General features: G+C 46.2%; 6 protein-coding genes and 1 long non-coding RNA gene across 32 annotated transcripts; 2 read left to right on the top strand and 5 right to left on the bottom strand.

Moving 5' to 3' along the window:
• Positions 1–34,603: 34,603 nt before the first annotated feature.
• KCNQ2 (potassium voltage-gated channel subfamily Q member 2) lies at positions 34,604–108,101 on the bottom strand. 24 transcript variants are annotated; one of them, XM_065032333.1, is made up of 17 exons: positions 107,666–108,096; positions 85,579–85,669; positions 84,986–85,112; positions 83,738–83,913; positions 82,207–82,332; positions 79,889–79,999; positions 78,890–78,985; positions 78,086–78,180; positions 74,834–74,863; positions 70,494–70,562; positions 68,588–68,617; positions 55,928–56,151; positions 54,848–54,956; positions 54,178–54,309; positions 51,193–51,300; positions 45,539–45,662; positions 34,604–44,827 (listed from the first exon to the last, which is right to left on the bottom strand). In XM_065032333.1, the coding sequence occupies exons 1-17, from the start codon at positions 107,959–107,961 to the stop codon at positions 44,108–44,110; spliced, it is 2,664 nt and encodes an 887-aa protein (XP_064888405.1). In that variant the 5' UTR covers positions 107,962–108,096; the 3' UTR covers positions 34,604–44,107. The 24 variants fall into 24 exon arrangements, 21 of the variants coding, with proteins under 21 accessions (XP_064888405.1, XP_064888385.1, XP_064888388.1 ...); XM_065032313.1 differs by lacking the exon at positions 51,193–51,300 and adding an exon at positions 62,979–63,032 and having other exon boundaries at positions 107,666–108,095; XM_065032316.1 differs by lacking the exon at positions 51,193–51,300 and adding an exon at positions 62,979–63,032 and having other exon boundaries at positions 55,928–56,115; positions 107,666–108,095.
• An 11,987-nt stretch (positions 108,102–120,088) lies between these two features.
• EEF1A2 (eukaryotic translation elongation factor 1 alpha 2) lies at positions 120,089–134,273 on the bottom strand. Its single transcript, XM_005499575.3, has 8 exons — positions 133,854–134,273; positions 132,324–132,536; positions 128,491–128,670; positions 127,128–127,424; positions 123,153–123,303; positions 121,539–121,795; positions 121,219–121,453; positions 120,089–120,506 (listed from the first exon to the last, which is right to left on the bottom strand). Exons 2-8 carry the CDS (start codon positions 132,465–132,467, stop codon positions 120,379–120,381), a joined length of 1,392 nt encoding a protein of 463 aa, XP_005499632.1. The 5' UTR covers positions 132,468–132,536; positions 133,854–134,273; the 3' UTR covers positions 120,089–120,378.
• Positions 134,274–134,372: 99 nt separating this feature from the next.
• On the top strand, positions 134,373–138,757 carry LOC110356192 (uncharacterized). Its single transcript, XR_010466578.1, has 3 exons — positions 134,373–135,293; positions 136,736–136,860; positions 138,263–138,757. It is a non-coding gene; the product is annotated as an uncharacterized LOC110356192 (long non-coding RNA).
• Positions 138,758–140,554: 1,797 nt separating this feature from the next.
• Positions 140,555–143,616, top strand: PPDPF (pancreatic progenitor cell differentiation and proliferation factor). The gene is made up of 5 exons (XM_065032312.1): positions 140,555–140,693; positions 141,830–141,919; positions 142,759–142,836; positions 142,978–143,074; positions 143,291–143,616. Exons 2-5 carry the CDS (start codon positions 141,865–141,867, stop codon positions 143,400–143,402), a joined length of 342 nt encoding a protein of 113 aa, XP_064888384.1. The 5' UTR covers positions 140,555–140,693; positions 141,830–141,864; the 3' UTR covers positions 143,403–143,616.
• A 2,365-nt stretch (positions 143,617–145,981) lies between these two features.
• On the bottom strand, positions 145,982–155,113 carry LOC102097504 (tyrosine-protein kinase Srms). Of its 2 annotated transcripts, none has more exons than XM_065032309.1 (8): positions 152,962–155,113; positions 151,100–151,221; positions 150,060–150,226; positions 148,718–148,856; positions 148,115–148,273; positions 147,399–147,655; positions 147,068–147,224; positions 145,982–146,585 (listed from the first exon to the last, which is right to left on the bottom strand). In XM_065032309.1, the coding sequence occupies exons 1-8, from the start codon at positions 153,315–153,317 to the stop codon at positions 146,392–146,394; spliced, it is 1,551 nt and encodes a 516-aa protein (XP_064888381.1). In that variant the 5' UTR covers positions 153,318–155,113; the 3' UTR covers positions 145,982–146,391. The 2 variants fall into 2 exon arrangements, with proteins under 2 accessions (XP_064888381.1, XP_005499764.1); XM_005499707.3 differs by having other exon boundaries at positions 147,399–147,580.
• Positions 155,114–155,264: 151 nt separating this feature from the next.
• On the bottom strand, positions 155,265–201,258 carry LOC102088601 (peroxidasin). 2 transcript variants are annotated; one of them, XM_065032308.1, is made up of 24 exons: positions 198,330–198,434; positions 191,214–191,300; positions 189,680–189,751; positions 182,151–182,222; positions 181,835–181,906; positions 179,521–179,592; positions 177,992–178,063; positions 176,270–176,439; positions 174,089–174,206; positions 172,367–172,536; positions 171,631–171,903; positions 171,356–171,472; positions 169,662–169,820; positions 168,237–168,349; positions 166,726–166,882; positions 165,092–165,200; positions 164,153–164,310; positions 161,435–162,938; positions 160,814–160,948; positions 159,992–160,200; positions 159,086–159,200; positions 158,641–158,734; positions 158,184–158,301; positions 155,265–156,772 (listed from the first exon to the last, which is right to left on the bottom strand). In XM_065032308.1, the coding sequence occupies exons 8-23, from the start codon at positions 176,397–176,399 to the stop codon at positions 158,206–158,208; spliced, it is 3,657 nt and encodes a 1,218-aa protein (XP_064888380.1). In that variant the 5' UTR covers positions 176,400–176,439; positions 177,992–178,063; positions 179,521–179,592; positions 181,835–181,906; positions 182,151–182,222; positions 189,680–189,751; positions 191,214–191,300; positions 198,330–198,434; the 3' UTR covers positions 155,265–156,772; positions 158,184–158,205. The 2 variants fall into 2 exon arrangements, with proteins under 2 accessions (XP_064888380.1, XP_005499630.2); XM_005499573.3 differs by lacking the exon at positions 191,214–191,300 and having other exon boundaries at positions 198,330–201,258.
• A 566-nt stretch (positions 201,259–201,824) lies between these two features.
• On the bottom strand, positions 201,825–214,920 carry PCMTD2 (protein-L-isoaspartate (D-aspartate) O-methyltransferase domain containing 2). Its single transcript, XM_065032311.1, has 6 exons — positions 214,765–214,920; positions 211,408–211,742; positions 209,978–210,080; positions 208,067–208,238; positions 206,369–206,492; positions 201,825–205,188 (listed from the first exon to the last, which is right to left on the bottom strand). Exons 2-6 carry the CDS (start codon positions 211,712–211,714, stop codon positions 204,806–204,808), a joined length of 1,089 nt encoding a protein of 362 aa, XP_064888383.1. The 5' UTR covers positions 211,715–211,742; positions 214,765–214,920; the 3' UTR covers positions 201,825–204,805.
• Positions 214,921–219,538: the final 4,618 nt, after the last annotated feature.

The following is a 219,538-nucleotide window of genomic DNA, read 5'->3' as shown; positions in this document are numbered from 1 at the left end:
AATTGTCACTCCAGCCCTTTTTCTCACAAGGAGTAGAGCCCTCTCTGTTTCATTTTAAAACTAGCTTTGATATTAACACAATTACTTCCACACGAATAGCAAATGGATTTCATTTTCAGGCAGGGACAATTTTGCCAGCTGCAAAATTAATCAAAGTCTGTTCTAATAATACTAGCTACATATTTTACGTATAATAATTTCCCTACTCACAAAGCATCTCAAGTGTCTTCCAATATAATAGATTGCTGGCTGGGAATGGGGAGGACTAAAGCCACAAGAGAAATTAGGTCTGTAGTGAGATTATAAATAACATCAGTTTAGTACGAAACTCGTCTTTTCTTGTTTCATCCCTTCCCCAACAGTTCTAAACCTTTCAAATGACAAATCTCACCATATTTTCCACTGGGTGTATGGACTTCTGTACAATTCACCTGCCTTGCTTTCCGGTGTCCTGACCCTCATTGCAGCACCTGAGCACCTGTGACATGCCATAAAAACCTCTAAGTGCTCCTTCCAGGGAACCAGGGGATTTCTAAAGGCCATTTTTCAAGGAGGCTGGTACTCTGCACAGGTCACACGTTGGGCAACCAAACCCAAGGGATCCAAGATCAACTATTCCCTTCTGAAAACCTTGGCCATCAATAATACAGGTATCCTTGACTACAGCCACAGAGCTGATTCAAATCCCATGGAAGAACCCCATCCATCTTCACCTTGCCTTGGTTTCTGTGCTGGCGAGCAAATACTGCCTTTGGATTAACCCTATAAATAATTTTGATTAAAAAAGGATTTCCTTCTTTTGGAAATTATTCATAAATCATCATTTCCTATAAGTGAAAGGTTTATCCCTTACCTCCCTGGCCCTGGTTTTATATGATGTGGGGAATGAGCATATTTTACAGAGGTTTCTGTGCCTTGAAGTGACCTTGTTAAATATCACTGCCAGTTTCTTTCTGCATCATTGGGCCATAACGAAATTTCCATCAGCTCCTGTGTGTATTTGGAAGGCAAAGTCTTCCACTGGTACATGTGCGAGGGACTCGGTTTGACTGGCGCAAAAGATGCCATTTAAACGTTTTAATGATTTTTTTTTTTAAATTGTGGGAGAAAGCTGCAATTCCAGCCTGATTCTCGGGCACCCGGCTCTGAGCCTGCTCATTATTATTATCTTCCTTTGTCTGGAAAAGATGTGGATAATTTGGGTAATCCAGATGTTCACAAAAACTGAATGCAAACATCCCAGCTATTGAATATTGTAGACTGAACTAAACAGAACTGAAGCAGTGCTTTCCCTGAGGTTTTCAATGAAGTCTCAGACTTGGCCTTGGAATAAGGACAATCCAGTAACAAGCTCAGGCTCAAGTATTTAGGTTCATTTAGTAGAATTCCGTGATTTTGGAAAGGTCTGGTAACTCTTGCATCCACTCTCCTACATTCTGCACTCCTGCAAATCTCTTGCCCATTTTAGCCCTTCCTCAAATATTTTCTAGCCTATTAAGGGCAATAATAGAAGGGGTCTGGAGATCCTGCATACAAACTGTGCCTGAGCCCCCTCTCCTGCCATCACTAGTTCAATATGGAAAAAATCCATCTGCTCAAGGAGGCAAAGGGATGCTGCACTAACAGGGAATCCTAGGACTGCATGTTTTCTTTGAATTTGCCCTCTCTTTCCATGATCTTGTTTTGGATGTCACTGCCAGGTCCCCAGGGCAAGCCCTTGGTCTCTGTTTATTTTGTGAAATGTCATCTGCATGTTAGAATCTACAGAAGTGGGACAGAATAATGATAATATCTCCTTACTTGTTCCCTGTTTGGGCTTGACACAGGGGACAAAGCCAGTTAATGGAATGGGTGAGAAACACCATCTTTGCATTCAAAGGTAGTCTGATATTTTTTCCTTTTATAAAGAAGATCTCTCTCTCCTGTTTCTAACTGCTTTGTCATCAACGGAGACTTCAGGTGGAGCAAAAGCAGAAGGAAGAAAACCAACACGGAAGAGGGGGAGATCTCCTTTCAGTGAAATGTGCACTGGAATGAGCAGAGGAACGTGCAAGGCTGTTTCTCAGAAGAGCTGGCTCAGTCTGCCCCTGGGGAAATCTGTCAGGTACTGCTGGCCTCACAAGAGTAACTCTGATGTATTCATATTTATTTCAGACTCTCTGTGAAGTGCCAGAGGACTTGGAAAGACATTTTTAACTAAATCAAACGCTTTTACCGTGTGAGAGAATTTTGGCCATTCAGGGAAGCTGAGACACCTGCATAGGAGTAAAAACAACAGAGAAAAAGCAAGTGTAGTAAAGATCATTTCCAAAGCAGTAGATATGGCTATGAAGCCCAGGCTTCTGTCCTTCTTGGAAGCTGGAAGATGGATTTCCAACCATACAATATTCCTGTAGCCTCTTATTATTTCCTGGAGCATCCTCATGGCAATAATCAGACTCCGAGGACAAAGGCAATGTCAAGCCTTTACAACAATTGCAGCATCCACAGTGAGAAACCACCTTTCCATCACCAATGAACAACACATCTGATGTGAGACGCTCCAAAGCTGCATCACCCGTGTGATTACTTTCTATTCTAGTTCCCATCACAAAGTGAGCAGATAAACTGGCAGCCAATCCCTGGGTACTCGGGGCCACTAAAAACTCATGTCCCCCAGCCAGGGCACCACAGTCCCCACCCCACGGTTCCAGCCATGCAGAGATGCTCAGGGGGGCATGGACCAGATAGCACAGACACTTCCCAGCAGGGCAGGGTTGCTAATGCAACGTCTCTCGCTCCTCTTTGTGAGCTGATTAAGATCTGAATCCAAGCGCAAGAGCCCTAATGCATTAACCTATTGTGTTGCCCTGAAATCCTCATGCATTACTGAGCTGGGAGTCCAGGCAGCTCAGCACCTTGCAGGATTAGCTCTGTAATGAAGGTCTGAGCAGCATCCAGATGTGTTTACCTCTGGACAGGCTGTGGTGGTGCAGAGCACAGGGAGCTCTCCCACCACCTTTGTCTCCTGTCTGGTTCCCACCCATCTCTGCTCCACAGCCGTGTAACATGGTGATGATCTTTTCCTCCAACCATTGACTCATAGTGACAACAAAATGCACTGATCCAGACATTGCTGCTTCTCTTCATTTCTCCTCTTCCTGTTTCTCACTCAAGATATATCTAGGGAATTTCAGAATAAGGCTCATTATTAATAAAACAACAAGTGGATTTTTGATTCTGGCAAAGCAACAAACGAAGTGAGCCAAACATTAAAAACAGAAAGGAAACAGGGCAGCAGGTCACAGCCTCATTAAGACTTTCAGCTCTATGACCATTAAAGACCTCACGTTACAAACCAGATGAACTTCTACATCTTATTTGTAAATGCCAGACTTCATTGTAAAGAGCCCATAAAGAGCAAGGAGGCAGCTTTAGTTTGGCTTGAGATCCAAGAAGATGGATTTTTAAATTAGAGAACAGAAGCATGTGTCTTCAGACAAGTTTGTTCTCCAAGGATAGCTTTGGTTTCACTGCTCAGCTTTGTAGATCTATATTAGGCTCTTGTCCTTCCTCATCAGAGGGCAAATGCTGCCCAATTGATTTGCTAAAGAAATCTGGAGTTGACTGATTGATGAATGCGTTCCCAGGCCTTCTGATGTCAACTTAAAGTGCTTTCACCGAGGCTGCTGTGAAGGCAAATATGAGATTTTCTAGAGATAGACCCCACTCCAAGCTCCGTCTTGATGGCTTCAGGCTTCGGTTTCATGCCCACACCAGTGTGAATATGATCTGTGTCCTCTGTGCAAAAATCAGCATTAAAAAAATGCAGTCGGTGCTAAAAACTTGGTCATAAATATTGTGCTTGGCACCAAACTTTGGCCATAAATATTTCCTTGGTTAACCAATAGGAAATGATAGCTCTTAAATCTCAATTACAGTTGAGTAGTAACTGGCTCACACTCGTTGGCACTGGGGTCCTGCCTTGCTTGTGCGGGAAATAAGGGCAGATTTCCCACAGCTCCTGGAGCAACAGTGAAATGCTGATTTCTGGTGATTTCCAGAATTCAACAGCATTTTGTCTTTGAGTTGGGAAGATCTAGGATGAAAAAAAAATAATAATAAATAGATATATATATATATACACACACACACTTAAGTTTTGTCCAAAATCTTCCTGCAGTAGATGTTGTAGTGACAGTTCTGTTCCAGCTTCCTATTTTTCCAACAGTCTCCTTATTCCTGGCTGGATTCATTCGGATATAGCTGACAGTCTTAGGATGTGAATCTGAAGAAGTACTATCCAAACAGAGGAGTAAAGACTCTTTTTTTTAGGAAATCTATGGAATTGGGAATTGTTGAGATACTACCACCTTGTCTGGTAGGTTTACTGTCATCAAGCCAGTTGAGATGGCGTTTGGTATGTACTATAAAGTCTGCATTCAAAATTTTAAAATGATGCCATAATACTCTGAATTCAGCCCAAAGATCCTTTCTCCCTTCACATTGCTTTTTTTTAGCAACACACAAGATAGTCTTTCAATAACCAGGGAGGTAGAACCTGGTTTGTTTGCATCCATCTCCCAGTAACCGGTACCTTCAGTCTCACATCTTGCTTCTCATTAAGACAAACACTTCTATTATTTTCCTGCTGACTGGCCTACATGAAAAGAAACATCAGCCATCTGTTCCTCCCACAGTTTTCTGGATCACAAGGGTTTTGTTGATTAAGGAGGAAGTTTTTCAAAAAGGCACCCATTTCCCACTGATAGTATCTTCCTCTACAATTACAGCTTCTTTGTCTGCTGTCAAAGCAGGAGTCCTGCATATTAATAACACACTGGCCTTTACTTGGGTCCCAATTAACGTACAGTGTGTGTATTTGCACAGCAGTTACGTACAGCACTATGTTCTGCTCCAAGTAGAGAAACACAAATATTTGATTTCAAGTGCCTGAATATCTCAGGAGATCTGCATTATACCCATCAAAGTATTATCAGAAAACCACAGCAGTCTCATGCTGTCTAAGAACTCAGTTATTTTTTCGTGCTTTTCTGCAAAAACATTTTCTCATGATGTCTTTAGTCCTCATCCTGCCACTTGAAATGTCCAAAAGTGCAAGGATATTTACACCTGTGCTGCTGCTTATTTTGCCGGTGAAGATGACTGGGCTGGCATGATGATGAGTCCCCTCCCATCACGATGACTGTAGAGCTTGGAATTAGCATGAAGATACTTTTGACGTATGTTATTCCTGATTCAATTCTTCTTCATTTGGCAAAGACTAATGTCCCATATGGCCTATTGTTGGACCCTACACCAGCTGAAGGGAAAGCATCTCTGATTGACACTTGAAAATACCAAGTTGTGCCTTTGGGCTGGCTCAGGCTGAAAATGCTCTTGGCAAATGGAAACAGTCATGTCATTTTTATTTCACTGTTCAACAGGAAGAAGACATTTTCTGCACTGAGCAATATCCACAAAAGTTTATTCTCTAAGGGGATAAAATATTCTTCTTTTGATCTCCTGTAGCATATTTCCAACTGGAAGCTTGTTTCGGATCAGATATTCATCTCTGAATGGAATAGTTGGTGGAATAGAAACCCATTCCCAGCTCTGGCCTTCAGGTTTAAAAATTGAATGACTCCTCCCTTTACAGAACAAAACTCTTGGTCTGAATAATCCCCTGCTCCATAGGTTTGAAACCCATGTGTGGGACACCCACGGTACACAACATCTACTGCCTCCTCTCGTCTGTGATGATGGAAATTCAGACAAACTCTTCAAACTCTTTCGTTTTCTATACCACCTCCAAAAACCACAACAGCATGTCTCCACTTAATTTCCTTGAATTCCTCCAGACTATCCAGACCATCAGGAGTAAAAGTTCATCCATTCTTTCAAATTTTGGACTAGAAGAGAAAAGAAAAAGGACTCCCCAGCCTATTTCACACAAAAATAGGTATAAATAAATGAGCAGCAAATAAAACCCCTCTTTGTTATTAGGAAGGCTTGTGCTAACATTATTTTTTCTGTAACGCTGATGAAAGCATTCTAGTGCAGTCAGAGATGAGCTGAATAATTGTGGGCTGCAGTGAGAAGTAAAAATCGTGTAAAGAAAGAAAAGAAGGGTATGGGTAAATTATCCCTGCTGCCTGTCCAGAAAGTGCTCAAAATAGAATATTTGCAATCCTCAAGTATTCTCAGTCGTGATCTTGTTACTGGCAGGGGAACAAAATCAGGCTCTTGGAAGAGGAGAACATTGAAATCACAGATTATGTCCATTTTGTGGAATGAAAATGTTGGTGAATACAGAGCTGATCCCATGCAGGAGCAGCTGAGTTTGATCCTATGGCTTAGGTACGTAGAACACAGAGCACACGTATACATTCCTTGAGAAATTGAGTGTTTAAATGAAAATCAGACAGACAGCTCCACGCAGCACAGAGTGCAAAAAAATCAATCAGCTATAACAGAAAATATAAAAGTCAGTGCTGCCAGGACCTCAGAGCTGGTTTGCTCCCTGTGTTCAAACATCTCCAGCAGAAAAGGTTCCTGTGGTGCCTCCTTTCTGCTGGAGAGAGATTTCTCATTCGTCCTTAATGAAGACTCAGATCATTGAGCTGAGCTTTGCTTCGTGCAAGAAAAAAAGCACTGACCACTTAACATGGGAACAAGAGCCTACAAATCTGAGTCATAGCCCAAACAGCAGGAGTTTTTCTTAAAAATTATAACATTAAAACAGGTATATGAGGTTCTTTTCACTCTTTATTTGCCCCATCCTACAGAGAGCATACACTTGACTTCCTGGATAAGGTTTTTTACAGCTATGAGAGGAACACCAGGGGTTCTTAGATGATGATTTAAGTTTGGTGGCTGAGGATGGGACATCTCAAGCCCTGTACAACAACCCTGAGACCTGGCGGTCCCAGCCCACCACCCCTTGCCCAGCATCATATGCAGCCTCTGATGCATCAGTTCAGGTGAGAAGCAAGCTCAGAAAAGCCCAGTCTCTGGCCACATTTCAGCATGGCTCGTTCTACTCCAAAAATGTTGTTTGCTGGAACTGTGGAAAACTTTCTAGATTTGAACACCCAGGTCACAATAACAATAGTTGTTGTTGCTGGAATTTGTTATGTTTTTTTTCTTCTCTCACAGGTAAAGGAGCTTTGAAATTCATGAAAATGTTTCAATGAGGGATATTTGCTTCAAAGGGCCGCCTCTATGAGCAAACCCAGCCATTGTTTGCTCCTTTAGTCACAGAAGACAAACACGAATGGATAAATTATGCAGGCAAAAAAATCAATGAGGCTTCTGAGGGGGGATTCACTGAAACTGGTTTTGAAGGCTGAGAGCAGCTCAGCTCTGCCACAGCCAGTGACTCATAAATACCAACCACACCAGCCCTGCAGTTTATTAAAAAATCAAGTCAGGTCCCATGCAGAAGTGATGTTATTCTAATATCACAATCATTTCGGCAAGGTGTAAATTGCTAGGCTACAAGGAATGACGTTGCCTGAGGCAAGCTATCAGTTTTGTGGAGATCATTTGTGGAACGGACGATACATGAGCTGGCGAGAGGCTGACAGTCTGAATATTTCCATCAGGATCCCAACTGTAGCGACCGAAGCTTCAGTCAATGACAATCATTGCTAGGATACAAGAAAATCTGTCCAGAGCCATAGCAACAATTTATTACAAGCAATTCTCCAAATTGGGATGTTTCACCCTATATCAGCACCTCAACTTCTTGGTGTTTATCCAAGATATAAATATCTTCACCCAAATAATCTATCTGGCAGCTGTGAAAACATCCTAATTTTGTATTAATTTTAATGTAAATTTGTAAATCTGATAGTTGTAGCTATAGACAAAAAGAAGAAATCTCAAGCAAATCAAACATGAAAACAAATCTCAGCATCATCCTTAAAGCCTTATGATTTTAAGTTTTTCTCAGGATTTTGGAGGAACTGACACATGGGTTTGGAGAAAAGGCACAATGCATAACTCATTCATCACTCTCCCACCCACCCAGCATCACACGTTACCCCCAGTAAAGGCAGCACCTGCCCCATCTGTACTGGAAACCAGTACCCACCTTCCCACATGAGAAAGACTGAACCACCAACGCAGGCAGGGAGGAGCAGGAGGGAAGGAGAAGTTTAACATCTCCAGAAATCCAGGCAAGAATTAAAGTTGCTGCAGGGCATGTGCAATGCAGGGGACTGGGATGGGATTTCAGTAGCTTTTGTACTTAATTTTAAGCACAGTGGATGTAATTTGTATGTAGAGATCATTTACCAAAGTTGGTTTTCCTGCTCCTGATCCAAATACCACCAGAGGTGACATGAGTTTCTGCTTTGCCTCTGCAACTTCAGCACTGAAAGCATTTGACACATCTGTGGTTAAAATTATGGGACTTGTGTCTCTGAAAACATACAGGTACCTTGAATATTCAGGCTCCATGTCAAAAAAACTTAACCATTGACCCCTACGCAGCACCCATCCTTCCAGAGAGATGAGGAGAAAAGTTTACGCGCACTCGTGGTTACACAACCTGCGGATCAAACCTCCTTTCAACATGCATCTCTGTTAGACACACAAGATAAATATAGAGAAGGCAGAATCTCAGCTAATTAAGCTCTCACAAAGGTGAACTGCTGCAAGTTTAATTAGCTGAAGCGCAGCTCATCAATGTTCCTACTGCAAGGGTGTTTAAATCAAAGTCAGCTTCATCTGGAGCTAATTTGTAATGTACAGGAGCCCAGAGGGATGACCAGTCTTTCGCCTTTTGTTGGAAACAGCACATCATCGCAGGCCCAGGGAAAACAAGGTAATGACATCACCAGGGCTCCTCCAGGCAATGTGTTATGTTTTTCTGTTAAAATTATTCATCTGTCATTTAGCTTAACATTGCACCTGTTTTTACTGAAGAGGCTCAGCTCAAATATCCTATTGGTCAACTCACTTTGAGTTTCAGTCCTGGTTTAGTAGAAAAATGCTTATGGAGGGGCAGCAGAGGGTTGTGGGGCATTGGGTGACACTTTGCTAGTGAATACCCTCATAGTAGTCAACTGAATGTTACCTGAGCTTCTGGTTTGCCTCCCCACACCCTGAGCTTCTCTTAGTGGCATGTTAAACAAAGATAGATTGGAGTTTTCGAAGACAGGTAGAAATCTGAGGCAGAGGAGAAGGGCTGTACTGTAGAGCACCACTTGCTCTACATCAGCAGCCTGGTGCAGGTACTGCCGTGTGCAACAGGGAAGCTTCGTAGATCAATGAGTGTTACTTTTAATCAAATCTTGAAACCATCATATTTTCTAAGCCAAAATAAAAGTACTAGACATCAGTTGAAGACCCTCCAAAGCTTGAGAGTGGAAGTGATCAAACACACATGGAAAAGAAATAAGCACATGGTGACTATTAAAATTTTCAAATTAGCTTCTTTACTTGCTGTGTCAAAGCTATCTTTTCTCAAAAGTGTAAATCTTCCTTTGAGAGTGAAGTACAAACTGTGACCAAACTTTATGGAAGGTCCCAAACTTTTTTTCCTTCCTTTAAAGAGAGAAAGTTCACTGCTGGCCACCACCAACTCTGCTTTCCCCTCTGTAGTTATCGCAGTCAGGTACCCTGCAAAAGCATCCTGTCAATCTGAGACTCCTCCACTGCCCACATATTTATAAGGAAGTAAGAGCATGGGGAGTTTCAAGCAGGTTTCTAAACATTTCTCTAAATGTGGCCTCTTTGTGCCTCTCCACTAGAACCCATGGTGACGGTTCCCTTCCAGCACCACGGTGCCTCTTTCTCTGTCACTGCTCATCCCACAAGGCTCCAAGCTGGATGATGGAAAGCTCAGCAGGAACATCCAAGGAGATGGGAAGGTCAGAGACCATTATCATGCCTCTTGAGCCCAAAACTGCTGAACAGGAGGTCCCCTGGTTCAGCATTAGCAATTGTGTTCCATTGGTAGAAAAACAGTATTTTGCTAGTTATTCTTCTATGAACAAACAGACTCCTTAGCAGGGTGGAGTGGCTATATAAATGAATCAATTTGAATATACAGCAGTAAAAAAATCTCTTCCCTCTCTCCTTCCTTAGATTTGAAAATCAAAAGGGTTTCTTAATTCTGTCTATCTCTGTCTGAACACGCCAGCTCTTCTGGTCTACCCATATGCAAGCTCTTACCCCACAGTAAGTGAGAGCTAATTGGAAATGGTTTGCCAGGAATGATTTAAAAATATTTTTTCCAAAAGTAAATCTTGTGAGTCTGAGGCTGTCCTAGACTCAAATAATTATAATAATGGTTCTCCCCTCTAATTTAATCTTATCCTTTGATTCCACAGTGGCATCTCTCCACGAGTATCAACAAACAATTAGTAGTTTTGCTGAAACTTGTTTACGCTTGCTTTACTTTAAAATGAACAGAAGGTATGGCTTCCTGAGAAAATTTTTTTAAAAAAGAGACAAAATACACTAGTAGGAAAGAATCACATAGTGCCTGGAAGAGAACAATTAATATCTCCTGTGCAGCTGAGTAAGAGCCACAAAATTCATTTGTATCCTAACAGGATTTTCCTTTGTAAAGGAAAACATGAAATATACATCAGCGATTGACATTTCTCTTTGGGGAATGAGAAAGAGTGACACATGACAGATGGCAGAGAAGTGACAGTACACTTTGCAGAGATGCTCAAATCATTTGTTGACAAGGGGAGTTTAAAAGCTTGAACAAAATGAGATATTTCTGCTCATGCATTTAGTCAGCTACTGCTTAACTGGTTTTGTTATGAAGGCGGAAAAATGCTATTTAAAGTTTATAAAGATCTGAAAAAAATAACTCATGGATGATCATTTTCTTCAAAGTCCAAGTTGTGAAAAAGTGATAAAGCACTGGCATAACATTCTCTCTAGGATAAGACTTGAAAGCCAGCACAGGAAATAGGTTAAATAAACATAACTTTACTGTCATAAGAAATTATGGGTTTGAATTTTCCCAAAGATTTTTTTATTTTTAAGCAGGCAGTAGAAACTCTCTAAAGCCTGACTTTAAAAAAACCCATTTATCTATGTGTTGGATTTGTGTGCATATAGATTTATATAAATATAAAAACCCCATATATTTGCTTATATTTGAATGCATATTTTATTATTTTCACTCACTAAAACAGACACTAGAGCCTGAGCAATGAGGAGCAGCAAAACTTCAAAAAGCAGCAAATGGGATAGGGCACAAATAAAGTGGAACCAAACATCACGGTCCAGTCCGCCTCTTCCCAAGAGCTGTCTCAGGAGTTCAAGAAGACACTAAAACTCCTGCACTAGTTTGTGCAAATCAGCTTTGTGGATACTTGCAAATCCAGGAACAGGTTTGGATCATCTCAGACTGGTTTTCTGTTCAAAGCCAAAGACATGAGGACTTCAAGAGCTGTGTAAAATTTGTTTCCTGCTCACCAGATGAATGATTCCTATTTAGCACTGTGTACACAATCCTACAACAGCCACGGTAAAGCTGAGCTGACCCGCACTCCTCCTCTTTAACTGTGCCAGCAAAAGATGTTCCTTGATGCCTAAAACCTAGCTCCTTCAATTTTTTTTAATTTATTTTTTTCCTCTCTCCTTTCAGGAGTTTGTTGCGTTATTTACTGGAGGCCATGGGGAACTCTGGGGTTTGTCATTTCCCTTCTGCTCCATTCCCTGGGAGGCTGAAGATGCATTTTACTTAACTGACCTGTTCTGAAAATACAGGTATTTGTGTTTGGTTTTATTTTTAATTATTATATATTTATTAACATTCTCTCCACAAAGATCCTTGCAGGGTCCAATATTGCATGAAAAGAAAAATGAAGCAAGTTGGTTCTGACCAGGGCTCTGGGTATTTTCATGTGTCTGTTCAGGAGCTTTGACTCCTACCCGCTTTGCATGAGCAGGAGTATAAACAGATGGTTTCAGCAGAGCTGATCTCGCCTTAGGATAGGTGAACGAAAACGAATCTTTCAAGGTCTGGAAGCTCATGTCTTCCTTTCTGTTCCAGGATCACAGTCCACGTGCTTTCCAGGGGTTTCTTTCCAAATGTAGACAACACAAGCCCTCCTCTCTGAGCATCTCCCCACCCAGATGCCTTCACAACTTCATCTCCCTAGCAGGGAAGGCTCTTCCATCCCTTTCAGCCACTTTACATCCCATGGGATACAATGCAGCAACATTTCAGCCTGATCACAGAGAAAGGGGCTTCTAACAAAACCTGTCAGCTGAATAAACCCATATCCACACTTAATCTGGAGTGGATTTAAAGCCTTGAGAAATCTGGGACCTTCCTTACAAGAGGATCATCTCTGCACAGGATTTGCTGCTAAGCAGAGTTTGAGGTTAATGCTCCACTCCTTAAGGAGGAAACCAAGACTGGAAACACTTTAGCAGGAAGGAATTCTTTGAACATATGCAAAACATGAGGTCTCTGTTAGCAGGGTTAACAAAACCTCACGTGCTTACAGAGACATGCATGAAGAAAATTAGTTTTTTAGGGTTATTAACCCTAATACCTGGTTGGTTTGGATTATCGTGCAGCAGACAACAGTGATTTCTGCATGTTTCATTTGTCTGGAAAGCCTGGAGCATTCCAGAGAGAGACACATGCTCAGATTTGAGCTGCTCATTCGGGCTGAGCTGAAGAGGATTCCTAATTCTTCCTTCTGTTGTGCCCCAGTTAAGTGGTGCCTTGGCTCGTTCTTTCGCAGACGAATTTGCTGAGGCCGGAGGGTCAGCGCAGCAGGGAGATAACCTTGCCCTGCAGGAACAGGCCACTTAGACATCATCAGCCATTCCCTCACATGCAACACCAGCATAGCAATGAGCTGCTTCCACCCTTTCCTCTCCTTTAAAATACTGTGGTTTTATTCCAGGGACTGCCTCACTTCCACCCTCATAAGCTTCAGTGCAGTCTGTGAGATGCAGCATCTTCCCAGAAAGTTTTGGGAACTATCACCCCAGAAGTGGACAATATATCCTTTAAATCAACTGTTAGACCGGAGCACCTGCTACTTGCCATCCACATCACAACACTGTTAGCTGAAATCTTTTAGGGTGATTCTATACAAAGATGGATTTCTAAGTAAGAAATGAAGTCTGGACAGGTCTTCTCATGTGTGGGTTTGACAGGATGCTTGAAATTGAAACTGAGATTTCAGGTTGAAATTTTTGCTTGAAATTTTGAAAATTTGAAATTTTGAATTTTTTGGGGGAAACCTAATCTGAAATTTTGGTTTGCTTGATACAAGCTTTCTGTACATACACATACATGGCCCATTGCTCTGATTACAACTTATCACAGACATGGAGAAGTCAGGAGTAGCTGTGCTGAGGTCCTGAGGATGCTCCTCCAGCCTTGCCCCAGGAGCTGCAGTGGGTTTTACAATCACTGTGTTCACCAGTGCTGAGCACAGGGCACAAAAGAAGATCAGGTGCAGCCAAATTGCAGTAACACAAAGCCAACAAGCTAGGAGAGAGCCTCACCTACAGCAAGGAGAGGTTTCCCCAACACCTATACAGTTTCAGAGAACATCCATGAAATATCCAGACTGCCAAATAGCAGGGCAAGAAAGAAACAATCAGATTACTCTGTTCTTTTCATTAATAGTGAGGAAAAAATTACAATTGAAGTGTTGTTCACTCACCAAGTAGGAAGAGCCTCTCCAGGACCAGGTGAACCTACATAATGCAAAAGGGAAGAGCCATGCTTGGCCCTGAGTCCTTATGGGAAGGCAGCTAACGAGAATTAACGAGGTAACTGTAGGAGTGGTTGCTGTTAGGGAAAAGCTGCCTGGGGTGAATGCTGGTTGAAAGATCAAATGTCTTTTCTTAGCACAGATTCATTTTCTTTTAGTCAGTACATTAGGAGTCAGGCAAAAGATGAAGCTGAGTTTCCTATTAGACCTAGCTGTATTCTCTTAAACTTTTCAGTTAAGAAAAAAAGAAGGGTAAGACTGAAGAATGGAATTTTCACAGGGAACAACAGCTTTGAGGACATGAAATGAAGACAAGAAAAAAGTTGCAAAGATGAGGTGTAACACTGTGTGTCTTCTGCTTTCTAAGTCCCCAGTTAATAGTACCTAGTAGGAGGGTTCTGCCTTTTTTTTTCTACAAACTTTTCTCCTAAAACCCATTTTCCTGAATATTTTCTGTTTGTTACAAATGAAACAAGGAGGAAGTTGATTCATAGAGCTGCAGATGCTGCTTTTCTGATGGGGTCAGTTGAACCTGAAGCCATAGAGGGTGAACAAGCACTAAGGATAAAGCACTGTATGTTCTGGGAATAGGTTGCACTTAAGAAAATAGTCATACTTCAAATAAATGGGTGAATTTACTGCCGGAAAAAACGGACTCTGAACCCCTGTGCTTGTGGCTCAGTGTGAAGTCGCAACTGGGGGATTGCTAATGCAAAATGAAAATCATCATTGCTTTGGCCGCATCTCACCAAGGTGACAAGCAGCAGCCTGTTTTTCAGCAGCAACATCAAAGGAATAAAGTTGGGAGCATCTCCTGCCCCGACAGCCTGCTGCACACTGTGTGTGTTTACTGCCGGGATAATGACTCCTTGTCAGGACTAATTCTGTAACGGGAGTGACAACCATTTAGGAGCTGAGTGGTGCCATTAGATGTGGCTTGCGTGCTCTCCACGCTACTTTTGCTTGCAATTTATGCCATGTTGTCTTTCAAGATGTGCGGGAGCAGATGAGGGGAGGAGGGAGTGCAGTGGGTTATCTGTTTCCAAACCTTTCCAACAGTGTTTGAGCCATGGTGAGCTACTGCAGGTTCAAGGATTCACTTGGGGGAGCACAGAGGAGAGAAGCATGTGCATGAAAAGTGAGGAACCGACCCCAAATCTGCTCTTCATTTGGATGTGCAGGTCCCTGATCTTCTCCATGTCCCTCTGAGCATCTGCACATGTGAATGAACAGGCATCTGCTCTCGGTGCAGATGAGCACAGCAACACTTATGATTTCTCACACACCCTATCACTCTTGTGTTACTTTTTTAGAGCTAACAGTACAAATTTGTCCAGGGTTTTCCCCCTGGAATAGCAGAGGAGGGCACTGTTAAACCCTCTGCAAATATACATTTTGACTGATGGCTTAAAAAAATTAATGTTCTGAAGCAAATTGTCCCTGGTCAAATATTCATCACTTATCATTATTCACCTTGGAAAATAAAGGCTGTGGTAGCTCTCAGATACTCACGTCTTAGCGGTTGGCAAGATTTTTTTCTTAACAAGAGCTTGACTTTGATCAAGGACAAACAAAACAGAGATACAGAGCAAGCTGCTGTTCTAGCTGGAAATGCAGTTGTGGTTTTCATTTTTGGGGGTATGATCTCTGGCTCTCATCTTGAAACAGCAAACCAGCATGGGGCTTGCTGGAGCAACAGCCTTTCCGTGTCATCTGGACTGGCACAAGCCTTGCATTTGTTGTCAGTAGCATAACAACATTTGCTCTTCCTTTGGACAGAAAGAAACCAGCTTAATGGAGAAATGTAAATGGTAAAACCCAACCAAACCCTGAGCAGGACCCACTTGGCTTTGTTTCAAGCTACGCTCACCTCAGGTTGGCATCTTCTTCTCTGACGATGCTGCATGACCAGCAAAAGTCCACTTGATCACAGCAGTGGGAGAGTTGGCCATGTCCTGACAGCAGGTGTCAGACGGCACCAATGCCTAGTGGAGTCTTTGCCATCCATTGGGCAGCTAATTTGTTCTGACAACAAATGAAGATGTATCCTTCTCTTCCCCCATGGTCAGACATTCCTTAAAATAACTCCTTTTTTCAACAGTCACACTGAAAAAAGGCTAAAATGAGTTGAAATGACTGAATTGATTTGGGGAAGGTGGTTAATCACATTTAATTGTATGACACATTTGAGCCTTGGTGCAGTGATACGGTCTTATGAATCATGTTCCCACGAGCTATAAAGGAATTGCACCAGCTTTATATAACAACATGCATCTGGACAATAAATCTCCCATGTACTTTACCTGGCTGGCTTTACAGATTCCTGCAAACACTGTACCTGCTGATTTTTGTATATTTTGGGGGGATATTTGGACTCATTTGCACATACAATTAACATGGCTGATGTCAATAGGAGCTACTCTTAGCAGAGGACAGGCAGGCTGGAATATTAAATAAATACATGTGTGTTAGACAGAATTCACGTCAATCAAATATTTCAACTCTTGTCTTGGCAAAAAAACCAAACGGCATTATTAATTTTTTTTAGTTGCCAGATGAAAATTAGAGCTGTACGGCACTGAAGATAAAGGGTGGAAGAGGGAGCTGCTGGGCGATCTCAGCAGACCCAGGTTTTCACTCTGCAGTAATAATTCATGGCGCTGACATGCCTGGACAGAAACCTGAGGGCAAGTCAGCCCGTCACAGGCAAGGACACAGTGGAGGGGTGTGGATTGTGAGGTCCACACTACTGTGAGTGCTGATGTGTGATGGATGGGCAAGAAGTTCAAGTAAGTGTAATGATGGATTATGAAAGCTGTCTTGAAGACGGAAGTATTGCCCAGGTGCTGAAAGAAGAGACATCCAGGGTGCCACAGGGAATTAAACCCTTTATTTGTGTCGCTGGAGTGAGGCCAGAAGACTGTGTTTAGGATCTGCACGTCAGAGAGACTTGGCGTTGTCCAATTTCTTTTCTGTCTCCTGGACAATGATTGATTTACTGACCTTGAGTCTAACACCTTGCCTTGTAAGCAGTGCACAGCCTTCCCTGTTCCCCCACACTTTGTCTAGGCTCTTACCTTTAAAACAGATTTTCCTACATAATCTGGGAATCTCATTTTAATTCAGTACAGTTTGGTAACAGTTTCATGCTGCCGCATCATGCACCAGGGGCTGAGGCAGGTAGTCAGTCTATTGCAGGCTACTTGGGAACATGCAGGTGAGGGAGAAACCCCCCTATTTATTTATGTCTCAAGAGCTGAAAGACAGGGCTTTGCTCTCCCAATGCAGAGCCTTGAAACTGCAGATGATTAAAAAATAGCTAGAACTCTGGTTCTGCTGATGAACCAGGCTGAGCCTCCAAGGGGGGTTGGACCCACTCGGTGGTACCTGGGCTCTCTCTGCCCAAATGCTGGGTCCTGTCACCCCCACAATAACAGCCTTTTGCCTATTTACTCTTAATCACTTTGCAATTTCATTTTATGTCGCCTGGCTGCCCTCCCCCATCTTCCCTTCCCTTTCTTTTTCCATCTTTCCCGACATTTACCCACCCCTCTCATCTGCCATTCCCTCTCCCCATTTCAGATTGTCCTTTCTTTCATTTCCTGTCACTCTAAATCCTTTCTGATGTCTGAGCTTTTGTTCTGCTCCCTCCTCATCCCTGCTGGGACCGACGCTGCTTTTTCTGTTTACACGCATATCTATACAAATGCTGCGTCTGGCAAAGCATGGAAAAATGCCCCTCCGAGACTCTTTTCCTTTTGCAGAACAGACTGTCCTTTATGCCAAAATAATGACTCAGCACTGCCGGGGGAGAGGGACTGTATTTACTCCTCAAGTGAAAGAGGGATGCAGATGAGCCGCCCAGGCTTTGGACTGAGTCTGTGCCTAGAAGACAATCTGATGCTAGCAAAGAAAACCAGCAGCCAGACAGGGAGGTGGGAAGAAGAAGAAATGATACAACAACATAAAATCAACTTTTAGCTTCATTTTCCTTGCCTGGATGGACCAGAGGCTGGACAAGAAGCAGCTCCTCCCTTGCCCTTGCCCACCACATGCATGCAAAGAAGTTCCCAGGAGTTGGCCCATTCCCTTGGTGTAACTTTAAGTATAATCCCATTCTAAAAAGAAACTGGGTCATTTTGAGCTTTCAGCAAAGTGTTCCTGAATGGTCACTTGTCATCTTGACTCCAGCATCCTTTATCAGTCACTTTCTGCCACGGCATTTTACCTTGAAGACAACCAGGTACATCTTTCGACGTTACCCACTTGAACTGGCTGCCAGTTTCTCTCTGACTCACAGCATTTTATTTTAAGCAAAAGGAGTCATGAAATACATATATATATATATATATATATTATTTTTTTTGGGGGGAGGAACAGAGCAAGAACTAGAAATTTAAGGCGAAATGTGACATTTTTGCATTTCTCTTCCACCCCCAAGTCTGTGAGCTGCACCGTTTTACACCCATCGGGATGAGAGAGCTGCTCAGGAGTCACCAGCAGTGAGAGGTGCAGCCTCACTTTACAGATATTGGGATTTCTTTGGGGGACAAGGATGTGGAAGTCTCCTCTGATGATGCTCCTGGTGACACTAAAGCCATCTCACCTACTTGTCCCCAGAAAGTCACCCTGCTCAGTTTTCTGTCCTCACTTGCCTTGCTGGCCCTGTTGAGGTTCCTCAGCATCAGTTCTGGAGACAGGTAGTTGCACACTTTCTCCATTCATTTCTTCTCTTATGCTAAAAGAAATAGCAGAACCCCTTGTTGTCATGAATTTGAATATAATGAAACTATCTACTCATTTTCTTGTGCAACTCCTGTGCTGTTGGTATCCTTTAAAGATGGATTGCCCTAATCTATCACCAGTGGGAAAAGGGGAAAAGCCCTGCTAGAGGTAGCTCTGTATGGGTATATACCAGGAACAAGCTGATTTTACCCACACAAGATAATAATAAGCCTGTGGGAGGAGACGATTAGTGGAACAGATTCAAAAGTCACCCTGCAGAGCCTAATCTGTCTGTTGTCATTCTGCTGCTTCTGTTAGGTCTAAACAGCCAGGCAGTGAGGTAGCCACACATTTCCATGGACTTTATGTCAATCTTCTGACTTTTCATTTTAGTAGTCTGGATTTTTATTTATTTAATGTATAGCGTTGGGCCGGGTTTGGGTTGTGGATAATCTCCTCTTAGAGCTTTTTGATCCATTTTCCAAAAAGATTATTTTAATCTCTTCCTCCCTTCCCCCAGCCCATCTTGCCACACCAAAGGATAATTATTTATCCTCTTGGCTCACCTCACGTCCACGAAGCCACCGTTTAATACTGGCCAGATGCTCGGAGCAGAGGAGATGGGGTCAGTTTTCGTGCGAGGGATGCAATACGGCACAGTAGCAACTATATGAGACAGCAGGACAGAAGAAATAAATCCCTACTTAAGTAAACTGTTGTAAAACGTGGTTTTCTTGCTTGCCTGTACCCTGGGCGAGGCAGATACCAGGCTGACCCTGACACAGTTTTGAGCAGTCCCTGGGATGCTCTGGTTTGTTCTTTCAAGTTGTTCTGCCAAGAGAACGGAGAGCAAGTGAGCAGTCAAACCCTTCAGCCAGGACCAGACAGCTCCAAGTACCCACCATCATCTCCTCTCCCTCAATTTTGTCTTCAAATAAAGGCAGCAGCTAAAACCTTCTGACTCTTCAGCTGCTCAATTTTAACAGCACTGATTTTATTCTGGAAGAAATTACCATATTCATACACAAAAGCCCTAAACTGTCCCAAAACAACAGTCAGTGTTATTTCCTTTAAGTACTGCTCTGAAGCCATGCGCTGGAATTGGCTGGGTTTGGTGCTCCAGCTGATGATGAGGGTGACTGTCACCAATCTTGGGCCACGCAGAGCTGGAAAGTATTTACAGACTGATAAAGAGAATCTGAAATCCCATCAAAAATATTATTCAGAATATTTTCTTTGCCCTTTTTCTTCCTCCTGCTCTTGTCTTTAGCAATCCTCCTCTTCCTACTCATCAGTCCCAGAGGGTAATTTGTCTCTTCAAGGCTTGTGGAGGCTACTTGAAAATCTTCAATTAGTGAAGAAAGGTTCCGGCCCTGTATTTGCAGCTCTCCAATTTCTTGGTTGTGCTGAACCTCTGTCTTCATAGAGATTACACACTAATCTTAATTAGGAAGTGGGAGAGGAAAAGATGGGCTTTTTAGCCTGCATTATTCAACTTTGATCTGACTCATTCCCTTTCATTCTGGAAGAAAAACATTTCAAAAACTTGCAGGAGCCTTAGTCTAATGGCATTGACCAGAGGCACTGTGAGTCTTGCTGGAAAAGAGAAAAATGTACCAATATTGGCAGTTTTTCATAGAATGTAGTAACATCATTCCTGGCGAAATTGGCCCAACAACATCCTTCAGGGACAGGATGGTATCAATTCCCAATCTAGAGATGCTCCAAGGCTGAGAAAGAGGCCAGGACCAGCCATCGGAAAGGTTAGCTGAAGATCCTATTTATAGGACTGTTCTGGTAGCAAATGAAATGTGAATCCTGCCCAGAAGGGTCTGTGCAAAAGCCTGAGCCCCCAAGGACATTGTCAGAGAGACCTAAACTGAGAGGTATCACCTCCCGCGCCTTCAGTACCGTGTCCATGCTGCCATATATGAATAAAATATCACATGAATTCATTCATCCTACCTGTAGAGCTTGATCTGATTTGTCTGACATCCTGAGAAATCAGCCAGCTATGTGTAATAAAGAGCTATTGGTGATTCAAAGGAACTGGGTTACATGAATCAATTCTCCTTCAGAAATAGCCTGAGATTTGACTTCCTTTCTTTTTTGATTTTAGCAGGACCCAACAAGAGGCAAGATAGGGAGAATACTCAGATTGTGCTGAATTGTAGATTAGGTCCTGTAATACAGGAAAATTAAATACATTTCTAACCATAGCAGGAGAGATTTTATATTTAGGAAAGGGCAGCAACGAGTGATTCTACATGTAGCCCGGCTGAAGATGGACAATTTGGCAATAAACAGATTTCCAAGTTGTAATGAGGAGGAACTAATTAGTAAGGGGAAGTGTTTATCCTTGCAGAGTTGCCTCCAGAAAGGAGAACCTGTGCGTTGGCACACACAGTGCTGTCAGGCTGAGCATATCAATGGAGCAGCAGCACCCGGGAAAAACCCCCAGTGCATTCAGGAACACTAACTGCCCCAAATTTACAGTGAGGTGGAGGAGAAGAGACAAACCCTTGATGAAAAAAAAAAGGAGGAATATTTTATCCATTTCACTTCTCAGCCTAAATGTAGCTCAAGGCAGGTTGTTCTCATTTCTGGAAGGAGTCTAGAGCTCACTCCTAGAATTAACTTCAAGGCAATATTGGGGAGAAGAAGTCCTGCTCACTGCAATAGGGTGAGCCCGGAGCAAATTTGTATGTTTTGTTTTAATGGGATATTTTTGCCCATACTGAATAGGGCACATCCAAACCAGTTTTATATCTGTCTTTCAGCTCTGTAATTCAGCTCCTTCTATCGTATTTGTTCAGGACAAGGCACTCTCCCTCTCCTCTGCCTCCCGAAAAGCCTCATTAGCTTCTCATTGTATTTTGCTGTCTTAGTTGGCTTCCAATTTTCTTGAAGTATCATTTTGATCACCTTAACTGCTCCATCCCTCTCTGTGTCACGTCTGGCATAGGTAGGGCCAGACCACCAAAAGTAGACAAATCCGCATCATTCCAGTACAAATGATGAAATTCGGCTGCTTTTTGACAACCTGTGGATGTGGCTGGGGTATCTTTCTGGAGCCAAATGAGGTTTCAATACACCTTAGATTGTGCGTGTCAGGGTGACTCAGAGCCTGTGGAGGTGGGAATAGAGGTTGAGCACAAATAAAATTTTACTTTTACTTTGCTTAAGATGAAATCCTTTTCAGTATTTTTGCCCTCACATTGTAACTTCCCTTCCCATAATTATTTTTCCTCCAAGGTGCCATTAGGGACATCCTTCAGTACAAAATACCAATCAAGAATATTCCAGTTAATTCTTTCATGCAAACCCTTACAAACTAAATGAACCAATCCACTGAATGCTTTTTTTCTTCCCTTTTGCATTTTCTTATTATGGGCTGGTCAGTACTTAGGGATGCTGTTGATGATAAGCTAATAGCCGATTATGACTCTAATCACGTGCCATCTAGAATGAAAAGAAAATGTCAGGGAGAACTGAAATGCAGATTTAATATTTCTGAAGGAGAAAGCTGCTGCAGTGCTTGCAGGGTGTATGGAGGTGGCTGAGTGTGAGATGGCAGGGACTGCCAGGCAAGGCTGTCCCAGGGATGAGGATGGGGACGGGGATGGGAACAAGGATGGGGACAAAGATGGGGACAGTTCCTTTGATGCTTTCGGTCAAGGCAGATCTCACTTCCTGATGTGCTCTTTTGCTGCATGAAACTGTTGCCACTTCTCTTTGAAGTGTTCAGTGAATATAATCTTGTTTTTCCAGCCTCTTATCTACCTTATATAAACTAAGGATTGGCAAACATTTCAACCCTGCTTGGAAAGGTGTGAGAAGTAGATTAATATATCTGTCTTTCAGCCCCAAGACGGGTCCTGCCTCCCTTTCCCGAGACAGGGTTAGGGTCTTTGTGCTACAAAATACTTCTTGATTCAGTGAGCAATTGTAATTCACGAGCATCTGAAAGTCTGACCTCCACCAGCTCATCACAGGTTTCCTTGGGCCAATTCAAAGGGTCTAGACCCAAGTACCATGCTTAGAATGCAATAACCACACTTCATTCTCTTTCCCATTGCTGGTGGTGGCTGTGGTGGAAGCAGGAATCTCAGATGCACAGCCTGAATCCACAAAGTAACTCCTGTTAATCTGCTGTCAGTGACTTGGGGTTCAACAGAAAACATTTACTATTGCAGCACAGAACCTCAGGTTAGGATGACAACATGCCAAAAAAACCAAACCAAAACAAAATGAAAAACCATTGTCTGGACAAAGTCCTGTGAGCTTCTTTCTCAGAGAACAGAGCAAACCTTAGGTCAGCAACTTAGTCCCCTTGGTAGAAAAGCTACAGCCTCTCCCAGGGGATGTGCCCAGCTAAAACAGAGGCACCAGGTGGTCCCTACTTCTGAGACAAACCTGCTCTGGGTCAGGACAGAGTTCAACAAGGCTGCTACCTTGCCCTTGGACCTGTTTACAAGGTGCAGATCATCATTTTCGTGGGAGGGGTGGGAGGGATGGAGAAGCACTGACTGCAGCTGGAGCCCAGGGATAGCGGACCCCCATTTGGGGAACTGCTGCTGATGGGACCCATCAGTGACCAGGGCCTCGGTCAGCGATCAGCATCATTCTGCCAAATCGAGGGAGGAACAGGCACAAAGATCTGGGAGCAGTCATGAGCTGCCTGCCTGCAGCAGATAACTGTGCTGCCAGATCACGCTGCGTGACCAGACGAGGCTTAAAGGATAAACGTAGGGGCTTTGTATTCAGGTAACTTAATGCACATTCAGAAAGCAGTGATCTCAGCCAGTGATTTTCTCCAAGTTCTCAATGCAGGCAGGTTTTTTTTTCCATAACCTGCCTGCATTTTGATGGGTGAAGGAGGGAACCTGTGCTTTTTTAGGGGGTAGGAAGGTGTAATATTTGTGTTTTCCACTCAAATAAATATTTGGCACTTGGACAGCTTACCCAAGCAGCTCTGCACATACTGCCTCTGCCCTGTCCCACCCAGACCTCAGCATCTCACAGCCCGAAAGGTGGAGAAAAACCTCACATTTTCATTTTAAACGGAACTGAGGGACAGAGAAGCAAAGTGATTGATCAAGAATAATCTGTGGCAAAGCACAGTCCCCAACTGTGAATCCTACCTTGTGGGTTATTCTTGCCCTGTGTGCCTTTAATAAGAACAGATTTGGACCTAAAAATCAGACTACGCTCATAGTCAATGCAGCATGAAATGCTCAGTGCTATGTCTCTGGAGATTTGGGTTGCTTGTATGCAAGATCTGGCTTTCAGTTCTGGCTCCTGATTTTAATTTCCTATCATATACAGGTGCTTGGCTAGGGAGCCTGCATTGCTGCTGGTCCTGAATGTTAATTCTAATCAAGCCAAACGAAAAAGCTATTGGAAATGTGATAAGGAAGCACTGGGAGCTAGTGTCAGAGTCTCAGCTGATTGTAAACTGATACTCTTCCCTTGTTTAAGTGGAAAATTAGCTGGAAAATTCATTAAAATATGGTAGACATTTTCTTCAGGCTCTTCTGAGGGCTGCTGTTTCTTGATGCATTCAAATAAGGTCTGTATTCCCTATGCCCTTGTAATACAGAGCAACTATTTGTCAAAAAGTATGTGACTATCTACTACTGTACTATCTTCTACTGTAATTAAGGCACCAGGAACGTTTATGGGATTTGGGCCCTTGCATTTAATGAGCGTTGGACTTGTGCCTCCATTTTAATCAACTGTGGGATCTGTTATTATTAACGTTAGACTTCAGATGCGCATGGCTTCTTACAGAGTTAATGAAGATGGATTTCTTTCCCAGAATAGATTACAAGCCCAGGTCCTTGAACCACTGATTCTGAGGTGCTTTTGGTGAGTAAATCATTGCAGAAAATCATGAACTACTGTGAGATGACAGAACTCTGAAGAACAGTAAGAACCGGCCCTGCTGAGGATGCTCTTGTGGTGAGAAATGAGTAGACGAGGGATTTTCTTGCTTTGAATTAAAGTTAGGCTGCAGTCTAGAAGACAAAAGACAACAAAAGAGGAGTCTTGGGCAGCACCAATCATTTTGAACTCCGATGAGCCAATTTGTTCTAGGTGTCAGGATACTGACGTCTTGACACTTCACTGTGCATGCTCCCCATCCATCACACCCACCAGCATCTGTATCTGTGTCATGAGACACAAGCTCAGTCCTTCATTTGTCACAGTCTTCCTTCTTCTTGTGTCCCTTCTGCCCTTCAGCTGCCCTAAGGCACATAATGCATGGATCTGTACCTCCATGTCTCCTACTGCAAAATAAACATAGTGCTGGTTCTTGCTTGCTTGGGCAGTTTTCAGGCAAATCACATCTATTATGTATCTGTGCATCTTTTTACACAGCAGTGTCAGTCAGTCAGGGGCTCTTGGAAGTGGAATAATGTAAATACTAACCAGGTGAGAAAAATACAGGAAAACAGAACAGTATGAAGGGCTGGGATAAACCCCACAAGCAGCCATGGCTGCTCTGATCAAGAGTTGGCAGAATTCCTGCTTCAAACTGGAGGTTGGATTAGAAACTTCCCAAAGCCCTTTCCAGACAACTCTGCTATAATTTGGTGATTAATAATAAAGTTAGCACGCTGAATTTTGCCAGTTTTAAAACAGAGCAGTGAGGTGAATAAATGTATGTCTCCTGAGATTCATGTCTGAATTGCATTGGAAGAAACATCCTTGGTGTTTAATCTGTTGTAAGGCAGCTCTGCAGCCTGACAGCTGAAAATATTGTTTAAATGGTTTGAAAAGACTGGATGGAGAGATAGATGGACGGATGGATGCCCCAGAAATCTCTCAAGGGGCAGGCTCATAGATGGAGTAAGATATAATAGGCTCCTCTTTTGATTTAAAATTAAGTCTAGGTTTCTGAGTTAACAGAAGGGATCACAACATTGCATTTTAGGCTCAAAAATCAGGCACCTGAGATCCTTTTGGACTCCTCTGGTCAGCTCTGTAATGCTGCGGATGCTGTGTCCATCCCAACAGCCAGTACACATGGAGTGGAAATTTCAGTGCACAGGTGACATTTGGACATTTTAGAGCTAGATGCTATCAAGATACACTTCTTGTTTATCAAAAGCTTTTTTACTCTGCTACCCACAGGGGATGAATTTTGACTTTTGACTGAGTTCCTTGGGATCCCTTCTGAGACCAGACCTGTCAGCAGCAAGGCTGCAAACGAACTTGAATGCAATCTCTCTTGGTGTGACAGAATAACGATACGCTCATTATCATAGCCTGAAATCACATCATATTGTGGTTGTCAGGATAGTAAAGTGTCTCCTTCCCCCAGCTGTTTAGCTGAATTAGTTTGTGTCCAGATGCAATTATACTGGATTGGATTGTGCTGTTGCAAAAAGCACTAAATGAAACCTCTCAAACCACTGCTTTCTGCCCACAGACCATCTCCTACTGAAATATCCAGTGCTTATAACCCCATAAAAGGGAATAACATATTTTCTCATGAATCCTGACACTTGACAAAACCCCATGTATTTTTGTATTATTTGCCTTGTCTTATGTTGTGTAAGGAGGAAAAGGGAAGGAGTGAAGCGAGAGCACTGATTTGTTTCCATAATCCTAACCTCCACATCAGCATGGACTGGTCCAGGGTCTCAGCTAATATAATCACGTTAGATTGACTTAATGAGACAAGCTTAAGCAAATACATTTCACCGTCCTACAGAATAAAAGCTCGTATAAGGTTTTCTAGTCTGCTCACCAGGTGAGTTCAGACTTGCCATGCTATAACTTGATTTCATTTGATTATGTGCTTATGCGATTTGGAGAAAAAAAAAATGGAAAAGGAGAGTATGGCACTTGCATATGGGTCTTTGCAGTTTAGATAACAGAGTGCTGCCTCAATTTTGATAAGAATGGCCACCACCGGGTCATCAGCAGAGAGTCACCTTCATGTCTGCCCTTCTGCAGAGCCCTCAGGCTGCCCGGGGACATTGTGAAGTCTCCATCCCTGGACATGTTCCCGAATTGATTGCAAAAAGGCCTGAGCAACCTAGTCTGACTTCAAAGCCAGGCCTAATGTTGTCCTCATTGCTTGGGGAGGGAGGATGAATAAGGAGGAACTCAGAGATTTCCTCCAGCTTCGGTGACTGTGGTGGTGTCATGCAAGGGAAATGAGCTGTGTTTTCCTAGGGAAAAACACTTGTGTCAGCACTTCAGCGGTTACACCGACAAGGCCCATATAAATTACAATGTCAGGAAGAGTTAGCAAAGCATGAAATTCCTTCTTCACCCTGAGTATATAGGAATTGACTCATTTTCATGAGAAATGTGCTCACGCTTGGCACTGCATCCTTTCACTTCTCTTTCAATTCACACTGAACACCCACATGCAAAAGTTGTTTTCTCTTCCAACGTTCTCTCTGACATGAGTTTCTGTGCAGGTTTGTAGTAACAGAGGGACCTGGTAGCTACCAGGAGTTGTTGCAGTAAACATCGTTACAGAAGAGAATGATGAAATACCCTTTAACTTTCCATCCTGCAGATCTGTCATCATGCTATGAGCAAACATGTTAGGCTATGTGCAATCAAACTCTTATTTTCACATATAAACTGAGTTCTGCTTTCAAGCAGATGCTGGTATATATAAATCTGGAGATAGTCTGTCCCTTTGGAAACTTCACACTCCAGGATATTCCCACATTGAATTGTACAACTCTGTATTTGTTTGGCTAGACTTAACCTAAACTTGCAAAACCGATGAGAGTTTTCAGCATAAATACATTTATACTAGCTGGCAGTAGCACCCATCCTCCCTAACACACTGCTAATTTGAACAGAATTTCAATTAAAAAAAAATGTTGGAAAAACGTGATCTGAAGAAGACTCAACAGATCACCTTTTTTCTGCTTTATTCTCATGGTGTTTCATTTTCAGGCAAAAGAAACTGCATCTCTCCAATCATCTACACTCTATCTTATTCTTACTGTAGGATATAATGCTTGTTGGAAGCTAATTTGTGCTGAATGACCAGCTGTTCTTACAAGTCTTTGAGAAAACAAAATGGTTTGATTACAGCTCCCAACCCACAAAACCAGGAAGAAAAAAAAAGAGAGATTAGGAATACAGAGCATGCCAGAAATGGTCTTTTTCCCCAGCCACTGGTTTATGAGGACAGGGATTTTCTTATTGGGATGAAACTTGGCAGCCCCATCATCCTTTTACTGGGGTGTTTCATGAACTGCACATCTTGGGGACAGGGACAAACCTGGTGTCTTGAGTGCTCCTGTAAAAGTACAGAGTCTATATAGCTGCAGAGGGGGTGGCAAGAGAGTGAAGGAAATGCAAACTCATTTCAAATGCAAGTACCAAGGCAACAGTTTGCATTAAAAATTAGCAGCTCTGAATGTCAGGGAAAGTGTTTTAGAGGCTTCATCTGCCTCACTGTAGACAAAGTATCCAAACGTGGGCAGGCTGCTAGTTCCAGAAAACTGAGCTGGAAAGGGGAAAAACTTGTCTGGAAAGGGTCTCTGTGGGTGGGTGTCCTGGGGTAGCTCTGTCCTCCCAGGAGACACCTTTGTGGGGACCCTGGGAGGACAGGGGCTTCCAAACTGGGACTGCAAGAGCAGAAGTGGACAGAGGATGGTCCAAGTTGATGGAGACAGCAAGAGAATGATTTGAAAACTGGCTACAGTCTTGCTGAAAAGCAGCAGCAGGTTAGAAGGTGTCTGGCAATGCTGGAAGGCTGTGGTTTGAAGAACAGCAGGACAAGCACCAAGGATGGGCCAGGATCCACTTTGCTTTGGAAGAGGAAGATTCAAGGGTCTTGTCTCAGCTTGTGTGTGACCTGGTAATTCTCCCTCACGTGCTGCAAAATCTCTTCTGCTCTAAGTTCTTTTGCAACAGGATTTCAAGTTAAAAAGAAAAATAAACACAGCTTTCAAATGAAACAGAAGCTGATGTTATCTCAACAGTTTCAGCTGCCACTTGCCAAGTTCTGCTCTGGCACAAACAGGTCTCTTCCATCTGGTGTGTATTTCCAGCTCTCTAAATTGAAGTTCTGGCCATGTGATCCATTTTCTGTAACAGAAAACTTCATGGGCCATTTCTAGCAGCTCCTCTGTCTCTCTATCGCTCTGTTTCTTGGCTGTGCAGGAGACAACGGGTGTTTTTCTGCCAACATGGGCCATCAGCATCGGCTGCTGCATTGCAGCTGCACTGAGCACGTGGGCTGGGACCCATCAAAGGTCCCTGGGTGCCACTTCGAAAAATACAACCCCGAGTGGAACAGCATCTCCAGCACACAAAGTAACTATGAGATGCAAGATGCTTGGTTCTTCCAAGACACCGTGCTTAGATCTGAAGGACAGGATTTAAACCTTTCAAAAATGGTACCCAATTTCTGGTTTAGTTTTGTACTTCGGCCACTGTTACAATTAATAATAGCTGTAACCATTGTTATTGTACACATTTTTACCCACACACTTTTCTCTACAGAAAGGCAAACTTTCACAGAACTCTTCTTTAAAAAGAAGTTTTCTATTGAAGAAAGACCGGAGGCACTGGATAACATTTTCTTTAAGTTGTCCAATTAAAAACAAAGTGTCCAAGAGCTAATAACCAAAGCGGATGTTAGCTCAAAATCTGAACCAATTATTTTTAAAATGTGTTCTTGATTGACCTATGCTAATGCACTATTTTATTATGATGAGAAATTGTAGCTTGTGCTGTATTTTAACAGTCTAATTACTGAGATAACACTTGTTTTATGTGTCCACGATAAGCACAGACTTTTAACTCACCCAGCAAAGAGCACCACGACAGAGATCAAGCAGGTCTCAGTGTCTGCAGCTCTACAGAGGACACAGAACTAGAGCTCTCAACATCTGAAGAAACGATCAGAGTTCTTCTCTGCGTTGCCTACGTGGGGAATTAGAGTGTCGCCAGTAAAGAACTTCTTTCAGCGCTTGTCCTTCTATAGATCCCAAGGAAAGTTTGCTCGACCATGCATACAGCCTGTGGCTGGGGGTAATAGAAATGACAGATATTTAGGATATTTATTTATTTATTCTTTCTATGCCCCTCTTCACTGTTCCAGAAAGGGAAATACACTGGAGATAGAATCATAGAATCATTTTGGTGGAAAAAACCTTTAAGATCATCAAGTCCAACCAGTAACTGGGTATCCTTCAGAGGTGAAGGACACCCTGCTGCATGGCCATGATGCTGTTATATTGGCTTTTGGTTTCTGAACATAAATGCTTTTAAAAAAATCCTTGCAAAGAAAACAGTTTTGTGCAACAAACCCCAGCCAAGAGGAAAATCTCCATGCCCAGGAGGGAGAGCTCACGAGTCAGTTTGGAGCTTTCTTTGCAAGCCCTCTGGCTGCCTGCCCACCTGTCCGTTAAACCTAAATCTTCTTTTTCTTTTATTTTGCCAACATGACTAAAGGTACTTCAGCCAAAGGCAGGATAACAGAACTTCTTTTATCCCCTGTAGAAATCACTCTTTTTTGTTTGTTTGTTTTTTCTTAGCACAAATAATGACTTGCACAAAAATGAAAACCAGAATGCAAGGACTCAAAAGAACAAGTTTCCAGAAACCTGATACTAATTTAATCAGAAACTACATCTATGAGACACCTGGAAATTTCTCTGAGTGCACATTAACACTCCACATAACACTCTTGACGAAGGACATACTTGGTTTACTTAGCACAACGCGAGTGGTGCTTGTGAGCATCTTCACTGCTGTCCCACAAGTCACATTCAGCACTGGAGAGGGTGTTGACCAACAGACAACTGAGAACAATGTTCAGATAAAACCAGTGATCTCAACTTTTTGTCCAAAGAGCCGAAGGGACAAAGAAATCACTTTATACCCTCTGGAATAAGTCTGTTATCAGATTCCAGAGGTAAGTTCTGCCTTTCTGCTTCAGAGCAGATGCAGAAAATTACCAGGCTATAATCAAGATATTTTTCAGCTGACACTGATCGTTAAATACATGTGAAGGTCATAGACTTGTTTTCTGCCCTCCTTTTTCTAAAATCCATTTTTATACAAATCGATAACTATGGAGACTGAAATAAAAAACAGACTTTGGGAAGAAAACCTTATCTGTTTGGAAGCAGGGCAAGAACAGGGCGCTCCCCAGCAGTGTTTTATTAAGGACCAGGATTTATCATCACAGGCCAAGGTTGGCTTCTCTTTCATTCTTCAGCCACCTCCTTCCTTTCAGTGTCTCGCTTCTTCCCAGTGCAGCAAGAGGGTGAGTGGTGAATAAACCTGAGTGCCCGACACGTCCATTCCCCTACATTTCAAAGGAATGTTCTCCTTGGGCAGCACATCACTGAGCTTTCATCCCGCCAGCTGCAACAGGTGGTTTCTGCTCACTGGAAATCTTGGAAATGAAAGGAAGGGCAAAAGTTCTTGCTTTCTTTTTTTCACTCCCCCTGCCCCCCATCCCCATTTACCCAGTGTGATTGAGGTGCAGGTTTGAGATTCAGCCAGTTTGATTAAATTTCCCATTTTGCAGGCAATGTGGTGGAGAGCCTATTTAAGATTTAATCTAAAAAAAAACCCCAACCAAAACAAACAAACAAACAAACAAAAACAAACAAAAAAAACCCCAACATAATATGGCAGATAAAATTCCTCAATGCTGCTGAACTTCATGTTATTAATAACAATGCAGTGTTTGGCTCTTTTTCCTCCCCTCCCCAAGAAAAGTCTTGGCTGCTGGGGAGCAGAAGGAACCTTCCCCGTGTCCCCAGCTGTCCCTGAGCCTCAATGTGAGTGCACAGGATGCTCTGCCATCAGAGGAGACGGTCTGAGATGCTCTGGGGCAACAGGATTGCTGGAGAGCTCACATTTCTGCAGAACCAGTGGTATTTACTCCTCATCTTTGCAAAACTCCAACCCATTAAAACAGTTTATTTTGCATTTAGGTTAAAACCACCTTGCTCACTTTGTACCCTAGAAACCTGCAGAAATTTGATTTGCAAAAAACTACCTCTACTCCTCTCTCAGCCATCACATTTCTATATCAAACGCCTTATCAATATCCATCATGTAGCATCTCCATCAAAGACCAGCTTCAGCGTCCCAACCCTCTCTCCATTAGGAAGACACGAAGTAAATCAGCTCTTCTCTGGCTGGTCCCGACGGCTTCCAGGCTGTAGTGGAAGATGAATTGCCCCATTGCCTTTTATGACTAATGCAGAGTAATCATACAAAGACTTTACAAAGAGCCATACATCTTCAAAGAGCTGCATGTCTGTTAGCTAAATAACACGGACGTGCTCAATGCAGGAAAGCATGCAAAAGATGGGGAAAAATAATACACATTTTCCTCCCTCTGAAATATAACTGAGTCTATGTGGGAGCTTCACTCCCTTTTGAAAGGACAGTGTCACAGGTCTTCTGATCCAGACGAGATGAGCATAGCCCCCATAATCTGCAGGACTACAGTGAGAGACGGCAGGACCAGATTACCACCACTACACTAATAAATATTCCAAATTAACCAAGTGATGCACTGTACCCCAAATTAACCAAGTGGTGTACTATCGAGTCTGGAAATAAAGCTCCTGCACCCTCTGCTGGGGAGAGGATCGTGGCTGCACAGCCTGGCACATCAATGTTGTCCTGGGCAGACACTGCCCTTTCACAGCAGATTAATCCAAAATTGCTTATTTTACCAGGCAAATACCTGCAGGGATGTGTCTGAGCTGCCCTTGCAGGGTCTGTGTTAGGGAACAGACGGCCTTAGCTTATTAAATTATTGAGTATATTACTTACAGAGCTTGTTTAGAAGCTGCTTATATAGAATTTGCTTGGAATAAGTAAGTTTGCTTAGCATAACTTCTGCAAGCTGCAAGCCTTTGAACTTTCTTCCTCCTTGAGTGGAAAAGGCCTGAGAGTCTTCAAGCTAGAAGATAAGGGGAGCTGCATCCCTGGAGATAAGTAGAGGAATGGAATGGTGTCTACCACAAGAGTGTTTTGGCTACTGCCAAGAACTTATTTTCTCCAGTTTCAGGTGTGAAATGGCAACTTTGATTGATAGCCCTCCTGACAAGAATGGGGAGATCCCAAACTCTAATTTTGCAGTTGGTCTGGAGTGACTCATGGGGGTAGGGGTTGGATTTGGGGGGTATAATTGTCCAAGGTTTTTTCAGCAGAGAGTCCCTGTTCAGGAGGCACCAGCTCGAGCTGCTCTACACTGTATATTGCAAATGAATTATGAATTTTAGAAGAATTTCTGGAAGCTATGCCTGAGTGCTGTGGGAAACCTGGGCCCCTCAGTTCCAGAAGAACAGGGAACTGCTGGAGAGGGTCCAGCGTAGGGCAACAAAGATGATTAAGGGAGTGGAGCATCTCCCTTATGAAGAAAGGTTGAGGGAGCTGGGTCTCTTTAGTTTGGAGGAGACTGAGGGGTGACCTTATTAATGTTTATAAACATATAAAGGGTGAGTGCCATGAGGATGGAGCCAGGCTCTTCTCAGTGGCAAACAATGATAGGACAAGGGGTAATGGGATCAAGCTGGAACATGAGGTTCCACTTAAATTTGAGAAAAAACTTCTTCTCAGTGAAGGTGACAGACACTGGACCAGGCTGCCCAGGGAGGTTGTGGAGTCTCCTTCTCTGGAGACATTCAAAACCCATCTGGACATGTTCCTGTGCAACCTCACCTAGGTGTTCCTGCTCCAGCAGGGGGGTTGGACTAGATGATCTTTTGAGGTCCCTTCCAATCCCAAACATACTGTGATACTGTGATACTGTGAAAAAGAACTTCCCCCCCAGACCTGAGTCCTTGCTCCGGTACCCCCTCTCAGGACTGGTGTGCCCCTATTTCACTGATGGATGCACAGCTGTACCTGCAGCCGCTGCTGCACAATCGGGGACATCGAGCCACCCACAGCAAAGCTGGGTGTGAGACTCAGCTGGGGGAGTCGAGACAGGATCTGCCCCCACCCAGCCTTTCCAGCCATGCTGAATGAGAAAGCCTGCAGGCCCTGGATGAGATGGAAGCTTTGAATAATATATCCAATGTTATGAATAAATCATGGAGTAAAACCAAAACGTTTTTCTTCTCTCAGCTTGAAGGGGGAAAGGCCAGGAGATATTAATACTTGAGCCTTTCTTAGCTGCCCACCTGGCAGCTTTGTACACTTCACAGAATACCCAAATTCTTAGAAGAATATGTTTTGCCTCACTTAGGAAAACAGACTCACTAAATACCTTTATTTTTGCCAACAGTCCTAAGGGAGACCTTCTAAAACCCAGGAAGACCCTAAAGTTTGTTTGCGTTCTTCCCTTATTTAGAGAACTGAAATCCAGACGGGATTTCATGGGGTTGCGGGCACAGCCCAGGCGTGTGCCTGATTCTTGGCGTGATCTCCAGCTTCTCCCCAGAAAAAAGCAGCTCTGATTCAACAGGTTATAGGGGATGATTCCCTGGATCTGCCCAGAAAGTCCACTCTGTTTGTCTAGTTGGTGTTTAACTAAAATGACCGTGGCTTTCTGGAGTCTGAAAGACCCAGAAGTTCATCTGGAAGAGGGAGCGGGTCAGTCTGCTCCCATGGGTGATGCACTGCAGCCACAGGCGGGTTTCCAGCATGATGCTCCGTGCTCAGCAGCGGGTTTGTTCTGCCATCTAGGGCCCGGGCTTCATGCAGTCTTCAGCAAGGCTGCCTTCCTCACCAAGACAAGCTCTGACTTCCCTGCCACAGCTTGGGGGCATTTGTTTGTTTGATTTAGCACCTGAATTAAATGGTTTAAAGCATAATCTTACTGGCTTTTCAGTTGTATCTGAGGATCTCATCTCTCTGTCTCTGACTTGCCTCCTGCTAACAGTCCTTCAAGGGCAGGGAGATAAAAAATTCACTCATGAGTTTTGCGTGAAAAATTTCATGTTCCATTATTCACCAAATTCCTTATCCACACCAAATTATGTGTGTCCCATCCTCATCCTTTCACCTCCATTTATTTCTGAGCTTGATTTTATATATCAGAAAGAAAAATGTTGTTTAACATTAGAAATAAGAAAGGGAGGTGTGAAGGTTTAGTGCTGGGAAGGGTAAGACCCTCAGTCACCATCTCGCTCCACTTCATCAGCCATTAAATATGTCCCCAAAGCACCAAGAAACCACCAGAAATAACCAAGCAAAGTGAACAGAAGTGCAAAGAAAAATAAAGGTGTATTTCATCTCATGAAGGTTAAATCTCTGTTATTTTTACTGAATGCAAATTTTCCATTCTGATGCTTTGAGGCTTAAATTAATGATTGTGATTATTCAGTTTTCCTCCATTTCCCTTCCATTTGCAACCATCACTGTTGTTTTTCATATCACACATATACTGTTTTGCAGCTGTCACAGTCATTCATGTGAAGGTACACGCTGTATCATGCTCAACACTTCGGTGTAAAAGTCTGGGCTACGTTGCTTTTCCGCAGTGTTAATGTAAAACCATCTGTGACTGTGTTGTTCGGCTTCTAGCTATTCCCTTAGAAAAATACCGGTCATTCCCTTGGCATCTGTCCCTATAAAATGTACATTGCACAAAGTCATGATTGAAATGTACAGAGGAAATTACACATTCACCAAAAAGAAAGAAAGAAAAAGTCCGAGTGCTATTTTACAGAGAAAGTGTGAACCATTCAATACATACAAAATGTTTTAAAATTGTACAGAAGTACCAAAGGCATTATGAGAGATTCTTTGGAGATGAAACGAAAGTGCAAAGAAGCCAAGGCAACGGAGCAAATGAAAGGAAGCAAAGCAGCAGCTGCCTTTGCTTTTGTAAGGACAACCAAACTTCCGTGCTCAGCCGAGCCCCAGATTTGTCCCCGCGGAGGCACCTGCACCCATGCTGAGCAAGAACGGCCCGTCCCATTGTGAAACTCACCTCTCAGGTCCTTGTCAGGACAAATACATGAACCGTTTTTACCATAATTAAGGCCAAATGAGCCAGATGTGGTTCTAAACCATGACAGATTCAATATACTCCAGCAATGCATGTGCCCTTTGCTTAGGAACGTATTTGGGACTGAAGCGGCTCTTACAGCTGATAATTTTAACTTTAGACCTTGAGATGAATTTCAGGCCAATGCAAAATCTGATTGCTTTTTTTTGAATAGCATCCAGCAGTATTTAACTGGAAAAGTTAGTTCTTCATGCCTTTGTTTATTTAAACACTGAAGGATAAGTTCTATCCAATATAGATCTTATATATGTGAAAATCCAGGCAAAATTAAATTGTAGATTATTTATTTGAGGAGGAGAGTGAAATCCCTGTATGGGGGCGATTGAAGTCTGATGGCTGACCTCTTTGGAAAATAAGATCTATTGATTATAACTTTTGTCATTTCTTTCATAACTTTAAAATAAAAAATGGGCTTTTGATAACTTTATTTTAAAACGTCTCTAACTAGAGGGTTTTTTAAAATATGTAGGCAAAGGTAAGAGCAGGACCCTCTGCCCAGGCAGTAGCCCATTCGGGAGCAATGCCGTGTTTGTGGGTGACCTTGGCACTTGCCCATCAGCCACCACAGCTGCCACCAGGGTCACCTGTCACAGCACCCTTCGCTCTCCAGTGGCACAGGAAAACAGTGGCCATACATCCTACGAATGGGCTTTTCAGTTTGGACTGGGAATTGGCACTGGCCACTCTACTCTTTTACTTGTTTGAAAGGAAGCCAAAGAAACTATCGTTTAAAGCAATTGCATCACTCTTCCACCACCAAAAAAAAAGATACTTTTTTCCCCCATGCATCTCAGATGCAGCTTTATCTGTTTTAAAGCATGTGTGCACATATGTTCGCATACACATGCACATACAGTGATATGTATACGCATGTAGGCAAACAACATGTACACGCTTTTGCAGCCAAAGTTGTGTTGTCCTTTTATCTTGCAGGTTATGACAAAGATAAACTGTGAACTTCATTCAATCTGTACAGAATTTACAGTTCAGATGAACAGCAATGAAGAATATATAGAAGTACAGTAGTTGTTAAGTATTTTTGGGTTGTGTGTGTTTTGTTTAGGTATTTTTTAAGTAACATTGCAGAAGCAATCTCACTTTTTTTAGCTTCCTGGTAAAATCTGTTTAAAGCAGCAATTAAATGCAGTGTATTTCTTAACAAAACAGGATTTTCATTTTCCTCTTTTCCCAGTTATGTTGAGTCACATCACAAACAAGGCAGGTAACACTTTGGTGTCTGTTCAACACACATACCCTTATTCCATGTGGTGATACCTATCAGCATTTGGCATGTAATGTGCAATCTGTGCGCAGTATATGTGGACAGTGTGCCAAAGTGACACTAAGCAAGATAAATTTCATAAGTACAATGTCTATATTGGAGAAACAGGAATATAGTTTTAGTGTGTGGCACATTGCTGTATAAGAACAGTGGCACCCACCTATACGAATTACTGATGAAAGAATAAAACATTCATAAGAATAATTTATTGAATCTCCTAAAGCATTTGATATACCACGCAGCAACAGCAACTATGTTTAAAATCTGCTCTTGATTTAAAATCATAAAACCTTTGTAATTTATCAGCTATATTTTCTTTTGCTTCAACATTCCTGAAAGTCTCAGGTTCTCTACCCTGTTAATGAATTTTTTTAGAAAAGTTGAAGAAACTTGAAATTTTAGGGTTTGGTTTTGGGTGATGGAAAAGAGTTACCAACACAGAAGGGTCTCCATCCTGCCTGCTGGTGGGAGCGTGGGATAGTTTCAGCTCCAGGGGAGATGATGGACCAACGTGAATAACCAGGCAGGACAGAAAAGACCTGTCACCAGCTTTAATGACTTCTTCTCATGTCATCAGCAAGGCTGGACACAGTGTCTATGGAGATGCTTAGGGACTGAGCCCTCTACAGCCACATCTTTCATGAGCATCACTGCATATGTGAAATATCGGGTCATGGATACTGTGTTGGTCAGATTTAAGGAATTACCTTGAAATGCTGCTTCTGCTCTTAACCGGAGGTGCCCATGGCATGCTAAAATAAGGAGGCATTTTCTCGTCTTGGTTTGCAAGGCTTGTACCAACCTTTTCTTGCAGTGGGAAGGAGAGAGTATCTCCCCAGGTCCACAGTCATCAGTGTCAAATGAAGCTGGAATTCCAGGGGAAGCTTCACTGGCGGGGCAACATTCACCCTTGTGTTTTGGGCCAGAGCCACCCAAACTGGAGAGTCTGGCATGGCCTCTACCTGAAACCATTAACCCTGCCCCAAAATCACAGGCGGAGCTACAGGTGAAATCGAGCCTGAGCTTGGCACTGAGTTTGGGAAAGCTTTGCAGCTGGCAGCTGCCTTTAGCTCTGGTTTCTCAAGACTAATCAAACAGATGCTGCTTGAGCAATGCATCTGCAGCTGTATTTACAGGAATTAGGAGAGGCCAAGATGCTTCCAGGCTCACTGGCAGCTTTAGAAACAGCACAGCTTGGACCAGCTGCTTTCTGTTTCTCCCCAATATTGAGCTGAAGCCTGGCAGTAAAGCCAGATGTGTGGACCGCTAGTGGGGACTGAGGTCTCAAAAGCAGCTTTTGCTTCAGGGAACAAAAGCATCAACAGCGTTTGAGTCTGTAAGCACTTCTATGAGACATTCAGCTTGACAGAAAAAACAGAATGGAGCCCTCATCCCTGTTTCACTGCAAGCAGCTAAAGCCAAGGGGACAAACCTTCCCAGGGTGCTGTACTGAGGGGCAAAATCCATCCCTGCACTGAAAAACTCCAGCAGAACAAACCAGGGATGTGTTGAGGCCACAATGGCTCAATGAGAAAGCAAATAAATTGCCAATAAAAAGCAAAACTGTCATGCTAACAAAACATGAAGGCTTCCTGGTGTGTCTTAGTGATGCCAGGCCAAAACCAAATCTTGGAGCTGAGCTCTGGCATTACATCTTCACCTGTACATAGTCCGGATAAGGAAGGTGAGGATATGGGGCCAGTGTCATATGATGACAAATTATAGATTATGGCAGCAGTGCTAAGAGATACAAGGGACTGCAAACACCAGCAAGGTGGGCAAACCCTGAAGGCCTCATGAATCTGATATTACAGCAGGAAAACCTTCATGGAGGTGTGAAGGTAGCTCAGTGCCTCACTGTAAGGAGAGTGAGAGATGCTCCCAAAAGAGAAGGAGATGGCACAGCTGCAGGGCCCCTGAGACCCCCAAGGGCTGTAGACAAAGGCAGATGAATTTTCCAAAGAGGGTTTTCCAAAGTTTGGGAGTCACATTCCCCCCTCGCCCCTTGGGCTGGGCTGCAGGCAGATGAACATGCAGAACAAAGCTGGATGCAGGCGAGAGAACCCTATGGGAATTCATACAGAAATACAGCAAGTCCCACATGTGTGGGTTCAAATAGCATCTCCTAAATAAAGATCAGGCCTCCATCCTTGGCACTGCCTGCTCCTCCAAACCCTCAAAAGGGGTATCTGGGGTGCTCTTCTTCAGAGGCATCTGGATGGTAAGGAGAATGTTATACACAGCCAACACAATTTGTAATTTTTCTCCCCGTATACACATTTCAATGAATCACAGGTACAAACGTCTCTTTTTCTCCCTTAGTTGCAAGCTGTAGAAGGGGAGTTTGTGCATGCTGTATCGGAGGGATGGGGCAATGACCAGTCGCAGCAGGACAGACACTTGGTATAGCAGTGTTACTTACAGAAGCACGGCAGCACCCTATGTGATGGGTCACTGAGAGGAAGGTCTCTCCCAAAAACGATGCTTTTGGCAATGTTACTTTGTCAGGTACTACAGCAATCTGGGAGTGCAGATACAGCTGGAGCATATGGCTGTCTACTCATCTCAGGCTGCATGCAGTAGCAGGCAAAATTGAGAGTACAGTCAGTGAGATAGTCTGGAAAGCACATTCATATGTTAAAAAGGACTCGGCTGCTCCTCCTGCAGCAGCCGCTCCTTGCTGCTACCTAAATTATAAGCGTGATTAATACTGTATCAAAAGATGTGTAATCCCCCTCCCTCTAGATGCTAATATAAGGCAAGCAGTATTGTGTCACTGGGGCATCGAACACTAAGATATACTAAAGAAGATTCCTATGCATTACGATTATCCTTATTATTAAAAAACCTCCCTATTGTTATTGTTAAAAAAAAAAAGAGCGAACCCACGCCCTTACTCTAAGCAGATTTTGCTCTGTGACGCAGAAAAGTCGAGGTGTTTTTGTGCTAAAAGCAAGAGTTTGCTTTTACACTGCTGAGTAGTGATGACCACGCAGGGCTTGGAGGGGGCAGCCACATCCCCCCTGTGCCACCACCCTCCACCTCGCGGCCTCTGTGTTACAGGTGAAGGAGCTTTTGTATCTGATTTCCTTGTTTCTGCCTCACAAAAAGGATACTGATGAAAACAGAAGATGCTGACCCACGATGGAGAGAGAGGATGTGGGTGGGAGGACCACAGGGGTGCAGGGAGAAAGGGATGGAGGCTCAGGGCTTGCTCAGTGAGGATGGAGTAACAGAAATCCTCAGCCTGCTCCTGGCCTTTTGAACATACCCAATGAAACACTCACTGCTAAGGATCTTTATACGAGATAACTCTGGGGTGAATTCCTTAGAAAGCTCAGTTTCTCTTTTAATACTTACATTTTATTTTTAGCAATAATGTTGCTGTGACCACAGCGGTCTGAGGATAGAAGGGAAATGAGGTTTGCAGTAGCTCCCTCTTGAGAAAAATATGAGTAAATGTGTATTTCTTTGCTCTTTGATAACTGTTAGGAAGGGGCGCACTTGTACCTGAGGTGACGCTCTGGCTTCTCAAGTAGTTTATACAAACTTGTTCTAAAAATTCACATAATTTAAAATCTTAAAAATCAATTAAAAATGCAAAAATACACCTATTCATCTGTAAATAGCAATGGCCCTACAGAATTCATTTGGATCTATTAAGTGGCATTTGAAACAAAACACATTTTTAGAAAACCTGATCTATCACATAGTCTGTCTAAAGAAATAGCATGGCTTTCTGAGCTGGACAAGAGGTTTGTTTTCAGTGAGTTCCTTGACATTTTTGTTTTAAAAATTACCAATAAGACGATGAGTCAACAAGGAAATTCACATACAAAATCTGCACTTGAGTAACATCAAAGTCTCTTCCCAAATATTGGGAAATTCGACTTATGGCTAGCACTCTGTTCCTGTATCACAGGGTCACCTGCTTAGAGATGGCAACATCTCAAGCTGCATCTCCTGTTGGAGACACCAATTCCTCAGACAGCTTGAACTCACACTTGGGCTTCAAATGCCCCAAAACTGATTGTGGCTTCAGGTCCCACGCTCAGAGGTTGCTCCATCTCACAAGTGGGGCCATTTGTGATATTTCTCTCCAGACCTAGACCCAGATCCTGAAAACAAATGTCCAAAAGTTTCTTGGAGAGCAGGTCCCAGGCTCTCATTCAAGGCCACAGCTCCATGTTCAGCACAGGCGCACCTCAAAACCAGGCTCTGGGCACCCCTGCAGCAGTTCAGGGTGACCTGCTGGAAATTTGACTTTTGCACCTCTTTCAGCCTCCCCTGGTCTCCTCTGTCCACGCTCAGCATCACCTAAAAGCTGTTTCTGTCCTCTGAAAAATACAGAATCAGACTTGGGAGGAGCAGGGGAACAAAGACCAGCCTGAAAAAGGCTCAGCAAAGGGACAAAGTTTACCTGTCCGTCCTTTTAAAAGTTTTTATTATTGGGACTGCCTTATTAGCAAAACAAAGCCAATTATTTTCTTTTAATCTAGTGGTTAAGACTTCTTTTGGGAGATAACCACCAGGTGTGTCATACAGGCATAGGAGAAGTGAAGGACTGAAAGTGGAGACTTTGCAGGGAGTATTTGACTGTGATTTAGGACATGAATTAAAAGATTTATGTTAATAAGCAATGAAACCTTCAGTTAGAGCTGGCTTTGTTCTCATTCACACAGATACAAATAATATCATTAAAACAAGGACCATTATTTGGAGTTAACTCTGGTATAAGTTAACCCAAAAAGCCAGGTCAAGCCTTTTTGCCTGAATGAACAAGATGGGATGATTTATGGCACAGTTGTGGATGCCAGAATTTCTTTGAAATGATGCCACAAATATAGCTGGAATCTTTCTTAGACCTTCCAAAAAAAAAAAAATAAAAAGCCAATAGGGTGTGAAAATTAGGACATGACGAAAATTACCTCCCACAAAAATTGTGCCTTGAAGTCCTGTTGACTTTGCCTCCTATGTTAAAGACCAGTTGCACCTGTGCTGCAGTAGGACTGCATGACACCATCCTCATCCTCATTTGGAGCTCCTGCCTCTATATCATATCCTTGTGTGCCAGATTTCCAGCAGGCCTCAAAAAGTAATTGCAAACAAATAAGATAATAAATCTTTGTTATCTCTGACTTGCACCAAATTGGCAGTGAGCAGCTGGCTGGAGTGATGCTGACTGTTGCCTCACCCAATGCCATTTCCATTCTTGTGGCCACTAGAAAACACAGGCCATCAAGTGTCATTTAGGACCTGCTGACATGTCTTACCAGAGGCATTTTGCAACACACCAGGGGGAAATCTGCACAATTCACAGCACGATTTGCAGCCATTTTGCATTCAAAGGTTTCTCTGTATGGAAGACAAGGGTATCACTGGGTTCACTTTGCACAAAGAAAGCTGGAGCCAAAAGGAGTTTGTGAGCACAGAGAGGGAAAAATTGCAGGAGACAATGGATCAAATGGGAAAGAAAGGAACTAGAAGAGCTGGAAGCCTTGGTTCCCACTAAGAAAAATGTTTTCCCTCCTGAATGGTGAAAAATGGCAGGAAAAATTGTGCAGAGCCTTTCCCCCCAGGCAAAATAGTCCTGGATCTCCACTGGTTGCTGCCTCTGGTCAAGCAAACAGGAGAGGGAAAAAAAAACCCTGATATTCCCTTCACCCCAAGCAAGTCAATGCCCAGCTTCTCAAAGGCCACACAGAAATGAAGTTGCCACCTAAATATCCTTAAGAGGCTCTTGATTCAACACAGGGAAAATGTGGAGAGAGGGGGTTTGAAATCACAGACACAGCCCCAGCAGAAAACACAGGTGGGATCTGGGCTGTAGAAGTGTGGGAGGATTCAGCAGCACAATGCTGGCCATGCTGTCCCACCCCTGGAGATGGATCACCAACACACTTTTCCTGATCCATCCCCTTGCAAAAAACCACCCCAACCAACCTATCCATGTGAAGGGTCACTTTGCAACTTCATTTTGGTCCCAAATGAAACTTTGAGCATCACTTTTCCCCTTGCTTTCCCCCAGCTGAACGCACTGCTGAGGTTCCCAGTAACACAAAGATCTTTCCAAGAGAAAGTACCTTAGCAATAACAAAACGGGGCAGACCTGGATTGGCACAACCTGCGGGCAAGCACAGGTAAGAGGCTTCTAAAAGACCATGAAAAAACAAAGAAGCACCTCTTAACTCAGCTTGAGGGATTCAAACAAAACTGAAGGATGTCCCAAGAACATGGTGTGAGATTCTTGGCAGGGCAGAAGAAGAAAGGGAAGATTTTCATGGGGCATAGTGTGTGCAAAAGTGTTCAGGCACAATGCAAACGGTAAGAAAAATGCCCACTCCGACCAACAAGGCTTCAAGAGGATGGAGCTCAGCGCTTAACTCGCAGCAACGTGGGGACCATGGCATCTTGCGCATCCACCCTCAACCTTTGCATGGTGGCTAAGACCCAACAACAGCACTGTTGGCCACCAGAATAGCTTCACAGAGTGGCAAGCCTCTCCAGAGGGGTTGCCTTTGGTTTGCCTTTGCTTCCAAAGCACCTCTAGGTCCATTGTCAATGGGAGGAGAGATAATTAAATATAATACATGGTTTAAAACATAAAATCCCAGCCCTGTAGACTCTTGTCCTCCTTCTCTGTCTAATTTCTCTGCCCCGTGGGCTGTTTCTCTTTTTGCACTCAAGCTCATATTCCGGAGTTTTTCAGTTTCCTAAGATGGGACAATTTCCAAACCATTCTGGTTCAGAGCAGTATCCTAACCTGTCCCACTTTGAGGCCACATCTTCTGCTCATGCAAATATTCAAGCCACCATCCCACTCCTCCAGTGGCCCACACAATATATCCATGTATTATATTGGAATTATGCCACCTTCCTGACGGTTAATGAGAAACCACAGAGTAACAACCCCCCTATAATTAGACGTGACCTGAAATCTAAGTCAGAAACAGATGTGTTCATTCTGTGACTCCAAGATACCTAAAAGTGTAATTACCAGTGCTGTTGGCAATTCCCACCTAACACTTGTCAGTCACCAGTTACTGTGACTTCCAAAAGCCCTGGCCAAGTGATTTATTCCTGTCCTGGACTTCTGAAGATTCCCAAGAAATGCAAATCGCCTACCCTGCACCATGAAATAATCTCACTTAATGATCTTAGAAAGAGAGTAAGAAAGAAATCTGGACTCCACGGCTCCAGTTCGCTCACCACCATGACCTCTTCCACAAACGCAGGCTCGGACCTGCTCTTTCCCCCCCACATACAGAGTGAGCTGCAAGAAAGTTATCTGCCAGCTAAGGATGTCCTATTGGAGGAAAACCTTAGCTGTCGATCTCCTTGAGAAGTTCAATGCATGGACAGCTGGCACAGGCAGGTGCCAGCGCTCGGACGTGGCTCGGCGGCTGCGAGAAGGTTTCACTGCCTGGGGGCTGACCAGCCCATGTCACTGAAGGGTCCCTCACCCGTGGCCGACCTGGGAGGAGGACCGCAGGGTGTGCAGAGGTCAGAATCGGTGTCTGATTCCCCTTCTGCAATGTAGGGTCTGATTTTGGCCACAGCTGCATAGCAACCGTTGTTAAGGATGTCCAAATTCTCTTTGGACTGGGAGATGCTAAAGCCGCTGAAAGAGCGCTCCAGTTCCTCGTGGTCTACCGAGGGGATGGAGATGGACGTGTCGCTGTCTCTCAGGGCACTCTCGTGGTGTTTGGTTGTAATGTCTTCATTCCTCAGGTACTCTGCGCTCGCCCTGTGCCCCCCGCTGTACGCCGACAAGGAGCGCTCGTGCGAAGGAGGAGGTGGGATGCGGACCAGCGAGCCGGGGTCTCCGATGGGCGAGGAGCCGTGGCTTTGCCGCTGGTAGACCTGCTGCTGGCACGATGTCGAGGGCGGGCATGTGTTGGTTGGGGCTGGTGGGGCAGAGAAGTTCTTCTGACCCATGGAGCTGGTAGACCTGATGATCTTGATGATGCAGCCATTCTTGTCAATGTGCTCCCGGCTGTCTTCGGGGCTGTGGTAGGGAGGTGCTGGATCTGGTTCTTTGGACCCAAAATAAGCCTCCGTCTCCGTTGGTGGGATGCCCATCCGCTGCATGTAAATGTTCACCAGGAAATCCAGCTTCTTCTCCATTGACTGAACCTGCAAAACATCACAGTTCCAGTGCATGTTGGTTGAAGCAAATTAACATCCTGAGTAGAAGCAAATTCCAACCCACCCAGGCACAAGTGTGGGGCTGGGCTTCATGCGTGATCTCTGCCTACACCAGACTGAAACTTTCAGTAAATATTTAATCGTCATATTCTAACAAAACCCCTTAATTTTCCATCTTTTTATGGGTTTTACCTAAGTTCCTATAACCTTTTTGCCATGCACTAAGTTCCAGGAAAGCTGGAGCACACTTGCATCCTTCCAGTGGCTTTTGGCTCCTTACTGCATTTGGCATTTGCCATGGGGATTTCTGAATCTTATCCTCTAGGAAGACTTCCATCTTCAGGAAGGCCAGCACCTACAGCAACCAGGCTCACGGACACATTTGAAACATGTCCAAGGTCATGGCAAAGAAACCAATATGCCATTTTGAAAAATAATGCAGTCTCTTGGTAAATTCACTAAAAAAGAAAGTCTATATGTCACAGACTCCAAAGTACCTGTTTTGAGAGTAGTGCTTAGACTTCTAAGACATTTAGTACCCTTTTATAACATCCACTTTGTTTCTTTTTCAAAATATTCTTAGCTCTTTTTTTTTTTTTTTTCCTAAATGGTAACGTCCCACTGGGGAAAAATAAAGTGAAGAAACCCCACAACGTAAGCAACATCCTCTGACAAGAACCCCCTCCTGACCCAATATACCTGTTTTTCAACTTTTCCAAGCCTGCCCATCATGCTGGGGTCTTCAGGCAGCTCCCCCTCCACTGGCCCTTTGGTCCGATCCTTGTCGGTCATGGAGGATCCTCTCCCAACGATCTGGTCAACTCTACCGGGATCAGAAAATCCCCCCCAGCCCCGGAAAAGGACCTGGAGTCAGTTGGAGGCAGCAGGCAAGGAAAGTTCCGCTCCTCACGCCTCCATGGGACAAAGCAACAGCCTCGCTCCCAACTAACGCCCCAAATTACTCACAGATACGCGGTGGCGCTGAAGTGTTAATTCAGATGCAAAAATTCAGAGCAGGATTAGCAGAGTTTGAAATTATCCATTTCTGTTTATACAGATAAAACCTGGCACATTATGCACAGTAAGTTTACCCGCTGCAAAGAATTTATTTAACTGGCTTTCTTCCAAACCAATTAACTTCTTATTTGTACTGAGAAATTACTATTTTTGGGGTAGATCAAGTCTAGCATTTGTCAAGGGGATTTTTTGCAGTCTCTGCAGCAGTTTCCTCCCCTCGATGCAAATGTAAGCGTGTAATTCTTATGTCCACAAAAATGAGCTGCTTGCCCTAAATCAAACAGGTGTAGTGCTAACTGTGTCAGCAGAATTACATCAAGGCTGAATTTGGTCATAACTCACCAAACATTACCAAATTGTCTCAACGCTACTGCAGTTCACCCCTGGATCCTGAGATGTTTCCCATTAGCAGGACTCCAAGCCGGTAACAGCAGAGGACACTCCTGCCAAATCAGCAGCTAAAGCCACTGGGCACATTGTTTGGCACTGAAATCTTTACACACGTTACATTTGCAACTCCTTGTTCCCAATCTAGAAACACCTAGGCTGATATATAGCTCCACACACAGAGGAAGGAGGAGGGCAGAGCCAGTTTGGAATCTGGAAGTCAATTTTCTTTGAGACATCTTATAAATTTTCATCAGTTAAATTTTCTAGAGAGCCAACACTGGAGCTTCTCGATCCCTCAAAAATCTGGGGAGCAACTTAGTTTTGGAATAACTTCTTAATGTCAGCCCAGTTCAGAACCCAATCATACGCCAAGCAAACTTTACTCTTGCATAATGCACCAAACATAAGGGTGGCAGGGAAAAAGAAGGGTTAATTAATCTGACTGAAATCAAGTTGAGGTATCTTGAGCGGAAAACTCAAAATGCTTCTTACGCAGTTCTGCCGTGTGGGTCCATGCACCAGAAGGAGGAAAAGGAAGGAGCTGAACACAGACAGACAGGGGAAAATGAACAAACAAAAACCAAGGAAAGGAATGAGATGTGAGGCTATTTGCAACACAAGAGCCATCTGTTTTCTTTACATTTGACAGGGACTCAATACATACGTTGGCTGTTGACATAAGGGACAGATATCAGTGGGTATGGACCAGCGTGGCTCCCTTGGCTTATATTAGAGCACCAGCAGTTTACAGCACCAGAAAATCTGGCTCAAAGAGATGAAGTGGATGAGCACACCACACCAAAGACAGAAAATATAAGCCAACAATTATTTTAGACTTTATCTTTGATCCAAGAAGGTACTTCATTTGGGCAGGGATGTGACAGAATACTGTTCTGTTTAAAAAAAGTCCAGTTTGATCCTTTGCTTAGCAATATAAGCACAGGAGTACAAGGAGCACCAAGTGCTATAATTACAAGTTTGAGGAATATGCATGCCTTATTTCTCTCTTGTAACGGGAGAAGCAGATTATTGACATGTACAGGAACTCCCCACAAGGGATGCAATTACTGACATAACATACAACACAAGGAATCCTACGACAATGTTGTTACCATGTAAGCGAAGAGGTATTAAATTGGATACCTCAGGCTACCTTGGTTTGGAATCACAAGTCAAAGCGTAGTACAGCCACTGTACGAACTCCTCTCCTGTATGCACAAGCAAGTAGACTAGTAAAACAATGAACATGCATTTAAAGAGGCCCAAAGTCTAAATGCTACTCAATATTGCAGAAGGCCAAGAACAATCAGGGTGCCCTGTTTTCATGTCCTGTCTAGAACAGCACTAACACTGAAATACATCCACTAATGGAAACTAGATACCCTTCAACAGTTGCTTTGTAGAGTGGGGAGGGAAGACAGACTAACACAGAGAGGAAAACTGAACATTGCCATGCTAAGGTGTATTGTAAGAGCAGAGAGAATGTTGTGCAACCGTATTTCTAATCTTGCAGAAATTGAAGAAGGACTTTGCTCTCTTCCTTGTCCTTACAAGAAGAGCTATCCAGTAAGTGAAGCTCACACAACCCACATGAAGCACAGGAGGCCACATGGCACATCACAGATGGAGTGGTACCTAGCATCATACAGAAGAGCACTGACTTCTTCTGTCACCTTCAGGCTGGACATAACTTGCCTGTAGACCTGTTGTGATTTGAAAGCAGGACTGAAGCGCGTCACAGAGCTCACCCCTGAAGCATTCCGAAGCCCTTGCCTATATTCCATCAATACCAGAGCCCAGGAGAATTCTTGCTTGATCCATTCCCTTCATGTCTATATTTTAACATAGTCCTGACTCCTGAGGTGGTCATCTTGCCCAGCACTGAGAAACCAGAGATCCCAATCTCACCAGGTAGGCACGGTCAGCGTGGAGCACGACACAGTGAGCAGCTCTGGGCCACCGACTGCAGTGCAGAGAGGGGAGAAGAAGGTGAACCAAGCCCTTCTCTCTTGATGGAAGACACCAGGTTCAAGGTCTCCCACCCCTTTGTTTCCCATGGCAGAAGTCAGACCAGGGGAGAGCGCTCCTACCCTGAGCAAAGTGCAGAGATTTCATTTGTGCCTTATTTGATACAAGAGAAGTGAGGAATTTCCTTAGGAGCTCCCAGCCCACCTGTGCCATTGAGCACCGCAAAGAGCAGAAGGTCCTCTACACCGTTGTAATACTTTGAGGTTTTGTCCAAATTGAGCAACAAAGCTCAGAAGATGAAGGAGAGAGAGAACATATTCCACCTTTGCAAGCAGAGTGGCATAGCGTATGCTTTTACTGCACGACAAAGGACCATGAATCTTCTCAGTTGCCAAACTCCACTTCTGCTATACATCCCTTGGGGACCTTGCACCTTCCCAATGCTTGTCCTGGCTGTGTCAACTACATGGGCGGAGGAAAGAATCCAGCTGAGATTTTGGAAGAGTCAGCCCTGTATTTTTCCCTGTGTGGCAGAAGAGGATTCAGAGATTTCTAACAATACATGACAAACTGTGCCATCTGCTGTCCTTGACAGGCTCTGCTGGATTTCAGTTTGGGAGCAAGAGAGAAAGGAGATTGCTCTTTAAAGTGAATTTGGATATCTTTCCTTCTTTCTAATGATACAAAAAAATGTAAAGTCTTGCATCAGCCACAGTGCAGGTTTTCTCATGCTTCATTATGCTTCATGCTAACAGTGCATGCAAAGAGGTGTAATATGTCACCCTCAGGCCAGAAGCAGACATCAAAAGGTCAAACGGCTCAAATGAGATAAAAATGAAGTGTTTGGGAATATATATTCCATTTTTTCTTCTTTATCTTTTATAATTTTTGTACATAATCCAGGCATTGAAGCCAAACCCCCTTCATCCATGTCACAGGACTGGCTACTTACCTCCTCATTTGGCAATAAAGTTTGCCCTTGCCTAAAAATCACAGCTGAGGTTGCACCTATTGCATGTTTAATCAGCTGATTAGGGGAATTTCAGCCAAATTGCCTGTGTGCACAGCACGGAGCAAACAACTTTGGTAAAACCACAGTGTGGACATCCACTGATATCCAGTTGCCTTTGCTGAGAGCTCCGTGCAGAAAACTTGAGGCTGAGCTGAGCATCACAACACAACCCACGGGGTTCGGATATCTCATGGGACATCACTCGGCTTTGTTTCTCTTCCTTCACTGGGTGTTTTCATATGATCTGGGCAGCATTGGCTAAAACAGGGGTGTGCAGGCTAAAAAGGTGTCCGTGGGAGTATGCAGATGCCAAAAATTAGACAGAACATAAGTCTTTTAATGGGTGGGAGCAGAGATTTCAGCAACTTTCTGTGCTCTGCTGCTCTCTGGAGCCTCTTAGGCACAGCTCAATAATGAACAAATGAGATAATTAATTTTAAAAGGTAGTAATTATAAAAAAAAAAAAAAAAAAAAAAAAAAGGCTTAATGTCCAAAGAGCCCAGGGGGCATGTGTGATCAGCTTTTTATCTGGCCATCAGTATTAGAAATTGTAAAAATAGGGGACGGGGCTGGAAGTCATTACCATTAACCTGATATAGCAACCGATCTGGAGTGAATAAAATAAATCTCCCAGTTTGAGGCCTCCTCCCCATCTATCAGCTTTTCTGTGTACAAGGCACAAGCTTTCATGTGAAAATATTGCCTCTAATGAAGGCTTGTTGTACACCTAATATTATAGGTTTAATACAACAAAATCCATTTGAACATGTATTTTTAGTACAAAATCAAAATGTTGCTGAAGAGAAGAAAGTTATTGCATTTTTAAAAACTAGTTTTGGGCCTCATAATTTGGCAAGGAGGAGAAATGGGAAAAATGTTTTTCTGAGGGCCTCTTTCTGGGGATTCTGGAGAAAAGTAAGCTTTCAATATTCCTTTTACTCACATTCCTCTAGTGAAGATTACTCAGAGCAGCTTAAATAAAAATCAAGAGATTTGTCATGTATTAACTCTTAGGGAGGACAAATATATTGGGAAAAAAAATATTTGAGGGTAAGCTTGTTGTATAGCAAAATCATCTACTATTTGTGCATGGAAAAGGTCTTTCTGGCAAATATTTACACCTGTCTTGTGCTCCAGTGGTCTCAATTCAAGGTGAAAATAGAGCTCAGCTCACAGCCCTGCTGATCAGACCTCAGGATGCCCTAAACCGGGCACTTCACTGAAAATATGTTCCTCATGGCATCAGCTTGAGGTTTTACCTACGGAGAGAACTTCATAGGGACAATGAGAAAAATCTCACTGTGTGACTGAGGGCTTGGTTTGACTCCTGCTCTTCTTTTTGCTTGAAAAATCAGGATTCTTATTTTTTTTTTAAATCTAAGTCCCATGTTTGTAAAATTTTAACACATTTTTTCCCCCATGGTTGATAGAGTTGCGTCAGCAAGAAAAAGAGCCCACTGTGTTCATGGGTTGGAAACACTTCATTCTTACTTTGTCCACTGAAGTAAACTCATCTCACAGTGCAACAAGCTGCAGTGTTTAATCTTTCAGAAAGGAGATCGTTCGGTTTACATTGGCTTTGTGGGTAAATATTTCACCTTTTACATTTGAAGACAGCCTGATAAAATATGAGATTTTTAAAAAGATAAGATTTTGCTTTCTAACGCCTAGAAGAAGACTGAAAATAGAAAATACACTAGCTGAAGAAACTGATGGTTATTGATGACTCTATGAATGTCCCTTCTTTGTTTTGTTTTGGGTTTTTTTTCCTTTAGTTTTCCTGGTGTGAAATCTCATTACTGAAAATAAATCAGAGCATCCCCAGAGTAGCAAACCCTTCTGAGTTGTGATTTAGCAAGCTGCACCACTAAACAAAATATGCCGTCATATAACTGGCATGAAAGGGGTTTGACATTAAGCAAATGAAAAAAAATCCAGAGAAAACGGCATTTTGATGAATCCTAACCTAGGCGAGTATTGGGGAGATTCTTTGGAAGAATACATGGGTCCTTTGGTTGGATACTTCTTATGCCGGGGAGTTGAAGGGGGCGGGGGACCCACAATCATATCTATCCTGGCAAAGTAAATAAGAAAATAAGACACGAGCAAAATGCATAATGAAGTAACACGTAGAGAAAAGTTGGTCAGAGAAGTTACAGAAAGAAACAACTGAAAAACAGAACAACAGAGAGACAGAAAGAGAGAGAAGTTGAAAATATATTCTGCTGGAAACAGAAGGCTCTGTCCTACCACCTGGTTTTTGGTGAAAGCCAGAGTCTCACCCACCCTGGGGACAAATTTGGAAATTTAGGCACCACTGAAAAATCATTAGGAGATCTCCCCACCCCAGATAGAATAGGCAACATGCTTTACCCTCTGGAATGTATCTGCATACGTGTAGCAATATCCCATTGAGGTGATTGGATATTAAACAATATAAATTAATTCTCCTTTCATTTCCACTGCCTGACAACACACATATCCTCAGCTAGGTCAGAAAAGCACGAGCCATTGGGGTTGGAGAGATACGCTGTGGGATTGTACGACTCAATGAATGGAGACATCCATGGTTGGCAAGGTTTCAGGATGAGACACGAGACAGTGTGAACACAACACTGAAAAAAACACATTACAGACACACCACAGTGACAGAGGCATTAATGATTAAAGAGGAAAGTGCATGTAAACACCCCAGAAATTTGCTGGAATGCAGCTTTCATCCACCAAAGCCCTGGCTACAGGAGACCACAGCCAGCCCTGAACTGAGCTGGCAGGGAGAACATAGTGCTTTGACTGTTGAAGGGAAATAAAAATATCTGTTCTTTGATTCACTCTGTGACAGCCCCCCTGGGTTCCGCCACATGAGTGCACTGTACTTCTGGTACCAGTTGGTCATGTCCCAACATCGGCCATGGCCACCCCAGGCACAAGTCTACAGGGTGGCCCTTCCAGTTGCACTGGGCAGGTGACCAGCCATGGGACCCCTTGGTGCACACCTGGTTGTGATGATAAGTCCTTTGAAGGATGACCCCAAGGGAGTCTGCAACCATCACTATCACTGTTTTTCTGCTCACTGGGGACAGTGAAACCAGTGAAGATGCCTGGTAGGCCTGGATCCCAGCTAATTCACACTTTTAAAGCAGCTCCTGATCCTCCTGATATCTCTGCACTGGGGTGGATAGTCCAGCCTCAGGAACCTCAGCCTCACAGTCCCACGGGTACAGCAAAGAGTAGAATTCAGTTTGGTCCTTGAGAGGTGCCATTCCTTACCCCAGGCCCCCAAAATCAGCCAACCAAACCACTTTATGTTTGCAGCACTTCACCTTGAAGGATTGACCATGGGGGATTTGGGTGGATGGTGAGACAATCTGCCACACCAGCTCAGGGGCTGAGACTCAGGTATTCCACCTGGAGCCAGTGGAGATGACAACCTCAATGGCTCACTACCCACTGCAGAGGCAGCCTGGAAGCTTCATGTTTCAGGTTTTTAAAGTTAGAAAATATAAATCTCCTTCTCTTCTTCCCTCTCCAGATTTAGCTACATGTCTTGGATCTATAATCATTGAATTCGTACTGAACGGGTGTGAGAGGCTCAAAGAGAGGAAATTCTCCAGAATATTTTAGTCTCCATCGCAACGGAGAATTTATCTTCCGGCTACATATCTGCAAATGGGAAATGCACAGCGTGCAGCAACACTGCAGAAGTATCCTCTTCTACTTGAACATCAGAAAAAGCAGAGTTAAAATGATCTCTAAGAGATTAACAGAAGAGAGATTCCTCTTTTACCTAAGACAATTTCTTGTTCCATTCTTTGAGTTCATATTAGCTCTTCACATGCTCAAGCACATTTTTTTTTTTGCACATTTGGTGACTCTACCAGGCACCTAGATGGATTTGAAATTAAAGGAAAACTTCCCCAATGGCTTCCAGAGGAAGTTGAGCTGCCACAGCCATCAAGAGAAATACTTTTGTTCTCTAAAGGTAAAAGTAAATAGTAAATTATTTTGACGGGAGACAGCCTATGGCCAAGCTCTGCCTCTGTTCTGGGTGTCCTTTGAGCTCAGCAGAACCAGGGCTACTTATGCTGAGCTGACACAGCCAGGGGGTGTTGGGGTTTTGGGGTTCAGTTTTCAATGTGAGACATCAGGGCTGGGGGAGGAGTGGCCAGACAAAAAGGTTTGACTCAGATCCTCTGTTCAAGAGACCAAATTCATCTGGGGTGATCATAGCAGAAAATGAAATTTTAAATGCTCTTCTCTGATCCATTTTTCCCTTTTTCACATTTCTTTCCCTACTAAAACTAGCTCACCTCCCCTTAAAATTTGAGTACGGAGGCTGAAACGTCACTTGGCTAAACTCCCCTGCATGTATTTTTGGCAGACTGTGCCATTTGAGGAGGGATTTCTCCTCCAACAGCATCCCACAGCGGGACAGAGCTGCTGCTTCCCCACCGCCCTGCAGCAGCAGGGTCACAAACAGCACACCAGGTTTTATTCTGTATCACTCCCAGAAAGGTACCAAATTAGCCATATTAGCCTTAAAACAGAGGCTCCATACCTTTGCTACCCTGCCAGGAGGACCAGAGAGATATGCCTATTATATACTATAATAACTATATATATAACTATATATATACATATATATAAAACCTATTATATACTATAATGACAGAAACTCCCAAAATAAAGTGGAAGGATGAGCTGTGATTTTTGTGGGTATGTCCTGGGGCATTAAGGGAGTTTTAGTGGTAAAACATCCCTAATTTGCAGTCCCTATCCTGCTCATTGCTGTGGGTTCCAGCCACAAGCATCAATGTTTTCCTTGAGGTTTTCCCTTCAGAAGAAAAAGAATAAGTTGTAGCTGCAAAGGAAAGTGTCTCTCTCCTGGCAATACCCCCACGATGAACAAAAAACAGTGGAAAAAAATGAAGCAAAGAGAGGGGTCTCTTGCCTGGCCTGAAGGTTTTTAATCCGGGACAGCATGTCCAGGTGACCGGCGGAATATTGCTCGATGACATCCATCACGTCATAGGGCCGAAGGCTCTCCTTAAACTTGCGCTTGGAGACAAGAAATCTCATAATGCTGTGGGAGATGGAGAGGAAAGGGAAAATATAGTCTCTGGGTAGCATCCTGACCTGCTTCGCGGCAGATGGAAAACAACTCAGGGAGCTGCTTTGAAGGGAAAAATTGAACAAATCCCAACCCTGCAGGTTTGGGAAAGGATGCAGCAATAGGGGAGAGGAAGGGGATTGCAGGGGCTGGTGACTGAAGCCCTGTCTGTGATGTGGGGTCCCTGATGTCCCTTGGACCATCAGTTATGCAAGCGTCCTCTCTGCACTGCCTTTATAAATGTCAGCATTAAATCCCAGAGCTGGTGAGAATGATCATTTGGCTGCATCCCTGCAGGGGATTTTCCTGTCTCTCTGTTTATTCCTTCCCTCAGCAAAAACTGCCTTTTCTGGCAGAATTTTCTGTAAAGGAGGGCAGGCCACCCAGGAGAAAATCAGCCTACAGCACAGACATTTCAGCATTTGCCACCTCTGCTTGGACTTTTTTTCCTTTTTTTTTTTTCCCCTAATATTTATTTTTCTGGACCTCTTTCCCCCTCTCCCTCTCTTACCACACAGCCCTGATGCTGACTTTCAGTCCCGGTGTCAAATCTTCCGTCACAAACTCGCAGTTGCAGCTTTTGTTCTCATCAGGAATGTCTTCTCCAGGGAGACTTGCTTCTAAGTTTGGGAGAGGGAGAAATAAAGACAGCACGTTACTATTTCCCATTTAAGAGAGAGAGAGCTGGGTCACAAACAGCAATCCCAGGGGGAAGCAGCAAAGATATCACTGCAGAGCATCCTGATGGGAGCATTTCTCAAGATGGGCTGAGGTGACATCCAGCAATGCCAACTGCAGCTCTCACCCATCTCTCGATGCCACATCCCTGGAGACATCCCAGGCCAGGCTGGACAGGGCTCTGAGCAACCTGAGCTGGTGAAGATGTCCCTGCTCATCGCGGGGGTGGTGCTGGAGGAGCTGGGAAGTTCCCTTCCAACCCAAACCATTCTATGACTTCCTCTTTTCCCCATCCCTACATACATAAAGTCTCCTTTATTTTACTAATTTCTTTAATTCCTACTTGAATGTGGATAAATGTAGTAGTTTCACCTATGCTGAAGTTCATATTAATAAAAAAGTTGCTTCTAAATTGTAGAATCACAGAATGTCCTGAGTTGGAAGGGATCCACAAGAATCATCGAGTCCAACTTGGGACTTTGTTCTCTGAACCATGAAGTTAAAAGCAATTTAAATATTCTGTCTACTAGGGGCTCTAAAATGTCATACTAGTAGATGTGCTAGTGTTGAATTCAAATTTATGTGGAATGTTATGAAAAGCTTTCCAGACAAAAGCCACCATTTTCTGTTGAGATCAGGCATCGTCCTTCTAGCAGCTATATATCAAGATTGTTAACGGTTGGACTCACAATCTTAAAGGTCTTTTCCAATCAAAACAATTCTATGATTCTATATACGTTATCGTGGGTGTCAGCGGGTGTTTTCTTATCTCTTATTATAGCCCAAGCTAAAGGACTACAAGGGAAAGGAAATCTACGGAAGGACATTGGCTGGCACCTTCTTAAGTGGGGAGGAAGAGGATGTCAGGGCCAGACAGGGATTTGGGATCTGGCACATCACTCCAAGCCCTCACCTTCCGAGTTTTGCCGTGATGCCGCTCCCTTGATGCGGAAAGCTTGGCGGGCTCGGCTGCGGTCTCCAAAGCTCCAGCTCTTGGGCACTTTGCTGGGGCTGTCCTCGATGCTCTGGTCAGCGCTGGGGGACCTCCGGATGCCCTGAGCCTGTGGAGAGCCTTTCCCTTTGGTGCCAGCACCGCGGGGACTGGAGAAGACACGATCTTTCAAACTGACCTTCTGACTGTTCAGAGAAACACGTTGAAACAAAGACAAAAAGGAGACAGCAGGAGGAGTCATTCTGGAAACCACGCAGTCCTTCCCCACCAGCCATTAGAAACCAAGAGCACTTCCAAGCAGCAGTAAGATGGAGTTTTGCTGTTGGCTTTTTAAAAATATATATATATTTATTTTCTTTATTTTATTTTTTTTTAAGAAATCTTGTAGAAATGTTTTCGCCATAATGAGTGAAATGAGAATGATTATTAAGAGAAAGAAGATAATGAGGACTTAAACAGGAGCCCCTCGTGGGATGCCAGGGCTGGCGGGACAGAATGACGTTAAACAATGAGGTTATGATTCCTTAAATCACTGATCGGTTCCGATCATGAGCGAGGAAGCTTTTCTTTCACAACTGCCTTCCTAAGCCCTAGATCTAATATGAAAATACCAATAAAAAGGCCTTTATCTTAAACTTCTTACTTTCTTGGCAACACTTCACTTGTGCTGCTCAGACCTGTCCTCTCCCTTTCTCCAGCTCCTGTATTTCCTGCCTCTTAAAACATGATCAACCCTTTTTATATATTTCAAAGAGTTCCTCTTTTTCCAGTCTTATATTCAAAGACTTAAATACCAACACTCAGTATGCAACTCCTTTGTACCCTATAAAGTTTCAGTCTAAAAGCTAACTGCCATCTATCTGCAGCTCTGCTATGAGCGTAATAAACGTGCAAAGCAAAATTTTACAGAATGTAGCATTTTATTGTGTTCTTTTTTCTATTAGAATCCCATTTCTTTAAAATCTCATAATTATGGTTTGAAAAGAAGATCTCTCCAGAAATAGAGATGATCACACTGAGAAATAGTCTGCTGAGCCAGCTCTGACTATCTTCCAAATTCTGAAATTTTTTATTAAAAACTTTCACCCAAATGAAGTTGACGAATTTTCACGCTAAAATTGCAAAACAAAAAGATTCTGTGAATCTTTATGAAAGTGCAAACTTTATAGAGGCAGCATTGGGGAAACCAAACGGCAAATAGTTTCAGATAATTTGATATTTTCTGAATAGCAACTGATTATTAAAACACACTAACAGACATTATACAACCAGTACAAGGCACTTGCACAAGTAGCTAATATTTTATGTATAGGCAAATCAGAAGAGAGTAAAACCTCGGGTGTAATTCCCAGTACCCTGTACCACTGCAGTAGCCGCTCATCATTTTGCTGCAAATGCTCTGACTCAATTTGTGAGAAGAACATGGCAGGAATTTCAATTTCCACTTAAGATTTCCAGATTACCAACCAAAGACCTGTTTTTTTTTTTTTTCTGTCTCTCAGCAGCATCACCTTAAAATTCAGGATCAAACAATTCTCCTGAGCATTCAAAACTGGCACGAGCTTCTTCAATCAGAATTTAGCTGCTGATATTTGAAGCAAAACAAAATGCAGCTCCCTTTTCCCCAGCTGGACTGTGCTGACAGGAACAGACATTCATTTTTGTCAGTAAAGGAAGAAAATATGACTTGAAGACACACAGGAAACAGATCTGTTGAGTAAGTAGGTGCTATTTTTACAAAGGCACTTTACATTGCAAGATGTTGAACATTTACAGGGAGAGAAAGGTGCTTGGGCAGCATTTTCTGAGTAGTACAGTGGGATTCTGGGAACGGGGAGCAGGGGGATCTGTGGCCATCAGCTGGGCAACAATTTTGAGTTAAAGATACGTTTGAGAGAACATAAAATTTGTTCATGACCGAGTTAAAAAAAGCAAAATTAATCCAATTAACACCACGTTTTTAATTCAGGTAAGTGCTAGAGATTTCCTTGCCAGCGTGCTGCCCACCAGCCTGGCCAAAAGCCATGGGACCAACTGACGTTCAGCAGAGCTGAAACTCAGATCAGAGGTACAAACCCACAGGAATCTGGGAACAAGCGTGTGCCTAAATACCTTTCTGGATGTAAGCCTTAGTCACTCATGCTACCAAAATCATCGCACATAATGAGCCAAAGGTTTCAAAGCAATTCTCATTCTGTGTTTCTTGGATTAGAAATCAGATTAAAATTTTATTTGCCATTTGATCCTAAATCACAATAAATGTGCTGCAAATATTTGCCAGAATCGTCACAAAAGGCAAAAAAGAAAGCATTGAACTCAGTGAGGAACACGAGCAAAGAGTTTTAAGGCTGACAGCATGAGGTGCAACACTTCTACACATTAAAAATCACTTAGAAATCTGATGAGCAATTAAGATATGGATGGGTCTTGTTCCTGAATACTCACTACTCGGAAAAAAGCCTCACACCTGATGTAACTTCTTTGTTTTAACACAGACAGCATGAAACGATATGAACAATTTAATGCATTATTCCTTCTGCCATGCAATTCTCTCATTGGAAATGACACCTGGAATCACATGCAAGTACAATTCCTGCAGAGCAGGATGCTGTTGGGGTCTGCAGGAGCTGGTAGGAGAGAGCCCAAAAGAAACATAGACATATATAGAGATATACATAGTCAGCTAATCCAAGATCATGTTCATAATCAACCAGAAAGTCACGCAGAGTGACGCAGTGTCTCAGAGAAGTGGCGTTTCGCTGTCACTCAAGCAGATGGTAAATGAGCCTCTGTTTGGTGGAGGGCGTATGAGTCAGTGACACAGACATGAGGAAAGCACTAACCCAGCCACACACCACGACACCAACTGATGCTTGTGATCGTGACATCTAAGGGTGGTGTGAGCATGGGGCAGGAGCCCTGCTCAGCCCAGGGAAAAGGGAAAGAAAACTGTGGCTTTACAACCAGAGACAAAGATTATGGGAAGCTGGAACAGCATAATGGGCCGTGCTTCAGTTCCTGGGTCTTCAAAACCACTTGCAGTTGGCAACCATTAAAAACATAACAAAAACATTTTAAGGTTTCCAGGCTGACTTCTAGGGAAGGTTTACAAAACTTTCAGCTTTTGACTTGAGTTTAACAGAAACTGAGTTGAACTTTTTCTCTGCTGCCAGTCAAAAAATGAGCACCCACTCTGGATGAACACTGAAAGACTGATCGATCCATGGGCCCACAGCTGATGGAAAGGTGCTCACTACTTTAGCAGATTCTGCATTTAGGTTCATGTAGGACCAAGAGCCCAGCACTCAGCAGCAAAACACACGAGAGCCAACCCTTAAATGAGCTGCCATCAGCCTCCTTAGGATGCTGGGGGTCTGAACTCCCAATTTGAAACCCTCTAAATTTGGCTTCATTCTTCAGTTCTCTATAGTATTAAATCAGCACTTCTGAAAAAACGTGGGCTCGTTACATTAGCAATAATTTTGGATTAATAAAAAGTATCTCCTGTAACTTCCTATCATTGATTTTTAACTATACTTGAGTAATTGTTTAATTTTCTCCCTTCATTTTGCAGTCAGCAAACACCAGCCAAACCGAGCTGGACTAACAGAGAGTCAGATCCACGTCTGCACATGAATTCAACCAGTAACAGTGTTCGTTCATTGGAGAAGCTATGGCCAGGAGAAAGATGTTACCTCCTGTTGGGAAATGAGGCTGCTTTTTAATCCAGAACTTGTGCTGAGCTCATGGCACTTGAGAACAGCTTGTTAAAACCAGGCAGGAGTGAATGACAGCCTTTGTGGCTATCCCTAGGCTCCGGTCTGGTCTCAGGTGCAAATAAGAGACAGAAACCAATTACTGAGACATGAAGGAACAGAAAGTACATCTGTGTGTGCAAAACTTGCCATGACTAGAGCAGAAACCAAGAGAGGACCAGGCTCAAGCCTGATTTCAGAAAAGCGCTTGCAAAGGTGAATTCAGCCCGGAGAAGGGAATTGTTAAAGCAGAGCAACCTGGGTATGAGGAAAACAAAAGGTCAGCCAAGGATCTGTGTCATGGTGAGTAAGCCCTCATCTCATCCTTGTGCACAAGCACCATGTTAGATTTGAGTTGAAGGGATACGCTGAAATCACAACTGGAAAGACCAGAGCGTCACCATCCCCATGGCCACCATGTAAAGCCCGGCTGAGCAGGGGGCCTCAGGTCGGCAAACGGACACTGGAGCCAGACTCATCTTTAACCTTGGCCTTCAGTGTTTTGCAGTTATCCCATCACCCCTCTCTCCCTAGCACACAGCAGTTTTTCTCCAAACCGACGTTGAGCGCTCTCAAACACCACGTCACACACAATCTACATTTTCTTGCAACCTTTTGCTATTTGCCAGCTCGGTTGTTTTGCATTTCAGGAGCAAAGCAAAGCATCTAGATTGCATCTTCGAGCTGGCTGATTATTCCCAAACAAGATTTCAAGAAATATTCTCCCTGCAGGCCGGGCAAGGGCTCTGCAAACACCTTCACTGCTCCGTGTGCCCCTTCCCACTAGCAGGTCTCTGCGGTACCTTCATCCCTCTGAGCAGATGCCAGGAAAGTATCTTACAAAGCAGAATTTGATAGACTTCCTAATCTGGCTTGGTATAGTTACATTACTCTCTAAAAATGTATGCATTATTGCATTTATTGACTAGAGACCATTGGTTTAGTACATTAAGAAACCACAGCTTCTAAGGAGTTTTCTATTAATTTACCTACACTGAGTTTTCCACGATTGTCTCATGGCTTGCAGTTATTTCGTTATATGCATCCTAGATGATGGCTTTTAGCACTCAGCCTCAGGTACATCAAAGCGCTGGCATCTGCCCCCATGAGTTTGTGTGGTGGGGGTTTACAGGCAGCCCCAGGGGCCAGGAAAAACAAGACATTTTAATTATTTTTAAATCCCTTCAAGGTTAACCTACGGTTTTACTAAAGCACAGTGTGTAAAACACTACATTCAGGACAGATGCAGGTAACAAAGATGCTCTTGTAGCTACTCCAGAGCTCAAGACTCCTTTTTGACTAGAAGAACCACAGTCTGTAAGCCTCCTTCTCAGGGTCTCCAATGGATTAAGGTCTTGAGATACTTATTTGTTTAATCCTCCCTTTCCCTTGCAGGACTCAAGATGGGGAAGATGAAATGAGGACCACAGTGGGAAGGAATTCAGTAGAAAATAGAAAAAAATATACTGGCTTTACCACTTAAAAAAAATCATGCCTAGGAAGACATGCAAGGAAGACAAAGATCAGAGTGGCTGATTTTCCAGAAAACAGAAGCAGACATGGACAGGTGAGAGGACAGCATTACGAATATCACCGCTTGTTTTAATCTCTGCCAAAACCAACCTCAAAATTAAGCAATTGAAAGGAGCCTTTCTCTGGGGAGGGGTCCCTCCTCTACCTCCAAGGATAAACCAACCTCACCTGGCAAACGGAAACCCTGCAAAAGTCAGGAGATATATATACTTATTTATTAGCTAGACTGTTGACCAAATCTTTGCCATTTGGAAAACTACTGAAATGCTGTTTCACAACTGATGATTGCCTGATATTTAAACCAGTTTGTTCAAGGATGAACTTCCACACCACTGTCAAAATGCACAGCAGGAGGCTAACTCAAAAATTCAGACTATTTATCCAGACACAGGGTATTTCCTACCATGGAGAACTGCTTATTACAAACTCTAGATCATGCCCACTTCCTCTCTATTACCCACTCAGAGATGGGATTTACCAAACTACTTCTGATCTTCTGGTACACACGCAAGTCTCAGGCACAAGTCCTGGCCTCTAGTCTGACAAATAATAAAAACAGCCAGCAGGGAAAAAAATAGCAAGAAAAGAAAATATACAAGTTGGAACAATTAATGGAGAAAACCAGAGATACATGTACTTTTAAAAATTTATTTTTGGTGGCTTTCTGAGGGAGACAGAGACTGGTGATTTTGAGAATTCAAACGGACTCCAAAAAGAGAGCATGCAGAAATTCGATTCCACAAGCATGCGGCATCACTGGGTGTCCTGTCACTCCTGCGCTGGGGACCCCCTGCCAGCATTCACTGCATGCAAACTCCGGGCCTCGCTACATTGAAGTGCATGTTTGCTGCTGAGAAGCAGAGTCTGGGGAAGGGGAAGAGACTCTTCCAGTGTAAAATAAGCAAAATAAGATATAGGTATCTGTGTGCCCTTGTGGCCATCAGATGGGTGCACTGAGGGATGTTCGTTGGGGATTCTCTGAAGACACCTAACAACTGTCAGCTTGATGAAAGAGATGAAAACACTGCTGGTAAGAAAGCCCCTGCTCTAGCTACCTATTCCCCATGGGACTGAGAAACAGAACCATTCACAAAGCCAATGTCAAGGCCAAGGGGAACCCGGGTCCCCTATATCTGGTGGGACAGGCTGAGATTAGTCCTTCTCTAGCTGCGTAGTAGAGGTGCTAGACAGGCAAGTCATGGCTTCCAAAGGCCACAAGACTGGAAGAGGTCAATTTGCGGTGTTGAGAGAGCCAAAGGAATGGTGATTGAGCAGCGGTAGGAAGCTGGTGTTTCTCATGCTACTAACTTGATATTGCTGCACAGCACAATTCAATTTGCAAGGATTCCCTGGACCTTGAAAAAGGATGGAGCAACAGGAAGGGGTCTTAAAAAAAAAAATATTGATTAATTTTTTGAAAAAAAATTTCCATCATTTGTTAATCTTCAATTCCTGGCCTCCTTCATTGCTGAGCAGACACTGGCTTGCTGGCCCAGAGCAAATTCCCCATCCTCATCTCTTCAAATCACATATTCTGCATGATTAGCAGGCAAGAAAGCCTCTAATTTCTTAGTGGGCAATGGGGAGGCTCTTTCACCTTTTTTTTTTACTCATCTAGTACCTCTATTAAGCAGAGAAGTGATCAGAACAGGTGGTAGCAGGGCAGAGGGAGAATGAGCCGTGCAGCTTTTGATTAGTTCCGTGCGACGCATTTCCCGTGGTACCTAGAGTTTCCTGAGCAGCATCCGCATAGTGACTCTCTGCACGGTTTGCTTTTACTGGAAATGAGGGGAGAGTAGAAATTAGACCTGGAAGCAAATGCCAGACAGGAAACTTTCGATTACTGACTCTAGGTTTAAAAGACAGGTGTTTTGAGGGCCGGGTTCATGACAGGATTTTTCTGTTTGAGTGTTAAGTGGAAAAGAAAATTGAAAAAAAGGTTTCTGAAATTTGTCTCACTCTGGTCAATAAGTATCATTATTAGCAATGACTAATTCTGCATTGAATTGGTGGCATTGGTTCATCTACAATTGACTGAGTCCTGCAGGATGATTTTGTTCATCTGCATTGGAAACAAAAGGTATTCTCTTCTTCCTCTAAACACATAAAGAAGATACTTTTTTGATTGCCTAAGCCATGGAGAGCCAGATCTTTAGCTTGGTTTGTACAACAAGATCCAAAAGGTTCAAATTTCTTCTTTTTTTTTTTTTGCCAAATAAAAACTTCACAAAGAGAGCTGGTTAAACTGAATTATTTGCATTAAGCCTGGAATTAAAAAAAAAAAAAAATATATATATATATATAAAAAGGTAAAAACGGGGTGTGGCACAGTCCCTCATGGGAAGGGATTTGAACATCTGTGTTCGTGCATCTGTTTTTTGTAACGCTTTTTAGACAGGCCCTGCTGCTGCTGGGAGTCTCTGGCTTTGCTGAGGCAGCACCACAGCTCCCATGAGCCCGTCCCAAACGGCTGCTCAGGAGATGATAGCCACCACGACCTCAGGAGATGGTGGCCACCACCACCAGGGTCCTCCACGCCATGGAGCAGCCCTCGACCTGCGCAAGGGGAGTGAGGCAGCCCCATCGTCCCACCTGGCCACCGACGGGCATCGCTTGCTGAGTTCACGGACAGATCGAACAGGTTGAAGGGCATAAAATACCCAACCTCATTTTAATTCACACTTGAACTCAGCAATCAGAGGAGCTCGCGGGCACTCACAGAAGGAATTTGCAAGAAATCCTTCTGCTTGGCGGCATCCCGTGCAAGCTCAGCCAACACCACCCTCTGCATCCCGGGGACTCCTCTGGTATCCGTGATGGGACCCTGGACCCCAGGGAGCCCCGGGGACTGGCGGTGCTCCCGGGGCTGTTCTGGAGCTGGGGTATGATCATCATGGTGTGGGAGTGGGATATTCAGCATGCAGAGCCTCAGGGAGACACGGAGGTTTCTCTCCTCTCGGTCTCCTCTGCAGTCCCGAGGGAAGGATGCAGTCTCTTCTGTGCAAATAATCTGCTCCCCCTAAAGGCAACTGATTATTTCCAGATTACTGTCAGTCCCAGCATGAGTCTCTGACACCGGTTTAGGTGGTTAGAAGGTCAAATGCTAACCCAGGCTACCATGGCCCATCAGGCTCCTGTGATTGACACCAGTTTCCACAGGCAGTGGTGGCCAGTGACACCTCAGACACCCTGGGCTGGATGAGCAGGGGCCCAGTGACTCAACCAAAGGCATCCTCCAGTGCATACAAAAGCCTTAATCACACCCCTGAACGGAGATATTTATGTTGTGTGTACCTCAGACAGACATATACATACACTGATAGATATACACACAGATATACACACACATTACAAGGCGGCCCAGTCCAGCATTCACTCAATATAACGGCCAAAGTCTTGCTGAGCTCGTTAAGGTCAAGGACAAACCACAGCTGAGAACAACCTTTCAAAAAGGTTTGTCTCATTACCTACAGGACTGAACTCATGCTGGACAAAGTAATCTGAGTTTTAGCTTCCCAGATCCCCAGAATCCTTCTGTTTCTTTTTCTCTGCTATTAATGTATTATTATGATCATTTGGTTCATTCATTTTTAGCTTTTTACCCAATCATATATTGGAAAATCCAAGAAGTATAAATGTGGTCATGGATGCCTTCAGATGTTTATCAAACCATCTGTTAAAGAGCATCTGAAGCACACATTTCATATAGGAGCCCCCATAGTCCTGGCTAACCATCCGTTTGCCTTTTTGACATTACAATTGCAAGACAAAATTAAATGGAGACGAGATGCCACTGAAATTTCCAGCCTGATTACCGCGGGAACATCAAACCTCGTTACTACTCAGACTTGCTACTTTTCTGTAGCAGGAGAGGTGAGAAAAGCCCCCCCGCCCAGAGCAGCCCCTCGTCCCTGGGGTTGTGAGGCAGAAGAGGACTCAGATTCGGGCCCTTGGAGGTGTGATGAGCACTAACTGCTCCTGTGGCAGCAGCCAGCCTGGGGGAGGGCAGGTGGCCACTTCTCCTGGCCAAGGCAGATGGAAGGGTGGCCACAGCGCCCAAAGCAATGGGCAACAGAACAGATTTTGGAAAGCAGATTTTAGAAAAACGGAGGAAAATAACAAGGGGGAAGAGGTACGTAGCATGTAGAGAAAGGCCAGCATCTTTTCTGCTTATCACAGCCTGGGCTCCATGGCATGGGGAGGTGAGCTCTTGTCGCGCTGAGCAGGTCAGCACATCATGACCTGGTACTTGGTCAAGGATGCAGACGAGCTCATGGTGAAAAAAAATAACCAGAAGCGATAGAGAAAGGACATAACTTGTCTCTCAGATCAGTTGTCCCATTTTACACCAAGACCAAATCAAAAGCCACCCAGGTAACTCCAGGTGACCCCAAGCCTGCATCACACTAACCCAATCACCTCCCCAGGTCCCCTCAGTTCAGGCAGCAGCTGTCCCAGTGCCTGCTTGGCAGAAACCAGCAGAAATCTGCACAGCTATGGCAGCACCAGAGCCAGAGGGCAGCATCACCACTGGTGCATGGACATGACCACCCCCAGTTGCCCCACAGGGCATGTGGCATGCTTCCCAACCTTGAAAAGTGACATTTGTCCTGCACAGCACATTCCCATGAGCCATGCCAGCAGCCTTTCTCTAACTCAAAACATATCAAGATGCAAAATAGTGAAAAAGGCTGTTTCTGTTCTGCTTTCTTAAAGGACTTTGTGGTGGATCAGGTATGGAAAGAGGGATATAGGAAATCAGCCACTCCCTGCACATTACTACAATGGGAGGAAGATCCAGCCATCTCCAGATGACAGATTATGTTTCCTTACATCAATGGAAACAGAGGCAAATTCTTCACCAGCTGAAGCAGTAAAAGCGTGGTGCTGGGGTCTGCTGCAAGAGACGATTCATCCCAAGGAGTTTCCTAAGGGAGAGAGTCACCGGCGAGGGAGCACGGCTGGATGAAGAACTGTCAGGGGGCTGAGATACAGGATGAGTTTTCTAGGACGGGATAACAAAATCCAAGCATCACTGGGAGGCTGTTGGAAATTAAAGTGTGTGGGAGATTCGGGATGTGAACGTAAAAAACCAATCCAGAAACTTTTATTTGGGAAAATAGGTGATTTGAGGCTCCCTGAATACAACAACTATTGTGCAAAATCCCTTCCTGAGGTCTGAGACATTATCAGATGGAAAAGGGCAGTGGGAGGAGGTAGAATTGAAATTGCACTAATGAAACACAGAAGGAAAGAGCTTTGATTCTGCTGTGGCAGCTAAACTAAACAATATGGAAAACACTCTAATGCCATCTACACAGCAGCTGCAGACCCTCAGCTTATGCACTCCTGTGTTCAGGTTTAGCATCCTACAACAGAGGGCAACAAAATCCAGCAGTGTCTTAAGAGATGGATACACTACAGGAGCAGGAAAGCAGCATCTGGAAATGACCCTGATGAATGAGCAATATACAGTAAAAAATACTCTGAATAAGGGCAGTGAAAGGCTATTTTTCCTTTTTCTGGGACATAAGATTAAGAAAGCAATATAGAAAATGAGCAGGGAAAAACCTGCAGTCTCTACCAAAAAATGTTATATCTAACCTGGTAAAAATGAAGCCCGTAAGACAGGACTGAGATTCCAAAATAAGAAATTAAGACTACTGCCTCAGAAATAAGACCACTGCCTGCGATTGCAGGGATGCTGGCTGGTATGATCTAATAAGGGACTGTCGGTCCTCAGATTTCCTCAGCTATGGAGCTGATTGGGTTGAACAGACATTTTATCTCATTGCACAGTCAGACACCTGCGAGAAATGCAGATTTACTCTTTGATGTGCCCAAAGTATGAGACAGGGCAGCAGAACAGCCAGGTCCCTGGGATGAAATGTTGACCTGCTGATGCCACAGGCGAGTGGCCAAGATTTCAGCCCCGCTCTGCTCCCAAAGAGCGTTTCCCATGTCGTGCTGCCAGGTTTAATAAAGCCTTCGCTCCAGTTACACAGGCTGAGACCCCAACTAGGAAAGAAAAAAAATCTGGATAGTTGAAACATGATCTTGGAGATTTGGTTTATTTGGCAGGGAAGTGGATGGAGTGCTACAGAAGTTCTGCTTGCAAAGAAAAGCTCAATTGAAAAACAGAAAAAAGAGAATGGAGAGGGGGAAGGAAGGATGACATTTTCCTCCCTTTAGTCAGCACCATATCTACCCAGATATCTTTGGTTGGATTTTGTACAAGGGAAAAATTAGTTTCTGGCCTCTTTTAAGTTAAAAGGCACAGCAAAAAGTTACATCTACAAAACACCAGGCTCTAGTTACACTTTTGGAAAACATATTCAATGTTCATAATATTTAGGCTGTAAGCTGTTTTGAAATATGAGATGGAAGATCTGAAAGCCAAGCAGATGATCCCCACAGATCATCGCTTTTGCATCTTGCCTCTCAAGAAAAATCAGATTCAGTTCCAGAATTACTACTTAAAAGAACTGGGGAAAATATAGGGGGAAAAAAATCCCAGAACTAAATAATTCTAAGGGCATGAGAAGTATCCTAAAAGTATCCCAAATACCAGCCCTGTTGCTTTCCCTGGGCTGTGTGAATAGAGAAAAGCTCTACCCAGGTGAGGTGTCAGGGTGCCCTTGGAAGGTGCTCGCCCCGTCCCAGAGGTGCCCACCGGACGCGCTCTGCACGGTGGCCCAAGGCAGGGGGAGGATGGAGTAGGGACCGTGCTGCACCCAGAGCTGGGGAGGCCAGAGGGAACGGGGTGGAGAAAAGGTATCTCTGCTACGCAATGTCATGCCGTGTCAGAGAACCCTCCTGTGTCCCACAGAGCAGCAGGTCCATGAAGCATGAAGGGCTCAGGAGAAGTCGGTGACACAGTGATGGCTTTGTGTCCCCATGTCACCACTGCCTGGTGTGGCGGCAGGTGATGGAGATGTCAGCAAAGCATCACCTACCCATTGGCACTCAGCCTGTTATACTGTATCAGCTACAACTCCAGCAACAAAATTTAAAATAAAATAAAATAAAAGCAGCATAAACCAAAAGCCCTCCTGTCACCCTGGAGAAGTGTCTGCCAGCTCTGCCCACCCCTCTCTAGCCCCCCCCGGCCTCTCTGTCCTCACAGCTACAGCCCCAGGCAGACTGGAAGAAAGAGATGATTTAAGGTCCAGCGTAACACGCAGATACATCAGACTGCCACAGCACAGAAAAAAGCACGTTAATACCTAGAATGCTTCCCTCGATGGCACCACGACACGGTACACACACGCACACACAGACACAGAAATCTACGGGTAATGCATGGGGATGGCACAGTGGCAGTGATACAGACCTTGGCGATGGTTCGGGCTGCTGCTCTTTCCTTTAAACAGAAGCAATAGTACATTAGCATGGTGGCAGGTGGCAAAAGATGTTGCTGCTGCTTCACTGTTAAAACATAACGAAAGGACAATACCAAACAATACGACTAAGTGGAAGTTGTGGACAGAAGAAAGGGAAAGGAGCACTTAATTCCTGGAATTTCTGGCCCGGACAGAAGATCACTGAAGACTCACACCACCTCAGAGAAGACACATACAAAAACATAGGGCTGAAGAGTTTTTCTCAACCCATCCTCGTGCCCACGTGTGACTGAGACACCTGACGGTTGTGTGATTTGTGTGAGTACAGGAGGACTTCTGTGGGGTCAGGGAGCGACCCCTTCCTTTGGAAATGCACCGCCCTGGCTTGTTCCTGCACATAGAGAAGGATTTCAATGATTCCCATGCATCTGATTTTCCTTCCTAGCCATTGGGACAGAGGTAATGTCAGGTCTCTTGGTGCTTTGCACCACATTGCTAACGCAAGGTGCTGGGGGACACTGGTGGGAAGGACCACAGAGCCCTGACACCCCAACACCCCAGCTGGGGCTTCTGCCTCCAGAGCCTCTGGCAGCTATTTTGCCATAATAGTTGGCAAACACTACATGAAGGGAGTCAAGAGCCACAATTCTTGTATGTGGTTTTCTGTTGAGACCCCAAACCACTTGATTGTCCTGAAAGATCATTGATTTCGAGGACAAAGTGAGAAGAACACCTACAAAAGGGTCAACATAGCACTGCAAGCCAAGCTAAGGCCACACTGAAAACAAACCCCGTAACTGCCAAGCATCTTAGTGGCATTTCCCTCCAGCAACAAGGAAAACCTGCTCTGCCTTCAACTATTCTGATTCACGGGAAACTGCATTTAATATGGAGCCCTAAAGCAGCCTTGCCCCTGCAGCCCCACCAGAAATGGAGCAGACTGTGGTTCTCAGCAGATAAGGGTCTGTGTTCCCTCACACCTGATGGTCTAAGGGACAAACCAGACTGCGAGGAGACCCAGGCAGGAGGAGTTCAGATCCCAATGAGCGTGATGCTGTCCCAGCCCTGGCCCAGCCTCCACACCAAGATCTGCGCAGACCCCGACTCCTCTCCCTTCGGCTGAAGGCAGCAGCCTGGAGAGACCCAAAAAAATGCCCCCCCACCCTCTGCTCCTTGCTCAGACCAGCCTGGAAGCCCAGCCTCGGTCATTAGCTCAGACATGTTTTAAATTTGCAGTCTGACCCACGGATCTACAGATCTCGACTCTCTAGAGAGACACACAACCTGAGGCAGGTCCCATCCTGCCCCAGTGGCACAGCCAGCATCTCCTCTCCATCCCTCCTGGGTCTGCACAATCCCTGTTCACCAAATGGGGTAACCTCACCTGCTTAAAAAAAAAATAAGCATTACACCTCCTGAGCAAACAGCTAAGCTGCAGGACTCCCAGACTTCTGAAGCAATTGTGTATACTGCATCACAGCTAATTTAGCAAAAACTTCTCACTTCCACAACTTTGCCTGCTCTTGGGGGAGGCAAGGGAAGGCTGGAGGGAACAGGGAATGAACTAACACATCATGGGGCTGAGTCTCCTCTGAGGGTGGTGAAGACCAGAAAGGTCAGAGGAAAACTGAGAACACTACCTCAGTCAGATCCTTTGAAAATATGACTTTGCATTTTCAGCCAAACATCATAACGTTACTCCAGAGCCAAGTCAGGCTGAAGAAATTCATGTACAGCACAGGAGAGGGATGGGGACAAGGTCGCTGAGTGACCCATGGGGGACCAGCTGCCAAAATCTCTCACATCTTCAAGGCTGTCCATATGCAAAAAGCAGGAAGGAAAAAAAAAAAAGCTGCAAATGTGTGTTTTCCAAGCTGTCTTAACTCTGCTGCTAACCTGAATGTCAGTCCCGATTTGCTCTTCAGGTTCCTCAGGAGTTCCAGCTGGTTCAGAGGAGGGATGAGTCTAGAGGGAGAAAATAAAGACCATTAATATCCTGGCAGAGCTGATCTCAGAGCCTCCTGTCTTGGAAATTTCCCCTGTTGCCCCCTCCTTTCAACTAGAACCAGGTGCCACCAACTGCAGCTGGGGGACAGCTGGGGAAGGATGGAGAGGGGTTTGACTGCTACTGCCAACAGTGCCCTACAGCAGAGTGGTGGGGGAAGGAAGAGAAGGTGACAGTGAGAGAGAGAGAGAAACTTGTCTGTACCACCAGATTTTGAACCTCCCAAAAAACAAGTGGCTGCTGGGGTTTCTGAGGTTATGGGGCAGAGAAAACAGGGATCTGAGGCTGGGAGCATCCCAGGAAAAGCAGCAGTGTGCTCTGGGGTCAAGTTTAACCACTTCCCTACTGTCCATGTCAGGTTTTGCCCCAAAACGAGGCAAAAAACACACATCATTGCCTTCTAAGAACCACAGGTTTCCTTCCTTTTGCAGGAAGAAAAAGAACACGCCAGTGAGAATCCTGGTCAATAATTTAAAAAACCCAAAGAACAAACACATTGTTGCCTGTCCTGATTTGTGCTAAAAGCCACTGAATTATCACCTATATCCACTTTTGCTTTCTTCTCTCAGATCCTGGGAGACTGGGGTTTGCTCCATAAATATTTAACACTGACATTCACACTCAAGTTTTTCAACCAAGGGAGATGCAAGCTGGAGGTGTCGGGGGAGGCCGGAGAACGTGGCACATGGTTGGGAAAAGCAGCACCTACTTGGGGACCTGGCATTCAGGGTCAAGGCCAACAGAGCTCCATTCCGTGGCTTAAAGCAAAGTCCTTTCTGGGCCACCAGTGTGCCCTTGTCAAACCATCTAAGTGCCACATGCCATCACTGTGCCCAGAGGGTGCCGAGTCAGCAGAGCAGCTGCTGTGACAGGCAAGGAGGAGAAGCATCATTGCAGGGACAAAGAGGAGGACAAGGGGCTGCTGCTGGGGCCACAGCCCAAAGTGCCACAACCCCAGGACAACACAGACTTATGGCTGGAAAATGAACCATGTAGGTTTTAATTAAAATGAGACAGACCTGCTCAAACTGCCCTGAAACTGAAACATAGGACTGGAAGGAAAGGGAGGCAACACTCCCGTAACAGACTGGTCTTGGCTGATGTGCTGTAACTAACTGTAACTAACTAACTGTAACTAACTGATGTGCTGTTTCTAACTGTAAAATAAAGGTATTTATGGCCACATTTTTTCAGCCATTATGAAACCAATAGTTTCACAGTTTTCCTATAATTGAAAAAAAAAAAAAAAAAACCCACGAAAACAAAACAAACACAAAACCTACACATCAAACCAAAACACAACTGGAAAAGTCTCTCATCTGCATGCACAAAACTCATCCTCAAAACCACAGTTGTTCAGCAGAGCAGGTCTGCAGTTCACAAGACAGAGGAAATCAGAAAATTTTCCAATCTTAAGTATGGAGAAAAGAATAAAAATAGGCCTGAAAATTTTGGCTCGGCTCCCCAGTCCAGCTCTGTTTGCTTCCATCCAGAGAAGAGCACATCCTGATCTGGGGAACTGATGATCCTCTTCACTCGAGCTGCTGGGAAGATGCTGACCTTGGTGCAGTGGAGCAGTGCATGAAGCTGGGCTGTCACCTGCCTTCAAACTCATCATAGGGCTCATTCATTCCAAGATGAGAGAAGATGGTGCATAAATCAAGCACAAAGTGTACTTAGCAGTTACCGAAGGATGCACAAGCTGTTCTTCTTCTGAGGAGCACAAGCTCCTCAGGGAGGTCCATACCCAGTAGAACACAGGACAACAGCCCCGCTTTCTCCAGCTGGGATCACAAATCCAGGGCTCCCACCGATGCAAGATTCAGACCTGAAGAGCTCATTAACTCAACAGATTGAAGGATGTAGGATCCCAAAAGGAGCTTCTTCCTTCGCATTAGCCCATAACATGAGGTCTACACCATGCTGGAGGTGACAACCTCTTGGGCCACCACAGATGCTCCCATGCAAAGGTGAAGACACACAAGCAAACAGATATTCACAGTTTCTGTGGGAGGGTGATGGGCTTGGTGTGTGTGTGTGATAGAAAAAAACATTTTACTGAAACAATAATTATTAAAAATTGTCATAAATTCAGCCATGTATCTGACCCAAAATTTAATCTGAACTGAATGTTCAGCCTAACCTGTCATTACAAGAGCAGCCTGGGGAAGAACTACTGCACTATTTCACCAGAACCTCAAAGAAATGCAGGGCTCTGCATAGTCCTTTGAGCTTTGCTGTATGATGCTGGATGAAGAACACCCTGCTCTGGTGTGCGTGCCCAGGGGACAGGTGACACAGCTGCCACTGTGTCCTCCAGAGATGTGGAGAAAAGACCTCCCAGCTGGGGCATCTCACATTTTCTCTCTCTCCTCCTGGTCCGTGTGTCACTTGTTAGCAAGGGAAGGACATTTCGGTTAAAGGGGAGCTGGGGGAAAAGATCCACACGCCCTGGGAACACATACAGCTCATGCCACCCACCACAGCGACACTTCCAAGGCAGCAGCTGCTGCAGGGGACCCAGTGGTGCCCACAGCACCCAGCACAGCGCAGGGAAAGGCCACGCTAACTCAGGGTCCGGTTCCCCATCCAAAGGGACAGCAAATTTGCTGTTCTTGGTAGCAGAGATAACATTCAAGCAGCTGGGGACAGTGGGGATATCATGCGTCCGGCCAGGACATCACCAAAAATCCACAATAAGAGGATGACAGCATCACACAACAGTGGGTAGGAGCACATACAAAAACATACACGCCACAACATACATAGAGACAATGATGATTTTTTAACAGCCCCAATATGAGCAATTTGGAAGATGGTGACAAAGGAATGGATGCTGGACAGGGATGGGAACTTCAATGAGTTTCCATGCTGTGTTAGAATTCCTATTAGGAGCCAATTATTACCCTAACCGTGATTTTAAGTCTCCAGCCTAAGAGATTTTTTCAAAACTGAGAACATTTATGAAATTTATAAAATAATATAAGAAATGAGAGGGAAGGGGCACACTCTTATTTCACTTCTAGAAGTAGAAATACATTTGATTATCAAAACAGGCTGTTGCTCAGGACAACAGGAATATACATTAGTAATATACTTGCAATTCATTGATGCAATTTGCTGTAAATTAAACACACAAAGTGGTAAGTGTGATTTACTAAGGCTGTAAAACTTTTATCTGTGAAAACTGTAACAAGGTTTGGAAACTGGGCACTAGCTCACATTAATGCATCTAGTGAGGATTTCAACTGCTCTAAGAACAGAGCTTGTCCCACAGTCTGGAAATATTTACTCCCCATCTTAAAATATTGACTACACCTTCAGATACCCACTTCATATAAAAAATGCCTGTGATTTGAAAATCTGCTCTTTTCTGCAGAACCTGAGGTAACATTATTTATAATAAATTCTACTCAGTCACATATAGGTTCATTTAGATTAATCCCAAAAGGCTGAGTCGCATTGAACAACTGGTCATAACAACTGCTTCGCTCTAGGTCAGTCTTAGAAGAAAAAACTGAAACAAAGTTCTTACTGAGATGGGACATCTCTTTCCCAAAAGTCAGACTGGATTACTGAAACAAATGAATGATCATTTCAGTTTAGCATTCCAGGTCTCTGACTCCTACAGAAATTGTCCTCAAAAGTGGTCACGGTTGCTACTGTGATTTTATTCTGTGCTACCACTGATGTGTCCCACGGTGCCACCAGCAAATTCAGCAACCCCAGCATGATCTGGTGGGCACAGCTCCTATAGCATAGAGTGAGATAAGTGACACAATGAAGGATGGGGAAAGGGCTAGAGAAAGATAAAAATGCAGGAGTGATGGCAGAGGAAAAATGGATATAAGGACAGGGAAGTTTTCTTGTTAAGTGTTGTATGAATTGGAGAAGGTTGATCAGACCATCAAGAAATCATCCTTAAAAAAAGCAAACTTATCAAGCACTCTCCCATTCTCCTTCCTTAAAAATCAGCATTTTGGCAGATAGTTTCCCAACATTTGTGTGTACCAATAGCTAAAATGTACATGGAGGTGGACGGAGTTAGTCTGTAGGCAGCAGGATGGGGAGCCTGGTTTGGGCTTTCACTCATTTCTTTGAAAAAACTGATCCTCAGGGTTTACTATTTTTTTTTTCTGTTTTTGCAATTGAAGGCTTTGCAGGTTACAGTCCCAAATGAAGAACAAGGAGTGACATGACACACAGTTTCAGAGTCACATGCACTTCATACCTGGAGGCACCGTACGTTTGCGTTTGCGTGCTTTTCAAGTGTTTTCACGAAGGAAAACCAAAGGGATAAGAGAAAGAAAAACAGGGGCAGGGAGAAGGTGGGGTGGAGGAAAGGAGAAAAGAAACAGAATAAAGAAAATTAGCATGTGAACGAAGTGTATCCCTGGAGCAGATGCGCAATGACCAGGTGAGCACGGGAGCGTGGGCTGAGCTCACTCCTGCTGCAGCCAAACCACTGCCCGCCCATGTCACCCACATGTCACCCTTGGGGACAGGAAGCTGGCACCTCACTCCGAAAGCAAACCGGCACCACAGAGAGGGGAAAATGTGGGGAACCCCAAGAAACCTTTCATGAGGCATCCACAGCCCTCAGTCCCATCAGCCAGGGAGTCCTTGGGCATGATGTGCTGGTGTGTTCTTACAGCAAACAACAATATATGAACGCAGCTGAGATCAATGCCTCATTCTCATGAACGACAACAAATAGCAGATTTGTTTTCAGCAAATCTAGCAGCTGCTGCCTTGCAGGTTACGATGCCTGGGCGCACCAAGCTACACATGCATCACAAGCCCAAACGGCACCTGCATGCACAGAAGCATATTTCAAATTTGACTCTGCCACATTTTGAATGTAAAGACTAAACATCTGAGATTCTCTGAGGTCACCACACTTTCCCCAAACGAGTGAGACAAGCTCTACTGCAGTGATCTGAGTGATGTTCTGGAGACACGTCATCTCCTCCAAGGCATATGCACCAATTTGCTCATCTCAAGCAGGCAAGTCTTTTTGGAAATGCCTTGGGGAGATGGGAGAGCTCAAGTCACGGGGCTCCTGCTCTGAGGAATAAGCAGCCCTGTGTTGAGCAGAAAGGCTGCCAAGGTTGGGGTAACTGCAGATCACCCCAAGAAACCCAAGAAGGAGATGGGGACATCATGTTCCTCCAACCCACTTCCTAACCATTCTGTGTGCTTCAGCAGCCACCACCTCAACGTGCTGCCTTAGTGAAGTGGGTAGACGAGGAGAGATGGACAGTGTGAGTGATGGAAGCTGCAGCCAGAACATACAGTTACCCCCCTGTTTTTTCCCCCAATTAATCTGACTGCACCCAAAATATAATCAAAAGAGGTTCGCTGCTTTCTTGGTAAAAATTTCAATTTGCCCAACTGCTAAATCCATTGGCGCACCCACAGCTCGCTCTCCCAGGTGATGTTCCCTTGTCTGCACACAAACAGGAGCTGGGATTTAAGGGTGGAACCAGGAGATCAGAAACCTGTGCCCAGGGACACCCAGGGTGATGCTGCTGCTTGGGGCTGGCATTGGGAGCAGCAGTTGCGCCACCAGCCAGCAAAACCCTATGAACCTGTGACAACTTTGTCCTGACTTTTTATCCCAGATAGTTGGGCACTTCACCAAACTACTTTTTTTTTTTTTTTTTTTTTTTGCTCTTTCTCCACCCCAAAGTTTTTATTTAGCCTGTTCTGGAGCTCTTTAGCTTAGTTTTCTTCCTATGCATATTAGCTCCATGGGAAATACAAGTTTTAAGCAGCAGATTAAGTAGGATTAATTACCCCAGTATGTCCCTATGCAAAAGGGTGTCACTGTATGTCTGGCTGCATGGTAAGTTCAGTCTTTCAAACAGCAGGAAAACCTGGAAAAGTCCACTGAAATCAGCTTTGTGCATTTTGCAGCGGACTTTGGACCAGGCTCCGATCCTCATCCCCTCCAGTAGCTGATCTCAGCCAGTGCTGCAAATGTACAACAAGAACATCAAATACTGGGTGGGAGAGTTTTGATGCGGGTGGGTTTAATGCTATTGGAAAACAGTTTTGTTCTTTTTTGTTGGGTTGTTGTTTTGTTTTCTGTTGTCTTTGTTTTTTAAAAGCAAAATCTTGGAGTCGGCTCATAAGTCTCTAGGGAAAAAAGCAACCAATCAGACACACACTGGGAATGAATCCAATGAAAACTTACTGACCACAACGACGCGACTTCCAACAGGTTTTTAAGATGGTTTAACAGGCTAGTGCTGACCCTAGGAAATATATCCAGATTGCCTGCCCAAGGGCTAAAAGGCACCACTAACATGGGAAAACACAACAGAATTCACACCTGCAGCAGCACAACCCCATGCTGGACCAGAGCCCTGCTTGGGAACATGGAGATGGAGCATGTGGAGCCCCATCACACACAAGAAAACCCTGCCAAGCTGCAGGAATATCTACCCAACACATCTGACTCTTCTACAAACCCAGAGAGGGCTGGTCAGCCCCTAAAAACACATCAGAAAGGGATGCACAGCCCTGCCCAGGATGCCATGTGATATGGAGTTGAAAATGAACAGGAACATTTTGCATTTTAGCTTCTGAGGTAGCCTTGTCCTTGATGCCACCAACCTTGTGAGTGACACAGGGGATGCAGAGCTTCCCCATGTCCCCGTGGCATAGCAGGGGACCCTGTCCCCATCTTCATAAGGCTCCAAATTCTCACAGCGCTGCTCTAACCTGTGTCATTTCAGCTGAAAAAGACGCCTGGGTGTGATGATGAGTTACTCCCTCCTTAGTGCAAGCCAGATGGATGCTGCTAAAACACAGCAGTGCTTTATCAGCATCATCCATCATGGCTCCGCTGTCCTTCCCTACTCATGTCAACACATCGTGATGGATAAATGAAATGCAAGAAATAGGGAAATGCTCACTGAATCCTGATTTTTTTTCTCCTCTTAGAGTACAATAAAAAAGGAAAGGAAAGGGGGACTCAGGGCAAATGCACCTGGGGAGAATGTTGGGCCAACCAAGGGAGGGACAGAAGTTTGTTGAAAGGCAGAAGGACGAGGAGAGACCAGCTGGAGCAGCAAGGAGCCCAGGCAAGGGCACGGGGACAGTGGCATTTACCTACGGTCCAGGGCAGCTCGGGAGGGAGATCTTCACACCTGGGCACGGCAACTGTCACAACACAATGCAACTACCAGCAGACGTGGAGAAATAAAGGTGAAAAGAGCAGCATGTACACACACAGGCACAAAAAGAAAAAAAAAATGCAGGGAAATTAAAATCAAGTCAAAAAGAAACACACAACAAAAATAAAAGAAAAAAAACTCCGAAAGAAAAAAGCATATACCAGCTCTTGAAATCAACTTTTTCAACCTAAAAAAAAAAATAAATAAATAGACAAAACTATGTATCCAGATAAAAATAAATATGGAGGCAGTGGTATCACAAAGGTGGCAGTGGAAGAGGGAGGTTGAGGAGGAGGTACCTGTACATGGGGACGGTGACAGTGCGTTCGTAGTACTGCCAGGTTGAGTGCAGGTCCGTCCGGGACAGGTTGGTGGCATAAAATCTCCAAGCCGCCTATGGACAAGACAACACAGAGGGATTGTGGACTCAGGCATGGCCAGCACTGCCCTTGGTTTATAATATTCATCCTCCCTCTATTTTCTATGGGATGGTTCTGACATTCTGCTTTTTCCTTGATTTAACACATGACACATTTGGGGTGGTACCACGATCCTCCTGCCCATATGTGCCCAGCTAAAAACGCTGTGGGTACCAGGCACTCACTGTCAGGTGGAGCTCAGGTATCAAATGGGTGTTGTTTCCCATTAGGGCATTAAAAATTTGGAGAGAAAGGAGCAGGGGAATGTAAAATGACTCTTAATTTCAAATCTCCAAGACATACATCAAGGGCAACCTTCTGCACAGACATCTGTTATCATGAAGAAAATGCTCTCAATTGTAATTTTATATCAGTATAAATATTCTCTTTTTGGGGAAAAAAAATAATTTGGTGAAAACAGACTGTCCTAATGCATTTGTCTTGCTGCGCTGGGCTGGATTTCATCTCTTTTCTCCCCAGCCTGCCTATCACATATGCTGTTCGCCCATGGCTGGTTTCCTGGCATTTATTCCCAGACAAGACGAGTCACCAGCTGCTGTCTCGCACCTCACACACGCAGCCCCGTTTTTCACCTGCCCGTTTCCTCCCCAACTTCTACAAGTGTATTAAACCCCCCCAAAATCAGGACTACATAACCCCAAGGCTCCCTGGGGGGATCCTCACCTGAATCAGACCCGCTGCCGGGTTTCGCCTCTTCTCAAAGTGTTTTTGTCGATGCTGCTCTTGAACCTTCAGAGCAAATCCCGAACCCAAGATGCCCTGAGGAAGACAATAAAAATGTGCAAGTAGCAGGGTGCTAGATAAGCTTTCACTTAAAAATTGCAGCCAACTTTCCTTCTGAAGGTTTGTTCTGGGTTACTTTGTTTTTGCTTCAAACATATAGGGGAAAGAAGGACGAGGCTGCACCCAGGGCAGCCCTGGCAGGCATGGTCCCCATGATGGGGCAGCAAACTTTGCTCACTAGAATTGCTGCTTTTACCAAACTACCTCCAGCCAACTGATAAAATACAAAATAACCACACTGTGTTGGCATTCAGGAAATTATGCCCATGGGGGAAAAAGATGAGATCCATGCAATACACCCAAAAGCACTGAGAAAGGGATGGGATTAATTTACTAAAATGGTGTCATCACCCCTAAGAACATACTGTTGCAGGAAAAAAGTGGTTTCATTTCAATAAACATTTTTGCAGTACCAAATCTAGGCTTCCCATCCCATTTGCTCATAAGCATTGTCTGAGTCATGGACAGTCAGAGAGGGTTTCCCTTCTTGTCCCTTTTTTTAATTTTTTGACTCAACAGCCACAGAGCAGTCATGGTCAGGAAGTCTCTGGGTGCATCATGTTGCTGGGTGTAGTTCATAGAATCATAGAATACCCTGAGGTGGAAGGGACCCACAAGGATCATCGAGTCCAACTCCTGTCCCTGCACAGGACACCCCACAGCTCACACCATGTGTCTGAGGATGTCATCCAGTCTCTTCTTGAACACTGTCAGGCTTGGGGCTGTGACACCTTCCTGGGGAGCCTGTTCCAGTGCCCAGCACCTCTGGGTGAAAAAAACCTTTTCCTCACATCCAACCTAAACCTCCCCTGTGTTGCCACCAGCTCCAGGGACAAAACTCATCCCCCCTCCCAGCGTCATGCTGCTGCCTCTGCTTACGGCAGGGAGGGCGAAGAAGGAGACGCCGATAAGCGTGAACGTCGCCGCCAGCAGCCGCCCATTCCAGGTCTGCGGGTACTTGTCCCCATAGCCGATGGTGGTGAGAGTAATCTGCAAGGAGGAGATCACCACAAAGCCCAAAGTCAGAAAGACTCAAAGCTAAAACAACAGGGACAAAACTCTTGCAACACCAGAGTGGGATACGGGGGACCAAATTGAGGTGCAGCTTGGGTACCCAGGAGGACCCCAGACTTCCTGGGATGAGCACCTCCGCTGGAAGCAGCAGTGCTCTGACAGCCAGGACAGCGCTGCCACCCTCCCTGCTCGACACAAGGGGTTTTCACACCAGTCGGGAGCATTTTCTTGCCTTTAGGTGACACAGAGAGAGCTGCCATCTGGTGCAGAGGTTTGCGGCAGCTTGGAGCCTCCCCCGGGAGACGGGCTTATGCCTTCAGCAGGGAAACCGAAACGGCACAGCTCCCCAAAACCCTTCCAGCATCTCTCAAAAGGATGAAGGGCTATTCACATGCATGAAGATTTGATGCTGTTTATTCCTTATCTTCCCATCAGTGCCTATTAGCTGGTCTCCCTATTTGAAAAGAATGTAAGAGCGTGACAAGATGAATTATGGTTGCTTCACACAACCTAATTTAGGGATGTTTTTTCTCTCCTCAGTATTATTGCAATGCACCAAGAGAGTGCTGGCAAGCTGCTGCATGCATTTTGGGGAAGGAGCTAAGAGATTTGCTGGAGACAAAGAATCCATGAACTCCAAACCACAGGAAAAGATGCATTCTTTCACTTCAATCCATGGACATCACTAGTAGGAAAGGCTTCTGAGATGATTTGGAGAGCCCAGGACTGGCAGGGTAAGGCAAGGAGAGATTATTTGATTAGGAACACACACTGGACCCCAAAGGTCACTGTCCCACAGTCCCCACGGCCAGAGCTGGCACCACACTAATGGGGCTTGGGAAACCTCACACATTCAACTTCAAAGAAAATCACTTTTACACAAATGGAAATACAGTCCCAAAGTGCCATTTAATTGGACCCACTAAAAGCCCTATCAATTAGATGCCATTTTGACAAAGCAGTTAGAAAATGCATCTACATGACTATTCCTTACTGAAACACAAAGTCAAACAAATGCTCTCTCCACGATCACTGCAAAGTTGGTTTACAAGTTTTTATAATTTATACAGACAACTACAAGGGTCGGATTCACTAAGATCACACTAAAGGATGGGTTTCTGAACGCAAAATTTGATTTATTTTGCCCATCTCTTAACATCTGTCTGTACTGGACAATATCAAAAACCATTATAATGAAGCCCAAATTTTACTCTGAGCTTCTCAGTGGCAAAACAGCCTGGTTCAGCTCCACGTGCCAAAATGGGGACGGGGTGATCCTGTGCCAAAGGCTCGCATAGCCTGGGAAGCAGGAGGGACAAGTCTGCACATGGTTCTCCCGAGACTGAGCTCTAATCTGGGTTGTCACTTTTTTCCTCATTGTTTATTTTCTAGTTATGTCAAATTGGGCTTTGTTTTTATTTTCTGTCATAACCAAGAGGCTTGAAAAGCAATTTACTGCTTCTTTCACTTTGTTGGATGAGAGGAGCTGCTTGATCAGCCGATTCCTCCCCAAGCCTGTTATTGGGATTTGATCAGATCTGGGATTTTCATTACATGCTTTGTAATCAAGGCCAGACGAGCGCCACAGTGTCGGAGCAGAAGAACAATAACACAAGAAGATTAGAATGTCATTAATTCTTTCTTTGTTAATCGGGTAATCCAATAATTCACATGCACACACACACACAGAGCAAACTAAAAGTATTGCCCTTTCCTCCTTTGTCAGCAAAGATGTGAGAGGAGGGTGAATGTTTTCAGTGCTAAATCTTTCTGGTACTTAGACCCTATTCATTTTATAAAAACTTGTTCCGGCATATTTAAGAGTGCGTTGCCCAAGTACAATTTTAAATAATTAAAATGCAGCAATACTTGTCAAAATTATGATCAAAGCATCCTGTAGTGTGGGGTCTTTATCTGACCTGCTTCTATTGTCACAACAGAGCTGAATTCCACACAAGTTCCCAGTTTCCTCGCAGCTCCAGTTAATCCAAGAAATGTGATCCCCGAACATTTTCTCCAAGATTTATTTAAGAAAAAGACTTAAACGGGGAAGCCTGAAGCCATTTAATCAAAATGTTAACTAAGCACTCCGTAAGTTGACTCCTCACATTATTGATAGAAGATGGAGGGTTAATGGACATTTTATTTTTATAACCAGCAGCTGCTCTATGAAAATTACTTACCAGACCCCACCAGAGTGCATCCGCGTATGTATCAAAGTGCTCATTTTCTCCTTTCTCAGCCAAGTATACCAGGAAAGAGGCCAGGATGAGGCACAGGAAGCCAATATACCAGGCAGTAATCAGCTCCTGCAAGATCATCAAAGGACAGAAGAGAATAATTACAATGCTGGTGCGCATCTCCGAAAGCTGAGTTGCTTGCTTGCGGTTGGCCTCAGATCTGAACTTTTTCATGCATTTCTTTAGGCTTTGGGTCTTGGGTTAGAGATCAGTAGTGTCACTTTTTGAGATGGGACTATGTACCAGTGGTGGCCCTGCCACATAAACAGGGTGATCCCCATCCTGAAGATGCCACCAGCTGAACACAACCAGCAAACAGACAAGGAACAGGAAAGTTAATATAGTTTCATTATTTCAAGACATTAAATTGAGACTTAAAAATAAAATAAAATAAAAATAAAAATAATAATAATAATAATAATAATAATAATAATAATAATAATAATAATAATAATAATAATTCTTTCCCCCATTCACACAGGGAAATTAGATCAAAACTGAAATGGGAACCCCTAGATCCTTGAGGACTCTGCTTAGGGCAGGTCCCTTCCACTAACCATGAAAGAGCTGAAAAGTTGGGGTCTGGATACAACACCTCAGTTTCAGGGAAGTTTTAATTCAGAATTCACAGGAGTGATTATCTCTGGATGAAGTTAATACAATGGTAGACAAGAGACCTACAAATTCCCTATGATTTCTACACAGTTCTGGATAAGCTGGCTAAGCTTCTCAGGAGAAAAAAAAAGCACAGGAAAGAGGAGAAAAATTACATTCATAAATTCAGCAGCAGGAAACAAATAAAAAAAAAAAAAATCAACAAACTCTTCCTAAACCAGAGAAAGGACAAAGTGCCTTAGATGAAGGATCGGTTCTGTAACTTATCTGTGATCTCACATTGGGAAGAGGAACTCTGCAATAACCACATCTGAGATGCTGCGGCTCACAGGATGCGCTTCCAGAAACACATCTGCTTTGACACCTGCATCCTAGACTGAGATGCACCTGTGCTTAACGAGGCTGCTTGGCTAATTGCTCACTCTTTGAAATGAGCCATGTCAGGTGGTCACTGTGTTCACAACACTCCCTGCAAACGTCACAGAATGGTTGGGATTGGAAGAGACCTCTGGAGGTCATCTAGTCCAACCCCGCTGCTAAACCAGGTTCACCCAGAGGAGGTTGGCACAAGATTATGTCCAGGCAGGTTTTGAATATCTCCCAAGAAGGAGATGCCACAGCCTCTCTGGGTGGCCTGTTCCAGTCCTCTGATCATCTAAATATCCCTCCTTTCTCTCCTCTGTCGGTTGGAGGGCTCCATCAAACCTTGTGTCTTCAACTTTGCATTGCTCCCCAAGTTACTCTACAGCAACTTTCTAATCCTAAGAGATGTTTATGGTGGAGAACTGAACCAAAGCATTGTCTCTGGTGAAGGAAAACATGAAGAGTGACTCAATGTCCTTGCTTGGGGCTTGCTCACCTTACTGTGCGCATAGACCACAGAGCCCAGGAGTTTCCAGGTGCCGCCCCGCCGGTCCATGCGGATCATGCGCAGGATCTGCAGGAACCTCAAACTCCTGAGTGCTGAGGTGGCAAAGACGTTCCCTTGGGACCCCGCTGCCAGCACGGCGATGGAGGCGATCAGTACCATGATGTCTGCAAGAAAAGACAGCAAGAAAAGCTAAAAAAAATGTTGCTGAACCAACTACCAACAGCAGAAGGCTGTGTGTGAAAGGGACCTTGTATCAGTTGCATCTTGTGTTGGAAGGACGCGGCAGAAATCTTAACCTGGATGAACCTTATGGAAGCATCCTAGTTTCCTTCTCCACGTTCATCCTTCCCATGGAAAATGTGTCAAATACTGCAAAGCCTGAATTCTGATAGGATTCAGTGCTAACGCTGCTGAAGTGGAATAAATCATCACAAAACACATGCCCTTTTTCAATCGGGCACAGAGCTGTCTGTGCGAATTCCCTCCGTTAAATTGGGGAATGAAAATCTATAGGTCCACCAGAGCAATCCTAGGGTCCTCATGGACAAGGTCCAAGAAACAGAGCATTGTTCTATATATCTCAAAGATCCTGCAAACCTCCCTCTTCCCTAGGTTTCTAGGCAAATTTTCTAGGAATGCTCTTCTGTGGAAAAAGCTAAAATCCTGCATATGACCATTGCCAGCTCCTGCACATCTGAAAGCAGGTCCACAGCAAATGGCTTGGCCTCTGCCCACTCCTCACCCCAGTAAGTGCAACTACTGTGCCCAGGCAGTCCCTTTCACAAGAGGAAAACCAAGTACTTTACAAACAAGAATTAATTAAGTCTCATAACTCCCTTGTGAGGCAGCTCATCAACATCGGGGAAGGCACAGTGAGACACAGAGGGTTTTAATGAGCTGGGAGCAATTCGGTGTCGAGGTTGGACATGGGATCACAGGATCCCAGCTCCTACACTCAGTTTCTACTGGAAAAAAACCCTTTTTCTGTGGCTGCCGGGGGTTGTAGCGATGCCCAGGGTACACAGGGCAATGGGGCAGCTCCCAGATCTGCAAAAATCAGTACCTCAGGCAAAATAACAAAAATCATGTCCATGGATGAGGATTTTGCTCTTTTTGCTCTTTCTCGAGGTGATCATGAAGCAGCTGGGGATCAACACCCAAATGCACGTAAGAAACCGGAGCGCTTGCAATAGCCGGTTTGGTTTGGGAAACCACAGGCAGGGAGGCAGGACTCACCGATGACGCAGAAAGGCTTGCGGGCAAATTTTAACCTTCCCCTCCAGCCGCGGTATCGGCAGCAGCAGCCGGCTGCCCAGATCCGCACAAAGTATTCAACCCCAAACACCACGATGGTGACAATTTCCTGCGGGGGAGACAAGGCTGTTAGTTGGGAAAGAAGCAGGGTAGAGAGCACGGGCTGTTTGAGGAACAAATCTCTGCTGCTTGATGTTGGATCAAATAGTTGCAGGGATGTTATGGTATGGGGGAAAAGGCAGCTCTGTGGGCTTTAAACACGGGGAGCTGTTGGACATCAAACTGCTTTTCAGTTGGGATCAGTCTTGCTACTGGGTTTTGCAATTGGACATAAATGAAAAAAAAAAAAAACTTTAAGAAGAAATGGTTTAAAGAATCCTTAAAATGATTTACTCCTGATACAGTTTTCTCCTTTTCACATTTTTCTTATTTCTTACCTGCACATGCAAATGAACCCCTTCTCACAAGCAGCAGTTTACATTCTCGACCCAGTTAAATACTCCCAAACTCAGCTTTTAATTGTGTTTTTGATTTTAATGCCTCCCTGATGGCTTCATGTGCAACCCCCCACTTACCAGGATGTAAAGAGCCCCTTCTGAACTGTTCTGGTACTCATCGATGGTCGAAAACACAGACAGCACCAGGCAGGAGAAAACTAGGAGGAAACTATGTGACACAAAAAAGAGAGACAGGGAACATCAGTTTTCAGAGTAGGAGTTTTTCACATTTTTCAAACCAGTCCAGAGAGCATTTTGCTTGAACACAAAGCCAGAGAAAACTCCATGGATGCTTCTGCATTTTCAGCCCCAAACTGCATTTCCCATCCTCGCCAGGATAGGACATTTTTTGCGTGGATTTAATGTTCCTTAGGCAGGCACATCAGAATAACTCTGTGCTGCCTGGAAAGGCTGGTGAGTTTTTAGATTTGTTGTAGTATCGCTGGGAGGGGGATGGTTGTTACTCTGCTCTTCTGTGGCCCTGACATCTACATCCACAGGTTGTCCCAAAAGCAGCCTCAGAAGTGTCACATCACCCTGTCACTCACAGCCTGTCCCCATTGAAACTGCCCACTCTGTGCTTTTCATGGATGTACTGATGCAAATCAGAAGGCACAAGATGAATGACGGGTGCTCGACTGTTCTGACACTGGACGCCCGAATCTGCAGCTGCAGAGGTGTCCTGGCAGCTGCTCAGGGACAGAGAAGGTTTCCACCAGCCCACGATGCCCATTGCTTGCTCAAACAAAAGGAGGGAAATTAATTTACCAAAGATTGATTTACTGATACAATAAAGTAGGCCAGTGCAGGGAGAAACTAAGAGCTGCATTCTTTAAAAGCATTAAATAATTCATCTGTCTGGCTTTGTCTCACATTCCTACGAACAGCGCATTGAATATTTATAAGGTACGGTTCAGCTGGTGGGTGCTGTTCCTTTTTGTTGTGTAAAGAAGAGGAGTTTCTCACCGCCAGGTCATGCTTGTGGCTTTGCAATGGCCATTAATGTCACAATAACAAGTAAAAAAAGAGAGGATTTGCAGTATTCATTTGAACCACAGGCTGAAACATCCCAGCTTGCTGGATGGACCTTCAGAGCCATCTCAGCAAAGGCTGAGCCCTGTCAGCAACAAGATGAATTCAGCACAGACCAGATAAGGAAAATGCCTGATTTCTGACTGAAAACTTCCTCTTCTCACCCCAGATCTGGTACCTAGAGACTTGAAACAACCTCAAGAGAGTAGGAAAACATCTCTTGCAAACCCCCTCATGACATCCCCCAGTGTCTTCTCTGAGTCTCACTTAAAACGTTTTGTTTCTCCCCAAGCCAGCCTTTTAAAAGCCCTTCCTTGCCATAAACAAGCCTTCCACAACCTGTCCTGCAGCCAAGTGGTCTCCATCCGTCCCCACATCCTCCCAGTTGCCCCAGGAGCTGGATACAGGACCCTGCTGTTGCTTCACGCTGCGGGAGGAAAGGAGCTGCAACTGGGTCAGGCAGCCCTGCTCCTGCGCTGGCCCAGATTTTGCTGCAAACTCCCACGTTGGAGTGAGAAACAAATGAATAATCAATGAAAGAAGAGAGAGAAGAGGAAAACAAGACAAAAAGGAAAAAATAAAGGGCATCATGGAAAGGGATCAGGGGAAAAGAAAATCCAACATTTTCTCGTTAAGGAAGTAGAACACAGATTGTATTTTTAAGAGCAAACATCACAATAAAATGCCTGGGAAGGTGCTGAAAGCAAAGTGCCAATATCAGCACAGACTTGTGGGCAAGGTGACCACCTTGGACAGATCCAGAATAAAGTCCTGACAAGGACAAACACCACATTACATACATTAGATTTGTCACTAGACAGATATGGATGAGGCAGAAAAGAGGAAAAATTATTTTATCACTTTGAATTCCAAGGGTGGATGGTGCAAGTGGGGGAGATCTGGGGAGAGCCAGCGCAGGTCCGGGTGCTGCCGGGGAGATGGGATGCCCAGAAGCAGCGTCTTTTCTTTCCAGAACATCACCACAGCCTCAGCCCTGGTCCCTCCCTTCCCTTAGCTCCCTGGGGCCAGCTCAGGGCTGCTGTAATTTCATCTCTGTGCTCCCCAGGGCTCTCATTGCTGGGGAGACCTGATGCAGATCCTGCTTGCAGGGCCAGCATTAATTACAGCACTGCCAAGCATGGGCAGCAATGGGGAAGGCACCAGCTTCTTCATCAAAGCATGGGGGCTCCATGGCCAAATCCCACATGGACCAAAAACTCCCCTGTGTCAGTCCCGATGGGGATGTTCAGCTCCTGGGTAAGGAACAGTCCTGCCAGTGAGGGATGCAGGCACTGGCTCCTCCCAGGGGGAGCATCCCAAAATGGCTGCTCTGCTTGACCCTGTGGTCCATGAACCTCTGGGAGGCTGTAAAAGGAGACAGAGAATGAAGCCGTTCTGCAAGGAAACTGAATTCAGGGGTTTGGGGTCTGTAAGGCTCCTGGGAGGCTTTGAAGGATCTACAGACCCTCTATGTATGGGGGATTTGAAGAAGAAAGGTGAGAGGCATGTCCACATCAGAGATGGTATGTATCCTCTGAGCTCCAATGGAGGGAAAGCAGCAGAAAACATGAAGGTTGATTCTGCTTTAATTTCACTTAATCTACCCAGACATCTCAGAAAAGGGCTCCAGATAATAATGGATAGCTTGGAAAAGGGAAATAGGCCAATAAATAGTGCAGAGGCTGGGATAAATCTAATTTTTAAAGCTACCTATCTAATCAAAGCAAATCACATCTGCAGCCTGACTCTGGGTAACATTAACGTGCAGGAAGGAACATTAATTACATCCCATCTAATGATTTTTACATTAAAGATGCCAATTCTGCTTAGAGCTTTGGAGAAGACAATATCCTCCTCCTGAGTAGACAGGAGCTGGGTCCTGCACAATGCACCAGCCTCTCCCAAGCCCCGACTGGGATGCAGTGGGCAGTGTGTGGGTTTGGACCAGTTTCCTGCGCAGACTGATGGTCCAGAGGATGCTCCATCCCTCTGGAGCAGGACGCTTCATGTCACTTCACCTTCCCACCCACCACCTATCCCAACAGGCATTCAGCATCTTTTGCTGCTCCAGCATCCCCCTGTCTGTTGCTTAGACCTTTGTGCTCCACCAAGACTCAGCTGTGCAAATCTGACTGTTGTTAATACTAATAAATCCAAAGTCTGGCTTTACACTCAGGGTTATGTTGGCTTAGAACACCTCTGCAAGCTTCTTATAACAGTTTATAAATCCCAGCACAAAATCTGCATATCCAGATTTCATATCCATTGTACTTCATGACAGGAATAGAACAAGAAGTGACTGAACTCTCCCTAAAAAAAGAAACAAACAAAAAACCCCACAAACAAACAAAAAACCCCAACAACCTTAAAATTATTTGAAACGGGAAAGACTGTCCTTTTTTTCCTCAATAAAAGCATATGACAAACATCATAAACCTTTTCAGGTTAATCATTTAATCTGTCTTCTGAAAGAAACCCACTTAGAATCTACACACCCATTTATGTAAGAATATAAAAAGACCTTTAAATTTGTTCCTGAAATACTTGTATTCGAGTAACACTCTCTGACATGCAAAGAACATTGGGGTTCCTCTGGTGCAGGACCAGGGGAATAATAAGCAATGAGATTCCAGGATAAGATGGAGATGGATACAGGACAAGGAGGTGGCACAAGCTTGTAACAAGCCGCTGTGCTCGTAACACACTTCATTTGCTCTCCCTGGAATTCAGAAAGGGAATTAGTGATTTAATTAGAAAGAGCAAAGCTGGAAAGGAGGGAGATTTTTACTACAAGCATTTGAGAGCTGCACAACAGAAAACAACTTGAAACATTTATAACACTTAAAAATTACTTCGGGGATGTAAACGAGGTGTTGATAATTGTGCTAAAATAAAACCAAAATGCTTCTGGGTGATCCATCTGCAAGTCCAGCAATCCGTTTGCTGTGGTCTTTGTAAAATGCTGCCTTTTGAGTAGCTGAAACTTCAACGCAAATCAAAGGTCATGAAAATGAGACAATGACAATAAATCGAGGCGAAGAGCAACAGAGAGTATCAAATACCTTTTAATGCTCAGAAAGCCTCATAATCAGAACTATTTACAGCTCCGTTTAAACCTTCAGTGACTCAGAAGCAAAACTCTGATAATGCCGTGACTTTTTCAGGGGTAACGATATCACCGAATTGCAAAAGATACCATTGTACCTACCCTTAGCCAGAAGCATCCATCATCTTTATTCATGTAAGCAATCCTGCTGTGATTTGCCACCCAGCTATTCATTTACAAGGCTAAACGTGAGCCTAAATGCCTCACTCCAGCTTTCCACAGCCCTCAGCCAAAATCATCTCCCAAGGCGACTTCTGTCGTTAGCAGAGCTGAAAATAGAAGCAGGGAGTCCTGCCTTTCGGTCCTGTGCCTTAATAAACACTCTTTTTTCCAAGCAGAGCTCCTGATGGCGCCTCATTCCCCACAGGCGTGGCCATGCTTCGCACCAAACCCAGATCTTGCTGCTGCTCCTCCTCAGAGCCTGGAGGGTCCCTGGGCATCCATGCAGGTAGAAAATACTGTTTATGGACAACACACAGGCTGGCTCCAAGGAAGGGATTCTCATGGTTTATAAACTTTTAAATAAATCTTCAGCAGAGGCACCTCTGGGACAACATCAATAGCTCCTGTGCCTTCTTGGTGCACCAAGATGATGGCTGAAGAGCTCCAATAAGAAGTTCATGTACTAAGGACAGTGGGGTAAATGGAGCAAGAGAGCATCTCCAAGGGACCACAGCAGCGTAGTGGAGGAGGATGCAATGTGGACAGCAAAGCTGCACTAAATGGTGATTTGAGATATTGGAATTAATAAGGTCTTGAAGATTCCCAGCCACACCATTATAGGGGAAGCACTGGGATGGGAAGGAAAATGAGAGGGTTTGCTTTCCTGATGAGCTCTGTTGCACCATCACCACCTGCATGACCCCAGGACACTCCTCAGCCCCTTGTGCAGGGATGCAGCAAACCTGCTCTCCTTGCTGCACCACAGCAAGGTGGCAAACAGGAGGTGGTTTTCCAACAGAAGAGGTTTTCTGGGGTCTCTCGAGGACATGTGGCCGGAGCAGGATCATTGCCAAGCCCTGTACCCTCTCTGTGCTCCTGCTGGAACCGGCCTGCACATGCACATCCCAGGCAAGTCGGGGGGGTGAGATCTCCTTTGCATCAGGTTTTTTGGGTAAGTTCTTTTCAGCTTTATGGACAGATAAGGAACTTTCACAAATCCATCACAAACTACAGAAAAAGGAATAGGTGTCCATAGCTTTACTGTATTTGCACAAACCATGAAACTTCTCTTGTTCTGCCTTCCCTCTGTTTAGGCAGCAATTTCTCAGTTAAATATGGGTTCATAAATATTTTCTCCTTCAACATCCACCAATTTTTGAACCAGTTCCCACTCAGAGTTCCTTCAGCCTTTCCCCCTTGCTTATAATAGTCAGGGAGCAGAAATAGCACCATCTGCCCCAAGGTCACCAGTGGAGTCAGAGTCCTGACCTGAACTCATGAACTGCAGGAATTTGAGCAGAAATGAGTTTCACATGACATATATTGTCCCTAGTCCAGCAAAGGATTGTGTATCTCCATGCCAACAAGCAAGAGTGAGCTTAAGAGCTTTTCTGGATTGAAGCCTCAAAGAACAAAAGCCATCTGGAAATGACAGGGAACGTAGATCAAGAGCTGAGCATTTACAGTGGGAAAAGGGGTTAAATTTAAGGAACTGGTTCCAATTCCTTAAATTAGAGGCAGCTCTAATCATTTGACATACTCAAGGCAACGCAGAGTAAAAGCTTTATTAATAATAATCACCGCATGCAACGTTCTAGCTCTGATGTTGTTCTTTGTCCTCATCTCACATGAATCACTGAGAAATGCTTGTCTGCATATTCTCTGTCCCCATGCACACAGCCTTGAAGGAGTCAGATGCCTGGAGGAAAACCCAAAGTATCCATCAAGCCCCTGTACCTGCCAGAAGAGTCTGTCCCTGCTGTGATTCAGCTCTGCCAGGCTGAGGTTTTCTTTTAAAAACTTGGTTTGTAAAGAATATTTAAAAAATATTCACACAGCTGCAGAAACGGTTCACAGGAGAGAATCCTAAAGATCACAGTGCAATTACATTGAACTGGAAGATAAATTAAGAGTATAAAATATCGGACATTTAAGTAATTCTTAAAACGTCTGCGCAGGCATTTATTCAGAGCACGTTCATTGATTTTAATGTGAGGGAAAGTTGCTGTCTCATGCAATACCCGTATTATTCAGATTGAAATCTGAGCGCTGCCTGTTTCATCCCACAGGGTATTCCCCCAAAAGAGCCTCTGCTTCCTCCCTACCTCTGAGAAACCATTATTCGTGAGTACAGGAATACAAGCTTTCTTAATCTAACCTTCATTTGTATGTAAAGATCAAGTTATTTCTGTGTCTTAAGGGCAAAGCCCTGCTTTTCTGCAACACTTTGAGAAAAAAATTTAAGTAAATTTAAGAAGCCAAGGGCTATGCTGCATGGTTGGAGTGTACAGGAATAAAAAAAACCTCTTGCTGAGGTCAAGTCCCTTTGACTGACCTGGGCAAATCACTTGACCTGACTTAACTGAGGTGTAAAACTGGGTTAAAAGCAAGATGTCCCTGTAGGATGTAATGCTGCATCTCATCTAAATATTCCTCGAGGGAATGGGATATACAAAAATAGGCTCTGGTCTAATTGCAGATAGGAAGATTGCCTCAAAAAGTGCAGGGCTGGTTCCTGCTGCAGACAGGAATAGTAGCTGGTTTTTCAAAGGTCTGTCCCAGAATCAGCAATTCAGCTGGAGCCCAAGGATTCCTGCCCTGAAGGACAAGCTCTGTCTCCCCAAGCTCTTTGAGCTTTGCTTCCCCATCTCTGACTTTGCACTAGTTTTACAGCACCAAGAATTACAGCACCTCAAACACAAGCATCCTCAGGGAGCTACTGATACCAAGGCTCGGTGGCTCCCAGCAGCGGCATGAACCATCTCAGACCCACAGCAGGCAGATGAATGTTTCAAAATCCTGATGTTCAGTTAAAAAACAACCAACTCACTTTCCCCACATCTCAGCCAATGTTTTTTGTCTCTATACAGGCAGGACCCCAGAGCTATGTTCTCAGGCTCCCTCCCACCAAAGGACAACTGAGATTTTGGGTCCAGCCCTGGTATCATGTCTCCATAATAAGAAGACAAGAATGCAATTTCTCAAAGCCAAACACTAACGGATAACACCAAAACATCACCAAAGCATTGCTAATTTCATTTGCTCATCAGTTTACTTAATTAACTGAGTCTTGGAGAAAAGAAAGAAGTATTTGTAAACTGCCCATATAATATGTCTTAGAGTTGGTAATTTCACCATCTGTTCAATTTTACTTCTCTTGTCCCAGCCGGTGCTTAGGAAGCTCAGAGCCAAGAAGCAGGAGAGCTGGTGCACAGCTTTTTGATATTAGACACCAGAAGACAATGACCCTCAAGCTGGATAAAAAAAAAAATGTACCTAGAGGAATAACAGGAGTTCTGCAATCAGCAGAACCACATTCCCTCTCTGCAACTCACACTGGTCCAAATCAGGAATAAACCCCCAAGAGCCAAGGGGGCTGGACCACCTCAGCTCAGCCAGGTCTGAATCTGGCAATGCCCGAGAGACACTCAAGTTTAACATGCAGGAAAACACAGAATAAGGTCCAGCAACAAGAAATAAAAAGCCAACGGCTTTGCATCCCTTCCCCATATCAGTAGGTCAGTTTGCTCTTCAATGCCAAAGGTGGCAGAGTGTGGCCACAGTGCTTTGTGTGTCCATGAAGCTGCTCCTGCTGGCACAGGATGTTTCACGCTGAAATGGCACCTTGGCCATGCAGACAGGTAGCCAGGAGGAGCTGCTCAGGGGGAAGGGATGCAAACCAAAGCCTCATCTCCAGAGAGCTCAGACTTAAAAAGTCAGCGCTCTTTAGCCCTAAAAATTTGCTGAAACAGCCTGTTATGCCGCAGGGAGGGGAGAGCATCACAACAGCTGCCAGTCAAGCTCCGTTTAACTTTGCTGCTAACATAAGTATTTTGGGCCTTCCAGGAGCTTTAAAGCCCTTTTCCACCAATCTCCCCTTTACAGAGGTAATATTTCCCTGAGCTGCAGACAGATTTGCTCCAGTCATGCTGCTCCCTAGGAGCGACAGGGAGCACCTCCTGCCACCACCCACATTGGTGTCTAGAGAACAGGCAGCTCATGACACCCGCCCCACCTGCACAGAGAGCCAGGTCTGCCTAGACACGGCCTCTCCTTGCACCTGATAAATTAATCCCCAGCACCAATTAATCATTTTATCTCTTGCTTCTTCTCCAGCATAACTGAAAACACAGCAAGCAGGTGGCCAGGTGTGGATGGGAAAGCAGATCACTGCTCAGCACCCCCACCATCAAGAGCCCTTGGCAAGGGGAGAGGATGCCCAGAGAGGAGGGAAAAGCGATGCTCCTGCTGGAAGAAATGATGACAATCTCAGTTGCCTCCTTTTTAAAGCCTTTCAGGCTGGGTAGTTTTGGGGATTTGTTGCATTCAGGGCTTTTTGAATCACCTGGATGCTTCCAAAGAAGGAGGCATTGCCTCACTGATAACTCCCCCAAAAACCTGCACCAGTGGGAAAGGGAGGAAGGCTGCAGGTGTCCCCAGTCCCTGCAGCGCAGCTATTTGCAAGCCAGCCCCACACTTTAATCTCATTTAAGGCCACCCTTCCCAGCCTGTTCCCAAGCCCTGTGCCCGGGAGAGCCACCAGCTCACAAAAACCAGCTCCCCCCAGTTCCCCAGCTCTGCAAATGACAGGTTTGTTCCCTCTCCTTATTTCCCTGTGCCAGTAAACACAATAATATATAGCAAGCTGCAGGAGGCAGATGATTGTGTGGTGAAAGGTGGAAAACATCTAAAAATGATTTAAAGCAGAGAAGAGAGTAGGAAGAGAGGGTTGCAGATTATACTGTCCAAGGAGGAAGAGTTGTTGGGCTGAGGAAAGGCAGCAGACAGGGAAGGTTTTCCTGCCCACCCTGCAGCTCCTTGCTCCAGGTGATGCTGAGGTCCCTGGCCCCAGCCCTGACATGGGATGCCAGCAGCTCCAGCCCTGGGATGGGCCAGGAATAAGGCCAGTGCTGCAGGGGCCAGACCCACAGTGTTTTGAAGCTTACAAGTAACAGGGACACAGACACATTAAAGCTGAAGAGAGATTATCTAGCTGCCATTTCAACACACCGGTAAATCAAAGTCGATGGGAGCCATATGCTCTGCTGGGAAGCATCCATCTCGTTGCCAGGGAAACATCCTTCCCATTTAAAATGGCAGGCAAAGGCTTGCAAAAACCTGCTTTTAACCCCTTTTTTCAGGCAGGATCCAAGTCCCCTGGCAGCATTGAGCTGTTCTGCTGCTGGGCTGCTCCCTGGCAGAGCTGTCGCAGCTTCACTCAGGAGCATGACAAGGGGATGGTTCCTCTCCCACAGGGTCTAAGGAAATCAAACCCATGCTGACAGCACTGTGACCCTGCTTCCAACTTCCAGCTCACTCACAAGCTGGTTTCCATGGTTTATCACCTGGGAAAGCCAGGGATCACCTACCTGGGCCAAATCAAGCAGCCCCACTCAGGGATGCTGCAGGTGCACAGCACAGATGTGCACAGCTGTGGGGCAAGACTGTTCTAGAGCAGGGAAATAACACAAACCCAGCCTTTTGCAGAGCAGCAAGGGTACCATGAAATGTCTCACAAGCAGTGATCAAAAATCTGACCTTGGAAATCACAACGTTCTGCAACCAGGGCTTCAGGCCCACGGAAATAATAAACCCATCCCCAAACTTCGCAGCTGGCTGGAGTCTGCAGCTGGCCCTGGGTCTCCTTCTGCATCTGCAGCTTTTTGTTGCTTCCTCGCAGTTGAGTGTACAATTATTGTGTAGAAACATGGCCAGAGCCTCTGCCAGCTGACGAGGGGACAGTGATGGGGGTGTGGGAAGGGGTACCCACGAAGCACCGAGGGCAATCTGTAACCCGGCATCGTGGGAGTCACAGCAGCAAATGCTCTCCAGACTATTAATACTAATGAATTTGCATGTGATTTTGTTTTAGACAGAAGATAGAGACCAGTGACCATGTGGGTACTGAGACAGAAAACTGAACATCCTCTTGCAAGTATCTTAATCTGTGTTTACTTCCAACCTCTCACGATTTTTTTCCCTTTTTTTAAACTCTCCTCATTTATTGTAAATCCCACAAGTAGATGAAGCCAATTGTTAAAGCACAGAAACAGACTATTTTCTATTCTGATAAGTAGCTGGGCCCTAACAACCTTTATAATGGAGATTTGAGACAATATTTAATAATTCAAAACCTAGGAAGGTCTGACAGGACAAGGATGCATTGTTCAAGCCTCCTTGTCTGTATAGGAAATGGTTATTACTGCTGGAGAGGGAGAGGCCAAGTTTAGAGCACAGTGGGTGGGGATGCTGGATTATACCACAGGTATCCCACATCATCTAATTCCTCCACACCTCAGCTCCCAAACTGGATAACAAGGGTAACGATTCGCCTCCCAGCACACAGGGCAACAGCTGAGGTTAAATTCACACAAAGGTCAAGACGCCCCCATGGCCATCACCAACCAATTAATCCTTCTAGAGCAGAATAAAGTCTGGCACAAAACCACTGCAAAGCACACTGCTAACCACAGTTGACATGGACCAGAGCCAGTAAGTGACAGAACGAAGCCACCCAGGAGCAACGTCTTCCAGCACATGGCACCAGGGTATGCCCAGCACCACAGCCAAGGGGTTAGTCCTCCCCTGTATGACATAGAATCACAGAACAGTTTGGGTTGAAGGGACCTTCCCAGCTCACCCTGTGCCACCCCTGCCATGAGCAGGGACATGTTCACCAACTCAGGTTGCTCAGAGCCTCATCCAGCCTGGCCTGGGATGTCTCCAGGGATGGTTCATCCACCACCTCTCTGGGCAACCTGGGCCAGTGTTCCACCATTCTCAACATCTCACAGCACTTGCTACAGTCCTAAATGCCTTACCCAGCCATTAACTTGGCTCTTAATCCAGGTGACAGCAGCTGGTGTAGAGCTCACGAGGAGATGCTAGAGTGTGACTTCATCGGGGCCTCCTGCTCCTGCCCTAGCAGGGAAAGTGTCACCTTCACTGGGTGACATCATATGAGATCTCCCCAGCGATTTGTCAGCTGGCTCCAAGATATGCTCTGGCTGTCTGGAATAATGTCACTAGGCATTGTACATATCAAACAACCTTTTTATGAAACTACGTGCTCCTTCCTACCTCCTTGTTGGCTCAGAGCCTCACAAGTGGTCTGTGCTGCACGTTGAGGACACACACAGTGATAAAAAGCAATGAATGGATAACAGCCAGGTAGTATTTTGAGTTACAGCATCATCAGCCTGCTGCTAAACCAAAGCAGGAGCAGCTCTCCATCCTGGTTGTGTAACCCAGCCTCACAGGACACTCCCCATAATTACAGGCCCTTTCCTGCAGTCCCATGGGGGCCATATTCTGCATTCATGAAAGGATGCTCAGTGCTTAGCTTCCTCTCTAGCACATTTTTTTCAGTCTTCCATAGAAACAGCAAAGAGCAAGAGGAAGCAGGAGGGAGAGGGTGAAAAAAAAATAAGGTTTAATTAATTTTCATTTAATTTCTGCTGGGCTTTTAGCAAATGAAAAATAAGTGAGCCATCCCATCAGGTCTGTGCTGCCTCCCTGGGATGCTCTACCAGCCCATGTTTCACACACAGCTGCACATCCCACCATCCGGGAATGGCAGCACAGGGTCGGGCTCAGCTCCGGCCGCTCTTCCCAACTTGCATCCCACGGGATGTGACTGCAGGGTAGATGGGTCTCCCCAGCCACAGTTGGGGGCTGACAATCCATTAGCTTAATGAATTTCTCTGAGGTTTTTAATAACCTGGCCCTTCTCCACGTGGGAGCAGATGAAGAGCAGGGTTGGGTAGTGCTGGAATCACTTTGGAGGTTCAGCCCATTTCTCTGCAGGGAGCTGGGGCTTGGGCAGGTGCTCTACACCCACACCTCACCCACGAAGGGATTATTTGAATTTGCAAAAATGCAATACTTGCATGGCCAAAGTGGCTACTTCAATGAAGGTGCTTCCCAGGTGCTCCAGTTCTCACATTCAGACGGGTCAAGCCCAGGCAATGACCAGCCCTGCCTGCCAGCAGGTCTCCCAGATTTGGCTGTTCCAAATCAAGAGTGGAGACCTGAGGCTGGGATACTCCTTGCCTGTTTGTAGATGTCTACACCCTCATCTCCCAGGAGAAACAGTGGAAAAAACAGGGATGTCCCATTCACTCATCTTATTTAGGCACTTCCACTACTTTTCAATTTTCTCACAACCTCCAATCATTTCCCCATATTTGAGGCAGGTTAATCCATCACCAACTTGAAAACAAGTTCCAAATCTACATGGTATTATTTATTCCAGGCTAAAATGGGAGATCTACCAATTCACAGACTAAGCCTCAGCAGCTCGCTCTCTGCCATTTAGCACAAATTGAGACACTCCCACCACCCACAAACAGGCTCAGGGCTGGAGGGGCAGCTCAGACAACATTTCAAATTATATCTGATTTCTGTTGCAGAAAAGAAAAACAACAGCAAAAGCAAAAGGTCACTGCAGAAATTCTTCCTACCACTCATTAGCTGGTATGGCAAGGGAAAAGCTGCTAAATGAGAACAGCATTAAAAACATCTAAATGTTAAAGGGGAAAACATGGGAAACAAGAAAGATTCTGTGCAAAATTCTGTGCGACTGCATGTTGTGTCTGACAAATTACAAAGAGTGCAGGGAAATCTCCTTTCTCTAGGTCTCTTTCCTTCCTTACAGGAATAGCCATAACTCAGAAAAAGGCAACTCCAGTGGTGCACATCCAGCACCCACAAGGACCAAACCACGAGGTCACATCAACAGTTTATTTGGTGCTGATACAGATTAAAGGCATTAGTCCCTCAGGCTATGGAGACAGAGCACTCATGAAGTGCCAGCAATTTAGTTCAAGACATAATGACATGAGGACTTGTCCCTCTAGCTCAGGGTGATGCTTAATTGGGTGTGAAGGCAGCTTTTGGATGAATATGGTCATCAGCACACTGGCTTATTTGCAACTCCCCAGAAAGCTGCTACATGAAGAGCTCTCCTTGCACCCCCAAATCATGCACAGCAAGGCAGCTTTTTGCAAGGCCACCAAGCAAGCATGGGATGCGTCTGAAAAAGGACCATCCGACAAGAAATAACAGTGAAACTCCTCCAAACCTGGCAGCTCCTGCATTGGCAATGTCTTGGAGGAACCCATCTGCATCTGCCTGTGGCACCTGTGCTCTGATATCAACAGAGAATTGCAGACACTCTGAAATCTCTCATCTCTCCTAAATAAGGAAAATCCCACTGAGCGAAAACCCAACATCATCAGCAAATCGATCTCAGCAGAGCAAAGAAGGTACAAATCACACTTCCACTGTGCTCATGAGACACTGTACAGCAAGACTTGCTCCTGGACATGCAGTGAACTGTGCCTCTGCAAGTTGTCCCAGCAGCTACACAACCCCAAGACAGACAAACACCCTGTGCAAACTCTTACCCATGCTCCAAACGGCCACGCTCCTTCAGCCAGGAGAGATGGGATCAGCAGCACAAAGCTTCCAAAGGATGGAGCCAGTTTGAGGGTTGGCTTTGCTGCTCATTCAAGCTTTATATAGAGTCAGGGCAGGATCCAAAAGCGGAAGAGAGACACCCACTCCCAGGGAGTGTAACACACACCGAAATAAATAGCTCCCTGCCTAAAGAGATGACTCAGGAATATTCTCACTAGTCCTTAAAGCACAAATCATCACTAATAAACCCCCAGGAACCTGGAAGAAGGCCCAAGTGAGAGGTTAACTGGACAACACATGGCATTTTCAGCCTTGCCGGATGTAGAGGAAGGAGGAACAACCACCTTACTAAACCAATGGCCACACCAGCCTGAGCCCTTTATGCCATCTCTCTGTCCCAAGAACAAAGAGCATCCTTATTCCTGGGGACAGGGCTTGTTTCTCACTACCCCTCCTGGAAGCATTCAAGCTTAACTACCATACGGCTTGAAGTGGCAGGAGGCAACACAGCCTCACTCCCTGTTTGTCCAGCTATAATACACAGATATTTAACTCCTTTGCTCTCCTCTTGAGTGAAAGATGGAGTGCTCTTACATGCCTTATAACTTTATTCAGATGAGGTAATGAACCTCCAAGCAACCATAAACTCAATTAATGGACACTTTGAGACTCTGAGTTGTGCAAAAGCCCATAAACATGCAGCAGAAAAAGTCTCCCTGCGCTGTCATTTCGCTGCCACACGTAACACTTTAACAGCACGAAAGCCGATAAGCCCAATTCACAGCCCTCTACACGCTGCATTTGTAATGAACTGCAAGATCACAGCAAAGTGCCCCAGTAGGGAAGATCCATACCCCATGAAGATGCGTCCCATCCTCCCAGTTAAACGTTAACCCTGCTGAGGTCCTCAGGCTACAGGATTTACTGCCAAAAATCAGCTGCTCTAGCCAAAGCCAACCCCACTTTCCTTTGCAAATTCAAGGAACACAAATAGAAACCAACCCACCAAACCAAAAGCAAATAAGCAGCTGGGCAAATACTATTAAAAAGAAAAATGGAGCAAAGATAACATTTACCAGCAGTCCCCCAACAGCTACTTTATGCCTTTCTTCCGTCTTGTCTGTTCAATACAGTAAGTCCTTGCAGCAAGAACTGCCTCTTTTTGGCTTGATGTGCAGAGCAGAAGCTTGTAGACTTTTATTTCCATTTGGGGTGCTCGCACACTACTGTAATATTAAAATCAATACCAAAGGGAAAACAATATTAACTATTATTTGACTGAAGATTTTTTTTCCCCACCATATCAAACCAAAGTCGCAACAAACACATACAGCGGGTACCAAAACACGAGCTACTGCATTCACAAGCAGAGATGGAGAAGAGGTGCACGTGAGTCACATTTGAGTCAGGATTTTTGCTAGGTTTTTTCTCTCTTTTTTTTTCCTCTGCGTATCATAATAACTTTATAGGCAGTGACAGCGTATCTCTGGAAGCTGCATTAGGATTGCCTGTCCTGCTGTGCTCATCCATCGCAGCATGCAGCAGCAGCTCAGCTATCGCCCCAGCTGCATTTTGCTTTGATGCTGTCACCTCCCTGGGCTGGCAGAGCTCTAAAGGAGAAAGCAGGACTTCCAGGTAGATCAGGGTTTGCTTACAAACAAGGCGGTTGTGAATCCGTGGGAAAGACTCTCTGGAAGGCAAAAAATCCCTGCCTCTTTCAGTCTTGTCCTGAAGAGACCAAGTGTCAACCACAATGGGCTGGTGGGATCCCCAGATGGGTAGTGGTTGCCTCCCAGCCCAAGCAGGGACAGTTGTTTCCTCTGATCTTGCCTGCTTTCATGGGGTTTTTTTGCCCTGTCTCACCTTCCCATTAAAAAAGAAGGATCTCTGAATTAAGACTGACCCCTGGGTACACCCCTCCAAGAGCCTAAACACACCTGTAGCTGGTTATGAACCATAATCAGCATGAATAAGACTTGATTCTCTTTTGATTTCCCCTGGGTCTTGGGTTGCAGGTCTGCAAAACTTGATCCAGGTTTGCCATAAAAGTTCCTTTCTCCAAACTGCTTCTCAGACACAGCTGAGTAAATGTGGATCCCAGATCTTGGTCATCCCAGCTCAATGTGGATCAGCCCCATCTCTCACCTTGACCTCACAGGGTGTCCAGAGAGTAGTTCCAGCTCTGAACATCTGCCTTCTGTCCTCCTCTGGACTCATCCCACCCAGCTTTCACCCCAGGCATTGAGGGGAATTTGAGTTCCAGGAGTCCCAGTGGTCCTGATGCAACTTTAAGTTGCCTCCCTACAGCAGCAAGAGTGAGAGGTGAGAAGATCTTGCCAGTCTTCTGCTCCCCACACCTTGGAAAGGCTGCCCTTTGACATCAAATCCACTCTAAGTCACCAGTTAGATGCTTACAGACACCAAAGCTTTCCACACATCTGAAAAAGCACATTAAGAGGCTGGAGTGATACTAAAGACAGATCAGAGATCTGGAGGAATGCTTCAGTTTGCCCCATTTATTGGCAGTTTGACAGCCAAGATGCCCCAAGGCTGTAATAAAGCAGCTCTTGCCATCCCAGCCAGTGACTCGTGCAAGATACTCTGCACCAACCAACACTATGTAATTAGTTCAGTGCTTTTAGAGCAAATGCACATGACCCCCCCTCAAAAAAAAAAACATCTTCCATGTGAGTGTCATAGTAGGCCACATTCACAGTTTACCCAGGATAAGAGCAGGAGCTGAGGTCACCCACAGCTTCAGTGAAATGACCAAGTATCTCACAACTAGTTCTTACTGGAGAAAAATGACATTTTTCTTTCAATCTGGGTAGAGGGGCTCATTCGTCAAGGGCCCGCATTTAAATACCTGCTCTTGCAGTCCTGGTGGGGCCATCCCAGAAAAAGGGACTGGCATGTCCCTGCCACCACAATTTCAACAGGAATCTGTCCCTCAGGAACTAAGAAAACAACTGAGCATTCAGGCCACCTTAAAAGGGACTATGCAGCACTAAGTGTTTGCCAGAAGTGGCCCAGAAGCCAAATACCAATCTTAGGTGCTTTTTTATGCTGGTAAGCCCCACTGATGCCAAACAGACTGGCAAACAAAATCACCAAACAAATCAGTGTCTCACTGTGCTAATGTCCTCTCCCTCTCTGCAATGAAAAACGAAACAAACAAACAAAACCCCCTGATGTTTGCTAACTGCATCTCTTAAATCAATGCCTATCTCCCCTCCAGTACAGGATTTGGGGTTTGCTTTTGGAGTTATTGCCTCTTACAATAAATCAAGCCATAGCAAGACTCATCTAGTTGAGGTGTGTTGCAGCACAGAAAGGAGGTCACCCGGAGGATCGGCTTGTTTTTCAGTTCCTTAATGTCAGTGTGGGGTGAATGTGACGGCTGGAACGTGACACATTAAAGCGACTGAAATCAGGTTGCTCCCACCAAGCTCTGACTAAGCAGCTGGAAAGAAGCTCATGAGGCATCACAGCAAGAGGGTCTCCCTGGTCCCAAGGACAGACAACTGTGCAGCTGAACGGCATCACCACCAGAGATCCAAGCCCAGCAGTTCCATTAATGCAGCACCTATGGGAGATCTGTATCAGCCCCTTCATCCCATGGACTCACTAGGACACGGGGAGGAGAATCCAGGAGGTCCCTGCGTGTCACCTGTGATGGGCTGAGTTTGGTGGCATCATCCCTGCCTGTAATATCCCTGCTGTGGGTGAGGGCTGGACATGAACAACCAACCCTCAGTGCTTGAGGATGGATAAATGAGAGCATCAAACTAAATTTGCCCCTAATAAAATGCCATAAAGCAAGTATGAAAAAATGTAAGTGAAAAACAAAACAACTGCCTAAAAACCCAACCCAGGCAGCAGAAAAATGGTTGGGCGCTCCTAGAGCCACTCAATCCGATGCAAAAATATTATCTTGGAATGGATCTATATGAAATAACCATGTTTTCTTCAATCCCTGAGGAGCAGGAGCCATGAAAGAGGCCACCTCTGCACTGAGAAACCCTAGGTCCTCAGGGAAGTAATTGCACCAAGTCTCCATCCTCCTGACGGCCAGATGAGGTGATGCCAGGATGCGGGCAGCATGGAGAGGAGACTTTCTGGAGAGAGAAGTGGCTTTTGGTTGGGTTAAAAGGGAAGAAAAAACGGGATGAGGATGGCACAAGGAAATTTTAATAGAATTAGACAGGGAGGAAATGTTCTTCCTTACTATAATTTGAGTCCATGCACTTGCTTAATTAACTGAATACATGGTGCACCGTATGCGGATAAAAAAGTGCATCCAAACCTATTTTTAACGCAGTTAAAAAGACGCATTAAGGTTGTAAATTCAAAGCAGGAAATGCAAGAATTACGTTGGCCCTGGGGACACAGCTTTAAAACTGTCGGAACACAGGCTGTTTTCTTGTTACTGCCCCAAATCCAGCTCCCCATACCTTCATTTTGGTGACCAAACACAAGCAGTGCAGCCAGGGGATCAGCAGATGTGTCTCCAGACACACTGGGCTATGGAGATGCCCAGTGCAAGTACCTTGCTTAGGCTGGCACAGAATACAGTGATCCCTCCTGAAATCAGATGGCAGGCAGGGACAAAAGTCACTTTCAAGTATCACAGCCCTTCAAACTCAGCACAGGACAGGTTACAACAACCAAGGTAAAAAAAGTAAAAAGAAAAAAAGAAATTAAATTTTTCAAAGAAACAAAATGGAAACATTGTAGAGGCAAAACGCCTCCCTGTGTAAAGAACCCTGTTGCATTCCTCAAAAAGCCTGGCCTGATAATTAGGCAGGGCTCAACTTTTCAAGTTTCAGCTCAACCTTGAACACAGCGGGGCCATGTGCTGCATTGATAAGGCTCTGTCAAAAAAAAAAAGGGAAATTAAAGATGCCAAGTGAAATACTGGGAGAAGATGAGAGAGAAGGGAGGCTCAGACCTTTGGGAGCCTGAGTCCAACTCCAGCCTTGCTCAAAAATGGGACCTGTCAGGCTCAGTTGTCCATGGGGCTGTGCAAAATACATATATTATATATAATCTGTATACACACACAGCTACCATGAGCAGGTCATACAGTTGTGCCAGTGTAGGAAGAGCTATTAAGTGTAAAAATGAATCACAACACAGATACAAAATAGTGCTTTTGCTCACAGAGGTAATAGTGCTTTTTTTACAGAGGCAACATCTGAGATGAAACCACATTAATGAGTTTGGGGCTGGGAGCTGCTCTGAATTTCCCTGGTTTCCTATGCATGAAATGGTGCAAAGGGGAATAAGTAATGACAGGAAGAAGAGGTGGGGAAAAGAATCAGATGGATTGGATCTAGGATGCAACACTGGAAATAAATGCAGCTTGCAAGGGCTTCTCAAAGCAGCACATTAATCACCTAGTGCAATACCAGCCTTGGAGATGGGCCTCTGCAGACAGACATTTATCAGTGGTATTTACACAGAGGCACCTCTCAAATTTATTAAAATTTAAAATTTATTAATGTCCATGCTGGAAGAGTCTCTATATTAACAGTTCGTGCCTTGGCATTCGGGTGCAGGGAGGCTGCCTGAGCAGCACAGCAGCTCCACACCCAGAAATGCAGTGGGGCCCATCAGCAACAAAACAAGATAAAAAAAACCCACCCACCCACCCCCTTGCAGGGTCACATACTCATCCACAGGGCAAATAGTTCACAGATCTTCATGCAAGAAAGTCCTTGTGAGTAGCAGGAGCAGGGAAATGGTGCTGGCAGGTGGGGTCAGGCAGCAGGACAGGGCTGCTCCATCCAGCCATCCTCAGGACTCCCCTCCTGCCGTGTGAAGGCTAAAGGTGCTTTTGTGCTCAAGACTTTTGGCACAAAATGGGGTTTTGGGAGGGAGAAGACAGTGTGACCCCAATAGCACGGGGAGGGCGCTGCACCACACATACAAACTTTATGACCTTGAGCCAGTCTCTTCTTCCTGCCATATCTTTGGGAAAAAAAAAAGGCACTAAGCCTTTTCTCTGTCCTGTCTGTCTGGATTAGGGAGTTCTAGGTGCAGAAACCCAGGAAATGCCGTCCCTGCCCCACTCATATACATGCAGAGCTGGCACAGAGCAGTAACCATTGCACGGGCTGATGCTGGTAACTTTGTATAATGCTTACCACATCCTTCAGCACTTTAAATAATAAATTTATAGACCCCTAAGGCTAAACCATTCATACACATAGCTCAGAAGACTGGAATCCATGTAACTTCCTGAAACATAGTTAAAAATTAATTGTATCACTGATGGTTCACAGACATGGGTGCAATTACCACTTCAGCCCTGAATTCAGCCTCCTTTTCCCAATGGGTCCATGGGTGGGGGTCAGAGGATGGTTTTATGGTGGTTATATCTCCCAGCTGCGTGGGTATCACCCCCAAGGTGAGCCAGGGACAGTACCCAGTTCCCAGCACATCCCAGGCCAGCATTTTCTAATAGGAGTGCACAGCTCCATGAGGTGTCACAGAAGGGACAGGTGGAGTCATGAGCCCAGGAGAAACACAGCTGCTTGGGATGGGGGAAGGAGGCAGCTGCACAGTGAGAACCAAGGGGACCCTGGCCTGACATCAGGGACAGGGCGGTCACGGGAAAGGGAGCCCCGGCAGCAGGTCAGTTTGGGATGTCCCCACTCCTGGATTACTGGTTGCCCAAGCAAATGCTACACAGAGAGCCAGAAGTTAAAACAGAGCCAAAGATGTTTATAAAGCCCTCAAAGTGAGGGCCACCCTTGCCTCTTACCACTTGGCTTTCAGCCCTTTCCACTTCTGTCATTGTCACCCCAACAACCCCAGGATGGTGTCTCTACTACATCTAATAGCATGTTGCACACAACATCCTCCCCATCCTCAGTGCACGCACAAGCACTCAGCTCACAGTGTGAACACTCGGCTACTTCACACGATTGTAGAAGATTTTGTGAAACAAGCTGCCTGCAAGTCCAGAGAACAGCCCTGAGCATGGAGGATGCTCACGGGTCCCAGTGCTGGACATCACACTGCTCCTCATAGCTGCAGCTGAGCTCCAGTGATGCTGCCTCTTCTTCTCTCCCCTGTTCCTTGGAAGGAGAGCCCCTTGCAAGGACCCTAACACGTTGCAGTGCCCAGCAAAGCTCCCCCTTCCACCCAGCCAGCGTTTCACCCACAGGACTCACCAACACCTCCCTGGGAGGCCTCAATGTACAAAATGGCTGAGGACCAGAAAGCATAACCCAACATCTTAGCTGAGAAGAGCGTAACAGCAAAATGACGAGGGAAATAAAAAAAGATTCCAGCATCCCCACTCCCCCCCCCCCCAAAAATCTTCTTGCTGAGGCTGACACAGGCCCTAGCCATGATGAAAAACATGCAAACAAAAAAAACCCCATCAGCACCAAGGGAACAAGCACTCAAGCCTGAGCCCAGGCCTGCAGAAGAGCCCGGTGGGACTGTGGAAAGTCCCAGAGGGAAGGGAGTTGCAGTAACACAGCAATTTATCTTGACCCTCCCCTTGCCATCCTCTAAACAATGGGAAGTCATCTGCTCTCCCTCTGCAGCAATGCCTTCAGATGTGGGCATCTTTCTGCCAGACTGCGGGTCAGATGTGGCCATTTCTGGCTAAGAAAAACTGGGTGGCAGAGGGGAAATGTGCACCCTGGGACTGCTCCTTTGTTTACCGCTCCATCGCTGTGCAGCCAGGAAGACCCAGACACTGATTAGCATTCCTTTCTAGACACATCTTTAATTCAGTGGCTTCCCATAAGGGGATAAGAAATATCACCAGAACCCAGTGCAGAGCCACAAAACCAACCCTGGCCCCAAACCCTTCGCAAGCCACCTAGCAGCCAAAGATGGGGCCAGAGGAGAAGGAGCGCTGAGGGGTGGGAGGAGGAAAGACACTGCCTGAGCAGAGCTTTTTTGTTCCTCTGCTCACAGCATTGCTATGGTGATTTCAAGCAAGACGGAGGAGCAGTCCCTACCCATCACTCCCGCTGCTCCAGCCCCCTGCACCCACCGCATGAGCAGCCCCTTCCCCCGCAAGCAAGAGCGGGCAGGGAGGGGGGACAGGGGGCCGGTGCATTGCACCTCCCTGGGGGAGCCACCCCCCAGCTCTGCAGGAGCAGCTTCTCTCGCCAATCCCCCCGGATTCCCTTACCCACCGCCCCCCATCCCCGCGTGGTTTGCCCGAGCACCGGCTGGGCCAGCGATGCAGCGGCGACCCGGCTGCTCCCGGGGCTGGGGAGGGACTCAGCCTCCGCTGGTCCCCAGCATCCAACCCTCTGGGGCTTCCCAACCAACCCTGGTACCCGCTCTGCAGCTGGAGCGTCCTTCCCCTCCGGCACGCATTTTGGGAGCTGGGATGGGGGGCGAAAGGGGGTAGATCCGGCCCGGATTGGGGGGTCTCTCCCGTCGGGTTTGCCTCCCAACCCTTTTACTCACACGTATGCGTGGTAAATGAAAGCCCAGCCCCGCGGTCTCTCCAGTACATTGTAGAGGAAATTCTGCAGCTTGCGGTAAAATGCATTCCTTTTGGGGGGTTTCCCGCTGCCGGACACCCCGGAGCGGGGTTTGCTGAGGATGCTGCCCCGCTTGCTGCTCTCGGAGCCGGCGATCAGGAGCGCCCCGTCCCGGCTGGAGTCCGGGGCTCCCGGGTCCAGCCCCACGAAGCCCACCTTGAGCTTCTTCTCAGCGGCGGGACCCGGGTAAACGCCTCCGTTGCGGGATTTCTGCACCATGGTGGCGGCCCGGGGAGGGTGGCGGTGGCGGGGCCGGGGGCGGCGGGGGCTCCGCCCGCGCTCCCCGCCGCTGCTCCGCGCCCGGCGCAGGAGAAGCCGCAGGAACCGGCTGCAATCTGCTCCGGCAGCACCGCCCCGGCCGCCACCGCCCGCCCCCTTAACCCTCTGCCTCCCCCTCCGGCAGCAGGCTCTCGCACTGCCCCCAGCCCGAAAAACCCGGGTTTGCCATCCTCCAACCAAGACAAAAACAGGCTCTGGCCTCTTCTCCAGAAAAATCAGGATCTGGCACCATCGCCCAAAAGGAAGGCTTCAGTATCCGCCCTAAGCAGACTCTGTCATCACCTCCTAAAATCAAGGTCTGGCATCGTCCCCTTGTCTCCAAGTCAGGTACAGCTTTTCCTTCCAAAACCAGGCTCTGGCTCTTTAGGACCCAAGGGAATGGCAGGAAGATGTGCCAGTGGAGGTTTAGGTTGGACATTAGGAAAACATTTTTCACCCAGAGGGTGCTGGACACTGGAACAGGCTCTGCTTGGAGCTGTCATGGCCCCAAGCCTGACAGTGTTCAAGAAGAGACTGGACAACATCCTCAGACATATGGTGTGAACTGTGGGGTTGTCCTGTGCAGGGACAGTAGCTGGACTCAATTATCCTTGTGGGTCCCTCCCAACTCAGGACTCATTGTCTGATTCTATTCCACCTCCCCCCACCCCCAAACCACCACAGTGGGCTCCTTCTGCGATGGCCCCACAGGAAGGGCAGGGTGACAGCCTGCACAGGGTTGCCCATCCCCAACATGCTCCCACATGCAGTGGGTGCAGACAGTGCCACAGGGTCACAGGAAGGACTTAAGTTTGTACCCCATCTCCACATGCCACCAGATCAGCTTAACCTCACCACAAATCCCCTTGTACAAAGACATTCCCTTTGCCATTCTTCCCCAAGGTCCAAACTGCCCTCTTAAGGTTTGGAAGCCCAAATTCAGCTTAATGTCATGCACTGAAACTCCACCACGATGTTGTCACCAAGGTGGACACAGATCAAGCTCCAAGCATAGGAAATCCATCTCCAGATGTGCTGACCCAAATCAGCTCATTAACATGCCCTATTGGTTATGGTCCAGCATTACCATTTTGTAATTAAACAATGCTTCAGGACAAGGGGGTTTGTATGTAAATAAAGTTGCAATGTCAAATCAGCTGCCTCTTTCATAATAAAGTACCTTGTCACAAGGGCGTTATTAGGAAAGCAGTAAAATGGTTGCCCAGAGTTCCATGGGGTGCAGGAACCAGACAAGGCTGTGTTTCAGTTCCCGCTCTTATGAGGGGCAGCAATTGGAAAACCCATCCTGCCACTCTGTATTATTGATAGGCTTTTCCTGAATTTCCTATTTAAGTTAGAAAAATCAACATGACCTTTGGGAGATGATCTCCCAAATCCTGGCCTTTTGTTCCTTTCCTTATGACTCAGGAGAATCCCAGCAACAACTAATGGACAAGAGGAGCACTGAGACTAAAACTGCTGCCGCTTACTCTCCAAATCCTACTATGTATGTTAGAAGAAGAGCCAGCGTGGAACAGCCCTACATTTTTATGAACAGCAAGTTTCCTGTGACCCATATTCTCTCCAATGCATGGCTGAAAGAGAAGCCATCTCTGCAAAGCAGGCAGAAAACTAAAGCTGGGTTAAATAGCAGAAAAACAGATCTGCAAGTATGTCAGTGAATAAATTAATCAATTCAGTGAGGGGCCATTCTATTCATTATTTGTGAACACTTTTAAGATCATTAGTGTTCTTTAATAGGGCAGCCAATTACAAATGTGCCTGGCACTAATATACAAAGTGCATTATTATAGACCCAGCAATGCAGTCCAAAAGCAGGAAATATCCCCCTTCACAAAAAGGCCAACAACAAACAGAGGAAGCAATTTTCAATTAACAAATTCAAGATTACTAATAGTCTGTGAGCCCTCAAGAAGAATCTAAATTCATCACATTCCTCTTTGCCTAATTAGTTGGTCATTTGCAGTGTCACGCTGCAGCACAGCTTTGGGTATGGTGTATCTCCCAGACCATGAAAAACCAGGAGGAGGTCAAGGGCAGGGACGGGGTTTCATCCTCCCCAAGCCACGGATAGGCTGAGGAAAGACATGATGCAGTTGTAAAAGCTGTCCCAGCTTGTTGCTTCACTTGGGAGGTAATAAAGTTGCGATGTCCTGCCATAGAATCTGCTTCAGGTGATTTCAAACACAAAGTAGTTTGTTTTCCTTCTCCTGCTGGGGGCAGAAGAAGAGGCACAGCCACCAGCACTGTGCGAATTGATGAGGTATATAAAAGCAGTAGTGGGAAGGTACTTTTATCTGATCCAAGGACATTATGTCTCCACAAACATACAGAATTACTGAGTCAGTTCTTTGCTTTCAACACTACTGATGGCTTTAAAATACAAATACCATGGCAGATCGCTTAGACCCTGAAGGTAAGATGAAATCTATCAAGCCATGTTAAGATACAGAAAGTCCATGCTCTGTCCCCTGGCAGTTTTTGAGACATAGTAAGAAACGACTGGTGTGAAAAATGTAGAATGACTCCAGGGATATATTAATATTTCTGTTTGAAACACTGAACCAGAGCTCTTTCTCCATGAACTGTGCTGCCCATGGCCTGGGGTTTGGCATTCCCAGCTTTCTTCCAGAGCTGTTTTCAAGACCTAAAGCAGATGGCTCCCTTGTACAGGAGGATACACCATCTGAGCAAAACCAACCTGCCAACAGTAAAGGCATGAACAGCTCGGTCTTTGTGCACCCAGTGTCTACTCATCCGTCCTCTACTTCAGCTGCCCCTCACAACCCCATCCTCCCATCGGAGCAGCAAACAGCCCCCAGGAACCCACATTTATTCATTACGTACCTGTCTTCACTTCTCAGCTAACAGGAACCCATCCTATCATGTGCCAAACCATTTTTGGTTTTGAAACCAGGAGCCCTAACCCAAGAGAGTTTGGTTCGTACAAGTAATTCAGCCTGGATGGTGATGCTTCTCCAGCATTAAGATTTGAGCCCATGGGGGAAAATATTGTAAAAAAGAAATGATTGTGCATAAACAGAAATCTGCACATTACCAGAGGAGAACAAGGATATGAGATATGTGCTTCTGGCTAGAACATAAGGCAATACTGAGCAAAGGTTTCATCATTTGGGGCAGGGAGATTTGGGCACAGCTGCAGTAAATGTGCAGGGCAGTGAGGGCAGCGTTTGGATGAGTGCATGGTAAATTAAAGAGAGCTTGCTTATCACCACTGTTATTAGAGCCATAAGAAAATGAGGCTTTGCTGGAAATCAGAAATTGGCTAAACAAGCTTCAGTTAGACTGAAGACCCATGCCCGGTTTATAGGACCAAGGGATTAAACGCTCATTATCAATCCAGAGTTGCTAAGTACACCGTGTTAATGGCAGGTGTGGCAGCATCATCCCACTGATCTCAAAATCAGTGGGAAGGACACAAGAGCAAAAGGATTTCAAATCAGGCATTGGGCAAAGAGTAAAGGCCTTTCTGGCACTCACTTTCAAACATAGTGTCACCACTGACTTTTTTTTTACCACTCTAAAATGAAGACACATCAGATGGTTTTCCAGTTTCGATCAAACCTGACAGCCTCAAGGCTAATTAAATTTGTGTCAATTTCCACGAAAATAAGAAACCTAGAGAGAGGCAGAGGCATCCTAATGCTTCCTCCTTCCCCCTCTGAGGGGAATCCTGAAGGGTGATCTCATCTTTATCAGACACCAGAACAGAACACCCCTCCTCCCAGCCACTAAAGTGCTTCAATCAGAATTTGCATCTAACACACTGATAAAAAGCCAGACTTCCTTCCTTCTGGCACTGACAGAGCTACTTATTTTGTGTTATGTATTTACCAGATGCAAAATTTCTGTGCCATCACCCATCTTTATGTCCTGTTCTTAGACAGCACCTACCTCATTGGAGGCTGCTCCAGCAAAACCCAGGACAAGACATGCTATGTGAGATTGGCTTGAGCTGCCATTGGAAGCATCTGAATACATGAACAGAAATGCCCACAAGTTGCACTGAAGTAACCAGGAAGGGAGGTGCATGCTCTGCTTTCTCAAACAGGAAGATGACATTTCTCCTTTCTGAGGGTGATTAAAATTGCTGACGTCTAAGTATTCACTTTGGCTTTGTAGGTCTAGCTGTAAAGAAAACCAGTTACCAGAAGGAACAGCTACTTGACTGGGCACATGGAAGGAAAAGCAATGACAAAAGGCAAAGTCAGGGTGAAGTCTGTTGAATTAAACTGGGTTACCCTTGATAGCATCCATAAGGCCAATAACAAGCCCCTTGGTCCCACGTGGACCAGCATCCACCCCATTTCCCCTGGCTCCTCATGGCCACCTTGCTTCTGCCCTGCTTCTCCAGGTGAATTCCCCATCAACCAGGTCTCCTTCCACATCTCCACTCTGCTTCCTTCTTTACCCTCCAGCTCTAGCTCTTGCCCTTCGAGACCACACACAATTCCCATTCTTCATTTTTATTGTTACCTTGAAGGTATTTTTAGCCTTTGACCATGTTGCCATGTACCAAAGCCACACAACTCAAATTGCTGCCACCTCCATACTCTTAGATATCATTCCCCAAGACAAGGTTGCTTCAGGACCTCCCTAAGCTCCTTGGGGAAGACCCCCCTCCCCCTCCATCAGCAACCTCCTCCAGTTTCCCCAAACCAGTGCTTTGCTCTTCACAACATACAGCTTTATAGCAATAAAACTAACCTGGTTTTGCACAGGAGCTCTTCCAGCCTTGTCAGGTCTCAGGAGCTTGGGATCCAGCTCAGGGTTGTCTCTGTTCCTAGCAAAGGACCTCCCAGGACTGGAACTGCATCCCCACTGGGACCCAGTCCCACAAAGCCTATTAGGTGCTTTGTTCCCATTGAAGCACCTGCCACCCACCAACTTCAAAGCTGAATTAAAACCCACATGAACATTTAGGGACTGGAGGCTGGCATCAAAAAGAAAAAACCCAGACTGAAAGAGGTAAAAACTCCAACACATCTCATCTGAGAAACAAGCAGGAGCACACTGCATTGCTGAGCTTTTTTCTACTGAAAGAGAAAGGGGGTGAGGCCAATTAAAATAAATAGGCTCCAAATGGTCCCAGGTGTTCTGAGTTAGGAGGGGAAGAACCTTCCAGATTTGGGCTCCAGCCCACCTGGGGAGGGTGCAGTGTGTGGGGAGTAGGATGGGAGATGCTGTTTTAGGGGCTGGGGATTCCTGCTCTGTTGGGCTGTCACAGCACTTTTCTTCTGAAATGTCAACGTGTGCAGGTTTGGCAAGCAACACCACCAAACCCAATCACTAAAGTACTGAAAAGGTTTAAAGGTAATTATTTTATCATTTCATTAGTGAAAGAGATTAAAAAAAAAAAAGCAAAAACAAAAACCAAACAACCCCCCCCCCAAAAAAAAACACACACAAAAAAAAAAAAAAAAACCACAAACAAAAAAATCCCTTCCAAATATAAAAATCTGCTTTCCATTTTTTTTTCTTTTCAAAAAATGTTGAAGACAGAAAATTAGTTTCTGGGTTTAATTAGGAGTGTGGCTTTTGACACATCTTGTGGGTTAAAAAATGCAAGTATTCTGTTGGGAAACTGCCAGGCAGACCTGGCTGTCCCTGTGGTCCTGTCTCTGTCACAGCACACAACGTGTCATACACAAAGAAAAAACTCCTGAAGTAACTAAACTCATAGTTTCTCCGCACCATGGGCTTTGCTGCAGGCCTGCTTCAGTCTTTCAGCCTGGACATGTGCAAAATGAGAGAACATGAAGGGACAAGGGTTTATGATTTATTCATCTTCAACCTGAGGTCCTAAGGAAAGCTGGTGTGTGTGCATCTGCCTCTCATTTCCTTCCTTTAATAACTGCAGAGCTTATGGGCAAATTTTATCTCAGTTCCTTAGAGGTAGGGGGAGGACAACTCAGATTGCTACAAGTGAAAATATGTGATAAGAGGGAGGACAAAACCCCTGAAATCTCCGCACTGAGGGAGATAGTGGTGCATGTACACAACCATATGGGACATCAGAGAACCCACCTATGACTTTTCAAAACACAAATCCATGGGAAGCTGGATCTCCCCGTGGTTCTGCTGCTCATTAAACTGTTTTTTTTATGGGCTGCTTTGGCCTCTGCCAAACATCTCGGTGCCCAGGTATTCAACAAGGCAGGCAGGACCAAGCTGGAGGGGAAGGCTCCTCCAGGCAAAGCTGATGCTGCGTCTGCAGGATGACAATTCCTCATTTCCAGCCTTATTTTCATGCAGCCCTTGTTTTGTTCTTGCAATTTTGTCTTGTGCGCAGAGGTCCAAAGGATGTTCCCGTCCTCTGGGTATCCGGACGCTCTGGCCTTGCCTGCAAAACATCTCCTTCAGCATCTCTGTGTCCTCTCCTGCGTGCACAGACAGCGGGCAGAGTTGGGGCGGGCAGTTTGAGGAATGAGCTGTGTTGGGAGCCTGACAGCAAGCTGTCTGCTGCAACGGCTCAGCTGCCAGGGCCACCCTGCAAGGGGGATGTCACCTCCACCCCTCCCTGTCCCCCCTTCTCCTGTGCATTTCCTGTGGTCCCCATGGAGATCTACGGCCAGAGACGTCTTAGAATCAGAGATTCATAGAATCATTTTGGTTGGAAGAGACACTCAAAATTATCACGTCCAACTGTTCCTCCACCTCTGGCACTACCCCATGTCCCTGAGAACCTCACCTCCATGTCTGTTCAACCCTCCAGGGATGGTGACTCCACCACTGCCCTGGGCAGCCTGTTCCAATGCCTGACAGCCGTTTCCAAGAAGAAATTGTTCCCATGATCCAACCTCAGCCTCTCCTGGCGCAACTTGAGGCTGCTTCTTTTTGCCCCTGTCTCCCCTCAGCTCCTGTTCTCCAGGCTGAACCTCCCAGGTCCCTCAGCCACTCCCATCACACTTGTGCTCCAGCCCCTCCACCAGCTTCCTGAGCTGGCACCAAACGTATTGAGCTGCTGCCACCCGCTTCCCTCGCAGCAATTGCTCTAATGGGAACCGCTCAGAGCATCCAAGATGCTGGTGCAGCTCCATTAATCACAGCCGCCTGCTGCCTGGCATGAGCTGCCCTCACTCATCACCACGGTCCTTCAGGTTGGTGCTGGAGGAGAATTCCTCGCTGTGTCCTTGGAGCTGGCGCACATCGGAGAGGATCTTCCCATTGCGCTGATGTGTGAGCAGATGCTGGCACAGGCTCTGCATCCCCCTGTATTCCCACTCCACACCAAAACACTGACTCAGAAACCTGCAGCCTTTGCTGAGGAGCTGTTGTCAGACCCATCATGTCCCCAAATAAATTATATTTGGGGATCATCCTCCCCTCTTTCCCCTTCTTGCAGCCCCATCCCAAAGACTGGCTGCTTCCAGACTCATCACTCCTAAGTGCTGGGTGGGCAGGCACTTGCTGCAGCTGGCCAGGATTGTGAAAAAGCATTTAGCAGATATAAGGAATGAAAATAGTGCCAGACAAGGGGTGATTAGAAATCATTCAGACCAGGCAAAACCAGGCCATCCTAAATGTGCAGGCAGCCTGACACATGAAAGGAATGTTTGTGAACAGAGCTGAAATGAACTATTTGAGGATGCTGCAGTATCTGTACGTAGCTGTGGCTAAATGATACCCGAGCACTTGGAGACAGGAGGGGGTGTCTGTCTGGGATCTCAGCCCTGGGCTGTGCTACAGCTTGGGTTTCTACCTCAGATCAGCAATATTTCTGCATGGGATGAAAGCACAGGCCAAGAGGAGGATGGGGCATGATGCATTGCCCCAGCTAGAGCCACTGCTTTGTGCTACCCCGGATGAAAACACACCTCATGTTCACACTGAAAATGTGGATCTCAAATGGGGGGATGCAGAGGGAGGTGGTTAAAGGAAATGAGTAAAAACCTCCCAGGTTTAGTCCTTGACAGGTTATTAAATGCCAAACAGAGCGTAGCTTTGCAGGGTGAAACATGCTGCAATACTGCCCAAGGAAAAGGTGAGTGGCTGTGGTTGGGACACAGGCCCCAGGCAAAGACGTTGGTCAGTGATGAACTCACTCTCTGAGGTCATGTAATCATGGATTTCACACTGTATCTGCATCATTCCCACCTCTACTATAGGTGATTCAGCACCTCCATCAGCAGCAGCTGATAGCAGGACCCACCGGGGTGATGACCTCTGGTGGTGCTGGTGTTCAGGGGGCTGGAGTGCATTTAGGCTCCATGTCAGCCGTGACACTGGCTTCCAAGGTAGCAGAAACATGATGGAAGGTCAGGAGATCTCCTCTTGCTCTTCTCCTATAGCTGGGTGTATTTTCAAATGCTATTGAGATGCTCCAGATGTCATCATGGCTTTTGAGTCAAGAAGAGACGGGCAGGACCTCACTGCCTGCACGGGGCCAAGGTTCAGCAAACATACTGGAAGACTAGTGACAGATTAAGAGAGCAATGGGAAAGGAGCTGCCTTAACTGCCTTTCTCCTGCATCCAAGCTGCCACACCATGCTCCGTAGGGATGTGCCCGGGCAGACGAGTGGTTGCCGCTGATGCTTTAACTCGCCTCCAAGTGCAGAAGGGCTCAAATTAACCCAGCTCAGCATCTGCAGCCTGGATTCTACTTGCAGTCTTGCAAAAGCCTTATAAATCTTTTAGAGCAACCCAAAGTGCCTGCTGAGTCGGCCAATCAGCTCCAATGGATTAAGGAAACTTATTTTAAATTATTAACAGCACACAGCTGGGCACGAGGCCCGTGGGGTGGAGGTGGGAAAGGAGAAGTTACTAGTTCCTCAGTGGGTGCCACTAGCGCAGCCAGCACCGGGCTGGGGAGGATGGTCCCATCCATGAGGTCTTCCCTTCTCCATCAGGAAACCCCAACGAGGCACCAGGGCTATGGTGTTCATGGGGTGCGATTACATCTTGGAGATGATGTCCCTTTTGGAAACGGGATGCTGGTCCACATCCAGCCCTCCCTGCACCTCCCTCTCCTTCTCTTGTCTTCCAGACCCTTTGGTTTCTCAAACACCCTCTTGAAGAGCTGATCAGCTGCTCTATAGAAGAATCATCCTGGATATTCTTTGACTTTCCTGACACCTCTAGTAATTTTCCCTCCATGAGCTTTAAATTTCAGGTAATATAATCACATTTGCAAACTCTGGTCTCCAAAGAAACACTAATAAGCATTTTGCAGCTGCTGAGGCTGTACCCTTCGCTTTGGCATGGACTTGCTGCCTGCCATGGCCAGGCTTTGTGGAGGTGGGACACAGGGCTAGATTTCTTCTCCTTGGCAGCTGCACCAGAAGGACTTCGTCCCTCTTTCCACGAGATGGCATCGCTGAGACTGCTATGGAGGGGAAACATCACTGCGGTATCTGCAGGGAGGACAGTGATGAAAAATGCCTAAAAAAACCAAAAGTTACTAGGGAAAAAAATGCCTCTCAGTTCTTGGTTGTGAGGCCTCAGCACCCCTGGCCATGGTGGGGAGGGATCAGAGGAGAAGTCGGGGATTTAAAATGCATCTCACCAGCACAGCCCTATATATCACCTGCCACGGGCCACACCACACCCACCTGCTTTCCCAGGGTGTTGATGGGTCTTGAATAGACTCGAGTTGGCTGCAAGGTTTGCCAAAAGCCATCTGTGACCCAGTTGAGGGTGATCTTGGGTTGGTTATATTTATGGTAGAAATCCAAAATGGGTCACCTACCCCAAACCAAGCATCATTCCCAGAGCCCTGCAGGGTCAGACCAGGGTTTGCACGTGGCAGGTCATGGACCCAATCCCAAAACTCAGATTCATGCTGAGTCTTCAAACCCAAGATTTCGGTGTAGGAATGTCATGGCTTCATTTGGTTTTGATTTGAGATCCCCAGAAATTCAGCATGTTTGGTTTTTCTTTTTTTTTTTTTTTTTGAACCTCATGCTTTGAAGTGGGTCTAAATTAGACCATTTCTGTTTATTCTGGCTCTCTACAGAGCCTGACACAAACCTCCTAAAATGGGGGATGCTGCAGCTGCAGACGTCTCACTTCAGGGCCTGTCTCTTCTTTTGGACCCTGCAGATTAACCAAGGTACCAATCGCACTGAAATCAGGCTGAAAATTTGAACCTGCTTCGAGCCATGAGCAAGTTTGAGTTAAATCCTCTGGGTTTTATGTTTTTCCTCTTCTGCAGCTACACCGTTAATTATTGCACCACTTGTGTATCACTCCCAGAGCATCTTTCACAGCTCCCCTGGCATATTTCTATGGAAACATAGCTGTGGCTTTGTCAAACTTGTTTTTGCTTTTAAAATAGCTATAGAGGACCAGGTGCAGACTTGGCATCTGCTCTTCTCTGTGTCTCACCTGACCCCAAGGTTGCCACAACTCCTGCTGTGCCAGGGACTGGCTTCCTGTGGGGACCAGAGAGCTGGAGGTTCCTGAGCAGTTTGGGAGGGATGTTCCCACAAGAATTCCTGTTCCTGTTACTTTTAGGGATGGGGGAAAAACATACAGATGATGATGTTCTCCTGCCCTGCTTGGAAATACCCAGGACAAGGCTGACTCAAGGACAGCCTGCCTCTGGAGCTGGGAAATGCAGGAGGTGCTGGAAGATGAGGTTAAACCATCAGTGGGAAAAGAGGCTTCTCCTGCATTCCCACTGTGCCTGGAGGGATTCCCAGGTCTCTTTCCAATTTGTGGCAAGCCAAGGACACAACACTTCATAAAGCCCAAATGCTGCAAAGACCTTGGCATGAAATTGTTTTCTCTGATGATGCTGAGGGTGTGGTGAGGGGCAAGGAGCCTCGGTGGCTTGTGCACACCGTTTTGGGAACACGGTTCAGTGAGCTGATACGTGTCCATCTGCTGCCAGCTGGGACATGGGATGGAGACAGTGTTGGGGAAGCAGGTGACAGGGGCTTCATGCCATACCCTCTGTAATTCAGCTTGGTGTCAGCTCCTTGAGGCTCTGCCTAGGGCACTTAGTGCTGTGGAGTGTCACATGTTAATTAGGATCATTGAGGGCTCCTGCAACACAAACAGTAATGATGCTTGTTCCTCTGGAGCTCTCCTGGGAAGAACCTCCCATGATGCTGAGCCCATGCATGGCATCTGCTCCCAATGCTGTGGCATCTTCTAAAATCTGAGCCAGGAGCACAGACAAGCTCAGGATGCCCCAGCAGGCTGCTAACCCCACCTTTGAAGAGGAATCGTCCCTTGGAAATGTCCCCAGAAGCATGTCACACCTCATCCCTCCACCTGCCTGCCCCACCGTACCAAATCCCACTCATCCCCATTCTTGGTCTTCCCACCCGCTCCCCCTCCAAGCACCCAGCTCTTGGATTTTGGTCAGTCTTAAACACTCAAAATCCTCTGGATTGGCGCAGCTGATGCTGGGTGGGGTGGGGAAGAGGTACAGACCTTGCCCCAGGCTGCAAGGTGAGCCAAGACACCACCTTGGGTGAAGACCATGAGTTTGGGGGCTTCTTAGGAGTCCTGAGTCATGTCTGGGCTCCAGCACATAGCTTCAGCTGGGGAAAAATGTTCCTGTCACGTTGTTTGTAAAGGGTTCGGGGACCCACCACATGTGAGGCAAAGCAAGGTGAAGAGAGAAGGCAGCTTTGGGTGCTTCTCCCAAAATGATGGGGTATTATAAAGAATACAAGCAATGCTGCCAGCCCTTGCAGGAGGCATGGGGAATGCTATTTTCTCTCTTCAAATGGCATAAATTTAGAGATTTAACTTAATCTTATGTTGCATGGAAAAAGAATATATTAATGGCCCTGATAGTTGATATTAGAAGGTTGAGCAGGTTAAGGACAGTATCAAAACCCAGGCTGCTGTAAGAGCAGCCCCTGGCTGGGGGAATCAGACTGGACATCTGCATCAGTCAAGGGGCAAGAGCTGGGCACTGAGTGACACCCTGAATACAAATGCCAAACTCTCCTCATTCCTCCAAAGCCTCCAAAATTCCACCCCAGCCTCGTCTGTGCCTGTCTCCACCATCTGCTCTAAGTGGAACTACAGGAAACCCACCAAAACCAGCCCTTCTCAATGACAGACACACACACAAAGCTCCGCACCTTTTGGGTTGGTTGGTTTAGTTTGTTTTTTGGGGTATTTTGTTTGTTTGTTATTTTTTTTTTCCACTGTGGATGTTGTACCAGTTTTATTGGTAAAATTAACATGAAGCCTCACAAACGCTGGAACATGCTTTTCCTTTTAAAGAATTTCCACTGGACCTTAATGGTGAGCATCCAGTCGTTGACATATAAACTCTTACAAGCTGATGTGCACACATGCGCCCGGGGGAGACGGTGGCAGCGTCCTGGTGTCAGGGATGGTTTCTGCGCGATGCACTGGGAGTCCACGATTCATTTGCCAGCCTTCTGGGCCTTCTGGGCAGACTTGGTGACTTTACCAGCCCCACCGCTTTTCTTCTCCACATTCTTGATGACGCCCACGGCCACGGTCTGCCGCATGTCACGGACAGCGAAGCGGCCTGTGGGGTAGAGAGAGAGGGGACATGAGCGAAACGCGGCCACTTGGTTCCCGCTAAGGCTGAGATCTTCTGGGTGGGTGATGGTGGGATCTACACCCACCTCTCATGGTGCCGTTTGTCACCCCTGCCCTTGGAACCAGTTCCTGCAGGAATGAGCCCTGAGCCTTCAACCCTTGCTCTGGCTGCCAAGCTAGCCCTGATGCTCCTCTGTTTAAATGACTATTTGTTAAGCTTAAATCACATCTGCTCTGCAAGCTCCTGGTGTTGATAAAGCTTCCAGACGTGCAACACCATCCATGGAAAGCATGGCACTTCCCTGCTTTACAAGGTGACCTCTGCTGAGCAAACTTCCTTCTTCTCCTGATCAGCTCTGTTTCAGGGCAGAGATGGGGATGCTGAGAAATGTTTCTGCATCCAGAAACTATCAGGGTTTAGTAACCTGGAAGGAAAGATCTTCTTGATCCGAGAGGGAAAATCCAGCCCTGCCTTTGGGAGCAGCCACCCAGCTCAGCAGAGAACCTGTCCCACCCCACCAGCCCTGACACAGTTCATGTGTCAGATTTTGCAACCTCAACATGTTTGGGAGCAACAAAAGGTGCTCAGCTCCCTTCCCAGCTTAACTGGGAGAAGCTCAGCACATCTGATGTGAGTTCTACACCTACAGAGTCTCTATGCTCCTCTTTGGGAAACCACAAAAGAGCCGTTCCCTTACCGAGGGGTGGGTACTGGGAGAAGCTCTCCACACACATCGGCTTGCCAGGGATCATCTCCACGATGGCCGCATCGCCTGATTTCAGGGACTTGGGGTTGTCCTCCAGCTTCTTGCCGGACCGTCGGTCAATCTTCTCCTTCAGCTCAGCGAACTTGCAGGCAATGTGTGCGGTGTGGCAGTCGATGACAGGCGAGTAGCCAGCGCTGATCTGGCCAGGATGGTTCAGGATGATCACCTGGGAACAGAGTGGTGTCAGGGCAAGGCTGGGAGCCAGAGGATGGTGACAAACCATGCGCAGTGGCACCAGCAGCTTTGCTCACCTGAGATGTGAACTGTGCGGCTTCCTGCGGTGGGTCCGACTTGCTGTCCCCGCAGACGTTCCCACGGCGGATGTCCTTGACGGAGACATTCTTCACGTTGAAGCCAACATTGTCCCCAGGCAGAGCCTCACTCAGGGCCTCGTGGTGCATCTCCACAGACTTCACCTCAGTGGTGATGTTCACAGGTGCAAAGGTGACCACCATGCCAGGCCGCAGGATGCCAGTTTCCACCCGGCCCACAGGGACTGTGCCAATCCCTAAGGAAACGAGGACAGACCAGAGCAAAATGTAACCAGTAGCCAGAACCTGGCTGCAGCAAAAGCAAGATATCTCCAGTGGTTTGTAACAAAGACCATGCTTACTTCTTTCCCCCCCAAAAAAAACAGTTTTTAGCTGCAAGATCAACATTAAGGTCTTAAAAAATACCATGAGTCCACCCACAGGAGTAATGTCATAAGCAGAAGGCCCTGAGCAATCCATGTGCCCTGAAAGCTCTTCCTTTGTAGGAGCTGTGGCATCTCCTGCATGGGCACCAGGCACATCATAGTGTGTGTAGAACATGCTCCACATCCCTGATGGACACACCAGCACCATGGGACAAGGCTCAGCTCTGCCAGCGAATGAGGGTAGCTAATTAAATGAAGGGAACGTTTTACACCCCATGTCATCAGGAGACTTTGGCAAAACTCACCTTTGGAGTGAGGTGAATAACCATTAAGAGAAACAACCTTGAAAAGAGGTTGGGGAGGTTGGCTAGACCTGTCTGCTTCTCCGCCTCCCCGCTTCCCACGGTGTCTCTGCTCTCTAAGGACTGGCCTAATGCTAAAACCATATCTGCCTTTCCACCAGCTGAGCTAGGGGAGGACACAGACCTGCTTGCTGTCTTTCATCTCCATTGCAAACAGAAGACTGCATTCAAAATCCTGCTATAATAAAACCCATGTTCAATCCCTGCCTGGTGTCTACAGCACGTGTCCTTGGGAAATCGTGGAAAAGGGCTGGAAATGGCTGCACCTGCCGGATCCGGCAGCCGGGGAGTCAGCAGGGCTGCCCGCTGCTGCCAGCAGGTTAGAGAGCTCAGGGGTATTTATAGCTCAGAAAAGTGTCCCCATCACAGAGGGGACAGGAGATGTGCCAGTCGAAACATTCCCTACATGGCTGGTGCTGAGATCCAGCTTCGCAGATGGAGGTGCTGGTGATGGACACCAACATTTGGGAAGCATGGGCAGACCGTGGCCAAGCTGGCAGATGCCAGCCTCACGGGTGGCTCTTTCCGCTAGCCTTGTCCCTCATCGGTGACACGTTTTTGCTGCCTCCAACTTGCCATGCTGGCTGTGACCTCTGAGACACCCAAATCTGCAGTCGTTTTGGCATCACCAGTTCCTTGGGAACAGCTCACAAACCTGCTGCTCCTCTGCAGTCCTCAGGCACCTTTGGGTATGTCAATGGAATCTTTGCCCTGGAGCTAACACTTCTCCCCAAAGTTATCTCACATTTTCACAGTTCAATCTCTTCAGTTCCCCAATGCCTGGAAATGTCATTTCCAAATCCCCAGAGAATGAAGGCTCTAGTTAGAGCAGCAGGAGGAGGGACAGTGACAAGGTTTTTGCTCACCTCCAATCTTGTAGACGTCCTGGAGGGGCAGGCGCAGGGGTTTATCTGTGGGGCGGGTCGGGGGCAGGATGGTGTCCAGGGCCTCCAAGAGGGACACCCCGCTGGCATTGCCTTCCTTGCGCTCCACCTTCCAGCCTTTGAACCAAGGCATCTGGAAAGAGAGCAGCAACAGCATGCACTGAGTGTGCCCAACCTCAGCATCCCAAGGTGATCCCCCAGAGATGTCCCACCATGACAATCTTCATGGAGTTGGTCCAGCCATGTCTTGGCTTTACCTCAGGAATGAGGAGTTCTTTCTACTTCACCATCTCTGCATGCTTATCTACACCCCCTTGCTCAATCTCCCCCCTCTGTCCTAGAAACATGGAAAACATTCATTAACAGGAGAAAAATAATGGAAGTGGCTAAAACCAGCAAACTCACAGCCCCATTTCCAACATCAACCCATGGGTGCTGCACCAGCTGCCAGGATCTTGCCCTCCAGCACAGGAACCACAAGGTCTCCAGCTAAGTCCCAGCTACAAAGCACCCAACCTTCACTCCTGGGAACTGAGCTTCTTCAATGTGAGCCCCAGACAGACCCTTCTCCCTGCTCCCTCCTGGTACCACCCCTCCAGTGTTTGGTTTTTAAACCCTGGCTTGGGAGGATGGTGGAAACCTGGCGCTTGCACTAGGGCTGCTGAGGGGCAGGATCATTTTTCACACATGCTCTCTGCTCCTGCCCCCTTGAAGCTAAAATTGGTGAGAAAAGATGCAGAGAGGTAGGGAAATGTGCTCAGCAGAGGCCAGGGTTTGATGCAAGGAATCACAGTGCTTTCTCAGGGTGATGCTGCACATCTGGAAGCTGTAGGGCTTGCTAATGAGAAAAATTCAGTGCTGGGTTTGAAACAACCCTGATACAACAGAGATCAAAGTCTGCAAGATCACTCCCCTTTCACACAGAGAGGCTTAGACAATATTTTCCCACTCATCTGTAAAATGCCCCAGCTCCATCGCACACGCTATGGATGTGGCTTTTCCCCTAGATTCCAACACCAGAGGCACGGTGCATCGGGCATGGGGCTGGGGGTGAAACAGGACTCCCAAAGTGTCCCCGGTTTCACACCACCCCCAGAGGACATGGCTATGCCAAGGCTGGTTTCCCATACCACAGTCTGCTCCACTTTTGGGAAGGAGGTGGGAAGAGCTGGGTCCATCTGTGGAATTCAGCCTGCATTGAACACATCCCCATCAGCATCCCTTGGAGGGTTACGTCTGACACCAACTGCCCTCCTTGGTGACAGTGGCAGGAGAAGCCTGGGGACACTTTTGCAGAGGGATCCTTCCAGATCACGCAGCCAGTGTCAGTGCCTGGCTAACAGCTCATCGAAATGATAAATCCATCCAGTCAGTGATGGAGCCACATGTGATGCACACGGTGACTCAGACCTTCATGTCCCCACAGCTCCCATCCCTCTGCCCTTGTACAGTTTGGGGACTGGAGACATGGCAACCTCTGCGCTGTGCCACCTGGCACTCAGAGCTGTCCTTTTTCCTTTTGATGGTTTATCCAGAAAACTTCTGACATCCCAGGAATCAGATAAAGATGCACTTTGACACCTTTTGGGAGCAAATCCACTCTGTGAAACCTCAGTGTGCCCCCAGGTTGAGAAGCAACCACAAACCATGGGTTTTGCTGCCTCCTAAGGCCACCCAAGTAAAACACCTCTTATGTATTCCCCAAATCTGTTTCCCAAAGAGCAATTTCTCTTCCATCACTCCTATGGCAAAAGCAGGATCTGACCAAAGCTTGCAGCCAGTCAGGCTAAACTGCAGGCTCAAGCCCCCCTAAATATCAGCTGAGCTCCAATGCTTTTGCACCCCATGTGCATATTACAGACGAGTCGCTTTTCTCTAATTTTACTCAGTCCATGAGCATCCCAACACACCCACCCCACACCCCCCAACACTGAGGCTGCAGCCCTGGGCCACCACGTCCCGTTGCACCACAGAATGGGCGTGTTTGTGTTGCTGCATCGCACGGAGTGAAAAATCTCCCAAAACACATTGAGTGGCCCAATTCTGCCAGCTGCAGCAACAGAAAACTGACTTCATGTAAAAGCCCGTTTGTCAAAAACCTCTCAAATGTCAAATTTTGATGCAAGCATAGTTCAGCCATAATTTTTTGCACTTGGCCTCGGGCTGCTATAGAACAGGGACATGGGCTGGAGTTTTCCATGCAGAGCTGGCTCCAGCCCAACATCCCATCTCACCTCCCTTGCCCAGAGGTGACAGGAGCTGCTGGGACGTCATGGCTCTAATCCCCACTTTCTGATAAGTCCCTTGACAGACAGACAAGTCACTTGACCGCCTCGTGCTTCAGTGAAACGCTGCCAGAAACTGTGAGTGAAAAAAATCAGAGCTTTTTCAGGTGAGGAATGAGAGGAGAGGTATCTACACTAGCTTGCTGCTCCAGCTTTCCTAGATAGGGTGCAAGACGGGAAAGAGAAGCCTGTCCCAAGCCGGTGTCCTGGCAAAGGCAGGATGGCAACCTCCTGGGGACCACAGCATGGGGAAGGACCCTGCACCTTCTCCAGCAAAGCTCATGCTGATCCAGACCGCTGGCCAGGTTTTCTTCCCCGTTCCCCACCTCAGGCAGCTCCTGGGGACCCACCCTGGAGGCAGCTGTCTCCTTACAGCAGAGCAGTGAGTTATTTCGGCTCCTGCCTTCTCTTGGGCAGCCCATCACATTGAAAACATTCTCTGAGACCCATCCAGAGGAAGGGGGCCAGAAAACCCCATCCTGCTCAGTGCCTCCCCTCCACAACCTATTAATAGGAGAATTGTTCAGGATCATCTTCCCAGCCCAGCAGCTGCTGACATTTGGAGTCTGTCTGATCTGAGGGCCCCAGGAACCATGCGGTTGGGTTTGGCTTGGCCGCAGTTGACCTTTACCCCAGGTTTGCTCTGCAGGGGACAGGAATCTCCCAAGCACCCCAAAAATTCCTTCCTTCCAAGACAGCCCCTTTCCCGTGCAAGGCTGTGAGCTGCGTTTCATGCGCTGCAGTGCTCCTCAACCTCAGGCTTGTGATCCCTGAACTCCCTCGATTGCTGCTGTACTCACATGTTGCCTCCCTCATCATAGATCCCTGACCTGTAATCCACAGGTGAAGTCCTAAACCACCCTTAAAAGTCAAATTTCCCATAACTGTTATTGGCAGCTTGTCTGCCAAGAAGTCCTTGTCCTTCTTCAAGCTTTCCTTTCTCCCCTGCTGTCATATTAAATAATGGCAAGGACTCACTCAGAGCATCCTTCCTCTGTATCTCCACCATCCCCAACACCAAGAAGCATTGTAAAAATCAACTGGACAAGAAGCAGCCCCAAACGGATGTTCTAGGAAACCATGGTTTTGGCATGGGAAACCTGGTACTTCCTCAAGAAAAGGCTACCTTAAGAAGTGAGGTCCCAGCAGTGGAGCTGGATGTGTCGCCACCACAGCGGCATACGGCACCAACGGGGAAGAGGACCTGATACCCAACACACAGGAGCCCAGCTGCACGGTGGGAATCAATCCAAGCCTGTAACCAGATTGTGCTATTTCCCTCAGAAAACAATGCCCTAAAACCACACATTACATCCTGCTGAGAGTGACGATTGCTGCGAGTGGCTCTAATGTCACCATGGGACAGATGATGTGAAACCTTCAACTCACATCCCAGAAGCAAAGCCATGCAGATCATCTGGAGATACTTGTGCTTAGCTGCTGGGGTGTCTGGCCACAGTATAGCAAGCAGCATGCCCACAAACAGTGGCCCATTCATCCTGGCTGGGCGTAACCAGAGCTACGTGACAAACACATCGATGTTGGCAACATGGGCCATTACACACGACGGGTGCATGAAATGTGCCCATGGCCTTCAGAGCATGGAGATCAGCTTCAGCTTGGATGGGAATAATCAAGATGTGGGGAAAAGTCTAACACAACACACACTTACATTGGGAGAGGGCTCCAGCATGTTGTCCCCGTGCCAGCCCGAGATGGGCACGAAGGGAACTGTGGCTGGGTTGTAGCCGATCTTCTTGATGTAGGCGCTGACCTCCTTAACGATCTCATCGTAGCGTTTCTCACTGTAGGGGGGCTCTGTGGAATCCATCTTGTTTATGCCCACGATGAGCTGCTTGACCCCCAGGGTGTAAGCCAGCAGGGCGTGCTCGCGGGTCTGCCCGTTCTTGGAGATGCCGGCTTCAAATTCACCGACACCGGCAGCAACGATCAGGACGGCACAGTCAGCCTGGGAGGAGAGAGGTAATGAACTGCTGCTGTCCCCAGAGAGCTCTGCTCCTGGTGACACCCCTGGGAACTTTGAGTCAGTCCCAGATGAACACTACTCCGAATAAGCCTGGCTTGAACAGATTTCCTGCCAGCTGCTACCCTTAGCCCTGCTGACCTACCTCAAAACTCACCTAACTCTGTTATTTCAGACTTGCCAGCTGTGCAAAGGTTCTGCGATGCAGGTTGGAAACCAGGATAGGTCCCTCCACATAGCATGACTCTAACTAGGACCTCACCTTGATCATCCAGGGCTGCACAGCCCAGGCCTTATCTAAAACCCTATTGCAGTCTTGCAAATAACTACACTGGGTGGGAGGCTCCAGACATGCAAACTGTGTTCCTTGGTTCACTTCTGCACTCAGAGCCCCCAGCAGAAGCTGCACGGGTTTGATGGAAAGCCATGTCCAGCCCAGCTGGCATCACAACAGGAATCTCACTGGGCACCCAGAGAGTCTCATCCAGCACCCATCAACCACAGAATGATGCAGGAATGTCCTGTAGAGTTGTGAGGGGAAACTGCCCTACCCTAGAGGGGTAGACCATGGAGTATGGCAATGTGATGTGGTTTATTGGACAAAGAGAGCTGGTTTGAGAAAAGGGAAGGAGACCCATGGAGTCTAAGGGATTGTTGGAAGTTTCTTGTATACCTCAGCTGGTTGAGGATAAAATTATATGGGAGACACCCTCATACAAAGGCCTGTAGGTCATAGCATCCACCTCCCAGAGAGGCCAGATTCATCCCCACCTCCTCCAAGTAGGGAGAATGGGGTGGAGAAATCACCTCTATGTGCCCAAGGAGGCCCTTTCTCCCAGATGCCCAGGGAGATGCAGGACCATGGTGTGCTGGGTCCCCTGGTGCTATCCAGCCTCTTGTACTGACCCTGCTTAATGCCACTTGATGTCTTCTGTCTCAGCCACCCACCTCCAAAGGGACTCCAACAGCACCTACATGACCCTGGGCTCACTGGGAAGCCTCAGCCTCCCGCCTCCAGCAGCCCCTGCCAGCCCCTGCCATCATTCCTCACCTGGGAGGTCCCAGTGATCATGTTCTTGATGAAGTCCCTGTGGCCAGGTGCGTCAATGATGGTGATGTAGTACTTGGTGGTCTCGAACTTCCACAGCGAGATGTCAATGGTGATGCCACGCTCACGCTCAGCCTTCAGCTTGTCCAGCACCCAGGCGTATTTGAAGGATCCCTTCCCCATCTGACCAACACAAAGGAAAGAACTGGTGAGAAATCCAAGCCCATGGCACTGGTGCTGGCAACCCACTCTCCAGGGAACATCCAAGCTCACCTAGGGTCACATTGCAAACAATGAAGGCAAAATTCTCTAAATCCAACAGCAATGATCTATTTACTGATAAATATAGATGAAGGGAGACATTGTTCTCAACACATTCCTCAGTTGGATGGTGGAGAAGCTGGAAGAAGAGCCATGAAATGAATTTGTGAGTGGGACTGGATGGGCAGGAGCTGGAGCCAGTGACCCATGAGGTCTACTCCATGAAACGCCATGGTCCTGCATGGGTGCTGGGAAATCACGGTGCTACAGAACTCTACATCGATGGTGGAAAGCTTCTTAGTGTTGCATTTTAACCTATTAACCAAATCGGTGAGACAGCTGGTTAGTGGGAAAGGTCATTGCTGCATGAGTGACCCCACAAGTGACAGGGGTGTAGGAGGAGATTGGTTAAAAGAAAATGAAATGCGAGATGGTTGCTATGAGCAGAATAGAAATGTGATTGATTTTTGCCACAGAGTGTGTGAATTCACACAAAAAGCTCCTGTGAGCCGCAGCCAGACCAACTGTTGTTGCCAAATGGCCAAAATCTCAGCCAACATCATAATGCACAAAACGGTTCTGGGTGACATCAGCTACAGTAAATCTGTCCTGTGATAAAGCACGCTCCTTGGTAAAAGTGTGATTGCCACTTGTGAACCCCTGTCTCCTTTGGGTCAGTGTCCTTTGATGTCCTGGCACTGGGACAGCTGGATTTCACCCCCCAGTATGGTGGTGGTGAGCCCAGTCTGGGCTGGGATCCTGTCAACGTGCAGAGGTGGCAGGAGAAGACCACCCCTTGGTGACCATGCTGTGTCCATTGATCAGTCAAAGCAAAGGGTTAATGTGCATCGATCATCAACTCTTGGCCTCAGATGCAAGGGGCATTTTTTAAGATGGAAAATGGAATTCAGGTCATTTGTGGATGATTTAATGGGCTCTAACTGCTGTGCAAGGACATAGCTGCGATATCTCACTCCCATCCATCCTCGTGTTCTCTGCAACCACAGCTTCTTTTGGAGCATCAATGCATAAAATTCATTATGGCCCATTATAAATCACTTCTCCAGAGGGAAGCACTGCCTGATTGCAGACAGCCAATGCTTCAGTGATGCTCCTCACCAAGAAGGTGAAGGCAGCAGCACATCTGAACCTGTCCTGCCCCAGGGCTGCTCTGCCCAAGGGCCGCCTTGCTCCAGCTCAAGGAATTAACAGTGTCGGCCCATTTACGTAACCACTGAGGGCTGCAATGACTTTGCAGCTTGCTCTGGAGGATTATGGGCAAAATCCCAAATCCAGGGGCTGCTCCCCACTCCTGGGAGGGGACACCCAGTCTCAGGGGTGATGCTCCATCCCCATGGGGCAGTCGGGAGCTCTCGCACCTGCAGGAAGCGCAGTGGGTGGGGTGTAAAAATCCAGAATCAAATCTCTGCTGCTGAGCATCCTCCTGGCATCGGGCTTAGTGAGGAGGCAAATTGCTGGGAGCTTAACCCTTTCCAGCATGGAAATGGGGGACAAGGGCGGGGCATCATTTGCTGGAGCTGGCGGAGATACACCAAGGAACTGTGTATTTTGGGCAAGGTGTTAGTAATGGGTAATTCTCAGGCAGGAGTCAATCAGCAAATATCACAGCTTTTCACTCAGTAACCTGTTCCTTCATTTTTGGATGGGGAAACTGAGGCACAGAGCAGACCCTGGATATCCTGCAAGGGCTGAGTGGGAACCAGCACCTTGTCACGGGCACCCACATCCACACACACACAAAAAACAGTCATTTTGTGTGGAAACCCCCCCAACATACATAGCTTGAAGACAAATGAGATCCTTTATTTAGCAAACAGTTTCCCTCCTTTCACGGGGTGTATTCAGTTACCCAGAGCTGTTGTTGAAAAAAACAGGGTATTATCGAGCTTTGCACAATACCTTCCCTGTTCAGTGCCAGGAACAGCCTGATTTTCCTTCATCAAACCCCAGCGGAGGGACAGCTTTCTATTTGGAGACCACAAACAACGATATGTTTTTTTTAAATAGAACAACTCTTCTTTAGGAGATACTGTTACCTTAGCCCTCAAGTAAAAAAAAATATAATTAAAAAAAAAAAATAAACAACCTTGCCCTTTTCTCTTAAAAATAAAATATCAGACCCTGGTGTTTGTTTTTGGTTTTTTTTTTTGTTGGTTTTTTGGATGCACACAGGCCTCCATTTCCTGCGAATGCCACCTAATGGAAGAAAAGCCTTCCCCAGCCCTGCACCAGAAAATGGAGTCTGGAAGCTCAGTCAATAGGCTATTAATAGCAGCTCCCAGTCCCCGAGTATTCCGGCAAGTCAGTGAAAGTTGTCTGTTCAATTAAAACAGCCGCAATCACATCTACAATAACCTAATCACACCATCTCCGATCTGTAGGTAAATTGGGGAAATACACGCAGGGATATCAGCGATCATTTTAAAGCAGGGGGGAAAGAGATTGTTTTGTACAAGGGAAAGAGCCCTTCGTGTAAGGGCTGGAAAAAAGGGCTGACAGTGAGGCAGGAAAATGGGTGTTTTAGCTTGGATGCTATTGGCATATTCAAAGGGTTAAGACAGACAGACAGCAAAATGTCTAATCGAGAGTGGCAGCTCTACAAACCATTTATTTTGCATTGAAATGTGGGATGTTGTCCAGGGGGGGAAAAAAATAAATAAATAAATTGAGGGATATCTGCATTAATGATTCCTGTAACGATGACGACAAGCCATCTTCTGAGAGCATATCTGCCCTATCAATAACACAGTCAGGCTTTTCCTGGCTCACCCACCTCTCTAGAATTTACCATCGTTAATTTCTGAGAGCTTCCAGTTCACATTTTTCTCCCCAAGACTATTTATCCTCTTTAATCTCTGTATTTGCCATATTATAGGTATTGGGTGGTGAGGGACAGCCTGCTAAATGCGTGTACTATTAAATTGCTCCAAATGCCATCATTATAAGCGTTAAACAAAAGATTTTAACTTAAATGTTCGTGTTTCATGCCAGCTTTTCTGTATTAAAGGCTACCAATCAAGCTCCACGCCAGACCATATGCTTCAGAAAAAAAAAGGAATAGGGTTTTTAAACCAAATGAATCAAACGAGTGGTCCAGCTGATGCTTGTCCCCAGCAGGCACTGGAAATAGATGTTTCGGAGTGAAAATCAGAGAGTCCTGTATCAGCCACTGAGGGATTATCAGGTTTTCCTCCTCATGCCCAATATTTAGAGGGAATTTCATGCCCTGAAGCACCACGGTTTGTGGCTCTTGCAGAACCCTAAGCTCATCTTGCAGACCTCACTGTGCTCCTGCTCTCATTAAAAGCCCTCAGCAGGGAGACCCCAGCTCCGGAGAACAGGGTGGCTAGTGCCCAAACAGCCGATTATCCCAGATCAGAGGAGTTGGGAAGATTCAGAGGGGAAAAAAAGAGATGGGGACAGAGGGAGAAAGAGAAGGAACGAGAAGGACAGCACCAGGAAAAGGGGAATATTGCCCGTGGGGCATCAGCGTGGAGCATCCCTGTGGGTGGGAGTGTGGGGCAGGGGGCACGGCGGGGGAATGGTCTCCTCACCTCGGCAGCCTCCTTCTCAAATTTCTCAATGGTCCTTTTGTCAATGCCCCCGCATTTGTAGATGAGGTGCCCGGTAGTGGTGGATTTCCCAGAGTCCACATGCCCGATGACGACGATGTTGATGTGCGTCTTCTCCTTCCCCATGCTGGTGGGCTACGCAGGGCTGGCGGTGCTGGGGAGGGCTGTGGGAACGCGGCTGCGTTTTTGGGGAGGCTGTGAGGTGGGGGGAAAGAGGCAGGAGGGTCAAAAGAGCCCCTGTGACAGCACCCTCCCAGCCCATCAGTGGTGCTTCCCCTCCCCTCGCCCCACCTTCCCTCTGGACCACGAGCCCCATCGCGGCTGGGGGTGCCTGGCCTGGGCTGGCAGCTCTGCCAGATGGGCTGGAGCCAGCTCGCCCCCGGAGGAGACCAGCCGGGCTATTTCTGGCTGCCACGTACAGCCTCCAAGTCGCAGAGAGATGCCACGTTTTCCAGCATCTCACCCTCCTGGAGACCCCCAGTTCCCAGAGCTACGTCATCGCTGTCTCAAAGGTGCCCTTCCTCCCCGGAAAAATCCTTTCTCCAGCTCAGGAATGCTCCTGCCACCTTCTCGCTCTTTCCAAACCCGAGGGCATCTTCCTCCATCTTGTGGGTGCCCTGGGAGGAGCTGTGGGTGCCCGTCCCTGCACGCTGCCCTCCCAAGCCACATAGAGTTTGGGTGACAACATGGTGTCCGCAAAACAGGACAGACAAAAATAGCTCTTGCCCGCTCCCCCTGAGCAGGGCTGCAAATAGCGGGGCTGCTGAGAGCTGGGCAGCATGGGCTGAGCCTGCAGTGGGGGGGTTTATTATATTTTGGTGCCATGAATCTGGATGAAACAGGGGGAGGAAGCAAAAACCACAAATCGATAGATCCGGGGAGCTGTTCTGGCATCTCCCAGCGTTACCATGGTTCTGCTACACAAACCCGGCACAATTAGGAGCTTTAATTTGACGTATAATAAAATCCAATTTTGCGAATCTGCCCATAAAACTAAACGAGGTCAGGAGGAGTTTGCTGCTCTAATAGCGAGCCGGTCATGCGGGCAATAATATCCCCATGAAAAGCCTCCCTGGGCAGCAGAGTCCCAGCTGCCTCGTCCCTCCCTGTCCTTGAACATGAATTTGGCCATTTTGCAGCTCCACTGAGATGCCCAAACGCCAGGAGCAGGTCCCTCTGCCCCGAGGGGCACCCCCAGCACCCAAGGTGGGACATACAAGGGCACTTGGGGGAACGGGGATTTATTTTATTGATTTTTTCTCTCTTTAAGGAGCTAAAGGCTGGGTGTGGGGGAAGCAGCGGGTTCTTTCCCACCTGCAGAGGCACCTGCGGGATGAAGGAATGGCCCAGCCCCATCCTCTCCCTCCCTAGCCGGGGGTACCCCCCAGCCCATACTGCACAAGGTGGGGTTCACCCAATCCCCGCACCCCCTGGGGAAGGACCCCTCGCTTCCCCCCGTCCAAAGCCCGGTTTCCCCCCGCATCCCGGCCGGAGGGGTCCCGGAGCTCTTACCGGAGCGGCGGTCGGGGCGGCAGAGGCTGCCAGCTTGGGCTCCGGCGGCTTTATCTCCCCGGGAGGGGCCCACCTATTGACGGCGACAGCGCAATGCAGCGACCCCCCCGCACTACGGCAATGCGGTACCGGGCGGGGGAGGAGGAGGCGCGCCGGGGGGAGGAGGAGGAGGAGGAGGGAGGAGGGAGAGGAAGGGGGGGAGGAGGGAGACGGAGCTGGGAGGGAGGGAAGGTGGAGGGATGGGAGAAATGGAAGGGTAGGAGATGGAGGGATGGGGGAGAATGGGAGATAAAGGGATGGGAGGAAGATGGAGGAATGGGAGAAATGGAGGGGTGGGAGAAACGGAGGGGTGGGAGAAATGGAGGGATGAGAGAAATGGAAGGATGGGAGATGGAGGGATGGGGAAGAATGGGAGATAAAGGGATGGGAGGAAGATGGAGGAATGGGAGAAATGGAGGGATGGGAGAAACGGAGGGGTGGGGGAGAGATGGAGGGGTGGAAGGTGGTGGGATAGCAAGATGGGTGGATGGATGGCAGAGGTCAGAGGGAGACAGTAAGATAGAAGACAGAGGGCTGGGAAGAAGGTGGAAGGATAAAAGGTGGAATCATAGAATCATTTTGGTTGGAAGAGCCCCTCAAGATCGTCAAGTTCAAACATTAACCCAACACTGTCACTAACCCATGTGCCTGAGAACCTCATCTCTGTGTCTGTTCAACCCCTTCAGGGATGGTAACTCCACCACTGCCCTGGGCAGCCTGTTCCAATGCCCGACAGCCCTTTCCAGGAAGAAATAGTTCCCAAGATCCAATCTCAACCTCCCCTGACGCAACTTGAGGACATTTCCTCTCGTCCTATCACTTGTTCTTTGGGAGAAGGAGAGATAGGAGAGACAAGAAAGATGTAGGGATGGAAGATGAAGGCATGAGGTGAAAATGGAGGAATGGGGGAGACGACACAGAGAGATGGTAGGAGGAAGGAATTATAGAGGAAGATGGAAGGAAGGGCTTTTTGGAATTGAGGAGAAATTCTGGATATCCTGGTCCAGGGGAAGTGAGAGAGATGGAGGTCAAGTGGGGCTTGGAGCCCCAAGTGTCCTCCTTGGCAGCCTGTGGATGAAGGGACAGGGCTGGCATGGGACAGGGGCCCAGGGCCACCAAGTGGGGCCAGTGGCGCAGAAGGGCTTTTGTGTCCCACACATGGGGACAAGAGGGGTCCCTGCAAGGCACACATGGGGCAAACCCACATTTCTGCCTTGGTGGAAATGCTTTAGCCCAGGAACAAAGGGCAAAGTGAGGGACATATGGAGAAAAACAGGTTTCTGCACCTGCAACATGTGTATTGCTTGTTCGAGTATTTGTGGTTTATTATCATAATTTCATTTAACAGGAGATGGGGTTCAGGTCCTAGGAGGACAAGGAAACCATGAGTAATCTCCTTTGGTAAGACCATGAATGCTTCTTCGCTTAAAAAAGTAACATGTAGTGGTCAGAATATTTATACCTGTGTCAGCTGTGCAATTGCAAGGCTAATGCAAAATTTTCTGTGTCCTGAAGCCCAATATAGGTCAAAAGTGAGCTAATTTTGAATTAAGCTAGGTAATAGCCCAGGCCAATTTTATGGCTTAGACCATCCTTCCAGTGAATTTAACAGCTAAATTGGGTACTTTTACCTTCATAGTCTAAGAGCTACAAACTTATCATGCAGATGAAGATATTACTAACCTGCCATTAATGTTTAAAGGGAGATTTTACTCTTTTTCTAAATGTTATAGTTCACTGGTATTTTCTTAGAAATATGATAGGAAAGATACCTTTTACTTTTATGTAGCATTTCTTGCGCAACATAAAATTCACCGAGTGCCAGAAAAAATAAAAGAAACTTCCAAGAGGAAGAATCCAAGACAGCAGTTAAAGGGATTGACCCAGTGGGTCTGGATGTGCCAGGGATGGACATCAAGGGTGATAACACAGAGAAGAGATGGGCATATAAACCCCTCATTCTTCACACTCATGTTCTAGTGGTTTTGCCAAGAAATAAACCCCTTTTTTTAATGCAAGGGCTGTTGGGCAGAGGCTGTGTTTGCTGATGGACACTTCAGCTTTTGTGGAGATGGAGTGAATCCTGAGTCCCCCAGCTGCTCAGACCCATCCTCTCTCCATTCCTTCTCCAGTATAGAGAATTGGGATTTTCACCCCTTTTCCCAGGCAGGGAAAAGAGAAACAGGCAGTGCACTGTGTTTTACTTCTAGAATGAAACGGAGCCTGATAGCACATCAGACTATAAATAGGTCAGGACATAGGAGGAGAGGGGGCTGTCAGACCTGGCTAATCCTGGCTCAGTTAAGCCACCTTATGCCCGGTCTCTGAGAAGCTTAAAGTCACAGCTGTGTGCCCAGGTCGCAGCCCCGAGAAAAGGGTTTCATCAAATACATGAGGTCCCTGTGGACCATCAAGTTCAATTATCATGCCCAAGTGGAACCGCTTTCTTGGAAAACATGGCAATTTGTCCTCAAATGTTCAGCTACGTGAATTAAGAGACATGAGTGGGCAAAATTTGAGGGCAGCTGAAGTTTAGCATTTCGTCTCCATCCATCTGGCTTCAGATTCAGGTCATAGCTGAAACAATTCCTGCACATCCTATTTCGGCTCGATTCCTTCCCCCCCAAAAAAATCACCAAATTATTTGGGGTCACTTAATAAAATAGAACCCCCCCTGAAGGGCTGTGCAGGCTGCATACATGCAAGGCGGGTACCTCCCACCCCTTTCATCATCACCTCCACTCCATCCAGCCCCCAGATTAGGACCTGATGTTTTAAACTGTGTCAAAATTCCCATTTGCCCAGACATAATAACTGAGATTTTTTTTCTTTTTTTTCCAAAGAGGTCCTGCACAGTGTGACTGGGAGAGCGAATAATCTGCAGTGCTGGTAATTTGTATGTATCTGGGATGCGAACACCCCGGGCTGCCTGCCTGGATTTGCCTTCACACTGAGGGTGTTTCTTCCTGTGAGTAACGTGTTCAGCGAACTGAGCGCTTGTGTTTTTGTCTCTATAAAACACTCCTTTGGAGGCGGCGGTTTGGGCAGAGCAGACAGCAGCCATGGGGGATGCCTGACCTGGTGTCACCCCAGAAGCCCTGCCAGGGAAAAATCTGGCTATAAATTGCTATTTTCTTCCTTTTTCCCTTGAAAAGCAATAGAGTTATTTCCCCTGAAAAGCAGAAAGGCAGGGCCTTGCGCTGGCCTCATGCAACAGCCAACGGAAAAGCAGATCAGAGCGTGCTGGGCAGCGGGTGTTCTCCAAAGAGCAGCTTTATAGAAGGGGTGAATACTCTTAGGGTTCCTTCTTCCCATGGTTGGACTTTCAGCTGCCTCCACACCAGTTTTGGAGGCTTTGCACCCATATGTTTCAGCATTTACTGTCTGCTGGAAGTGGACAAGTTCAAAATACCCAGACACTGGTCACCCTCATCTGTACAACATGCATCCCGCAGCAAGTCTGAGTGCCAACACCGGTGCACATAAACAGGCATTCCCATTCCAGTTAAGCCTCAGTTTAACTGGGGTTAAGATGGGATGGGTTTCCCCACTGCATCTCCCAGAGGTTTCTAGAGCACGTTTACATGGGGTTGGCTTTGAGGTCAACCTGTCCAGCCCCCTGTGCTGACGTGTTGTTCCTCTCTCTGTGTGTTTGCCTGGCAGCAGCCCCTGCCCAAGGCACCCAACAGGATAAGATTTCATGAAATGTTGAATGTGAGAAGGTTTTTCAGCCCATGCAGACCTGGAGAGGGGAGACAAAGACAGAAATGATGGGACAGAAAGGCAGGTGAAGGAGGAGGAGGAGGAGGGGAGTATTTTGAGGCCCTGCACTCAGCGCGTGCTGCTGATACCTTTAAATTGGAGCCAGAGGCTTAAAAATAAACTTGGGAGGTGATAACAAAATGCCCAAGCCCTCTGGCCACCCGGCCAGCTGGGGACGGTGTCTGGTGTCATCCCGATGGGACAGCAGCATGCCCTGGATGCCTGCACCCCTTGGCAAAGGCTGCAGGTGAGGACAGCAGAGCTGCTCCCGTCACCACACTGATCTCGCTTTGGCTCATTCTCCTGCCTTGGTGGCACTTGGGTCGCTTTGCTGCATATATTCCAGAAAGGCAGAGCACAATTTCCAGCCAACAGGTAAAATGCTCTGCTCACATATCGTACTTAAGGAAAGTCACTTATTGCATTCCAGGACATCCCCTTTTCTAATTTAAACATGCCCAAGTCACCTGTGTCAGGCCACGACATGAGTTTGCTTTCATGGTTGCTCTTGCTCTGACCCCAGTGTGGCTGCAAAGGCTCCAGGCAGAGACAGGAAGATCCTAACATGGTATCTGGGGTGAACATTTCGGATATTTTTTTATCCATAGGTGGCAGCAGCTGCCTGCACCGGACAAACGCTGCCCAAGTCCCAAACCCAGCACCGAGCAACACAGCAGGGAAAACACAGCCCAGGAGGAGCAGGAAGGCAGAGCGTGAGCACAGGTTGTCTCTGCTCCCTTCACTGAGAGATGTCCCCGAGAGAGGGAGAATTAAGCAAACCCTTCAGTGGGGCAGGATCGGGCGCTCTGGCACTATACGGAGCTCAGGTTTGTATCTCTGCTGTGCCTGGAGTTAGCGCTGCCGTCTCGCTTGGGTGAAGGGTGGTAGGGAAGGGGCTGCATGGTGACTTTCTCACCAAATTCCTGAAGCCACCAGGAAGCCACATCCCCAGAGGAAATCTGGCAGCAGCACTGAGCCTCGTTGGGTGTCCCATCTGTGACGTCCCATGAGTGCTGATGGAATCCAGAGGCAGCAGCTCCTACAGCTCTGCAGCCTTTGCTGGCTTCCAGATTTTCTGCCAAGCACAAAATGTGACATGAAAGGTGATTTCCCAATGACACACGCAACCAGCAGATAACAAAAGCCAGTTTCCATCTGTAACTTGGAGCCCAGAGAGATAGATTTAAAGAAAAAAAAAGGAAAACACAGGAACCTTGCTCAAAAGCAAACTGCAAGGAGAGTTGCAGTTAACTCAGAGTCTCTAATTAGAGGAAAATCAAAGAGAAAATCTATCCAAATCTTGTAATCTGCTTGCTTTCAAAACTGCTGGTTCTTGATCAATACAAACAAAATTTATCTTCTCCTCAATACACTCAGGTTGGGCTTTCTCCTGGGAAACCAGATGGATGCTCCACCTATCCCCCCCGGCTGCTCTGTCCCACCGGCACTGCTCCTGCTGCATCACTCAGGAGAAATTGATTTGGCTTAGGGATGAAGAGCAGAGCAAGGCACATTTTGCTGGAGGCTGGAATTCATCTGCACACAGAGACTGATCTCCCCCCATTCATCCCATGTCGCTATAGGCGCAACATCACGCCCCTGGTGCAATCTGCTTAATGAGCTGCTTCTTTAAAAAGCAGCCCCAAAATGTGGGTGTAAGTGGTGTTGCTGCACAAAGGGACTGGGAAGTGTTTGTTCATCTCTATCCTTAATTAAAGCAATTAGCCCACTCAGGCTTGGTAGGGTACAAAGCCATCCTGTACCAGTTGGGAAGAATATATTCCATTATAAAGTATACTCTATATCAATTTACTCTTACTGCTCTGTAGATCATTAAAGAGACTTGGGGTGCAGGGAATCACCTCTCAGGAAGGAATTGAGGAGGAACCTGAGAAATTACAGCATCTTCACTAAAACAAAAGTAATTTCTCAGATCTGAAGCACACAATTTTTAGCCTTTCTGTCTTTCACTTCTAGGCCAGAAAAATCTTCCAAGCCTGTGCCCTAGAACACACCTAGAACATGGAAGAAATGAGTCCCATTGCCTGAAGAGCTTGTGCTACAATGGGCTTCCTCCTGTCTCGGAATCCTAAAATGGCTCAGAGCATCACCTCCCAAAATCCCCACTTCCCACAGCTGCACCCAGACTGTGAGATTTTATTGCAAACCCTCAGCGTGCCGGGCTGGATCACTCTGCTTTGAAAGATTACTGAGCTCTGGAGAGACAATAAATTCATAACACTTTAGCTATTGCAAATATCAAACCGCCTTTGTGGAGATAACGCAGGGCTCTTGTGCTGCTAGAGAGTGCTGCTCTCACGAAAGTGGATTCACTTTTGTGTTCTCAACCACATTTCCATTCCATGCAGAAAGCGATTTTCTGTAAGGTTTCTGTTTTAATTTTACATAGATACAGCATTGCTTCTGTTCTCCAGGACTCGGACCCTGCGGTACCGGTGGTTTATAGACCAGCATCTCTACAGAATTATACCGGTATACAAACACAGAGGAGTTGTATACTGGTGTGGGTTTTACTCAGACCTTGCTGCAGGTTCTTTCCTCTAAAATATTTTTCCAGCCCAGCCAGCTCGGAATCCCTTCAAGTCCATATATATGTTTTGATTCATTTTTACTCGAATTTTAGAGCTGGCATCAGGCCGTATCACTTGAGTTCTTCTGAATCTCCTCGCTCCGAATTTCCAGTGTTATTCGACTGCTAGGTGAAACCTTCCCGTTGTGGCGCAGCCGAAGCCCGGGTCAGCCCCACAAGCCGCGGCGCTGCGCACACGTTCCTGGGCAGGCCCCACCCCTCGCAGGAAAGGGGCGTGCCCCGGGGCGCGTTCCCCATTCCGATTGGTGGCGCGTCCCCGAGGGGGCGTGGCCCGAGGAGATATATATATAAGGGCGGGGGGAGGAGCCAACAGCGCCACGGCTCACGCCGTGCGGAGCGGACGCTTCGCTCCCGGAGCGGCGCCGCCGCCGAGCGGCCCCCGCGGCCCTAGTGCCCGCCCGCTGGACCCCCACCGCCACCCCCGCAAGGTGCGCTGCGATCGGGCGGGAGCGGGGGGGCAAACGGTGTGGCCCGTAGCAATTTGGTGAGGGGGAAGGGAGGGTTGCTTTGGGAAAGGTCAGCCGCAAGACTGCATCGAGTCCTTTTGGGGTGAAGCTTCTGGGAGATGGATCCGTGCCTCAGTTTCCCCACCTAGGGGTTGCTGTATTAACCGGGATGTGAGTGCGTGGAGGACGTTTTGTAACAGGACATCCAACGAGTTGGTCTATCGTTAGACCAAGGAAAGCCTCTTCAAAGCTAGGGAGGACTTGGGTGCTTGGGGGATAGTGTGGGTCCCGGGGCGCTGGGTACTCACAGGACGGTGCTTTTGCTGTTCTTGCGGGTCGCGATGGGGTCAGTGTCCTCCTGCAGGCCCAGGGGACTGTGCCTTGTGCTGCCAAGTGGTGCCGTTGATTGAGCTTGCCTGAAAGAGAGAGGGTCAGACTCTGAGACGTGGGAAGAGTCAGTGTCTGAGCAGGGAGGTGCTTTGTATCAGGAGGAGAAAAATATTACTATTTCTTCAGCGCAGAAGTGGGCATGTTGCGGGCCAGGGAGAGCCATTTTCTTGCCCGTGGAGCTGGGGATGTGTTGTGCATGGCGGTGCACAGCAGGCAGGTTTGGCCGCAGCTTGGGGCGGGGGGTGGTTGTGCTGCTGGGGACAGGCTGGGGCTGGAACCCTTTGCACAAAAATCCTCGGTATGCGCCCCGAGCAAAACACTCCTTTGCTACTTACACAACCTCTGGCCGAGATTTCATAACTCCCAACTGCTGATGCAGTGAAGGGAACTGGATTTCTGCACAGAAGCAAAACACCCGCTCAGGGAAGCTGCTGCGCAGGCTTGCCAGCCCTGGGCTCTGTGCGAGCAGACGTTTTCGAGGAAATTATTTTGGCTTTGCATGTAAGAGGTCTACAGCTGCAGACTTAAACCGCGTGTAGCACCGTCAGCACTAACCTCCATCCCCAGTGCGGGGCCGCCATGATGGTGCACATGTCAAATCTGTGGAGAAATCACACTGGGACCATTCAGACTCCTGCAGTTTTCTTGTGGCTGGGTGCAGGTCAGGCCCTGGGCGGGTGGGGGCTGCGGGGGCCCCTCTGCAATGACGGCTGCCCCTTTGCTTGCAGGTTTTAGATCTGCACAAGAACCAAGATCAAGAACCATGGCATCCATCCCATCGAGCGGCTCGCTCATGGCCACACACAACTACTATAGAAGTAAGAGCTCGGGGTGGGCTCGGCATGGGGGGTGCATGGACAGGATCCTCTGCCAGGCTTTGGGGGGACATGGTTCCAGCTGAGATGAAGCCAATGTTGGGTGTGAGCTTCCAGCTGATGCCCCAGGAGAGCTGCCAGGCTCCTTGGTGACAAACTGGGGCAGCCACCAGCCATCCCTCCTGCTGCTGGGACCCTCCTTTGGGCCACTGCAGCCCCTGCCCAGTTGTACCAGCTGGAGATGGATCTCACAATCTCCTTCACTTGTCATTAAAGTTGTCGCTGGGGGTGAGTGGCGGTTTTAAATGCATCTTGCACCATTGCTGTTGAAATGAGTTGTAAAACCAGTCCGAGCAATGGCAGCTGCTGGTACATCTCCAGGGAAGAGACTTTCTGGATTAATGGATTGTCTAAACCGGAGGAAATTAAAGTATTCCCTTTGAGCTGAAACTAGTAAGAAGCTTGTAGCAACTGGACTAAACCTGCATGGATTATATGCAGAAATCTGCATCTTCTCAACCTCAAGTTATCTGCAAAGGCCTCCAGAGTGTTGCATACAGATGCAAAACCATTAAATAATGTCCTTGGGACTGCAAGTGTTTTCCTACATATGTGTTTAGGTGTTATTCTACTTCCTGCTGTTAGCCAGCCTGTCATCCCTCCAGTGTTTTCTTCCTAGTAGTTTTTATTGATTTGCCACTAAAGCTGGGCAGGTACTAGAGGGAGGTGGTGATGAGACTGAGCCTTGTCACTCCAGGGACAGCTGGACCAAGGCCGTGCTCCACTTTTCATGGCATGACCAAGGGTCAATGGTGGCTCTGATGGCCATGATGTCTCCACAGGGCGCCTGAGCTCCACATCCAGCAACAGCTCCTGTGGCAGCTCTGAGTATTCTGGGGAGGTCATCCCCCATCCCCCAGGTAAGTGCCCCCTGTCCTGGAGCAATGGGGGGACTCTGCTCCCAGTCCCTCAACTGCAAATCTTACTGGAGATGCCCCAGCTTCTCCTGTGGGATGGAACTGGGGGTGTAGTGGGCTGCACTGACCCAAACCTTCCCCCAGGTCTGCCCAAGTCCGACCCCGGCCACTGGTGGGCCAGCTTCTTCTTCGGGAAGACAACTCACCCAGCCATGACAACTGTGTCGGAATCCCCGGAGAGGTGAGTCCTTTCCCTGGATGAGATGATGCAGAGAAGTGCCAACGCAGCACCCAGGGCAGCTGGGGACATCCCTGGTGCGTCCCTTGAGGTGCATCCTGACCCAGTGGGTGATGTCTTCATGCCCAGGGCACCGAGTCCTTCACTGCAAAAATAAATGCAGAGTCAGAATGAAATACCTTGATGTCGGCCTGACCCTTCCTCTGCTCTGTCTTGCAGCTTGGGAGCGCTGCAGGTGACAACAGGACCCATGGCGTGTGGCCCAATGGCAGCCCCAGGAGCGGGACGGAGGCGTCATGCCAGTGAGCCCAGCTCCGGGCCCTTGGCGTGAGCTGGCGGGTACAGCCCCTTCCCCCGTAGAGTAGGCAGAAGTGCTGCTTTATAAGAAAAAAAAGAAAGCACAGCAAAGTCCCAGCGATTCCCACACCAGCCTTTTTACTCTTCCTTAATGCAACGACACCCTTTTCTGCACAAGCTTGGTAACACGTTTTATTTACCTTGTACTTGTACAATGGCAACTAATAAAGTCGAGCAGCCTTTTAAAACTGGTCTTCATCCAGGGTGGGAGGGCAGAGCTGTGGATGTTGGTATGGGAAAGACATGGACCTGTTGGAGAGGGGCCAAAGGAGGCACAAAAATGATGGGGGGGGTGGAACATCTATATGGGGACAGGCTGAGAGAGATGGGGATCTTCAGCCTAGAGAAGGCTCCAGGGAGACCTTATTGTGGTTGTTTTGTACTTAAAAGGGGCCAATAAGAAAGATGGGGACAGACTTTTTAGAAGGGCCTACTGCAATAGGAAAAGGAGCAATGGCTTTAAACTAAAAGAGGGAAGGTCGAGGCCAGACATGAGGAAGAAATTGTTTCCACTGAGGGCGGTGAGAGCCTGGCCCAGGTTGCCCAAAGGGGTGGTGGATGCCCCATCCCTGGAGGCATCCCAGGCCAGGCTGGACGGGGCTCTGAGCAACCTGAGCTGGTGAAGATGTCCCTGCTCACGGCAGGGGTGGCACTGGGGAAGCTGGGAAGGGCCCTTCCAACCCAAACCATTCTGATTCCATGTCAGTGTGGCTGGGCCGGGACACATCACAGTGTCCGACCGCAGCACTTCCAGCAGGATCTGGTAATTCCAGATGGCACCATCCTGCCAGCATGACTCACCGGCGCGTGTTTGTTTTGCATGTGAGCAGCTCTGGCTCTGCTGTCGCCTCCCCCACCCTTGGCTGCACAGCCTGTCCTCGCTGGCACCAAACTGGTTTTGCTCCCAGCACATCGCTGCCCTGCTCCAGTGCTCCGTGGGGTAGCAGAGAGTGCCTGGGGAAGGGTTTGGGAGCAGACGGAGCTCTCTGTGATGCAGGAAGGGATGAGCCTTGCTCAGGGCTTGCATTTCGTGGGGCTGATCTCAGGCTGGAGCTCGTGGTCAGGTGGCACCTTGGGGGATGCACTGGGCTGGGAGCCCGGCTGGCCCATGTGTTCTACTGCCCGAAGTGATGTTTTGACTGATATTTTTTCCGTGAATTAGTTTGGCCCTTCTCTGGTCAGCCTGAGAGCTGCGGAGTGCTGCTCAATAAAGCACTGAGCAAACAGTGTGGGGGCAAAGTCCTTATTCCTGCTGGAGGCAAACAAAGCCCTGGCAGGGGTGGATTTAAAGGTGCAAAATCTTCCTGCTCTGGTCTGCTCCCAGTCCCAGCATGAGATTCAGGACAGCCCCTTGGGTTTCTATCGGAGGGACACCCACCATCCATGGCACCAAACCCCCGGGGACAGACATCCCTTCCTCTGCTCCCTCGTGCTGCATTTTGACTATTGATTAACTCACATAATTGGGCAAAAAATAGCTGGTGCTTTTCACTCACTCTCAGCCCTTGCAGCAGCACCTGTGCCACCCCGCAGTCCTCGCAGGACCTCTTGCTCCAGTCCCGGAGTAAGAAATATTTCCTTTTCTTGCCTGCCTCTTGCTGCTCAGGGATTTTTTTAGGTTTTTTTTCCCTCCAGCAGCTTTGCTTCCCCGTTACCCTTCAAAGAACAATGTGGGACCTTAAAATAGAAACAAACTGTGCAGCTTAAATAAATACATTGCATTAGCCTGACACTCTTTGTTTTTTTTTTTAAATCCCACTCAGTCAAGCTGAATCTGCAAACAGGGCACATGCCAGGCTGAAAGCAGAGCAGCCTTTAACAACACGTGTTTGCAATGGCCACCTGGGGGGGTATTCGGAAATGCCCCAGCAGCTCTGCTTTTGAGATGGATTTTGGGAAGACCCCGTAGCAGCCTGGACTTCAGGGGACAGCTGCAGTGCCCAGTCCAGGCTGAGAACCTGGAGGAGGGTGAGAACATCTGGGCTTCCCCCCCGCCCCAAACTCTGCTTTTAGAAAGCAAGTAATGACTCAGACAAATGCCAGAACCCCGCAGACCGCGCTGGAGGGCAAGCCCAGGCAGCAGGTCGGCTTTTAAAGCAGCTGCAGAGAAGGAAGGAAAAGCTCCCATGGGCAGCGCTGGCTTGGCCCGTGTCCCCATGTCACCCTGGCTTCCCCAGAGACCCCAGCCATGCACGCTGCTCCCCATGCCAGCCCTGCTCACCCCACACACACCCTCATCCTCCTACAGCTTGATTTTTTAGCTCCATCTGGTGGCAATCAGACCTGCAAATTTAACATCTTGCTGCAATCACCCTGTTGTGCCCACACCACACGTCCCAGCCCTTTGACATGCAATATATCCATCACCTGCCACACATGGCTTCAGTACTTTAGTTTCTTGTAGGAGGAACACAAAGGTTTAACACACACTTGGATGAACGGAGACCAAAGAGACACGAAGATGGTTATATCTGGGGTTGCAAGAGTAGGACTGGTTGCAAGCCGTCATTTCCTGGGTAGGGAGGGCAGAGCATCCAGCAAGGACTCAGTGGGTGGATGCACACACGTTTATTGATAAATACACTGAACACACACTACGAGAAAAAACAAGCAGAGCCACAACTGACCACAAACTGCAAACCTTCACGTTGGCGCGGGGAGCGGCAGGGACCTCCCACCCCACCGGCTGGCTGAAGATGTAAACTCTGGGTGATGCCTTCACTGCCATGTGGCTTCTCCAGGCTGCTACACAGTGAAGCGCCGGCCACGGGTTCTCCACAACTCATCACCTTCTCCCTTGGCCACCTCCCTGCATCCTGACCAACAGGGACCACGGGCTGTTTTTTGGGGGTAGATGTGCTTTCCCTGGAGCCCTGTCAGAGGGCAAAACCAGAAGGAAGGAACCGCTTGGCAAGAGCTGGCCTGGAGGGGCTTGTGCAGGAAGGGTGGTGGGAAGGGGTCCCTCAGGAGAAGGAGCTGAGCAGCCGTCTATAGATGAAGCCCAGCTTCTCACGCAGGGCCAGGAAGGTGGGCCGCTCCTCCGTGTTGCCGTTCCAGCACTCCAGCATGATGCTGTAGATCTCAGGAGGGCAGGAGCTGGGCCGGGGAAGGCGGTAGCCCCTGGTGATTTGCCGTACAGTTTCTTGGTTTGTCATTCCTGCAAGGAGGGAGAAGATGCGCCTGAATCTAATAGCCCCAAAGGATGTCCTGAAGGTATCCCTGCAAAGGGCCAAGATGTCAACTGGTGCTGCTGTGAAATGGTGTCTCTCTGCCATGAAGCTGGTAGAATAGAGGCTGTGGGAGATCATCCAGCCTGAACCACCTTCCTACCTGCATCTCCTGCACCCACACTGCAAGCACTGAACCTCATAGAATCATTTCAGTTGGAAGAGACTCTCAAGATCGTTGAGTCCAACCATTAACCTAAGACTGTCACTAAACCATGTCCCTAAGAACCTCATCTACACATTCTGTGTAACCCCCAAAGTGGACAATAACTTGCTCGTGCTCTTGGAGCTGCTTCTACATCCACTGTAGAAGGGACAATACAACAATTCATGACATGTTGGCTTTTGGGGACCACGAACAAGCTGCCCAGTGTGTGGACAGAGTGGTGCTGGAGGGGGCTGGCGGTCCTACCTTCATATGGGATCTGTCCATACGTGAAGACTTCGTAGAGCAGAATCCCATAGGACCAGACATCGGACTTGAGGGAGTAGGTGCGGTAGTTGGCAGCTTCCGGGGCCGTCCACTTCACCGGGATTTTGGTGCTGCTGCTGGTGGAATAAATGTCATCCTGAAAAACAACGGGAGATGGGTCACGAGGGCTGGTCTGCTGAACACAGCCGCTGTTTTGGGGGCTTTGCTGGGGCTGTGGGCTGGGAAAGGGGACAGCAGGGGAACAGCTGCAACATGGGGCAACTGGGTGGCCTGGAGTGATGGGAGGGACCACAGCATCCCACCAACCAACCTTGAGGAGACGGGCAAGTCCAAAATCAGCAATTTTGCAGGTGAGTTCCTCTCCCACCAGGATATTTCTGGCTGCCAGGTCCCGGTGGACAATGTGCTTCTCCTCCAGGTACCTCATCCCATCCGCCACTTGGCAGGCGATGTTGAGCAGGTGGGAGGTGCTCAGGGACTTCCCTTCAGGACCTGTTAGCCCAGATAATCCAAGCGTTGATGGCAATCTAGCAAGGTGGGAGTTGTTTGTCTTGTTTCCCTTCAAGACTGATTACCCGGTCAGGAAAAGAAAGGCCAAGAAAAATAAACTGACGGCTGGGTGGACCATGGTGTATGACCAGCTCTGTGTGTGAACAAAACCAGTGGGAGGTTTGGCCATTTCTTTCCTAATGAAGTTGCCCAACCAGAGTTGAAGGGTTTCTGTGCACTGGTGGAAGCTGGCAGATCACGGATGGGTGAAGAAGGAGGGATGAAGGCCCCTACCAACATGCTTGGGCTCCCAGGGACTGATATGGACCCAGCCCACATGGACACCAAAAGGATCATGCCACACAGTGTCTTGGAGTCACCCAAGACCATCTCCACCAAGCACCCATGGATTGCTCTGTACTACCGCTGATCTAAACAGAACCAAAACCAGGCTGGTGTTCTCTTAGGGTCCCCACTTGGGTTTTTAGGGCCATTTTGGGGCACAAAAAGCTTTTACAGAGCAGCACCAGGACTCACTGTTGAGGTAGCTGTGGAGGTTGCCTTTCCGCATGAGCTCAGTGATGATGTACACAGGCTCATCCAGTGAGCAGACGGCATGTAGCTGGATCAGCTTCTCATGCCTCAGGCGCTTCAGGTTCTGAATCTCCTTGGTGAAGTCTTCTGCCTTCATGTCAGCTGGGGGAGAAAGCCAACACAGCTGTTGAGAGCTACTTATGTGGATGTTGGGAGCTTAGCACCTCCAGCTGGGATGAGGACTATTTTCTTCCTTACAGCCCACCCCTGCTCTCAAAGTTTGTCTCTGCACATGCTGTGTCTTAGACCAAATGGGGCTTTGGATCCCATTTTCAGGATTGTAGTCCCACCAGGACTTAGCACAAACCCACTGGACTTGACATGTTTATCACAAACCCACTGGACAGACCCATGTTATAAAGGTGCAACCCAAGCTTAGGTGGGTCAACAGAAGTAGTCCAGTGACTGCTTGCCACATCCTACCACAGTTTGCTTGATAAGGTAGACAACAACAACCAAGAGGACCATGAAACAAAAACAGGCGAACAACAAGATGGTGAACGAGAGGCCCAGCTGGGCACTGTCAACATCTGCTCCTCCACCTACCTTTTATGATCTTGATGGCCACCGGCACCGTGTTCCTCCACAGCCCTTCCCACACCTCACCAAAGTAGCCCTCGCCCAGTTTCCTCCGTAGGGTGAACTCCCAGCGCGGGCGCTCCCAGCCGTCCCTCTCGGGAGGAGTCTGTGAAAAGGGCATTTCACGCTTGGACCAGCCACTGGGCACGACCTGCTGGTGGAGCCTGCACCAGCTCTTGGTGCCCACCAAGGTCTGGAGGCCACAGAGGAGTGGGCAGGACATGGTGCTCCACCACCTGCATTGCACTGGTGTTACGGCCTGTGTATCGCTTTTTCCTCTGCTAAATGTATCCTGTTGTGATAGGACAAGTCGTGATGGTTTTAAACTAAAAGATGGGAGATTTAGGCTAGATATAAGGAATAACTTTTTTTCCCCTGAGGATGGTGAGAGCCTGGCCCAGGTTGCCCAGAGCGGTGGTGGATAAACTATCCCTGAAGACATCCCAGGCCAGGCTGGACGGGGCTCTGAGCAACCTGAGCTGGTGAAGATGTCCCTGCTCATGGCAGGGGTGGCACTGAATGCACCTTGAAGGTCCTCCCAACCCCAACTGTTCTGTGATTCTATGATTCATTTGGGACACAAAACATGCAGGGCATCCTCTGCATCCCCTCTGCTGGGAACCAGCATGCGCGAGAGGGGAGATTTTTGGAGACTACATGGAGCATTAGGAATTCAAGTCATAATTCTCTCCTCATCAGACCTCAAATGTGGCTTTTCTCCATTTCCACCAATAAATAAAAATGAGTAAATGGGTATTATTGCATATTATGGCTGACTTAGACTTCAGCTCATTAAGCATTTCTTTTATCTTACACCTTTCAATTTCTCTCTCAAATTATGCACATGCTTAATTGTTATTTCTAAGTAATAAGTGGTGGATGGAATTCTAATCAGGAAATGAGCCGGCAATATGGGATTAATACTCTAATTGGATCTATGGCTGCCACACTAATTGGCCTGAAAACAATATTAAAATAATGTGGTCATCTTATACTCTAGGAAAAAAAATTGGAAGCACAGGTATTTCCAGATACAGTATTGAAGGGATGTACAACAACATGGTTTCTAGTCTTTGAGATGGAGAAGACGTTTCAGGAAAGACTGTGCATTTTGGCTGGTCAAAAATACATATAAGAGCCATGTGCATCCTTAATATCTCTAATCAAAGGTGATGCTGGTAGCCATACTAGTGGTGTACTTTAAATTTAGTTTAATAAAGCTCTAATCACAAATAGACTAATTATTCCTATTTTTCCTTAACTTATCTTTCCTTTTTTTCTGCCCTGGCCACACTGTTGGTGTACATACCGCAGGGCTGCAGGGCTGCAGCAAGGGGCTCTGGATGACCTTCCAGTTCTCAGTGTAGAAGGCCAGGAGCTCCTCCATGTTGGGGAAGGGACGTCCCTTCTGGATGTAGAGGCTGCCCCTGGGGCTCTTGCAGATTCGGAAGTGACTGACCTTCCCATGGTTGCGAACTGTGGGGAGAAGCCCAGGTGGGAAGAAAAACTCAGCCCATGCAATCACCAGTTCCTTCCCACCTCCCTCCTGACTCACACCTTCTCTCCTTTGCAGGCACTCAGTCTATTAATTCACCCTAAAGCCACCCAACTCAGCCCTGGGGTGTCACATCCCATCCCAATTGCCCCCTTTGCTCCCACCTCCTGGCTCAGAAGACTCCTGGCCATGGGCAAGCAGAGCTCATTTGGATTGGAGAAGTGATGCAGTGATGATTAGTTTATTAGCAGGAATAATTCCCACAGAAACAACCTGCTCAGAGCTCATTGCTGCTCAAGGTGGATAAACCAGTATCGGGGGCAACCTCCCGCAGACCCTCTGCAGCCGGGGGGGCAACGGGTGGGATGTGGGTTCACTGGGAATTTCTCCAGGTTGTTTTTACACAGACGGGATCTGGTCACACTGGCACTGCCCGACCCAAAACTCCCTGAATTCAGATTTCTGTGCGTGGGAGCAGCCCAGGCTCTGGCAATCTGGCACAGTGGCATATTTTTAGACAATGCTCAGATGACAAAAGCCACTGGAATGAAATCCTGGGACTTAGCGCTACAAAACCATCATTAAGCTGCTGTGAATTGTTGATGGCTTTCATATCCTGGATGGGAGACACATACTTTCTTTTGTCACAATAACTCACCAATCCAAACCTGCATCTATTAGCTATCCCCATTCTTTTGGAAAGCAGTTGATTCACTTTAACAAGATGCTGGAAAGCATTTTAAATGTATTTCCATGTTTTTCACCCCGTGCTGACCAAGCCAGGAGCTGCCTTAAGGAATAGCCTGGCTCCTTTCCCTCTGCTCATTTTCTCTGGATAATTGCCACTAAATTACCTGAGAGAGAGTACTCGCCCTTGCTGCTCTCGCTGTCCCGGACGAGGAAGGAGCCGTGTTGGTTAGGAGGCGAGAGGAGAAGCTGTTCAGCTTCATTTCGGCTGATCTTGCTGAAGTACCAGCTGGAGGAGAAGAACAGAGCAGTTAGAGGTGCAAAGAGATGGCACATGGATGGCGCTGCATCTATCCCAGGGACTTCTGCACCTTCTGAGCAGGATTTACTCCTTCCCACCATTTGCTCTGCCCAGCAGCCACCGAGTGAATGGTTCAGAGTCTGTAAACGTGTCTCCCTGCTCACACCATTATCACCTGGAGTTGCAATGTTTTTGCAGGAAAACGTTGCATTTTATTGCAGCTTGCTGGCTACAAACCATTTGCTCCAGCAGTGTCTGCTCACAGTTGCATTGAGCTGGCCAGGTCTCAGTGTTTTCATCAATGAAAATATCTCTGGAAATTGCCATTTGCTGCTCCAAACACAGCAGCGTTGGCTGGGGACCTTGGCAGCACTGAGTCAGGAGGGATCTTTCTTCTCTGCCCCATCAGTGCTGAGTTTTGTCATGAAATCTCCAGCGTGACAAGGCAGGGTGGCTGGTTGGGTCCTCAGCAGGCACACAGTAAGGGAAGGTAGAGACTGCTCCATCCTAACACAGCCAGGACGTGAGAAGCTGAGGGTTTCGTCATTAACTGAGATCAGCAGTGTCTGAGAAGCTGTGCAGGAAATTATGTGAATTATACATGCTGGGGTTACACAGCTGAACAAATTACCAGCCAGCCCGGAGCTGTGTGCTCACTCTGGCACAGCGGCATCCCCTTCCCCTCCAGCCTCAGGATGGGGCTGCGCACAGGTTGTGTGTGAACACACAGACACGCACACACAGACACGCACACTCAGCTGCTGCCCACCCAACCGTTTTGTGAGCGGGACCAAGGCAGGACCTGACCCCTCCGTCCTCCTCAGTTTGGTCCCAGCCAGACTGGCTTTGCCTTTCCCCAGAGCAGCTGCAGGGTGGGGAGCAAGGCGGGGTTCTCTTCCATCCCACCACCTGCAATCACCACCCCTGAATTCAGGGCACCTTTCCCAGCCCCCCTGAATCCTTTCCATCACCCCTGTGCTCCGTCAGCACTGCATGAGGACCAGGGTGTCTGCAGGGCTATTACACCCCCCGTCCCCACACTCCCCATTGCTCAGCATGTCTCAGGACCTGGCACCGCAGGAGCTGCTGTGTCTTGGGGCGCTTTGCCCGGCATGTCGGGACCAGGCTGCCTTATGCAACGATGAGCCTGGGCTTTCCCCAGCTGAGACATCAACCTGAGCTCCACATCAGGTGGGAGAAGCACCAGCAAGGAGGGAGCCCCCAGCCCTGGGTTAACAGAACACGAATGGCAGCAGCACGATTTATCCCTACAGAGCTCCAGGCTTCCAGGCAGGTCCCAACCCAAACTGCTTCACCCCACAACTCCTGGGCTCTTAGGACTCAAGCATAAGCTTTCCCAGCTCCCTCCCTCCCTTTTAACACAGGGGAAGAGGAGCTGGAACCCATTTATTTGGCACCATAGCTGCAACCATCCACATTATCACACTGAATCTAAGCCCAGAGCCACCCCATCCTGTACCAGGGTGATGCACCCAGGAAAGGGGACTAGGTTCTCTTTCCCTGGGTACATCCCCCAGCTCTTGCTCGCTGTGCTGAAAACCCCCACCCCACTGCCGTCAGCTGCAGGAGCTCCACACCAGGGAACCCCACTTGGTCCCACCACTGCTGGTGGCAAAAGCAGGGGACAGGGAGCTCCTGCTCCCCACTGCCACAGAGGGACACGCCACCCCGGTCCAGCCTCCATCCCCCAGCACTCAGGGTACTTACGGGCGATGAGCTGAGGTGCCCTGGCTGAGGTTGACCACGTAGGCAGCAGGGACGTAGCCCACAGCCGGCTCCCCCAGCAGCCGTCGGGCCAAGACATACTCTCCTTCTTCTCGGAGGACACGCAGTTTGTCCCCTGCGCTTACGCTCAGCTCGTCTGCACTCCGGGCTGTGAAAGCGTATAAAGCGATACAGAGAGAGGACTTGGGGATGAAGGAAACGGAGTTTGGCTCCGAGTGCAGCGAAATGGAATCGGAACCGAGATACCCCAGCGAGCAGCTCTCTGGCACAGAGCGGGGACGGAGCTTGTTCCAGAAGGATGTCAAGAAAGTCAAACGCTTGCGGACAAACTGCTCCATTGCCGGTGGATGCGGTGGGTGGGGTGGTCTAAGCCACCACGTTGCTGGAGGCCGGAGGAGGGGGCGATCCCGGGCTCACGGCACCGGCCGGGCGGCTCATGCTGCCGTCCCGCGTCCCTCGCGCGCGTCTGGGCCCTTCCCGACCAACTTCCTATTTCTGAAAGTGAAACTGGTTGATCTGGTGGGACGAGTCTGCAGGTGGGATGAGTCTGCAGGAGGGAGTCCCACGCTCAGACCCGCGGGCACATCTGGGAGCCGGGCACAGCTGGAGCTGGGCTCGACGCTCTCGAGAAAGGAGAATGACTTTTCTTCTTTTTTTCTTTTAAATTATTATTTTAAAGCGTGCTCTCCTGCTTGTTGCCAGAGCCCCGGTAAACACAGGTCTCTGTTCTTCAAGCAGCTCTTGTGATAAGTGGCTGACTCCAGTTAATAGTCTTGATCTCACTTGTGTGGGAGGATATTTTTTTGATTCATAAGAAAATAATTTCATCCACAAATGTGTGAGAGTTAAAACAGATTTAAGGAAATAACCTTAGAGGAGATCTGAAGTGGTTTGGATATTTGCCAGGTGGATATTGTGGAGTTTATAACACAAGATCCTTCTTCCTTTCTGTCTGCAGTGGCCTCCCAGGCTCACCCTGCCAAAGCATTTCCCTCTTCCCGGTAATTCCCAATTGCAGAGCATCTCCAGGGAATCCACTTCCCAGATCGACTGGGATCCAGTGCTTGCTCAACCTCCAGCAAAGATGGCCAAAGGAACGGAGATTTCCATCCCACATCTTGCACGTGCATTTTCAGATTGCTGCTCTGGTGAGAAAGCCCAATGCCAGCCCCCCAGCCCCAGCCTGGGTTTTGTCACTTAACTGTTCCATCTAATTACCAAGAGTTTTGGCCCTGGCAGTTCTGCTCCTGGCCTCAAGCCCATTATTTTGATCCTCCTTTGCTTATACTTGGTCTGGGTACCTCATTTCTGGATGTGCAGTTGCGTTTTGTAAGAGGTTGCTTAAAAAAAGTAAAAGGAAAGTTTGTTGTAGGGGTCTGACATGCAGACTGCAAGCCTGTGGTGTATGAGGAGCAAACTGGACCCATTCCTGGGTCAACAGCTCTAGCCTTGCTGTGTCCTGGGTGTCCCATGATGCCCAAACAACCTGCAAAAGCTGGATCTCCATATGTGGGTTTGGGCTCAGCTTCATCCCTGCTCTGTACCAGGCAGAGAAGGGCACAGGGTAGGACAGTGCTCCATGAGCGGGCTCTGCTCCGGGTGCTGCTGCACAGGTGGGAGCAAGAAAAAAAGTCATTAATATTCTGCTCCCTACTTACCAAAGTAGCACCTGAATACTTGGTTAATTCCCCCGAGATCTTTCCCCACTGCCCAGCAAACAGCCTCACTTGCTGCCATGCAGGTATTTGTAACTTCTCTGTGTGTTTTCCCCACTTCAGCGTGGGGAGGATGGAGCATAGAAAGGTTTGCAACACATGGGGAAGGGAAAATCCCCTCTGCAGCATTTCTGACAAGTCTGTTCCTCACCTCCCGCTCCATCAGGAGGAAAATGGGTTGCTTGGTTATGCATTTAGAGATTATCTGATTGGATTAAGCACTGAAAGTTTATGCCTTGCTGTTTTGACTGGGGACTTGGTAAACTTGTGGTTTGCAGGAGGCTAGAGCCTGATTTACCTTTACTGACCTTTGCCAGATGAGATTCTCTAGTGGTACAAGCAATAGACAAGTGCAGCTGATGTATAACGCGCGAGGCTTTGGACCTGGATTTGCACCTAAATGAAAGAGTACTTCCAAATGACAAACAGCCCTGAGGACTAAACGCTGCCTCCGAGCTGAACGGACCAGACACGCATGACACACACTCATCGCTGCAAACCCGCGTCTGCACAGGACACGCGTGCACGGCGCCAGATCCCACGTCAGCAAACAGGAGATAAATCACAACCTTTTCCTAGTATCTTTTTTATTTTCCTGTTCAGTTCCATGAGCATCCCTGCTGCTTTGAATCCCTTTGGTACTATAACACAACTAAAATTAAAAAAAAAAAACAAAGGGGGAGAAGAACAAGCACATTCACCAAAGTTTCTGGTCCTTGCACTGTGGGAAGGAAGGTGGGAGGACAGAGGAAAGATAAGGAAGGCACAGATATCTAATGGATCAAGTATTTTCTCTTTAGTCCCTGTGACCAGCTTACAAAGATGTATTAAAAACCAATCTGTCCAAACAGATTTGAGGCTATGGTGGATACACAGGGACTTGCTAGCACCACTAAAAAGCACCTCCAAAGAGCAACCAAACCAGCAAACCTGTTCTGCAGAGCTGGTTACATAGTCCTGGCTTAGCTGCAGAGCACCTGGGAGCACTAAACACAAACAGCACTTTGCATTCATCCGCGTGTCAAATACTGCACACCATGTTCTCCCGTACGAACTGACAGAAACCAGCAGCTCCTCTCCACTAATGAGAGCACCCAGTATATCTAATCATCTGAAGTTCTGTTACAGGTTCTGTTATGTTTACACTCCAAATACATGCTCCAACAAAGAGCCTTTTGGAAAAACAACAAAAAAAAAAAAGGAAGCAGAATATAAATCAAACGAAACCTCTAAAGGGGCAGAAAGTTGGAGAATTAAGGTCACGGCAAGGAAAATGTTTCTGAGCACTGGGTGTATGACAGTAGGTCACTCGCAGGGTCACGTCACTGAGGATGCACCACTTGGTACCCAATGTCTGGCAAAGCTCAGCAGCTGATCTCAGCACCACGGGTGGCTGCGGTTCGTGTCTGGCATCCCGTCCTGGAGCACCCAAACAGCCGGGGGACTTCCCCAAGCCCTGAGGTCACCCCCTCGGGGCTGGCAGGAACAGCAAGCTCAGCCCAAACAGTGCCAGGGCCCTCAGGTTCCTTTCGGTCTTTCTCTTGGCATCAGAAGATGGCTGAGGGTTTGGTTTGGGTTTCATGTCTGTTTATTCTTTCTTTTTTTTTTTTTTTTAAGATTTCTCCAGATGCTTCCTGGCACTACAGCGCATTCAAGAAAGGTTTTGCCTCTTAATGAATTGTTTCGGTTGGGTGCCCATGGGACATTTCAGACAAAAGGTGGTGGATGACGACAGCGTTGTGTGGGAAGAGGAAAAGAGCAGAACAGTGGCACTAAAGCAGCTTCAATTATCCTCTGTTTGCAGGGACTGCAGAAGAAAGTGGCATCTCAGCAGATGGCTGGTCCGTCACCATCCAAGAGGGCAGAGCCCACCCACGGTGGCTGACAGGCATAGGGATGGTGGACAGGCAGTGCAGAGGGTTCAGTACAGGCAGAAGTACAGTTGTCTGGGGACAGGCAGCAGTACAGGAGGTGTGAGAGGAGGCAGAGCATCGCTGGGGCTCGTGGCCGCTGTTGCTGAGCCCTTAGGAGTGGGTTGGACTGGCCGGTGGAGAGGGGGAGTGCAGGTCACAGGGCACCTGAAATGGCAGAAAAAAAGGTAAAAAAATTAAACGGGAGGCAGCTGGAGGCAGAGAGAGAGATGTTTGTGCAGTGCCTGGCAGGTCTGGGATGTGCACGACTGCAGCACAAAAACAGAATCACAGAACAGTTTGGGTTGGAGGGGACCTTCAAAGCTCATCTAGTCCAAACCCCTGCAACGAGCAGGGCCATTTTCACCCAGCTCAGGTTTCTCAGAGCCCTTTAAAACCACAGAAATACTTTCCAGGGACCCTGTAAACCCTAGAGTGGCTCTTCAAGGATCTGCAAACAACAGCAAGGAAAAGGCAACTCACACAACACACAGCAATTTATGTCAAATTTCTAAAGGGGCGTCACTGTTCAACTGGAAAATCTATAGGGACAAACACACCAAATTAGACTGGAAAACAGTGTGGCCAGTCTCCAGGCTTCCCCTTCTGCTTTTTGCTGATTACTAACAAGACCAGCCTTTGCTCACCTTCTCCTGTAATCTGACTTCTGGTACAGACTGCCTGGCAGAACAACACTTCTGCATAACTCCTCTGCTCCTGTCCCTGGAGTAATCATTTGCAACATGTAAAAGCCTTTAAACACCTCCAGACTGGCAGGTGCCAGGAAGCTGTTCATCCTCTCTTTCAAGGCTGCAGGGATCCCCACGGAACACAGCCTAAGGGAGCTCAGTTTTTGCTCTTTGTGTCCCAAAACACAGGTCTAGAGGTTGTGCAGCTTCTGCCAGCACCCTGCACAGCTGAGCAAGATCCCCAGGCTGGAAGGTGGTGACAGTGACTTTAAACATGTGCTTGAACATCCTCAACTTCTTGGCTCGAGCTGAGCAAACAGAGGACTGGTCCTACGGAAGAGAGGTGTGCCATGACTCACATTGAGGGGGAAATCTCTGCCAACATGTACGCAAATGATAGATTACTCCATCTGCCCAGATGTCCTGGTTACCCTGAGGAGGGACCAGTCCATCTACTCCATCATGGAGCTTTGTGATATCTCTCCCCACAAAGGTCCTGTGGAGGCTGTTGGATTTGGGGTTGGGATATTAAGTGTTGCTAGAAGAAACCTACCCAGAGTCTCAGGAGAACCTCACCCAGTCCACCAAGTCCATGCTATATTTATGTCTTTCCCCATCTTTGCCAAACCGGTTCTTACAAGACCTCCAGGAACGGATATGCCACAGTGTCCCCAGACAACCCATTCCAGTGAGTCACTAATCATTACTGGTAAGAAGGAGTGTCTAATCTGCTGCATTTAAGCCTATTACCTCTTGTCCCATTCATCACCAGATTGCTCCATCCCCTTCTGCAAGTCTTTATGTGAAGACTCCTCAGGTGTCCCACTACACGCTCAGCAGCACCACATCGATGCACCTCTTGGATCCCAGCCCAGAAGAAACACACTGACCTTAGAGAAACAGGCAACATCGTCATCTTTTCCTCCATTTGTCTCCAGTCTTCTTCCCCTGTCCATGTGTGCTGATGTTACTGTGGTGCCACCTCAGCTGGCTCTCTAGTGCATTCACCTGGTGGGAAGGAGAAAGCAGCAGCTCTGAGTCTGCACCTTTGCGCAGATCATCATTAACCTGTCCCAAACCCAAGAAGAAAGCGCCAGCTCAAGTTAACCTCCACTGAGGCTCAAACCTGTATTTTACTCTTTGGTTGCAGAGGTCTGAGCTCACAAAGCCAGGCTTAATCTCTTATCTCCTTACTCTACCTCTCCTGTACCTGCTGCTAGTCCCCTCCGATCAGATGGTTGTTCTTGGCTCTGAAGGGCACAGAAGTCACAGAGGCTGCCCATAGCTAATAGCTAAGTCCTGTTCCCAGCTTGACAAGAAGACAAACCTTGAGGCACAAAGTTTTACCTGTTTCTGTAGAGAAGCAACTGTCTTCTCCAGTTCAGCCACAAGAGACTCAAGATTCTCTCTGGATGACGGGCTTGGAGAAGGGGCCTCGTTCCTGGGGTCAGGGATAAAAAGTGAAAGGGATTATGCAAATGTCAGATGAGAGAATGATTGTGCCTTCTCCAACATCAGCCTCCAAGTAAGCACCAAACAGAAGGACCCAACTCCCAGATCCAGCTGACAAGAGATGTCAACCGGCCACTCAGCCCAGATATTTAAATAGCAGAGCTGGGCTCTGCACTAAAGTGTTGGACAACTTTGACCAAGCTCAGCACCTGTTTGCTAAAACACTCCTGGCCTCCAGACCTCTGAAGAATGCCAACTACAAAGGCCTGAATGGACTGAGTTATTAAATGCTTTTCTTACAGTTCATAAAATGGAGGTAAAAGAAGTGGTGATACCACACCTGGGGAAGGCAGGCTGATGTTTGGCAGGGTTTTCTTCTGGGTAGCTGAAGCCGGGAGATCTCTTGCCACGGAACCGCTGAGAAAGAGCCCTGAACTGCCCACGTGTCTGGCAGTCTTGGAAAAGAATGGAAAGTCTGCAGTGAGCATTGGTGTTTAAAGCAGAATCATGCAGATTGAAGTCAGCACAAGGCAGTGCTGGTCCCCTCCACCATCCACCTTCTCCTCCACCATCCACCCAGACATCTCTTGTGCCAGAGGGGAGGAGGCAACAAAGGTGTGTAACAGGGCACACATCATGCATGGATTCCCATGGCTCAGTTGGACATCTGTGGGCAGGATATAGCACAAAAGGACCATGGTAAGATCTGTGGTTTAATGGCAGAGTTTTACAGACTCCCAAATGAATCTTTAAAGTGATATGTCGTGGGGATCACTGTGCCTATGTCCTGCTTTAGTCTCTCCCCACAAGGCCGAGCTATAGGCAGCTGCTAGAGACAGAAGCCGTCAGCCAGGCGGGCCTTTAACCACATTCAGTGAAGTTAACAGGCTTTGCAGAGATGTGGGCGATACCCCCAGTTTGTCAGTGTTTAAGAGGGTTTTGGACAACATCCTTCATAATTTGCTTTAACTTTTGATCAGCCCTGAAGTGGTCGGGCAGTTGGACTAGATGATCATTGTGGGTCCCTTCCAACTGAAATATTCAAATTCTATTCCATTCCATTGCAATTCTATTCATTCTTTATTCCTATTCTTATTCTTCTCTTTGCAACCATTTGCTGGCACACTGTTCTCATGATGTACCATGAAACCAGCTCCTGGCACTTCCTATAAGCTCATAGCAGGTGACAAATGTCACCCAGAGCTTTCCCCACGTCAATCGGTGCTGGAGCAGACTCCTTCCTCACCCTCGCAACAGTCCTGCCACAAGCGGAGATCCACCGCAGGAATCTCTTCGCAGCCGACCATGCCCTGTGGGTACGAGGCCACCTGGAAGACATCTCTCTGAAGCTGCTGGATGTGGTCGCTGTTGTCACAGATGACACGAGCAAGGGATGCCTGTCTGATCTGAGTCAGCTGCGCCGGTGTGAAGACTCCGGGATTCTCGTACCAAAACCTGCAGTGGGTTTGTAATCACAGCATGATTCAGGGGTAGGAGAAGAGGCTGGGAAGTGAGGCTGGGAGGAGAGTTTCCCTTCACCTGTGGTAGCACCCACACACCTCAAGAGGAGCTTTTATTCTGGTGTTAGGTGGTTTTGAACAGAGACTGCCCTTTTCTGAACCCACGAATCCCTGTGAGGTGCTGGCCGGAGCTGCAGGTGCCACCAGCAGCAGGTACAGCCCATGCAGAGGAACCCAAGCCTCAGACAGATCTGCTGGAACAGGGGCATGGGGAAAAAATGCTCCTGCATCACCAGGCAGGTGTGTCTTATTCACACAAGCAGCAAATGGAAATTAGAAGGAAAGTCCTGCGGATATTTTCTAGCATTTTCAGAAGACATTGGGAACATTCCCAGTAGTGTCCAGTGTCTTGCGGTGGAGCAGAAATTTTTAAATCAGGAAAGTACACACTGACAGTAACTGTGGAAAGTCCTTTTACAAATGAGCTGGCCTGCCTCGTATTGTAAGACAAGAAATAATCAAAACTTATAGCTTCTGTTCCTCCCCATAGGGAGCAAATCCTCCCAAACACAATACCAAAGACTCTGGGTTGACTCCACTGATAATACCTGTCTCCATCCCTCAGCCTTCTAAACTGTGTGGTTAACAGGCACATCAGCGTTGGTCCAACTCTGGTACCAGGGACAAGATCCTCCACCATCAGTGCTGGAAACAGGTCAATATTTTTGGCAGTCCCATATAAGCTGCAGGATAAAAGATATTAAAATAAAAGAAGTTAAAAGATGATAAAGATGATCAAAGAGTGGAGATAATATAAATCTGATCACATCATAGGGATTTGTAAGCAAGGAACTCATATTTGTATGCAAGGACCATATTTACAATAGTCTTTATCTAAAAGACAGTGGGATGAAGGCCTTGCTGTGGAAAGAAGCAGCCAGTGCAGATAGGATGCAGTTTAGTCTCACTGGAAAATAGCTTCAAGGCTCAACCTGTTCCCAAACCCCACCCCAGCAGTGCCTGATGACATTCCACTCGGAACCAGACCGATCACTTGGGGAGACTTCATTTGTCTTACCCCGTTCTTAAACCACAGCTATTACCCTATCTTAGCATCTGTGGGGAGTGATATCTGGGAAGGTTATTTGATAGGTCTCCTGGGAGGAGCAGAAACTTTCCACTGACTGATCTCCAGTGATTTTGATGCTCCCAAGTCCAGGCTACAGTACCTCCTAAGCTTTTCCCTGATCTCAAAGTTCTTGATCTCAGTTCTGAGGTCCTCAAACTCCTGTGCAGAGGAGAGGTTGCAGAAGACCCTGAAGTCGTTGTAAGGTGGGATGCCATGGTCTCGCCCCCTCTGGATGTTGATAGCGGCCAAGTCCAGTGAGACAGAGTGTGCCATGGAGAAGAGTTTCTCCGTCAGCTCCATGTTGAGGAGTTCAGAGGGGACCCGCATTTTCCCAGGAACCCCAAAGAGCCCACGGAGGAGGGGGTCGATCCCACCTTCCTGTGTGATCCTGAAAGGGGAGAAGAAGGCCTTGTGCAGGGGGACGTGGCCTTGGCGGATGGGCTGGAAGGATTCGTTCAGCCGGTACAGGACGGGGTTGATCAAGGTGTGGCCGAAGCGGAAGGCAGCAGTGGCGAAGACGTTGAGAATCCCCGCATTGACGTTGGGGTTGTAGCCTTTGTACTCACCCAACATCTTCATCCCAGCTTCCCCAAGGACCTTGGGGAGCCACTGGGCATAGGTGATATGTTGCATCTGGGCACCCACGATCTTCCGTGCCTCGTGATACAGGAGTTCTCCGTCCCAGTGGGGGTTGAGGGCCGACAGCTCCGTGGCAATGCGGTTGTGCTCCCGGAACCAAAGCGTGTGCATGGCTGTCAGACCCAGCTGCTCATTGGCACGGTGGTCCCCGGCCAGGAAGCATGGCACGGGGCTCTCGTTCTCATCCCTCATGCACTCTGTGGGCGGCCCCACGGCAAAGGGAAGGAGATGCTTCCCCGAGCTGGCCACAACTTGCCCTTGCTTCAGCAGCCCGTTTCGGCTGCTCAGATCCCGCAGTTCCCGTGATTCCTGCTCTGTGCTGCCGTAAACATTGGAAGCATCAATGTAAGACGTCAAGTGGTTGATCTGCTCCCTGGCGTAGACAGAGTTCATCAGCAGGGAGGTCATCCCGCTGCCGCACACGGGGCTGGAGCGGACAAAGAACATGCAGCGCCCGTTCCTAACACGGGGGTCGTTGGCTGGGACTGTAATGGAGAAGCAAGGTGGGTCATTGCTGCACACCTGGCTGCAAGGTGCTCCATCCGAGAAGCGGGACATGCTGATGGCTGCCACCGTCTGGTCCATGTCGTGGTCCAGAAACTGTCCCCACTGCATGAGCATGTGCGTGAACTGGTCATCGGGGGTGATGGTCTCAGTCCCGATCATGGTGGTGGAGACAAGGCGGGGTAGAGGAAGGGGCAGCCCCCTGGCATCTTGTGCCAAGGAAAAGCCCCGGGGGAGGTTAAATCCATTCTGGTAGGCAGGTTTGAGGAGCCTCTGGAAGGCTGTGAGAGATGCACCCCACATTGGGTGCTGGAGGTTGTTGCAAGACCCATCGTGGGTCCTGTACTTCTTGTGGAAGCAGATATTGGAGCAGTTGGGTGTGCGGCGGTGGGCAGAGCAGCCTGATAGGTTGGCGATCATGTTCAGGTAGTGGGGGGACACCAAGTCGTTGTACCGATACCCTGCAAAGGCAAAGCACCAGGTCAGACCATGGCCGCTGGAGCCATCATGTTCCCACCACCCCATGTCAGGGTTTTGGGTGGCCCCTGCTGCTGGGATTGTCATGGTGAGCACGGAAAGGTCAGGTCTCTGATTCTGGTGTTGCTATCTCAGTTGTGTAAGGTTAAATGAAGCTTAGCACCATACCAGAAAAAAAAAGGGGAGAAGAGTTTAGTATGAACTGCACAGAGGTAGAACCAGAAACGTTGTGACTGATCTTGGTCTCCACCCTGGGTTTATTTTACATCTCTCTGGTTTATAACTGCAACCTCGAGCACCATCAACCACCCCAACACTACGTGAGGAGCTGCAGGGAAGCCGCGGGTGACTGCCAGGGCGTTATGTCGTGCGAAAGCGCTGAATAACACTGAATAACGCTGTGCTGTGCGGATGCTGATGGGACAAGGAGGGGGAGAGGCTGGCAGAACAACCAGCCTGGACGGGACCTGCAGCCTGGAGAGAGGCTCCTCACAGCCTGGAGCACATCCAGACAGGCAAAAATATTTATGAGCCCCAAACATACACAGTGACTCACACGTATAGGTAGAAACTTGCAGCATGCGGGCATGTCTGTTGTATATAAAGGAGGTCCCAGTCAACAAGTTTGGAGCTCAGCTGCTGGGTGCTTGGACCTCCCTTGGCATTTTTACTGTTGCGTTGCTCTGTTGCTTGCTATCCTGACTCAATAAAAGGAACCCAAGTGGTTGGAACCCATCTGAGTTTGTAGCTAAAAGGTCTAAGTGGTAGAAAGACAAAGTGATATCCCCTTCCTCGGTTACAGCACCCAAATACTTCAGTTTTCAGTATTTTTCTCGTTGCCACTTGGAGGGCAGGAAACATCTCTGGCCGCGCTGCTGGGGGACTGAACCTCAGACCCACCACGGCACTCCTTTGGGAGTCAGGTGGTGAAATATTTTTAAAGACTGGGGCTTTATAGCCAGCCAAGAAATCTTTACCAGAACAGGGAATGAAAATACTTTCCCAAGTGCGGGGTTGGTTCAGTCACCTCAAGACCTCTGGCTGTTATGAAAATCGCAATATGTAAGAATTGCAACCCAGACAACACATTTCTTGGCATACTCAAAATTGCACTTTTTAAACTTTCTGGATAACTACACACAGTTGTATAATTTAATGCAATGCACAAAGTGAAGGAGGAAAATAAAATCTCTCATACCTGTGACATTCATATCCACAATGAGACCTTGTTGCACGTGTTCCTGGATCAGCTGCAAAGTTCTTTCGAAGATCTCACCTGCCCGGGCTGTTTCCAGGGTGTAGGGGTCCCGAGGGTAACGGAAAAGAGCCAGTAAGTCATTGGGCGTCTTGGGGCGTCTGTTTCCAAGAGGCAGAAGTGATGCAGGAACATTAAAATAAATAAACTGAAGATTTAAATGAATCAACTCTACAGGCAGCAAGAGTCAGGCTCTGAGCCTGGCCCAGTGCTTGACCCCCAAAACTAGTGTATAATAATGACGAGGCTTGCCTGCATATTGCAGATGATTAAAGAAAGGATATTTTTCCCTAGAAAAATACACAATTTTAATTTCCTTAGCGTTTCTATCTTTTTTTCCTGCTATAGTAAATTATTTTTCACATTCCAACAGCTGAAACCCAGAGATTTTGGGCTTAATATGAACTATCTATCTTTTCAATGAAAACATATATTTGAGTGGAAGAGGAGGGAATTCTCATTCACTCAGGAAGTCATTTTTCATTGAGGAAAGGGTTCAAACTATATATTTCTGTTCACCCTGCACAAAGTCAGTTGCATTTATAAAATGACAATACTGATTATTTTCTTTTCTAGGCATTGCCTCTGGAGCCAGCTCCAGCTGACAAAATTTATGTTGCAGATATAAGTGACATAAAAGGTGATATTTGCATATCAGATATTAATGTATGAGATTTTTGCAGAATCCCAAATGCCTGTTATGAAGCTCTATCACATCCTCACTTCTACATGGTACAGCTTCAACCTCCAATACCCAAAACAACACTGTAGCTTTCATTTGTGGATTGTCAATGATAAAATGAGATCTGAGAAAGCTTCATTCCCTGTTTTTTTATCTCTTTTCTGCTCCAAGTCTCAGATCGTGGCATTTCACACACTTACTTGCTGAACAGCTCGGTGCGTGTGGAGTTGATGGCATGGTCCACGCTGCTGATGGCTTCTCGGATCGACGTGGCCACAAACGTGTCGCCGCTCCGACCGACAAACGTGGCTTCCCAAAGAAGAAAGAAAGAACAAAACATTCTTAATTTGATATTAATTTACCTTCCAAGCTAAAGAAAAATCTGTATATAGATACAAGCCCCATAGTAACTCCATTGAAGGTCAAACTCTGTTTCCATTCGCAACATAAACATCATGAAACTTCTTCTGTTTTCAAAAGCAGATATTCTAAAGAAGAAATTAACTGTCTGAAAAAGCAGATGGCTTTCTCAGGAGATGGCTGTGGAACACATATTCACAGTTTGCTCCTGTATGGCTTTGCAAATAAATGCATGTTTTGTTTCATGGTTAAACTGGAAAAAGAAAGTGTAAAAAAAAAATCATAGGAAGTTAACCCAAAATAATGTATTTACTTCCCACAAAGAAAACTTCTAAAATTCATTTGAATGTATTGCTCATACATTAATTTTCCATTTGTGGAACACTTCTAATTCAGCACAAATCTAGAGTTAACACATCAAACACATCATTTTGAAACAAAAAAGAAAGCTATTGTTTGAATACCTTCAGGAGTAAACACATGAATTCTTAAAAATTACTACAGAATGCAGTTTTTAAGCCAGGGCCTTTGTCATAGCTGAACAAACCGGTTCCCATTTGTCTACTGATGTACGTGACAGCCAGCTGGAAAACGAGTTACCAATCAAGAATAAATCACAGAAATTATCTCAAGAATAATTTCAAACAACAAAGACATTTCAGATTATTCTCAGGTCCTTGCACACAATCCTTGTATAGAAAATGACACTAAATTCACCTAATAAGCTACTCAGTATTCATGCTGGTTGTTCCTGCGTGCTTGAGGAATAGCTCTCTACTTTTATTTTTAACTTTAGTGCTTGGCTTTGGGTTTTGTTTTTTTTTTTTCCCTTGCCAGTTCTTCCTCACTCTCTAACAAGTACAATTTCCACTTTTGACCTCTTTATCCATCACAACCTCCCTAATGCACGGAGTGGGAGCTTGAAAACGAGCGACTAATTTCCCATCCCCAAGAGACTGAGCAAACATTTTAAACCCTGTATTTGCAGCAACAATGTCATTCTCCTCTGCCCTCCCCTGGTGTGCGAGGTTACATTCAGATGATGACTTAGAATCATAGAATCGTTTTGGTTGGAAGAGACCCTCAAGATCATCAAGTCTAACCATTAAACTTGTGAGTGTGTTGGCACATTTTAATAAGTTTTTTACTAATTTTCTCCCTCCCAGCAGAGGCAGTAACTACACACACACCAACAGCTCGGCTTGCAGGAGGCAATTTAAGGCAACACCTTTGTTTTTGCAGGGAGAAATTGCAGCTCAGCTGAGAAAACAGTGAGGAGCAGCTTGGAGATGCTCGGGCTTACACAACGGAACGACCCTGATCACGCCTGCAAGGGATTTGTCTGCAAAGAAGCTGGAGAAATAAGATGTTCATGTTCATATGGACATATGTTCAAAGCGTGGGCATCAACACAGTGTAGCCCTTCCTTACACAAGAGGAGGAGAAGACTCGAGGAGCACAGGAGATGCCCTACCAGTGATGGAGAGCTGCATGGCGCTGGAGGTGAAGCCAAAGGGGTTTCTTGCTATGCACTCGTATCTGCCCTGGTCAGCCACGCCGAGATCGTGGATGGAGAGGGTCCCATCTTGGCTGATGTGGAACTTGCCACTCTCCGTGATCTGGATGCCCTCCTGTTGCACCGTGAAAAGACAGAAAACATGTCAGGGTGTGGAGAGCTTCCCACCATCCCAGCCCTCAGCCCATTCAGCAAACCCGCAGATGGATGCGATGAAGTGATGTGGCCACCAGATGTTAGCATTGCTCTTCCAGAGAAAGCAGAAAGACACCCAAGGACATGTCCCCCTGCCTGGACGCACTGCCAGGAGATCCTCGCTCGGCTCCTCCACCCTGAGCCACCTCCAGGCACTCACTGCATTTCTCAGCACTTCTTACAGACACTCTGGCTGGAGCCGGCGCTGTGCCCTGGTGCTGCCACAGAAGTTTCACAGCACATAAATAAGCCTAGAAGTCTTCAGTTATGGGACAACCTGAAACTGATGGATTTTTGCTGGCCTTGATTTGCAGATACCAGGTTTTGCAGGCCCTGAGCAGCATCGCTGATCAAAGCACTGCCAGCAGCAGCTCCCTCAACCCCAGCCTCTCCACCTGGCTGGGGGCTTCAGATTTTACTTTCTTAATTCTCTTGTTTCTTAACATCTTTCTGGGGCTCAAGCATTTTCCCCTCTAATTTGTCCTGTGCCCAACTGTGCTGAAAAGTAAGGCAGGTCCCAGGGAAGGTCACAGGTGTTGTACTACAGCACAGCAAGAAAACGCCTAAGGAGCTTCACCTAAGGAGTTATTGAAAAGAGCAGCCAGGCTGCAGCGCTATTGTGAGGGATCGTGGGTTTGCCCCATCAAATCTGGAGCCAACCAGCATCATCCAGTTCACCAGTGGGGATCCTGGAAATAAGGACAAACTACTTAGGGGAAAAAAAAAAAAAAAAAAATCCATTTTCAGTTTTTTTCCAGGAATAGTCAATTAAGTGTTTCTAACATCCTGGAGGGTCACTGGCTTCAATTTACTTGTTTGGAAGGAAGAGCAAGAGAAAACAGGAATGTGCATTGCAAGGTTTTGAGCTTGAGAAGGAGCAACATTCTTTCAGACCATTAAAAACGCTGGATCAGTGGAAATATCAGTCCTTAAATTTTAATCAAACACAATTTCTTTCATGTGTACCACACAAACTGATTTAACTAGTTGAGCTGGAAGAGATGTTTAACAAGAGGGTTGTTTAATGCCCCCATGGAGGACAAGATAGTATAGAATCATTGAATAGTTTGTGTTGAAGGGACATTCCCAGCTCCCCCAGTGCCACCCCTGCCATGAGCAGGGACATCTTCACCAGCCCAGGTTGCTCAGAACCCCATCCAGCCTGGCCTGGGATGTCTCCAGGGATGGTTCATCCACAACCTCCCTGGGCAACCTGGCCAAGGCTCTCACCACCCTCAAGAGAAAAAACCATCTTCCTCCTGCCCATCTCTTACTTTGACCCAGGTGATGGTTGGCTGTGGATCTCCTTGGGCAGTGCAGGAAATGGCAACATCCTGGCCCGTCTCTGCCACCACATCTTGTGGGGGGTGAAGGAACACGGGTATCACTGCTCAAAAAAGTCACAAGTGAAAGAAATGCATCAAGGAAGAAAGAGAAATCTGCACGAAAAACATCTCAGCACAGGCAAACCAGAGCTGCTGGGCTCCTTCTGCTCTTGCAAGGGCTCTTCAAAGGGGTCTCAGTCCCTCTACCAAGTCCTCTGTAATTTATGTTCATTATTTTCTGCTCCTGTGTGTCTTTACTTGGGGCAATCACATAGGAATGTGTTGGGTTCCCTGTCATTTAAAATAGTTAATTCAAAGGCTCTCTAGAAAAGATGCTCAAGCTGAAACAAGGATCATTAATTGATTCAGGAACTATCCTCTGGCAAGCGTTACTCAGGTCAAATTAAATAATTATATTGATCTTGCTGGTCTTCAAATATTTGGTGAATTCTGTGCTTGAAACATCACTAATTTCATGTTACTAGGCAGTTTCCTTCCCCCCAGGTCTACTATCAGCAAAATTCTGCCATGTTTGTGAACAAGTAGGGATGTTTGCTTATTTTGAACAATTATTTATATAAAAACAAAAAAGCAAATCAAAACCTGAAAGCATTCCTGTGTGACTTGTGTTTTACAGAGGCTTGATTTTAGAATACCTATGTTTAGGTTGAACCCATGAGCTGGTAGCTCATGTTTAAGATAAATGTATGTGGAGCCAGAGTTAAATCTTCCTGAAGAAAGAAATCAGGAATCAGTTTTTTTGCAAGATGTTTCATTTTAAATAGTATCTCGCGATTCATCCTGTAGGTAAGCTAAGATTTAAAAATAGTAAAAAAAAAGAAAAATTACTAAGAATTTAATTAATACATTTTTTTGTAAATTCTCAGACAAAAATTCTTTGTTTCCTTTACCAAAATAATTTCCTTACAAACAACTCCCAAACACATTCAAGGGCCCCATTTTTCACTCAAACTGGCCAGCTTGGATCTCATCTGATGGGCTTTAATGGTCATTTAGATCCCATAACCCCACCCTGGTGTTTATTCATGCAGATGCCAACTGATACCAGCCCATTCCCTGGCCACACCAGATGAGTTTCATTCTCCTGGTTGTACTTTTTCTAGACTACCAGATAAGTTTTCGAGGAAAACTGAAGCAGCTTCTTCCAATTTACAAATCTTGGCACTCTGGAAACCTCTTTAAAGTTTCCCACCAACTGATGGAGCTCTCAGGACTCTATGGCCATTCATGGGCAAAAGCAAAATCCCATCCCATGGGAACCAGGGCAATTCCCCGCCTTGGCAGACAGCGTGTTCTATACCTTAACATGAACTTTATAAACCCATTTTACAGCCCTTATTCCCCCAGCCTCACCTCGAGGGGTCACTGACAGCTGTACCGGGATTGTCCTCACTCCAATGGCGCTGATGGCGTGACATTCGTACTGGCCTTGGTCGTGCAAAGCTACCCTGGTCACCCGCAGGGTGCCTGTGGAGAGGACGCTGTGCCTCCGGTCGCTTGGCAGCGGCCCCCCTGGTCAGACAAGAAGTGTGATTTGTTAATTGTCAGTGAGATTTCTCTTCCCATCACTGCAAGTATCCGTGTGACAGTTAAAAATTTCATTTCTTTCCCAACAGCCACCTTGAAATACCATCTTGGTCTTGCTAAGCAAGGAACGGGACAGATGCTGCTCTTCCCACACTCAGGATTGTGACTGAGTTCTTATCTAAGCAACTGGAAAGGGGCTTGTACCCTTTTTCTTTCCTCATAATCCTTTTCTTAGTGCAAACTGCAGATTTACTGACCCCTGATGGATAGCAAATCTGTGTTCAACTGTCCAAGCTGGCTGTTCAATCAAATACATAGCAACATCTAGCACTGCCTTTTTTCATTTGGTATTTTGACTTTCTTTTGTTTGGAAACTGCATTGTTTCAATATTTCCTCTATTTAAGGAGAAAAGTTCAAAATTAAAATGCTTTACCAAACCTCAACAAAATTATTATAGCTTCTCAGCTTAGCGTCTTTTTTTTTTTTTTAATATTTCATTTTCCTCCAAATAAGGGCTCTATTCATTTGTAACAAAAGGAATCTGAATCTTCCCCACACTGTTAAAAGTGGCTTTGAGAATGAGCAATGGTCCATCACTTCTCTTGTCTCGCACTTAGCATCCCTTCTGTGACAACACTGCGAAGCCTGGCTGATCTCTGGATCACCAGGTGACCAAGCTAACCTGGCTACACAGCAGTTATTATATTAATTTTATTTCTTGTCACTGTCCTCCTTTCCACATCTTTAAGAAATATCCTCTGAAATCTGGGCAGTGGAAAAAAAACAGGTTAAAGGAGATGGAGAACATGCTGCTGGAGGAGAATTTTAGCCGGTCCTTTTTAACTCCACGTCAGCTGTGGAGGCTGGGAAACAATAGCCATGAATTCTCCACAGCGCTAAACCATTAATTATGGCTTGTGAAGCATAAGGAAAAGTTGGAGGGCCTCTGGGCCAGGCATTGTTGGCTTCTGTCCCAGAAAGTGTTGGAAGGGATCAGTTCAGTGGAGCCAGCACTAACCATCATCCGAGCCTTTAAAAGTTCACCAGCACCTGTTGGTCCCAAGCAGTTTTTCCAAAGTGAAAAGAAACCCCAGAGGTGTCAGTGGTGAGCAGTGCTCTCCTGCAATGTGCTCCCCAAGAGGAGCAAATCAATTATAATGATGGAGAGCTGGTACCTGGTGATACCCACTGATTCAGAGTGGCCAGACCTGCCTTCTCAAAGAGGTAGGAAGCCACCACAGAAGGATGTTTGAGGCTTTTTCGATGAAAAACACTCCTTCCTTCTGACATGATGACTTAGTATGTCAGAGATCTAAGAGGCTCCTTCCTCACTGCTTTACATCGTCCTTGGTGATCCTTGACATACCTCCCAGTGTGAGCAGGTCTGTGCTGATCACCATCTGCCCCGTGTCACCACTCCCAGTCATTGCCCTGGACCAGCAGGTGGGCTGGTCTCATCCACACCCCACAGATGGGAGCACAGAAGGAAAATAAAGCCCCAAGTCAAGTGAGGCCGTACCTGCCCTCGTCCAGGTGATCACAGGCGGAGGGTGACCCTCGGCAGAGCAGGGAAAGTCCACACTTTGTCCCTCAGTTACTGTCTGATCAGTGGGGATGAGGAGAAACCTGGGAGAATCTGGAATGGAAAGCAGTGAGCAAGCAGCAGAAAAAACTCAGGCAGCAAAGTTGGGTTAATTCTCAGTTCACAGAAGAAGAACCAGTCATGGGGCTTAAATACACCCCCCCCGACTGAACAATTTATCCCAGAAATGTTATCAGCCTGGGACTCCTCACCTTGCACTATGACCCTTGCTGTTGCCTGGATGGATCCCTCGGTGTTGCTGGCATTGCAGTTGTACTGGCCCTGGTCCGAGAAAGTGACATTCCGAATGAAGAGTCCTCCAGAGCTGGTGATAGTGAAACGGGAATCCTGCGGTAAAGGAGAGTCCGTGCCAAGGGTCCAGCTGATGCGAGGGTGGGGGTGCCCAGAGACCCCGCACTCCAAGGTGACGCTTTCCCCAATCAGCACTTCAGTGTTCTGCGGCTGGATCACAAAAGTGGGCTTGGCTGGAAGGAAACGAGTGCGTCAGAAAGCAGAAACCCTGGTGCCTGCTCTGTTACGGGCAGGAATTGCCTGGACATCTCATGCAGTCACCTGGCTCTTCCCTGAGCTCCAAATCCTCCATGTGAGCAATTCCCCCAGCACTGCTTCTTCCCACCAACTCCCCATCCCGGTCACCTCGGGCTGGAGCATCCCCACTCCTGTGTCCCCTTCACCCCGCTATCTCTGTGCTGCAGAATTAACCCCAAACTCCCTCCCCAGGCACAAATTACCTTTGATCTTAAACCCTCAGTCTCCCTCTCCCATGAAGGAACCCCCTAAAGCTCAGACCACGTTACGCTGTAGCCACTCTTCCCCAGCACACCAAGAACATCTTGGCACATAAAAAGCTGAGACTGACTCTGACTTAGCTCTAGTCCTAGCCCAAATCTGAGCTTGGCCTTCAAGTGGTGCACAAGGCTTAATTACATGGAGTGTCAAAATAGCGCAGGACAACTTCTTGTGTCTTGACCTCCCCGGCAACGTTCTTGGCCATGCACTGGTAGATGCCTTTGTCCGACTCCTTGGTATTCTGGATCATCAAGGTACCGTCTTGCAACAGGTTCAGGCGGTTGTCGTCTTTCATGTCAATCTTGTTACTGAAAAACAGACGCAAAACAGGCAAAATCTGAAAGGAGTAAAGATGGGTGGTCTTCCCCAAGCTGCTGGGAGCAGTGGGGTCTTGCATGTGTTGCAGTAAATCGGTGTTCCTTGGAGCTATGCTGAGACTTTATGAAATTTATAGCATGAGTTATGATTTACAGCGCTGAACTCCAGCTCTGATTCGCTCCCTGGGTGAGCTACTTTGTCTCTCACCACTGATCACATACGACATTTACAGCCCATCAGCAGAGCACACTGTTCCCACGCAAGAGCATCGTTGCTATTGTCAGGACATCCAGGCCCAGAAAGCTTGTTCTCATTATTTACTAAGTGCAAATATAACAGTTAATTAATATCGTTATTGTGTGCAGCGATTTCTAGGCCTCTTTGTGGGGGGGCAAAAATCTCTGAGTAAGTCACTGTGGGACCCCAACACAGCTTGGACTCCAACCCAACTCAAGAGCTGTGAAATATCTTCCTCCTTTCTACAGTGACCTGTGACTCCTGGATCCCAGCCCGCGGCAGAAGGTCCCACTGCTGCGTTCCATTTGTCCCAGCACGAAGGAATCTTGGATGGCTGCAGATGATTGAAAAGGGAGAAGGGACCTCTCCCCCCCATAGGACAAAGGCTGAACCCACTCTGAAAATTAATATGCTTGCTGGGCATTTATTTAATTCCCCTGATGTCTCCCCACTCTAGTCATATCTCGTTTGCGTAACATTTATTATCGTTACCGCTCTGACAATGCTGTCTTTGGGAGCCTGCCAGCATTTCCCTAACAAAACCTTCCTTCCAGGGGACTTAACTCAGCCATAAACTTTTGCTCTGTGCTGAAACTCTGCCTGGTGGGGAGTTTGCTGGAGAAGCACACATTGATCATTTTTATTAATAACCGAGCCCTATCCAGGCTTCCACAGACAAGATGCTCGTAAAGCAGCAAAGTAACTGCAGTTCCACAGTGGGCAACTGCTTGAGTGTAGAATATTTCATTGTGTAGCATTTCCCAGAAATGCTTTGGCATCTGGCACAGCTGCATACTTTTTCAGTGTTGCTGTACAGAATGATAATCTACACGCTGCTTTGCAAGGTCTGTCAGTGGAGCACCATGATTTTTCCCTTTGAAAAAAAAGGCATTTTCCCAGCACACTAGGCCTTCAGCGAGAAAAAATTAGAAGCTAGAAGCATTTCAGCAGTTAATAAAATGGCAAACATGATGGCTGAGAGCAACACGACATACTAATTTTATTTTCTGATCAAAAGACAACAGCTTTCAGCCTGCAGAGTATGTTTATGGGAAAGTTATAAGCTCTTGGAATCCATCACAAATGCAGATGAAACATTTCAAATGCAGATGGAAATGCCACATGGGTTATGTGGTCGCCAGAGAACACTATTAAAAGGAAGGTATAATAAATACAACCAATGGAATATTTTTTTCTTTTATATTTTATGTTGCATGAAACAGATTTTGTAATTGCAAAACTACAGTGAAGAGCTTGGTGCTTGGAAAACTTTGCTACTCCAGGGCCCATTTTTTTGTGACTTACTTGTTGTGCAGCCAAATGATCGCAGGCTTTGGGTTGCCTTCTGCTCTGCAGGTGAAATAAACTGTGTTTCCCAAGAGGACATCAACATCGTGGGGTTCTGAGGTTATGCGAGGCCTCTCTGCAAAAGACAGTTTTAACACATTCCAGTCTAGAGCAGCACAAAACCACCTACAAGCCATTCTACAGCTCCCAGTGAGCAGATACCAGCAGAGCCCTGGGCACAACATCACTCAGAGCCACCTCAAAACTTCCCGCCAACATCGGCAAAATTACTGATATAGGGGAGGGAACAGCATTGTTCACCTGAGCCTGATAAAAGCCCTGGAGAATCAAAGTGGTTGTTCTTATTGCCAGTAAGTTGGGCAGTAAATCAGCTCCAGAACTGGCTGAACACTGGTTCACTGTAGCTGCCCCTCTTGGTTTCCCTAAAATAATGGAAGAAGTCGGTAGCATCCTCGCTTGGGCTGTTTTTCTGCCCCTGTCAGCCTGCTGCTCTCAGCTTCATCTGAACATCGTGCCAGCTCTCTGCAAATCACAGCTTTTCGACTGGATTTCACCCATTATGCCCCTAATTCACTATCTGACCCCTGTTCAACCAAGCTTTTCACTATGTGCTTCACTTTAAGATGTACTCAAGCATGAAGCAAGTTAAACATCTAAAGGATATACTAAAATACTAAGGAATTTATGTGTGTGGTGTGGGGGGTTTGATCTCTGTTCAGCAGAATACTTACCCATCCAATAATCTGTACACTCACCAGTAATCCAGTAAAACCAGCTGGATTATTTGTAAGATTAAGTGAGAAACTGTCACCTTCTCCAGTGGAAGGTCTGTGCCCTTGCTCCTTAGACCACAAGTGAATGGCTTGGCAATGTGCCCCCAATGGCAAGACCAGTGTGGAACTAAACCCACCACAGCCCCATGGTACAAAACACTGATCCAGTGCAGATTTGCTTACATTTGCTAAAAAGTGGTGGGTTAAGTTGATGCCAGCAGGTTTCGGACTGACTCAGATATCAGCTGCCTGCATCATTAGAGCTTTACGCTGAATTATGCATCATTTGTCTTCCCCAGCTGGCACAACACCAGCATAAAAACCTAATGCCAGCAAAGTCTTCCCACCAGGTGCTCAGGCTAATTTGACAGACATCCCACTGTGTGCCCATGCCTAAACCAGAACAAATTTACATTAACGGCTGCACCGTGGCACCGGGTGTGTGCCTGGAGCCCGAGCTCATTGAGCAGCACATCCACTTGCACTGGGTCCCACCCCATGTGCTCCCAGCTGCTTTCTCTACACCCTTCCTGTTCTCCCTGTCCCTCGAGATTACAGACTCTGTGCCAATTCAGCTCTTTGCATGGCTGTGCATTAAATTGAGCTGTGAAATGGTCAAGATTAAAAAAAAAAGGAAAAAAGGCAGAATTCATGGGACAGTTTTCCAAAATCCAGCTGATGTCACACATCTGGCTCACAGCACGGCCACACACAGCTGGACTGGCATATCCAGGAGTGATGCTAACAGCTTGGGTAAGTGGGAACATCTCTGACTGAATCTACCAGTACTGAAGTATCAGGGAACCACAGACGGTGCTTGTACCATCCCGCACTTAAAAGTTAGAGTTCTGTCTTTCTCTGCATGACATATTGAACTTTGGAATTTTTCAGAACAAAACCTTTCATTTCAAAATAGCATTTTTTAGTGAGAAATTATTTAAATTTAAGGAAGAGCAGCTTAAGAAACCCAGCACTTAGCACAGTCAAACAAAACATTCAGCAATGTATCTATTAAGAGTTTGCTTTGGTTTTCAGTTGTGTTTCCAGCCATCACAGCTCTACCCCTCTGTTCAGCCCAATGTGTGATGTTTCTTCTGGTTGCTGGTTTAACCACCAGCCTCAGTAAGTCCTTCACTGGCCCTACTCTATCTAAAAACCAACAAGACACTTGGCAGCCAAAACAGAGCTGCTGTCAACTCCCACACGACTGTCTGCTTTCTCTGCATTATCCTGATCACTCGTGTGACCCAACTGGGACTTTCTCATTTCAGCAGCAAAAGAAGGCAGAAAGCGGGATGCCAGGGATGGGGAAGAGGGAGGAAAAAGGGCAGAGGAAACAATTCCTAAACCAAAACCCAACTCCATGGGCTGGGGGTGGTGGATGGAGGGGTTTGAGCTCACTCACCGCAGTTGAAGTCCTGGGCGGTCAGGGTGACGATGGAGCGGCCGTGCAGGTCCCGCGGGGCCTCGCAGGTGGCGGCAGTTTGGATGCTGCCCTGCTCCGCATATTTCTTCAGCAGCTCTGCCAGCCACATCAAGTCACAGTCGCAAAGCAAAGCGTTGGAGTCCAGCCGCCTGCAAAAGCGAGGAAAAAGCTGCTCATTTCCCAGGTCCCGAACGCCACCGCCTTACACAAGACACGGGAGGCGAACTGCGCCCTGGAGTGAAGGATCACTCGGCTGTTCTTCCTCACATTTGATCATACCCCAAATGAATATTAGAGATATTTAATCCCACAATGTTTAAATGGGATGCTTAACCAAGTCAGAAAGATTTCATTGAAAAACTAACATTACTCATCAGCCATTCCAGTTTCAAATTAAAATTACTCTATTAAAACAGACTATGCATTTTTGGCTTGAGGCAAAGAGAAACCCTGAAATATTGGAGATTTCAACCTTTACTGAAATCTGTAAGAGCAGCAGATAACACCACCCCTGTTAGAGCTTTCCATGCTCTTTTACTCCTAGCTCAAAAAGCTCTGTGCGTCAGATCAGTCTCCTGTGAGCAGCTGCCTGAGGCTGCAGCATTCCTGCACAACTAGAAGAACTTTTATTCCTGCATCGTACACCTGGACCATGCTGAATGGAGCCCCGGTGACCTCCCAGCGCACCCATGTTTTTCCCCTCTACCGACCTCACTTATATGTGCAGTTCTTGTTCTACACATCAGGATAAATACAGACCACAGGGGGATTTAGTTTCTGCCTCTTTCCCCACTGATGGTTTTACAGGAGATGGGGCTGGGACATCGAAAAAAAATAAAAAAAAGGAAGAAAAGTCTAACATTTTCAGGGACAAATATTTGAGAACGTGATACTTTACACAAGGCCATAATGGAGTATTTTATAGACACCAAACCTTTTCCTCGGACACATACAGACAACATTTCACAAGTTATTCTCTGTTAAACAGAAGTGAAGCATTTTACCTGCTGGCAGAAATCACAGAGGGCTGCAGTGAGAAACACATTGTTTTCTTCTGGTTTAAAATCATGGCAGGAAAATGAAATTCTTTAGGTTTTGCCTTTTGTCCTCAAAATACATCATAGAACTTATTTCCAGAGCTCACAAAAGACAAACAAAGCAAAGCTCTGGGACATTTAAGCAAGCAACAAGTAAGCTTGAGAGGCCACAGGTTATGGAGGAATAACACACCAGGGCATTCCTGCATGAGAGGAGAGTCGTGCACCCTGGCTCTCCTCTGAGTATTTTCAATTGCTAGAAAAAAAGCCTTTCCTTTTATGACTATGATTTTCCCTTCCATGTTAGATACAGGTAAGAACGCATGACCAATGTCATATCTGTAACCTGCACTTCCTACATTTTCAAAGGATGTTCTGTAGGTTCAGATGGTTGTAAGGACTTTCCAGGAATGTTCATTTCTATGGCATTATTGAGCTGTAAATACATTATTAGATTATAATTAGACACTAGCATTAAGAAAGTACTAAGTGGTTAAATCAGCTCTCATGTCCAATCAAAACTATTTTATAAACTTAACGGTGGCCTTAGAAGTGCAACAACTTAAAGTTTTGCCAACCGGGCACATTTTTCTTCAGGTCCTGGCCATCTGATCAAAGACAAACAATTGCTCTTTGCAGGCTATGTTTTTTTTTTTTTACTTACAGCCGTTTGAGGGATTCCAGTTGAGAGAATGTCCCTGGATGAATCCTGGAAATCTTATTGTTGTGCAAGAATCTGCAATGGGAGAACAGATGCCAAAACATTATTCAGTTATTTGCACTACAAGGACGACAACATCCCAGGTCAAAACTCAGTTTAAATACAAGGGCTGCTCATTAAAATGGAACTTAAACATTTACAGTGTTTATTTCCCTGAGCTATAGGGATTTCATTCATTGTGAGTGCAATACAATGCACCAAAATGGAGAGCGGGTGTGGACTGGAAACGGTGACTCAAGATGTGATGTAACAGGTTTAAACTGGAACCTTAAAGTTAATCTGCTTCATGCTCTGCAAAGGGAGGAGAAAGGGCATGAAATCCCCACAGACTGGACCCACCCGATGCTTTCTAAACTGGAGCTGACCCAGGCACTGAAGGGACCATTTCTTGTCCCCCCTGCAGAAGACACAGCAGTTTTCCATTGCGGTAAGGCTCCAGCAGAAGATGCTGGATAACTACAACATTGTTATTAACCCAAATCCATGAGTAAATCTAATTCAGATAACAGCCTCTGATCAAATCTCACTTCCAGATTCTTAGCACACAGGTAAAACTCCCCAGTTCTTAGAAAGAAACCCTGATAGTGCTAAAATTCAGTGGGGACTAAGACGGAATAATTAACTCTCCATTCACATCATGGAGGGGGAAATTTAATTATGTTGGTGACATCTAAAACTCATAGACAAAAGATAGGAAGAAATTTTAGTAGATGGTGGAACAAACTAAATACAAAAGCAGTACAGCTTGCATGCAAATGTCTGCACACATACATGTATGTGTGAGTTCAGCCTAGCTGGATGCTGAAAAACCTCCCTCTAAAATTTAAATCCAGAATTTTTGTTGGATCAAATACAGAGGCTGAGATCAGCCATAGCGTACAGATCCAGGTCTGAGTTTTCCTCAGGGTGTTTGGATCCCATGATTTTCTTTTCCTAGCTGTATGGACATAAGGCTCATTTCCATGCAGCACAGAAGGGGCTGGTGGTTTCAGGACCCAGTGGAACCACTGTGGGAAATTCTGTCCTAGTTGCTGCATCATTACTAGAAGCAAACCTGGGGAGCAGGAGACACAGGAATTCATTTCCTAACTGCTTTCAAGAAGGATGCATGTTTTTCTTGTTGGACTTTCTTCTGACTTTATTCCTTTTCCACCCTTTTTTTTTTTTTTTTGACACACACTGCCCAGCAGTGACTAACGTTGACCTTATGGTCAGAGTAAAGCGTCAGTTGGCTTGGCCAGCCGTTGGGCTTTCTGCAGATTTATCCCTGCTTGGGTACAAATGCGAACATAACACAACACAGGAAATTCCCTTTTTGTTCTCAGTAACTCTTCTGCCTCACAAATTAAAATCTCCCTCTTCAAGGAAGTTTCTTTTTGCATTTACCTCCATTTTGGAGATCACATCAAAACAGTTGCAAAAAATAAGGTTTTTTTCACCCTTCTCACAAGAAAGGTCCCATCTTTACTCACAGCCTTTCAAGTTTAGGCAGGTCACTGAAAGTCTCGGGCTCCAGGCTCTCCAGGTGGTTGAAATGCAGGTACCTGTCACGCAGAAAATCACAAAGGACACAGTTACAGATCTGCAATTTAAAAAAGAGAAGATCTTTTCAGATCAACCCACCAACACCCAGCACTTGGTCACCACCACACATCTCAGGGCAGATGCAGAGAAAGCAGCACCCATTTTGATGTCTTCACTTCCCATGTGCAAACACAGCAACCAACTCTGGCTTTTCCCTATTCTGTCAACTATTTACTCTTGCTCTTAATGAACTAAACACACACTGAGAGGAGGACAGGTTTGCTCTTCCCTGAGGCCTAAGACCACAACCATCGGCATTGCCCAACACATCCTTGGCTAGTTGAGAGTTAAGAAATAGCTTTCCTTTTATGGCACTTGTTCCCAGCCTAATTATTGCAGTATTTCTGAATGGGATCATGAGCTTGCTGATAATGGATTTGTATAAAAACACCTTGAACAACCTGATAAAGCTTTAAAATTGGTCGTGCTTATTGCTGAAGGTGGGACTGGAGGCACCCGTAGGTCTCTTCCAGCCTGCACTTGTGTGCGATTCTAACAGGGGCTCCCAACATGTCATCCACACAGCAAGAGCACAAACATCTGGAAACAGCTGCCATTGGGCAGAGGGAAGGCACAGGCCTCCAAAGACAAAGACTGTGCCGTCTGCTGGAACACTTGGGTCTAAGTGGCACATCAATGTGAACAGCCCAGTTCTTGCTCATACAGATTGATGGTTTTAGTTCCACTAAAATCTCAGTTCCCCCAGCCACCAGCAAAGGAAAACTGGGGTCTGCAGAACAACACCCCATGATACCTGTGACATTCACTGGCATAACTAACACATTACTGCCCATTAGATTAATTTCAGTACAGTTTCAAAGTTGCCTAAAGTCTTTCCCCTTATTATACACAGGCATGAATTTCACAGCGGACAGCAATTAATCACGGATCTACAAATACTCATTCTGCTATTGTAGCTGACTGCATCGAGAAATAATTGCCTAAGCTGCCACATGGTTGTTTGATTTGTAATGGAAGGATTAGTGATAAATTGTCCACTATCCAAGCACAAACCGAGAGATGGTGACTCAGATTCTGCAGTGCAGGGCAACAGCGGGGAGACATGTATGTGCTTTAATAAGTCTTGGGTGTCTGCTGTCATTACTTTGGACGTTGAGGAATGCATCTGATACTGTCCATCAACTGGGTTTTACTTTTTCTTGAAAAGCTGGCTTGTGGGGTAACAGGGAAACGGGGTAGGATTTGAGCAGAGCTAATTCTTTTGGAACCATGCCTGCCTGAGATTGAAAACAGATGGGCCTTTCAGAGGGTTGTTTGTTGGTTTTGTGGCTTTGTGGTGTTTGTTTTTTTTTTTTTCTTTTATTCATGACATCAAGTCTGGAACGCTTACTGTTAAAATACCACTGTGGCCAGCATCCTCTCCTCTCTAAGCATAGCTGAGCTGGTATCTGCTTCCGATGTGTTCTGCCAGGTACCCTTGCTGAGCTGGTCGATAAAAGCCACACTGTACACAAGGCTGGCAGCACACCTGTTATTTAGCTTGCCTGAAACTTCCCATTATGCTCTGTCTACTCCTGCTGTCAGCCTGGAGAACAAGCTGGATCCCATCCCTCTTACAGCAACATTTTTAGTTATATTCCAGCCCTATAAATGCTGCCATTGGGGACAATCCATTAATTGGAATGGTTTCTCCAATGTCCAGTGTTCTCCAGTGATGCAAATAATTTCTATACTTCAAATATCCACACTCACACTCTTTCCACATGCATACATATGTTTACAAACATGCATATAAAATATCATGACCTCTGGGATGAAAAATCCAATCTCAGTTTAGCAAGACACTTCAGAAGAGTTAGACCTCAGTCTCCCCATCTCACCTTGAACTCAGAGCACTAAGAGTCAGAAATCAAAACTTATTTGACTGGCTAAACAGCACAGATTTGCCATACACAGAAGGGGAGCAAATAAGGACTGCAGGAGCATCACTACAATGGGACATCAGTAGGAAGATATCTCAGTATTAACTGACCAAAAACAGTGCTGGGACCAGCTGGTTTCAAATGACGCCAGCGCAGTCTTGCAAAGCTGGATGATAAAACAGTAGAAGCCTCATCCTACTCCATGCTAAGTGTCCGGTGCTCTCCACTACTGGAAACACAGCACTTGGGGCAGAGGAGCCAATAAATCAGCTCTTACACACGTCACATTCAGCAGCAAACAAAGCTCATTTGTACTTACAGCTGTTCCAGAGAACGGAGACCGTTGAAGGCATGTTGCTGGATGCTCTGAATTTCATTTTTATAAAGGTAGCTTTGAAAAGGAGAGAAAGAAAAACATGTTAGGATAACTGATCAGCAGCTGTGTTTTGAAAAGACACAGGAAACACCTGTGGACCTCAATACAAAGCAGAGCTTTCTGATTGGATTCAAGGGCAATGTTTTATAGCTTTGACATTGACATCCAGAAATTCTGAGCAGAGAAAACACATTCTTGACTGGGAAGCACAAGGAGTCAATGTCAAAGAGCGTAAGAAACCACCGAGCTACCAACTCACAGGTATTTGAGGTTCTCCAGATCTTCAAAGGATCTTCTCACAATTTGCTTTATCTGATTATTGTTCAGCAGCCTGTTCAAATCAAGAAAGAAAAACACAACCAGTGAATTCAGCATGTGTGAGACTTGTGGCATTGGTGTTCCTGGATGCCCACTAAAAACAACCCTGAACCTGTGTTTTGCAGAGCTTAAGATTCAAAGGGGTCAAAGTTTGGGTACTCACACCAGCTAAGTCAACGAGAATGTTTCTTGCCCAGACGTGTCAAATGCTTCCAATACGTACAGTGTTCAAAAACTTTTCTTTACTTTTGCCACAGTGGTTTTCATCCCAAAGTTACAATTTTGGCCAGGAAAGGGAGGAGGGGAAGGGAGACAGGCAGAAGGGAGGGGAGGGAGGAATTAAATCATTGCTGCCACCCATGTACAACCACAATGGTTTGTGAAGGTGCATGTTTGTGTTCAACAACATTTGAACAGAGCCAGTTTTTGAGAGTACCAAGACACTTTAAAATACCCATTCGCAGGGGAGTTATAAAATGGTAACACTGTGTTCTAATCACTTTGTGTACAAATATGTGCAATTGAAAAATAAATAAACACAGATCTAACACCTGAGGCTATTCAGAGACCGCCCCTTTTGATCTTGACAACCTTGTGCCAGATGTTAATACAAAATCTATGGACAAAATCGCATTGGCAAGCAATCTCTGACTTGTATGTGCAGTTGCCGTGACTGCATGCAAACGATGGCCTATGCCAATGATCAGAAACAGCTCAGCTTTGGTTATTAAACCACTGCAACGGCAATAACCACACAGCTGAACACTCCAGAAATCTCTGCTGCCACCACTGCCAAGCCCAAGACCAAGACAACCAAATAAATCACTTATAAATAGCACTTTAATATACAATATTTGACTATTGATGGTGGCTGCCCAACCGCAGTCCCGTGGGTCTTTGGCTGTGGGATCCCACTCAGAGCTGGTGGAGCTTATAGCCCAATAGCTCAGAGCAAGGATTTCACTAGTTACACTTATTCTTAAAATTCCTAAAAGGAGAGGAGAGCTGTGACCATGTACTACAAAGATTTGTTCTTTCTCATGTTGGAGAAAAAACTGCTATTCCCTCTGCAAGCAGCCAGACCTTAGAACATTGGGTCAAATTCAACACATGTATTGGATGTGCATTTTCTATTTTACAAGCTCTTTTTTGTTGTGACTGTGCTCCTCAGAAATGATCTGCCACCAGACAGCAGGTGAGAGGACAGTTGAGCACTTTCCCGGCAGCAAAGCCCAATCTTCTGCCCCCATTTGTTGGAGAAAACAGTGTAGATGGTGCATCAGGAAGCCCCTGGCACTGCCAGCAAAGGTCCCTTCCTGGGAAGAACAGTTTGTGCAGGTAAAGGATGGAGAGAAAAGACAAAGGGGTGGGGAGAAACAGAAGAAAATGTGTGGGAAAAGAAGATTCAGATAAAAATCAAACACCTCAGGGATGAAAAGATAAAAGGTGCCAGAAACACACACGTGTTGTGACAGCTTTACAAGCTACTGCCAAGCACCTGAGTCACATCAGCTTTCCAATACCTTGCTCTCAGGCTGAGTTTTACATCAAGGGTCCAAAAAGCACATGAGAAACTTGAGTGCAAAGAAACTTTTGGAAGCCAGAACAATAAGGGTTTGAGAAAAGTGTCCCTGCCCTTGGTTTGTCCATCCTCTTTGGATTAGCTGCTCTGCTCCTAGGGATGCAGGTGCCAGGAGCAAACTGTGGCCAAGGGCTGTGGCCAAGCAGCCCAAAGAGGTTAAGGCAGAAAATTGCTGGAAGGTTTCAGCACAGCTGGAAACAAGGATACACACGGCTGAGGTTAAAAAACCCAAATTCACTCATAAGGATGCAAAAATGATGTCAGGTCCTTGGAACACACGATGCTGCTTTGACAGTCAGATATGCTCAGTGGAAATACAGCCCCTGAACACTGACCCGAAGAGTTATTTGACAACTGAACACCCAAGGACTGGAAATAACTGCTTGAGAGCGGTGTGGAAGAGGGATTTTGTCTATTTACCCGCAGGACAAAGACAACACAGGCACCAGCCATGCATGCTGCCTTCCCTGCCCTCCGTCAGCTTGCTTTCATCCACAGCCAGGGGAGAAGGAAAGCAGCTTGTTCTCCATTATCTGATTCCTGGCCCCGCTTCTGAGGACACGAGATGGGCTGATAGACAGGTGCCAGCTCTGACGTCACTCCCATGGATGTGAGCACCTGCCCCTGCTACACAACTGGCATTAGCTGCTCGTTTCTTAGGGAACAAGAGAAGACAACCAGGTCCTTGACACAGGGTCGCACCAACAGCCCAAGCATCCCCACGCACCATGACAGGCTGGAATCCTTCACTGACATCTTTAATGCAATGATTTTAGACAAGGAATGAAGTCCAGATGGGATTTCAAAATGCAACATGCTGTGTGACTGCGTTTTGGTGCTATTTAAAAGCATTAACCTAGTCTGTTTTGTTGTCTTGGCTATTTAGGACAGTTCAAGGGGGTGTAATCAGTGATCCAAGCCAGACAAGACAGATTCTGGAAGTTCAGATGGCATGTGGTACGCAGGCCTCTTATCTCATCGTCTGATACTTAAAAATTTGTTCATTGCCCAACTGGAGGTTAAAAAGTGTATGGAAGAAGCCATCTCTGTTTCCTGTCTCAGGATTCCCCATTGTAATAGGATGTGTCCTGGAAAAAACTCAAAAGTGAGATAATTTATGAAGTCCTTCACAGTCCACATACTCCAAAACACTGCTTTCAGAGAAATCAGCACATCTGGCTCCTAGAAAGACTTCAGATGGCTTCTGCACAGCTGTCTGCTCCTTGACTCCTGTGCAACTCACCCAGAGTCCTGGCATGACCTTGGTATTGATCCCAGATGCAATCAATAGCAAAACCACCCAAATCCCTGCTAACGTTAAAGGGGATTGAAAGCTGAGATCTGCTGGGAACAAATGCTCTGGCAGACGGAAGATGGAAAGATCATTATCGATGCATGTCTGGAGTATACCCTGTAGCGAAACAAGCTAAATTAAAAGTATCAGAAGTACATTTCCTGGAGCTTATCAAAAGATAGCAAAATGATGTGGCATTCCCCTTCCTGCCAGCTGGTGAACTGGGTTCCAAATGAGTAGGTGGACACATTCACACAGGTTTTATTCCTGAAAAAAATCTTCTGGGAGAGTTGAGATATACAAGCACCACGAGATCTGGCCCAGATTCACTAAACATTTTACATCGAGTTTCCTTCAGATTTTATGTCCTGACTGCCTCTCCCTTCCCCACCCTCTCTCTGGGCTGCCAAGCATAGGCTTAAGTTGCATTAAATAGGTCATTTTCTGTCTTCAAAAACGTATTAAATGATGTGACAGTACAGAATTCAGACTCAAACTATCTCCTCTTTCCTTTTGACAAACGACATGCTACAGCCGTTGTGACATAACAGCTATTTTTCTCCTCCCACTATCAACAGAAATCATCACGTAGTGTATTTAAAGGGGGAGAAAAAGTGACTTCAACATTCAGCCATTATTTTCCATTGTTGAAAGGATAATCTGGAATAGGCATTTCCCATAGCTGAGGGAGAAACTTTTACTCTGAGATCCAAGCAGGCTCTGACATCCCCTCCTTACTGACAGAGCATGTTCTCTCAAGAGCTACTAGAGGGCTCAAGACAGATGCTCCATGTTCCCCCATCCTTCATCCTGGAACCCTTCACAAGCAGCAGCTAAAGGAGCTGCAGAGCTCCCCAGAACTGCCTTTGCTCTCACCTGAGCAGAAAAAGAAATAAAATGTGCAACAACATTGACAGGGCAAGGGCACAGGCAGAAGCACGTGCCACCGTGCGGTCTCCACAGAAGTCCAGTTCTCTAGAGCAAAACAAAATACCTACTGGGCAAGTCCAGAAATAGTGCTTTGGTCTCAGAGCTGGACATTTCTACAGATGATGCTGGAGAGATCCAAGTAGCAGCAACAATTTGGCTGGGATGGCCATGGTTTGCAAATACAGCAATGGCCCATTTGGGACAATACGGCAGGGTGCTGACCTCCTGCGGGGACATGGAAGGGGACAGTCACACAAGGGTGTTGTCATCCGTCCCACGCAAAGATGACCTGAAGCAGCAAAGACTGGAAAGCAATAAAACTCTGTGCCTCACCACGGGCTCACAATGTGTTTTCTCTTTTCCACAGTCCCCCACCTGCTGTGAGCTCATGTTGGGTTCGGCGATGAGGCTGGTGTTGGCAAACAAGCAGAACAGCTGTTGAGGAGCTGTGGGTATTTTGTGGATGGCACACAAGCATTTTTTCCCCCTCCCTCTCCCTGCATATTAACAGTTTAAAAATACACCAAGGAGATCCTGACACCAACATCTGCACAGGGATTGAGAAGAGGCAATAGGAAGTGATGAGGAAACCTTGCAAATTCTAAGACCTTCAGCCCAAGAGGACTTCGCCAATGCAACACTGCAGACAGTTAACGAGCAAGCTCCAAATGGTGCAGGCTTTAGGATAATTGATTATTACCTGTGGTGACTGTATCTCTTCCACTGACAAAGAGGGCTCCTGCTTTTAATTTTAAAGTAGTGCTCTGTAATTTATCAAATCCCCCACAGCAGGAAAAGAGGCAGGGTAAGGTTTGAATGGTTGAAAAGTCCCACTGGACATTCACTTCAGGCTCCTCTTCCGTCAGTCTCACATCTCACCTCCCCACACCCAACCCAGGCCACAAAGGTTTCCTTATCAGGGTGGTTTATAAACTGTCAGACTTGGATATACCACAGCCATCCTGCCCAAAAGGTGATGCAGAACAGAAACTTCCCCAGAATCTCCTGCCCTTCCCCTGCCAGGCCCAAAGCACTGTAGAAAAAGGCTCTTTGAAAATCATTTATCTGCTTTAGGGACTTCTGTTCAAGTCCCATGGCAAAAAGCTGCAGGCTCAGAGCTCTGCATATAGAACCTGAGCTACTCTGTCCTCCAAACCTCTTGCTTCAAATATTCTGGCCAAACTTTTGCAGCAAGTCTCTCATGGATTTTAAAGGATTTATTCTCTTTATCACTTGAAGACCTATATGAGTCCTCAGGCAAAAGTTTACCATCTAAGAAACATCAGCAAATTTTTCAGCTCTTGTTAGTTTTGATGTAGCAATTGCACAAACCAAAGTGCCTAGAGAGAAATTTGCTTTAGGAGTGCGAGGTTTTAGGTTCTCTCATTCAGAGAGAATGCTCCTCACCCATGGGAGTTAACTACTTCCAGTGGGAGGATAACTGATTTTGGCAGTTTGCTGGTCAAACCAGGAGATATAACCAAGCACACAAATTACTATCTAAATGGAAAGGTTTCATTTGAAAAAGTAGTTTATATTCAGAATTCAAATATAAAATTGCTGCATTTTTTCCCCACCTGGTCTATTATTTCAGATCTGACGATAGTCATAGAACACTATTTAGGGAAAGCAGGACAGCCTGACCACTGGCTGTGCAAAACACCTTCCTCTTATTGCCCAGCATCCATAACCATGAGATTAGGGATGTTGCAGGTACATTCATGCCTATTCCCTTTAGTATCTGTTCATGGATTTGCTGTCCTTGGTTTCCCTGTCCAGGAGGGTGTGGAGACAGACATCAAAAAGAATTGAACAAATTCAAGGAGCGTAAACAGGTATTACAGAGAGACAGGTCTTTCCACCTCAGCTGGGCTGTGTATCCATATCTAGCTTTAAGCAGAGTGGCAAGAGGCAGAAATCTTGCAGCTGATGGGGACCTGCCTAGACCAGGCACTGGCAGGGCAGGAACTGGGATCTCAAACCAGCAGAAACTGGGATCTCTGACAAAGCTCTGCAGGTTGGGTGGAGTGTCTCTTCATGTGAAGAACTCGGCTCTCCAGCGTGCCGAGTTTCCCCAGGGTTCGGCTGAAATGAGCCTGGCAGTGCTGCCGAGCCCGCTGCCAAGCAGCCGCCTGCATCTCCCAGGGCTGACATCATCTGGAATGGTTTCCTTTGGCGACTCGGGAGAGCTCCAGGGCTCGGAGAGCTGGTCTGGAGACCAGGATGCCTCAGCAGAGCGTTGTGATCAGGTAAAACCCTACAGAATCACACTCTCATTTTCTCTCTAGATATTTTAGGTTCAGACAGGGTGATAAATGCAACTATCTCAAACAGCAGAAATCCATCCAAAGCACCCTTTCTCTCTATTATTTTTGGTAATTCAGTACCACATGGTGCTGTTTGAGAGACTAACACAGGCTGTTCTCATCTGCTGCATGAACAGATCATTGCAAATAAAGTCTTCTGCCAGTCTACTTGTTGGCCACGAGTGCTATGAGCAGGGACCTGGGTCACAACCAGGGTACTTGGAACAATCCTGCAGTCAGGGTTTGGCCAATCATTCCCCCACACGCAGTGGAACAATCTTTAGCAAATGTTGATTTTTAAAAGACAGCTATTGAACAGGGCTCTACGATACAGTCCTGCTGGGTTCCCATTCTTCCTACAACTTCTTGCAGTTGACTGAACTCCTCATTGCCCAGGTTTCTTGCCCTTCAGCACTGTCATCTTTACAGGATCAGGGTCTTCAGATCTCTCAAGGCCAGACAGAAAAAAACAATCTGGAATTTCTCTTGCCGTTTGGGTCTGTGAATGTATAAACCCAGGAAATCTGAGCACGTGCAGGCTCCCAAGCTAATCAGTTTGCCTTGCAGAGGTTCGAGCTTGGACCTGGAAATCTTAGAGCTGTTAGCACCATGTTACAGCTCAAATAATCACATCTGAGTCTCAACAGGCCAATTACATCCAGCACAGCGCCGAGCTGACACAGCTTCTGTTTCTGATTTGGGAGCTGATTGTTTTCAACTCCTTGGCCACGTGGTGCAGATACACTCATATCTATCCTCAAACGCTCAGCCCTACAGTGGGAAACATGCAGTAAAGGCTCCCACTGTTTGATTTGAGCAGAGTGAGAAACTTGTTAGTAGAGCTGTATTTCACACCAACATGAGCGTGCCTGCTCTGGCTGGCTCACAAAACATACAGCATCACCTTCTACTGCTGCTGCTATCTGTAGTAGGGCAGGTGTAAACATTTATTCCAGGGCAAGGCAGAGTGGCAAGACAGCATTTGGAAGGATGCCCTCTCACTTGAGTCAGTCATGTCAAGCAACTAATGTGGAAAGGAAGATTTTGATGCATCCCTCTGCTGTCTTGATCTGGGGCCAGAACTGTCTTTACAGGCTGCTCTAAAGCCACACATGCTGAAACAGCCCTGAGCAGTGACAGGACTTTTAATTGCCAAAATGAAAGTTATTAAATCGCAAATTTAATTTAAAAGGGTAAGAAACACGATCTGGTGTAGAACAGAGAGGATTTTAAAGCTTTAGCTGGATATGCACACCTTGGCTGAAATAATTAAAAGCCCAAGGCCACCTTTAAGCCATTATGGAGACTAGTACTGACATAAGTAATAAATGGATATCCTCACTGCAGGAGAAACTTACAGTGTGTTGAGGTTCTTCAGTCTCCTGAAGGCTCCAGGTTGTATCTCCTTGATGTGGTTGAAACGTAAATCTCTGAAAGTGGAAAACACAATCAGTGCACTCGTGATATGAGCAATTTATATTTGTATAAATTTATATAGCAATCAGCATCACCACAGGAGGAAGGGAGCTGGGCTGCTGGGGGAGTGCATCCTGCGTGAACTGGAGACACAGAGCCACAGATCAGGGAAGGGGGTGGAGAAGGAGCGGGGACAGTGACCAGGGTCTGCTCGTGTCTGCAAAGACAGGCCTACACATACAAAATTCATTTTCATTTCATAGAAAACCAAAGACTGAAAGGCCTCAAGTGATTATTTCCATGAACACAGGGCAATGTCTGCTGCTCAATGCCCCAAGTTCATGTGCAATTACGCTTGCATCTCATACTGATTTGCAGAGGAATGCACGCCGTCACACGGACCCATTTTTTAGCTCCCTAGCAAAATTACCTTTGCCCTAAAATGGTTAAATCTGATTAAATAACCTCATATAATAAGCATTTCACATTGCGCTCTGCAATGCTCCAAGACTCAGAACAGCTTATCGCTGCCTGCATTTCAAATTTGTGCCAACTTCAATTAGAATTAGTGGAGTCCAGGGGATTCTGGCAATTTTCAAGGGCTGTCCATGTAACTACATCGACTTGGAGCCCTAAAACAAGGGGCTTTGATTCCTAATGAGATAATAAAATAAGAGCTAAGTGGTTTAACTTGGTTAACCAAGTAGAAACACTTCTATAGGGAATGTGCATTGATTTGGCACCTTCCACGATCGGTGTATTACAACAAAACACAAAAGACTGATGTATCTTTTGCTGATAGTTTCTATCCAAAGCTCAACAATGAAGTTTCTTTTTTTTTATTATTAATCCTAAACTGCCTGACCTATCACTTTTAGAGAATACGCAGCTATTTCTCGATTTTAAGGCAACCTTGTAAGGCTTTAAGAGGCAAAAAAAGACACAAACATGCTGAATTGCCCATCGTTCTGGTGGTAAGTTACAGAGAAATTGGAGGCAGAGTTTAAAACAAAACAACTACAAATAGCTACAAGTTCAGCACTTATTTTTAGAGCAGGCACCAACAAGAACAGTGGCCTTTACAAAATGAAGAATAGAAAGAGATGCATTGATTGCAGGTGGCTGTGAACTCAAACCGACAGTGAGTATCCACAGGGGCTGAAACATCTTTGAGCTTGAAAACAGTACAGTAAGTAAAGCCGATATCAAGATGTAACCTTTCTTTAGCTTAACAGTTTGCAAAGCTAGTTATGTTAAAAAGTTCCCACTGAGTTTTCTTACTTTTTAGGCAGAGTGAGAGGGCAGGAAGGAATACAGCCTCAATGTTTAAAAAAAAAAAAAAAGAAAAGTGTTTGAATTGTAATTTCCAAGCACTATTCATCCACTGCAAACTGCAGTCCCGAAGGATCACCCTTTGGAATTGCAGTTTTTAACAGCGACTTTACCTTTGATACTTTCTGGTGTGTTTGGCTTTACCTGCATTGCTTCAAAAGTGTGTTTTTTGCTCTTCCTTCTGGAAGGTGTTACACGTCTCTCCCTCTGATGATGTGAATTTGAGGATATCTGCATGGATTTTTCAAGGCAATGGTTGACACCGTAAAGCCAAATACAATTAAACATTGGCACAAGTGATAGTACAATGCGCTGACTATTGTCCACAGCCTCATTAAATGAAGTGAGGAAAGACCAGGCCATGAAAAAAGCTGAAGAAACACAAACTTGATTTATATACTGTAACACACAGACACCAACTCTGCCTGCCCCGGGGGCCTGTAGAGAGCTGTGCAATTAGTCCAGGCAGTGGGTACAGTTAATAGCAAACATAACAAATAAATGGAAGAAATACACAGGGGTCAGGGCTGAAGCTGTTGATGCTCATGGAAGGCAGCGGGAAGCAGGCAGTGAAGTGTAAAATACCACTATTTTAATGAACAAAGACAACTGCAATCTTTCAATTCCCAGCATTCGCACGTAAGAATATCATAGAATCTCAGGGGTTGGTAGGGACCTGGAAAGTTCATCCAGTCCAGTCCCCCCACCAGAGCAGGAACACCCAGATGAGGTTACACAGGAAGGTGTCCAGGCGGGTTGGAATGTCTGCCCAGAAGGAGACTCCACAACCTCCCTGGGCAGCCTGGGCCAGGCTCTGCCACCCTCACCATGAGGAAGTTTCTTCTCATATTTAAGTGGAACCTCCTGTGTTCCAGTTTGCACCCATGGCTCCTTGTAAGCTTTCACAGCTGAAACCAAAAGCAAAACCCAGAACCACAGGTGACTGAGCAGGGCAGAAGTGACCCCAGTCACTCAAAGAGGTCCCCTGGCTGTCACATCTCTGAGTGATGCTCCTGCTGCCAAGAAGCACACGGATGGAGAACTGAATGGAGATGCCTCCTGCCACTGCTGAGACAGCAACAGAGCTTTGGTTTCACGCAGGAATGTTTTCCCTCCACCACCCCCCAGAGCACATTGTAAAACTTAGCCTATTATTTTAATGAATAATTGTGATTTTCCTTCCATTTTCTTTTCCAGATAAGACCTTACAATGAGTCCCCAGACCCCTGGCTTGGAACTCAGCTGTCTCGCACTCCTTTGGAAAGCTTACTCTCTGCTTTGCTCTCCATCACACAAAGGCAGCAGCTTTCCCCACAGACACAAAGGGCAGCTGAAACAGCACGTGTCTGCCCTGAGCACTTCATTTCAAGAAATGATGGGAGTTAACTGGAGAGAATCCAGGGGAAAGCAACGGGAATGATCTGAAGTCTAGAAAACATGACAATGAAAAGAACTGAAACGGCTTATTTAGCCATAGATAGAATAACTGTGTCGGAACATGGCTAAAAAAAGAACTGGGCAAATTGTCGCTGACTAAAACTGCAGATTCTGCATTTAAAAAAAAATACCTTAAACAGCAATGCTAATAAAACACTCAGGTGTACTGCAGCTGAGACAGACATTAACCACAATATGGTTTAGGTAGCCCTGGAGGCAGAAGGGCTGGACTATTTCATTCCCTGTATCCCAGAAAGTGGTAAAAATGTACAGCAAAATCCCTGAAGGTTCAGAGGAACACACACCTTCCTCCTTACTCATGCATTTAAAAAAATAAAACAAGAATTGACTTTGGCTCATCCATAGTACTTCGTGCCAGCCCTTGCCTTGGCCTGAAGCTGAGCTGGTAACAAATTCCGCGTAGGGCGGCACAGGGGAATTCCTGCCTTGCGTGTATTGGATTGAGAACGTTCCCTGCAGAGTTTGTCCTCTCTGACACAGAAACACTTGTTTCTCTCTGTTCCCAGGGCACTCATTCTGGAAACTTTGCATTTCTTTTCAGGAACAAGAGTGATTTTCTACGGGGACCCACCACACAGCTTCTCCCACCCCAGCCCGTGCAGCTGCTGTGTGCACCGGCAACCGGGCTGCCCTGCTCCTGCCGGCTTCTTCCAACCTTAGAATTTGCAAAATGGGGGGAAAAATCAAAATAAAATATATCCCTTATGATTTAACCCTTCCCCATGTTTTCAAGGCCAGCAGCCCGGGATTACAAGATACTGTTCCACAAGGGCAAACTGCTGCTACAGGAGCCCAGATCCTTGTCTACCATCATATACAGTTTGGAGAAAATCTCACCAAACCCAAAGCACCACAGTTCTGACAGGAAACTGGGCTGGAATATGCAAACAATCCAGGATGTGCTATTGAAATAACTCACCTTTGCTGACTCTGGGAACTCGTAACCCCATTGCAGAGGCTGTCCCAGAATGCCAGAATTTGCGAATGGCTGGGGAAAGATGTCTTTATAGAGTGACAATTAAATCTTTCTGATCCTCTCAGCTGCTATCAGAACAATCATTCCTGAAAGCATTGTGTTAAATAATTAACAGTGATTAGCATATAAAGCAATCAACTGCTTTAACAAGAAACTTCCATTGCTGTTTAATCTATTTAGGCTTTTACAGAATCATGTATTACTATGTTAACTAAGCAGATAATTAGCTACAAGGGGTATTTTACTGCAGTTCCAAAGAAATTACTGGGTTTGTTTCATCAAAGCATCTTTTGTGCTAAAAACATTGTGCACAGTAATGATGCTGATGGTTTTGGACTGTTTCACCCAGAACTGGTTGAGTAAGTGGCAGCCACCCAACCATTATGAACAAAGACAGAGAGTAAAGGTTGTTCTACAAAAAGAGATAAGACACTGAGGTTTCTTCCAGCATTTCCTGGGGAAGGCAGGATGTGAAAGACATCTGAAACACAATTTTTAAGTCAAACTTCCAATATATAAGAAGAGCTATAACATCTATCGAGATGACGCTCATTTCTCTTACTCATCCACAGAGCATCACAGTCAGCTCCTCAGGTTCCCCCGTCGCGCCAAACAGCTCTGGTCCTGGCAGGAAGGGAAAACAGCCTTGCTGAGATGGAAATAGAGTCTTCCAGACTCACTGTCATCAGCTCCCCAGCTCAGGAATGTCCCTCTCACACACGAGTTCCCAAATGGCTTTAATAAATGACAGCCGTCATCTCCCAGCCCTTACATGGACAGCGGAGTGTTGCCATCACTGCCAGACAGATGAGACCACAGTGGGGTTCAGGGACGGGTTTTTTTCCAAGTCCTGGCTATTTTGGAGTGTATCAGCTTAACACATCAAGATTTGACTGTTCAAAGAGCGAAGAGGAAGGAAAAAATGTTCGGCATGAAAAGACTAATAAATTAGCTTATACGATTGTGGTTGAAACACCGAAGGGCGAGCAGATGCAGAGCCCCATGCTGCAGAACAGGCGGCTGCACTGCCACGCTGCTTACGTTTTGAAGTTTTGGGGATGGGCACACTAGATTTTAATTAAGGAATTACCACAGGCATTCCCAAAACCAACTTTTGAAGATTTCAGCTGCCACAAACAGATCTGAGGAGTAAAAGAAAACTTTGGAGCATGAAGAGTCCAAGCAGCAACACGTCAGCAAAAACACACTGCTGGGGCACTCTTTAATATCAAGTCTCATGTAGCACAGGTGTCAACTTTTTTCTTTTTTAAGAACATGAACCTTTAAGTCTTTACCCAGAATACACACATTATTTCACCAAAAGATACTGACTTCTCCTTAAAGGGCACAGGAAAAAACCCTGGCACGCCTATGGGGAGAAGGACATGGCGAGGTCAATGAAAATGCAAATACTCAAGTGGGAACCAGCTGATGCAACACTGTGAAGTTCAGTAAAAGCGGCATTTCTAAACACTTCAGGGAGCTACCATCCAAAGACTTTGGATATCGTCACCAAAAGATGCTGCAATGTTTCTAGGAAGGAAAATATGTTTTCAATACTTTCCCTTCCCATTTTCCTTCCAATGAAGGGAAATCTATACACAGAAGACTTTGGTCACCTCTAAAAGGTTTAATGAAGATAAAATAGTAGAGTGAAAGAAGACAGCAAGAGATCACACCTGGTACGTCCAGAACGCGTGGGTGTGCGTTTAGTGGCTGTGTGTGAGCCTATCACACGCAGAGGAAATGAGTAATCCCTTCTTCAACCCACAGCACACGACAGAGAATCACAAAGGGAGCAGCATTTCCAAGAACTCATTTGCTCAGTCAACCTTTCCCCAACAAGCGTGTAAAGTTCCTTCTCAAGACTATGCCCCTTAAGAGCTACACCCTGTCCTACTACAGCCTTCCAGTGACCCACGGGAGGAAGAAAAGAACTGAGCGGCCACCAAAGCAGCAGCACCACAATGATGGGAAATGAAACTTGTGAAGCTGGCGGTGCTCACACTGCTCAATTAGCAACCAGGTCTGTGAACAACTGGGTCACGTTCGGTTCATGCCAGCAACGCATTCAGACCCCAGCGACTGCGCCCGCCTTCGCCTGTGCCCTCGGCTGTGTTTCTCTGGACGAGCTCATTCATTAAGTGCTATGTATAATGCAGAAGGGAGAATTACCCATGGATAATTGGATTGCAATCCATTCGCTGCCAGCCAGAGGGGAACTTCTTTCCATGGGTTCCTTCTACTCATGCCCACACATTTCAAAGTTTATTGTTTTAAATGTCACACTGCAGAACTAATGGCTTAGAAGGTTAAAGACCTATTGAAATTTTCTGAGTGTATGTTCTGCAGCTGTTCTCTTCTTTGGGCTGCTGGCAAAAAGAACTGCTTGAATCCCAGTGGTAACCAGCAGATCACATCTGGATAATCATGTTCCAGTTGAACAGACAACAGCCAAAATACGTTTGCAGTTATACACCATGAATTTTTATAGCTTACTTATCTGTACACGTGTAGCCATTCCTGCCATCCTATTCTCTGCTCGGGATAAAACAAACAGACTTCATTACCAGAGATAAATAGTCTATTGCTAAAACCAGACACTGGGCCAGATCCTCAGCTGCACCCAGCTGGGATTGGGAAGGGAAGAGGGAAATGGTGACCAAAGAGGTGCCAGTAACAGCTCATCAATCCTGGAACTGGTACCATGCCAATCCCAGCATCGCTCAGAGAAGGGCTACAGGCTGCTCTACGTTACCGCCAGCTGGCGACAGCCCCGGGGGGACCAGCTGCCAACGGGGCTGGTTGCAGCACAGCATGTGCTGGACAGGAGAGCTCCCCACTCCTCCAGGGTTGGGGGAGAGGGTGGCACAGAGTCCCGGGGGTCACAAAGTCCCAAACCCCCAACTTCAAAGCAAACTCCATCTGGAAACTGCAGCTATTCGGTGAGGGAACCAAGCTGGAGCCCGGGGTCGGGGTTTGTGTCTGCACTCACAGGTCCTGTTCATACCAAAGTGCAAATGTGGAAAATACCACCATCCCACATTTTCTACTCAGAACAATGCCACGATCAAGATTATTCTTGCTAGAATTCTGCATGTTCTCTCTGACACAATGGTCTTCCCAGGAGAAAGATTAACATACCAAAAAGCTGGAGTAGTCAGCGGCTTGGTTAAGAAGCATTCTTTGATCTTTCACAGTTTAAAAAGTTTAATTATTCAAATGCTATTTGTAACAGATACAATGGGATGCTAGCTGGCAAATGCATTTACATACATTAGATCTTCAAGATGGCCAGAAAGTCAGGATTTTCACTTTCCCCACACCACACAAAGCCACACGACCTGTGCTGTTTCCAGAGGGCATGGAGAAATACACCATATTCCAGTGCTGAAAAACAGGCGGTGACCACAGCACTCGAAAAATCTCTACCAGTAACACGCTCAGGCTGTCCAGTACGGCAGTAAATGTTGTCTCCTTTCCAACAGAACAGAAATTAAGCTTTACCGAGTCTAGAAATATCCCAGTTCAGCAATGAAACAAACTTTTTCCCCAATAAAAAGCCACGTTAAAACAAGGAGAAACTATTTATTTTGCTAAAATCAAGCAGTGTAAGGGTATTTTAAATATTTTAACATTTCAAGATGCAGGGGAATGAGGGGGAAAAAGTTTGGAGAGTCAGCCCCTGCAAGTTGCTGTGGAGCAGATAATCACTACTTGGTTTGCACTGACCAGTTCCACACTGCAGAATAACCAGTCCAGATTCTGACCTGCCCCGTGTTGGGGTGACTCCCAAGCAGCCCAGCTGCAAACAGTTTCCCCAATAGGGTATTTTTGGCAGCTGTAGCAAGTGTAGACATTTCCCTGTGTGCCACTAATACCAGAACCTCTGTGGTTTCCCTCCACCAAAGCACATGTGGGTGGCAGCGATTCAAACACCGGCATCCTGCCCACACCAAGCTCCTCTGGCTGCCAGCAGAGAAACTGCACCAGCAATAGCAGCGAGATACTTGCAGGAGAAATGCTCATTTAGATGTTCGGGCTGAGACCAAATTCATTACAGGCACAAAGAAAAACTTCTCAAACTAGCATCGAAAAAGTTTTACAAGTCGGCAGCAGTTTGAAGAGAATGAGCATAGAGATAAATTTTTGACAAGTCTTTCCTATTCTTTACAAAGAAAGGTCTTTCAAACCAAGGGATCAGCTAGGAGTAGCACAAAGGGAGGTATTTTGTCACTGCATCTTAAATCCACCTTTCAGTTGAGAATTAACTACTTCAGAATCATAGTGAATTGCTCTTCTGGATCAGAAAGAGCTGCCCAGGAGTCTCCAAGCGTTACCTGCCCTTCTCCTCCACTTCCTCTGTTCAAATGGACTCAGCGCCCTCTGCAACAGGTACTTTATTTCTCAAGGAATTTGGGAGCTGACACAATTATTGCTTTCCAAATAAGCCTTTAGTTTGGCTTGCATAGTTCAGACAGAAACTGGAAAACCAGGACTTAGAAGTCTAGCAAAGAAATAGGTTATATTTAATTAGAAAAGTACCTTTCTATAAGCTCAGCTTAACATTCATGACCCTAGATTCTCCAAAACTGGCTTCCAGTGACCGCCCTGGCATTATTCTGATTAATTTTTTCAATTCTCTTGATTATCCTGTTAACTGATGCCAAAAGAAGCCGTTTCTGTTTCATGGTTTAAAAGCGTGAAACGGTCTGTGATGCAGACAGTTCTGCAGGAAAAAAAAAAGAGGATAAAAGCTTCGGCCTTGTTTTTTTCTTTCTAAACCCAAGCAGGTGAGAAGGCAGTAAAATGAAGTTGTTACTCACAGTATGTTTGTCTGGGGTGGGATATCGGGGATGGTTTCCAGCATCAGATGCATGCATCTCACTGTGGTCCTGAAGCACAGGCAGCGACTGGGGCAGGAGCAGGAGAAACTGGGCAGGAGGAGAAAACACAGAAAGCCTGGGAGAGCTGCGGGTTTCATGAGCATGGCTGGTGTTTGCTGGAGTGGATTTGCCTCAATTCTGAACTGCAGGGAGCTGACAGGGAAAGAAAAAGTTTCCCAGCCCTGAGGTCCAGGAGGAGGGGACTCATCAGCATGTGTTTGCAATTAAATTAAGGCAGTTTGACAGTCCAACCGCCCACCCTCCCCTGCCATTATGTACATCACTGAAGATCAGACTGTTCCCACCCCTCTGTAATTGTGGTGCTGAAAGAGAAACTCTTCGTTTGTGATTTATTTTTGCCTTGTTTCTTTTTTTTTGAGCAGCCAGTTAACTCCTCACCTTCTCCTCGGGCATTTCTCTGGAAGCATTTTGCAGGATGCGCCTCTGTGGACAATGACCAAAAAATGACCCCGTGCTCCCAGGGCAGACGGCCCAGGGTCAAGTTTTTTAAGCCAAAATTTTTGGCTCAGCACAGTCTCTGCAAACTGATAGTACCTTATCTAACCGCCTGTCAAGTGTATCAGGCAGTAAGATTTTTAAGATAGAGTCTGTCTCTTATTACATGTAGTTACAACATCCAGCAAAAATACATTTCCAACCATTGACATGAGAGTGGAATCCTAGAGAAGTGATTTTAAAAGGGAGATCGCTAACAGAGATAAATAACCTGCAAATAAATAACATTTAAAGAAAACCATAAACAAAAACGCCCACATCTGATAGAAAGCATTCTGTAAAGTATCTTATGCAGAGTAAAAGCCGATTCACTTCAAAGACCTTTGGCTGGTGTAATTTCTTTCAACAAGGACGTCATTTGGAAATAGGTCAGGATTTGAGAGAAATTAAAGGCAACTGAGCAGTGGAGAGGGGAAAAAACCCCAATGAAATCGACTGAGTTTGGCCTGTAGGAAATGCAGACCTCAGTTTCTTTCTCCCCCGTTGGATGCTAAAATTGAGATGCAAAAGGAAGGACTTGTTTCCAGTAGAATTAATCACCTTTTATTGTTCAAACAAACAAACCACCCACCCAAACTTAGAGTGAAACCAGCTTGTTTTAGGTTATCACTATACAGTATCCTAAGTGTGGGCTTAGCAAGTCCATGAGGCACTAATGCTCATTGGGATATAAAAGTGCTTGAGGAATTTCAAACATAGCCTCATCCCACATTACCTGGATGATCAAAGGAAAGTTTCCCACGAACCTGCACATCTGCTTTAACCTGTAAACTGCAACAGAATTAACGTGACAAAACAGTAGTTAACAAGAGTGACATTTAAACCTCCCAAGTTCTCCCTTCAGATTCTTTGTCACTTGAGCGTTTGGGGAGAGTGTCAGGTTTGGGGGTTTCAACTTACAAATTCCATGCCCTACATGGTGAAAGTTATGTTTTTTCCCAGATATAAAAGGAGATCTTACTGCGGGTTTTCTGCGTCTGGTCCTCAGGTGACCTGCTGTTCATTTGCCCTGACGTGGCTCTGAAATCTCAGCAAGTTCCCTCAGCTCCCCCCGCTCCCCTGTGGACCCAACTGATGGCTTAGAGCAGAGTGTCCTCTAGTGGCCACTCGGCCCTTTCTGACAAAAACAGGTTCCAAGAGGCTCAATGACCTGTTTATTTTCTACCGACATGACAAACTGTTTAAAAAGGAGCGTGCAGCTCTGAACGAGACGTAAAAGCGAACTCCCAAGCACCAGGAATGAAAGGTAACACTTGTGTCCTGAACTTCGGCATTTCCAGCCTCTGCCCAACAGACTTTTTCACACCAGCAGAACGCAAGAAGTTGGGGTTGCTTTTCAAATGGGGCTTTTCCCTCCCCCCCACTTTATTTTTAACCATCATTTCTGTCCCAGGAGAAAGATTTCACTGGGATACATCCCCTGAGGAGCTCTGCCTCCCAGGGAACTGTGATGTTGTACATTATACTATGAACATAAACATTATCTGACAAATTTAATTTACTTGATGCTATTTGTATGACACATCCATAGTTTTCCAAAGCAGAAAGGCATTTTTTTTTTCAGCAAGAATCACAGTATCACAGTATGTTTGGGATTGGAAGGGACCTCAAAAGATCATCCAGTCCAATCCTCCTGCTGGAGCAGGAACGCCCAGGTGAGGTCACACAGGAACATGTCCAGGTGGGTTTTGAATGTCTCCAGAGAAGGAGACTCCACAACCCCCCCGGGCAGCCTGTTCCAGTGTCTGTCACCCTCACTGAGAAGAAGTTTTTTCTCAAATTTAAGTGGAACGTCTTGTGTTCCAGCTTGATCCCATTACCCCTTGTCCTATCATTGTTTGCCACCGAGAAGAGCCTGGCTCCATCCTCATGGCACTCACCCTTTATATATTTATAAACATTAATAAGGTCACCCCTCAGTCTCCTCTTCTCCAAACTAAAGAGACCCATCTCCCTCAGCCTTTCTTCATAAGGGAGATGCTCCACTCCCTTAATCATCTTGGTTGCCCTACGCTGGACCCTCTCCAGCAGTTCCCTGTCCTTCTGGAACTGAGGGGCCCAGAACTGGACACAATATTACAGATGGGGTCTTACCAGGGCGGAGTAGAGGGGAACGAGGATCTCTCTCCATCTACTAGCCACCCCCCTTCTAATACACCCCAGGATGCCATTGGCCTTCCTGGCCACAAGGGCACAGTGCTGGCTCATGGTCATCCTGTTGTCCACCAGGACCCCCAGGTCCCCATGTGAAGTAAAACATGAACACTGAGCTAGTCTCCTGTTACAGCCGTAAAAGGAGATCTATCATACACACAAATGACAGGAAGAAACACAGACTACAGGTAATTATCCTGTGGAATAAAGGTTAATGGATACATTTAATTAGCAACAGCTGTATTTGCTATGATAAGTTTCCTATTACAGCTAAAGCCAAAATATTGTTCTCTATACTAGTGAAATGAAGCCTTGAAGCTCTTTAAAACATGCATTAATTAAGCACTGAAGCAGAGCAGAGACAAGCAGGGAGTTGCAGCTCAGAACACATTAAAGGAGCTCCTGATGTGTTTGGTTTGGCGATTTCTGGAAGTACAGAAATGGACTAAATAACCTCTTGATATCTGCTGTCTGCAGGTCTAACAGCCAGGTAAGTGAGCTCACTCTTGAACCATTCCAATATATTATATCTAGGTCAGTCCTACATGTGCTAATTCCAAGATCCGCCTTGCACAATTCCATCACATCAAGGTTTAGAAATCACAAGCTGGGCAGGTTTCTTTTGAGAGGTTATATTTTGAGGAGCTTATCCAAAACTACCTGCACCATACTATTAAGTGCTTTTTTCTAGTGTTTTAATCTTCAATTATGAAGGTAAGTACTTATCTACAAGGTATTCTAATCACGACATGATGCGAAGCCATGTTAAGAAGGCTAAAAAGTCTTTACCGAATTTATTGATACAGAAACACTTGTTAATAAATAGCGTAACGCTCCCGCATGCCTCGGGCCAACTGAGCGCTAGTTTCTACACATCGATTCTTCCAACTTACACGCTAATGATCAAAGCAGCTTGAAGTTAATTTCTTTTTGCAAGTTTACTGCAGTATTGAAACCTATAAGGAGTAACACACAATTACAGTGAAGACAAAAGGAAACACGTAAAGCAGGTAAAATTCCTAGACAGTTTACAGACTACACAAAACCAGTTATGCTACAAATACCGTCTTACAAACGCATACAAAACTACAGTGCAAGTGCTTGTGCACAGGGAAATCATATTTACAGTTCTCCTTCATGTATAGGCTATAAGCAATAGTATTTCACAATTATATTACACATAAAATTTCTACTATGGGTTTGTTTGGATTTGTGTTTTTTTGGACAAGGGGACAATCTGACAACCTAGAACATAAATCTCCTGTATATATATTTATTTGTTCAACCTTATCCAGGAAAAATAGCAGTATTTTATGCATCTTATAGAAAGCTACAAAAATCTAGCTAATGTAATAAAAAAGGCAAATCCGGTGAAAAATCTGACAAACTATATTTTAGAACTGGGGGTGGGATGGAGGTAAAAATCAAACAGGGATAAATGAAAGATAATTCTCCCTCTACTGGTCAGCCTTAACAGAATCTCAGCCTGGTTAACAAATACAAACCTGAAGTTTAATGTCATTTTTAACGCAGCTCCTTTAAAAGAAGTTTAGTAATGTACAAACTGCAGGATGACCTCGTAGCCAAAGTAAGAGGTGCCCTGTACTACACAGGGGTGTCAAAACTGTGCCACAATTCAGAAAGGCAAATGTGACAGCTATTAAGCAAAAATGCCTTATAAACAGAGAGGTGACAGCTTTGGGGAAGCACAAAGAAATATTACACTGAGATTCTACTAAGCCTCCATTTACCACCATATGCAGTATTTTCATTTGTAGAGAAAAATTTATTGTAGTTGCCAGAATTACAAAATGGGCACTTGTGTGTTTACAGGAAACCATCAGCTCAGTGGCCACAGAACTGCCCCATTTAAACATCAAGAAATAAAAATCAGAGGGAACAAGATAGCTTGGGGTACCACTGAGACCAGCCGTGGAGACTTAGGAAACCAGAGGCAAAATACAGCCCACGCTGTATTATGTGCCAGTGGCCACACAACACTGTATTATCATATCATTCATACAGGAAATATTCTCAAAGATCTACAAAAAGCCTATTAAGCATGGAAGAGTTCTCCAGCCCAGGCTTAGACATACAAGAGTTATCTGTTTATTTTCAAAGCCACACAGAACTTTGAAACACTATCATTAAGCAAGTTGTACAACTCGGTACCATTAACCGAAAACCCAGCGTATTTTTGGCAAGACCATCTTCATTCATCCTTCCTCAGAAAGTGAGATGGCATAAAAGAAAAGAAGATATTAAAGTGATACCAACTGAAGTGCTTCTGATGGGACAACATCTTCACACAGCTTTAGTACCTACTGCGAGGGGGTTTGTCACCCCTGCCCCCCAGCTTCAGCAGTATTTCACACCAATATAAGCTCAAGGTTCTCCTGCCAGCCTTTACCAGTTTAGGTTGATTTTTTCAAACAGGCTGAACCAAATACTTCTAAACATGGTATCTCCTTCCATCCCCATTACAGGAAGACTTGGGAATAAAAATTAGAGTTCACATCCACAGAACTGCAGAGTGGAACGTCCTTCTATATGAGCCTGTTAAAGCATCTACTTAATTGTTGCAGGAATAAAATAACCTACTAAGTCAATCAATTTCATTCCACCTACCGCACATGGACCATGTGTACACGTTGTATTCCAGCCCCTTCGCTACAGCCGGGCCACGCAGACAGGAACACCGACAAACTGCGTCTGTTTGATTTTCTAGACTGTTTTCAGGTTCTACATGTTCTCCCCAAAACTACATGGGGCAGATTTACCAGGACACAAGCCACTCCACTCAGGCCAGCGCTCTGCGCTTCGCTCTGTTCAGCCCAGCAGATCTAATCTCGCACAACAGCAAAATCTGCAGATTCCGCTTTCACGACCTCACTGGTCCGCATCTCCTCTCTACGCTCTTCCTCACCCAGAATTACTCTGTAAACGCTTCCAGAGACAGTCACAGCCCTGCCGACCCTCCCATCCCATCACAGCTGATCAGCTCTGCAATTCTCCACTTGCCTCCATCACTTAAAAAAAAAAAGACAAAACAACTTTGCATCTCTTAGACTAATTCACTAGAACAGGTGTCTCCCATGAAAAAATCCAATATTCTGTAAAACATTTTTACCTTCCACTGGAAAAATTATATCAAGTTGATAAGCAAAACTGAGACCAACCAAAGGGGAGCTGATGCTTTCCTTCTCATTCAAAACCTGGATGCCACAAGGGTAACACCAAAAATTCTTTCAGTTTGTAAAAGTTGTGCTTTTCCACATTTCTGGAAGAAACAAGGTTTGCCAGGTCAGTTTTTACTAATAATCTTCGTCCTCCATTAAACACACACCACAGGAAACACATGGCAGGTTTAGAGGGAGAGAGCAGAGACAGCAGACGTCTTTGGGGAACTGCTTAGGAATATTTAAAACTGCAGTTCAGTAGAGCAGCCATGAGATTTTTAGAATCTCTGTGTAGTCAGTTTCAGGGAGTTAAATCCCCCTTTCATAAGCAGCTGAGCATTTCACCAACTCGCTTCCTAAGGAATCCCTGCTGTAAGATAAAACTATAGCACACAACTGAGAAGAAAAACTTTAAAAAGCTCTAAAGTTGAAGTATACAGCAGCCACATTCCCCAGCTAACCTACTGCCTCGGGTGGTCAGATTAGCAGGCAAGCAAGTGGTACATTTGTCAAGCCCTAAGTAGTATTTTGTTTTCTGCCTACTTCCTACTTTCTAAAAGAAGGAAATTACTTTTCCCTGTAATAAAGCAGGTAATATTTCAAGGGATCAGGCAAAGGCAGACTCAAGACCTTTTCTCTCAAAAAGTTTACAGGGGGATCTGGCTTTAATTCAGGGGGTTTAGTTTCTTCGTCTTCTTGTCTCTCATCCTCCAGATCCTCATTGTTGTTGTTATCGTCTGACGGGTTGGAGATACGACTAGCGAAGACTTCTTTGTCCAAGAAAACAATAGTTTCCATGCGGCGGCGACGCACACGTCTTCGTTTAAATTTGGGGGGGTTCTTCAGCCCGTTTCCATTTTTGCTCAGCGTTTCTTGATGTATGATTTTTTTAATGGTTCCTCGGATGGCAATGCGAGCCAGGTCCTGGAGGCTGCGAACAGCCACTGGGGCTAAAAGAAAATGAAAGCCGTTAACAGATACGGAGACACTTCCCTCAAGAGTACTCACAGGCAAAGTTACATTTGCTCAAATTAAATCAGGTCACTTGAATTCCCTGCTGCGATTACAAAAACAGCTCTATTCAAATCCTGTCAACTCAAATAAACTGTATTGTAACTTTCCAAACAAAATTTAACTATGCATTTCTCTTGTTATTTGAAGAAAAAGAATGGGATGAAAAAAGTTTCATGTTTTGATGTCAAGTCCTCACAATTGTTTTACGATACAAGTCTTTAAGACTATAAGAATGCAGACTTAGTGACTGAAACTGACTGCTTAATAATGTAGAAAAATGTATTTTTCCTACCATAGACTTGAAGTCTATTTAACTCTTCCATTAAATTATTTTTCTATTGTGAAGTTACTTCAGCTTCACCAAGCTCTTCAAAACCTGCTTCAGACTAAGTGGGTGAAGACTGGCTGGAAACCATTTGGTAAAAGTAATTATAGAAGGATACAGTAAGTTATTGCACTAAAATACCTTCCACATTAATAGTTTGGAAGATTGTTCTGTCTTGTGCACTTATTTGCTGCCAGCCCATAAGTGCACAACACAAGTCATGCTGCATAAAGAAAAAATGTACTGACACACACACATCTGTGCACTGAAGCTGGAAGAAACAAAACCCCGTCTTTCAATGACAAGTAAGTGTTCCTGTGACCCGAAGGAACTAGAAAAAAAAATACACGTAATATATAGAGGTCTCACTACAAATCCACCATACAAAGTGTGCTGAAATATGCACTTAATGGACTTTAAAGCACTTCATAGTCCGTATTGAACTTTATAGTCCATAGTACAGACTGCTCGTTGAGCTGCTTTTGTCATGCAAAGACACCTTCCCAGAAAATGAGCAAAGCCTGACTAATCTCTTTATGGAAGTATCTCTGTCTTCACATGTTCTTAAGAGGCCTCTCTACACTGAAGCCTTAATCTAAAGATTGAGGCCACTGCGCTCCAGACAGCTCACCAAAAATTGCACAACTTCTGTCCCTCAACTGTTCAAAGAAGGAAGCGGTTGGAATAATTTTCCTTGAAAGGATTCACAGAATGTTACATCTAAGCAAGGTGAAGCTTATAACCAAAGAGCAGAAGAAACCTCCCCCATCCTCAGGAATGTCTGTACTCACGCAAGTGAACAAGCCTGGATTTTCCTGAATCCGCGTGGTTGGGCTGAACCAAAGGAGCGAAAGAAACAGCAAGAATCTTCTTGGTCTCCCAGGCAGAAGGACCCGTACGAGTTATCTTAGTCAACTAAAGCAAACCGAGGAGATTATCGTCCATTGTATGAACTACAGAAGATTTTTTATTTTTTTTTTTGAACCAATGACTATTCTACCCAGACAAGTGGTTAAAGTACTAGAAGCTACGACAGTAAAATTAGGTAAAAAGGAGAAACACCCATGTTATTTTCAGAAAATTGAGAAGTTCTTTCAGGATTAGCTCCAAATAACTTCATTTGTTGCAACAGCTTCTGGGCACTGGCAGTTCGGCTCACTCTGCTTTCCCAGATCTTCCTCAATTCTGAACCACAACTTCTATGTCTGACCACTGAGAAAATGTGTCCGTGACTGATAACACTCACTCTCAAAGGAAGTCTGCAGATCGCCCGATTTCTGTTCCGGCTCAAATCTCTTACGCAAACTGACTGCACAGCATCTTACGGGAAGAAACTCTGCGCTCTGCCCATCCCAACTAGCCTGACAGCGGTAAAAGAGCAGATCCTGTCCTGGTTTTGCTAAAAACAAGTTTCTCTTTTAGTGAATTTGCCTGTCAGCTAAAGCCTTCATATTAACTGCATTTTCCTGGAGAACCAGACACATGTTTTGGTAAACCTAGCAATGGAATGCAAACTTATTGATAAGCACGGATGGACATCTCGCGAGAGGGGCGAGGAGAAGCAAGTGATCAAGAAACTGACCAACTGTGTATAACATCCCATTCACGTGAATACTTCATATAAAAGTGGGAGATCACGAGGATCTCGTCCCTTTGCCCTTTTCCCTTCTGCTTATGGCCGACATTAGGAGAGGACCTTGCTAGTCGTCCCTGCAAACTGAGGCCTAGTGAGAGACTGAATCCAGCTCCGATTGGCTGCAGAGTCCAGTCCAGGACTTCAGGTGCCGGCTCTGCAGTTGCTGAGACTTTCAAGATTGGTTTTGTACATTTTGTATTATTTTCTCTATTCTTATTAGTAGCATTAGTAAAACATCTTTAATTTTTTCCAACTCTCTTCTCTCTGTCCTTCTTTTCCTCCCAATCACCTGTCCTGAGTGGAAAGGGGGGAGAGGGAGGGGCAAAAAGGGGGAAGTGGGGGGGGAGAGTGGGTTAACAATACATCTGCCAGGGTTTTATTGTCACCCCACAATCTTAACCCTCGACAGAGCCCTGCACCTCAGCCATCCCAGCCCTATAAAACAACACACCGTTACAGCAAAAACATCCTCTGCATGACATTCTTGGGATCACATATGGGGCAGATACCTACTTTTTACTAAAAATAAACCACTAACACTTTAAATAGGGACAATTTGCACACTTCCATAAGCCAGTTAATGGTAAAATACAAAATTCTACACCTTAAGTACAGCACGATCATACAACTTATACAAAGTTGCTGACATTTTTCCGCTGTATGAAAGTAAATTTGCAATTTACAACAACAGATTGGTACTTGTGAAAGAGTGGCAGAACTATGAATTTCTTAGCTGTTAGGAAGTGTACATATTTTCTTCAACATGCTACAAGAAGGGCAGATGAAAGGAAGAGCTACCAACTAAACCAACATCAGAATTAACAAGAGAAACAAGAGTAGAAAGACACTCAACCTTCTCTTCTAGAGGCATGACAAGAATTCCCCCAACTTTCAACAGGTTCTTCATGTAGTCCTCGTGTTCCTTCTGTACTCCAGCCCCACAGTAAACACGGTCGTACTGAGTACAGTCCGGAGAAATCTCTAGACAATTGCCGGTAACAAAAGATGGCTCACAAAATTCAAATCTGAAAAAGAAGATGCATACCACACAAGAATATTACAATTTATCAAACGAATTATTTTCTTTGTTCTGAAAAAAATGAAACAATGAAAAAAACTTGAAAAGAAAAACCAAACCACAGTTTCATAGGATTTCTCCTCCAAAGCCCCTATATTGTAGACATTATCAAAACAGACCACAGCTAGACGTCTCAGAACCAGAGAACAATGAGGTGAGAATTCATAGGTGAAAAACTCCAAAGGATAAATAATTTCATATGTGATTTGCATGTAACTCTTTAAAATGAGCTATTTTTAGTCACCTGATGCTGACTCAGTTATAATACACAGACAAATATTAGACCTGTAATTCCAAATGCTAATCAGGGGTTTTTCTTTGCATTTTCAAAAGCTTTTAAATGGCTTTCAGATGCCATCGGGGACTATCACCTGCTGCTTCAGAAATATGCTTTGCTGAAGCCATTGGAAGTTTTGCCAGTAGCTTCAAAAGAGCTGTGATTTCACCTTTCATAAAAAAGAGATTTTGCCTATAGCTTTTCTGATTCAGATTAAAAGAAAAGTGGATGATTCCATGATGCTTCTGGTCTTCTTATATAATACCAAACTGCATAAGCTTTAAGCCCTGATTTTGATAGATTTTTCTACCGGTATCTTGAGAGGCAGCTCAATATAGCACCTATTTATTCTTCAAGACTTCCTGAAGCTTTCTGGTTTTGCAAAGCATGCTAGAGATTGAGAGCAGCCAGCTAACAGCTCCTGCACACAGTGTTCTAACCCTGTAACCCAGCAGACATTTTTCTCAGCAATGCCAATATCCCAATCATGTTTATTTCTAAATTCAACTCACTTTTCCTCCATAGCAATATTTGTCTGGAGAGAAAACAAATAAAAAGTCTTCCTTAAAACACCTATTCAGACAACAGTAACCTGATTCTGGAAAAAAAACAATCCAGTCATCTGCGTGCAAGCTGAAAACTTTAGGTCTGCTGCCAACATCAGGAAATACAGCCCTCTAATAAGGAGCTTTCCAGTACAGCAGTAACAGCACAAAGCTGAGCGGTTTGAATTCCAGCATGTAATGACTTTAATTCTCTTCCTCCCATGAGAGGAGGACTATCAGGTATCCAGGGATGCTTTACCTCACTGTTTGAACAAACTGTGAGATGGATCCAAAAATATGACAGCTACAGCTTTTACTGCTGAGGTTACTATCAGCAATAGTTATCTTGCTGGAAAGCTATTACTTGTGACAGCAGCAGAATGGAGGTTCCAAGGAAGAAGATAAATCAAATCCCAAGCAGTTTTAGTACCAACTTAATCATCATAAAACTACCTTCATATTTTAAAACGCCATTTTTCTTCTACTCAGATAAAACATATTAGGCTACCACAGAAATCAGTTCATATTCTTCTAATAACCATGCAAGCTCTCAGATCACAAACTGAACTATTATTGTTGTTTGCAAGTTTCAAGCTGCTACCTTCAAGTGCTTCTTAAAATAAGTAACCATCTTCAGCTGCCTCTAAGCAATGCAACACAACTGCTATTAAAACACTGCAAAAATTTCTGAAACTCCCCCACAACACACATCATCTTAGAAGGTCACACTCTGCAGCTCAGCAAGCCTAAGGAGCCAGAATCCTCAGATTACCCTGAATCCAGAGCTGCCACGTGGGAGCAAGAACCACCGCGACTGAAGCCAAATGCACAAAATGAATCCAAGCAGGCATTCCGCATTCTTACTTGTCAAAGCTGTCGCTTGTTTTGATAAAGAAGTCCAGTTTCTGCTTTGCATATTCAATCACATCGGAATGAAGCTCCACGCCATGGTTAACGCCAAAAGGACCTGCACATTTAGAACAGGAGGATAATGGTAACAGGCAACACCACAAAATCCAACAGGGTTGAAAATAATTTTGGTTATTTCCTACAACAGACTGTTCCTTCAATGTCAGGCAGCCAGCACCTGCATAGGGTCAGCTATTTTAGTACTACAGTGGGAATTGCAACCCTATACCTGCAATTTCAGGCAGTAAATGAGGCTGTCTTGCACAATTCATTTCAAATTATTTGCTCTTAACTATGAAGGAAATCCCTCTGTAGGAGGGAAACACTGATGCTATTGCTGTAAAACTGACTACCTGGAGAAAACTCCAATGCAACAACAAAACTCAAATGCAACAACAGCCTGTGTGTTTTAAAAAATTCCTCAAAAAAAAAAAAATATTTGTGCTAATTTTTATACCCCCCTACTAAAATAAGATATGCTAAAAATCTCCTCAATGGAACCAGGAACAGTCACCATATACTGTATCTCAATTCACAGCAAAAATAAACTGGAAAATACAGAAGCTATTCGGTACTCACAATTTTTATCCAGAACTGACTTGATAACATTTCAAAAAATTCAGAAGAATTCAAAAGCCCTGGAATTACTCATTGGCATCCTAGGTAATGTGAACAAACCTAACAGCAAGCCACAAACATGATTCCATGAAGAGCCATGGGAGATGGGAATGAGGGTTCACCCTGACAAAACATTGCAGCAGTTAAAATTCTTGACACCTCCACAAAAAGAAAACAAGTACTCTACGGTCACCTGTTACCTACCCTGGCAGCCAGAGCAGCACAGGTTTTGGCTGAAGTACGTTAGGGCAAATTGCAATTGTATAATTGCACTTTAACACTTTGATTTGTACCTGCTGTAGATGTGGTCATTATTTCCACCTGTATGTTGGTCAGAGTCAACACAGGATCTCACATATGTTTCAGTCTAGACAGGACAGTGTAAAAACAAGACAGACACAGAGCAGCTGTAGTCCCAGGTTCCTGTGACATGCTCAGTCCCAGCTCAAACGTGGCACTCTTGCTCCTGAGCTGCATTCTTGCTCAAGGGGCAACAAAACCATGTTTGTGTCCAGCCCTGTGGGAATCCACTACAGCCACCTGTGCAGTCACATCGTTGCCTGTTCTGAACCGCCACAGAAATCTGGATCCCATGCACTTCCAGAGAAAAGGCCTCAAGAATCCCGATAAATTGGCCAGTTGGATTAATGCATTCTTTACTCTTAGCTGCCTTTTACTTTCATTACTTCAGGAATGCTTCACTCCCGATTTCAAAACTTTTTTAAAAATCTAATGTAAGTAGTTAACACGACTGAAAAGGTATTTACCCAAGATGAGTCCAACCATAGAACTCAGATAGCCGGTGCCACTGCCAAGATTCAAAAACGACAGCCCTGGATGCAGATCCAAAGCTTCCATCACCTCAGAGTAAATGCACGGTGCTGAGAGATGAATATTTCCATGCTTCCACGCCAAGTCCTTGTAGGCATTGTCTTTGAACTCTTCCAGGTAGTAATCTGCTCGGTCAATGGCTCGGAACGCCTGTTCTACCAGCTCTGTCCGGATGTATTGTGCCTCCTTCAGGTTATCAATTAATTCATCATTATCTTCTCCTGCGCTCACTGCACCTCCCATCTTCAACGGTTTTCTATAAGCACTAAAACTAATGGAATAATAAAGGGAGATGAGGCACAGAACACGCATTTCAACACTAAATTATGCTGCTGTATACGAAGTACATTGAAAGAGACCTTCAGGTACGTTAAGGACCACAAGCAGCAGAAAAACATTACGGCCAGGACGCCCATCCCCCATGGAAACAATGAAAACCAAAATGCAGCAGATCTGGCATCTAGTACCTGACACTAGCAGGGAAAAATCACAATAGGCAATTTAAACGTGGAATGCCCATCTTCAAACACTACCAATGTTTTACTAGCATGTCAGCTGTTCCACCAAACCCTTTTATGTAAAGGATTATTCCAGCTCCTCTGCTTACAGGTCAGTTTTCATGGCAAAAGTGCAAGTCTGGCTTGTCTGTCGGAATTCTTACCGCACGCGGACTTTCCATCTCTAACAGCAGTAAGGGGAAATGAAAAGACTACGACGCCGGCAGCAAGAACCAGAAAAATCTCAAATTACATTTTCTTGGAACATGCAGCAGGATGTTGATTTCATGGAGGTTAAAAAAGCCTCTGACCTAGAGAACAAGCTCACTTTAGCAACTGCCCTTTCCCCCAGCTCATCCTTAGTGCTTGAGCCACCAGCATCAGTAAAGCACTTAACAAAACAGAGAAACTGCAGAGAGAATTTCCACTGAAGCCTGTGGAATTGCCTAGATGAGCTAACCCCAATTTGGAAACTCTTCAGTGACAAATTTATGAGTTAAAACAATTCTGACTTCACTGGCATGGTCATCTCCAGCAACCTACTCAGGCTTGTTGACAGAAAGTGTCTTCCTTGACTACACACGTAATGTAGTGAAATCTCTGTAGATTTTAAAGAAAAAGGTACAGGGGGAAAAGTACATAGAAAAACTTATTACTCTAATTAATCTAGCTTTTCTTCCCCATCCATACCTTAAAATAAAAAAACCCAACTTTTCAGAAAACACATAATGATTTATTTTTTTTTTAATATGCATTGATTTACAATGCCTTTCTCTGCTCCCAAGAACAACCACAGAAGCAGCAGCTTTAGAGTTCACTCCTGGGACCAGAAGATCTGCCTACAGCTAAATTGTTGGGTTTTACTTGTTACATTCAGCAAGAGCAGATTATATACTTTCAGATTCAGAGGAAACAAAGAAAAGCGACAGGAGTCTAAGGAAATTTCAGTTACTCAAATAACACACCATCCTGACTACCTGCAGAGAGACACAAAATAGGATATATTTATGCAAGCAACTTGAGCCAGTTTTTAATACATTCCTGCCTCAAACACATAAATCCAGCTTCAGACCATTAATAAAACTTAAAAAAAGGCTACACCTCTCCTTTCTATAGTTACTCCTTCATTTTCTCTACAAAAAATAATTGCGTTTTGTTACTTTACACTGCAAAGACGTCAAGATGAAGGCTTACGCGGGTTCATCAGCCAATTTGTTTGTTCTTTTTTCCTTTACATGCACAGCTCGTTGCACCTGCATACATGGAGCTGCTTATATCTTCAGTCAGTATACTCTGTATAACATTCTGCATTAAAATACTCTCTTGCCTGAGAGCACTGACTCCCTTGATTTTTTTTGGTATATTTTGTTCTTAGGCTTGCTTCTTGCTTCCAATTAAGCTCTTTTAGCTATTAAAAAAAAAAAAATCTACATTTTTTAAAGTATGACTAAACACTTGTGCCTGTAACAGTGTTCCACTTTGGATCCCAAACCAATTCTTTCTGATTACACAAGCCCCAGTGGGACAACTGGTCCAACGCGGTTTTAACTAAGCTGTATGATCAATAATTACTCTTCCACATTCTACAATACAGAAGACATTTTTCTAATGAGATCAAGGAACACCCAAGTTGCAACAGGTGTCTGTTACTTCTGAAACAATTACTTTTACTGGACACTAGCTTACTTCCAATAAAATGCATGTTTTATATGCAAAACACAGAACTCAAGCATTTAAATTCCTCTTCAGATAATTCCACATCTTCATTCAACTTTGTTTCCCTTCTCCTATTGGAAGTGGGAACCAAGACTATGAGCAGGACTTATTTTTCACAAACTTTTTAAAACAAGATCCTGTCTCTTCACAATCAGCACAGTTGTACTTTTCACAGTTCTAGGTAAAGCACAGATTTCCACAAATCTGAGCCAGGACAAAGTTCACATCCACAAATTATGAGTATTAGCAGATTACAACACAGGAATCAAACCAAGTAGCCTTTTAGTGTTGAAACATCCTTTCCATTGCATGTTGACATCTTCCCCTTTAACAAAAACAAAGCAGAAAAATGAACAAACAAAACCAAGTCGGACATGAGAAGCTGCGTTCAGATGCCTGAAACAAAACACTGACATTTCTTCCAAGGCAAAGGCCAGCAGATGCATAGGGCAAGACTCAAAACAACACACAAGGCACAAAAAGGTAGTTTTTCACCCCAAAAGATTTCCAGGGTAATCCCCGCTCTGACATAATACACTCCAAAATTAATAACAAACGTGAGGATGTTTACCAATTAAAAAAAAAAAAAAAAAAATTAGCCGGCACAGTTTTCAATTCAATCACTTCTAACCCTACCCAATAACACATTAGAAACCCCCACACCATGTAGCTCAATCACTACCTGCGTTATCATCTTGAGGCCAAGAGAAGTGATGGAGGGAGCAGGAGGTCGGTCTAGGGAAGCCCTGGCTGATCCACTCTGATCACCCCCGGGTGGCCCCGCTCCCCACCCACCGCTGTTCCCGGCCGTGCCCATAGCCCAGCGCGGCCCTGGGGCAGCCCCGGCCGGGCAGACGACGCTGGGCCGCGGAGAGAGGCCACGGGAAGGCGCCGTGTCCGCCCCGCGGGGCAGCCCCAGCAGCAGTGGGAGCCGCAGGGCCGGAGCGAGGCCCTGGGTGCCGGGGCTGAGGTGAAGGGGCCGGCGGGGGGCCGCTGCAGCGGCCCGGTGAGGTCAGGGCGAACCGGGACCGGGCGCACCTCAGCTGACAGGGTCTCCTCGCCCCCCCGCCCCGGCCGTACCTTAGCGGCGGGTCGGCGCGGCGCAGCCCGGTGCTTCCGCTCCCCTCCCGGCCCGGCGGCGGGGCCGTCACGCTGCGCTCCGGAGCTGTAAACACAGCCGAGCACCGGCCGCCCCACTGCGCATGCGCGACACGTACCACCGCCGCGGGAAGGGGGGGCGGGAGCACACCACTGCTGCCCTCGGGGGGAGGCGCTCGGGATGTACCATGCAGATCCGGCGCGGGGGTGATGACAGTACCACTGCGGGGCGGGGGGGGGCAGCGCTGGTTCCGTGTGGGGGTACCCGGCAGATTCTATGGACCAGAGCTGCAGATGGGGTCAACAGGCCAGGCTTAGATATGGCCTGGGTCTGCAGCACAGGGATATTGGCCGGTCGTAAATGCAGCCCGGGTCTAAATACAGACCCGGCCAACAGCCTGCACCCGCAGATCCCGCCTAAATACGGACCAGGCCTAAATAAAGACCAGGACTCACTTTTTCCTTATCTTTTCCCTGTTCTGATTTCCGGCTCCCAGCCCAGGGCTGCGTTTCCACACCTGCGCCTTCAGCTCGGTGCCCAGTTCTCCCAGTTCTCCCAGTCCTCATCCGCCGCAGGACACCCCGCACAGCCCCCGCTGTACCAGCGTTGCTGCAAGTGGGAACAGGGATTCCCGGGGTGCGGGAGCAGCCGAGGAGCTGGGGAGGTGCCAGGCTCCGGCTGGCACGCATGGTCCTCGTGCTGCAGCTCAGCCTCCCGCGTGAAGAGCAGCCAACACCAGATGTTCTGATATCATTAGGCTCGGGAAAAAATCACGGGAATTTAGAAAAAAAAATTACTCCAGGAGCTGATTGATATTCTGCATTTTGAGCCTATGAACATCCAACTTGAGTGGCGTGCTTTGATTTTTTTTTTCCTGCAACCAGAAATGCCAGGGAGAAATTCGCTGAGAAGAAAATAAGTGAGATGAGTCCAGGACTTGGGGCTTGAAGAAAACATGGAGAAGTGTGAGACTGCTACAATATCTGACTTGCCGTTCGTGCAGTGGAGGGATCCCTGTCCCCTGACATGACCTGGCTGAGTTTTAGGCACCTAATTTAGATTTTACTTGGCCACATAGGCTCCTTAAGTGGTTATAACCAACATGGCAGAGCCCAACAAGACATGGGGAAAGGTGCTTCCTCCCACTCATCCCAGAATGAGAGAAATTATCCTCTAAAAGTTTATGTTTGTCTTCATAAGTGACCCACACAGCACTGGCTGAGGCTGCATGAGCTGTGTGACCTCTAAGGCTGCAGATCAGAAAAAACTGTCTGGACCGGCCTTAGATCTAGGACATGATAGTACCTATGGCTACAAAAGGAGAAGGAATAAATGTGTCTAGACAAGAGGCTTCTTGATTTAAGTTGTTTGGAGATTAATTGTGAAAAAAAGAAATAGCTATCTCAGACACAACAAGCCTGCAGTGGAAAAAGAAAAAAAATTATCCTGGTAAATAGACTCAAATAGGAGAAAGTTAATCAGCATCATAGATGTATTTATGCATTAAGGTGATTAGCTCAGCTCCCTTCATTACCATGATAAGAGCAGACTCTGTGCAAAGGGGTAATTCTGTAGATGTCTGCACTTTCATTTTGCAGAGGCAGCTGCCTGGGAGAATGGGATTATTCCTGGAGAGCGAGCGCTGAACTCCTCCTTGCTGATTCAACCGAACCGGGGCGCGGGGATTGCGCTCGCCTCGTCTTCCTTTCATACGGAAAGCGCTCGAGCGTAACAGCAACGCGGTCGGAATCTGCAAAGGCAGAACGGACAAACTCCTTACACGTGTGATTCCAGGGCTTCCAGTCAGCGTCTGCTTCCCTGCTTGGAAAACAGCAGTTGTTTTATTTGTTGGTGGGGTTTTTTTACACAAAAATTATTAAAATAAAAGCTGGGTAAACAATTTCCCATGATTGCTAGAGCGGCTGTGCTGTCGATGAGACTCACAGCCCTTCGTCTTTCCAGATAATTGCAGGAATTAGCAGGGTGACACGCGAAGAGAAGACGCTTTCTCACTCCAAGTCCCCACCTCTTTGCCTGCACCCCAAACCTGCTGGAGCACAGCCACGAGGACAGAATAGCTGAAGGAAGATGGTCTTTTTTCTTCAAAAATGTAATTCTTGCTGAAAACTCCTCTATGTAGGTCGTAGCACTGGGTTCCAGCTCTGGAGGAAACCCAAAGTTGTCTGATAAAATTGCAAAAATACCCACATTTAGAAAAACAAAATGGTTGGGTATTTCATGATTTCATGGGTCTGTGATTGTTGTTTGTGCTATTTCTTTCCTGGCTTTTTTAAAAAGACCTTCCTTCCACCCTCACAGCTCACCTGGGGCTCTGTTATCCGTGAGTTAGAGTCGGCAAAAGATGAGCAAGTCCTGCATGTGAGTGGGCTGCAAATGAGTGTGGGCATCTGCCCCCAGCTTGAAGAGCCCTGGCAACCTCTGAGAGTGGAAAAAACATGAGCAGGACTGGGAAAGCTGGGGTTGGTGGCACTGGTTAAATCCCAGCGTTATTCTCTTGCTCAGCCACATACCACAAGGTGTCCCCAGCAGTTCGGGCATCGCTGCAGGGTTTGGAGGTGGCACTTCAGCGTCTTCTTCTGGGCTGGGGCACGGCAGGGACCGAGCGCAAGGGCAATCCCTGGCCCTGCCCTCAGCAACAAAACGACCAGGTCTTCATCGTTCATCAGCTGAGATATTTAATTGCTGAGAACAATCAGTTTTCATGAGGGCAAGCTGAAGCCAAGATATTTCTTGTTTTTCCTGGTCTTTATTTCCCTGTGTTTTACAGTTCCTCCTTCCTTTTTTTTCTAAACCAATTAATTTTATAAATATTTTTAAAGCATCAGTCAGCATGAATTAACTTCCAAAGTCGATCTTAGTGATTGCCAGTTAAAATGGGATGTTTCTATTTATTCGAAAGAGCAAATTGTAAAAACGTGTTTAGCCCTGATGTAGTCGCCCAGGCAGTCTGACCTCAGCCTCACAATACAGGTGGATGTTTAAGTCAACAATTTGGTGGGTGACAGGATGACATTGTTTCCTTTTTTTATTTTGCAATATATTCTCTGGTCAGTTTGGCACTGTATCACTTCCAGAAGCATATGCTATACATGCATAAACACACACTTATGTATATATGTAAATACATGCAGACATGTGCATTTACACTAATAGTAAGTACTATTAGCACACTGACAGCAAACCACCCGAGATCCTCCTGCCCATGCAAAGGGCAGCTGTGTGTGTGTCTCCTCAAGCTGTCCTCTCGCCTCACTTCATCAAAGGGCTCTGAGTAATTGCTGAAGCGAGAGGAAGAACATATGTCATGATTTGCACTGTGCCGCACCGCGCATAACCGCTGCCACTTGGAGAAAGGACTCGTAAAGACCTGGATTCATCTCACTTAACTGCGTCGTCAAAGGAGAGCGGCCAGGAGATGGTGCAGCCTGGCTGAGGGTGGGAGAACGTGTCCCCAGAGGCCCCTGGTGCTGGGGACACCGAGTAGCCCCGTTTGGTGTCCTGCTCTCTCCTGGCTCACTAAGGCCTGTCTGCCATGATTTAGGAGAGAATTGTCAAATAAAAATCTCAAAAATCAAGCTTTTCATATTTATGGGGGAAAAAAATAATTCCCAGATCTTTCAAGTGGTTCATGGATTACATAAAAATCAATGGATTTTATGGATTCATAAATAATAAAAAAATGAACAAAATGGCAGCTGTATAATATTTTCCTGCTTTGGCTTTGCTCCCGCCACAACTTTGGTTCATCCCCTCCTTAAAAACCAGGAGGGCTCAGCTGTCTTGCTCAAAAGGCCTTTCCAGAACCTCCCTCCTCCAGCAACAGGAAAACATCTTCAGATTTGCTATGGAAATGTATTCCTGGCCAAGATGAGCCTTATTTGATCTCCTACCCATATTATCCTCTAACTTAAATCATTCCCCTTCCTCCCACCCTGAATGTATTTATGAAGAGTAATCATATCCCCTCTTAACCTTTGTTTTTCTAGGCTAAACAAGCCAAGCTCTCTTAATCTCCTCTCTTAAGATAGGTTCTCCGTTCTCCTAATCACCCTGCCAGTCCTTCCTCACACCTGTTCAAGGATAAATTAATCTTTTCTTTTTCCAAAGAGACATCCTAGAATGCACACAATACCCCATGTGAGGTCCTACTGATGCTAGTAGTAATATTCCTCTGAATCTACCAAATAAATGGTTTGTTGCATGAGCTTTTTGCACAGCAAATGAAAAACAGATAATCCATAAACCAATAACCATAACACAATCTCACTGAAGGAGATCACTGTTTTACCTGGAAGGGCATCCTGCTCTGCTGCAGTTGTGGGTTCTTGTCCTTAGCAGGTCTTAATCAGTGATTTTCCTTATTTTATTTACCATGCATGAGCATCAGGACCTTGTGTTAAAGGAGGCACAGAGGGAAGTTTTGTCTGTGTTTCACTCAGCCTTTGCTTTGGCAAAACTCTTTGAAATCAACGCTGAGGGTTTGAACTGCGAAGATACAGAGTCAAAGGATGAAAAGCGTTTTGCATTCGTTTCTTCTCTTTTCAAAATGATTTTCCAGTTTTACTTGGGGTTTAATTAAATTTCTGTGACCCAGTTGGGGAGTTCAGCCTTTCTTGATTAATGCTCTTTTAGGTGGCTCTGATAAGAATTTAGCATCAACAACTGAACTAACAAGCCCCAGTGAACAGTTTATAGCAGGAGACTAATTCTATTAGCACTTTGCAGTGTCAGGAC

Source organism: Columba livia, chromosome 16 (genome assembly GCF_036013475.1).
Source record: "Columba livia isolate bColLiv1 breed racing homer chromosome 16, bColLiv1.pat.W.v2, whole genome shotgun sequence".
NCBI lineage: Eukaryota > Metazoa > Chordata > Aves > Columbiformes > Columbidae > Columba > Columba livia.
This window is presented reverse-complemented; position numbering and strand designations above follow the sequence as displayed.

Bases quoted from the DNA above. Each gene is read 5' to 3' on its own strand.
- LOC102088601 (XM_005499573.3), bottom strand. From the start codon at position 198,493: ATGCTCATGAAACCCGCAGCTCTCCCAGGCTTTCTGTGTTTTCTCCTC. The intron at 165,201-166,725 runs GTAGGGCATCTC...TTCTTTGGGAAG, and splicing joins CATGCAGCTCTCCATCACTG to CCACGTTTGTCGGTCGGAGC. The intron at 158,302-158,640 runs GTAAAACTTTGT...CCTTCCCACCAG, and splicing joins TTGCTTCTCTACAGAAACAG to GTGAATGCACTAGAGAGCCA.
- LOC102097504 (XM_065032309.1), bottom strand. From the start codon at position 153,317: ATGGAGCAGTTTGTCCGCAAGCGTTTGACTTTCTTGACATCCTTCTGG. The intron at 151,222-152,961 runs GTAAGTACCCTG...CTTCTCCTCCAG, and splicing joins GGCACCTCAGCTCATCGCCC to CTGGTACTTCAGCAAGATCA. The intron at 147,225-147,398 runs GTTGGTTGGTGG...GTTGTTTTTCAG, and splicing joins GACTTGCCCGTCTCCTCAAG to GATGACATTTATTCCACCAG.
- EEF1A2 (XM_005499575.3), bottom strand. From the start codon at position 132,467: ATGGGGAAGGAGAAGACGCACATCAACATCGTCGTCATCGGGCATGTG. The intron at 123,304-127,127 runs GTAAGTGTGTGT...CTCTCTTTCCAG, and splicing joins TGCTGGAGCCCTCTCCCAAT to ATGCCTTGGTTCAAAGGCTG. The intron at 121,454-121,538 runs GTGAGCAAAGCT...CTCTGTTCCCAG, and splicing joins CCGCACAGTTCACATCTCAG to GTGATCATCCTGAACCATCC.
- KCNQ2 (XM_065032333.1), bottom strand. From the start codon at position 107,961: ATGGTGCAGAAATCCCGCAACGGAGGCGTTTACCCGGGTCCCGCCGCT. The intron at 51,301-54,177 runs GCAAGAGACCCC...TTACTTTGCCAG, and splicing joins ATTAAAAACCTTCAGGCCAG to GATAGATATGATTGTGGGTC. The intron at 45,663-51,192 runs GTTAGGATTCAT...TGATCCCGGTAG, and splicing joins TCTCCCCAATACTCGCCTAG to AGTTGACCAGATCGTTGGGA.
- PCMTD2 (XM_065032311.1), bottom strand. From the start codon at position 211,714: ATGGGAGGTGCAGTGAGCGCAGGAGAAGATAATGATGAATTAATTGAT. The intron at 208,239-209,977 runs GTAAGAATGCGG...CTTCTTTTTCAG, and splicing joins ACAAGCGACAGCTTTGACAA to ATTTGAATTTTGTGAGCCAT. The intron at 206,493-208,066 runs GTTGAGTGTCTT...GGTTTGCTTTAG, and splicing joins TCATGCCTCTAGAAGAGAAG to TTGACTAAGATAACTCGTAC.
- PPDPF (XM_065032312.1), top strand. From the start codon at position 141,865: ATGGCATCCATCCCATCGAGCGGCTCGCTCATGGCCACACACAACTAC. The intron at 142,837-142,977 runs GTAAGTGCCCCC...ACCTTCCCCCAG, and splicing joins GGTCATCCCCCATCCCCCAG to GTCTGCCCAAGTCCGACCCC. The intron at 143,075-143,290 runs GTGAGTCCTTTC...TCTGTCTTGCAG, and splicing joins GTGTCGGAATCCCCGGAGAG to CTTGGGAGCGCTGCAGGTGA.